Below are 288,358 nucleotides of genomic sequence, written 5' to 3'. Positions count from 1 at the left end.
TAACAATGAAATAAAAAGCACCCTCTTCGCCATGGAACCGGACAAGGCCCCGGGTCCCGACGGTTTCACTGCCAAGTTCCTGCAGTCCTGCTGGCAGATTGTGGAGAAAGATCTAAGTAGAATGATTCGAAAATCTCAGGAATGCCAGAAAATTGGGGGAAGCACAAACTCAGCCTTTCTGGCCCTCATTCCCAAGGATAAAGGAGCCAACAACTTTAGTCGGTTCCATCCTATCTCCCTTTGTAACATAGGCTATAAGCTGATAACGAAAGTTATAGCCAACAGATTAAAAACCATTCTCCCAGACATCATTCCTGTGAATCAGGCAGGTTTTATACATGGAAGACAGATTGTGCATAACTTTATCCTGGTCCAAGAGGCGATTCACTCCAGTATGGCTCGCAAAGAGAAAGGCATGGTTGTCAAGTTAGATCTTGAAAACGCATTCCACAGAGTGAGGCATAGCTTTCTGACGGAGGTCCTGCGCAAATTTGGGTTTGGATCCAAATTTATCAACTAGATTAATGCTTGCATCAGTGAGCCATGGATAGCTCCTCTGGTGAATGGAAGGGCCACAGTTCTTCAAAGCTTCTCGTGGATTGAGGAAAGGGTGCCCCCTATCCCCTTTTCTCTTTGTCCTTCAAGCTTCTGTCCTTAGCTTCCTTCTGAATAAAAAGCAACAAAATCAAGAATTAATGGGCCTGAACATTGCGAGAGGAGTTAACAACATAAATGATGCACTATTCGCGGATGATTCCCTCTTGCTGGGTGTTGCCTCTGTGTCCTCAGCTAAAAGATTCAAAGATGTGGTTGATGAGTTTTGTGAAGACTCAGGAAGCAGCCTCAATAAAGGCAAATGCCACATCTACTGCTGGAATACTCCCGCTTCCGCACTGCAAGCCATCTCCAGTTGCTTAGGTTTCGCGACCTCCTCATCATGGTCTTCTTTCAAGTATCTGGGACTCCCTATTTTCCAAAAAAGAGCTGTCAACAGAGATTGGTTACCCCTGCTGGAAAATTTTGAATCTAAGATTCATTCCTGGGGATTTAACTGGCTTAATCTGGCAGGCAAGTCAGTGCTTATAAAAGCAGTCCTAAACAACCTCCCCATCTATCAGTTTGCAATGATGTTGGCTCCAGTTGGAATTATGAAGAAAATGGAGGATCATAGAAGAAAATTCTTTTGGAAAGGTGGGAAAGCAAATGAAAATAAAATCCCTTTAGTAAGCTGGTCTAAAATCTCACTGCCCATACTAGAAGGTGGACTGAATTTTAAGAATATTTGCACACAGAACATCGCGTTGGGAGCAAAGCTGATCTGGAGGATTATTGCCCCAAATCCAGGGTGGGCTCAGATTGCCTTGTGGAAAAAATACTTTCGTGGGTAGAGGAAAAGGTGCCTGGATCATCCCATAGCAAACTCTGGCTCGTTAATCCAAAAGATCTGTGCAAAATCTTCCTCTTTAATTAGCCAACATGCACATTGGATCCCCGGTAATGGCAAACAAATCAGAATCTGGGAGGACCGTATAATGGGTTGTGATCCTCTGGCTGATGATCATTCCCTGACATTGTTGAAAGATTGGATGTACAGAGCAGGTTATATCACTCTGTGGGATATTTCCAACTGGGAGAATGGGAACTGGCACAGCTGGATCAACATTGAGGTGCCTCAGGTTCTGTCAAATGAATATGCAACCCTCATAGAACTCTTAAATGGCAAGGCTCCTTTGAACAGCAGGAAGCTTGATTCCCATGGCTGGGGCCCGATCCCTGGGCGATACTCTGTTTCTCAGGGCTACAGGCAGATCCTTGCACATCCCCACGTTCCCCCAAACCCGAAACCATGGAAAGGAGTTTGGTCTCAGTACTCGATTCCTAAAATCGACTATTTCTGCTGGCTCCTATGCCATCAGAGAATCCTGACTGATGATAGATTAAAGAAAAGAGGCTATCTTGGCCCCTCTCGATGCGCACTGTGCGGAGATAACACAAAAATTGCTGCTCATCTGATGCTCAATTGCAAATTCATATCAGATCTCTGGAAAGAGGCCTTAGGCCCTTGGAGTTTAGATTTCGTCCTCCCCAACAGCATCCCCAAACTGTTCTTGAACTGGATGCGTTCGTATCCAGGAGGTTCTCCTCAGAATGCGCATGTCAAAGCAGCCTGGTGCATCCTTCCTAAATTAATATGCTGGCACACCTGGCTTGAAAGGAACCAGAGGATTTTCAGAGATAAGAAAAGAGACAGCAGGCTTGTTTGGGTCAAAATCAAAAGTCAGTTAAAGGAGTGTGTCGGCGATCAGCTGGATGGGGTAGGCCTGAGAGACCATGATGCAGCCTGGAGTGATACTCTAGACCTCCGCTTCATTGAAATTGCCAGGTCTCCCGTGCCTCTTAAAGAATGGCAAATTAGACTTAATGCTTCAGACTTCTTGGCTCTTTTCACAAAGCAGGTTCACAGCATTCTCTTCTTTGATGGGGCAGCTAAGGGTAATCTGGGCACTTCCAGAGCTGGTGGAGTTGTTAAGAGAGCTGATGGTAGAACTGTCCTTAGATATTCCTGGGGAGTGGGCTACAATACAAGCATCCAAGTTGAAGCCCTGGCCCTTCTCCAAGGTCTGAAGCAACTTAAAACTCTCAGTATAAATGATGCAATATTGATGGGAGACTCTCAGTCTATCATACAAACCATTGTAGACAGCTCCTCCCCTTCAGATTTAAGACTGTCCAGATTGATAATCAGAATAAGAACTCTGTCAAATTCCTTTCAGAGCTTGAAATTTTACCATGTCAAGAGAGAAAATAACAAAGACACTGACGTTGAAGCAAATAAAGTTGTGCTCCTCCCCCCGGAGTCATTCTCAGAGATGGAGAAGAAGGCTGGGATTCCATTCCTTAATAGGCAGGTGATCTATGTTTTATTGTCTTATACTGGAGCAGTTTATCTGTTTGTTTAAAATGGGAAAGATAGAGGCGGTTGCCTGAAAAATAGTTTGTAGAAACCTCTGGCGTAGTAAAGAAAAAGTCACTCCAATCCTGGCCAAGGAGATCTCTGGAATATGGTCAGCAGTTTGTAATTAGTATTGCGGCATTTTGGCCAAAAATTAATATAGCACTCTAACCGTTTCTGTAAAAAAAAACAATGCAGTGAGTGCAGAATAGTGTATATGATGAATGGTTTGGTGGTAAATTATAAGCGACTTCAAAGCCGGAATAAATAACATTTATCTTGCTTATCATTTTTTAATGTGTTATGTATTTATGATAAAACTAAAAGCTAACAATCTTATTTGTTTATGTAAACCACCCTAGATCCATCTTAACTCTTGATCTACCAAGCATCAAGAGGGATCAAATCTTTTGGGGTGTAAACCTCTTTTAGAGTGCAAAAAAGTTTGATATCTCTCAGGGTTTGGTAGATATACGCTGGTTAATATTATTAATGTAAGAATATTGTTGAAGTGAATATTATAATTATTGACTAATATTAGGTAAAGGGAAAAGTCCTAATAAAAAAGTTAATTAATAATAATATTATAGTGTTATTATAACGTTATTTTAGAATAATTTGTTATTAGTATTATATTGAGATATCGAAATCGTTATTTATATAATGTTAAAAACAATATTGTCATGTTATTACTAATAGGTTATTATTAATATGATAATGAAAAAAAATGTTATTAACAATATTATGTTATTTAATATTATTTAAAATGAAAGGAAGGAACAGTGACTAATATTATTAAGCTAGGAATATTGTTGAAGTGGCTTTATTAATAATATTATAATTATTAATTAATATTGGGTAAAAGGAAGAGTCTTAATTAATAATTAATATTATAGTGTTATTATAACATTATTTTAGAATAATATGTTATTATTATTATTATGATATATGGAAATTGTTATTAATATAATATTATTAAAAACAATATTATTATTATCATTTTTTGTTTGTTAGGTAATGTAAGTTTTCAGATGACCGACACATCTAACTTGTGGCTTGAGTAGCTATAACCTAGGGGCACCTAAATGATCAAAATCACTTGGGAATGCACCCAACCTGAGCCACAACAGCCCTTATCATGGCTAATTTTTTTCCCACAAGGTTTCGAACCAATGACCTTTTCACCACAGAGTGCCTTAACGGAACACCCTATCATTATCTATTCTACGCTCGGTGGGCTATATTTTTTTCACTTATGTGCGGCTCACGTACGCCAGAGTTTGGTGGTCGTTATGTCCACAGAAACTATCTAGGAAAATCCACCCGAAGGGATCACTTCCTGCCAGCTCATTAGCATAACATAACCCTGAGAGTGTCAAGGAGAATTGACATTGTGACCTCCCATTAGCAAGGTGCTTTAACAATGGGAACTCAACCAATTAAGCTAAACCTCGGGGCTTGCAGGTGGGTTATATTATTATTATTATTATTTAAGTGGGTCACAGACCTAGGAGATCGATGACCATTACATCCACATAATATTTGTATCAGGGAAGTCTACTTCAAGGGATCACTTCCTGCCGACTAGACCACGGAGCTTGACCCTAAGAGTGTTGAAAGAATTGAACTTGTGATGTCTCAATAGCAAAGGTTCTTTAACGACAGATACTCGACCAATTGAGCTAACCCTTAAGGCTTTTGTTATGATTATTATTATTAATCCATAAACTATTATTAATAATGGGTATACATATAATTATTAAGGATGAAAAATTATAATTAATAGGGTGTTGTAGCCGCTACAACACCACCCAAATTTTTGGGCATATTCAAAATTTTGGGTACCCCGCCACTCACCCCGAGCTTCTAGGGTTTTTTGATAGGACCCCAACCAGTTGCTCTCCCAACAACCTTACCTATCCACCCCCTTTGGTGTGCCCACTCGTGTTTCATGCATAGAATTCACGCATCATGTTTCATCTCAGATGTAGGCCTTATAATCGCATTAGGGTTTCTATGGTTAATGGCTTCATTGATGCGTTAAGAGTCTCTTTTGATTTTAAAACTCATCTTCGCATGATACGCATCGCGATCAATGGATGTCCTATAGTTGAAAAAGCATGTGTTCAAGGTGGCTTCCTGTAAGAGTGACAATATTAGGGTTTATGAGAAACCCTATATTGTCAAAAGAGTGACCCCCTCCCTATTGTCACCATATCCGCATGCCTCTAGGGGTGTGCTCCCATCGGTATCACATGGCATCATCGCGGGAGTCATAGTAGAATGTTTTCCTCGGGTCCTTGGCCAATCCTTCACCTCAGTTTGTGCGTTAGGGTCTGTGGTAATTATATATTTCCCTTGCATCCTTATAACTCTGGAATATGTGATTGAAGGTCCAGCCCTGTTTTGAATCATTCCTCACCCTCAAATGCGTATTAACAAGATATTTCTAGGTGTTTATCCTATGAGCAAGAGATTACCTTGGGCCTCATATAATACCATGATCACTTATAATTAGTAAGCTCGTTAAGGTTATTGAATGTTGATATGATTTCCAAATGAAAGCATAATTCACTCAACCATACAATGTATGACACCTTAAATTGGGATACTTGGGATGCATGTTCTGTTAATGAGTTATTTCCATTATTTTCATTAAGTTCCATGCTTCCACGTGCAAATGTATACATGTATATGTTGTTTGGGTAAAGTGATTGGTTTGTTTCACCTTCTCTGCAAGGATCAAGGGGAGGTGGCTTGGGCACATATCCAACGAGGCAACTGTTTGCCAAAAAACTAATGTTAAATGCGGACGTGAAGGGTTTCTAACATAAGTTGCGGGTTGGAAAGATAGTTCCATATAAGATCTAGGAATCGGTCATAACACACCAAAGGAACAACATCAAAAGGTGGACATATGTACGTGAGGCACAATAGCAGACAAATAGGCTTGTCTCACGATCAGGAAACATATTGATAATGAACATCCTAGGGTTTCCCAATAACCCTCAATACTCTCCTCATGTCTTCTTTCTGGGACCGTGTGAATGTTGCTCATCATAATTCCAACAATCATGCTGAGATGAATTAGGAATGTAACAGTCATTGAGTGAGCTCAAGAATCATGAAGGGAAGTTCAAGAGTCATGAGGGGAGGTCAAGGGTCATGGGAATTAAGTGGGGCATTAAATGGAATGGGCATGGGTGCACACCCACCAATGAAATATCTACACTAAACAATACCTTTCTTTTTGAGTCAATGTGTTCTTCATTTGTTTCAAGAATTGGCAGCTTCGTCAAAGTGCGTTAACTGCAGGCTGGTGCCCCTCTGGGCTTTACGAGTGATTCCAGAAGAAAGGAAGTGCTTTTTGTGGCTTGTGCCTAAGGCGAGTACCCAAGGCTAGGCAGTGTCTCAAAAAGATAGATAGATGAATAGAGGCATGAAAGTATGACCCAAAGGCAAGATAAGGCAGTAAAGAATATTGGAAACAAAACTAGTTGAGCTTCATGTCATTATTTCCAAAGCACGGTATCATTTTATGACTCTGAAGACAAGCTAAAAGTCTAAAGGCCTTTCAACAATCAATATCAACCTTGGATCATTGTAAAATGAGTTGGAAATCACAAATCAATGTTATATTAAAGTAGAGGCTTTGATATATATGTATATCCAACGAGATGTCAAAGCAGAACACTATGATGCTCACATTTTCAGGCCTCGCATACATTAGCATTGCGTTAGAGTGGCACTTTTCAAAGAACATAAATATTATGTGTATACATGAATTGGTAGCCTCAAAGGCACCCACGACAATCATGAATAAAGTGATTTTGGATCATCGAAGGCACACCTAGCGATATCGCATGGAGAATATGCTACGCCAGTATAGTATTGGGGTCATGTTACAAGGAGACATTTCGCCGAGTGCATTGCCCATATTATGTTGAGGTGTCTATACTGAAAAGTGCCAGTGGTTAAACTATGCAGTGAGAAAACCATATAAAGAAGGCATGTGCTAGAATCATGCCCACACCAACCCATAAGGAACAAAGAGCCATGGACGCATAAACATTGGCAAGGCATTTAGAAATCGAGGACAAGCAAGTGCGATGCATTTGACAAGGGGATGGACAACGCAGACTGTTTTAGGCTGCCATCGGAGGCGCGGGTCGAAGAGAATATTTCGAGCCCAACTTGGGTGTTTAGATGCTAGGTGGAAGTAATACCATGAGCATGGCGAAAGGGTCATATATTCCTTACGTGAAGTGGTTGTATCTTTTTCCAAAATGAACTATGAGAGAGTACCCTAAAATAATCAATGTTAATATGAAAAGGCGTTGAGGGCTACTTAGTAGCATTTAGCTCAAGCCCACATAAAATGATCAGCAAATCCATAGATCCCTTGCGCAGACAGTAACATTGTTCGATCCTGTGAATATGTGCGTTCACATAACGAAAGCGATATCGAAAACCCAGGTATCGTGGTCCTATGGAGACAAAAGAAGGGTCGTTAGGTTTCACATCAAATGATGCAATGACTTATATTTTCAACGAGCCATGTCTACTCGTTGTATTCGCATTTGGATAGCACGGTCATGCTAGAAGGAACGCATTAATGTTTATGAGGCAGCAACGAGGTCACAATCCGAAAAGGGTTGTGCTAACAGTGTCGAAGCTTTGTTGATCACTTCACACTAAATTCACGGTTTCGAACAGCTCCAAATCAACACAGACCATGTGTTGAGAGCAGACCTCTCCAACTTCACACACTCACCTTGTTAAATGGTACCAACCCATGAAAATACAACAATGTAAGAGGCGTATAAACTCTGCAGTCTCAAGATCAAACATATAGTATTTGCTACTTACACAACACGTATCTCACGCTGAAAGTCGTAGGTACCCCACTCCATTCCTCGTCCATGCACTTTCGTAAGCTTCGTTGAGGAGATTCAACTTTCCAATGAAGTAAACTACAGGGTATGCAAGAAGACGTTGAGCTGGACTTTCAGGCCTGTGTTAGAAATTAGGAATGCGATGATTCACACCCAAAACACAGACATTTTCAAGCCCAGTGATATCACAGGAGATGAGGTTCAGAAATGAAGCTTTGAACGTGACCTGCGACTATGCTGCTGAGTCGCAAGATCGCAATTTCGGAACCTGAAACAAGTGCTTTAAGTGTAACCTTGCTTTAGATGCGACCGTGTGACTAATGGTCGCTAAATCACACATAAAGACCTCAAGCGGGCATCCAAGAGATGCGACCTACGACCTTGCGACTTCTAAGAGGGTCGTACTTTCTGCCAAGTCACTGAGTCGCATTTCAACCCCCCAAGCAACCTCACTAGCAATGCGACTAGCCATTCGCTGTTTGTAGATGCGACCTTCTTGTTGTATGACCAAGTAGCCTCCATAAGTCGCATTTCTAAGCTGCAACCACCTCCCACCTGTAGCTTCCTCATCAAATATGTGACCTGTGGATGAGCTCTCTGCTAAAAGATACAGTGTCAAGCAATGTGCCAGGATACATTCTGGAAAACATATCAAATAATCATGCAAAGAATGATGAAAGCCATTATAAAGCGCCACGGAAGACCCAACTGTTTTTAAGGACAACATATCAAGGGCCATGAATTCTTGCCTATTATTATTTTTTATATTTTGACTTTTCTTATTTAAGTAAATTCATATTGGTAATTAATTGATGGTTTTATGTGCTTGCAGGGTTAAGGTCGTGAGCAGTGTGTTGATATAATGAAGATATCATCCAATTTCTAAGCATTTTCCAGTCGACATGGCATAACCTAAAGCTACATTCAAAGCTCATTATGAGGATGGTAGCTCAAAGCAACAACCTAAATGACAAGAGGGTACCTACGGTAGCAATTGAGGACAAGTCTCAAAGTTAGAAATAAGGAAGCAAGATATTGGTCCATACAAAAGAATTACATTTTATCATGAAGCTTGTGTGGCTAAGGTTCTCCTCCAGCAAACTAGATGGTCCCTTATAAGCTTCAAGAATCCCTCAATAAACTCCAAGGCTCATCACCAAAGGATTAATGAATGGGAGTGAAGCATAGTGGCAGGAAAACAAGTCAGTTTCAGGACCAAGCATCTGCATCGTTGTGAGATATGGGTCACAAGCATTTTATGGTTTCCAATAACCTCTACATCCCTCCCCTCTCTCTGTCATCATAATGTAAATTTCACCCACCATTATGTCAGCCAGTATGTTGGGACTGATGTGAGCATGTAACAAGCATTCTTGGCTTGAGAAAGAAGTGGGGAAGCTCAAGAGTCTGGAGGGTAGCCAAAAGGGCATGGGGGAACATCAAGAGTCACAGTAGGTGAATAGTCACCTGACCTCTATAAATGTATCCTCATACCTCATATCAGAGGACTTTAGCACTTGAGTTGAGGCCAACATAGATAGTTGATTGATGCTTGAGAGCTAGGGTCCACTCCGCTCTTAATAGCTAGGAGGGTGGGTTTGCAGTAGGGCAAGGGTTTTGACATTGGGCAATGGTATGAACAACCCATGTTCCACTATTGGGTATTGACCAATTGCATGATACGTATTTGAAGTTGCAGCATATTAATAAGATGTTTTATTTTATCTTCGACACTGATTCCCATGCTCACTCATGGTGGTTGTATTAGTTTTCTGGTACCTCACCATATTTGTGTGTGTGCTTTCATAGACGCAAGATGTTATGTTCTGATACATAATGGTTGCATGTATGTTTCGCTTTCGAACCTATGTTTACTTGTTCCTTGCCATGTCGGTGACCTATTGTGAACCACTTCGCAATTGACCTCCGGCGTGTTCCTATTTGTTATGTCTGATGGGATTTTAGCTCACTAATCACCCTCATCGTTTATCTCTTCTTATCGTTTTTGTGACTTGCTTAAACCTCTTTCTGTAATTTGTCAATCTTGGGCTGGTTTTATTTTGCTACCCGAGCACTTCATTCTCGCCCCACTCTGGCACCTTCTCATTTAATAACCAAGAGCATAAAACATTCATGGTGGCATCCGGGCCCACATACCATATAGTTCTATCCCAAACGGTGTGAGGTCTAATTGGGACTTTACACTGGGGAGACCCCTTAGTCGTTGGCGGTAGATTTTGGCCCGTCAACAGAGGGTTACTAATTAAATAATATAGGTATATCAAAAATAGTAGTAATATAATACTATCATTAATTTATATTCTTATTGTATAATGATAATTAGTAAGTTAATATTGTTATTAATTATGAGTTAGTAATATAATGTATTGGTATTATTATTATAGAATTAAGAAAATTGTAATAAATGGAATTGTGTTAATAATGTTGTGTTATGTAATATTTTTAATAGTGATTGGTAGGATTAAAATCTAATATTTTTGAGTTACAAGAGAGTATGTGGATTAGTGATTAGTGATCCCTAGGATGTAGGAAGGGTGACTTTGGCAATGGGGTTGGACAAGGGTTCGGAGGTTTGGGGTCATAAAGCTTATTTTTATGACATATAAAAGGAGAATTAAAACCGTGTCATATATGCATAGAAGAGAATATATTGAATTCATTGGTAAATTCCAATCTTAGAGAAAAGATCTTAATGCTCTAATTTGAACTATGAGTGCTATAAAAACCCTAATGGCCAAGTTCTAGGGTAGTAACGCAATGCCTACAAGTTTATATCTGGGGTGGGTTTGTATTCACATGTTTAAGATGGAGGAGGGTGAGATAGACTACAAAGACGATCCTACCAACTTCAAGTGGGTATTTCAGCTCAATTTAGAATTTATTACCCTATATGTTAGGCGACTTCAATTATTTTCAACTTTTAGGGGTCTTCCCTGAGGATGCATGCGTGTTTTCTGTTACTCAGACAGGCAATAATCTTCAGGCATGCACTAATGATAAAGGTGGTATTGAACTTTCCCTTGAGGCTCCTCACACTATGCATGGTATTTTTTCTCCCCCCTCAATGATCTAAGTTGGACACATTATGTCCAACCCCGCTCATTAGAGCCAAGGTGTAGCAGATTATGGGCAGTTAAAGGCTTTAATTGTTCAACAGACTCTCAATCATGTAAAATATTGGGTGCACAAGGCCTCAAAGAGGTGAGGCGAGAATGGTGGTTGGGAAGGATGTTGTGATGGAGGGCTGAAATAACTCCAACTAAATAATCCTAACCAAACTTTCAAAACCTTTGATTTTTATCTTTTAGGCAATTTTTCAAACACTTTGCATGTAAACCTTTTTTCAAACCCTTTGCATCCAATCAAATAAGAAGCCTTTATCTTGTAGACATTTTGACAAATATTTTGCATGTAATCAAATAGGAAATATTTCTAACACAACAATCACATAGCAAATGTACTACAAGCAAGATTACCACAATAAATACCTCAGCAAACATATCCTGATTTTTTTTATTAATCTTGTCTTTTATTACAAATCGAAGTGGCCTTTTTAGGAACAAGAATCAATTATGGGAATCACATGAACGTACTTAAATTTGGCATGATTTTATAGGAGAAGGAGAATTATAATAGTGTTGGAATATGCCCTCCTAACTGTTGGAAGAGACAATACTAGATAGAATGGTTATAATAGATTAATCCTCCTTTTTATGACATGAACCAACAAAAGTTGCCTTGCTTTGATGAGAGAAACAATCCTAGGAATGAAAAGCGAGATCTAAACCGAAGCATCCCCTTTAAATGTTGATAATGCAGCCTATAAATGGCAATGTGGCCTCCACACTCCACAAACTTGAGTTGTACCCACGGCTTGGCCAAAAAAAGTGAATAAACCCTCGAATGGATGAGTATAATTGTTATGCCCCCTTTAAATAATTCCACAATATAGCAGTGAGATGGAACTTGAATAATAAGTACTTGTTAAAGATCTAAGTGATCTTTCCTCCTAATCAGCGACGGTGGATTTGTTGCACCATTGAAACCAACCCAAATTGAATATCGTGTACGTCCATTGTGAGAAACCAAAATGATCTCTCCAACTTATTGGCTATGGTTGAATCTTTCACAACCAAAACCAGAATTACCTTAGGGTTTCATCCAAGTGTTTGAAGCCAAAAACTTTCCAAAGAACAATAAGATAATCAAGCATGCCCAAAGAGTGACTTCAATCTCTCTTTTATCATTAGAATAACATGGATCTATACCATGGCTTATTAGAACACCATTGGTCTCTCCTTTATAACCTTGTTTTTTCCCTTGACCCTTTCTTTTACCTTTTCTTGCTCAATTAAATAATATAAAGTGATTTTATAAATTTTTCCTTGCAAATTCTCCCATAGTCACTTAATAACATATTTTTTATTTAATTATTCAATGTCACTTTTACATGTTACTTTTCACCAAAATGACATTTAAACAATTACTTAAACCCCTTTTTACCGATTAGAGCCTACGAGAATCAAATATGTTATTGAGTTATTCTTGAGAAGTGATCATTTGAAAAGGGGCATTGCAAGGGCATTCCAAATGTGTTGGTAAAACCAACTTAGATCATGTTGAAAATACAACAAGAAAAATCCTAATTTAATTTTGTCCTTGAATTAAATTAGGAATTAAATTGTAATTCCACATCTCATGACAACTTGTAATAGTTAACTAAGTTAATTTGACTTAGTTGGCCCAGTTAATTTGAGTTAGGAGTCTAACTTGAGTCATGTAAAGTGTCTCCTACTTTTTAGGATCCATAGTTGAGTTTATTTTGAGTTGTAATTATTTAATTTAGTTTAATTGAGTTAAATTAAGTTAAATTAGTTCCAACTTATGGAGGAATTAGTGGGAGATTCAGTAGTGGGGTGTAACTAGCAGTGATTAACCAGTAAACTGAATATTCACTCATAATTAACTCATGCATGTCAGATCCAAGAAAGACCCTGTTTAGATTGGAGTTCAGAGACAGTGTACTATCAGTTGTATAATCATCTGAATTGTATAGGTGGGGCATGCAATCATAGGAATTCTTATGAGGATTGCAGAATTCATATTTGTGGAATTTCCCAATTAAATATGGGTTAATTCACAAGGAAACTGCGCAAGGAAATAGGAGCTTGGCAAGCAGCAGAATTGGCTAAGTATTGGCTTGAGCTTGTCCGGGAAGAAGTGAGATAAATAGAGATAATGCAAAGGTCGTTTGGCTTGAGAAAAACATTGTAATCTTCTCATATTTTCTGATTAATTCAATATACAGATAGAAGGGGTCTTTAGTTGTTGCTTTCCCCATAAAATTATTGTGTTATGTGTGATTGAATTCTTTCACTTTTATGCTTCATGATCTCATCGATCAATTATTGTTTCCCTTGATGAGTAAAGTAGATTCAAGTTAATTGTTTTAGCATATTAAAATCTGTAGTTTGAATCTACAGGGAATTTCTACATGGTATCAAAGCTTAAATCACTATAGAAGAGGAGAATACGAGTTTGTCTTTTGCAAGAGAAATCAAATTTGCAATATCATACTTCAGAGCCAGCAGGATGTCATTCTACGGATTGAGACTCAAATATTCCCTTGAGGGTAGTTCAAACTATATTGCTTGGAAGGACAGGATGGAGGAATTATTAGAAGACAACGAGCTTACGGAATTCATAGACTAAGATATTCCTAAGTGATCAGATATTGATCCAGGACTTCAATGATAGCTCAAATTTCAAAGTGTTTGAAAGAGTGTCAAACTTGAATGACCGGATAGATCTCGTCTTCCTGATTTCGGCGCCATGAACGGTTCGAAAAACCGACACCGTATGGAGGAGTTATCGCATTTTGAAAAAGTTCAGTAAACTGCAATTTTCAAGAATAATTTGATTTTTGGAAATATTTAAAAAAGAATATTCCAAGGAATATTCTCTAGAATATTCTTTGGAATATTCTTTTTGGGTGGACCAATCAGGAGCAGACACATGGCAAGCCCAAAGGCTGCCATGTGGCTCTGGATTAGTGTGGCAAAATTATGTTGGGTCAAGCGAGATCGAACCTGTGACCTCCCACGAGCAAGCCAGGCGCCTTAACCAACTCGGCTACACATTAGTTCTTAACTCTAACAGGTCTCCAGTTGTATTTATTTGTTAACGGTTTATGGTATGGGGGTAGACCGCCAACAGTTACCCACCAGCAATCCCGCAGCCTGGTCACATGCCACCATCTCCGCCTGTAGTCACGCTAACAAACTTGCAACCGCCAACCTTATCCACCGCCCGGTCCACGTGGTCACATGCACAGTTTTAGCCGACGGTTATGGTCAACCGGCAGTTTCTCTTGGCGAACTACCAAATTTGGCACAGATTGCCAAATTTAGCTCCAGATAACTGCAGTTTGCTAGATTTGGTGGAGTAATTCTAGGAGAGACTGATTAAATGAACTCAAGAGGAAATTTTCGACCAAAGAGGGTGAAACAAGAGTCTACCTAGGCTAATTTGGGCCTTATGAAGCCATTGGAATAGTCCAAAGAAGCTGAAGAAGCCATCTTCAAGGAGATTTTCATCCAGGGAGATTTGGAGCTTAGGGCCACCAGGGGTTGGAGGCTGTTGCAAGAGCTACCAGTATCCATTCTCAACAAACAAACTGTCATTCATAACTGTAATGAACCTTTTGAATCCAATTAAGATGTTTTTAGAATCATTTGGATACTTCTAAAGGCCGAGATGCTAAAGGGAAGTTTCAGGCAGCCTAGAGCCATCTATGGAGGAAGGCCTAGATTGGGGATGCAGTGCTCGTTTTTAGCAAATTAACAGTCATTTGTTGATGTCAAATATGTTATGGAGACAATAGCAGAGGTTTCAGATAAATTTGAGGCATTCTGAAGGAGTTTGTGCCATTAAGAAGCTCAGGGAAGCTCAATGCACCTGCTGAAGGAATCAAGTCCAAGGGAGCCTAGATCTGCTTGCACGATGAGGACAGCCATGACAAGGATGTAGATGGTTTTATAAGCCCATTGGTGCAGTTCAGTAACCTCTGGAGTTGAGTGTGGAACTTGTAAAAGAATTCAAGCCATAATCCCAAAGAGCCAAGTCAAGTTGACAAGAGCTCACGGAGACGTAGCCCAGGATATCGGGGTGAACTCCTTGTTAAATTTTGTTGTTATGTGTGATTTTTATTTGTTGCATTATATGTCTGATATATGTGTTTAATATCAGAAGAAAAAAATCAATTTAAAGCACTTAAAGAGATGAAAACAAACAAACACATACACCTGTTTCAAGTACATAATTCCACAATTGTCAACATAAGCTAGATCATGTTTCTTTAAGCTTTGGAGTGGTAGGTTCTTGTAAGTATGACAAGTTGTTCAAACCCTCATTTTAGATCATATGGTATCATAGCAGGATGCTTGATTGACAGAGCAATCTATTTGCTTGTTTGACTTGAAAGGTGTTTAAACAGTACAAAGGATTTCACTGTTTGATTATTTGTAAACTAACTATTGTTTGAGTTTGCAAAGGTGAAGTGAAAGCTACTGATAGCTAAGTCCAGGAGAGGACAAGAAGGAAGAAGGGCTGAAGGCATTCTCCTTACCCCAAGGACCTCAAGGAAATCCTTGAAGCACAAGAGGTTTTGATGCAAAATGGTTGTTTGAATAAGAGTTTGACTATGTAGTCATTTGGTTCAGTCATTTGATTCAGGAATTTGTTAATAGATTCTAAATTTTGTTGAAGTTCTTTTGTTCATTTTTATAATGACAACTTCCACAAGTGAGTCCTCAAAATATTCTTCCTTCACAAGATTCTTTGATGAAGGCTTGAAGCAAGAATTTTTCATCATGATGAATATGGTGAGAGAAATGTATGAGGATGAAAGGAAGAGCACTAAACTTCGAGAGCAGTTGAATTCCATGAAGGAAGAGAAGCAGTTGCTTTCTGACCAATTGCAGGAAATGGAAAGCCAACTTCATATTGCAAATATGAATCTGGAAAGGATGCATGAGTTGGAGACACAGCTCCTTGTTGCCAAAGAAGCCTTAGCCAAGTATCAGCTTGAAGAAGAGGTAAACAATTCTAATTTATCTTCAAATTCTTCTAAGAATTTTTATGTTGGTTCTTTTGAGAAACATACGAGAGGCATAGGGTCCAAGTTGATGTCCAAAATGGGATATGAAGGAAAAGGATTGGGAAAACATGCACAGGGTATTGTTGAGCCAATAATGGTTGAGGAAAGGCCTAAGTATTTGGGTCTTGGCTATGGGAAATCTTATGGAGAAAGTTCCAGAGCAACCATGAAGACAATTGAAATAGTTCCTAGAAGAAGTTTCATTTCAGGTTCTCTACCTCAAGGTTGTAAAGATTGTATTCTTGGGGAATGCAATAGTTTGAAACATACTTTGTAGGAAGAAGGTGTTCATAAGCATGCACTTGAACAAGACAGTTCTGAAAGCTCTAAAACCATTGAAGGGATTGATGGTGTTCCAAAGGGAGCTTCTTCTTCATTCAAATCACCTCCTCGTGAAGGTAATAAAGGTGAAAGGGAAAGGTATAAATCTGATTTTAATCATATTTCCTTTGATCATGTAAAGCATGGTGGATTTCCACATACGCATTGGAAAGCAATTGCATGTTCTTTTTGTGGTTTGTTTAACCATAGTGTTTCGAGATGTTGGAAAAAAATGGCCACATACAGGAAACTTTTGAAGGAAATAAGGCAAGAAGCCAAAGGTCCATTGAACAATGCAAATCATGTTTTCAAGAAGATGCACATGTGTTGTAGTTATTGCCATAAGCAAGGACATACTGCTGAAACGTGTTGGACTCTGAATCCAACAATGCTTCCACAAAAGTTGAAGAAAGTGGAGAAAGAGAATGGCAAGAATGGAAAGGAATTTTCCATCATTGATATGTGTCAGGATGATCCACATGTTGATGTTAATGTGCAGTTAAAGGAAGCGCCTTTGATGTGGATTGGTAAGAAATGGTTAGAGTTCTTATCCAATTAAAGTTGCATGTCTTTTGATTAAATGCATTTCTTTGCTAAGGGAATGCAAGTTGCAGGATGGAAAAGTTGAGTATGAGACTCGCTTTATTGCAGCGAAAGTTATATTCATTTCAGCTTTGAAAGTACATGTACATGTGATCGAGGATCTTGTACTTATGATTGTACTTAAGAGAAAGTTGAAGGATGAAATGCATGCATGAGAATGATATGCATGAGCACAGGGATGATGATTTCCTAGTATTTTGAACATGTATGTGTGATTAACTTGAAGGGTTGATTACTTTGTTTTAAACATGCATGTAATGTAATATTGACTGGAAAAAATTGATTTGATCTCCAAGATTGTAAAATGGAGATAATGATGAAGTGTTTAATCTTTGTAAAAGCATCGTTTAAATTCTTTTTGTACATGCTTGACTTGAAGGGTCAAATGTTTGAAAGGCATGATTTTTTTCGAATTTTGATATAGTTGATCATTTGTAAATGAGATGTAAAGACGTGATGATGATTCACATGATGTGAAAGTTGTTTCTTTTGTTGAAACAAAAATTTATTTCATCAAGTTTTTTTTCTTCTTTCGACATCGTCTACAGAAGAAGATTTGCAGCAGCAAAAGTCGCCATGGTTACATTTGTGACTTTTTCATGGAAGTGGCTTGGAAGTGATGTTCAGCAACCTTCTATAAATTCTGAATGAGTTCAAGGAAGAAAGTTCTTAACAGGAAGACAAGCGCATCTAGGAAGGGAAGTGTTGACTACCTTCGTATTTTTGTTTAAAGGCGCTAGCCATGCAAGGAAAATGTATGGAGGTTGAAAGAAGAGGGTGTTGTACTCTCATCTACTGTTCAGATCATTATATCAGTCTTTTGGGGTCCAAAAGATTCCCAATGGGGAGGAGTGATCAGATATTGATCTAGGACTTCAATGATAGCTCAAATTTCAAAGTGTTCGAAAGAGTGTCGAACTTGAACAACCAGATAGATCTCATCTTCTTGATTCTGGCGCTGTGAACGGTTTGAAAAACCAACACCGTATGGAGGAGTTATCGTATTTTGAAAAAGTTCAGTGAACTGCAATTTTCAAGAATAATTTGATTTTTGGAAATATTAAAAAAAGAATATTTCGAGGAATATTCCTTTAAAATATTCTACAAAATATTATTTGGAATATTCCTTTTGGGTGGACCAATCAAGATCTAACACATGGCAAGCCCAGAGGCAGCCACGTGGCCCTAGATTGGTGTGGCAAAATTATGTTGGGTCAGGCGGGATCGAACCCGTGACCTCCCGCGGGCAAGCCAGGCGCCTTAACCAACTCGGCTACGCATTAGTTCTTAACTCTAATAGGTCACCAGTTGTATTTATTTGTTAACAGTTTACGGCATGGGTGTAGACCGCCAGCAGTTACCCACCAGCGGTCCCGGAGCCTTGTCACATGCCGCCATCTCCGCCTGTAGTTACGCTAACAAACCCGCAACCACCAACCTTATCTGCCACCCAGTCCACGTGGTCACATGCGTAGTTTCAGCCGACGGTTACAGTCAGCCAACGGTTTCACTTGGCAGACTTCCAAATTTGGTGCAGTTTGCCAAATTTAGCTCCAGATAACTGCAGTTAGCTCCAGATAACTGCAGTTAGCTGCAATTTGCCAGATTTGGTGGAGTAATTCTAGGAGAGACTGATTAAATGAACTCAAGAGGCAATTTTCGACCTAAGAGAGTGAAACAAGAGTCTACCTAGGCTAATTTGGGCCTTCTGAAGCCATTGGAACAGTCCAGAGAAGCTGAAGAAGCCATCTTCAAGGAGATTTTCATCCAGGGAGATTTTGGAGCTCAGGGCCACCAGGGGTTGGAGGCTGTTGCAGGAGCTACCAGTATCCATTCTCAACAAAAAAACAGTCGTTCCTGACTGTAATGAACCTTCTGAATCCAATGAAGGTGTTTTTAGAAGCATTTGGAGACTTCTAAAGGCTGAGATGCTGAAGGGAAGTTTCAGGCAGCCCAGAGCCAACCGTGGAGGAAGGCCTAGATCGGGGATGCAGTGCTCGTTTTGAGAAAATGAACAGTCATTTGTTGATGTCAGATATGTGCTGGAGACAGTAGTAGAGGTTTCAGAGACATTTGAAGCATTCTGAAGGAGTTTGTGCCATTAAGAAGCTCAGGGAAGCTCAGTGCACCTGTTGAAGGAATCAAGTCCAAGGGAGCCTAGATCTGCTTGCACAATGAGGACAACCATGACAGGGATGTAGATGGTTTTCTAAGCCCATTGGTTCAGTTCAGTAACCTCTGGAGTTGAGTGTGGAACTTGTAAAATAATTCAAGCCATAATCCCAAAGAGCCAAGTCAAATTGACAAGAGCTCACGGAGACGTAGCCCACGAGATCGGGGTGAACTCCTTATTAAATTTGTTGTTATGTGTGATGTTTATTTGTTGCATTATATGTCTGATATATGTGTTTAATATCAGAAGAAACAAATCAAGTTAAAGCACTTAAACAGATGAAAACAAACAAACACATACACCTGTTTCAAGTACATAATTCTACAGTTGTCAACATAAGCTAGATCATGTTTATTTAAGCTTTGGAGTGGGAGGTTCCTGTAAGCATGACAAGTTGTTCAAACCCTCATTTCAGATCGCTAAGCCAATCGATGCTCAAGATCTGGCAGAGTGGAGAAAATGTGTGGCAAAGGCGAAAATGATTGTCCTAGAAGGAGTTCGAGATCATATTGTCTCGAACCTCCATGGTAAGGAAACTCCATTTGCAATGTAGAAGGCCTTGACAGACCTATTTCAAAATAGCATTGACCACAGGAAGATAGCACTAAAGGACAAGATCAAAAAAATCAAGAACGAGAAGGGTGACACAATACTGAAGTACTTGACTGTTGGGTTGTGCTATATTCTTTCCACGACTAGCCCACGTAGTTAACCAGGGGGTTAGAAGGGGGGCGGAGCCCCCCCTTCGTTGCATCAATTGCATAGTGGGGGGAGTCACAGGGGCTTTGAGGGGTGCAAGTAACCCCACTCTATGGGGTCTGGGGCAGCACCCCAGAAAATTTTGGTTTTGAACCCTATGTTAGGTTGGGCGGACCTACCTATGGTTTTATGCATGATTTTGGCACATGGTTTTGGACACGATGGTTTTCGGTCCATGGTTTTGGACGCGATGGTTTTCGATCCATGGTATTGGATGCTTCGACATGTATAAATATGTATTGTAACATTGAAAGGAACATAATGAAAAATCAAGCTGGTAGTCTCAGTTTTGGGATCCAAGGGAAAATATCTATGGATATGTGTTTTATGTGTTGTGCTCTTGCATTGTTTATTTTTTGTGTCTTAGAATTCGTATGTAGGTAATTTATGTACGGGGTTAAAACCTACATTTGGTATCAAATTTGTTTTGGCTTCAAGGGGACGCCTTTGTTGCTAAGGGGTTTTGCTCGGGCCTGTGGTAGACCTTGTTCACTGGGAGATCTATGAGATCGATTCTGGTGGTGAAAGAAGATGGCGAGCAGTGGAAAGATAGAGATCGAGAAATTTAATGGTCAGAGTTTTGAGTTGTGGAAACTCAATATGGAGGATCTGTTGGTGGATAAAGATCAGTGGATCATTGTAGATTCGGGTACTAAACCAATGGGAGTGTTCGATGAAGAATGGAAGAAGTTGGATTGGAAGGCAAAGAGCACAATACGATTGTGTGTCTCAGATTCAGTATTGTTGAATGTATCAGGGGAAGCTACGGCGAAGGCTTTGTGGTACAAGTTAGGGACTTTGTACCAATCTAAGTCTCTGGTGAATAAATTGTTCCTGCGGAAAAAGCTGTATAACCTGAGGATGAAAGATGGAGACTCGGTGACAGAGCATCTGAATGAATTTAGTATTGTGGTAAGTCAGTTAGCATCTGTTGAAATTAAAATTTCAGATGAAGATAAGTGCATCAGTTTGTTTTGTTCTCTACCATATTCGTGGGATAGTCTGGTTAGTGCAATAGGTAGTAATGCAACTACCTTGCAGTTTGATGAAATAGTCTCATCCTTGCTGACAGAGGAGATGAGATGGAAAAATATGGAGAGCCGGAATGGTGATGCCTTGTCTGTACGAGGACGGTCCCAGAACAGAAACAAAAATAAGTCATTGAGTGGGAGATCTAAATCTAGAGGGAGATCTAAATCTCCAGGAAAACCTGTAAAGATGGTCTGCTGGAAATGCGGAAAGGAAGGGAACTACAAAAGGGATTGTAAATCTAAAGCTCCTGACAAAGGAAAGGGATCTGATGATGCTCCTTCTGCAGAGGTGAAAACCACCTCAAATGAAGGTGGGGATGTGTACTTGGCTTCTTCAAGTACACATATAGATCATGAGGCATAGTTGATTGACTCAGGTGCATCCTTTCACTTCACTCCCCATAGAGAGTGGTTCTGCGAGTATGAGAAATACGATGGTGGTGATGTCTTCTTAGGGGATGATAGGAAGGCTAGAATTGTTGGTCGCGGAAAAGTAAAGTTGAAGTTGCAAGGTGGAAGGGTTAAAACACTTCTGGGTGTTCTACATATTCCTGCATTGGCCAGAAATCTGATTTCTGTAAGCAAGTTGGATGGTGCAGGTGTAAAAACAGTGTTCGAGAAGGATACCTACAAGATGGTTCGGGGAGCACTGGTATTGATGCGGGGAGTTCATATTGGAACTCTGTACAAGCTACAAGGTAGCACTGTTGTTGATGGGTGCAACAGTTCCGTGGTTCCTGAAAGTGGAGTAGAAAATCTAGTGGTCTCTGGAGAGAAGACCATGTTGTGGCATCAAAGGCTTGGACATATTGGAGAGAAGGGCCTTCGAATACTTCATGGTAAAGGTATGGTAGAAGGTATGAGTAATAGCTCTCTGGATTTTGATTTCTGTGAAAATTGTGTATATGGGAAGCAGAATCGGGTGAGTTTCCCCTTTGGTGGTAAGAGGGTGAAACATATATTAGAGCTTGTGCATAGTGATGTGTTTGGACCTATGAAGGTTCCATCACTGGGTAAGTCTGTGTACTATGTATCATTTGTAGATGACTCCTCAAGGAATACATGTATATATTTCCTTAAGAAGAAATCTGAAGCCTTTGATAGGTTTAAAGAATTCAAGGCTTTGGTGGAAAACCAGACAACAAAGAAGATAAAGGTGCTGAGGACAAATAACGATGGAGAGTTTTGTAGTAAGGAATTTGAAGAATTATGTAAGAAGTGTGCTATAGCATGGTAGAAGACTACTCCATATACACCCCAGCAAAATGGAGTTACGGAAAGAATGAACAAGACGTTGATGGAAAGGGCAAGAAGCATGCTCAGTGGTGCCGGGGTAGGACAGGAATTCTGGGCAGAGGCGGTGGAGACAGCATGTTACCTGGTCAACATATCACCTTCATCAGCGTTGGAGGATAAAACTCTACAAGAGGTATGGACTGGTAAGAAACCATCTCTTTCACATCTGAGGGTATTTGGATGTGATGCATATGTACATGTTCCAAAGGAGAAACAAACTAAGTTGGATAGTAAATCTGAAAAGTGCATCTTTATTGGGTATAAGGATGGTTTAAAGGGCTATAAGCTTTGGAACCCAGTAACAAGGAAGGTTGTGTACAGCCGAGATGTGGTGTTCAAAGAGGTGAAAGATGTTATTAAACATGAAGTCCAACCAAAGGAACCTGAGAAGATAGAGTTTGAGCTAAAGGAGGAAGAATCATACCCTACAGTAGAGGAGGAATCAGAAGATGAAGAGCCACAAACTCCGGGTGTGAGAAGATTAATTCGAGAAAGAAGGCAGCCAGAAAGGTATAGTCCATCTGCTTTCTGTTCAAATTTTTCTTTATCTATTACTGATGATGATCCCAGAACTGTGAAGGAAGCAGTAGATTCAGAGGATGGAAAACTCTGGAAAGAGGCCATGGTTGATGAAATGGCATCTTTGCACAAAAATAAGGCTTGGGATTTGGTGGAGTTGTCGGCTGGAAGGAAACCCATTGGCAGCAAATGGGTGTTCAAGAAGAAGACAAATGCAGAAGGAAAGGTGGAGAAATACAAAGCTCGGTTGGTAGAAAAAGGTTATTCCCAGGTGTCGGGAACTGATTTTGGTGATATTTTTTCTCCTATTGCCAAGGTAACTTCTATTAGATTACTTTTATTTGTTGCTGCTGCTTTTGATTTTCAGGTAGAACAGATGGATGTGAAGACAACATTTCTTCACAGGGATATAGAAGAGGAAATCTACATGAAGCAACCTGAAGGCTTTGCGGTGAAGTGTAACAAAGAACTGGTATGCAAGTTAAAGAAGTCTTTGTATGGGTTAAAACAGTCACCAAGGATGTGGTATCAGAAATTTGATACATTTATAAGGGGAATTGTCTTCACCAGAAGCAAAGTAGATCACTGTCTGTATTTTAAATTAATTGGTGACCATGTTATTTATTTGGTCTTGTATGTGGATGATATGTTGCTGGTTGGAAATGACAAAGAAATTATCCAGGATTTGAAGACCCAATTGTCCTCCAAATTCAACATGAAAGATCTTGGTGCTGCAAACTATATTTTGGGAATGGAAATTCAAAGAGATCGAGCAAAGAGGAAGCTTTGGTTAAACCAAAGGAAGTATGTCGAGACAATATTGCAGACATTTAATATGCAGGATAGTAAACCGGTGAAGGTTCCTATTCCTGTAGGTGTAAAGTTATCTGCTGAACAGTGTCCCAAGACACAAGAAGAGGAAGAGGACATGTCCCATGTTCCATATGCAAGTGAAATCGGTAGCCTGATGTATGCAATGGTCTGTACTAGACCAGACATTGTACATGCAGTGGGAGTATTGAGCAGGTTTATGTTAAAACCAGGAAAGGAGCATTAGACAGCAGTGGAGCAGTGAAGCAGTGAAGGGGAAAATATATGTGTATATGTGTTTTATGTGTTATGCTCTCGCATTGTTTATTTTCTATGTCTTAGAATTTGTATGCAGGTAATTTCTGTACGGGGTTAAAACCTACATTGACCAAGTTCACCCAATGTGGGGATGAGCTTGGAAGTATCGGTGTTATAATTGTTGAAGAATATCTAGTGAGCCTAACACTTCTAGGCTTTCCCAAGAGCTGGAACAGCTACCAGGACTCAGTTAATGGGAGGGAGAAGCTACCAGAGTGGGAGCGATTATGGTCTGATTTGGTACAAGAAGGGCTTCGATGGAACACCAGAGATGGATCCTTATCCAAGCTTGATGATGAGGAGATCTATGCCTTAGCTAGAAAGGTGAAGAAAGGGAAGGGGAATTCATCCCATTCCAAATCATATTCCAGTCAGGGCGACAAGAAGAATTACATGTCGAAGATTAAATGTTTTCACTGTCACGAACTGGGACACTATGTCACAAATTATCTGCACAATAAGGCCGGTAAGAATCCCTCGGGAGGAGCGGAAAGTGAAGCTCTTGCTTCACAATTCAAGCTGGATTTCACCCTCATCGCTTGCATGGTGACATCGGTGATGGGTAGTGTGTGGTACCTGGATAGTGGATCCTCATTTCATATGATCAGCAACAAAGAGTTCTTAAGTGAATTGGAGGAGAAGGACCTCCAGATGCACATCGAGATGGGAGATAATGGGAGTTATAGTGCGACCAACATCGATACTGTTACCTTTCAGAGAGAGTCTGGTTCTCCTCTCACATTAAAAGATGCCATGTATGTTCCAGGTTTGAAGAAGAATTTGGTTTCAGTTTCCATGTTGGAGGACCATGGCTACGATGTGATATTTAACAAGGTAAAGGCTTTCCTTTGTCACATAGCCCTAGGACAAGTGAACCGAATTGGGGTTCGAGTGAAGAACCTCTACAAATTGGATGTTAAATATTGTGTTTCTTTGAGCACAAAAGCAGAGAAGGTGCAAATTCGACACATCGATGAGTTGTGGCATAGAAGATTGGGTCACTTGCACCACGGAGCTTTGAAGATCATGCAGCAAATTTCTACAGGACTTCCCAAGGGTGCACTAGAGTAGAGAGACACATGAAAATGGTGTACATTAGGGAAGTACACTAAAGCTTATTTTCATTATAGAGACAGTTGAGCGCAAGCGATTCTTGATAGAGTTCACTCAGATGTGTGTGGACCGTTCTCGACAACATCCGCAGCCAAGCACAGGCATTATGTAATATTTGTTGATGATTTTTCTAGTAAGTGATTGATTTTATTAATTTAGAAGAAAGATGAGACATTCGCTAAATTTTTTGAATTTAAAGCACTTGTCGAGAAAGAAACTAACAGGAAAGTTAAAGCTCTCAAAAGCGATAACGGTGGAGAATATGTGTCGAATGAATTCAAGAAATTTTGTCGACGGGAGTTAATAGCACCTCATAACCCATAGAAGAATGGGGTGGCTAAAAAGTAAGAACATAAGTATTTTGGGAGTTTCACATGCGATGTTACATGATCAGGGCCTATCGTTGCACTTGTGGGTTGAAGCATGAAACACAATTGTTTATTTGCATAACAAAAGCCCTCATCGAATTATCGGGATGAGCACACCAGAAGAAGCTTTTTCAGGTAAGAAACTAGATGTGGCACACTTCAGGATCTTTGGTTCATCAGTCTATTGTCATTTTACCAAGTATGCAATGAAAAATCTATAGCCAACAGCTGAGTTGGGAATTTTTTTGGGTACACTAATACACCTCACAACTATCGGGTGTACCTACCATTGAAGAGGATGACGATGGTTCATAGAGATATGAAGTTCAATGAAGAGAAGGCCATGAGATGTTCCCTTGAGAGGGAGCTTTAATTACATGTAGATGAGGAGAAATTAGCTCCAAAGGAGGAACCTCAGGATGATGTGGAGCAAAGAGTGGAAGCACTGACTCATACAGAGACTTCCAAAGATGGAAGGAAGCACACTAGAGAGGCTGACAGATTGATGCATGATGCTAAAGAGAATGTGGGAGCACCCACATCATAACGTAGGCAAAGGAGGTCACCAAATCGGTACACTGGCTACATGGCCTAATGAGATAAAGTGTAGATGTTGAGCCATCCTCATTCGAGGAAGCAGTGTAGCAACCGGCATGGGTTGATTCCATTGTTGAGGAGTATGACTCCATTATCCGAAATAGTGTTTGAGACGTGGTCCCAAGACTAGCAGACAAGTTAGTGGTGAGTTCCAAATGGCTTTATAAGGTAAAGCAAGTAGCAAATGGGAGTGTGAAGAAACAGAAGCCCATATTTGTGGCTAGAGGATTCTCTCAAGTGGAAGGAATTGATTAGTATCAGACCTATGCTCTAGTAGCAAGGTACCCTTTAATTATATCTATTTTGGTGCTATCATCGTAGATGGGATGGAATATACATCAAATGGATGTGAAGACAACATTCCTCAATGGTATGGTTGAGGAAGAGGTGTATATTGAGTAGCCATAAGGATTTGAGACCTTCAACAAAGAGTCACATGTGTGCAGACTCAAGCGAGCATTGTATGGACTAAAACAAGCATTATGTGCTTGGTACACCAGGATTGACAACTATTTCACCGGGTTGGGCTTCACCAAAAGTGAAGCAGATGTGATCCTTTAGCATATTGTGGTTGAAGGTAAATTGTTGATTATATTACTATATGTTGATGATTTTATTTTAACATGTGATGAGAAGCTGATAAAATATTTCAAAGAGGATCTTGCAAGAGAATTCAAGATGAAGGACTTGGGGCTCATGCATTGATTTCTTGGTATGGAAGTATGGAAAGGATATGGGGAACTGTTTGTCTCAGGGCATGTATGGCAGTGAGATACTAAATAAGTTCCACATGGAGAGCAGCAAACCCATGGAGACTCCTCTAGCAGGTAATTGGAGGAAGGAAGATGCTACTTCATGTGAAGTAGTAGAGGCTACTATTTATAGACAACTTGTGGGTTCACTTATGTATTTGGTGAACACACGACCATACATGTGTTTTTCAGTTAACTAGCTTAGTCAAGCCATGATTAATCCAACCAAAATCTATTGTAAGGCAGTTAGGCATGTGTTGAGATACCTCAGAGACACCACTTAGTTTGGTATTTGGTACAGATAGACAAAGGGAGTGAAGCTTCAAGGCTTCAAAGATGCGGATTGGCAGGGATTCCACCCGAAAGAAAAATCACATCAGGGGGAATCTTCAGTATTGCGTCAACAACAGTTTCTTGGTACAACGGGAAGCATATATCAGTTGCACTCAGTTTGGCAGAAGAAGAGTACATGGATGCTAGTCAAGCAGCTTGTGAGGTTATCTAAATGAGGAAGATCCTTGTTGGGTTATTTGGTTAGCAAATGGATCTTATAAGATTTACTGTGACAATCAAAGTTGTATCAAACTCTTCGAGAATCCAATTTTTCATGATCGACCCAAGCATATCAACGTCCAGTATCACCATCTACGAGATTGTGTGGAGAGGAGAATCATGTTGCTGGAGTACATTCCTACAAAGGAGCAGGATGTAGATATTTTGACAAAGGCATTATCAAGATGAAAATTCGAGTTTCACAGAGGTAGGATCAGGGTAGCAGATAATCCCTTTCTTGTTGAGAGGGAGTGTTGAAAACGCAACAAGAAAAATCCTAATTTAATTTTGTCCTTGAATTAAATTAGGAATTAAATTGTAATTCCACATCTCATGATAACTTGTAATAGTTAACTAAGTTAATTTGACTTAGTTGGATCAATTAATTTTATTTGGGAGTCTAACTTTGTAGAGTGTATCCTACTTTTTAGGAGCCCTAGTTGAGTTTATTTTGAGTTGTAATTATTTAATTCAGTTTAACTGAGTTAAATTCAGTTAAACTAGTTCAAACTGATGGAGGAATTAGTGGGAGATCTAGTAGTGGGGTGTAAGCTGTAGTAGTGGGGTGTAACCAACAGTGATCAACTAGTAAACTAAAGATTCACTCATAATTAACTCATGCATGTCAAATCAGAGAAAGACCCAGTTGAGATTGGAGTTCAGGGACAGTGTACTATCAGTTGTATAATCATCTGAATTTTACAGATGGTGCATGAAATCAAAGGAAGGCCTATGAGGATTATGCAATTCATATTTGTGGAATTTCCCAATTAAATATGGGCTAATTCCCAAGGGAACTATGCAAGGAAATAGGAGCTTGGCAAGTAGCATAATTGGCTAGGTATTGGCTTGAGCTTGTCTAGGAAGCAGTGAGATAGATAGAGATAGTGCAGAAGTTGCTCAGGCTTGAGCAAAGCATTGTAATATTCTCATATTATCTTATTAATGCAATATACAGATAACAGGGATTTTTAGGTCTGGCTTTCCCTGGAAAATTATTGTGTTATGTGTGATTGAATTCTTTCTCTTTTATGCTTCGTGATTTCATCTATCAATTATTGTTTCCGTTGATGAGGAGAGTAGATTCAAGTTAATTGTTTTAGCATATTACAATCTGCAATTTGAATCTACAAGGAATTTCTACATATCCATCTAACACTAGATCTATCATGCGCCAAGAGGGATCAAATCTCTCGAGGTGCAAACCTTCTTTTTGGTGTGTAGAGCTTGAGGAAAGATTTACACCTCGAGGGATTTGATCCCTGTCGGCGAATGATAGATCCGGTGTTGGATGGATTTAAGTTGGTTCTAGTTGAGGGCAACAATGTCACATTTTTAGATTCTCATTATTATGTATATATTTGAGATAAAATTTTCACGTTATGTTTTCTTTTCTTAGCATGACCATATCATTATATTCTTTATTCTGGTATGTGTTGCTTTCCTTGAATTGTTTGTATGTCTGTGTTTGGATACTTTGAGTGGTTTGTGTGTTTATGAGTTTGGATTTGGATGGTAATGTTGTGAATGTTATAGTTATTGTGTTATATTTTTATATGTGTATGTAATTGTTTATTATTAATTAGTTGGTGATGAAGAAGGGAGACAATCTTGTCAATGCTTTGCATGAGGATTGATATTGCACATCTATTTCATTTAATTTTAGGTATCACAACTTTTGACAATTAATTAATTCTAAATAATGTTCCTCCAAATATTACAAAATATATCTTGAAGAGTAGTTTTAATAATTTGTTGTGTCAAGATTACTCTTGAAATAATTTGTTTCTTTGTTTATGTTTTAAATAATTTATTTCCTTCAAGAATATTTTGATTTTTTTTTATCTATAGTCTATTTTGCAAAGTGAAGAAATAATGTATTTAAAAAAAAAAAAAAATTAATGAGTGGCGAGATTTATAGAATCTTTACATTATTTGTTTCTCCAAACAATTATCACATATCCTTCAAGTATATTTTGATTGGTTTTGATGTTTATAAATATACATTTTCCTCTTATAAATATTTTGAATACATTGTTGTATGCAATTACTCTATTAGTAATTTTCAATATATGTAATTGTCTATTAGTAATTAGTTGGTGATGAAGAAGGGAGATGATCTTGTCAAGGATTAATTTTGACTTTGAACGAGGATATATTATGCACATATTTTTCATTTTAATTCTAGGTATCACAACTTTTGACATCTAATTATTTCTTAATAGTGTCCCTTGATGTATTACTGAATATATATTGAAAATGTTTTTTTAATAATATACAATCCCAAGATTAATAACATCTAATGCATCTCATGCAAAAAATCAAATAGGATTAGAAAACAACATCTACACTAAAATCAATGTATCTAATGCAAGAATCAAATGAGATTAGAAATCAAGATCTACATTGAAATCAATGCATCTAGTGCAAGCAATAAAATAGGATTAGAAATCCACATCTACGTTGAAACCAATGCATCTAGAGCAAGCAATCAAATAGGATTAGAAATCAACACCTAAACTGAAATCAATCCATCTAGTGCAAGAAATAAAATATAATTATAAATCAATATCTACTCTGAAATCAATTCATCTAGTGCAAGCAATCAAATAGGATTACAAATCATCATCTGCACTGAAATCAATGCATATAGTACAAGAAGTATTGTTCCCTCTCTCCCCCTCCATCTATATCGATATCTCCCTCCATCTCACCTTCTTTGTCTCTCTATCTCAACCCCCCAAACACCCACACTCTCTCTCTATCAATATCTATCTATATCTCCCTGCGTCTCTATATACCTCTCTTCTTCCCTCTCTTCACCTCCCATTTATATCTCTATCTCCCTCTGCCTCTCTGTTGTATCTCTATACCACCCCCAAAACATACACACTCTTTCTCCATATCTATATATCTCTCCCTCTCTCTTCCCCTTCACTCTCTCTCTCCCCTATCTATCTCTCTTCCCTCTTGCTCTCCCCTCTCCCTCTCTCTCTATCTCCCTTATCACTCCCTCTCTCTCTCCACCTTTCTCTCTCTATGTATTTACTCTTACCTTCCTCTCTCTTTCCCTCCAACTCTGTCTCTCTCCCCTCCCTCTCTCCATCTCTTTCTCACGCTCTCTCTCTTCCTTCCTCTCTCTCCCTTTCTCTCCACCTCCCTCTATCTCTCTCCCCTCCTCTCTCTCTCTTCACCGTCCAACTCTATCATTATCTCCCTCCCTCTCTCCTTCTCTTCCCCCTTCCTTCCATCTCTCCTTCATTGTCTCTCTATTTCACCCCAAAACATACACACTCTCTCTCCATCTCTCCCTTGTCACTCCCCCTCTCTCTCTCCACTCTTCTCTCTCTATGTATTTCTTCATTTTATCTCCATCTCTCCCTTGTCACTTCAACTATCTCTCCACTTCTATCATTTTATGTCTTTGTTCTTCCCTCCATATATATATCTAAAGTTAATATATATCATGATATATTAATATATATTATAATATAACAAATTGAATATCATATTAAATTTAATATTGTATTAATCCAAAGTTATTAAATTTAATAATATTAATATTAGATTTAATAATGTTTTTTATGGCATGATAACAAAAATTATAATAAAACTACATCAAATTAATATTTTCAAATATTAGAACTTTGATGTGGAAATATTTATGTCTTTAAAGACTTTAATATATCCATAGGATATGGTTTTTCCCTTTAAATATTCATTTTACAAATATTTAATCAAAATAAATATTAAAAGATTTTGGAGCAGGATTTTCGATTCTTTGTGTTGAATTAACCTTTTTCCTTTGATTTAAGAGATGTTATTAGCTTTAGTAAATATGAGTAAAGATGTTTAATATTTTACCTAATTTAGAATTTTAATGTGGTAAAAATATTTGTTAAAGATAAATTTATGATCCATTCAAATTCACGTATATGATAAAGGAACTATTAAACGTATGAGATAATTTATTATCCATTCAAATTATATATAATATTACATAATTATATTATCCATTCCCCCAATTTGGGATCTCCAGGAACTAGGGCCATCTCGATGATGGATGTCTCTGGAGGATGAGATTTATCTGAATTTGAGCTATTTGAGATGTGGACATGCTTTTTTCCCACTGATCCATCCTCCTTGTGTGTTATTGTTGTCTAAGGTTCTAAATCCTGAGTTGCTACTGAATCTGTCCTGCACTGAGTAAGGGTATTATTGACATTTGTATCCTGAATGCCCCCTTATTCTTTGGTTGGATTCTCCATAGTTTCTTCTTCTTATTATTATTCAAATAGATAAGGGCCTAAAAATTCCATCCTTTTGGCTTATGTGCCTTTTTCTTTTTTGGGTTCTTTTTTTCTTGTGGGCAAGTGTTCTGCAAATGCCCTGTTTGGAAACAATTTCAACATAAAAATTCCATGTTTTTGTAATCTAAAACTTGGGACCAATAAAGATTTGTGTGTTTCAATATAATGTGATATGACATACCTTTTCTAAGGTCTATTTCCACGCACATTCTTGCAAAGGTAAAAATACCTTTCTTTGTTCTTTCAAATTCCATCTTTTTTAACTTACCTAGAGTGTTTCCAATATCCTCTAGGACCATATTTGTTGCATCAAAATATGGAAACCATGGAGTAATAAAAATCCAAGCACTACCCCAAATAAATAAAAACAAACTATGATGAAACCTTTGTAAAATAAATAAATGTCACAATTGGGTGTCCAAGAGGAGAAGACCCACTGGTGTAATGCTTCTGATTTAGGCCAAAAGCCATTAAATCTATCGATAACTGCCTTGGATTGAAGGGATATTAAGAGAGAATTTACCTAATAATGATTAACTTCAATGGTTGGTGGATGATCCATTTGTTCTAAAATGTAAGGACTCATATTATTTTGAATCTAATATGTTGGGGTAGAAGGTTTCCCTTTCGCTACATCTTTGAAAGACGTAGATGTTCCACTTGGTATCTTGGGTGTTAGAGCTCCTGCACACAGCCTCGGGTTCAAGATTAATGTTGAGTTAATTTGTTTGTAATATTCTTTGATCTAGGAAGAGTCTTGAAGCATATTCCCTTCATATTTCAAACTTTAGATATTTGCAGGAAAGCCCCATTTTAACTCTAACTAGTAATGGATGTTTAAAAAGATTGAAGCCATATTTTTTCTTTGGGTAAGAAGGTGGTTATCAAGAGGTGGTTGGTTGGTTCTGATCATATCTATTCTTGAGAGCATCCCTATATATTAGACTTCAATTTATAAGGTTCCAAAATGCATTTTGACCAAGATCGGGAGGAGTTGCTTTCATTTTCTATGGTTTGGGAGCAAGGATAAATTTGGAATTCCATTGATTAAGTGATAAAATCTCACTCAACCCAAAGACCTGGGGGCTTGGGGCATAAATACCTAAACTTTTTTTTCCAAATCTATTGTTAGAAAGAGTATTTGGCATCTTGTACAACACTCCTCTCTTTGGGTAAGTTTTAAGAGCTCAAAATATTTGGGAGGTTTAACAATGGATGCGTGTTTTAAAACTATGAGAAAATGGATGAGAAATTACTCCATTGTTTGGAAATTGTTTGAGGAGGGTTTCTCATTTGTTAGTTGATGGGATATTTGGATGATTGATAATGGGAAAAGGTATGGGTTACTGAGGACCCTTAGGCTAGTGTCGACTATGAGTTTTGTCTATTTGATAATTTGGTGGAAGCCTTACATGATCATGATATATTTATCCTTTGAGAAACCATATTATATATTCAAAACAATTTTGGAAGTTCTAGTTAGATCTCAATATAGTAGTTGGGATTGGTAAGGTAACTAGTAGAGGAATGGAATAAATATGTTGGCTTGCTACTATTCACCCATGTCAGATTGGTTAAGGAAGACAAGGACATTTTGTCTTGGTAAAACAACCTTCATAATGTGCCTAAACAACAAATTTGTGATACAAATTGTTATGAAACCGGCTCACAAAAAGATAGAAAAGATAGATCAACGCCTTAGAAATAAGCCTCTTCGAGGGGGCAACCTCCTTTACATTACACAAATGAACAATTATTGGATGATTCAAATGACAAAACCTCCTTTCTATAAATAGGAGTCTAAGGGGTCACAATATAACCAAGCCGACCTAACAATAACAATATAAACGCACAAAAATAACAATAGAGGGATTCTATGGGGCACAATAATAACAATATGGGGATAATAGGGGCACAACAATAACAATAAGGGATACAACGACAATAGTAATGGGGGAATCACTAGTATTATAGGGACCTAACATGCCCCTCTCCTTCAAAAAAGTGTTGTCCTCAATGCTTGAGTAGTTCTGGATGCTTCTGTATAAAATTCTCATCCTCCCATGTGGAATCTTCAATGGGTAAGTTCTTCCACTTGATGAGATACTCTGAAATTGATCGATTTCGTAACTGTCGAGTTCTTGTTTCTTTGATTTCTTCGGGTTCCAATATGATTTTTCCTTCCTCGTCAAGTTCTATCAATATTGTTTGAACTGGAATCTTATCACCTATAACCTTCTTTAAGCATGAAACATGGAAAACTGGGTGCACTCGGGAAGATGCAGGAAGCTCCAATTTGTACGCCATAGTACCTATCTTTTGCAACACCTTGTACAGACCATAATACTTTGGTGATAATTTATTATCCTTCTTAGCTTGCTTGAGGGACATTTGTTTATATGGTTGTAGTCGTAGGAATACCCAATCACCTACATCAAAACTTCTTTCGCTGCGATGTTGATCTGCCTGCTGTTTCATTCTATTTTGCGCTAAGGTGAGGTTATCCTTTAAGATTTGGAGAACTTGTTGTTGATGCTCGATGTGATCTTCCACTGCTTGAACCTTAGAATTTTCTCTTAAATATGATGTGATGGATGGTGGATGATATCCATAAAGTGCCATAAATGTGGTCATTTTTGTTGCAGTATGGAAGGAAGTGTTATACCACCATTCAGCCATAGGCAACCATTTGACCCATTGTGTATGTTTATTAGATACAGAGCAACGAAGATATCATTCCAAACATTTGTTTACTATCTCAGTTTGCCCATCATATTGAGGATGATAAGATCAGCTATGAGCTAATTGAGTACCAAGACAAGAAAATAATTTTGTCCAAAAATTTCCAGTGAAAATGGGATCTCTGTCACTTACAATAGTCTTTGGGTTTCCATGTAGCTTTTGAATTGTTTCCATAAATGCAGTAGAAACTGTACTCGCTTTAAATGGATGAGATAATGCACAAAAGTGTGCATACTTAGTAAATCTGTCAACTACCACCATGATAACACTCTTTCCTTCATACTTGGGTAAACCTGTGATAAAATCCATTGAAACCTCCTCCCAACGCTGGCTTGGAATGGATAAAGGTTGTAGTAGTCCTGGGATCTTAATTGTTTCAACTTTATTTTGTTGGCAAACCAAACATTCAGCCACAAACTTTTGAATATCCAATTTAAGGCCATCCCAAAAAAAATCCTTCTTAACCTTGTGGTAGGTTTTTAGAAATCCTAAGTGCCCTCCTAAGGGAGAGGTGTGCAATTCCCTAAGAATATTTTGTTTGAGTTGGGAATTCTTACATAGGTATAACCGATCCTTGTACCATAACGAATCATTTTCCAGCTAAATGTATTAGATGTACTGGGATCTTGTTGTATCTTTTGAATGAGTGCCCACACTTCCTCATCATTCTTCCATTCATCCCTTGCTTCGTTTATCCAATCTGGTTGGATAATAGAAATGGCGCACAGAAATGCTTCCACATACTCATCCTTTCTTAAGAGTGCATCTACCACAACATTTTTCTTCCCTTTTTTGTAGACGATTTCAAAGTCATAACCCAACATCTTTGTGACCCATTTTTGTTGCTCTTATGAAGATAATATTTGTTCTAAAAAGTATTTAAGACTATCATGGTCTGTTTTTACCTTGAAGTGTCTTCCCATTAGGTAGGGTCGCCATTTCTTAAGTGCATGTAGTATTTCCAGCATTTCCTTCTCATAAATAGCTTTGTGTAAATACTTTCCTTTCATTGGACGACTTTCGAAAGCAATGGGTCTTTCTTCTTGCATTAAAACAACGCCAATTCCATTTCCTGAGGCATCACATTCCACAATAAAGGTTTTTGTGAAGTCCAGTGCAGCTAAGACTAGTGCTTGGCACATTGCCTCTTCTGGAGTCCATGAAAATGCATCTTTCTTCAATAATGTTGTTAGAGGTGTTGCTATTCTCCCATAATTCTTAACAAACTTGTGATAATACCCTGTCAACCCGAGAAATCCTCGTAGATGTTTTATGGATGTGGGGATTTTCCATTCCTTAATGGTTTTAATTTTGCTAGGGTCTACCTTAACACCTTCATGAGTTACAACATGACCCAGATATTCCACCTCTTGTACTCCAAAGAAACATTTGGATATTTTTGCATATAATTGTTTCTCCTCCAATAGTTTGAGCACCATGTCAACATGTTGGACATGATCCTTCCAAGACTTGCTGTAGATTAGTATATCATCAAAAAGTACTAACACAAATTTTCTAAGGGTGGGTTTGAAAATCAAATTCATCAAACCTTGAAATGTAGAAGGTGCATTAGTAAGGCCAAAAGGCATGACCATAAATTCATAATGACCCTCATGAGTTCTAAATGTTGTTTTTGGAATGTCTTCAGTCTTCATTCTGATTTGATGATATCCTGAACGAAGATCCAACTTGGTGAAGTAAATTGATCCATGTAATTCATCCAATAGTTCATCAATGACAGGAATGGGAAATTTATCTTTAATAATGAGCTTGTTGAGCTCCCTATAATCTGGACACGTGCGCCATGATCCATCCTTCTTGTGAACTAATACTACTGGAGCAGAGAAAGAACTTTGACTAGGTTGAATTATACCAGCCTCTAGCATTTCTGCAACCATACGTTCAATTTCACTCTTTTGGACATAGGGATATCTATAAGGTCTGATGTTTGGAGGAACACTTCCTAGAATAAAATTAATAGCATGATCATGATCATGAATAGGTGGGAGGCCTTTGGGAGTCTCAAATACCTTGGAATGATTGTCCAAGACTTTTTGGAGATCTGGAGAAATGGATGATTTCGATGTGGGAACCTCTAGTGAACATAATTGTGCAATTATGCCTCGTTGTTCTTTCTTTAGAAGTTTTGTCATTCCGTTAGAGCTAATTATCTTTCCTGGTTTCCCTGCGATACACCTTAATTCAACTTCCTTTCCTTCTGAAGAGAATTTCATGAAAATTTCTTGAAAATTAAAAGTTATTGCACCCAAGGATTGTAGCCATTAGACTCCTAGTACAACATCAGCACCACCCATTGGAATGGAAAGCATTGGGCTATTCAATACATATTCTCCCATGGATAGCTTGATATTATGGCGCTTTCCTGAGCAATTTATGGTTCCTCCATTTGCAACCATCACTTGACACTCTGGTGCTGGATATACAAAGAAATTCAATTCCTTGGCTATCTTACAATGAATAAAATTATGGGTACATCCCGAATCAATCAACACTATTACCTTTTTCTTCTTGATATGCCCTTCTATCTTGATAGTTTGAGGAGTGGTAATTCCAGCCAATGCATTACAAGATATGGTCGGATTCATTTCTTCTTTTTCAAAGGTTTGTTCTTGGTGTATATCCTCTTCTTTTGACGTTTCTTGTTCCTTTTCTTCCTCCTCTTCATAATCTATGTAAAATAATTTCTTCTCGGCACACTTATGACCTTTAGTGTATTTGCTATCACAACTGTAACAAATCCCTTTTTCTCTTTTTTCTTCCAATTGTTGTGGTGTCAACCTTGTAGGTTGTGGATGGCTAGGGGCAGTAACACTTCCATCTTTATGATTGTGAGTGGTAGGCTTCCTTGTTTCCATAATTTTGCTTTCCATTTTTCTTGCCAACCTGAATGCCTTCTCCAATGAATCTGGTTCCCAAAGGCGAACCTCATGTTGGATGTTATCTTTTAAAGTCCCTATGAACACATCAATCCTATGCTCCTCTGGAATATCTTTTACCCTTATATTCAATTTTTGGAAGTCCTCAATGTGATCCATCATTGAACCCTTTTGTTTGAGATTTATCAATTGGCTAAAAAAAGTGTTGTTTTTTGTATCCTCATAATGTGCTATCATTTCATCTGTAAAAATAGCCCAAGTGACAATTTGTTTACGACAGCAAAGCCATCAATACCATACAAACTGATTTGGTTCCAAATATAAAGTTGAAATGTGTACCTTTTGTGTGTTTTGCACATTATGGAGGTCGAAAAATTGCTCCATCTATAGTATCCATGTTTTGGGATCCTTGCCATCAAACTTCCTCATATCGATCTTTGGAACATGGTGGTTCTTCGATCCAACGTTAGAATCTATGAAATCCTAATTAACATTTATTTTGTTCTCATCATGAGTTTCCTTTATTACCCCTTCGCCATTAGTAAGCATTTCTTGTAGAAACTTTGTCAAATTTGTCTTCAAATCTATCTTCAAATCTTCCATGCCTGTCTTCAAATCTATCTTCAAATCTGTCTTCAAATTGTCCATCTTAGCTTCCACGCCTTCCATCTTAGCTTCCACGCCATTCATCTTAGCTTCTACGCCTTTCTTTAAACCATCCATCTTAGCTTCTATGCCTTTCTTTAAACCATCCATATTAGCTTCCATGCCTTTCTTTAAACCATCCATCTTAGCATCTATGTCTTTCTTTAAACCATCCATCTTAGATTATGTTACCTTTTGTGCGAGTGATCTTAGCTTCTATGTCTTTCTTTAAACCATCCATCTTAGATTTTTTTACCTTTTGTGCGAGTGACATTTGTTGCACTTGGTCTTGTAATTTTGATATATCATGTTGCATTTCTTCCTCTTCTTCATGAGTCATGCTAGAGATTTCAGGTTGCTTACTAGGTGTTTCCATTTTCTTTCTTCGGGGCATCAATTACCAATAATAATGCTTCACTATGCCCTTTGAATTCCTTCAAACTAATTTTTCAAACCAAGCTTATGCAAAAAAATTTAAAATAAAAACTACACACCTTTTTTTTTCACTTTGTAGGAGCTTGATATTGAATCTGATGTATTTCTGTAATTTTAGATCTCCAAGGTCTGAAATTTCTTCCTGTAGTAACCCTCTGAGTAATATTTCTAACTCCGCAAGTCTGATCAAGATTGGATTCTCCAATGAAGAGTTATGCCAAATCTCCCACGATGACCTGAGTATAGACTTGTTCAGTAGAGTGAACTTGTACAACGTGCTACGGGTCACTATTTCAACCTTAGGATCTGAAAATGGTACCCAAAAAACTACAGTCCGTCCTCTTTCTGTAACTTCTTACGAAAATTCAATCTAATGCTAAAAGAGAAGTTCATGATGATTTTCCCAAGGTGACATGTTTGGAATGTAATTCAGGGATCTCCAAAAAACCTAACTTCCTTAGATTATATATCTGAAAATGTAGCGAGACAGGATCTGAAATTCGGAGTTGCGGTTCAGACTGATTTCTTCTCAAATGGGGTTTTTTTAGCTTTTGAAACTTTGTAGTGAAAGAGTTATAGTGAAAATTCTACGATGACCTATTTTAGATGAAATTTTGGAGCTTGCAAAAGCCCTAACTTCCTCAAATCATATCTCCAAAAATATAGCGAGACAAGATATGAAATTCAAACCCGAGGTTTAGCGAGATTTCTTATCAAATGGGATTTTTTTTTTTAGCTTTTGAAATGTCACAGTAAAAAAAAAAAAAATTATAGTGAAAATTCCACAATGACCCGTTTGGAGCAACGAAACCCTAGAATCCAAAGCTCTGATACCAAATGTTATGAAACCAGCTCACAAAAAGATAGAAAAGATAGATCAACGCCTTAGAAATAAGCCTCTTTGAGGGGGAAACCTCCTTTACATTACACAAATGAATAATTCTTGGATGATTCAAATGACAAAACCTCCTTTCTATATATAGGAGTCTAAGGGGTCACAATATAACCAAGCCGACCTAACAATAATAATATAAAGGCACAAAAATAAAAATAAATGGATTCTATGGGGCACAATAATAACAATATGGGGACAATAGGGGCACAACAATAACAATAAGGGATACAACGACAATAGTAATGGGGGAATCACTAGTATTATAGGGACCTAACACAAATCTATGATGGAAGAAGATCATTCTCAAGAGTCCCTTTGGTGGGGGGCTTGAATTAGGAAGTGGCATGGTCGATTAAAGTCAAATATTGTCTTATGGCTTTCTTTATTAGAGTTCAAGTTTTTTCTAAGTCTCGCTCTTGATAACAAGTTACTTATGTAGGATAATTGGATAAAGTGTGGATTGCAGGGTCCAAGTAGGTGTCATATGTGCCACAACGAGTTTGAATCCATTCTTCATATAATTGTTAAGTTCAATCTCTTAGGAAGTTTGGAGTCTAGTTAGAAAACATTTGACATTGAAATCCTAATGGAATAAGAACATCTTGCTTGTGTGTGTCCAAGATTGGTTGATGGATGCTTTTGTTCACTGATATGCTTCTTTACATTGCCATTTTATCTCATGATCTGGTGGGCTTGTAATGTATGCGAGTTTCAAAATAGTTCATTCCTACTGAAGTGATTGTAGGTTTAATGAAAAATATTTTAGAACAGTTCAAAGGTGTCACGAAGCCTAAGAAATCCCGAGTCCCCATAATACTTGTTGTTGATTGTTAAAGAGTTGTATGACATCCCTAAGGACAACGATATGTATATCCTCTCTCTCTCTCTATATATATATATATATGTGTGTGTGTGGGTGTGAGAGTGTATAGTATAGATAAGATTTTTATAGTATATATATTAAGGATTTTTTTATAGTACAGGTAAGATTGTAATCATTGTAAGCCCAAAATGCAAAATTGGAAATGATTTTTGCCAAAAAAATGGGTTTTCCTAATTATATATTATATAATATCTTGGTAGGTGTACTATCTAACAAAATTGTTAAGTAGCTAACAACGCAAAAATACATAGAAAAACAAGACAAGAGAAATGCTAGATTTTAGGCCCTTTCTGGTTTTCCCTAGTCAATGCTTCTTTTGCTTCTGAAACACATGATTCTTGTCATATGAAACTGTAGCAGAAGAGTGTTTCCTCTCTCTAGTTAGGTATTATTAATTCACTATGGTTTCTTGAAATTCTAGGAAGACTCTATAAATGAGGAGGAGTCTATAATAGAAGGAGCATTAACCACCCTTCCAATAATGCCACGATTAGACATATTTCTCCCCACAAATTGCTTTAGGGAATCAAGTTAAATTGAGACCTTTGGATTTATGTTGTGCTAGACACTCATGATCATTTCAACTTCTTTTTGTTAATCACTCAATTTAACTACATTCTTTCATGTATTAATAACATATTCCCAAGCTTTGTTTTTCTATTGGAGCTTCTACTAAAACTCTAAACACTACTTTTTCCATTTGATTTTAGAGTTGATTGTTGGGTAATTTAATTCATGGTTAAATTACTTCATTAAATTATCGAACAAGGTTTGTGAGCTTGTGAAGTATATGTGTACTATATGTTCTGGGATATATATTTTCAATTAAAGAAGCCTAATCTAATTGTGAAATGGAAATTAAACCTATATCTCACAATATTTTAGTAAGGATAAGCACACGTTCTCCTTTAGATCTATATCAAATTCAAGATTTGGAAATAAAATGAATTCAAAGCAAACTACGCTAATATGAAAGATTCAAAATATATTCTATGAAGCAAGGAAATAAAAACTATTCTACTGAACAAGAAATAAAGTCTAGTCTATCGAGCTTGAAAAGTAAATTTATTCTATGAACTTTCAAAAGAATATCTAAACTATTTAACTTAAAAGTAAATTTATTCTATGGAAATTTGAAGCAATTCTATTCTAAAACAAATTTATAAATCTTAAAACAAATTAATTGAAGGGACTCGAAAGGAAATCTACTTATCAAAAGGAATCAAAGCTGTTCTAAAACTTGGAATTGAAGTTATTCTAAAAAGCAGCGATCGAAAAAAAATTACGTGTTGACAAGATTTTAAGTGCAAAAGCCTTCAAAGATTACCAATGTGTGTATTTAGAACCAAAACAATTCATGATCTATAAAGCATAAACTCGATACTAATCAAACTAAACAATTAAATTTTAGACTAAGTAGAGAAAGGAAATCTTTTTGGTATTTTTATTTATTGTCAAGCGCTTGAGCTGGAAGAACCAAAGGTAGATAAGTAAAATTCTAATTCAAAAGACAAAGCATTCAACTGAACTAAATAACTAAAGGAAATGGATTCTAATCTAATTGAACAACGAAAGAACTCAAATCAAAGCAATGAAAGACAACTATACTATCCCCCACACATCATCAGGGGTCCCTCCTGGTGAGTGCAAGATGCTTAAAAATGCAAATCATGAGACTTTGATTTGCCAACACGATCACAAATTTTCCATGAACATAAGCTTGTATTACTTGAAATGTGAAAATAGGGTCTACAACAAGAAATGATGATGATCACAATACATAACTTAATTCGATGTCTCACACTTTCAAAACGAAGCGTTTTTATAATATCTTATGGATTAACAACTTAACAAACTAATACCAATAAATGAGTATTGAGTTTGACATCTAGATTTTTAAATCAAAATAGGAATTTTACTCTCATGATTCGCTACTGAAGGAATGAATCATGAGAGAGTATTTTATTGACACATCATTAGATGAAATCATAGTCTTTCAGATCTCAATCGCTTGATATTTTCCACTCTCACTTGATGGGAGAGTTGGTTCCTTCACACTTTGCACAAAACTAGTATTCTAAAGTTGCGTTGACTTCTAGTTTCACCAATGAGATTCACTCATCCCGTGAGCTTCCAATTGTGACCAGTAGGTGGATGTCCATGTAGGTGACATTTGGAAATTGTTCATGTGTCTTGGTTGTCCTCTAACACGCGCTAACCTAGAGAACTTAGGATTTGGCTGCAAAAATTCAAGTTAGCTACAGAAATTGCAAAATTCAGTAGCTATAGCATAATTTAAACAAATTTCAAAAAGAAAACATAGACTTTAAGCTATTGATGGATGATTACCTTTTAATTTGAAATTTTCATGACCTGGATGACCTTTAAGATGAAATGAAGTGAAAAATGTGTAATAAAATGGATGAAAAAGGAAAAATGGATTGTCCAAAGAAGTATAATTCGGAAGTTCAACATTCCCCCATGTTGAAGGTGTTGCATGTCCTCATGCACAAAATTTTAAATCTTGTATGGATGTCCTCAAAATAGTACGACTGATGCCTGAATCAACACATCTAGATTGGTCTTTGTTCTTTTGGTCTTTACATTCAACGACCACCATGGTTTCCTCATTAAGATTTTCCCTTGTAATGCCCTGACTTTTTGTTTAAGAAACTTATTGTTTGCTTTAAGTTTTTTGTTCTTCTTGTTCCAGTAACATATCCTAAGTAGCATAGTGTCATTCTAAGCTTTTATTACTACACTCTCATCCTTTATGTGCTTATTCAACACTTCTAGCTTATAAACCTCTTGTTTTAAAGATTTAATGATTTCTTGATCTCTAGGAGGAGTATGAATTTTTTGTTCAGGTGGATCAAATATAGGAACATTATTGTGTAAAGAATCATCATGAAATTTTGGATCCAGAGGAAAATTTACCCTTTGTTACTTCTTTCTCTCCAGAGTATCAAAATAATTATAAGCTTATTGTTGGAAAAAAGTTATTTCTAGGATCTTCCTTGAATAATTTTAATCATTTAAAGGTTTTTTCAGCTCCTTTTTTTCTACCTTTTCGATCTCATCAAGGTGTGTGGTCTCTAGTGGCCCTTGACTTGCTTGCTTGGTCATCCTGTTGGTGATTCTTTTACTCCTTCTTGGCTATTGTCTTGGTTTTGTCATGCTTTGAATGCCTTTCCTCTTATTGCTCTGCTTTCTTTACTCGTCTTTGCTCTCTTTTGATATCTTTGTTTGTTCTTTCTTTTAACATTTTATGATTTATTTGTATTCGTCTTTACTTGTTTCGTGAATTATCTAAGTGGAATATCGTCTTCTACATCTTCATTATTTGTAACCTTTGTATTTATTGTAAATTTTGTGGCAAACTCTTCGTTATTCCTTATTTTAGGCTCAAGGTTAGGATTTATAGAAACTTCGTTTTGTTTTCTTAACTTCTTCCTCTTCAACGAAAAGAAATCCCATCGTGGTGGATAAGAAGTTTCACCTTCGAACTCTCCCTTTAGACAAGGTTTCAGTGGAGAAATAAGCTATAGAATGGGTGAAATTTGGCAATGGTAGGGTTATAATGACATGGCAGTGGTGGTATTAAAATAAAATTATCCCTCTTAAATAAATGATCTCCCACGATTTTTGTAGATCTGATTTTTTTAGAGATACAAATTAATGGGGTATAGGATATGGGATATGATTGTAATCATGAAATAAATGTAGGTCATCAATCTAGAGGTTTATTAATAATATGCCAATAAATCCATCAACTCAAAGAAATCTATGATTTACTTTAATGAAATTGATTCATTATTTCTATATTTGCCACATAATGCATACCTTAATGTTGTATCTTTATTTTTTCCTTCTTGTAGGTCCATGAGGTATCTTAGAAAAAATTGGTTGCGAAATGTGGAATCAACTGTCAAATGTTGACAATTCTGCAATTTTGTCCTTAATGTTGGTTTTTGCTGCTTCAAGTCTTCTTGATGTTGATTGTTGATAGTGGTTGATGAAGTTTATGATTGTTGGAAGTTTTGTTTAAAAGATAAGCAAAGTCTTCGAAGATATTTATTTGAACTTGAAAATTTTATTTTGCAAAGAAAGAGAGGGATAAAATAAAATGGGAAGAAAGAAGGAAAATGAGGAAATCTAATTTGCCAAAGATCCATTGGTTTTCAACTAAGTTTCCTGCATATGAATGTTATCAATGTTGGTTTCATAACTATGTTTTTTATTATTTTCTTTTATTTTTCTTTTTTGAATCTTTTTTTTTTTCTTTTTTTTTTTCAAAGAAAAAGAAAGTACACTTCTTTTGGTCAAGTGGTGGAGGAGGAGAATCTCCTTTTCCTACCAATCTCAGATCAGAATTTTCTTGCAAATTTTTAACAAAATCTTCTCTTGCCAAAGGCTTATGATATAACTTTAATCTATGCCTGTTGATAAGGAAGGTGATCTTTACTTCATCAATAGTCATAATTCTAACTTCTCCATTATCAAAAAAAGTTTTTTATTTCATAGGGAACAAGCCAATGTGTTTGAAATTATCCTTGAAAATATTTAAACTTGGAGTCAAAGAGAAGAGCCCAATCAACTGGCTTAAAAAAATTATTTTGTGAATTTATCATGCCATCTCATCCTTTGTTGTTGGATTATTCTTGTTCTTTATATGGCATCTTGTCGGATCTCATCTAGTTCATTCAGTTGTGCCATCCTCTACCCTTGGGATTTAAATAGGTCAAGTCCCAACTTTGTTTTTGTCTTGAAGGTTTCTGCTTGGAATTCAATTGGGATCAAAACTTGCTTCCCATAAACAAGCTCATAAGGAGTATGTCCTGTAGCATTTCTCCATGTGGTATGGTATGCCCAAAGTTCTTTTGTAAGTCTATCTACCTAGTCCATTCTATGCAAGTGTACAATCTTGGTCAGTATAGCTTCAAGTACTTTGTTGGTGGATTCCACTTTCCCATTGGCTTTTGGATGGTATGGAGTAGATTTACAATGTCTAATATTGTACTGCTCCATAATCTTTTGCATCAGTCTTGATGTAAATTGAGCACCCTGATCTATTACAATTTCTCTTGGAACACCAAATCAAGTGAAAATATCCTCAAAAATAAATGTAACTACAACATTTTTAGTAGCAAAAGTAAGTGGCTTAGCTTCTACCCATTTTGTAACATAATCTATGCAAACAAGAATGTACCTTTTTCTATTTGGATGGAGGATTGATTGGTCCAAAAAAGACCAGAGCCCATTTCTCAAAAGGATCTATTAGTACCTATGGTTGTAGAGACATCTCATATTATTGAATAGGTATCCCCATTCTTTCGCATCTATCACATATTTTGACATATTCCTTGGCATCCTTAAAGAGAGAAGGCCAATAATATCCCAAAAGAAACACTTTGTATCCAATTCTTCTATTAGCAAAGTGTCCTCCACATGGTTCATTATGAAATGCTTTTATATCTCAGGTACCTCGTCTTCTTGAACACATCTTCGGATGATCAAATCAAGTCCAGTTCAATACAATTCCCCTTTTATCTAGGAATAGGGTGCACTGGGTTTAATGACTTTTTGCTTTTCTTTGGTTGACAATTGAGGAGGAAATTTCCATTTAGCTAAATAGTTTGCAATATCTACAAATTAAGGAGTTCTAGTGGATACTACGAAAATATATTCGTCAGGAAAATTATATATTACAGGAGTATCATTATTATCATTTTGCATCCTAGAAAGGAAATCAGCAATTGTGTTTTCCTTTCTTGGCCTATCTAAAATGGTAATATTGAATTCTTGCAATAATAAAAGCCATATAGTGATCATGCCATTAGTAATTGGTTTGTTCATTAAATACCTAATAGCAGAATGATTTGTATGAATGAAAGTTTCATAACCAGTGATATAATGTCTAAACTTATTAATGGCATGAACAATAGCTAAAAACTCTCTTTTTTGTAACTATGTAATTTAACTCTGCAAGAGTCAAATTTTTACTTGTATAATAAATAGCATAAGGATTCAAGTCTTTTTGTCCCAATACAACTCCCAAAGTTGTATCTGAAGCATCAGTTGAAATATGAAATGGGAGAGACCAATTTGGTCCTCTTAAAATTGGTGCTTTAGAAATTTTATATTTCAATGATTTAAAAGCTTTTTGGCAGTTAGAATTCCAAAAAAAATCACAATCTTTTGTAAGAAATTTAAAAAGTGGTGAAGTTATTTTTGTGAAGTTTTCTATAAACCTTCTATAGTAACCTGTGAAATCGAGAAAACTTCTAACATCTCTTTGACATGTTGGTACTGAAATTTTGGAAATGACTTCAACTTTTGATGTATCCACCTTGATTCCAGCACCTGAAATATGATGGCCCAAAACAATTCCTTCATTAAACATCATAAAACATTTTTCATGACTTAATGAAATATTTTCTTCTTTGCATCTAATGAGAATTTTTTTCTAATTTTTCCATAGCTTCCTCAAAAGTATTTCCATAGACAGTAAATTCATCCATATAAACCTCTACACAATCATGGATCATGTAAAAAAATACTTAATACCGCTCTTTGGAATGGAGCAGGTGCATTACATAAATCAAAAGGAAGTAACTTGTAAGCATACGTACCCCATGCACATGTAAAAGTTGTTTTTTCTTTGTCTTCACGTGCCAATTGTATTTGATTATATCCATTAAAGCCATTAAGAAATGAAAAATATTTCTTCCCTCCTAAAGTATCTAACACTTAATCAATAAAGGATAATGGAAAATTAACTTTTAGAGTAGCTTTGTTTAATTCTCGATAATATATGCATACTCTCCACTTTCCATTCTTCTTAGGCACAATCACCAAGGGTGAAACCCATTGGCTATCTAATATTGGATAAATGAAATTCACATTAAGCGATTTTTGTAATTCCTCTTTAACAATTTCTCTCATATTTGGATTCATCCTTCTCTGAGGTTGTCTAACTAGTTTGGAATTTTCTTGAATGTAAATATGATGCATATATGTATTTGGATCAATACCCTTCGTATCAGTATATTACCATGCAAATGAAAACGAATGTTTTTGTAGCATCTTTGCCAATTGTTTATTTTGAAATTCTTCCAAGTTATTATTAATTTTTAATGTTTTACCTAGATAAATTTCTATTAAAGAATTTCCAAACTTTTCCATAGAGTTTAATTATATTTTGGATTGTCTAGATGAAAAATATTAAATTCCACAATCTTCCTAAAAAATTTGATATAACATGTGTACATAGTGATTTTATTAACAATATGAAGAAAAATCATGATCGTTCATTAAATTTACTAATTAATCCCCTTCATCATTTTGTGAAATAGTCAATATTGGTTGAATGTTTTCAAAGTCTTCATCATCATCATCTTCAATCCAAACTTCATTTTCTACTTCAGTTATTGTTTTTGCAAGTGGATATAATGTGAATTTCTTAGTAGAATTTCCATTACAAATGAACATATATCCAGATGTAAAACTTATGAATGCATCAGTTGTTGCTAAACATGGTCTACCAAGGATCAATGGGTGTTCTCCTAGATTTTTTTAGGAGTTAATATCATAAGGTCAATAGGGTACTCCCATGAATCTAGGGATATTGATACATCTTCTAATATGCCATCAGGTTTAATAATAGACCTATCTCCTAATTGCAATAAAGTTGGGGTATATTGAAGATTAGGTAACCCTAATTGATTCATATTATTCTTACTCATGATATTAATAACTGCACCTGATTCAATCAAAGTGTTTAGAATTTTAATACTGATGATGTGGATTCTCACAATGGGGGTACCTGGATCTAAATATTTTTCAATGATTGGTTTCCCCATCATAATATCTGCAATTTTTCCTATCAATTGAATCTTTTTAATGTATTTTATTTTTCTTCCTAGTTTCTTGATACATAAATCCTTTATTACTTTTGCAAAAGTGGGCATTTCCTTTATAGAATGAAGCAAAGGAATTTTGATTCAAATATTCTTCAATTCATCTAGCATGTTATAATCAAGTAAAAGTATTTGGCTTTCTATTCCTTTGTCAATTTGAAATCTCTCTAAAAAGGGAGGCTTTTGTAAGGAAACAAAAGTTTGTTAAGCTCTAGTAATTGTTGGAGCTCGTTTTATTTGGTTTCCATCTAATTGCGTAGGAATATCTTCCTTTGGAGGGGTCTTTTCTTGATCAGGAGATGTCTCCTTTTCAGGAATTTTATCTCATTGTATTCTTAGATGACAACTGGTGGTGTTTTATTTTGCAATACTCAACCAAATCTAAGTTGAACAACATTTATAACTAGAGGATCTATCTTACAAGCTTGGAAGTTTTAACCTTCAACATTATAAATGGGTTGTTGAGGTGCTTTATTATTTAGATTGGGGAGTGATTATGTGGGTAGTTGGTTAGATTTATGAGGAAATGGAGTGGATGGTAATGGAAGGGGTTGACTTGAAGTCAATTGAGGTTGGAATTATGGTTGACTAGGTTGTGGTGGTTGGGGAGGAGAATAATATTGAGGTTGGTATTGAGGATATGGTTGTTGGAAAGTTTGAGGATACTAGGGATTCCTACCATAAGAACCTTGCCAACCTTGTGACCAGGATGGGTTTTGTGGTTGAGGTGGCCAAGTTTTCCATGGTAAAGGTGTATTCCAATTACTTTGTGGTTGTGCATAAGATTGATATTGTACATTGGGATCTTGTGCCATACCTGTTTGTCGAGGTTGCCAAGGTCTTTTGGGAGAAACATAACAAAGTGGTTCAGTTTGACTTGTCCCAACTTCTTCTTGGAAAACAACTTTAAGTCTAGGTATTGAAGGGCACTCCTTTGTAGCATGATTTTTTGCACATATAACACATATTTCAACACTATCAAGAGGACATTCTCATAATGCATGCTTTTTCCTACATCTAGGACAAAAAATAGACAATGCAACATTTTTAGCCTTTTTCTTGTTTTGTATCCTTAGCATATCTAGTTGTTCACTAAGATTTCCAAGAATATCAATTTTAAAGTTATCAAGCAAATTACCTAATTCTGCTCTACTTACTGTACCAGATGCAGATTTGCTTACCCTTGACATGATTGGATCTCTTGGATTCTTGCCATATTTTGATTTTCCTCTTGAGATGTGTTTGCATAACTCACAAATTTCTTGAAATGACAATTGAGAAACATCTCCTTTACCCATTAGGTTGAGAAGATCAATCCATTCATCCCTTATTGCTTTTAACAATAGATTTTTTAATGTGCCTTCTTCTAAATTATGCAATTTATATCTTTTGACATTGTAAACAAATCTCTCCACCAAATCTTTGAGGCTTTCATCCTCTTTTTGGGCCATCTTAAAAACTTCATCCTTAAGGTCACGGTGTATGCAATAATCTTTGTATTTTTCTAAGAATATTATTTTCATATCATCCCATGTCCTGATAGAATGTGTTCCTAGACCCATGAACCATTTAAGACCCCCATATTTTAAAATAACAGGAAATAATATCACTATTTGATTGTTAAGTAAATAACCATATGATCTGCATAATACCTCAAACTCAAAAAGGAATGTTTCTGGATCCTCAGTTCTTAGCCCATGGAAGTTAGGGAGGATAGATGGGGAATTTTTTTCATGGTAGCAGTGGTATCTATATCTAAAATAGGGAATCCAAAAGGATCATCTTTAAGAAAATCTCCATCATCTCCTCTTCCACCTCGACCTCCTCTACCACCTCCTCCTATTCTACCTCTTCCTCGACCAATTCTTGGTCTTTCCTCTTCATTATGTACTTCTTCTTCTTCACCTGCCATTGTAGGTTCTTCAGAGATAATATAAGGTTCAATGATAGGGTTATGTGAGAACCTAACCTAATTCTTCTAACTAAACCAAATTTATCATTTACTAAACACAATAAAAAGGAAAATAACCTATTTATATCTCAACATTTATTTTGATAATATACAAGTAAATTTTATTTACAACATATTAAACAAGTAAGAAATTTTATTTCTGTAATTTACATAAGTAATCAACAAATGGAAGAATACATGTATCAGTAGCTTGGTTAGGATGCTCTTGACTTTGTTGAGATGCTAATGTTGGGCTACCCAACTGAATTTACCTCCCAGCCAACTAGGAATGATTTCCTAAACTAGGGAACCTCCATAGGTTCCCTCACCCTCCAAACCCAAGTCCAACCAGTTGTAGTGTGTCCAATTTAAAACCAACACTGTCCAATATATCCAAGTTTGATCTCTCTCATTTTTATCTCCATTCTCTCCATTCTTCTCTCATCACATTCCTCCTCCCAAAATAAAATCCTTTGATGCCAAAATAAAGAACAAGGATCCCCCCCCCCACGCCATCCACTTCTCCTCTCATCCTCCTTCCCTTTATGTCTCTTTCTCTCATCCACCTCAACAACTTAACATTAATTCCATGACTACCCCCTCATCCTTTTAATTTAATAACCTTGACTTTCCTTACCATATCTTATCCAAAAGTAGATTTGAGATGACACTTTGGGAATAGAAATATGGATATTTAATTAAAAATAAATAAATAAAAATAAAAAATAAAAAATAAATAAAAATAAAAAATAAAAAAATTGGAGAAGACCATATCTTATCCAAAATTAGATTTGACAAAACATCTCAGGAATAGAAATATAGATATTTGATTTAGAAATAAATTGGAGAAGACCATATCTTATCCAAAAGTAGATTTGAGAAGACACCTTGGGAATAGAAATATGGATATTTAATTTAGAAATAAATTGGATAAGACCATATATTATCCAAAAGTAAATTTGAGAAGACACCTTGGAAATAGAATAATAACAAATAATAAAAGTCATATTAGTATAATAAAATTACAGATTCACAAGTTATTACTTAATAATTATAAGTCAATATTTGTAGATTAATTAAACAAAAATCAGAATTAGCCTGATAGGATCAATTAGGGCATTACATATACCCCTCCTTCAGAAAACTTCGTCCCGAAGTTAGAGTGAAAAGGACACAAAGAGTTTGAAAGAATTTTGACAATAAGGCATAACAAAATAGAGAGAGATATAGTAGTTAAATTAAGTAAGTCAAGCAATTATACCATTTCCCTTCAAGAGTCTTCCAACTAACCTATAGCCTCCTTTCCTTCCTACCCTGCTTTCGCTCCCATCCTATCCATCCTCTACTGCAATATACTATGGAATTAGTTATACCGATCTAGCCATGGATAAAACCAATATGGGAGAAGTGTCGACTATATCGACCTAACTTCCCCAACAGGAAACTGGAAATCGTCATCACACATCGAGGGGAGTGTGACCATCATTGCACTCCCATGATTTCAGGCTTGGAGGTTACACAGTGGTAAATGCCTCCACCCCTCCTCAAATATAGGGTCAACACCCTAATATGGACCACACTACGGCGTTGGTTGGATACTTGTCATCGAATAATTCAGTTAGGCAGTCATGTCACCTGCAATCTGCACTTTACCCATGTCATAATATTTCATTTCAAGAAGATACAAAATGTAATAGAACAATGTCAATCATACCATTCCTCATTGGATGTCTCGACAGCTCCCCCCCCAATCAATAGCATCAATTTTGGTTATCACATAGTCCTTTCCAATCTGTAGGTTAGTTCTCATCCATGCATATACATAACAACAAAATATATATATAGACAAGTAATCATAATTATCATGTTATTAAGTTTGGTATCCACATACCCAATTTTTTTTCATTTAATAGCAACATGTTGGAAGTAAATTTTACATCATGTCAATCATAACTTTGATTTCATTCATTAGATAAATCATATCCAAATGAGCCATAAATCAAAAACATCACATAACATATAAGTCATATATCAAATAATTTAATCAACAAAACATAATTCATCAAGTTTTTTATATAAGCAAGTTCATCTATCCAATTGAAATGCATCAATATTACCTAGCGTGCATAAATAAACACATAAATACAAATAGAGCCTCAACACAGGTAGCTATCTAGGTAAAAAATGGGCATCACAAATGGTCAAAATAAATTAAAGGTATGTAAATGGAGGCTCAAATTCTTAACTTGTTACTCATTAAGAATGTTAAGTGTACTAGGAGGATTAAACATAACATGAACCCCAATTTTTTTTATATGGCATAAAATGTGAAATTATATAGTGTGCTTGGGTGTATAAAATGTAAAGGCATCTAATGTACCGAATTTAATCAATATAGCAAGGGAGCTTATGGGTTCTCTAATCTCTACTAGCAAAGGGGGTTTGTCTTCTGGACTAGAGTCATTATTTGGTTTTAAGGAACAAAATTGCTTGTATGATTATATTATAGTTAGACAAATGTAGGTATTTGGCCAATAAAATTTTTTTGAGTGTTATAGGCATGACTCTTAAACAAGGGTTTAGAGAATTTGCAACAAATGTTTGATAGTATGTGATTAGGTTTTAGAGTGCACTAATAGCCAAGGAATTTGATTTGTGGAATTCTAGGCTTCCTTGGCATTCATATCATATTTATAACCCCTTTTAGTGGAACCAAGTTGTTTATTTTTTTTTTCAATAGGGATCTCTCTTCTTCTAGAAATAATAATGGATTTTTCAAATGAGTTAAGTTCAAATATTCTAGTCTCTATCTAGATTTCTATTTGCATATTTGAAACCTAAATGTCACACACTAGGATTGTTTGCCTTAGACTTGAGGACTTGAATTTTCTTACTATATTCTTCAATGATCAACTCCTTTTGAAAGTAGTGCATAAAATGAATATTATAGAGCTTATCCTAAGTATTGTCTATTCTCTAAGTTAATACATATGCAAAATGTCTAAAATCCCCTCTAAGGTATGGTGTACAAATTAATGTAGATTCAAAATTGCTCATGAAATTTACTAAATCACAAGATTTGAAGCTACTCTACTCATCTGCAGAAGTTAATTCACCTTCTAAAACAATAATCATTGACATGCAAAAGGAACCATCACACATACACAGAGATTTATCTAGGGGAAAGCAATCGCTAAAAACCCCTTACTATATGTATTGCATTAATCAAAGAATCTGGATGAATACAATATGCTTGCTCAAGCTTGAGCACAACCTGCACCTGTATCTTCTATCCTCTGCATGACTAACTAAACCTAGCCAATACTTAGCCAATTTTCAAGCCCTTCAAGCTCCTAATTCCTTGCGTCGTTCCCTTGGAATTAGGCCCCTATTTAAAAGGAATTTTCCTCATCTAGATTGTGCAATTCCTTTAGGTCAATTCTCTGACTGCATGCACCACCTGTACAACTTGGAATAGTTTACAATTGATATTACACTACCCTTGAACTCCAATCTCAACTGGATAACTCGAATTCTCTGCATGCATGAGTTAATTTAGGTTGATTGATTAGTTATCTGGATGATCACTCAGTGTGGATGAAGTTCCACTTCCACAACTTGACCTTCCACTAGTTCCTCTGTTAGTTAGAACTAATTTAACTTACCTTAACTAAATTTAACTAAATTAAACTGTTACAACTGAAATTAACTCAACCTAGGCTCCTAAAATTTAGGAATCACTACACACAACTAAACTTCATGCCCTTACTCGAATTAATTGAGATAGACTCCTATCTTTTAGGAATTAACTCAAGTAAATTGAACTTCAACTTATTCACTTGAATTAAGTGTTCTTAACTGAGTGACAAGAGCCATCTCACCTCAGTTAACTCCTCCAAGTTGTTTGTTAATGTGGAATTTCGAATTTCCTCAATTTAATTAAGGCAAAATCAAAATTGAGACTTTCTTGTTGCATTTTCAACACTCCCTCTCAGCAAGAAAGGGATTATCAACTACCCCAATCTTACACATGTGGAATGTGTTGCACGAAACACTTCTCTCTGTTGCTACTACTACTGCAACATATGCAACTGAGAAGCATCCAAAAACAAAAATTATCATTGAATCAATCTGCAACTGTCTATTAGGAAAATTGTGTTGTTGTTGACTTTGTTATTGAGCCTTCTGCTTTGCCTCTGTAATCCTAAGTATCTGACTGAAATTGATCCTCCTGCTACTAAATATCGTGGGCCCCTATAGCAAGTTAATGATCGATGAGACAAACACACCTCCATGGACCCTGCCCAAATTTCTACAACTCATGGACTAAGGATCTACATTGCTCCACCTCACTCTGGGAGGTATAGCAGCATGTTCTCCCTCTTCCCACTTGGCTTGAACTCTCCCCTTGTTGGAGGTATTTGCTTGAGTGGATGTCTCCACTATGCCTCCTCTTTGCTTCTCCATTTATGGTTGCTCCACAACTTCCTGAGGCTTCTTCTAAGGTTGCATGTTGAGATGTCTAACATGCTCCCTCTCAACCACCACATCTCTAGTATCCGCCTTGCTCCTAAAGGCTTTGCATGTGTCTTCTACATACAGGTTCTTTACTCAAACCCCAATCTACTTCACCTGTCCTATAGCTATGTGTCTCAGGAATGCCTTTCTTTTGCTAAAGATCACATCATAACCACGGTCTTCCAAAACTGCAACAGAGACAAGATTCTTCTTTAGACCCAAAACAAACATCACATCCTTGAGTCTGAGAGGGGAGCCTAACTCCCTCTGAAAGGTGATTGTACAAATCCTGGTCACGTTTTACCTTCCTTCGTCTTCAAACTCAATGTTCATTTGGAGATATTTCTCCTCCAAGTCACTGAAAAAATCTCTATTCCCCGTCATGTGGAATGAGACACCACTGTCCAAGTAACACATGCGCCCCATCGCTATGCTTGCCATGCATGTGATAAAAGTGAAGTCAATCTCGAACAGTGAATCCAAGGCTTCACCTGTTGTTGCTACTGCAGGCTCCTTCTTGCTTTCCTTGTTGTGTGGACACTTCCTGGCATATTGCCTGAATTCGTGACAGTGAAAGCACTTGATTTTGGAAAAGTATTTCTTCTTTCCCTCTTGGTTAGAATTAGCCTCACCTTAGGATTTCTTCCCCTTGGTATTCTTTCCTTTGTTGACTAATGAAAATTCCTCTTCCTTTTGTTTGCATGAGGTCCCATCTTTGGTATTCTGCCTTATTTCCTCTGGCACCAAACCGAACCAAAGGCGTTCCCAATTTGGTAGCTTCTCCCTCCCATTCACTGAATCCTGCTAGTTATGCCAGCTTTTGGGAAGGCCTAAAACTGTTAGGCTTACCAGATCATATTCTGCTATAGAAACACAAACTTGACCAAGTTCATCATGAGATTGTGTGAACATGCCAAGGTACTGTGGCATTGTGTCGTTCTTCTGCATTTTGATATTTTGAAGCATGTCCTTAAGTGCCAACTTCCTGTAGTCATTATTGTTCTGGAACAAATCTATCAATTCTTTCCACATTGCATACGGCATATCTTTCCCATGGAGATTGGAGACAATATGGTCTCGTACTCCCTCCAATATGATCCTCCTCACCTTGGCAACACACCTCTTCCAATCTGCTAGATTTTAAGCATCGGCTGATGTTGGTTTCAGAATATCATTATCAATGAATTCCTTCAACCCATTATCCTCCAGTATTGCCTCCATCTAGTCCTTCCATGCAACATAATTTGAGCTTCCCTCAAGGGCATACTCGAGCCTTCATCCATTGAAATCCATCTTTGCCTATAACCTGATCTGCAACCTCGAACCTCCTACAATGACAACTTTGAAATCTCTACTCTACAGTGATTGCAACTCTAATACCACGTAGAAATTAATGTGTAGATTCAAAACCACCCATGAAATTTACTAAATCACAAGACTTTAAGCTACTCTACTCATATGCGGAAGTTAATTCACCATCTAAAACAAGAATCATTGACATGCAAAAGGAAACATCACACATACACAAATATTTATCTAGGGGAAAGAAATTGATCAAAACCCCTTACTATATGTATTGCATTAATCAAAGAATCTGGATGAATACAATATGCTTTCTCAAGCTTGAGCACAACCTACACTTGTATCTTCTATCCTCTACATGACTGAATGAACCCTCCAATACTTAGCCAATTTTCTAGCCCTTCAAGCTCTGAATTCCTTGTGATGTTCCATTGGGAATTATGCCCCTATTTAATAGGAATTTTCCTCATCTGGATTGCACAATTTCTTTAGCTCAATTCTCTGACTGCATGCACCACCTATATAACTTGGAATAGTTTACAACTGATAGTACACTGCCCTTGAACTCCAATCTCAACTGGGTAACTCAAATTCTCTGGTTGCATGAGTTAATTCAGGCTCATTGATTAGTTATCTGGATGATCACTCAGTGTGGCTGAAGTTCCATTTCCACAACTTGACCTTCCACTAGTTCCTCCATCAGTTAGAACTAGTTTAACTTACCATAACTCAATTTAACTTAATTAAATTGCTACAACTGAAATTAACTCAACCCAAGCTCCTAAAATTTAGGAATCACTTAACACAATTGAACTTCATGCCCTTAACTCTAATTAATTGAGCTAGACTCCTATTTTTTAGGAATTAACACAAGAAAACTGAACTTCAACTCATTAACTTGAATTTAGTGCTATTAACTGAGGGACAAGAGCCATGTCACCTCTGTTAACTCCTCCAAGTTGTTCGTTGATGTGTAATTTTGAATTTCCTCAATTTTATTGAGGAAAAAACAAAATTGAGACTTTCATGTTGCATTTTCAACACTCCCTCTGAGCAATGAAGGGATTATCAACTACCCCAATCCTGCACCTTTGGAACGTGTTGCATGCAACACTTCTCTTTATTGTTACTACTACTGCAACATCTACTAAGCAGCATCAAAAAAGAAAAATAATCATTGAATCGATTTGCAACTATCTACTGGGAAGTTGTGTTGTTTCTGACTCTACTGTTGAGCCTCCTTCTCTGCTATCAACACTCCTCTGCACTCCTCAATATTTGGCTGACATTGATCCTCCTGCTACTAAATATTATGGGCCCCTGTAGCAAGGGTAATGATCCATGAGACAAACACACCTCCATGGACCCTTCCCAAATTTTTGCAACTGTTGGACTAAGGATCTACATCGCTCCACCTCACTCCTGGAGGTATAGCCACATGTGCTCCCTATGACCACATGGATCTAACTCTCCCCGTGTTGGAGGTCTCTACTTGAGTGGATGTCACCACTCTTCCTCCTCTTTGCTTCTCCATTTGTGGTTGCTCCACAATTTCCCGAGGCTTCTTCTGAGGTTGCATGTTGAGAGGTCCAACATGCCCCCTATCAAGCACCACATCTCTAGTCTCTGCATTGCTCCTGAAGGCTTTGAATGCATGTTCTACCTGAAGTGCATACAAGTTCTTGACTCGAACCCTAATCTGCTTCACCTGTTCTGTAGTTGTGTCCCAGGAATGTTTTTCCTTTACTGAAAATCACATCGTAACCATGGCCTTCCAAAACTACAACAGAGACAATATTCTTCTTTGGAATGAGAACAAACATCACATCCTTGAGTCTGAAAGGGGAGCTTGACACCATTTGAAAGGTGATTGTACCAATCTTGGTCGCATTGTACCTTATGTCGCCTCCAAACTCAATGTTCATTTAGAGATCTTTCTCCTCCAAGTCACTAAAAATTTCTTTATTCCCCGTCATGTGGAAAGAGGCACCATTGTCCAAGTACCACATGCTCCCCATCACTGTGCTTGCCATGCATGTGATAAGATTGAATTCAAGCTTGAACTGCAAAGACAAGGCTTCACCTACTACTACTATTGCAGGCTCCTTCTTGTTTGCCTTCTTGTGTGGACACTTTGTGGCATAGTGCTCGAATTCATGACAGTGAAAGCACTTGATTTTGGACAAGTCTTTCTCCTTGCCCTCTTGTCTGGAATTAGCCTCACCTTAGGACTTCTCCACCTTGGCCTTCTTTCCTTTGCTGACTAATGCAAATTCATTTTCCTCTTCTTTTCATGAGGTCCCTTCTCTGGTATTCCGCCCTATTTCCTCCTGCACCAAATCGGACCAAAGGCATTCCCAATTTGGTGGCTTCTCCCTCCCATTCATCGAATCCTGGTAGTCGTGCCAGCGCTTGGGAAGGCCTAGAAGTGTTAGGATTACGAGATCATTCTCTGCTACAGAAACACCAACTTGACCAAGTTCATCATGACATTATGTGAACCTGCTGAGGTACTGTGGTATTTTGTCGTTCTTTTGCATCTTGATATTTCAAATCTTGTCCTTGAGTGCCAGCTTCCTATGGTCACTATTGTTCTGGAACAAATCTATCAATGCTTTCCACATTGCATACGAAGTCTCTTTCCCATGGATATTGGAGAAAATATGGTCTCTTACTCCCTCCAATATTATCCTCCTCGCCTTGGCAACAAACTTCTTCCAATCTATTAGATTCTGAGCATCGGCTATTGTTGGTTTCGAAATATCATTATCGATGAATTCCTTAAACCCATTATTCTTTAGTACTGCCTACATCTAGTCCTTCCATGCAACATAATTTGAGCTTCCCTCACAGATATACTCGAGCCTTAGTCCATTAAAAGCCATCTTCTCAGTCCAAAAGAAAACCTGCAACCTCATCTGCAACCTTGAACCTATTGCAATGACAACTTCAAAATCTCTGCTCTACACTGATTGCAACTCTGATACCATGTAGAAATTAATGTGTATATTCAAAAAAACTCATGAAATTTACTAAATCACAACAATTGAAGCTACTCTACTCATTTGGAGGAGTTAATTCACCATCTAAAACAAGAATCATTGACATGCAAAAGGAAACATCACACATACACAGAGATTTATCTAGGGGAAAGCAACTACTCAAAACCCCTTACTATTTTTATTGCATTAATCAAAGAATCTGGATTAATACAATATGCTTGCTCAAGCTTGAGCACAACCTGCACATATATCTTCTATCATTTGCATGACTAATTGAACCTAGCCAATATTTAGCCAATTTTCAAGCCCTCCAAGCTCCTAATTCCTTGCGTTGTTCCCTTGTGAATTAGGCCCCTATTTAATAGGACTTTTCCTCATCTGGATTATGCAATTCCTTTAGGTAAATTCTCTGACTGCATGCACCACTTGTACAACTTTTAATAGTTTACAGTTGATAGTACACTGCCCTTGTAACTCGAATTCTCTACATGCATGAATTAATTTAGGCTCATTGATTAGTTATCTGGATGATCACTCAGTGTGGTTGAAGTTCCACTTCCACAACTTGACCTTCCACTAGTTCCTCCATCAATTAGAACTAGTTTAAAAAACCATAACTCAATTTAACTAAATCAAAATGCTACAACTGAAATTAACTCAACCTAGGCTCCTAAAATTTAGGAATCACTGCACACAATTAAACTTCATGCCCTTAACTTGAATTAACTAAGCTAGACTCCTATTTTTTAGGAATCAACACAAGTAAAGAGAACTCGAATTGAGTGTTCTTAACCGATTGATAAGAGCCATGTCACCTTAGTTAACTCCTCTAAGTTGTCTACTGATGTGGAATTTCAAATTTCCTCAATTTGATTAAGGCAAAATCAAAAGTGAGACTTTCTTGTTGCATTTTCAACATATGGCAGTCCACCTCTCACCCCAATCATGGACTACCCCATCCAAATATTGTAGTTTCACATTCAACTTGTCCTCCTAATCATACATATGTTGCACCTTGAATGATAACTTGACATTACTTTTACAACAAATCCATTTTGTGAGTTCTTCATCAAAAGTTGAAGTTGGGTTTGTCATAGTTTTTTTTTTCATCAATGATCTTGGTGGGGTATTATATTTCATTCAAAGAATTTTTCTCCTCCTCTCCCCACATAGAGACTTTATGATTGTGCAATGAAGACTCTAGACCATGTTCCATGGCCATTTTCCTAGGACTTGTAGCCATATCATCTCTTTGATTTTTTCTATGAATCCTTTAAGTTTTTTCTTTTTTTAACTTGATTATATAAAGGTTTTCCAGAGATAAAATTAATGGTCAGCTAAAGAATAATTTGTACTTGGAGGGAGTATTAATGAGTATATTTTCAAATAATTTGAATGATAGAAATAAGTAAGTATATGAAGGTCAAAGTGCACTCTTTTGCAAATGCGAGGATACAATTGTTGGGTTGTGTTATATTCTTTCCACGTAGTTAATAGGGGGTTTTAAGGGCACCCGTTACCCCACTTTATGGGGTTCGAGGCAGCGCCCCGGAAAATTTTGGTTTTGGACCATATGTTAGGTTGGGCGGACCCACCTATGGTTTTGTGCATGATTTTCGCACATGTTTTTTGGACGCGATGGTTTTCGGTCCATGGTATTGGACGCGATGGTTTTCGGTCCATGGTATTGGATGCTTCGGCATGTATAAATATGTATTGTAACATTGAAAGGAACATAATGAAAAATCAAGTTGGTAGTCCCGGTTTTGGGATCCAGGGAAAAATCTCTGTGCATATGTGTTTTATGGGTTATGCTCTCGCATTGTTTATTTTCTTTGTTTAAGAATTCGTATGCAGGTAATTTCTGTACAGGGTTAAAACCTACAACAATTTTGATTTAGGACCAATCACATTCTATTTTAAGACTGGGACCAATTGCATTGTATTAAAGAGAAAAAAAAATGATTAACTTTGATGTTTTTATTGAACATGTTCGAGATATCACATTTAAGATATGATGCAAATTATTGGAAGCCAAATGTCACCCATGCTAGAGATTATAAACAAAAAATTGTTATCTCAATGTTTAAAAATACTTTTCATTGAAATTGGCATAAATAAATTAGAAGAAAACACCATTTTATGGTATAACGAATGTGTTATTAGATAAAGAACCTTGAAACATTATTAGATTTAAGTAAAAGAATAATTACTAAGTAATAAGGGGTATATTTGGAGAAAATCAAGTAAAAGTTTTTGCAATTGGAAGAAGAGATTCATGGATTCACAAATTTTAAGTAAGGAAGTTTGATCACATAAAGAGTTAGAGTTCGAGTTCCAATAAATATCATTTTAATTGTTTATGGCTATTGAAATATGGGTGCACAAAATTTATTCATGCAATAAAGGAGGTAGGATGAAATGGTATTATTCTTGAAAACTCATTGAAATTGTTATATGTCTAACAACATTTTTAACAAGTATTTGACTATGTGCCTATTACCTATTTTGTGTCCATGCTCGTGATTTTGTAATAATGTTATATAATACATTTGTAAAAATGTTATTTTTGTATGATAAAAGATATAATCTCTTGATTAGTTACTTAAGGCTTGTGTTAGAGCTATGTGTCATTATTGTATCTCTTATCATTTTACCAATATAATCAACTAATTTGAAGTGTGTGTTTATTGGAGTTTTCTTCATCCATTTCTCATATTTTTAGCAATGATCCACCATTAGGTGTGTGCCCACACTCTTTTCCTTGATTTTGTGTCTTACATTACACTTTTGTTTGGTTTATTTCTATTTTTGCAACAAAGTATTACATGTTGAGTATTGGGACATTACAAGTTGGTATTTTGGCTTCAATTATTTTTTTCGCTCTTCATGTTCATTTACTTATTTTAAATATCATATTTTTCATTTTCAATTTACCTTACATTATAGACATTTATCTAGATAAGTATGAATAACCCATTTTTACATTATATATATATATATATATATATATATATATATCCTTCAGTAGATTTTGTAGTACCCTTGGCATAAATATATTTACTTGAACATGTAATAACTAAACAAATTTTAATCATGAAGCCATAAAATCAAAATTGGGAAAATAAAGAAGGTTAGTGTTAATGCCTTGAGTATAGATAGATCTTGTTTCAAGTTTTTTTTTTTTGGTTTTTTTCAAAGGGTCTTAACCTTATAAGAGATTACAATAATATTGGACATATAGTTGTGTTCTCTTTCATTACAACATCAATAATTCTTCTATCTAAAGTTTCTCCCACAACTTGCATAAATTTTCATGGCCACTTACCTCAGTAAAACTGCATACTTCCATATTTACTTGTCTCTAAATTTATACCAAGTATTGCATAAATTATGGATGGTGTTGTTCCTTAAGAAACCAATTTCTTGGCTGTAGGGAAATTGTGCTTAATACATTAATAAATATCACTTACTGTCACTTATTGTTTGTTGTGTTCTCAAATGAAGGACCTGGAAACTTGGTTTTAAACTCTTAATACATGTATGATTAGAACATCTCAGAATGCCATTTGTTGCTAAATATAAATGATGGATGAAGATAGTTTGAAGGGGAAGCTAAAGATAATATTCTGATCTTTCACAAAAACTATTATCTATAATTTAGAAAGAAAGTGAGGACTTCAAGTATAGGAGCGCTCTTTTAAGGAACTTTAACCATATCTACATAAGTAAATAAAGACATGTTGCCTCATTACTATACTTGAAAAGAAGAAAACATAACATGACACATGACAGAGAAGCTTACAAAATTATATGCAACAACTCATGGAAACTTCTGATTCTTTCATTAATCAATGATGATATTAGGAATACAGTCCCTAGTCACTGAGTTCTCCAAAGTTCGAACCACCAACTCTTTCTCTGTAAATTTTCCTCCCTTTATACATTTGTGAAACAGTTGTTGATCTCTGCAACTGTCAAACTACTAAATTGTTCTCTAACTATCTGAATTAAAAACCTATTACAAAATTTTACAGAGGTTTAAAGACACCTCAAAGAACATAAAATAACATAAAACAACTGATTTTAAAAGAAGACAAGAATTGTTGACTTGCTCTGTTAATCCGTTGCTAAGTTTCTCTGTATATGCCTTAATCTGCGTTAATTATAATAAACTGTGTTTAACTTGTGCAAAACCTGGGCTTACGCATGTGTCAAATTTGACCAACTACCTTTTTCTTCAATTGTGGCGATATCACTAATCTTCCCTTTATATAATGAAAATAATGCAAACCTTTAGTTTACCATGAAACTCAAAAGGTATTAAATCTATTTCATAAATCCATCGAATCTGAACTCCCATCGCATATCGCAATCGGCATTTTCCATATATATCAACGTAATTTTGGACTCACGCATAAATCCTTCAAAATTGCGCTTTTTCCATTATATACTTTTATAACGAAAATATACCATAAAATGTGCTTTTTCATCACAATCGGCACAGGAACCATATATATATAAATGTTATGCAATGACCACGGACCCGACGGAACTATAAATCATAATACATATGATATCGGGTCCAGCCTGCAATCGCAAATCGGCAGAAACAACCATTATATGGCTTTGCGGACCCGACGGAATTATAGATCGGAGCGTAATCCATATTGGGTCCGGCCTGCTGTTACCGCAGACACGCCGAAATTATAAACGCAACACATAATTTTTCGGGTCCGGCCTACCCATATCGCTATCGGCATAGTTATATGTGTATGTATTAAGAATTATGCAATAACACGGACCCGTCGGCTTATAAAATATAACATATATGTGTTTTAGGTCCGCCATCGCGAGTCGCAATCAGCGGATCCCAACGTTCATGGCTCTGTGTAAGGGCAGACCCGACGAGACTTTAAACCACAATATATTTACCTTTCGGGTCTGACCCTTCAATACTTTAACACTTGTTTCTTTATAAATCCAATATATTACATATATGTATATATCGGTTATGGCTCCATTTTACGTTGCGATTTAACTTTATTACATGGGCCAATTCCTTTATACTTATTCCTTTTGCGATTTTGATATATTATAAATACCTCATTATCTTTAGTCTTTGCGGAGTGGAAAATATAAAGGATTTTAATGAGGTTGAACCCCCCTTAATGATTTTAGGCCACACATTATGATAAAATTTATAAATAAGGCTTAAATCACAATATAAGCTACAACATCTGGCTCCACCTAGGGATAGTGCTTTTGCCCCAGAAGCACTAAGAACCGCAGATCAGTGCTTTATCCTTTGGGCATGGAGTCACATATTGCTTTGCCAAGCTTAACTGTGTGAAAATCTGTACAGTGATCCCACACCAATATCTGCAGTGATTAGATGCTTGCGCTCTGATAACAAAATATTGAGAATCATAGATCAGTAGCCTTAGTTGGGCATGGAGTCCCAAAACTGTAAAAATCCTGAAATCTGACAACTGAAACCTGACAATCTTGAAGTCTGACACCTCTGCAAACCAGTTTCCAACTAGGAAAGTCACCCTTATTCATCAACTAGTGATTAAACTGAAGAACTGCAACTGGAAACCAAATGCTCAACACATGAGCTTATTTATGTACAAGTTCCTACATATGAACATGATTGACCTCAATCAGGTGAAGTCAATCTTCCAATGATACCAGATTAGCATTTGAGTGCTTAATCCAGAACCATTCTGCCAGTGAATCTTGAAAATGCCATTCATCCTGAACAAAAAATAAATTATGCATAAAAGCAGCTCACAACAAAAATTAGAAGTATATCCACCAAAAGATATGTGTAGGCTGCTGATAAATTCCTCCATGTAATCTGCCATAGGATCTTCAAAAGTATAAGAAAAAACATGTTCTTGATCAGCTCCAACAAAGAAATTCTCTATATATGAAGGTCCCTGCCCAATTGAACCTTCTGTTGGGGTAATATGTTCAGTAGAACAATCAGCAAAATCTTTAAGAAAATAATCTATGTCACTTCCATGTTTCCACTCTTCATCTCTAAGCTTTGATTGAAAATAACTTGTAATTGTAACCTCGGGAAGAAAAAGGAATTTTTTCACATTACTATATGACATACAATCAAGTTCAAATAGATTGTTTACCTCTGATCCATGAGCATCATTGTGTTCTTCAATGCACTGATATACAATCTCTTTATCAACTTCCTTTTTACATGAGATAGCCTCTTTTGCTATGATAAATGGCTCAATATATTGTTGTCCAACATATTCCACTTGCTGGTTTCTTCCTGTAGGTGCAACATCTAACTGATGAACTTGAAGGGCTTTGTCCTGTTCCTCATTTAAATCATTTTCATTATAAATAGGAGGATCATCAAACTCATCAAAATAAGATCCCTGGGGATTTATTTGCAACTTAATTGTTTCTTCCTTTTCTTGACTGTTGAGCAGAGATTCTTGATGCATGTTTGAACTTTCCTCCATCTGAATACTCTCTTGATTTTCTTGAAACGGAGTCAACTGATTCTCTGCTTGGGAGATTATTGAAGAAAATTGTTCTATAACCCTCTCCACATCATTTTGAGAAAGTGATAATTCCTCGCTTTTAGAGACCTGCTCATAACTCTGAATGCTCGATATACTATCAACAAAATCATTAGTTTCATCGACAAGATTATCTTGAACCTTTAAAGTTTCTTTAGCATCATAATATTCACAACAACCTTCAAAAAGAAACTTGTGTGGATAATAAGTTTTACAAGAAGAATTAAACATTGAATGGAAATCTTTCAAAGATGAAATGCTTGAAAGAGGCAGAGACCTGAACCAAGTCCTAGCTTCTTGATCCAAAGAAAACATAAACAGTTTCATCTTAACATCTTCATGAATGATGCCCTGCTGCTCCATGCATTCATGAAACTCTTGGAGGTGTTGAGCTGGATCTTCATATTCCTTTCTACTGAATCTTGGAAGAAACTCATTCCACACAGAAAATGCAGGCATATCATGGGGATAGCCAGTGATCCCAGTAAAATCAAATGGATCAAATTTATGGACTAAGAATGCAGGGAGAGCCATCAAAATCCTGAAAAGAAAGCTTCAAAATACAGTGGAGTCGCCAATCAATATTGTAAGTGAAAATCACAGGTGTGAATGTACGACCAACTGCTGAAACTTGTCACTCTCAAGAATCAGCTTCAAACTTAATAAATTCAAGAAAAAGTGTTCTTATTCTATTGCTTTGCATACTGTGGTCTTTGTTACAATGGAGTCGCCTTTTATTGCTTTTATTCGAAACAGCCAAGTATTTCCTCCTTACTGAACAATGAGAGGAAAATATTGAAACCCAAGAAAAAATCTTCTTGTCTTGTCTCCCCGACAACGGCGCCAATTAATGTTTCCTTAAGAAACCAATTTCCTGGTTGTAGGGAAATTGTGCTTAAGACATTAATAAATATCACTTACTGTCACTTATTGTTTGTTGCGTTCTCAAATGAAGGACCTAGAAACTTGGTTTTAAACTCTTAATACATGTATGACCAGAACATCTCAGAATGCCATTTGTTGCTAAATATAAATGATGGATGAAGATAGTTTGAAGGGGAAGCTAAAGATAATATGTTGATCTTTCATAGAAACTACTATCTGTAACTTAGAGGAATTATGATAATGAGAACTGAATCATAGACAATATGCTGATCTTTCACAGAAACTATTATCTATAATTTAGAAAGAAAGTGAGGACTTCAAGTATAGGAGCGCTCTTTTAAGGAACTTTAACCTTATCTACATAAGTAAATAAAGACCTGCTGCTTCATTACTATACTTGAAAACAAGAAAACATAGCATGGCACATGACAGAGAAGCTTACAAAATTATATGCAACAACTCATGGAAACTTCTGATTCTTTCATTAATCAATGATGATATCAGGAATACAATCCCTAGTCTCCGAGTTCTCCAAAGTTCGAACCACCAACCCTTTCTCTGTAAATTTTCCTCCCTTTATACATTTGTGAAACAGTTGCTGATCTCTGCAACTGTCAAACTACTAAATTGTTCCCTAACTATCTGAATTAAAAACCTATTATAGAATTTTACAGAGGTTTAAAGACACCTCAAAGAACATAAAATAACAGAAAACAACTGATTTTAAAAGAAGACAATAATTGTTGACTTGCTCTGTTAATCCGCTACTAAGTTTCTCTGTATATGCCTTAATCTGCTTTAATTATAATAAACTGTGTTTAACTTGTGCAAAACCTGGGCTTACGCATGTGTCAGATTCAACCAACTACCTTTTTCTTCAATTCTGGCCATATCACTGATCTTCCCTTTATATAATGAAAATAATGCAAACCTTTAGTTTACCGTGAAACTCAAAAGGTATTAAATCTGTTTCATAAATCCATCAGATCCGAACTCCCATCGCATATCGCAATCGGCATTTTCCATATATATCAACATAATGTTGGATTCACGCATAAATCCTTCAAAACTGCGCTTTTTCCATTGTATACTTTTATAACGAAAATATACCATAAAATGTACTTTTTCATCGCAATCAGCACAGGAACCATATATATATAAACATTATACAATGACCACGGACCCCGACAGAACTATAAATCATAATACATATGATATTGGGTTCGGCCTGCAATCACAAATTGGCAGAAATAACCATTATATGGCTTTGCGGACCCGACAAAATTATAGATCGGAGCGTAATCCATATCGAGTCCGGCATGCCATTATCGCAGACACACCGAAATTATAAATGCAACACATAATTTTTCAGGTCTGGGCTACCCATATCGCTATCGGCATAGTTATATGTGTATGTATTAAGAATTATGCGATAAAGCGGACTCGCCGGCTTATAAAATATAACATATATGTGTTTCAGGTCCGCCATCGCGAGTCGCAATTGACGGATCCCAACGTTCATCACTTTGTGTAAGGGCGGACCCAACGGGACTTTAAACCACAATATATTTACCTTTCGGGTCCAGCCCTTCAATACTTTAACGCTTGTTTCTTTATAAATACGATATATTATATATATATGTATATATCGGTTATGGCTCCATTTTATGTTCCGATTTAACTTTATTACATGGGCCAATTCCTTTATACTTATTCCTTTTTCGATTTTGATATATTATAAATACCTCATTATCTTTAGTCTTTACGAAGTGGAAAATATAAAGGATTTTAATGAGGTTGAACCCCCTTAATGATTTTAGGCCACACATTATGATAAAATTTATAAATAAGGCTTAAATCACAATATAAGCTACAACAAATGTCATAATGACTTTGGATAAACATATTTATTTAAGTGTAAAAAATGTTCTAAGGAGTTGTTACATTGATTCATATGGTGTTTCAACTATTTAATTCTTATGACTGGGATATTTTAATATTATGAGCATCTCCCGGATGCGGGTGATTAAGTATCGTAAGCACGACACGCGCCATCACGTGGCCGGGTGTCACGACCTCAATGAATGGAGGTACCATGCGTTAAGGGATTTTAATGAAGTTAAGAGCGATGAAGTGAAGGCATTAATTCCTGTCTTCTCGGCTCGAGGGAGACAGTTGGGCAGCAGGGTGATGGAGGAGTTTAAGCTGAGGAGGATGGTTTGTCCGCGGGAGTATGGTGAGTCTGGTAGGGAGACCCTCCTCTGCGCAAGCAGCAATGTGAATGCAGAGCCGAGGGGTGAGACTGTTGTCTGTGAGCGCGTTGTTTGTGAGACTGTTCTCCGTCGCTGGAGTGTGAACTGGTGCTATATGCTGAATTTCCTGTTGCTGATTCTTGTTGTTCGAGAGGTGAATTTGCTCCGTCATTGGGCTCGAGGGGCGGATACAGGTAATTGGAACTGGTTCTGGAAGTGGGTTCTTGGCGCCGGTTCTTGGAGCTGGTACCCGAATCTGGTTCTTGGAGCTAGTTCCTGGAGCTCGGGGGCGTTGCGGCAGTGGACTCTTGAGGTCGGAGTCAGAGCGTGGGGGTGGAATTCGCTCTTGTCACTGGGAGCTGCTCTGGCCCTGGTGAAAGCTCAAAGCATTGAAATTGGAAGGGAATTAAGGATGCCGAGGGATAGGCCAAGAATGGGTAGTCGGAGGGGAGGAATTCAGGGCCGAGCGCCGCCAAGAGAAGACCATTACTCCCCTTCTTCTTCAATAGAAGTCACCTCGCAGCCCCGTTGGTTTCAGGATAGCAATGATGAAGTTGGAGGGCAGAAGGAAAGCAGCCCTATTGACGATGATAGCCAGAGAGAGCTTCCCATGCTCAGGTATCGCCTCCCCTGTCCGCATGTCAACTCCTCTTTGATTGTAACAATTGCTGTGGAACTTGGTATCGAGCCTCAGTTGGATAGGCGGCACTCCAGTGGAGACGAATCCCCTGTCGCTTGCCTTCCGGTAGGTGCAGACATTGGTTGGGCCCAGCCCGAGCGCATTCCAGGGCCGGGTTGGTCGGTTCCTTGTCACGCGGGTGGGCTGAGACTGGAACGCCCTGGCCCCAATTTGGACCCTGATGCTGGCCCCTCGGTGCGTGAGGCTACTCCTCTGCCTGGTCCGAGTGAGGGTAAGCAGAGATTGGAGCGCCCTGGCTCCAATTTGGATCCTGAAGCTGGCCCCTCCGTGCGTGCGGCTACTCCTCTGTCTGGTCCGAGTCAGCCTGCCCGAAACGACAGTCCTCATAAGATCATTCAGCTCTCGGATTCGGAGAACACGCTCCACTTCGGATGCAGAATTGCAGAGGAGCCACAGTCCACTGATGAAGAATGAAATTGTCATGGTAACTTCAGTTTTGTATGGGATTTTCAGATGCAATTCAGTCATATTGTCAATGTGTCGGCTTTATAGTTCAAATGTCGCATGTAAATGTCCAAGTGTCAAGTGTCTTTGTCCAATTGTCTGTATCTTTGTCTTTGTCTTTGTCTGGGTCAGCAAAAGGCCCTGGTGTGTTTATGTGCATCAAATGTTCCGTCCAGACATGGTCAGTCTTTCAATGTTATGTAACAGTGTCAGCAGTGGTACAGCAACTCACCCAATTTTGAATACATTCATTTTGGGTGCTGTAAAATGGGCAAGGCCAGGGCGCATAAGAAAATCCACTTAAGCCTTGCCCTATGTAAACTTTTTTGTATATTTGCTTTGTAAGATAATAGAAGTAGTCAAATTCAGAAAAAAAAAAAAAAAAAAAAAAATATATTATGAGCATCAATTTTTTTAATTTTTTTTTAGCCAATAATACTTATTTTAATTATATTATGAAAATTTTAATATTAATAAGCTATCAAGTTCTATACGTAATTATATGTAATTATATATAAATCTAGTGCCATGAAATTGCATGTAGACACTTCCCTCGATAATAACACTCAAGGTGATTTCAGGCAACAAGGACTTATGACACTTGAGGGTCACCTTGAACATGTTCATAAAAAAGTGTATTGGGTATGTAAATTGTACTATTAAGTACCATAAAATATCTCACATGGAGCATGAATAACATTTGGAATTTAGTCATTGTTAATGCATCTCTATGGCTCATATAATCTCTCACCATCCTCACTCAAATAAGTACAACGAAGACATAAAATTAGTAAAGGTGATTTCTTGTTGGCAAACATGTTACATTAAGTATAATATTAAGTTTATCCATATTTTAACTAAACTCGATGGAGAAACTGTGAAGTTAAATAAAATTGTCTAAATAGATTTTGAAATCTCTTGACACTTAAAAATACTTGTTAACATTGTTTTCAAAATTGCTTTACCTTTCATTTATCTCGGCAGAAAATATTAACACAATATATTCAAAATATAAGTCAGCCCAAAGTGAATCCCAATTTAAAAATTAAGAAAATATAACTTGTTAGAATGGTTGAAATGCCTTTGTTGAAATTCTTTCTACGTAGGGAACGAAGTTCTCTTTGTCGTATAATAAAGGAATTATAAAAATAAATAAATAAAAATTGCAAATAAATAAATAATGTTACACATGAAAAGAATCATAATAAATTAATTTTTAATTATTATTATTTATTTATTTTTACATATTTGAACAACATTTAATTTTATTAGAGACTACTTGGGTATCACTGTATGTTTTAGTGTTGACAATTCCATGGAAATCAAAATCAATAACTAAGAAACCATGCCCATTTAAGCCAATGCAATAATGGACAAACCAAATCCATATCCAAAAACATGAAATGGAAGAAACCTAAACCCATTGTTGGGCATTGAATTGGCACATGTTGTTGTTGGCAATTTGACACCAACACCTACAAATAACTAGAGCAAACCCATGTCGCAAAACAAAACAAAACAAAACAAAAATGATGAAACCAAAATCCATTCATAGGGATATCACATGTGAGGACTCAGAGTCCAGGATTAATTTTTTATTTTTATTTTTCAAGACAATGGCAGCGGATTCCAACAACTTCCATAGCTCTATCAGTTATCCTTGCACATGCTGCAATGCCAAGGCCTTTCGGTGCCTTCGCACATCCAATTACTATTGTTGTCACACCTCTCTTTGTCAACTCTCACAAAACCAAATATTCAAATCCTCAAGTTGTTTGCATTGTTCTCCTACAACATAAGACTTTGATCACTTATATAGCAACCTTGTAACTCTAAGGCCTTAATTTGTCTTGCATCATATTTAGTTGTTATTATCTGGGATAATATTATCAGCGTTAAGTGGATTTCAACTAATAAATAGTCATAAATATTTGAGCTTGTTGAAGTATGTCTATTGAATTAAGTTTTAATTAAAATCTTGGAAGTTATTTGGGAGGATGTTTATTGAATTGGGAGGCAAAGGATTATTGTAGGATATACACCCGATTGGGATTCATGCATATCATCAACTAGGTCCTACCTATCTTCTTGCTAAGTTTCTTGCTTTAAAGCTTAAGCCCTTAGTTGGTCATACATCGTCCTTCGTCAAGGACTTGGCTTCCTTTATTGAGGAGCTCAAGGACATCAAGTTAGACTCTGGTGACATCCTAGTCAGTTTTGACGTTATTTCCCTCTACACTTTCATCCCTATAAACGAGGCCATGGATGTGATCTACCGTCTAACTGATCCTGATACTGCTCGGTTAGTAGAGATCTGCCTCACCTCTACCTTTTTCAGTTTTGAAGGTGAGTTCTTTGAGCAAACTTGTGGGGTTGCCATGGGCTCACCCCTCTCCCCTATTGTTGCTAATCTTTTTATGGAGGATTTTGAATCTAAGGCTCTAAACTCTGCTCGTCTCCTTCCTAAGCTCTGGAAAAGGTTTGTAGATGACACCAATGTCATTTGGCCTCACGGCCAGGAGGAGTTAGATCTCTTCTTCGATCATCTTAATAGTCAATCCTCAGCTATTAAGTTCACTAAGGAACAAGAAGTTGATGGTTGCCTCCCTTTCCTTGATATTCTTATCTCGAAGAATGAGGATGGTTCCCTCTCCCACCGAGTGTTTCGCAAGAAAACTCATACGGAGCAGTATCTTCATGCTAGTTCCCACCATTTCCCAGCCCAGAAGTTGGGGGTTCTCAACACCCTTGCAACTCGTGCCCTAAGGATCTCTGATAAAAAGAGCTTAGAGGAGGAGAAATCCCATCTCCTTAGGGTCTTTGTCGAGAATGGTTACAGCAGACACTTGGGACAAAAGGCTTTCCTCAGAGCAGCTAAGAATTTGTTAACCAGAAGGGGGCCTAAAGAGCGGATTCCTGGTGTCCTCCTTCCATTTGTTCAGGGGACCACGGATAAGATTGCAAGGGTTCTTAAAAGGCATAATATCCTCGCAACGTTTAGACCTCTGAACACCATTCATAAATCCCTTAGATCGGTGAAGGATCCCATCGACCCCAAGGACATGAAAGGAGTTTATATTATTCCTTGTTCTTGTGGTATCCCCTATATTGGTGAGACTAGTCACTACATTAATCAAAGGATTAGTGAGCACGCAGCAGACCTTAAGCATATGAGAACTAAATCTTCCGCATTAGCAGAACATGTGGAGAAAACCAATCATCATGTCTGCATCGAGGAGGCTAGTGTGATCGCTAGGGTGTCCCAATTCCATCACCGGAAATTTAGGGAAGCCCTGGAGATTGAAAAAAGGCCGTACAATCTTAATAGAGAGGATGGCTGGAAGATTAGTAGTTGTTGGGTCCCTGCCCTCTCCTCCTAGTCATCTCCTTTCCCTCCCTGAATTTTTGTTATTATTTTTTCTATTTATTATTATTAGTATTATTATTTCTTTTACTTTAACTTTAACTTTATGTATATTTATTTAAATTTTACCAATATTAATTAATTAATTTAAAACCATTAGTTTTTTCTTTTTATGTCTATTTAATTAAAATTTACTAATATTAATTAATTAATTTAAAACCATTAGTTTTTTTTTTTTAAACTCTTTGTCTATTATTTTATTTTTAAGTAATCTTTTTTAAATCAATATACTATTTTTAATATTATAATAATTCTTATAATAAAGAGAAGTTAACCATTACTCCATTTTTGGTTTTATTTTTGAAGTGAACACTTTGTCTATTAAGTTTATTTTTATTTTTATTTTTCATAATATTTATTTAATGTTAATCTATTTTATAATTTCTTTTTAACTCCTTGGCGAATATATATATATATATATATATATATATATATATATATAAATATATAATTAACTTTTTATTTTAATATATATAATTAATATTTTTGTAATTGAGTCATTTTACATAATTTTTAATTTATTTCATTCACATTCATTAATATATTTACAATGATTTATATATTAATTCTAACATTGTCCCTTACATTTTAATTCTAATATAATATCAATAACCAAAAAAAAAAATCGTATTTAATTAATTAATATAATAAAATGAATTAAAATTTTATTTTTATTCTTTGACCCTGTATCAAAGTCAAGCTAGCCGTTTTCCAGTCAATTCTAGCTGTTGGTTGTTAGCCGTTAAGGCTGGATTCTCTGCCCTATCTATTTATTGTGCTTAATGAGATCTGCTCATTCAACTTGTCCTGACGATGAACCACACTGGCTGGTTCGAAACGCGTCAACAAAAATTTTTCTATGTGATTTTCGCCGAAGATCCCTCTACAAAAATCAAAAGTTGTTATCTAAGTATATGGTTGAGGAGCAATTTTCTAGTTGTTAGTTATGCTCTATAAGGAGGGTGAACGTAAACAGTATAACGCAATTCAAGTTCTCCTTCAGGGTTCTCTTGTTTCCCACTATTCCTTGGCACTTTTGATCACAAACTTTATGCAACAAAATTCCTTTATTGGTTTTTTCAACATTCACCAATAATGAAAAAAACATAAGAAAAACCCTTGGCTCTTCATGTTTCGAGTGTGCAATCTCATTATTGAAACATTATATATTAAAAAATCTCCAATATTAAAACATTATATATATAAAATAAATAAATAAACAATAAAAGGAATTAGATTGGAGGCATGTGCCTTTCACTCAAGTCAGCCTGGTGTGGAGTCCATGTGCCTCTTTTCTCAAGTCTCGCCTCAGGTGAAGTACATGTGCCTCTTGTCTCTGCAAGTCACTGCCACAATCTTCGGATTCAATAAGCTTTCAAGCATCGAAAAATTGGTTTAATTGAAGTCAGAAAGGGGAAAGGCTAAAAATATTTGGAGCATTGTAGCTTTGGTTCGAGTTTCCGGTACATTTAGATGCAAAGGGAGCCAATGCCCTCTAAGGCGAGCGGATTTTGGAGGAATACATATTTTAACATTTTAGTACAATTATGTAAAGGTTTTCGAGGAATAAATATTTCTGATCCATACATATTTTAACATTGCAGTGCAATTATGTAAAACCTCAGTGGAATTTCTGAGACTCGGCTAGAGCTTAAGGGAGAATTTGAATGCCTCACAATTTTCATGTATGTGTAGAAAGCATGTGGAATCTTTATAGTTAGGTTTTTTTTAAATATGGAATATTTATTTAAATATTAAAATATATAGAAAAATGTGTGTTGTTTAGTCAAAAAAGCAATTTTGATTTATATAAAATTTGGACAATATTTATTCAAATTGATGAATTACTTGTGGAAAATTTTGGAAAAATAGTCAAATGACTAAGTTTAGCTGCTCAAAAAAATTTTTCAATAATTATGTTGTGACATAGACTTGGATTAGGTTTCCATTTGTGTTCAACAAATATATAGAGTTCCAATAGATCGGATGTAAGCGTTTTTGTCCCACAGGATCCATAGGCTAGTTAGATTTGTAGATTGTTTCAATAAGACAATTTATTATGTTCTCTTGACATGCCCTCTTTCACCTTTTTTTTTAATCAATTAAAACCCTGGTTCAGTCTTAAAGGATGGCTTTGGTGACAAGATGAGATGGCCTCAAGTTGTCTTTTATGAGCAACCCTTTTCTGTTTTTGGGCACTTTTGGCCTCAAATTTAATTAACATCTTATTTATGTGTGTCGAAATATTATTTTTTTAATGGCTTTGATATTTAAATAGGAATACAACCTGGTTGGCAAAACACAACCAGCATTAGGCTTGCATTTCACTATTATATCTGGATCAAAATTGTTAACAATCTTTGAGCAAACTAGGTTAAGGATGATTAGCAAGAGCTTGTTCCCAACCGAAACCAATTTATGGAAGATGGATTTTTCCCAAGTAGTAAATGTTAAAAAGTGTAATTGGTGATATACTCACAGATGCAGGCACTTGATGCAACAAAGATTTTTGCTATAAATATTTGAAGGTTTTATATTTTTTCGGTTGTCAGTCAGACATGTTTAGAAAATTTCCAGTTGTTTACAAACGATGCTCCACCTCTTGTTGTTACAGGGCATCTGATGGTTTCTTATTTTCCCTCTACTAAATAAATCATGTTGTATTATGTCCGTCAAGCAAAATAACTTGATAGTAAAGGGAATACATATGGTATAGTTTATTAAGTTTGCCTAGCTATTTATTCTTATACTTTCAAAGGAGTTAACTAAGATTGTTTGAGCAACTCATGTTATCATTTTCCCTTTTCCAAGTGATCTTGAGTAGCTTTATCAACTGATCTTAGCTACAACGGCTCACCTTGACAAAGAGGGCTTCTTACACCTTGACATAGAGGGATTCTTACAAAAATAAGTATATTTGGAGATCAAAGTCACAGTGAAACCAAATTTCTCAGATTTAGAACGATGTAATGGAATGCAAGTTGGTAAACTTTTAATCAAATCCTAGTATAAATGTCATTTTTCCTTCAAGATAGATTTGGGCATAACAATCAAGAATCCCAATGGAATGACTCTTCACGGGATCTGTGCTCCAATCTATGTTAAATATAGAGTTATTTGTTTGGTTTCCCTTCAATTGTGTAAACCCCTGCCATATCCACAGAGATACGGGCATAGCAATCATGGAGTTAAGTGTTAGGCCCAACTCAAAAACATTTTTTTAAATAAAAGTCACTGAATTTAGCTCTAACTCAAAATCAATTTTTTGGAAATAAAAGTAACTGAATTTAACTCTAATTGTTTCATGTGACATCAAATTCTCAAAAATCAAAGTAACTGGCTTAATTCACTATCACTTTAAGCCAAGTCATAGTTCAAAGCAATGTCCTAGTGGAATGTAACATGCTATAATTAAATTGTTTGTACTCATGTTTTTACTTTGACATAATTTACAGTAAAAACACACGTGTTATAGAAATTTTCCCATGTGTTATAACAATTTTCCCCTAAATACGATAGCTCAAAATAAGAGTTCCATGACAACAAAGGGGTTTTTTAAAAATTCCAATTTCTTGTATCTGAAATTGACCTTTTCAATAAAAATATCTGGATTTGCTAACAAAGTGGGAGGTTGTTATACTAGGGAAGAGACCAGCATAGAGCATTCCATGAACCACTGTATTTTTGAATCATTCCCTCTGAGCACTAGCAATGTTGAAATGAATGGGGTTGCAGTCATGGTTAAGTTGTGAATAAGTCAATACTTCTTCGTGTCATGAGGTCGAGAGAAATGTTCAAGTAATTTCTATTATGAGAGGTGGGGAAATGGAGGTCAAAAACAGAGAGGTGTACTCCAAAATGCTACACATTCTTTTTAAATCAACAAAACATGCTTTCATGAAATTCAAACACAGTCTTTTTAAATTAACAAAACGATGGTTGAATTCCTTCACAATAAACAACAACATTTTCTCGGTATGCTCGCTTCATTGCAAAGCCCTCCAATTCTCAATTCTACATTTTGGAGGCACATGCTCCAAAATGTTTTAATTTTTTTTTTTTTTCTACATTTTGGAGGCACATGCTCCAAAATTATTATTATTATTATTTTCGCGTGCAAAAAAATTATAGGTGGATTTTTGGAGGCACATGCTCCAAAATGTATGTTTGTTTTTTGTTTTTTGTTTTTTTTTTTTTTTTCAATTCTACATTTTGGAGGCACATGCTCCAAAAGCGGTTTTTTTTGTTTTGCGTGCAAAAAAATTATAGGTGGATTAAAGGCAATTTTGGTGGGTTTTAGGGTCCAATTTTTTAATCTGGGCTCTAATACTATATGTGAGAACCTAACTTAGGTCTCTTAACTAAACCAATTTATTATTTAATTTAAACACAATAAGAAGAAAAATAACATATTTATAGCTCAACATTTATTTGATGATAATATACAAGTAAAAATTATTTACAACATATTAAACAAGTAAGAAATTTCATTTCAGCAATTTACATAAGTAATCAACAAATGGAAGAATATATGTATTAGTAATTTAGTTGGGATGCTCTTGAACCTGTTGAGATGCTCTTGCTAGGCTACCCGACTGAATTTACCTCCCAGTCAGCTAGTTATGATTTCCTAGCCCTGGAAACCTCCACAAGTTCTCTAGCCCTCCGAGCCCCAGTCCAACCAATTGTAGTGTGTCTAAGTTAAAACCAACATTTTCCAATAGATCCAAGATTGAGCTCTCCTATTTTTCTCTCCATTCTCTCCCTTCTTCTCTCATCACATTCCTCCCCCCAAAATAAAATCCTCCAATGCCAAAATAAAGAACAAGGATCCCCTCTCGCCCCTCATTCTCCTCTCATCCTCCTTCCCTTTATGTCTCTTTCTCTCATCCACCTCAACCACTTACTATTAATGTTACAACTACCCTCTCATCCACCTCAACCACTTATTATTAATGTTACAACTACCCTCTCATCCTCTTAATTTAATAACCTTGACTTTCCTTATCATATCTTATCCAAAAGTAGATTTGAGAAGACACCTTGGGAATAGAAATATGGATATTTAATTTAGAAATAAATTGGAGAAGACCGTATCTTATTCAAAAGTAGATTTGAGAAGACATCTTGGGAATAGAAATATAGATATTTGATTTAGAAATAAATTGGAGAAGAACGTGTCTTATCCAAAAGCAGATTTGAGAAGACACCTTGGGAATAGAAATATAGATATTTGATTTAGAAATAAATTGGTTTTAGACACTGATCCAAAAATAGATTTGAGAAGACACCTTAGGAATAGAAATATGGATATTTCATTTAGAAATAAATTGGAGAAGATCATATCTTATCCAAAAGTAGATTTGAGAAGACACCTTGGGAATAGAATAATAACAAATAATAAAAGTCAGATTAGTAAAATATATCAATATTACTTAATACTTATAAGTCAATATTTGCAGGTAAATTAAACACTAATCAAAATTAGCCTAATAGGATCAAGTAGGGCATTACAGGTTGTCTACTCTTCTTCCTCTGGTTCCTCTACCAATGGTAATTTCAAAATATTTTCCTCTTCTACTTCTTCCTTCTCACTAGGTACGTCTAACTCTTATCTTATGAGTTGTTCACCTATTGAGGAAAGACCATGACTCCTTAAGTTAGGGATGTAGGTTCTTCTACTAAAACCTATGTAGATGAAGTTGGCGAGTCCCTCGACTAATTTATGACCTATGCCCTTCAAGGAGTCTTTTTCTACTTGCAAATAATGGAATGTGTGTATCAGAATGTGGTGTGGCACTACGTGGTCTTGCGGGGGTGGTTGGTGATGTTAGTATTGAACTATGTCCTCTAATTACAAATCTACCCCTAGAATCTCATTCTTTATATATGCATCCTAAACGATTTTAATATTAATTGATTATGCATGTAAAGAATGAATGCAACGATTATGAACTGAAATTGCGACAACTCTAATTCAGAGAAAACCCCACAATCGTGATGTGCATGTTCTTACCTCTCATGTCACCGCTCCCTCTAAAAATATATCCTAAATGAAAGGTAGACACCTGTGTACACTTTATTGGCAATGACACCAAAATGTTGGGTAATTTAATTGTTGGTTAAATTACTTCATTAAATTATCGACCAGGGTTTGTGAGTTTGTGAAGTACACATGTACTATGTGTACTAGGATATCTATTTTCAATTAAATAAGACTAATATAATTGTAAATGGAAATTAAACCTATCGATGACAAGATTTTAGTAAGGATATGCACACGTTCTTTCTTAGAGCTAGATCAAATTCAAGATTTGGAAATCAAATGAATTCAAAGCAAACTATGCTAATATGAAAGCTTCAAAATCTATTCTATAAAGCAAGGAAATGGAAACTATTCTATTGAACAATAAATAAAGTCTATTCTATCAAGCTTGAAAAGGAAATTTATTCTATGAACTTTCGAAAGAAAATCTAAACTATTTAACTTGGAAAGAAATTTATTCTATGGAAATTTGAAGCAATTCTATTCTAAAACTTAGAATTGAAATCTACTTATCAAATTGAAATCAGAGCTATTCTAAAACTTGGAATTGAATTTATTCTAAAAATAAGTGATAAAAAAAAATAATGACTTGTTGACAAGATTTTAAGTGCAAAAGTCTTCAAAGATTATTAGTGTGCGTATTCAGAACCAGAATAGTCATGATCTATCAAGCATAAACTCGAGACTAATCAAAGAAAACAATTAAATGTGAGAATAAGTAGAGAAAGGAAATATTTTTGGTATTCTGATTTATTGTCAAGCACTCGACGTGGAAGAACCAAAGGCAGATAAGTAAAATTCTAATTCAAAAGATAAAGGATTCAATTGAACTAAATAACTAAAGGGAATGGATTCTAATCTAATTGCAGAACGAAAGAAACTAAATCAAAGCAACAAAAGACAACTATACTATATCTCACACATCCTTGGGGTTCCTCCTAGTGAGTGCGGGGTGCTTAAAAACTCAGATCACAAGACTTTGATTCACCAACACAATCACAAATTTGCCATGAACATAAGTTTGTATTACTTGAAATGCAAAAATAGAGTCTACGACAGGAAATGATGATGATCACAATATTTAACATAATTCGATGTCTCACGCTTTCATAACGAAGAGTTTTATAATATCTTCTGGATTAACAACTTAAGAAACTAATGTTAAGAAATGAGTATTGAGTTCAACATCTAGATTTTTAATTCAAAATAAGAATTTTTCTCTCATGATTCGCTCCTGAAGGAGCGCATCATGAAAGAGATTTTTATTCACACATCATCAGTTGAAATCACAGTCTTCAAGATCTCGCTTGCTTGATATTTTCCACTCTCGCTTGATGGGAGAGTCAGTTATGTGACACTGTGTAAAACCAATTTTCCAAAGCCACGCTGACTTCTAGTTTGACCAATCAAATCCATTCATACTGTGAGCTTCCAATTGTAACCAATATGTGGATGTCCATGTAGGTGAAATTTGGAAACTATTCATGTGTCTTGGTTGTCCTGTAACACGCGCTACCCTAGAGAACTTAGGATTTGGATGCAGAAATTCAAGTTAGTTGCATAAATTGCAAAATTTGATAGTTATAGCATAGTTTAAACCAACTTCATAAAGAAAACAAAGACTTTGAGCTATTAATGGATGAATACCCATTTATTTGACATTTGCATGACTTGGATGACCTTTAAGACGAAATGAAGTGAAAAACATGTAACAAAATGGATGAAAAAGGAAATATGGATTGTCAAAAGAGGTATAATTTGAAGGTTCAACATTTATGATGCTACACTAAGCTTTAACTATCTCTCAAACACATCACTTTAAAACTTTTTTTAACTCACTTAACTCATGAAGGACACAATAATTAGCTTTATAATGATAATGAGCCATTTGAACCCTCAACATAGTCATCATATAGCCAAGCCACTTGAGACAACAATGGTTTAGATAAAGAAAGAGAGAACTCCCTCTGTTTCTTAACCGAATGGTCTGTCATTGCAATTGAAGTATACAAAACCAAAACAAGGAAGAACCATAACCCTAAAAGCCACGAGAACAAATGCTTGTCCCTTGATATTAACCTTATAACACCCCAATCCCACCCTTGAGTTATTAATGTTATAATCGTGTATAATTATTGGGTTGGTGAGTTGGAGTTACATTATGGGCATGTGTGCCAATGTAATTGTTATACATATTATAACAATAAAATAGACTGAATATGGAGCCCACCCCACAGAAAGAGTATGGGGGGCTACAACTCCATGGAAACAGGAAACATGTGTTGTGTTCGATGTTAGGGTAAAAGGGCAACTGGCAGCCCATGTGGCTTCAAATAGGTGCCACATGGCAGAGAAAGGACTTGCATGCCACATGGCAGAGAGGGGGCATGAATTTATAAAAAATGGTATGGTTCCCCATAAATGGGGATTCATTCAATTAATCATGATTATGAAGGCAGAGGCTTGGAGTTGAATTGTGATTGGTCCTTGATCCTTGGAAGATGAAGAAACAAGAATATGCATGCAGGATAAATTAAAGAGAAAATAAGGAAAATGAAAGAGAAGAGGAAAGGGAAAGGAAGAGGCACCAAACATTAATGATAGAAAAACAATTGTGAAACATTTAACATCTTTTGATTAGTTTCAGGTTGGGACAACTTAGTTTTTCTAAGGAAGAAATTGTACTCCAAGAGAGAAAACAAGCAAGTGAGCAAGCAAGCAAAGGAAAAGCAAAGGAAAGCAAGGGAGTGCAAGGATGATCCAAAAATGGATCCTGGATAAACCTCTAAGTCTAAAAGACTTCATGCAAGAGGTAAAAGGTGCCAAATGGCACAAATCCTTTGTAAATCAGAGGAAAATGAAAATCTGCTCTCGAAAATAGTCTCATTGCAGATATCTCTTCATTATGAATCCAACGCAACTTGAATGGGCAGAAACAGACTTCAGATGAAGAAGTTATCGCGGGAAGAAGTTTCCCTTTATCCTTTGAAAAGGGGCAAATTCCATTAAAAATGGCTTAAAAGGCTCATAGAGGAAATCGCATTGGAGAAGCCAAGCAGAAGTGTTATCGGACCTTGGCCTTTAAAGGGAAGTGCGATTGCACATGGGCCGTTAGATCGACGGTGGAGATGGCTTCATCGCATCACAATAGAATAGCGGCATTGGGTCGAACATTAGGCCTCAAGCGATTGCGATATGCGATTGTCGCAATATCGCATCGCAATGTTCCATTGAACATTGAAAGGACCCTGGGTTGTTTACATGTGTGATAGCGATACGCTAATGCGGTTGGCGATCGGGTGATCGAAGGAGCAGAGCACCAGGCCTTAGACCCATGCGATATGCGATGGTGTGATCGTCGAAATCAGTGGATATCAATCAGAGCATTACAGAGGAACGACCATATGTTTATATATATACATATATATCTATATATATATATATATATATATATATATATAGATGCCTAATGCGATGGTCGGACCCTACAAGGCGCTAGGTAGTAATCGATATATTTTAAAGTCCGTCCAAAGGCAGTTTTACATGCATTTTCGCCATTTCAATGTATTTCAAAATACAAAGGGAAAACCATGGAGCAGGCCAATTACAATATGCGATAGCGATTCCCAAGCGGACCTGATGGCGCTATAAAGTGGAGTTGTGAGAATTTCAAGTCCGGATGAACAGTGTTCTGTGGATTTTTCTGTGTAATGGCAGTGTTCTCTATGTAAACACAAAGCGACTGTTTCAAAGGATTGCAAGCGTCGATAGACCCCTTCCGTTACCAAATAGGTGGAATTCATCCCTGAGGGCATTTAGCAATGATTGCTAACACCCAGAGACGGGATTTGAACGGACTGTGGCATGAAGACAAAGAGCCCGAAAGGGAAAACCAACAAACAGCGCCGATTTGGCTTTTAAGCCATGAATGTCAAAGATTGTGGGCTGCTGAATGGTTGACAGGGGCTGAGTTGTTGTTGCCTTTCGACGGTTTTTGGAGCCGGCTGCAGAGGTTGCAGAGAACTCCAAAACCAAAGGACCAAAGGAAAGGCAGTGCTGGGAAGAGGCTGACGAAAATGTAGCAGCCAGAGTACTAGATAGAAAGCGAAGAGAGAGAGCTCATGCTGTCACATCCCTAGCTGCAAAGAGCCGAGTAGAAGCAGAAGCCACCATAGATTGGGGCGATTGCAAAGGATGTGTCCTCGGGATGAGGAAGGGACAGCAAGCGAAGGGACAAGAGCCCGAGAGCTTGAAGGCCGGAGAGCCAGAGAGCGATAGCTGCAAAGAGCCGATAGCTGCTGGAGTTATTGATGGTGGCCGAGTTGTTGTTTGTTGTTGAAGCCAAGCACAAGCAGACACTGCTAAGATAGCAGCGCAAAAGAAAAATAGCAGCTAAGGGAGCCTTTAGGGTCACTTGAAGTTCAAGTGAAAATCCAGAGAGCGTGAAGGTTGCAGAAGGCAGAAAGAAGCCAGAGCGAAGAGCCAAAGAGCCAAAGAGCCAGAGTCAAAGCCAAGAGCCAGAACCAAGGGCCAAAGAACTAGAGCCAAGAGCCAAAGCTTCAAGAGCCAGGGGATTAATTGGTGTCTGAACCCACTGTTTTTGTGTATAACAGCAGGAGTTGAGTCAAAGACTTGTAAAAAAAAGACTTACACCATAATCCCAGAGAGCCTAGTTGAATTAACTAGAGCTCACGGAGATGTAGCCCAAGAGTTGTGGGTAAAGTCCTAATTAATTTGTTGTCTGATGTGTTTGTTTTTACTACTGCATTATTCACTGTTATATGCATTAATATATTAGTTTAAGCACATTCACATATCAGCACAAATAGCAGATTTTAAAGTAAATAATCAGTTGAAAACAACTACAAGCATACACCTATATTTTGAATCATTTCTTATTTCCGCATTGGTTAATCAATAAGACTTGGGAAAATTCAAGCTTTGGAAGTGGGAGAGGTTCTTGTAAGTTAGACAAGAAGCCTAAGAGCGCAATTTTCAGATCAGGTGGTATCAGAGCTTAAGATTGATTAACCACACCTTTAAGAAGGCTATATCAAAATGCTTGATTGACAGAGCAAAGACTGCTTGTCTGAAATGTGTTTGAACAACAAGAGGCTGACTGTATTCTTGTTTTGTAGACTGACTATTTTCTGAGTTTGCAGAGGTAAAGGGGAAGCTATTGATAGCTCAGTCCAGGAGGAACAAGAAGGAGAAGGGTTGAAGGAATTATTCTATCCCAAAGGACCTCAAGGAAATCTTTGGAGTACAAGAGGTGTGTTGCAAAAGGTTGTTGAATAAGCTCTTTATTTATCTTGTTGAAGTTTTTTGTTCATTGACCTAATGACAACTTCTACAAGTGGGTCCTCAAATTCTGCTCTCTTCACAAGATTATTTGATGAAGACATGAAGAAAGAATTGTCCACCATGATGGATATGGTGAGAGAAATGTATGAGGATGGAAGGAAGAGCAGCATGCTTAGAAAGCAGTTGAATTCCATGAAGGAAGAGAAGCAGTTGCTTGCTGACAAATTGCAGGAAATGGAGAGGCAACTTCATATTGCAAATATGAACCTGAAGAGGATGCATGAGTTGGAAACACAGCTCTTTGTTGCCCAAGAAGCCTTAGCCAAGTATCAACTTGAAGAAGAGGTAAGCCATTCCAGTTTGTCTTCAAATTCTTCTGAGAATTCTTGTATTGGTTTTTTTGAGAAACATACTAAAGGCATAGGTTCCAAGCTAATGTCCAAGATGGGCTATGAAGGAAAGGGCTTGGGAAAGCATGCACAAGGTATTGTTGAACCAATAATGGTTGAGTAAAGGCCTAAATATTTGGGTCTTGGCTATGGACAGTCTTATGGAGAGAATTCCAAAGCTGCCATGAAAGCCATTGAAACAGTCCCAAGAAGGAGTTTCATTTCATGTCCTCTACCTCAGAAGTGTGAAGGTTGTATCCAAGAGGAATACAATAACTTGAAACATCAATTGCAGGATGCAGGTGTTCAGAAGCACACACTTGAACCAGAGAGTTGGGGAGACTCTAACAGCCTTGAAGAGTTTGATGGTGTTCCAAAGGGAGCCACTTTTCATTTGCTTCACCTCCTCATGAAGGCAATAAAGGTGAAAGAGGCAGGTATAAGTCTGGTTCTAAACATTTTCCTTTTGATTTTGCAAAGCATGATAAATTTCCACATAAGTATGGGGAAAGAGTTGCATGTTCCTTTTGTGGTTTAGATAACCATGATGTTTCTAGATGTTGGAAGAGAATGGCCACATATAGAAAGCAGAAGAAAGAAAAGAAGCAAGCAGCCAAAGGTCCATTGGACAAGGCAAATCATGCTATCAATAGGATGCACATGCAATGCACTTACTTCCATAAGCAAGGATATCTTGTCACAAAATGTTGGACAATGAATCCAACAATGCTTCCACCAAAGCTGAAGAAAGTGGAAAGAGAAGATGGCAGAAATGGAAGTGAAGATTCCATGAATGATGTGTCTCAAAATGATTCACATGTTGATGCTGATGTGCAGGCAAGGGTAGTAGCTTTGAAGGAGATTGGTAAGGAACAGTTAGAGTTCTTATCTGATTAAGATTGCATGTCTATTGATGCATCTACATTATATTTCATTACAACTTCAAAAGTACAGTGTGCCTAAGTGAAAGTTGAAGGATGAAATGCATGCATGAGCATGAGATGCATGAGCACAGGGATGTTGATGATTTCCTTGTTTTTGAACATGTATGTGTAATTAACTTGCAGGGTTGATTGCTTTGACATGCATGTGATGTCATGTTGGCTTGAAAGAAGTTAACTTGGTCTCCAAATGGAGATAATGATGAAATGTTTCATCTTTTGAAAAAGAGTCCTAATGGTCTTTTTCTACATGCTTGACTTGCAGAGTCATTTGGTTTAAAGGCATGTTTTGTGGGCTTGTTATCTAGTCTATCATTTGCATGCAGATGTAAGACATGGAGGTGTTCACAAGATGTGAAATCTATTTCTTTTGTTGAAGCAGGAGTTAGGCCATCCAATTGTTGTTTGTATGCCTGTTATTGTTAACAGTTGTTGTTGGCAGCTTTGTCAAACAGGTACAAATGAAAGTTTTGTGGAGCAGATGTACTTCACATTTGTTGAGCCACCTTGGATCAATGATCAAGGCAAAGAAGCTCAAAATACCTTCTATGACCATTTTAGTAGAAGTTCTGCAGGAAGGCAAGGAGGAAGACAGTTCTTCCCAAGAAGACCAGCCCATCCAGAGAAGGGAAGTGGTCAGAAACTTTGGTTCAGAGGCATTATGCAAAGGCAAGTGTAGGGAGGCTGAAAGAAGAGGGTGAGTCACTCTCATTTACTGTTCAAATCAGTATATCAGTCTTTTGGAGACCAAAAGTTCTTTTAGTGGGAAGGCGTGATCCAAAAATGGATCTTGGATAAACCTCTAAGTCTAAAAGACTTCATGCAAGAGGTAAAAGGTGCCAAATGGCACAAATCCTTTGTAAATCAGAGGAAAATGAAAATGCAGGATGCTCTCGGAAATAGTCTCATTGCAGAGATCTCTTCATTCTGAATCCAACGCAACTTGAATGGGCTGAAACGGACTTTAGATGAAGAAGTTATCGCGGGAAGAAGTTTCCCTTTATCCTTTGAAAAAGGGGCAAGTTCCGTTAAAAATGGCCTAAAAGGCTCATAGAGGAAATCGCATCAAAGAAGCCAAGCGGAAGTGTTATCGGACCTTGGCCTTTAAAGGGAAGTGTGATTGCACATGGGCCGTTAGATCGACGATGGAGATGGCTTCATCGCATCGCAATAGAACAACGACGCTGGGCTGTACCTTAGGCCTCAAGTGATTGTGATATGCGATCGCCGCAATATCGCATCGCAATGTTCCATTAAACGTTGAAAGGACCCCGGGCCGTTTACATGTGCGATAGCGATACGCCGATGTGATCAGCGATCGGGTGATCGAAGGAGCAAAGCACCAGGCCTTAGACCCATGCGATATGCAATGGTGCGATCGTTGAAATCGGTAGATCGCAATCAAAGCATTATAGAGGAATGACTATCTATATCTATATATATATATATATATATATATATATATATATATATGCCCGATGCGATGGCCGGACCCGACAGGGCTCTAGGCGGTAATCGATATATTTTGAAGTCTATCTAAAGGCAGTTTTACATGAATTTTCGTCGTTTCAATGTATTTTAAAATACAAAGGGAAAACCATGGAGCAAGCCAATTGCGATATGTGATAGCGATTCCCAGGCAAACCCGATGGTGCTATAAAGCAGGGTTATGAGAATTTCAAGTTCGGATGAACAGTGTTCTGCGGATTTTTCCGTGTAATGGCAGTGTTCTCTGTGTAAACACAGAGCGACTGTTTCAAAGGATTGCAAGCGCTGATAGACCCCTTCCGTTACCAAATAGGTGGCATTCATCCCTGAGGGCATTTAGAAATGATTGCTAATGCCCAAAGACGGGATTTGAATGGACTGTGGCAGGAAGACAGAGAGCCCAAAAGGGAAAACCAACAAACAGCACCGATTTGGATTTTAAGCCATGAATGTCAAATATTGTGGGCTGCTGAATGGTTGACGGGTGCTGAGTTGTTGTTGCCTGTCGACAGTTTTGGGAGCCAGTTTCAGAGGTTGCAGAGAACTCCAAAGCCAGAGGGCCAAAAGGAAGGCAGTGCTGGGAAGAGGCTGACAAAAATGTAGCGGCCAGAGTGCTGGACCGAAAGCGGAGAGCGAGAGCTCACGCTGTCACATCCCTAGCTGCAGAGAGCCGAGTAGAAGCGGAAGCCACCAGAGGTTGGGGTGATTGCAAAGGATGTGTCCTCAGGATGAGGAAGGGACAACAAGTGAAGGGACAAGAGCCTGAGAGCTTGAAGGCCGGAGAGCCAGAGAGCGATAGCTGCAAAGAGTCGATAGTTACTGGAGTTATTAATGGTGGCTGAGTTGTTTTTTGTTGCTAAAGCCGAGCACAAGCAGGCAGCGCTAGGACAATAGCGCAAAAGAAAAAGAGCAACTGAGGGAGCCTTTGGGGTCACTTGAAGTTCAAGTGAAAAGCCAGAGAGTGTGAAGGTTGCAGAAGGCAGAAAGAAGCCAGAGCGAAGAGACAAAGAGCCAAAGAGCTAGAGTCAGAGCCAAGAGCCCGAACCAGAGCCAAAGAGCCAGAGTCAGAGCCAAGAGCCAGAACCAAGAGCCAAAGAGCCAGAGCCAAGAGCCAGAGCTTCAAGAGCCAGGGGATTAAATGGTGTCTGAACCCACTATTTTTGTGTAGAACAATGAGAGTTGAGTCAAAGACTTGTAAAAAAAGACTTACACCATAATCCCAGAGAGCTTGGTTGAATTAACTAGAGCTCACGGAGATGTAGCCCAAGAGTTGTGGGTGAACTCCTAATTAATTTGTTGTCTTATGTGTTTGTTATTACTGTTGCATTATTCATTGTTATATGCATTAATATATCAGTTTAAGCACATTCACATATCAGCACAAACAACATATTTTAAAGCAAATAATGAGTTGAAAACAACTACAAGCATACACCTATATTTTCAAACATTTCTTATTTCTGCATTGGTTAATCAATAAGACTTGGGAAAATTCAAGCTTTGGAAGTGTGAGAGGTTCTTGTAAGTTAGAAAAGAAGCCTAAGAGCCCCATTTTCAGATCAAAGGAGAATATTGGAAGAGCAGCTACAACATGCAAATTTGCAGGTAACAGGTTGCATGTGTGATTTCCTTGCTAGGATTTGAATGCATGGTGCATGCATTTGGTTGACATGATTATTTTTTGTCATTGGGATGTGATTTGTTTGGATTGACAATGATGTACAACCTTACCTTTGTCATTTCCTAGATAGCCATGGTGTGATGGGATTCATTCTTAGTTGAGCTGGAAGATTTTGGATCCAGGTGAGGTGGTCTCAGGAAAATCCCAAGGGTTGGGGGTGGAGATGGTTTTCTCCGGGAAGCTATTGACAGGTGGGTGGAGACAGGAAAATTCCTCTAGGTATGGTGAATAAATTCTGAGGCATCCAAGATTGTGTTTGTTAGGTGATTTTTGGACTAGTTTAGGTGATTTCACCATGGTTGAGGGTCGTGGTGGTTTAGTCTTTGGATGCCCTGGTTGGTTTTGTTCTAGTTTATCCCATGAGGTTCCACATTCATGCTTGGAATATGGCATATAGGTGATTAGTTGAAAGAAAGATCTGGTTCAACCCAATCCATGGTCGGGTAATACATATAAGTCCCTAAATTGGTTAGAATTTGCATATGTTATTTTGTGTTATTTCATATTGAGATCAAGGAGAACATGTCTTGGTTATTGTGTTGATTTTATGACTCGTTTCTCTTGGATTCATTCTGGTGAAACGTTGGGCACAATAATGGCATATTTTGGTTGTATAATGTACTCTTGTTATGGATCTTACTTATGGATTAGTAAGTTATTGAATGGTTATGTGAATGCATGGGATAACTAGTGTTTAATGCAACTAGCTTGAGAAGGCATTGAGCCTTCGTGATGATTCTTTTAGTCATTAATTATACTTTTAATTCATAAAATTAGAATATTGTGCATCGACTCAATTTGTTTGTTTTAGCTTGATATTTATTTCAAGTGGGAATACGCATGCAGTTCCACTGTTATGGTATTTTTTGGGTTTAATCATGCAGCTCCATTGTTATGGTATTTTTTGGGTTTAAGCATGCAGTTCCACTATTATGGTTTTTTTTGGGTTTTTCTTTTAAACTTGAAGTGGTCCCAGATGACCAAAAGGGAATTATGGATATACATAAACAATTGCATGTTTGGTGGTATTTCATTACGACACTTGTGGTTTTCAGTAAAGATGGCCTTGTGACTTTTGCTCGAGGGTTCGAAGCAATATAAATATAATACACAACAATTATTTGATATAATCTTAGAATGATATCTCTTCTCTTAGTTGTTAATGGTATCTATTTGCAAAGAGTGGGTTAAATGATGCATGAAGAATTCTTGGAAGGAATTGTCTTCTAATTCTAGTGGTTATGCTCGTGGTGACCGAATGAGGGCCAAAGGGAGAATTTGAAGAATAACTACCAGTTGCAGTGTGTTTTATTTGCGTTTAAGAACCTTAATAAAAGGTCATCATTTCAATGAAGCTATGACACTAATATTGTGATTATTGATGGAGTCATTTAGTTGATGTTCCTCAACACCCTCTGGTGGCATAGATTGCATGAATTTCATATTGGGTCTCTGTTGTAGCAGCTACAACCACCCTCCAAAATTTTTCCTTCGCTTCGTTTTGGAGCCTCCCTCCTCGAAATCATCGCAACTATCCTGCACTGATTAGGTACTTGTGTTTATTTGATTTCATCTATCGTTTAACAGCTTGTGTTCAACTCACTTGTCCCATCGGTCAACCACAAGCACACCCAACACTTGGTTCACATCCCGTCGATCAGATGTCACGCAAAACTACGCAAACTTGGAGGGAAGCTTGTCTTCCCCTCAGGAATTGTGCAGAGTAGCCCAGCAGCTACCCTGCACTCAAAAATTGCGTAGAGCAGTCGAGTAACTACCATGCACTTAGAAATTGCGCAGAGCAGCCCAGTAGCTACCCTGCACTTAGAAATTACGCAGAGCAAGCCAACCAACACTTCTCTCCAGAAATGCGTAGTTTCAGCCAACTGTACTACAATCCATAAATGTGCAGAACTAGCCCAGTTGCACTGCTCTCCCAAAATGCGCAGGGCAACCCAGGCTAGCTGCACTGTTCCCCGAAATTGCACAGAACTTGCCAACTAAACTACTCTATGAAAATGCGCAGAGTAGCCCAGCATCACTGCTCTGGAAAATTGCACAGAGATGGCCAGCCAGCCAGGGCCTCTCAGTCCAAAAACAACACAAAAGTTTTCCCTCGGTTGTTGTCCATCGCATGTGTCGGTAGGTTGCTTTATTCCCTCCAGGATTGCGCAATCCTTCTTTGCATGTCAGGTATCTTTTCTCGAAAAAGCAAAAAAGAAAAAAGCAAAAAACATCCCTAGATTTTGGGGATCTATTTTTAGCAGTAGGAGTTACATGTAAATCCATTTTTAGAAACTCCTCGCCAAGTCTCACTTCTTCCTAGATTTGTGGCATGCACATCATAAACCCTAATTTTGCCAAATCTATTTAAACAACACCTCAGAGCTCATTATTCACATTCGATCTTGGAGCTCTAGCATTCTTGAGGCATCTAGGAACCTTTGGCATAGTCAGCACAGCTTTTCCGGATAAGTTTTGCTTTTCATGCCTTTTGTCGCTTTTTCTGTCGCTTTTTAGTTTTCGGCTTGTATGAGTGTTGTTTCCTTGGTTTTATTGAATGAACATTGGCGTTTCAATGTATTTTAGCTTGTAGAAGTGATGTTTCAAGTTTTTCATTACCTTTCCTTAGTGTCACATGCATAACACTGTTTCTGCACTCACAATCGTCGTTTCAACGACTCGCTTCATGAGCTTCTTGGTTTTGTCGTTTAACTTATTTATGCACTTTCTTGAATCGCATGCATGTTTATTTCACTTAGATCTATACCATATTCACACACACATTAATTCCTTCATGTTTTCAAGTTGCCATTGGGCAGATCCAGGTTAGCTTAGTCTGGATCTTGTCTCTCCCAGCATGCTCTACACATTCCTGGCAATCAAGGCTCTGCCTTGCCTCCAGGAATTGTGTAAAGGTTGCCCAAATTGTCTCCTAGCTATGCTCAATGCAAATCAGGGAGGTAGTGCCCATTCCTGCCCACTGGAACTGCATAATGCGCAGTTCCAGCCAGCAACCCAGCCTGACTTTTATATTCATTGTGTAGTTTTAGTCAGTAGACTGCCTCTCTAGAATACGCATTGTGCAGATCAAGCCAGCAATCAGTCTTGCTGGCAGCTGGGACTGCACAATGTGTTGTTCCAGCTAACAGTCTCCCAACTTCACAAAGTTAGTACTGTGCAATCTTGCCCAGTAGTCACCAGTTTGTTACTCGAATGTTTCTCAAAGTCGTTTGATGTTTTTAGTTGACATTGTCTCGCCATGAGTGTCTTCTCTGTCTCCGGTACCACAGGTTTTTGAACAACTTCTCAATAATACATGTATCATGGCCTCCACGAGAGCTGGATTAAAAGACACAGTTGAAAGCAGTACCGGGGACGTGGTTGAATAGGGGTCTATGAGCTTGCCTGTGTACACAGAAACACACTTATTCATCGAGAAAGACATCAATATCACATGGCAAGACATCAACACCATTTTCTCAGGCAGTTTTGAGGAGAATATGAGGGATCGACATGTCTATGTGAACATCCATAAGTCAATATTATACAAGGTTACATGCAGGTTTCTAGTGTTCCCTTGCACATATGTGATCCACCGAATTGTCTCACACACTGATCCTGAGACAATGACACTGAGCAGTGTTAGTGGATCAAGGCTTACTTCGTTTAGAACGAAGGATTATCATGAGATATATCATTTGCCATTCCCAGTGAGTAGGATGGATGCACCGTTCTACACTCCCAACGACAACACAAACATAAGAGACATCTTGAAGCGTTGGGTAAAGGAGCCAACAAATTTCAGGACGGTACCCAACCAGATATATAGGATGACGACACTCAGGAAGGCATATCAGTTCTTGGTCATCTTCACATGCCTCTTGTATGGATAAGGGAGTACAAAAACTTTCCCGCAGAGTTCGGTTGCTATATTGGATCAACTGGAAAGTGAAGGAAAATCGTTCAACTGGTTTGACATGTTGGTTCTCCAGTTGAAAGTGCATTTATCCAATGCTCAAAGTATACCTAAGGATCACCAAGCTAAGTTCTTCATGTTTGCATACTTGCTCGATGCAATCTGTTCCCGTCAACAGTTTCCTCATGTGGACACCTTCTGAGAGTGCTGTGAAAGTATATTGCAAGTTGCTCTCAGATTGCAGCTACCGAGGTCATGTCTAGAATATCTGACCATTTCATCGCCCCTTTGTACACGATGATCTTTGAACAAGATTTGCCCTGCATGTCTCAGGAAGCAATAGAGGCGTTGTTCAACATTGTAGATTGGTACGCCTCACCCTAGGGAACCTTCATCAAGATGTACAGCGCAGAGAAAGCTCTTCATGTGTTGTGGATGTTTGCCACAGACAAGTTGGTCATGCAGGAGGTTGCATACCAGATATCGACATGGTTGTCAGTTGGATTGCACAGGAAGAAGAATGCACCATGACCGATGATTCTTGTGTGAATTGGGTTGTACGCTATCAGGAGTTTAAAAGAAGCAGATGCCAAGGTGGTATATTTGAAGAAGTTTAAGTTCAACACCAGGAGTTTCAACCCGTACGAACCACATGGTTTGTACAGGGACCACTATGCGAAAGTGTACTATCCTTGGATCCATGGGGCATGTCATTGGCCAGAGGAAGACCCATGGAGATATTGTTACAACTCCTCTAGGCTCAATGAAATGGTCAACATTTCACTGGAGTGGCTAGCAGCACTCAAGGCAGCAGCACCATAGGGAGCAGTAACAATAACAACAACAAGCAGTAAACATGTGCAAGACAAAGGCAAGAGGAAGATTTCTAAAAGCATAGAAATGGAGCAAATCTACAAGTTTAAGGAAGACTCACTTGTGGAAAAGGTAGCTTTGGAGATAGATGTGAAGAGGTGGCAACACGACAAGAGGATAGCACAAAGAAAGAAAGAGAAGCAAAGAATGGAAGATGCAGAGAGGATGTTGCACGAAGTCCAACAAAAGCTCAAAGAAGAACAAGAGCTACTAGAAGAGAAAAGGAAGCACATCATGAGCATGGACAGGAACAAGAACAGGAGGAAGTGCAAGGCGCACAAACAGTGCAAACTGCACCAATATAGGTTGAAGACTCTGAACCAGCAGCAGATGAGGAATAGGGTGAGAAGCCGCAAGAACAGGAACTTGCTCCGCAAGAGGAACAGATAGTAAAACATATGGACATGGAGATGGAGCAGCTGGAAGAGGATCAGGATATCGACCTCATGCAAAAAGCAACTGAGGCCACTCCACAGGCTTCACCAACTCCAACAGCAGAGCAAGTCCCGAGTGAACAAGGAGATACCATTCTCCTTGAGAACCATCTGGGTACAAAGATGTACAACATATCCTTTGATGAGTCACAGTACAAAGTTTTACAAGCGCTTAGAGCGCGCACCCCGAATGAGCATGCATCACCTGCACACTTGGAAGAATGGGTGATTGTGTCAGATGTATGGAGAAATCCAACCACCTTGACCGATGCTATAAAGGCTTATGCCAAAGCCACGAGCTCGAGTGTTAAGTTCTTGAATGCAAAAAATGAGCGCGCAGCTGAGTTACAAACAACCAGGCAGAGAGAGGAATAATCAACAGGATTGGCCAGAGTAGTGATGAAGATGGCCATACTCACTAACGTATCGACTCTTAAGATAGTCACGCGGAGATTGTATGACAGGTTTGTCACCATGCATAAGGCATTTGTCCACCTACATGGTCATTAGCAACACTACACCAATATAGCATGAACACTCGGAGACATACATCCCATAGTTAATCATGTACAGACATGGACAATGAGGTACAAGGGAGACTCACTTCACTTGCACAAGATGATGAAGTCGCAGGTGGAGTTGGACAAAGCATGCATCCAGAGTCAGATCCGGAACTATGAGGAACTACCGCCACTCATCATCAGTGTGGAAGCTTTGTATGCACGGTTGTACAAGAGTTTAGATGTCGTGGTGAGAAAGTATGGCACCCTGTCAATTGGTACGCTCACCGAGGCCAAAGAGAAGAACCAAGTTAGATTGGATCTTGATGCGTACTTTGATCAGTTGATGCTCATGGCCACTAGCACAAATTTGCAAGTCAGCGTAGATAACATGCAAATGTACATCATCGGTCCAACCTTGCTCAGGACTAAGCTGCGCATGTTACAAGATGAGTTGGACCGAGGTTCCAAATCAATATACCTAGAAGCAATGGAGGCAAGAGTTCATTTCCAGAAGGACATCATCAAAGAGTACACGGACACCATTGCGCACTATCAAGCATGGCATCAGTTTGTCACCAAGGATCATGGAGAGGAGGTTGATGAGTTGGTCTTTCCACAACCGTTTGAGTCTTAGTGTTGTCTTGTCTAGCTGACTCAAGCCAATTTTGTCCCACATGGGTATATGTGGAAAATGTATCATTTTTGTAAACATGATGTAAAGTGAAATTCCAAGTGTCATTAGTGGAATACAAACAGTCATATGTAATGTAAAGAGTCATGAGGGTAGTCCAAGAGTCACAAAGGGGAATGTCAAGGGTCACCCCACCCTTTGTTATAAATAGAACCTCATAACTCATAGAATAGGCTTTTGGGAGACAAGATTTTTCTAGGCATTGCTTAGAGAGGGCTTGTAGAGTATTGTGATGAGACTTGGCTTCTCCACAGTGCAGAGCGAGCACATCTCGTTGGAGGAGAAGACAGCGTTGACTGTAACATTCCACTAATTGGGCTAGTGGTTGTCATGGTTGTATGTGTGGATGGAACTTTCACTTTATATAATATAACAAAGCCAACACATTTCATGCATATGTTGTTATTGTAGTTCAATTATTCTAGTTACTTCAGCAATGTATGTAGTTTTACTTACGCATTGATTTATGGACTATTATGTATGTTATTGTTTGAATCTTATTGAAGTTTATTGTTGGTTTAACTCATCATTCTGGATTATCGATTATTTTGTTTTCCAGTTTGTGATGTCATTCAGCTTGTGTGTTCCTTTCAGGCTATGTACTATTACAGGCTTCTAAGGGATACACTTATTTTCCCCCTCCATGTGTTAGAACATCCCCATGCATCTCTACTAGACTTACTACAAGGTCACACACTTGCTTCCAACAAGGATATCTTGCTTACCTCTGTGTGTTATCGCAATCAAGGCATAACTTTACTACTCACTGCTGGGACTCCTACTCCAAACGGTCTAAGATCTAGTTGGGACTTCTTACCGAGGAGATCCCCTGACATGTTGGCGAGTCCAGCACCGTCAACATTTCTAGCACTAGAAGGAGGGCCAGATGACAAGCTAAGTCCTCAAAGTCTATTTTGAATCTTCACACATATATCATGTCTTATGTTACACTTCGTCCTCCGAGATGTATGTCTTATGGAGATGACTTTGAAATCCTGGAGGAGTTCTGGAATCTCTTGTCACAAAACACATATGAAGGTGGAGGCAGATTAGCTTGGGAGAAGCATAGTCTTTCCTTTTCCAATATATGTGAAAGCCTCGAATCCCGTGAGGATTATGTGATCTGCATGTTGTTCGCATTCACGCTTCATGGGCACCCATTGCAATGGCTTGTCACACTGCCCGAAAAATCTATTCACTCATTTGGTCACTTTGTTTTAGAGTTATCTCATGCTTTCCATAATTTTGACTGTCAAGCACTTAATAAAAAAATTCTCGAATTACGGAAAGCCCCTAATGAATCTGTGGCGCAATTCTGGTATCTCTTTCGTAATCTCGCATTTCAATTCCTAGAGGATGAAATTGATTGGAAGTTTCTCAACGAAAGATTTCACTATCTTATTCACATATTTGAGAATCGACGTATCTTGGAATCGTTAAAACCAACCCCAGCATACGTCGATGTTAAAGCTGCTAAATCCAAGGGGGACACAGTTTTTGTCACAAGTGATTGTTCGTCCTTATCTCATCAAACAGCTTTGACCCCGTAGTATGAGGCAGGAGAAGGTGCACATCTATCTATTGAACTGTCAAATCCTCCCACCTTCTCTTCATCTCTGTAGATTTGGCTAGCAATATTGTTGGTTGTCACATGGACTTATGTCCTCAACCTCTGTCCCTGCGTTCTGTTGATCCTTCGAATTGTATTGTGTTGTGTTCTCCCGTTTTGGACTCCACACTTATTGTTCACGAGGATCGATTTTTCGACGGATTGGGTGTTGAGCAGCCAACCTATGTTATCATTTACGATGAGTATGTGTGGGAATCTGAAGAAAAACCTGTGGTGAAGGATGACCTCCTTTTTTTCGCACCTCATCTGCTTTTCCCTGACATATTTGGTGACTTTTCCGTTGCTGATTTTTTGCGTGAGAATACATTCCCGAATGCATATACTTCTGATCATTCATAGAATACACCAGATGTCAGTCTGTCATTGCGTAACAGAGAGGACATATCTTTGTTTGCAAATCCACTCAATATTTCATCTGTCTTTTCTGAAAATGCAGAGGGTGAATATTCTTGTTTCTCATCAACCCCTTTGTACATATCATCAAATCATGAGGATGTCGATGAACATATCGAATTTTCGGATCGTGGTTGTTGTGGTCTCTTTTCTCCTTCATTAGATCACGATGTTGATTCATTTGTTGTCAATCTTTCTCAGCCACCGGTCTTCGATGATCTACCTGTTAATGAAGTGGAAACCCCACAAACTGTCAAGGCACTTGAGCCCGATATTATGGTTATGTCAGGTCCTTGTTGTCTTGGGGTCGATTCCACTCCAGATCAGAAATTTGTTGAAACACCCAAGGCTCCTCATCACTCATATGTTTGCATTGTAGATAAATATAGTTCACAAAATTCACATCCTCCACCTGGATCACACAATCCCATCTCTCATGCATTGGAGGAATCATGCACAACAAGAACTCTTGCTAAGCGTAAGTTTTCTTTCTTTCTCATGTTTGCTCGTTTGTCATGATCAAAAGAGTGTACATGTTTGTCATTTGCATGTAGTGTGAAGCATGACCATGATACGTCCGCATAATGCTTGCCTTGTGATTTTATTCTTTTCTTTTACGTGGATATTTTTAAACTCGGATCATGTTGGTCTTCACTGTTATATCTTTCACACTTTCTGGTTTACACATTTATATTTCTTGTAAACCATGCCTCGACCAACATTGGTCAACCAATGCACCGATGGCTACATTGGAAATATCACTTTATGTGAAAAGGCCCATGCACTTTTTAACTTAGGAGTAGGAGTAGTGTTTTCTTTCATGTTTTTCTTTGTTTGCATGCTTGCTTTGTTTGCGTTACTTGTTTGCTTGCTTTGTTTTCTTACTTTGCTTTCATTTTCTTATGTCCTTTAATTTCTATTTGTTTGCTTGTTTTTCAGCCATAGGCTTAGTTTTGCGTGAATTTGTGTGTGGCTCTCGAGACAAGCAAGGTAAAGTACAAGAGGAATTGTATTGCTATCAACACTTGGTTGTTTGTTGTCCCCTCTCTTTATGAAATAACTTGTTGTATTCAGTCGATGATACCTTGATGGAAAATACGTTTTGTTCAGAGTGAGTCTTACTGAAAACACAATGCTTGCATTTTATTAGTACCACCTACTCTAATCGGTTCTTTTGGGTTAACCCTTGTCAGCTTAGTCAAGTAGAGTAAGGTGAGGGGGAAAACCTTAACAAGTATTGTCAGACGTATATATAAAATACTTCTCTGAAGGTACAACCTCTTCTGGTCTCAATAAGTCTGGATCCCTCTTCCGCCTTTGAAATAAATAAGTGCATGTGCACAGATATTTAAAAAATGAAAAATTGAAAAAGGAAAAAATAAATAAGTCGAAAGAAGAGAAAGGCTTCCTACGTAGATAGGTGATGCAAGTAGCTCCACCATGGTACTAATCAGGGTAGTTGGTAGCGGAGTGATGCTTTTGTCCCTGCGTGACTCTGTCGGGGTATTTTTTAGGCATGCTGGCAGCGGAGTGATGCTTTTGTCCCTGCGTGACTCTGTCGGGGTATTGTTTAGGCATGCTGGAAGCAAAGCAACACCAGAGATGAAACAAAGACTCAAACATTTTTATTACTTGTGTACCAATATACCCTTCATCCCCAATTGAAACAATTGACTTGACTTGGATTGGAATGTTTGTTGACCGACCAAGCGAATGGCAAGGGACTATATCTTTAACTCAAGCTTAGTGTTAAAGCTATGACGATCGAAGAATCGAACAATTATTCTAGAGCAGTTAGACTCTCTTTTCACGAAAAAGGTCCATACATAGAGATGGAGTTATACCAGTGTGTCACTAATGTTGTAGCGGCTATAACCACCCTCCAAAATTTTGCCTTCGTTTCATTTTGGAGCCTCCCTCATAGAAATCATCATAACTACCTTACATTGATTAGGTACTTGTGTTTATTTGATTTCATCTATTGATTAACAACTTATGTTCAACTCACTTGTCCCATCTGTCTACCATAAGAACACCCAACACTTAGTTCACATCCAGTCGATCAACTGTCAGGCAAAACTGAGCAAACCTGGAGGGCAACTTGTCTTCCCCTCAGGAATTGCGCAGAGCAGCCTAGTAGCTACCCCGCACTCAGAAATTGCACAGAGCAGGCCAGCCAGCCTTTCTCTAGAAATTGTGTAGAGCAGGCTAGCCGACACCGCTCTCCAGAAATGCGCATTTTCATCCAGTTGTACTGCCATCCAGAAATGCAAAAAACTAACCCAGCTGCACTGCTCTCCAGAAATGTGCAGAGCAGCCCAGGCCAATTGTATTGTTCCCCGGAATTGCGTAGAATTGGCCAACTGCACTGCTCTCCGGAAATGCGCAACGTAGCCCAACATCACTGTTCTGTAAAATTGCGTAGAGCTAGTCAACCATCTAGGGCCTCTCAGTCCAGAAACAACACAAAAGTTTTCCCTCAGCTATTCTCCGTCACATGTGCCGGTAGGTTGCCTAATTCACTTCAGAATTGCGCAATCCTTCTTTGCATGCCGGGCATCATTTCCTGAAAAAGCAAAAAAAAAACAAAATCTAAAAACATCCCTAGATTTTAGGGATCTATTTTTACTAGTAGGAGTTACATGCAAAGCCGTTTTTAGAAACTCCCCACCAAGTGTCGCTTTTTCCTATATTTGTGGCATGCACATCATAAACCCTAATTTCTCCAAATATATTTAAACAATGCCTCAAAGCTCATTATTCGCATTCGATCTTGGAGCTCTAGAATTCCTGAGGCATCTATGAACCTTCGGCACAGTCGGCGCAACTTTTCCGGGTAAGTTTTGGTTTTGATGCCTTTTGCCGCTTTTTCTATTGCTTTTTAGTTTTTGGATTGTATGAGTGTTGTTTCCTTGGGTTTATTAAACGACCATTGGCATTTCAATGTATTTTAGCTTGTAGAAGTGATGTTTCAAGTTTTTCATTACCTTTCCTTAATGTAGCATGCATAACATTGTTTCTGCACTCATAGTCGTCGTTTCGACGACTCGCTTCATGAGCTTCTTGGTTTTGTCATTTGATTGATTTATGCACATGCTTGAATCACATGCTTGTTTGTTTCACTTAGATCTACACCATATTCATAAACACATTAACTCCTTCGTCTTTTCAGGTTGCCATTGGGCAGATTCAGGTTGGCTTGGTCTAAATCTCGTCTCTCCTAGCATGCTTTGCACATTCCTGGAAGTCAAGGCTCTGCCTTGCCTCCAGGAATTGCACAGAGGTTGCCCACATTGTCTCCCAGCTATGCTCTATGCAATCCTAGGAGGCAATGCCCAGTCCTGCCTGTTGGAACTGCGCAATGCGTAGTTCCAGCCAACAACCCGGCCTGAATTTTCTGCGCATTGTGCAGTTTCAGTTAGCAGGGTACCTCTCTAGACTGTGCATTGCACAGATCCAACCAGCAGTCAGCCTCACTAGAAGCTGGGACTATGCAATAAACAGTTCCAGCTTCCAAAAGTTGGTGTTGCACAATCTTGCCCAGCAGTCACCAGTTTGTTGCCCGAATATTTCTCGAAGTTGTTTGATGTTTTTAGCTGACATTGTCTCTCCATGAGTGTCTTCTCTATCTCCAGGTACCACAGGTTTTTGAGTAGCTTCTTAGTAGTACATGTATCATGGCCTCCAAGAGAGTTGGATCAAAAGACATAGTTGAAAGCAGTACCAGGGACGTGGTTGAACAAGGGTCTATGAGCTTGTCCGTGTACATAGACTCACATGGAAAGACATCAACACCATTCTCTGAGGTAGCTTTGAGGAGAATTTGAAGGATCGACGGGTCTATGTGAACATCCATAAGTCAGGATTATACAAGGTTGCATGCAGGTTTCTCGTGTTCCCTTGCGCAAATGTGATCCACTGGATTGTCTCACACACTAATCTTGAGACGATGATATTGAGTAGTGCCAGTGGAGAAAGGTTTGCTTCCTTTAGGATAGAGGATTATCAAGAGATATATCATTTTTTGTTCCCAATGAACAGGATGGATGCACCATTCTACACTCCTAATGGCAGCACAAACACAAGAGACATCTTGAAGCGTTGGGTAAAGGAGCCAGCAAAGTTCAGGACAACACCCAACTAGATATACAAGACGAAGACACTCAGGAAGGCATATCAGTTCTTGGTCATCTTCACATGTCACTTATATGGACAAGGGAGTAAAAAAACCTTCTCTTAGAGTTGGGTTGCTATGTTGGATCAGCTGGCAAGTGAAGGAAAATTGTTCAACTAGTATGACATGTTGGCTCTCCAGTTGAAAGTGCATCTATCCAATGCTCGAAGTCCACCCAAGGATCAACAAGCAAAGTTCTTCATGTCTGCATACTTGCTCGATGCAATCTGTGCCCATCAACAGTTTCCTGGCATGGGTTGGGCATGGACACCTTCAGAGAGTGTTGTGAACGTATTTCAAGTTGCTCTCAGATTGCAACTATTGAGGAGTCATGGCTAGAATATATGACCATTTCATCACCCCTTTGTACACGATGATCTTTGAACAAGATCTGCCCTGCATGTCCCAGGCAAAAATGGAGGCGTTTTTGAACATTGCAGATTGGTATGCCTCACCCGAGGGAACCTTCATCAGGATGTGCAACGCGGAGAAAGCTTCGCTATGTGTTGTCGAGGACTTACCATAGACAAGTTGGTCATGCAGGAGGCTGCATACCACATCTCCACAGGGTTGTTAGTTGGATCTCACAGGAAGAAGAAGGCACCATGGCCCATGCTTCCTTTGTGAATTGGGTTGTACACGATCGGGAGTTTGAAAAAAGTGGATGTCGAGGTGGTAGATTTCGTGAAGTTTAAGTTCGGCACAAGGAGTTTCAACCCGTACAACCCACATGGTTTATGTAGGGACCACTGTGCGAGAGTGTAATATCCTTAGATCCACGGGGCGTGTCATTGGCTAGAGGAAGACCCATGGAGATATTGTTACAACTCCTCTAGGCTCAATGACCCGTCAACATTGCAATGGAGTGGCTAGCAACACTACCACAAGGAGCAGCAAACATGTGCAAGACAAAGGCAAGAGGACGATTTCCAAAAGCATAAAGATGAAGCAAAGCTACAAGTTTAAGGAAGACACATTTGTGGAAAAGGTAGATTTGGAGATAGATGCGAAGAGGCGATAGCGCGACAAGAGGATAGCGTAAAGAAAGAGAGAGAAGCAAAGACTGGAAGATGCAGAGAGGATGTTGCAGGAAGTCCAATAGAAGAGAAAAGAAGAACAAGAGTTACGCAGAAGAGAAAAGGAAGCGCAACATGAGCATGAATAGGAACAGGAGGAAGTGCAAGGCGCACCGACAACGCAAATTGCACCGATATAGGTTGAAGACTCTAAACTAGTAGCAGATGAGGAATAAGGTGAGAAGCCACAAGAATAGGAACTTGCTCCGCAGGAGGAACAGATAGTAGAATAGATGGACATGGAGATGGAGCAGTTGGAACAGGATCAGGATATCGACCTCATGCCAAAAGCAATTGAGGTCACTCCATAGGCTTCACCAGCTCCAACAACAAAGCAAGTCCCGAGTGAACAAGGAGATACCATTCTCCTTGAGGATCATCCGAGAACATATATGTACAACATAGCCTTTGATGAGTCACAACATAGAGTTGTACAAGAACGTAGAGCGCGCACCCTGGATGAGCATGCATCACCTGCACACTTGGAAGAACTAGTGACTGTGTGAGACGTACGATGAAATCCAACCGCCTTGGTTGATGCTACAAAGTCTTATGTTGAAGCCATGAGCTCGAGTGTTAAGTTCTTAATAGCAGAAAATGAGTGCATGGCTAAGGAGTTGCAAGAAGCTAGGCAGAGAGAGGAACAATCAATAGGATCCGCTAGAGCAGAGATGAAGATGGCCATACTCGCTGAAGTATCAGGTCTTAAGACAGTCACGAGGAGATTGTATGATAGGTTTGTCACTGTGCACAAGGCATTTTTCCACCTACATGGTCATCAACAACGCTGTACCAAGATAGCGTGAACACTTGCAGACATACATGTCGTAGTTGATCATGTACATACATGGACAATGAGGTATAAGGGAGCCCTGCTTCACTTGCATAAGATGATGAAGCCATAGGTGGAATTGGACAAAGCACGCATCCGGAGTCAGATCTGTAACTATGAGGAACTCCTGCTGCTAATCACCAATGTGGATTCTTTATATGCACGGTTGTAAAGGAGTTTGGATGTCGTGGTGAGAAAGTATGCCACCCCGTCAATTGGTACGCTCACCGAGGCCAAAGAGAAGAACCAAGTCAGATTGGAGCTCAATGCGTACTTTGATTAGTTGATGCTCACACCCACCAGCGTAGATAACATGCGAATGTACATCGTCAGTCCAGCCTTGCTCAGGTCTAAGCTCACATGTTACACGATGAGTTGGACCGAGGTTCCAAATCAGTATTCCCAGAAGCAATGGAGGCAAGTGTTCATTTCCAAAAGGACATCATCAAAGAGTACGTAGACACCATTGTGCACTATCAAGCATGGCATTAGTTCGTCACCAAGGATCATGGAGAGGAGGTTGATAAGCTAGTCTTTCTGCAACCATTCAAGTCTTAGTGTTGTCTTGTCTAGCTGACTCAAGCCAATTTTGTCCCACATGGGTATATGTGGAAAATATATCATTTTTGTAAACATGATGTAAAATGAAATTTCAAGTGTCATTAGTGGAATACAAACAGTGATATGTAATGTAAAGAGTCATGAGGATAATTTACGAGTCACAAAGGGGAATGTCAAGGGTCACCCCACCCTTTGTTATAAATAGAACCTCATAACTCATAGAACGATCTTTTGGGAGCCAATCTTTTGCTAGGCATTGCTTAGAGAGGGCTTGGAGAGTATTGTTACGAGTGTTGGCTTCTCCACAGTGCATAGGGAGCACATCTCTTTGGAGGAGCAGGCAGTGTTGACTGTGACGTTCCACTATTGGGGTTAGTGTCTGTCATTGTTCTATGTATGGATGGAACTTTCACTTTATATAATATAACAGAGCCAACACGTTTCATGCATATGTTGTTATTGTAGTTCGACTATTATGGTTACTTTAGCAATGTATGTAATTTTACTTACGCATTGATGTATGGACTATTCCGTATGTGATTGTATGAATCTTATTGAAGCATGTTGTTGGTTTAACTCATCACTTTGGATTGTTGACTATTCTGATTTCCAGTTTGTGATGTCATTAATCTCATGTGTTCCTTTTAGGTTGTGTACTATTACAGGCTTCTAAGGGATACACTTCTTTCCCCCCTCTGTGTGTTAGAACCTCCCCATGCATCTCTCTTGACTTGCTGCAAGGTCACACACTTTCTTCCGACAAGGATATCTTGCTTACCTCTGCACGTTATTGTAGTCAAGGCATAACTTTACTACCCATTGTTGGGACTCCTACTCCAAACGATCTGAGGTCTAGTTGGGACTTCTTACCACGAAGATCCCCTGACATGTTGGCGGGTCCAACACCGTCAACAGTGTCACATCTTATAGGTTTTAGTTGTAGTGCATGCACCAAGTACACATTCACCCTTACGAATTGTTTAATTAGTGTTCTAGCTTTGGAAGTTCTATCTAATTATTCAATTAATGTTCTAGCTTTGAAAGTTTTGTATGGTTTCCTTTGTTACTAGTTATAGGTATTTGATAGAGAATGCAAAATAACTTAATTTGGCGCATTTAAAGGAGGCTCCCATGGTCATGGATGAGGTAGGGCTTGCTAATCATAGCGTGGTGAGGATAAAAGTTTCAAAGATCTGGATGCTAAGTTGGAACCTTACCATGTTGAAGCAATGCAGATAAATTAAAATACCATGTTTTTGTTGGCATTTTGGCACAGGTGTGGCCCTATGGTACAGGTGTTGTCCTTGATGGCAACTCACTTTGGTGTCAGACCTCAATTCAGGCGCTCATAATGAAGGAAATCTTGTATACGCAGGTTCACCTTGCCGAAGACGCGTATACACGCGGGTTATACGTTCAGAAGTCGCGTATGCATATACATGCACTTTATGCACAGAAAAGCACGTACATGGTGGGAAACTTATTTTTGGTCCATGGTTGTTAGTCCTTGGAATTTGAACCTATGGTTTTGGACCATGGTATCTCGTCAAAAGTGTTGACCCCAGGTTTTGGGCCCTTGGTATTGGTTTATTATGGTTTTGGACCGTGGTATTGTGGAAGGCCTAATACTATAAAAGAGGAAGGAGATCATGTGACAAGGTATCATTTGAAATATTATTGAATATCTGATAATGTACGAGATCTGAAATATTGGTGATTAGCATTGTGGATCTAAATGAAGGAGGAACCTTAGCGAAAAGAAGGATAAGTTTTATTGATGGGTCATAATCTCTTGGCTTGAATGATAATACCTTTACATGATTTTGATCTGTTATATCTGGCGCATGCGTGATCTATAAATCTGATAATCTGGGTTAATCAGTGCCTGAATACTTGAAAGAGTGAATTATTTTTTGTAGATCTGTACGCAGGTTCAGTTCAACTATGGTGCATATATACGCAGGTTCAGTGAAGGAATACAGCGTATACGCAGGTTGTTCCATACGCAGAAGCGTATGCACGCAGGTTTCAGGCCATTAAAGTAGCGTATACATTTTGAGTTGTGTTTTTGCTGCTTTTGTTTATTGCTGCAATGTTTTGGGTTCAGTTTTGGTGTGTGGTATTGTTACTATGATCTGGGTACAGTCGTCAGAGAAGTGTTTATGTTGATTCAGTTTTGATTGGTGAAAAGGTGATTGGTTGCTGGTTGATTGATGTTATTTGTGGATCCAGTCTGAAAATTTATGAAACGTGGTCCCTGAAAGAAAGAGAAGGTTGTAGCCTTCTGTAGGCCAACACCTACGTACTAGTATCTTGGCTAGTGCAAGAGCTAAGGGGGTTGTAGCTCCCTTCCAGGAGAAGCTGGAAAACGAGAGAGGGTTGTAGCTCTCTGCAGGTTGCAGCCTGCGTACTGGTAAATGACTGCACCAGTACATTTGTAAAAAGAAGTTTCTAATTAAAGAAAAGATAGAGACGAATTGCAGCAGGTGGTTTTCACCCACATTGGTTTTCCACCTTATATCTTGTGTTCTTGTGTGCGATTGTCTTTTTGCTCTGTTTTATTGTTTCTAGTTACTGGTTATTTGCTTCTGAATCACAGATTAACAATCAACGTCAGAAAGATAAAGTAAATTAAAAGTGCATTATATACGCGGGTTTTCTTCTGCATAGTTGCGTATATACGCGGGTTTAATTAACTGAAGTAGCATATAGCATTTGATTTTGAAAAAGGAATATTTGACTTAATAATACTGATTCACCCCCCCTCTCAGTATTATTTCCAACAATTAGTATCAGAGCAGGTCCTTCAGAAGAAGCTTGATCGCTTGAAGGAAGATCATTCATCATGAGCAACTACGAGAGGGAAGCAATAATCGGGCCACCGATTTTTTATGGGACAAACTTCGTTTATTGGAAGGTAAGAGTTACTATCTTCAATCTCTTGGTACAAAAGTCTCGGATATCATAGATACAGGGTATACTTTTCCATCAGCAACTCCTACAGATCCGGCTGAAAAAGAAGAAATATGAAATAAATGCAAAGGCGGTCAATACTCTATTAGGATGCCTATCTCAATCAGAATTTGTCAAGGTAATGCAGTTTAAATCCGCAAAAGAGATATGGGACAAGATTGTTCTGAGCTATGAAGGAGATGATCAGGTAAAACGAGCAAAACTTCAAACCCTCGGGATTCAGTATGAAAATCTCAGGATGTATAATGATGAAAGTGTGGCTAACTATTTTCTTCGTGTAGATGAGATTGTTAATTGTATGAAAATTTTGGGTGAAGAAATAAAAGAGGCCGTTGTGGTTGAAAAAGTTCTAAGATCTTTGTCCCCTAGGTTTGAATCTAAAGTTTCTGCAATAGAAGAAAAAGAGAATCTACAAAGCCTTAAAATGTCACAGCTGCACAGAATTCTAACTGCTTATGAAATGAGGAAAGGAGGTCCATCAGACAGGAGAGAAGTTGCCTTCAAGGCTTCAGGCAAAGGCGAGTACTATGAGTCAGGACACGTGTCAGAAGAAGAAGAAGAATCAAATTTTGTCAGAAATCTTCAACGACGTATTGGGCGGTTCCGAGGTAAGTTACCTTTCAAATGCTTTGCTTGTGGAAGAGTCGGTCACTATGCTGCCAAATGTCCTCACAAGGATAAGATTGACAAAGGGAAGGCACCTGTTAGATGGAACAAGAAACAGAATGCAAATAAGAAAAGCTATTACACTCATGAAGATAGTGATGGACTTTCAAATAGTGATGAAGATGAACAAGGTAATAAGTATAAACTTTTAATGGCTTTTGAAGATGATGACTACATGGATGCTATAGATGTAGAAGGTTTTTATAAAGAGATATCTAATCTCAAAATTTGCTTAGAAGAGAAAAATGCGATTATTGATTCTTTGCAATGTCAACTGGCTGAAAGGGAAAAACATCTTGAAATTTTGGAATGTGAAATTGTTGGTCTTAGAAAGGAGATTGAGAAAACAAAAGCTATTAATCTTAAATTTGTTAAAGGATCTGAAACTCTGGATGAGATAATTAATGTGCAGCGTTCTCCACTAATTAAGACAGGTCTAGGATATAATGAAGAAACATCTCAAGCATCCACCTCCAAAATTTATCTAAATGCAGCAAGGAGGAGCGAGCAAAGGCCTAATAGAAATCATCAAGTATATCAGGGACAGTTTACCTCAAGAATGAACAAAGACTATCAAGAAAATCGGGGGCAAGCTACCTTAAGGACAAATAGAAGCTACAATCAGCCTCACGTAAAATCTTCCCAATTTGCCTCAAGAATGGATGTCAGTAGAAACTACAATCGGTTGGATGATAGATTTAATAATCGCAGGAGTTTCTTCAATGGCCAATGCTTCTCTTGCCATAACTTTGGTCACAAAGCAGCCCAATGTGTTGCCTATAAGACAATCATGACTAGAGAAGCTCAAAAACAAAGGAATATGACTGGGATCATGAAAAGGACTTATAACAACTTTTCAGCCCTTGAAAATGAAGTTGAATGTTCTATTTGTAATAACTTTGGTCATGAAGATTCTGAATGCAGGAGCAGGTTTTGGAAGACAACTCAGAAGGAACAAGCCCCAAGTGCCAGAACATGGAGAATGAAGGAACCACAACCAGAAATATGTGGGATAGCCTTTTATGCAGAAGGACAACAACAATGCTATTTAAGCAAGGATGATGAACACTGGTTATGGCACCGGAGGTTGGGGCATCTAAGCTTTTCAAAAATAAGGAAAGCATGCAAATACCAGGCAGTTCGTGGTCTTCCAGATATCAAAATTCCAGACAACACCATATGCAAATCATGTCAGTTTGGTAAGCAAACCAGAACTAACTTTCCTGAGAAGGAAGGATCAGCTAGCAGGCCTCTTGAGCTAGTCCATACAGATGTATGTGGTCCATTTAGGACAAGGTCACCTTGAGGAGAAGAATACCTTATATTATTTATTGACGACTTCTCCAGGTTTGTTTGGTTAGGACTTATGAAGCACAAAGACGAAGCATTCGAAAAATTCAAATCCTTCAAAGCCTTGGCTGAAAATGAATCAGATTACAAAATTAAGTGCCTCAGGTCCAACAGAGGTGGGGAATTTACCTCAAATGCATTTTTTGATTTCTGTGAAGAACATGGAATAAGAAGGGAATTCTTTATAGCTAGGACTCCTCAGCAAAATGGAGTGGCGGAAAGGATGAACAGAACAGTCCAACAAATGGCTCGTGCTATGCTTGATGAGTCTGGAACTCCAGCAACCTTTTGGGGTGAAGCTGCATATGCTGCGGTTGTTATTCTCAACAAAACAAATGTCCGAGTGAACAGCACTCAAACTCCTCATGAGCTCTAGTATGGTGAGACTCCTTCGGTAAAGCATTTCAAAAATTTTAGGAGCAAATGCTATATTAAGAATACTGATGAGCAGCTTGGCAAACTTGAACCTAGAGCAGATGAATGCATTCTCCTTGGTTATTCTCCCTACAGCAAAGCATATAAGTGTTACAATAAAAGACTTGGAAGAATTGTTGACAACATTGATGTAGTGGTTGATGAAAAAGGATACATCCCTAGGCAAGTGAATCATGGAAATATCGATGAGGATGAAGACTACTCTCCAAATCAGACAGATGATGAAGAAGAACCCCAAGAGGCACCAGAGGAACATATAAGGATAGAAGAGAAGACTCCATCCAGGTACGTTCAGAAGAATCATCCAGAATCTCAAATTTTGGGGCAGAAAGAAGCAGGTATACAAACAAGAAGAATAATAGCAGAAGCTTCAAGCTATTTGGCATTGCTCTCTTCCACTGAAACGCAAAATGTAAAAGAAGCATGCAAAGATGAGTGTTGGGTTAAGGCAATGGATGAAGAGCTTGAGCAGATCGAAAAGAATAACACTTTGGAGTTGGTTCCTAGACCAAAAGACAAAAATGTCATAGGAACAAAACGGATCTTCAAAAATAAGTTGAATGAAAATGGGGAAGTGATTAGAAACAAGGCCAGACTTGTTTGTTAAGGGTATGCTCAACAGGAAGGAATAGACTTTGAAAAAACTTTTGCTCCCGTTGCTAGACTTGAGGCCATCAGAATGTTCCTTGCTCTCTCTAGCTTCCAGAAGTTCAAAGTATTTCAAATGGACGTAAAATCAGCCTTTCTGAATGGAGACTTAGAAGAAGAAGTGTACATAGAGCAACCAGATGGCTTTATCCTTGGGAATGATCCAAATCTTGTATGCAGACTTAAAAAGGATCTCTATGGGCTTAAACAAGCTCCAAGGGCTTGGTACTACCGCTTGGACAAATACCTTCATCAACAAGGTTTTTCAAAGGATCAGCAGATAGCAATCTTTATATAAAAATTGAAAACGACAAATTGCTAATACTTGTTGTGTATGTAGATGATATTATCTTTGGCAGCAACGAAGAAGCTATGAGTCAAAGCTTTGCCTTGGTGATGCAGAAATAATTCGAAATGTCTTTGCTTGGAGAACTGACATACTTTCTTGGATTGCAAATCCAACAAAATGAGGGCGGTATCTTCTTGTCTCAAACCAAGTACCTCAAGAAGATTCTGAAGAAATATGGCATGGAAGATTCGAAACCAGTATGTACCCCTATGGTTACACGATGCAGTCTCAGTGCAAATGATGAATCAGTAGCAGTACATCAACCAACCTATAGATCTATGATTGGAAGTCTACTTTATTTGACAGGTACCCGACCAAACATCATGCATGCAGTGGGAATAGTTGGAAGACTTCAGGCAAATCCAAAGGAAACTCATCTTCAGGCAGTCAAGAGAATCTTCAAGTACCTTCGAGGAACTCAAAACTATGGCTTATGGTATCCTAGAGATACAGATCTCACACTTCATGCTTACACAGATGCAGATTGGGCCGGAAGCGTGGATGACAGGAAGAGCATAAGTGGTGGTGCATTCTTTATGGGTTCCAGATTAGTATCTTGGTTCAGCAAGAAACAGAGTTCGATTTATTTATCTACAGCTGAAGCGGAATATGTGGCTGCTGCATCTTGTTGCACTCAACTTCTTTGGATGATGCAAACCTTGCAGGATTTTCAAATCACTTGTACTCCACCTGTCTCTATCTTATGTTATAATACGAGTGCAATAAGCATTTCAAAGGATCCTGTCATGCATTCAAAGACCAAGCACATACCTATCAAATATCACTTTCTTCGGGAACAAGTGCTTGAGCAAAAAGTCAAGTTGGAGTATGTTCCTTCTAAGGAACAAGTTGTTGATATACTCACCAAACCACTGCCCAGGGAAACTTTTGAATATCTCAGACAGAAGCTGGGAGTAGTTGATGCTTCATCCTGCTGTTGAAGCTTGTCTGTTTCAGAGAAAAGATGGTGTACGCGAGTTGGATGAGGGGCATCCGCGTACATACGCCGATTTATGCAGGTGCAGTCGCGTATATGGAGTTTTGAAGAAAATCAGCAAGGACAGACTCTGGTTGGAGAGAGTATGATATGAGTCTGTTAGAGACCATCAGGGACAGGTTTAGGGGGAGCAGATAATCTCCTAATAATGCATTGTTGGCATTACCTTAGAAGTTCTTGGTTCTAGTACTCAAGCTGTTTTTGGTTCAGGTGGATCAGCTGTAGAAAGGAGAACAGAAGGAGAACATGGTTGCTGATATATACAGTGATTGTCAGATGTTGCTGATAGTAGTTATTGGTGATTTGCATAGTCATGATAATTCGTCTCTATGTCATGTATATATTTTTTATCAAGGTCATGTAACGGCCTATTTTGGTTTCCCCACTATGCCTGGGATGATTGATGCAATGTGATTGGTTGTCATATGTAAATTTCTGATGTATCCCCACTTGGTTGGGTGGATGATCCCCACTTGGTTGGGTGATGGTTGTATGTATCGAGTCTTTTGGTGATAGGAAGGTCTTTTATGATGTATAAGTCATGGTTCCTCTTGAAGAACACCTTTTTGCAGATCTTGCCTACAGTCAGGGGGAGCATGTTTAGCACAGCAGAGCAGAGATATCAGCATGTACTCAGGGGGAGCACAGCCCTTTGCCCTTGATGACAAAGGGGGAGAATGACTTTGAGGATCTTGGGGTTGCCATCAAGTCCAAAGGGGGAGATTGTTGGCATTTTGGCACAGGTGTGGCCCTATGGTACAGGTGTTGTCCTTGATGGCAACTCACTTTGGTGTCAGACCTCAGTTCAGGCGCTCAGAATGAAGGAAATCTTGTATACGCAGGTTCACCTTGCCGAAGACGCGTATACACGTGGGTTATACGTTCAGAAGTTGCGTATGCGTATACACGCACTTTTATGCACAGAAAAGCACGTACATGGTGGGAAACTTATTTTTGGTCCATGGTTGTTAGTCCTTGGAATTTGAACCTATGGTTTTGGACCATGGTATCTCGTCAGAAGTGTTGAACCCAGGTTTTGGGCCCTTGGTATTGGTTTATTATGGTTTTGGACCGTGGTATTGTGGAAGGCCTAATACTATAAAAGAGGAAGGAGATCATGTGACAAGGTATCATCTGAATGATTATTGAATATCTGATAATGTACGAGATCTGAAATATTGGTGATTAGCATTGTGGATCTGAATGAAGGAGGAACCTTAGCGAAAAGAAGGATAAGTTCTATTGATGGGTCATAATCTCTTGGCTTGAATGATAATATCTTTGCATGATTTTGATTTGTTATATCTGGCGAATGTGTGATCTATAAATCTGATAATCTGGGTTAATCAGTGCCTGAATACTTGAAAGAGTAAATTATTTTTTGTAGATCTGTACGTGGGTTCAGTTCAGCTAAGGCACGTATATACGCAGGTTCAGTGAAGGAAAACAGCGTATACGCAGGTTGTTCCATACGCAGAAGCATATGCACGCAAGTTTCAGGCCATTAAAGTAGCGTATACATTTTGAGTTGTGTTTTTGCTGCTTCTGTTTATTGCTGCAGTCTTCTGGGTTCAGTTTTGGTGTGTGGTACTGTTACTGTGATCTGGGTACAGTCGTTAGAGAAGTGTTTATGTTGATTCACTTTTGATTGGTGAAAAGGTGATTGGTTGATGGTTGATTGATGTTATTTGTGGATCCAGTCTGAAAATTTATGAAACGTGGTCCCTGAAAGAAAGAGAAGGTTGTAGCCTTCTGTAGGCCAGCACCTACGTGCTAGTATCTTGGCTAGTGCAAGAGCTAAGGGGGTTGTAGCTCCCTTCCAGGAGAAGCTGGAAAACGAGAGAGGGTTGTAGCTCTCTACAGGTTGAAACCTGCGTACTGGTAAAGGATTGCACCAATACATTTGTAAAAAGAAGTTTCTAATTAAAGAAAAGATAGAGACGAATTGCAGCAGATGGTTTTCACCCACATTGGGTTTCCACCTTATATCTTGTGTTCTTGTGTGTGATTGTCTTTCTGCTCTGTTTTATTGTTTCTGGTTACTGGTTATTTGCTTCTGAATCACAGATTAACAATCAACATCAGAAAGCTAAAGTAAATTAAAAGTTTGCATTATATACGCGGGTTTTCTTCTGTATAGTTGTGTATATACGCGGGTTTAATTAACTGAAGTAGCGTATAGCATTTGATTTTGAAAAATGAATATTTGACTTAATAATACTGATTCACCCCCCCTCTCAGTATTATTTCCAACAGTTTTGTATTAATTATCTTGGTATGCAGAGGACTTGATGATGTGGATAGACATTGCTCAGGGTTTCAAAGCATATTTGGAGTCTAGAATGAATTGGTGTGAGCACCTATGCAATGACCTATTTAATGTCGATTATACTTGAATTGCATTCTTGAAGAGATTCTTGCAATGACAACAGGTTTTGTGTGGCAACTCAGACAATCATTTAATTTGATACACATTATTTTCATTATGGAAAAAGTTTCACACTCTTATTTTCTTGACAACCTCTGATCTGATGCGACAATTCAACAAACTACTTTTATATAGCTTAAAATACACTTTTTCAACTGAACCATGAATTTTTTTTAACAAATTAGCTTGTTATTGTCGAAAGGTGCATTGAGTCATCCTATCAAACTACCTCAAAGATATAGTTTGATGGAGATAGCCATGAGAAGAGATCTCTACATATAGTATTCCATGAACTTGAATCATGCGATTGTGCATTCTGCATATGCTTAAAGACATATTGGTTGGCTAAGAGAACAAATCAAATGAGTTCATTATATGTCCATTTTTGTGGCCAAAAGTCTCTGGTTTATAAGGGGCTATCTTACTTGTGTAAATGGGTTGTTTGAAGTGATTGTGATCTTCATTGGACTATAAAGTTCCAGGTGGTATTACAATACTAAAGGCTTGGAATAGTGCTCTAAGTAGTAGTTCATAAATTCAACATCAAGGACAAGATAATTATTAACATTGGACGTTAATAATTATTGTCATATTTCTATGGGTGATTATTGCTATGACGTGTTCTTTGTAGACGATGCAATTGACTTGTTCGATAGACAAGTCATGTGAACCTTTGGATCACATTGTACCATGGAATTCTTCATTTTGGAAATTGATATATACATTTGCTTGCAGGATTAGGCATTTTGTTCACTTTTAAGAACCTTTGTTTACCTTATTTTCTTGAAGGTTCTATTGTGGGGAGAGAAATAACAATGGTTGACATGAGTTGAGATATCAAGTTAAACTCGAAGGCTGAGATATCATTGTTGATCCTTGGATACCTCTCGTAGGTTCCCATTGATATCAACTACCTCATATAAGTGGTTTGACAGTATTATAACAGAGTATTGAAATCAACGCATTTAAGGCACCCATAAACTTATGAGGTCTTGTTAGCTTGTGAATTTCATGAATCCCATAATGTCAATGAATGTATATGATCTTTTGTTAAATTATGACTTTAATGGGTTCTATGACTTCCAAAAATACATGGAGCCGAGGAACTAAGGCGTTAAGAAGGTGAACTCGAGGTACAATAATAAGGGCCATGAAGGTCGGTGGATTGATGTCAGGAGGTTGAACGAACCATGGTACCATAGTGGCATCCCATGTTAGCAATCTCCCAATATGGAGCAATGGACATTCATGCATGTTAAGAGACAAAGTGTTTTCCATAAGGAAGAACCACGCTGAGAGGCAGAACCCAGATCCATTGGATCGTGGGAGGCCCATTACAGGACAAGCAAGTTGGGATCTGATGGCGATAATGGTCATTGGATCAAATAAATCTGGACAACCAAATCCCATCGAAGTACAAAGTCATGTTAAAAATTATGCTAGTTCGAAGTCTGATGGGCTCGTGATCATCCAATTTACTAAGCCCAGCTGTTGATCTGTCAGGGTGTAACTTGTAACAACCCCTCGTTGATTTTCATTGTAAATAAAATAATACTAAGGCCATGGGACACATATTACAAGCTGAATGTTGGGAAATACATAGTGATGGGGTATCATGGGTGATTAATTAATGGCTATGGAAATTGGCAAAGGCAACTTGGCATTAATTGGCATTTTATTTATGAAATAAAGGGAAATAGGAGAAAATGGACATGAAAGGTCGTAGATTTGCATGTGAGGAAAATTGAAGGAAAATGAAGAAAATAGAGGCCTCAATGATAAAAGGGCTTCTGATGATAAGTTTACAACTTTTATTGGTTAACCTTTTGTTAGTCTTAGATTGAATCTCTCTTCTATTCTCTCACTCTCTCATACTCTTGCACACTTAGGGCATTCTTGGAGCATGTTGGGAGCACTTTACCACACATTAGATTCGGGGAAAGAAGGCAAGGAAAAGTAGGAAAGCACAAGCAGACAATTGGACCAAAAACTACAATGGGATTGATTTGTAGGTACATGTTGCATGTATGATCTTCTTATTGATTTATGGATGCATGGTATATGCATGTGGTTATTTGGTTATGATCTATCATTAGCATGGAGGATTACCTGGATTGACAATGGTTTTATCCTTGCCTTGCCATTTTTTGGATAACCTTGGTGTTGTGGTTTTTTTCCATTTGACTTATTTTCTTATTGGTGCTCATAAATCCTCTTGGTTGTGGGTTGGAACAAACACTCTGGAAGCCCTAGAACAACTTAGGTTGAGTTACTAGTCCTGGAGCCTAGGTTGGTAAAAACACTCTAAAGTCCTTGGTGGGTTGAGTTACTAGTCCTTGGATCTGGGTTGGACAAACGCTCTAGAGCCTTCGAAGGTTGTGGGTTGAGTTACTAGTTCCTGGAGCCATGGACAACTTGGGTAGATACCGTTATGGTTGGTGTTGGTGATGTCTGATCGTGAGGTTGAATCACTGGTTAAGGGTTGAGGTGGTTTGGCCTCTAGAAGCCCTGGTTTGGTTTTGATTTTTTATTCCACGAGATCCCACATTCATGCTTGGAATATGGCACAGGGGTGATTGGCTAAAAGAGAGATTTGGTTCAGCCCAATCTATGGTCGGGTGGTACGAGGAAGTCCCTGACTTGGTTGGAATTTGCATATGATAATAAGAGCTCTTTTCTTATTGTATTTTATGAGTACTTGTACCTGATATCATGTGGCTTTGATGGTTGTTCTATCATGGTTATTATTATGGTTATATGTTGGTTATAAGCATGGTTCCATAACATGTTCTAGCTATGGCTCTTATGTTTTGATTAGTTAATGAATGGTTAATGAATGAATGAGCTAACAAATGTTATTGCAACTATTATGAGAGGGAATTAGACCTTCTTGTTGATTCTCATATAAGTTTCAGACCCCTATGTTCAGCTGTTCATTCATGACCTATACATTACTTCTTCACCATATGTTTGACAAAATGACTATCATGGTTAGGCCTGGTTAAGTCAAGTCCTTGATCAAGTTTTATATGAATGAATTTGTCTTGATGTTATTTATCATTTTGGAAAGTCTCACTGAGTTCTGGGCAGTGGTTTGGAGGCTAGCCTGAAATGGTGGCTCAGAATTTGGGACCGCACCCTTTGAACTGGAAGTTTTGGGCCATAACCGCACCCTTGTAGGATTATGCATGTGGTTGGAGGCATATAATTGTATGGAGGCCTTGTCATGCATGTGGTTGTGGGCCTAGGTCACTAAAAAGGAAATCTAACTTAGGGTTTGGGCACTGAGAGTGGTTTTTTGCCTCTAAGTGTCTTGTAAGCCCCGTAGGATGTTAGTTTGGGGTTGGTAAGTTCCAGTTGTCGGCCCCACTTCCTTAATTGGATCTAGGAGGTCAAGTCATGTCATAGTAGCTCTTTGTCTCATGTTTACCCTCGTAAGCCAGTGAAACTGGGTAAATATGGGAGGGGTGGTTACAAATTGGTATCAAAGCTCCCAGGTTCAACACTTGGACTGGATGGGATGGATGTGTTTGTCATGCTTGCATATTTGTTGTTTATGTGTTCATTATGCATGCAATGTAATAGTTATTGTTGCAGTAGTGTCGTCATGTAGAAGTTTATGATGTTGACGTTGAGATGATTGACATGTTGGTTTCATTATATATACATATGTTGTGTTAATCCAAATTGATCGTGCAGATGAGATAACCTCCCCTGAACTTCATTGAGGTATCTTGATCATGTTTATATTTGGTTTATCTGACATGGTATGTTTGCAGGAAGTAGAATATCAAGATGACAAGAAAAATGGCGAACTACAATTCATGTGATTCTCCCTACAGATCAGATGAACAACATGGTGATGAGTACTCCCCTGAGATAGCATATACATTGAGAAGTTTAAGGCAAAAATCAAGAGTTGTAAGGCAGCTAATGACAGGATCATTCAGTCACAGGAAAGACCTGCTAGGGCACAAGAAAGCAAGCATAATTTAATGCAGTCATCCGCTAGTGTCTATCAGATTTGTATAGATAGGGACCGCTTAGGATCAGTCATGGACAAGAGGAAAGGACCAATGGGGCATATGGCAGGAAGCCTTAATCATGATACAGGTTTGACAAGGATGACACTGTCAGAGATGGTAGGCTCTTGGATACACCTGAAATGAGGGGTAATGATCATGAGTTCTATTCTAGTTATGGTTGAAAGGGACAACATCATCATCACCATCACCATTTGAATAAGAGGAGTGAGAAGCAGTACCTACCATAGGATTTCAAGAAATCAAAGCCTCCTACATTTGATGGAGAATTGAAGAAGTCACAAGATGCATAAGCTTGGTATCTTGGGATTAATAAGTTTTTCAGATTGCATGATTACTCAAAGAATATGAAAGCCGTGATAGCTACTTTCTGTCTTAAAGTGAAGCAAAGATTTGGTGGGAAGATGCGAAGAATGTTAGAGGCATTTGATAGGAGGGGCTGACTTGGAGTGAGTTCGAGAGACTTTTCAGGAAGAAGTATATATCCGAAAGATACTATGATGACCAGGAAAAGGAGTTCTATGAGTTGAAAATGGGATCTATGAACGATGAGGAGTATACTAGCAAATTCTTAGAGTTGTTGAGATATGTGCCTTATCTTAAGGAGGAGAAAGCAAAGTTTCGGAGATTGATTAGTGGGTTGTCGGTGTCATTCAAAGATAGAATTGAGTTTGATGAGCCTAGATCGCTAAAGGAAGGCATTAGAAAGTTGAAGCATTGTTATGAGCATTCAAAGCACAAGACTTAGTCTAAGCAGGATTGGAAAGGTAATGAGACAAATAAAGGAAAGTGGGCTAAGAAGAGAGGAAAACCTCAGGATATAGATGACAAGGAGAATGTAGTACCATACAAGAAATTCAATTTAGTTGATAGAGGACGTGGATCTCAGTCTGAGGAGTAGAACAAGGGTGATGGTAAGAAGCTTTTGTAGTGTTGTACTTGTGGCGAGGATCATCGCAGGAGAGATTGTCCACAACATCAAGGTGGCAGACCGCAAATTTACAATGCTCAGGAGGCACAGACAATTAGGGATGTTAGACAAAGTATTCCTCGAATTTATGTAGCATTGGATAATAGGCAGGTTGATCACCACACATCTATTATTGAGATGGAAGGTAAGCTTTGTGATCGAATTGTTTCTATTTGGGTTGGTCCTGGATCTAACTATAGTTATATTAGTCTTGATCTGGTGGGTAAGTGTGGCTTGACCAAAAAAGTGCATGCAAAGTCTTGGTTGGTGCAATTGGCTACATGTACCAAGAAAAGGGTTCATCATTGGGTGAGATCTTGTGAATTTGAGCTGAACGATATGTCTACATCAACATATCTACATGTATTTCCATTGGGATCATACAATATAATTTTGGGTATGGATTGGTTGTGCATTCACACGATTAAGATTGATTGCTATGATAAGGCTAACGAGTGATTGGATGATGATGGATAGAAGAGAATCTTGCAAGGTAAGAAGAACCCTACATCAGTGAGGATGGTTACAACTATGCAAGCCAACTGTAGTAGCAGGAAAGGATGTGTATTGTTTTTAGTTCATATTTCTAGTGACAATGGGAAGGATGTTGAGGGTGCGAAAGTCTTGAATTAGTATTTGGTTTTGTAGCAGTTTTAGGATGTATTCCCAGCAGAGATTTCAGAGTTACCGCCTCATAGGGAAGTGGACTTTTCTATTGAGTTGTCGTCGGGAGCAACACTAGCATCTAAGGCATTGTACAAGATGAGCACTCCATAGTTATTGGAACCGAAGCTGCAATTGAAGAAAATGCTTCACAAGGGATACATTAGGCCAAGCGTATTGCCTTGGGGTGCACCAATATTATTTGTGAATAAGAAGATGGTACTCTTAGGTTGTGCATTGATTACAGGTAGCTAAACAAGGTGACGATCAAGAACACATACTCATTGTCGAGGATTGATGACTTGTTTGATCAGTTGAAGGGAGCAGTAGTGTTCTCAAAGTTTGATTTGAGATCAGGATATCATCGGGTATGCATCAAAGAAGAGGACATCTACAAGATTGCTTTTCAGATAAGGTATGGACATTATGAGTTTGTTGTATCTTCTTTTGGTTTGACTAATGCTCCAACTAATTTCATGTGTTTGATGAATGTTGTGTTGTGTCATTATCTGGACAAGTTTTTGATACTATTCATTGGTGAGATATTGAAATATTCTAAGAATGAGGAAGAGCATGCATAACACTTGGTGGAAGTGTTGAGATTGCTAAGAGAGCACCAATTATATTCCAAGCTTAGTAAATGCAATTTCTTTCATACAGAAGTTCACTACTTGGGGCATGTGGTTTCTAAGGAAGGCATACCAGTGGATATGGAAAAGATCAGAGCTATCATGGAGTGGAAAACTCCCAGAAATGTGGATGAGGTCAGATCATTCACGGGGTTAGCAGGTTACTACAGGAGATTCATCATAAACTTCTCACAGATTTCCTATCCTATTACATCATTGCACTGAAAAGGAAAGAAATTTGAATGGATAGAGGAATGTGCTACTAGTTTTAAGCAGTTGAAGCAATTTCCTACAAATTCTCAAGTTCTAAAGATCACAGATCTAGATAAATATTTGTGGTATGTACATATGCTTGCAAAAGAGGACTTGGTGGGGTTTTGATGTAGGAAGGACAGGTCGTATGCTATGAGTCAAGGAATTTGAATGAGCACAAGAAGAACTATGTGACACATGATATTGAGTTGGCAATGATCGTCCATGCCTTGAATATGTCGAGGCATTATCTTATTGGCAGGAGGTTCAAATTGATGAGTGATCACAGTGGGTTGAGATACTTGTTTGACCAACCTAATCTGAATTCCAGGCAAGCTAGATGGTTGGCCACACTCAATGAGTTTGACTTCGAGATCAGGTACATTAAGGGAAAATATAACAAGGTTGCAAATGCTCTTAGTAAGAGAGTATCGGTAAATCACATTGCAACTATGAGTTCATATGGGACAAAGTCGTAGGAACGGATCTTGCAAGCAGGACAAGAGGATGATATGTACCAACAACTTAAGCACAGGTTAAAACAATAGGGTACAGGTGATCAGGATGTGGATTATCATCTCACGACAGATGGTTTGGTGAGATTTAGGGACAAGATCTATGTGCCAAACAACAGTGAACTCAAGAAGCTTATCTTGTGGGAATTTCATGCTAAGTCGTATTCAGGTCACCTGGGATATCAAAAGATATTGAGAGTGGTTAAGAATTTTACCATTGGCCAAATTTGAAGAAAGACGTTGCTGAGTTCATTGCTAAGTGTTTGGATTGTCAACAATTAAAAGTAGAGTGCAAGCACCTAGGTGGTCTATTACAGCCGGTTCTGATTCCATAATGGAAATGCAAGGTCATTTCCATGGAATGCATTACAGGTTTGTTGAGGACATCTAGATAGCATGATTCCATCATGGTTGTGGTTGACAAAGGTATCTCATTTCATTATAGTGAAGTCGACTAATTCAGCTAGTGAGGTAGCACAAGTCTTCATCAGGGAGATAGTGAGATTGTATGGTATTCCTAGGAAGATTGTGTCAGACAAAGATGTCAAGTTCACTTCCAGGTTTTGGAAGGAGTTGTTTGTAGGTTTGGGGACAAATTTCGCCTTTAGTACAACTTATCATCCACGTATAGATGGACAGACAAGAGGGTCAACAAGATGCTTTAGAACATGTTGATGATGTATATCATGCATCAACATAGGAAGTGGGAAGAATATCTACCAATGGTAGAGTTTGTGTCCAACAATGGATATCATGAGTCATTGAAGATGAGTCTGTTTGAAGCACTTTATGGGAAAAGTTGTAATACTCCCATTAGTTGGAGTGATACAATGAAAAGGGTGTTGATTGGACCAAACATATTGGCAGAGATGGAACAAGAAGTGCAAGTTATCAAGAAGAATATAAAGGCAACACATGATAGGGAGAAGAGTTATGCAAATGAGCACATGGTATTTAAGGAGCTTCAGGTTGGGGAACATGTGTACTTGTGTATCAAGCCCAAGAAGACCTCCTTGAGGATTGGATCATGCCCAAGTTGGCACCTCGATATTGCGGGCCTTTTGAGATTATTAAGAGCATTGGACCAGTGGCCTACCGACTTGCACTGCCTCCGACAATGAAAGTCCATGATGTTTTCCATGTGTCATTACTTAAGAAGTATCTGAAAGATGTTGATCATGTGATTGACTAGTCTGTATTGCAGGTGGACCCAGAAGGATAATTCCAGCCAAAACCTCGATGCATTTCGCAATGAAAGATGCTCATGCTCAGGAATTGAGTAATCGAGCAACTTAAAGTGCAGTGGGAGCGCTTTGGGCCCTATGAAGCTACATAGGAGATGGTTGATCATATGCGAGCTATGTATGCTTCTCTATTCATCCGTTGAGTGGATATGCCTTGATATATGTTTTGATGTTGTGTTTTGGTTATGTTTGTATATGTATATGTATGTAAATACTGCATAGAGCTGTGTTATAAATCTCCAATAAGCAGTATGGTGTTCATGTTATGATGGTCATGGTCTCAACAATATGATATGATGTAAATATTATATGAAGTTGTGTTATAAAGCTCCATGGGAAGCAATTTTGTTGGTTTATAGGTGTCATTGAACACCGAGGATAGTGTTACCCCATGGGGAGGGATTTTTAACAACCCCTGATTGATTTTGTATGTAAATAAAATAATACCAAGGTCATGAGACACATATTCCAAGCCGAATGTTGGGCAAAACATAGTGATGGGGTACCACTGGTGATTAATTAATGTTTATGAAAATTGGCAAAGGCAAAGTGGCATTAATTAGAATTTTATTTATGAAATAAAGGAAAATAAGATAAAAGGGACATGAAAGGTCATAAATTTGCATGTGAGGAAAATTTTAGGAAAAATGAAGGAAAATGAAGCAAATAGAGGCCTCAATGATAAAAAGGATTTTGAGGATCAGTTCACAACTTTTGTTGGTTAACCTTTTGTCAGTTTTAGCTTGGAGCTCTCTTCTATTCTCTCACTCTCTCACACTCTTGCACACTTAGAGCATTCTTGGAACATGCTTGGAGCACTTTAGCATACATTGGATTTGGAGAAAGAAGGTAAGGAAAAGCAGGAAAGAATAAGGGGACAACGAGAACAATAGTTACAACAGGATTGCTTTGCAGGTACAGGTTGCATGTATGATCTCCTTGTTGATTTGTGGATGCATGGCATATGCATGTGGTTATTTGGTTATGATTTGTCATTGGCATGGAGGATTGCCTAGAATGACAATGGTTTTATCCTTGCCTTTCCATTTCCTAGATAGTCATAATGTTGTAGTTTTTTCCATTTGATTTTATTTTTTATTTTTTATGATTGGTGCTAATAATTCCTTTTGGTTGTGGGTTGGAACAAACGCTAGAAGCCCTGGAACAACTTGGGTTGAGTTACTAGTCCTGGAGCCTATGTTGGGAAAAACGCTCTGGAGTCATTGGTGGGTTGAGTTACTAATCCCTAGAGCCAGGTTGGACAAACGATCTGGAGCCCTGGAAGGTTGTTGGTTGAGTTACTAGTTCCTGGAGCCTTGGACAACTTGGGTATAGAGCGATCTGGTTAGTGTTGGTGATGTCTGACAGTGAGGTGGAAACACTGGTTGAGGTGGTTTGGCCTCTGGAAGCCCTAGTTTGGTTTTTCTTGGTTTATTCCATGAGATCTCACATTCATTCTTGGAATATGGCACGAGGGTGATTGGCTGAAAGAGAGATTTGGTTCAACCCAATCTATGGTCGGGTGATAGGTGGAAGTCCCTGACTTGGTTGGCTTTTGCATGTGATAATAAGATCTCTTTTCCTATTGTATTTTAGTAGTACTTGTACTTGATATCATGTGGCTTTGAAGGTTGTTCTACCATGGTTATTATTATGGTTGCATGTTGGTTATAATCATGGTTCCATAATAGGTTTTATCTATGGCTTTTGATATATTTTGATTAGTTGATAAATGGTTAGTGAATGCATGAGATAACGAATGTTATTGCAACTATTATGAGAGGGAATTAGACTTTCTTGATTATTATTGGATAAGTTTCAGACCCCCATGTTTAGATATGCATTCATGACCTGTAGTTTACTTGTTCAACATATGTTTGACAAAATAACTGTCAAGGTTAGGCCTAGTTAGGTCAAGTCCTTGATCAAGTTTTTTATGAATGGCTTTGTCCTGATGTTATTTATCATTATGGGAAGTCTCACTAAGTTCTAGGTAGTGGTCTGAAGGCTAGCCTAAAATGGTGGCTTAGAATCCGGGATCGCATCCTCTAAACTGGAAGTTTTGGGCCATAACCGCACCCTTACAGGCTTATGCATGCGGTTGGAGGCCTATAACCACATGGAGGCCTTGTCATGCATGTAGTTGTGGGTCCATGTCACTAAAAAGGCAATCTAGCTCAAAGTTTGGGCACTGGGAGTGGTTGTTCTGCCTCTGAGTGTCTTGCAAACCTTGTAGGATGTCAATTTGTGGTTGGTAGGTTCCCATTGTCAGTCCCACTTCCTTAATTGGATCTAGGAGGCCGAGTCATGTCATAGTAGCTCTCTGTCTCATGTTTACCCTGACAGGCCAATGAAACTGGGTAAATATGGGAGGGGTGGTTACATAACTAAATTATTTTATTATTCGAATGATTGTTGGAAGTGCATGGAAGGCCCTGCTGATACTCCCCGTCGACAGATCTTACCATTGATTGAGGGTCATTGATCAACCAAGGGGTAAATATATTATATTTTATAGGTATTTATTTTTATGTGTGGTGCATGGATGTGAGGAGGACCCCACGTTTATTATAATGTGCTTACACTGTCTGTGTTGGGAGGGTATGCTGGACCTCGAGGTTGTGTCACACATGGGCCAGGGGGTGTTAGGAGACATGGGAAATATTCCATGCAAGCGCTAAGGTGGCCAACCCTGGGAATGTATATATATATAGTTGACAATATTATTGTTGGTTGACCATGAGCCATCAGGGGTAAGGTTTAATTTTATAAATTTTTGTATTGTTAATATACGTCGATATGAGTGGAGGGTCATTTATTCGCCGAGCATAGATATACTTGTATTAACATAATATATTACCTTTAGCGGAAGGTGTATACATATTGTTATATTCAATGCTTATACATAGTTGTTTGCAAAATCGTGAGTGCATGGTGGATCCCAAGGTGTAGTTGTAAGTGTGCCAAGTGGAAGTTGAGAAGGGAAGGTCTACGTGATAGACATGCAACCGGCCAGAGCATGTTTTTCATTCCAGTAGTCATTAGTTCTTACACAATAAGGATGAAGCGGGTGTAGTGTTAAAGAATAAATTAATTTGGGAGTTTAATTGAGTTTTACAACTCTATAATAGTTAAAGAACAAAGAGCGAGAGAGACTAAACTTCTCAAGGGCATATATTTGCACTCAAGAGCCATAATTTGGCATATGAGTAGTCAAAAGAAAGGGAATTACAAGCAAAATGCATCTCATTAGATAAAAATGGGATCAAAGGTAACTTGTAAGAATTTGCCATAAATTAAGGAGAAACCTACATGAGTTGGAAAGAAGAATTTATGCTCAATTAAAACTTTTAAAGGGCATAACTTTATGCTTAACTATAAGAATTTTGTAGGTGAGTAGATAATAGAAAGGTTTTGATGAGCTACACCCATTGGTAAACCCATAATTTGAATATGGGAAAGAATTTTGAGGAAAATTTTACGGAAATTTACAAGATTACAAAGGCCCAATGAGACTGTGATTGAAGGACGACAAGGGAAACTTAGGACAAGTTTCCTGAATGGTAATTTTGTCGGCACAGGGAGGCTGAGTTAAATTCCTTGGCCTCTGAAAGCATGATTCAGTGTATTTAAGAGGAGTTGTACTGATAGCTGTAAACTACAGTAGAAACTCTAGTGTAATTGTTGGAGGGCTGTAATTAATTGACTGGAGGTAGAGTTCTCTAAGATAACTAAATGTTTGGATTGAAACATGTTTGATATCGTGAAGGATGTCATAATATACACAATATTAATTGCTTATTATTGATAATAACAATGTGAAGCAGTTATGTTAGGACACAGGATAATTATTAGGGAAAGCAACACTTGGCTGCAAGATAGGTTTCATAACATTTTGAAGAGGTTGATTATTATTTGAAATACATATAAAGCAACATTAATGGTAGCCAGAGATGCAGAAACAATAAGAAAGGATACTTGTTGCATACAAGAACTATATACAGGAACAACAATTAGTGAGATTACAACGACATTGTATAAAGGGATAATATACCGTGTTGGCATACATGGATGATGCTTCATAGTGAGGCACATAAATGCAAGAATTGAACGAATGTTGTATAGTTGTTGCACTGCATGAAAATTGTATTCCATATTTTGTTTACTGCATGTTGCATATGTTTGGTTGTTATTTCTTTTGAAGGAAAGAATGTGTATACATGTATATGTCCTATGTCTCTCTCTCTGTTTATATATATATATATATATATATCTGTGTGTGGTGATTGCATGTTTGATAGCAATATGTTGTGGTATCATTAGAGTTTATGATATTAGGACTAATTATGATTGTTGTGTTGTCGATGATGCAATTGTTCACGACAACAACCTTATGGAGAGTAAGCCTTATAGGTCTACACTCTTCTTTGATATGATGGCCTTAAAAAGATGGATCACCCGAGGGATTGTTAACCAGCGAAGGGGATGCTTGAGCCTAGAAGGGAAAGTATAATAAGAAGGAGATGATTGAATTGAATCTCTTATGTGTTGGAATGTTCCTGTCCAATAATCAGTCACCTTGGAGGTGGTGGCATGAGACTCAAGCGGTTTTTGGGTGTAGTAAAGGGGTGCACCACTTCGGCACAACTGATGGGTATTGGGTATGTACCCGGTAATGGGAAAGTAGATGCCCCATTAAGAAAACATTCCATCTACTCATATAGATAAGTATTGATTTAATTTGCATGTTTTATTCTTTTATGCTATGAATACCAGTTATGAATGGAAATTCTTAAGAACAGAATACTTGTTTTATATACATGATCATAATATGCTCGTTTTTCTATTGAATGTTGTAGGTGTATGCTGAATAGCTACAACCATTGAGAATCATCTGATAGTAGTGGAAGACATTATGGAACATGAACAAAAGACCAGTGAAGACTAGGGACCTCATAACAGGCGTTTATTGCTCAAGGCAAGGAACACTAAGGAAGATGTTAATCTAAGGGGGAGGGGAATGTAACACCCCAGTCCCACCCCTAACTTATTAATTTAATAATCATGTATAATTGTTGGGCTGGTAAGACCGAGTTACATTGCGAGCCTGTGTTTATGTATTTATGTTATATATATTTTGGGCCCATCGTGCTAGGCATGTATGTGTCGTTTTGGCTAAGTGGATGAAAGGTCGAGATTGTAAATACAATGTAATTATTGTACATATTATAATAATAAAACAAATTGGTTACCGAACCCACTCCACATAAAGAGTACAGGGGGTTGCAACTCCATGACGACAGTCAAAAGGTGTTGTGTTCAGTGTTGGCAAAAAAGGGTACCTGGGGGCCCATGTGGCTTTAGATAGGTGCCACATGGTGGAGAAATACTCTGCATGCCACATGATAGAGAGGGGCCATGAATTTCTAAAAAAATGGGTATGTTTTCCCACATAGGAGGATTCATTTAGTTAGTCATGATTATGCAGGTAAGGGCTTGGAGATGAACTATGACTAATCCTTGGTTATGCACCAGTCAGTGAGCTCGTGCAGAGAGTTTTGGAACTAACTGGGGATTTTTAGTCAGTAAGTCTTGTGCTTGGACTCTAGAACTGACTAGAATTTTTGTGAACTAGGTTTTTAGCAACTAGTTGGTGAATCCTATGCTTGGGTTCTATAACTGGCTGGGAGTTGTTATGTTTTTGGTGACTGGTTGGTGATCCCTGTGCTTGGGTTTTGGAATTGATCGAGATCCAAGTTAGTTATGGCTTAGAAGAGTGTCTAGAAGCCTTGGAAGCAACACAAGTTCCTTGAAGCCATGCGTTGAGAAGTTCTTGGCTGACTATAAGGCACCCTGGAAGGTGGGCATTGTAGAGGGATTGACAGGGTTTGGATAAGGGTGTACCACTTGGGTGCAAGTTTGGGGAAGCAGAGTGCAGTGGTTAAAGCGTGACTATTGGGTTGGTTCCTTGGCCATGGATATGTGATATTTTGGGTTCTCATTACTGGATGTGGAGTTGCAGCCCTAACTTGGGGGTGACCCGTGGTTGAGATTAATGAACCACGAGGTCTAGGGCTGGGTGGAACATGGAGAGACCACAACAAGTTGCTTATTGCATTTCATATTAGTGTTCATGCTCATTGTTATGTTTATCTACACCTTTCATAAATTATTGAATTTATGTCAAAACCCTAGTTTTGGGGTTTTGAGCAGCTGTATGTGCTTATTCGTCTGTGTATTTTTACATGCATTATGTGTTCCATTGATAAACCCTAATTTGAGTATGCCATTCATGTGTGTATATATGTTGCTCTATGCATAATTTACTTGATATATGTATAATTTCTAATTAATGTGTGAATAAAATGGTGTTGTGTCATTCTATTTGTTTTATGTGCCTTTTCGTACAAACCTCTTTTATAGGCTCTTAATGTGATAAATATAGCTGCAGTGCAAGATCTTGAATTACTACATGTAAACCCAAATTATGGTGTAATAGATAATGGCTTAAGTACTGTCCAATTTATTCGTTAATTTCTAACGTTTTTAATGGAATCTAAAGGTAGGGTTTATACCTAGGTTACAAAGTTACATTAGGGTTTGCATGAGATTACGCAGGTACTAGCAATGAGAAAGAGTCTGATAAATTAGAACCATAAATAAAGAGCTTCCAACGGGAGAGGAGGGACAAGCAGGTGACTATAATAATCTAAGGAGAGGATGCGTAAGCATGACTCGACCAACGAGAGAGGAATTGGAAGCTTTACCCTTTAAGGGAAAGGACACATTTGCCAATAAGTATGACACATTCTCCAATCTAAAAAAGAATCTAGCCCTTGTTTCTCTCTTTCCACAATGTGCCTTCGACTCCCCTTTACTGGTTCTGCCCTTGCTCCCTCTGCTTTCGTGGTTGCTGTTGTTGGATCTACCCACGCCACCTTTTAGTAGTGAATTTACCCCATGAATAGGGTGCATTAATTGGCGAAATTTGGGTTATGGTTATGTAGCGTTGCCCAACTGGTGGCAGGGGACATTACAAACCCACACTACTAAATCAATTGGAATGCCATGCACCTAATAACAATTCACATGAATAAATGGAGGAGAATGGTATTGCGACGTTGTTGGTTCATAAATAACGATAATTTCAACCCAATATTAGTTGCTATGTAGTTGAATATGAAATAGTCCATCAAATCCATGGTTGCATTATGAGTGGAGTTGGAAGTTGTTGCCCCAGTTATTTTACAACATCCCAGACCCAATGTTAAATCTAGGTTAGCTTGCTTATTCTTGATGTATTTTAATGCCTTAAAATGTGTTAGAATTCTAACACATCAAAACCATAACCACCTTGAAAAAATCATTCAACAAAATAAATTAGATTTAATTTCTTAAAAATATATTTATTTATAATTGCTCTACAATGACCATAAGATCTCCCACAACTATCACCTCATAAATCCTTTAAAATTTAAGGAATAAAAAACCTAAAATTTAAGGAATAAAAAACCTATAGATAAAATTAAAATCTAACTATCATATCCATGCTAATCTTAATCTCCAAACATATTTTTCTTTTTGATTTCCCTCAAAATCTATGATCATCCACCTTCACTCTTGGCAGGGTTTTATTAATATTCTTTAACACTGTATCGATTTATTTTAATAAAAGATGATTACATTACTTTATGCATAATTGAGATACGATGAAGGTGATTCATTAACTTTTTTTTTTTTAATAGTAAATATATTCAATTATATGAAAGTTATATTTATTTAAATTTAATTAATATTTTAAATTTTCTTTTTCAATCTAAATGAAACTATTTTTTATAAATAAAAATAATTTTAAATCTAAATGAAACTATTTTCCTTTTATAAATAAAAATAATTTTAAATTTAAATTATAAATATGTATGTCAATTATATTTTAATTGAATTTATTTATTATATATTTTTCAAAAAAAAATTGGGCATTGGGTAGCTACACAAGGAAGAAAGTCGGCTTCTTTTTGACATTGAAGGTAGGAGAGAGGTTGTTGGTTGTATCGAGAGGCACTTTCTAGCCCATTATGGAAGAGATGTTGTAATGTCTTATTATCTTATGTCATCTAAACATTTGACTAAGCCAAATTACATAAAAATAAAACGAGTAGTCTTTAAGTGCAACTTTTTGGAAAGTTTTCCGGTTTATTTTCCGATCTAATTTGTTTAGAATCCAATAGGGATTCATAGAAATCACAAGTTTGACAGGGTGAACTCTTCATAATCGAAGTGCTAGAGGATTTTTTGAGGGTGTTGAATCCATTTATGTAGTCAAAAAACTAGTTGAAACAACACATATCAAGATTTGGCCACAATTTTTTTCGTTGAATTCTGGCAAAAAATCCACCGAAAACTCTAAAAAGTGGTTCTTAAAGACTAGTCCAAAATAAAAAATAAGATTTATTTTAAATAAAAATAAATATTATATATATTTATAGAATTGGTCAAATTACGTAAAAACAAAAATAAAATAAAACAAATAAAATTAACATATATATAACCAACAAACATAGATTCATCTTAACTCTGGATCGCTTTGAGAGGGATCAAATCTCTCGAGATGCAAATCTTTCCTTAAGTTTTGCACTCAAAAAAGAGGCTTGCACCTTAAGGGATTTGATGTGCAATTTTTCATTAAATTTTGCGCTAAAAAAAGTGGGTTGCATCTGAGGGATTTGATCCCTGTTAGCATTTGATAGACCCAGAGTTGAGTTAAGATGACCGGGGAGGATAACAACTACTTTATTCAACCACCCAAGCTAATCTCTCTCTCTATATATACATTATAATAAAAAATAGTGTAGTCTAAGTATTTGATGCTATGCTTTTTACTGTATAATCTACATAAATTGAGTGCCTTTAAGGCTTTTCAGGGCGCTGAATCTATCTATACATTCAAAATTGAGTTTTAAATAGTTGGAATTCAAGATTTGGCCAAAAATTGTATCACCAAAATTTGGTAAGAAAAAAAAAAGTGTCTTTGATTTTTTTGTCAAATTTGTCCAAAATATTGGAAGAATTTCCTAGAATCATAAATTTGAAGTGTATAATATACAAAATAATATTCAATCGACCCGAAATTTTCAACAATCCAAAATTGTAATACCTTCAAAATAACACTAGAGAGGCTCTTCGAGAAGGAGAAAATCACAATTCACAACCTTCATAGTCATGAATTAACACATTTAATTCAATGTGCACTTGCAAAGTGCAAAAGAGAAAAAATTAAGAAGTCCCAAACAAATTGCTTTATGGTTAATGCTTGGTTTGACGAGGAATGCAAAAAGGCAAGGAGAATATGGAAAGAGTCAAACAAGGATAACATAAAGCTCAAAGCTTACAAGTAGTTATTAAGCAAGAAAAAGACCAATTTCATGGTTTCAAGGAGGGAAGAACTAATCTTCCTTGGGAAAAATAATCCCAAATTATTTTGGAAGGAGCTCCAACTGAAAAAGATACAAACTGGAAATAGTATTACAACTTCTAAATGGTTTGACTATGCAAGACAACTCTATGAGCAGGATCCCAAGGTTGACCCTCCCCCCTTGGTCAACATTGATACTGAACTCTTCACGGTGCAAGAGGTAGAGATGGGTATCAAGAAGTTGGGTGTTGGAAAAGCAAAAGACTTAGCCGAACTCCAAGCAGAATATCTAAAGTGGGGCTAAAAGATTCTTGCACCTCACATTACAAAAATTTTCAACGATATCATACAACAGGGGTTCCCCACAGATTGAACAACTAGTATGGCAATACCTCTTTTCAAGAGCGATGACGCCAATAATCCCTCCAATTATAGGATCATCATGATAAACCCTTTGGTTGCAAAGCTGTTAGAAAGCATGCTAGAAAAAAATTAGCAAGTGGGCAAAAGAAAGAGATAAGAAGGGAAAGCAAGTTTTAGACCTAAACATTCCACAATTGATCATTATATAGCTTTAAGGCACATTATTGAAAAAGTTTGGGAGAAAAAGGAAGAAGCCTTTTGTTACTTTGTTGATTTCAAAAAAGCGTTTGACTTAGTTCTTAAGGATAAGATTTGGCTTAGAATGGAAGAACTTGGGGTTCCTAAACATTTGAGAGCAGTTGTGCATAAGATGTATGAAGAGGTGAAAGTAAAAATTAGAACTTCAACAGGCATTTCTGAAAGTTTTAGAAGCGATATCGAGGTCAAGCAAGGTTGCCCACTGTCTCCTACCCTTTTTGGTTTATATATCGACAAGCTTGAGGAGTGGTTAAATTTGCAAGGGGGTGATGGTATCTATTTAGGCAAGTTTGTTATAAGGCTTATTTTGTATGCAGATGACCTTATTCTGATTGCTAAATCGACTCTTGGTTTGCAAGAGCACTTACTATCCCTTGAGCATTTTTGTAGAAGTGCGGGGATGCAAGTCAATATTAGTAAAACGAAAGTAGTGGTTTTCTCTAAGAAAAGAAAACATAACTAACATAAGTTCTACTTTGGAGACAACATTCTAGAAGAAGTTGGAGATTACAAATGCCTCAGAATTAACTTCAACAAAAATCTAAGCTGGAATGGTTGTAGAAAGAAAAGAACTTTGGGGGGTTGGAAAGCATTTTATGCTTTTCAAAATAGGTGTAGAGAGGCAGGGTTGTGGGACTGGAAAACCACTCAAACTCTTTTTAGGCTTCTAGTGATTCCGATGATTTTCTATGGTTGTGAACTATGGGCCAGCAATACATCTGACATGAAGTGGAAACAAATTGAGAAAATTCAGAAGCATTTGATTACAAACAAATTCAAGATTAAAAGTGCAGTTCCTTATGCTATCTTGTTAAGTGAAACAAGGACTGATCATATTGAAGCAATTGCTATGGTGCAAGTCATAAGGTATTTAAAAAAAATTGAGCATATGGAAGATGGTAGATGGCCTAAGGTTGTCTTTAATGACAGATTGCGCAAGAGAAAAAAAAAACTTGGATGCAACAAAATAATAAATGGTTTAATAAATGGGGTATTTGCTTTAACACATGTCCCATAAACAACAAAGAGATAAAAGCTTTTGTTATGGAAAAGTTCCACAAGCGTACTTGGGATAAGGAGCTAGGAAGAAAGAAAAAGTACTATATTGAAGTGTTTAATCCTACTCATAGTCATCAACCAAAAGCATACATAGAAGCCAATATCTCTTGGAGAGCCAAAATTCTTATTGTTCATTTAAGGACTAATTCTCATAAACTCCGTTGTGAAACAGGGCGCTGGAAAATGCCAAAAGAAGTGTGAGAGGAAAGAGTATGTATTTTTTGTTCTTTCGGAAAAGTGGAAACAAAAAAACATTTCATTTTAGAACGTGAGGTCTTCAAAGACAACAAGGAAAGTTATGCAGATATGCTGGCAACTAGCTCTTGGGATAATCTATTTAGCAAGGGGGTTTGTCAAGAAGTTGGGAGCATTTATTTTGAAGCTTCACAGAAAAAGGGTTGAATACATCAAGTAGATGAAGAAGCAATCTGTCCCATAGGCTATCTTTAGCCTCGTAGACTTACACAGTTAAATTCTAGAAAATAAACAACCATTATAATTTTAAAAATTATGATACTAACTTACCACTTAAAAAATTCAAATAATTAAATTCCACCCTAAAGAATAAGAAATTAAATATTACTAAAATAGAATATAAAAACTTAAAACTTAACTTATACCATCTTGAATTACACATCATATTAAAAAATAGACAATAAATGTACGAGGAAAACTCAAATCATGCATCGTCCAATGTAAGTTGGAGTCCAGTCTAGAATTAACATTAGAACAACCAATGAAACCTTGGAGTCCAGTTTAGAATTAACCCTGGAACAAACAATGAAAAACTCCTAGCTATAGTAAAAACATAGTGCCGGGCTTGAATGGAATTAGTTCCATTGTCACTCGATTGAGACAACTCCATACCACGTGGTAAGATGCTCACCTTCACCTTTCATTAGCTTATCCTATTTTATCTCAATCAAGATAAAGCAAAGGTTGAAGCTCGTCATAAAGATGACCCTCACATGACAAAAACATCCGAAACCCATTCTGTCCACCTAATTACTGCAATTTGCGCGGGGTGACCCAGATTCGATAGCACCTTGTTTTTATTCTTTTATTCACCAATACATCAATTTTTCCTTTTCGGTAGTTTGGTTATTGGTGGGTATTGATCCTTACCCGACATACAGGCCTTGCCGATGACTGCATATTACAGCTCTGCTCCTCTATGAATTCTATCAGGAAATCAACAGGACTCGATACCCACACAAACAGATTATATGATATCAATGTTCTCAGCTCCAACTCTGGTCCACCAAACTCAATTGAAGTTGAGTTCTAAAGAGAGGGCAGCTTTGCCTATATGGAGGCCCAAGAGGACTGTATTCTGCAGGCAGAAATCAGGTTTAAAGACGTTCTCAAGAACCAATGCTGGTATGGATATACAGAGATTCAGATGGAAACGAACATGGTACTATTCATCGGTAAGGGACAGGCGTCATGGACGCAGAGGGGCTTCAATGGTCTCAAGCAGTATGTGGGAAGCAGACTGGTCCAAACCAAATGTTCTCAATGAGGTGGGCACAGTGCTATTCCTATCCAGCACTTGTACTATCTGTTTTTTTTTAATGTATAATTTACTTGTGAGTATGATGATCCTACTTATTTACGTCAAACTTGGTTATTTTAGTACTCCTGAATTTGTAGTTATGCAAAATTAAACTTTGTTATTTTAGTACTCTGGAATTTGAAGTTATGCAAAATTTATTGGATAGCTTGGTGTACTTGTTCACGGAAGTTTGTTGTTTTTCAATGGCCCTGGTCTACTTGATCCCCAAAAATTTCTTTATTTTTGTTTTTACTTTATTAATTAGGTAAACTTTCTGGAAGTGCTTCGAGAAAGAGGCTCCTCGATGCTGCACTGCATAGAGTGGATTTCCTTCACCTTAAGTTTCGGGTTTGATTGGTAGATATTTTAACAAAATCGCCAGGACTTGCACTTGGCTTCATCAGTTGGAAATTCATGCCATTCTCGTGGGGCGGGGTGTGGGGCAGATTACAGCGACGCTTGAATCCCGGTGGACAGCTTAACATTGGCTGGCCTCAACAGTGAAACCAATGCCTATTGACTTTTGATAGAAATGAATAGAGAGCTGCTCGGATCATTTCATGGAACTGATCCTTAGCCTTGTGATGTTCAAGCTACCCCAAGGTAAATAGAGGGACATGTTTTCCCCCCGACCTTCAGCTTCAATTGTTACAATTGGCAGAAACAAAATGGTATATGCCCAGTTTTTAATTCAGTGGCCCCTATTTTCTCTTTCAGAGGGGATGGTTCCTTCAGGCGAAAAGTAAGGTCATGACTGAAAGGTCTTATAGGCTTGCGATAACCCTTTGCAGAGCCCAAGTAAGATTCTTCAGGGTCTGTCCTTATGAGAGCTAGCTAGGAGGTAAAGTTATCACTTCAATATTTTTTGAATGAAATACTATTCTTCTCAAATGATAGAACTACAGGCTGCCTGTCATCATCTGGAAGTAGCTTTTGCTGGAAATACCCTAGTTGTCTATATAACTTTTAAGGGAAAGTGCCAATTTCACCTCATACAATGCCTCTCACTTCAGGTTGGTGCTTTGCTAACCTCACGGGGTGTTCGTAAGTGATTCAAAGCATCAATGATGAACTTTTGGGGATATGTTTGTGAAAATTGATTTGAAATGTAGAGAGTGGAATTTATTCTTCTAATTGATTAATTATGCAGTTTATTTTGTTACGGCAAATAATGAATAAATCACATTGTAATTTCTTCATCATAAAAATATTGCGGAAAATAAAAGCTGGAACTGATAAAATAGAGCGCACACACAATAAGAATGATGCTGTTAGTTTTGGACAAAAGTCTCCAAAAAACCCAATGTGGGAAAACCAGTGCAACGGATGAGGGTTTATTATTATTATGCAACAATGAAAATTTTGAGTACGATCTGGATGCCAAATTGACAACCCTCAACAAAATAATCTGGCCAAAAAATTAGTGAGACAATTTTTGTCTTACCCGACACTGATCTCAGCTCCGAAATTGACTCAAATTGGCTACTCGAACACCCCTGCATCAGCGTTTGCGCAGGCCAATTCGTACTGCCTATGGAACTGCTCTGTTGCTGTCGTTTTTCCCAACTTAGCTTCTGAGAATGACTTGCTTGGCCTTCTGGAGTTTTTCTCGGCCTCGAGCAACTGAATCGATCCTCTCTCCAGCTAAATCAAACCCTCCTTTGACGCTGCCTGCGCAGGTTCTGTGCAGCCTCACTGAGGAAAAACTTGGCCTCTTGTTGCTGCATCTCCAAAACTAGGAACTCCTCCGGAACCTTACTGCCTCTACTTCTCGATCTCTGGCTTGAATTCTCTTCCCGGTTGAATCTCTACTCTCTGGGAAGTTCGATCTGCTTAGAACATTCACCCACTCTATGTGTCTAGTGTGTCTATCTCCAACCCCATCAACCTGCTGTTATAATCTCTTGTTGGTGAATCAACGACCATGATTAGGTCTCCATTAATGGCTAAGATCATCTCAAAGTCAATCTGTGTGAGTTTCTAGAGCATTCTCACCTTTCCTTAATTAATTGCTATTAATTAACTTGTTTTCCCTAAGTTTGACTTAGGAAAAATTTAAATAATGGTTAATTAATTTAATTAAGGTGTTTTGAAGATCTCTTGTTCTTAGCCTCTTTGACACATGTTGAGACTAGAACACCTGTCTGATGCTACAAAAACTAACACTTCCTCTTAGCGAGGAAGGTGTTCTCTCTCATAACTTCTTCCCTCATGCTGTTGGTGTTTGAAAACTGTGACAACATGTCGCTGCCCACCAAGCCACTATGCATACTCTGATTCATCTGCCACTTTGTAACTGAACCATCTTGCATCTGTGCTACTGCTGACACTGCATTGCTGCCAACTTTGCCTGCGCTGCATTGTTCACATGTTGCTGCTGTTGCTGCAATTGAGAACATGATCTATTGTCCTTCTGAAGTGATGAGCTTCCATAGTGTTGCTCCCTCTGAAGCTAGACTCCTTTTGAGTCTTGATCTCCCACTAGCAAATTTCACTTTTCTTCCAGTAAGGCCTCTCTATTGCAACTCACATTCTTGTCTGCATGCCGAACTAGAATGCGTAGTTCGCTGAGGGAAAAAACAATCTTGTCTCTGGAGACCCTTTTTGGTAGTAACTTTGCCTCTTGCTGCTCACTGAAACTACTCGCTCTTCCTCTAGATTGCCTCTCGACACTTTTCCACAATTTGTAGCCTCTGCAACTCGAACTAGCTGACTGTCTCTGGTTGGAACTATGCCTTACTCTCCGCAATTGACCAATTCACACTGCCTCTCTCGACTTCATTTGTTGAAATTATCTCGGCCTCCTTTCCTTCTCCGGAAAACAGGAAACCTCTCTTGCTGGAATTGCTCGTGCTACCTACAATTGGGCAATTCGCATTGCCTATGTCATTGCAACTAGTTTTGCAACTGTCTCTCGAGTACTGACTGCAACTAGCTTTGGTATTGTCATCTGATTGCAGCCTACTACTAAGATACCATGGGTCCCTGTAGCAAAGGTGATGATCCTACTGTAACGACTGGCACTGATCTAATTGATCTCCTTGCTGCTTTTGCACTGAATCTTGCCCATCCGACACACTGGAGTTTCATACTCCTCCTGGATATGGTGCCTCACTATCTCTTTTTGAACCTTGTCCCTTACTAAGACCTGTCTTCGCTTTGCAACTCACACTAGACAACTCGCACTTCCTCTGGCAACTGGAAGTTGATCCGTCGCCCATATATGCATTTTGGCTAACTCGCACGACCTATTCAGGCAATCTCGTACGACCATCTCTAGAAAGTTGCAAAATCTGCGAAACTCAAATAAATTAGAGAAAATAAATCAGGAAGCTCCTCCCTTTTCCTACTCAGCTGCATGCACTGCAATTCGCACTCCCTCCTGGAATGCACAGTTCTCTTTGCTGCTGCCTTTGCTGCTGGAAATCACGGATTTCCTCCTACCAATTGGATTTGGAAACCCTCTGAGAAATTCCTTTGTGTGTGCTTTTCTCTCCCTTGCCCGACACTGATTTTGCTACTACAAAACTGCTGCAAAATTATTGCGCCCAGGTCTCCTCAACAAAATATCTGATCTTCTCATTGGAACTGCTTCCTGACAATACCATTGTCTGCTGGAACTGTTACTGCGCTGTTCGAACTTTTCTTGCACTTGCAACTAGAAATCGAACCCTTCTGCCAGCAATTCGCACTACCTGACTAGACCTTTGCGCAGATTTGGAAGAAATTCGCTCAGACTCCCTTTGAATTGTGAAATTTCTCCCTCTTTGCTACTAAGCTCTTGATCTAATCAATAACACTGCTCTGATACCATGTGAAAATTCCCTTGAAATGCAACAATTAGAATTTATTCTTCTAACTGATTAATTATGCAACTTGTTTTGGTACGACAAAATAAAGAATAAATCACACTGCAATTTCCTCACCATAAAAATACTGTGGATAATAAAAACTAGAATTGAGAAAATAGAGCACACACCTATGTTGCAGGAAATGCTAGGCCAAAGGGCATTTCTTGGAAAAATGGTACACAAATGCTAAAACGTGTTTGGTATGGCCTTGAAATGCATTTCAGGCCGTACTGACATGTTTCACGAGGCTGAAACGTGGCCCAGTGCAACCTGAAACACGTTTCAAGGTCATACAGCCACGTTTCAGCGTTAAAGGGACTTTTTTTTGTTTTTGTTTTGTTTGTTTGTTTGTTTGTTTGTTTGTTTGGTTTTTGTTGTTGTTGTTGTTGTTTTTTTTTTTTAATATTTTTTTTGGCGATTAAAATATCTTTTGGATGTTTCTAGATGGCTCTCGCAAGTTATAAAAATATTCTCACCTCATTCCCTCATCACACGAATTGAGCAAGTCATTTCACTTGGAGAGGGGCAATTTTAACAAGGAGGCAAGAAGAAGAGAGCAGTGGTTTCAGTTAGGGCATTTTCAATTGTGAGCAAAGGATATTTCAACCACAAGAGAAAGAGATTTCACAAGCAGATTTGGAGTGGAGAGTTTCCAGCTACGACATTCTTGGTTTTTGGCTCAGCTACAACCATCTTTCTCTTGTCTTGGTATTTTCAGCTACATTTTTTTTTTGTAAGTGGAGGTAGTACCATTCTTTTCTATTTATGATAAACAAGGAGACCAGATACAACGTTTTGGTGGCCTCACCCTGCCCCGAAGGGAAACCAGGTCTGTTGGCCACCTGAGTTTGCTATAAGCGTTCCAAAAACAAAATTTGACAAGTCTTTCCATACTGGCTATATGCACTATACAACTGAAGCTACCTATTAAGCTACTGATTTGCATAAAACTGTAAGAAGGAGAATATAAAAAAACCACAGCAGAGTCTCAAGAAGATCATTCCTTTCTGGTTCCAGTATTCGGGTCCATTTCCATGGGGATATCCATTTGTTCCTCCTGGCTTGGGTGCGTGCCAACCATCCTGGACAGTAGTTGAGACATCTCCTCCAATTTGTTGTTTTGTTTGATCATGATTACCTGGAAGTTTTTCATTTCCTTCTGTAAATTTGGCGTCCCGTTGGCTATTTCCGCCATTTCCTTCGCTACCTGTTCTAGTGCCTTTGCCAGGAGGCGTTTTAGGACCCAATAAATATGCAGAGACTGCTTGTACAGTGTCATCCTTCCCCTCGTATTTCCTGGGTCGCTAACCATTTCTGCCCATTCTTCTGTCTCTGGTTCCGACTGTTCTTCCAGCACACTGGATTCCATATTTTGGATGATACGACGGATATCCTCATCTGTTCCTTCCTGGTAAGCTCGTGCCGCCTCCTGAACCACTGTCAGGGTGGACCTTCTCCCTCTGCGCTGATTGCCTGGGGTTTCTGTTGGCCTGCCTCCCGAGTTCCCTTGTCTTGGACGGCCTCTGCCTCCACATCCTCTTCCACGACCCGGTCGCGCCATCCTTTCTCCTACCCTCTCCTGTAAACAATCATCAATCACAGGTGTCAGTTTTTTGAGGTTCTTCTCGTCGTCTTCGCTTACCAATTTCCCTTTGGTTGTTCCTCTGCTTCTACTGCAATCCCCTTCGTTTGTTTGAAACTGGCACTGATAATCATTCCCCGGGTACAAAAGATGTATTAGGCCCTCTGTCATGTGGATCAGATGGTGGGCTAAGGGCAAAATCTTCGAGTCCCCACTGCCAGACCACCCCTCTGTTCTTACCATGGAGTTCTCACCTTGGTTCTCCACATTAATCCTCAAACTGTGCTCCCGGCTGCAAATTTCCTCAGGATTCCCAACCAGAGACAAGCCCCGAAGACCCTCACAGTGCCTTATGGAGGGATGGCTTAGCTCACTCAGGCCCTTTTCATCAACAGGGTCTTCGCAATAATAAAACTTATCCATTCTACCTATAGTGATAGATATTAAGAAGACAGAGGTCACAGGTTGCACATACCCGAGAACGCAGACCTCCCTGATGGCTCCTCCTAGCTGCTCCTCGTTCAGCTCCTCCTTCGACCCGTCTGCACTACCCTTTCCTTTACCCTCCGCCACCTTCATATAATGCCTCTTCGCCACCCTTCTCGCTCTGCCACCACCGCCGCCACTATTGCTAATCATTCTCATTCCACCTTCCCCACTCCGGTTTCTTGAAACGTGTGCTGGCCGATTACTCATTGTTTTGGTTGGGAGGGCGGCCTCATTCCTGTGGTCACTTCCGACTGTCCTTCCCTTATAATGATCGCTCCTGCCATCCTCAACTACCCTGTTCCTCATCCTGATCGGGAGTTCAGCGACAAAAATTAATTTGGGTAAGAAGCCTTCATTTTCTTAGTTTTTTCCCACTATTTCTTCTATTTTTTGAGGGTTCATGCTTTCAAAAATGTGAAAAACATTTTTCTTTACATATTTGTTTTTTTAATTTTTTTTGCATCAATGATTTCCGACCAAAGTGCAAGTTCAACCCCCAAGTCCAACCCAAGGGCTGACTATTATCCTCCATAGAGGCATGTTTAGAAACTTAAAAAATGTGCATGTGGTGGCTCATGGGGATGACAATGTAATTTTTGCAATAATTTGGTCAAGGGCTCCTACCCAAGAGTGAAGGCACATCTTTTTCATGGTGAAGGATAGGGGATTGTAGGTTTCACAAAAACTACAAACGCATTGGTGAGGAGGGCATATCAAAGAGAGCAAGATGAGGCAGATGGACTTAAAAGAAGGCATGAAGAGCTTACTCAAGCTACTCCTCAAGCTCCACAAAATGTTGAGCCAAGGATTGTGGTTATAACAAGGAAGGGGAGAGCCACTCAACAATAAGAAAAACCACCGTCTAAAAATACCAGAGGGGCATCCGCTTCAGTTCAAGATAGCAGAATTGCTAAACTGGTGAATGTGCAAGCGAGATTAGAAGTTGATTCCAGAGTGGCTGGTGCATCTATGCATGTGCTATCCCATTCAATCTCGTTCGCTCTCCTTACTAGCAAGATATGATAAGGGCAGTTAACAAATCTCCCACAGGGTACAAGGGGCCCAACTATGAGAAAGTTAGAACTCAGCTTCTCAAAAATGAGAAGGAGCTTGTGGAGGATATCTTATCACCAATTCATTCTTCCTGGAGTAGCTCTAAGGTTAGCATAGTCTCAGATGGATGGACAGATACAAGGCGCAAACCATTGATAAATATCATTGCCACTATTGCCACTTCACTAAAAGGAGTAATGTTTTTAAAGGCAGAACACTTCTCAGGAGAGGTAAAAGATGCGCAATTCATTAATGATGTTATTATAAAATCTATTGAACAAATAGGACCTAACAGGATGGTGCAAGTTATCACGGATAATGCATCAGTTTGCAAAGATACAAGTTTAATTATTGAGGGGAGGTATGATCACATCTTTTGGACACCCTGCATTGTCCATAATCTGAATCTAATCTTAGAGGAGATCAACAATAAAGTTCCATGGATAAAGGAAATCATAGGGGAAGCAAGGGAGGTTGTTAAATTCATCACCTACCACCATCAATCTCAAGCAATATTTCGAGAGTACTCCGAATTGGAGTTGTTAAAAGTTCCTAAGACAAGATATGCCTCAAACTTCCTAATGTTGCGTCGCTTGGTTGAGGTTAAACCACCACTAGTTTCTATGTTGGTGAGTCAACTCTAGGCTAAGTGGAGATAGGCAGAATCAGAGCAGGGATATATAGTGCGTAGATTGTGCCTTGATGAAGAGTGATGGAGCATGATAGATTTCTTGCTAAAGTTCACAACCCCTGCATTTGAGCTTCTTCGGAATGTTGACATTGACTTGTGAAAATTTGGAAGACCCAAATTTCTACTGCAGCAATTGATTAAGTTTCTCCTATTTGTTGAATAACTGAACAAATTATTTACTGTGTTCTACGGTAAATATCGAAACCAATACATTGTAGCATTCACTTCTTAAATAATATGCGGAAACAAGAACTGAACAAGAAGAAATACACAACACACAAGCGACACCGTTGTTTCTGGACAAATGTCCCTGGAAAAACCCAATGTGGGAAAATCGGTGCAACAACTGAGGGTTTGTACTATTAAGCAGTAGTTTTCTGAATACAATCTTTGGATGCCTTACTGGCTATCCGATATAGAGATCTAACTGGGCAAAATGGTAGTGAGATGATCTCGCCCTGTCACTGGAAGATCCAACACTGATCTGCACTAGAGATGAGCCTCTGCACTGCCTATGCGTAGTACTGCGTCACACCCATGCCGTCATCGTGTCACTGCTATTGGGACCGCGCTGCACCTCCTCTTGATCCTCTATTGGCTGGAAACTTTGGCCCCTGGTCTCTTGGTCTCACACCCTGGCTTCGACATTAGATCCTGACTGTTCCTCAGGAGAATTTTGGTTTCCTTCTGAAGCTCTGTGTTGCCACAACGTAGCTTTGCATGGCCCTGCGTCAACCTCTCTAGACGTCTTTCTGCCCTCTCTGCCTTGTACTCTCCGGATCAGGAAAATTTCCTTCGGAAATTATCCCTACCCCTCACTGCAAGAATATCCTCGATGATCTCTCTGGCTTCTCTACGCTGCTCTCTTGAGAAATCGATCTCTTGATCCCAATTCGACGTGTCTTCCAAATGCCCATCGAAGTCCTTCTTGTAATCCTACAGTTGAGTAATCAACGACCCATATTAGATTCTAATCAATGGCTCAGATCATTTGGACTTGATCCTCGTCTTCTTCTAGAATTTTCACCCCTAGTTTAATTAATACCCTTTAATTATTTTAATTTCCTAAGTTTAGACTTAGGCACCCATTAAAAATAATTAATTATTTTAATAAAACTGTCTCCGGGTGGAATTTCCCAAAACGATTTCTGGGTATTGTGGAATGCATGTGTCCTAGCCTCTCTACAAAATTTGAGACCTAGAGCACAGGAAATCAACACTCCCTCTTAGCGAGGAATGGAATGTGCTCTAGTAATGCAACCTACTGAAGCATCACCCTGATTTTGTAACATCTCCCTCTGTGTTGTTGATGTCTGACATCACTGCCCGCCAACTACTGCACAAATGCTGTATCTGTACTGTTGTTGGCCTGCGACTTCCAACACTACATATGTACTGCAACCCTCACAAATGCTGCATCTGTGCTGTTGCTAGCTCTGTCACTGCCAACACTGCATCTGCACTACACCCTTCTCCAACTACTATTGTTGTTGCAATAGCAACGGAAAAGCATCCAAAAAATACTGAACAAGTGTTCAGTATGATGCATCTGTTACCGGAGTTCTGACTGTTGCTAGCCTCTGCGCTGACCCTCTGAAACCTCTGCGTTGCTGCTGACTCTGCTCTGTGCCAACTGCACAACTGCCAACTCTACTCTGCATTGCTCAGTCTCTGGCATTCCTAGCCACTGCAACTATCACTGACACTCTTATGCACCAATTGACACTAGTCCATCCTGCTACTTCTGATATAGGTATTGATCTAAGAGGTGGACTCCTCAAGGACCCTGCCCATCTGCAGTTCTTTCGAACTACAGTATTAGATCACCCCACCTCTCCCTTAGAGGTATCTGGGCAATCATGGCAAACTCCTCCTCCTCGATCTTTGTAGCTGCAGCCTGCAGATAATGTTTCTCATGCTTGTCCTTCTTCTTGAGAGGACATTGCGTAGCGTAGTGACCAAGTTCACCACACCTGAAACATCTGATATTTGAGACGTCCTTCTTCTGCCTTTGCTGCTCCTGCTACCCCTTAGATGCAAGAGTTGCATTCTCCTCCTCCTTGGGCTTCGTCCCACTGCTGCTGCTGCTGTCAAGTTTGCACTTGACCAAGTCTCGCCTCATCTCTTCTTGCTGAAGAGCGGCCGACATCCCTTCCCAATCCGACAATTTCTCTCTGCCTAAGATACTCTGGACAAACACTTGCCATTCTTCTGAGACTGAGTTTAGGGCCAACCTCACCATCTTGGTAGGCTGAGGCGCTGATCCCACAACTGCCAACTGATCTCGAATTTCTTGAAGCTTTGCAAGGAGCGGATCAATGTGTTCCCCCTTCTGCATCGTCGTGGATCTCATCTTCTGCTCCAAGTACATCTTCCGCTACTCAGAAGATCCCTGATGTAACGTGGCCAAGGCATCCCACATCTCCTTGGCAGTCCCTTTGCCAACAATGTGACATACAACATGATCCCTCACTCCATCGAGGATCAACCGCTTGGCCTTCACCATTTCAACCTTGTACTTCTTGAGCGGATTTGGATTTGCAGGTTCAACTACCACACTATCGACATAGGTTTTGAGATTGTGCTCATCTAGAAGGCATGATATCCTTGCCTTCCAGATCACATAGTTAGATGCACCATCCAACCGATCTTGATCTCTCAACCCATTAGCTGCCATCTCTGCCAAATAAAAAAGTCTAACTGCCTCCTCTCTCCTCTGCGCAACTGCTAGGTTGGCCTACGCACTCCCTGTTGGAGTTAGTAGATCTGGTCCCAACTACTACTGCTCTACAATGAGAAATTGAATTCCATGACTAGGAAGTCCGAAGAAGAAAATTCCCTTAAAACAATGCCTTCTTCCTTCTGACATTTTTCTAGCCCAGCAACTGCTGCAGAAAATTGTCTCACCTAAAGACTGCATTGCACTGAAGCTTCTGCTGCGTTGCTCCCTCTGCCGCTGACAAATCTCGATTTGGAAACCTTACCTCTCTGTCAACTCACTCAAAGAGAGATTTTCCTCAAGAATTTTGCCCTCCTGGCCTGGACTGCGCAATCCCTCTGGGGATTTGATCTGTTGCCTACGTAGCACTTCGATCTCCTCCCTTCTCTTCAATGCTGGCTCTTCTAGTCTGCTCTCTTGCTTCACCTGCATTACGATACCATGTGAAAATTTGGAAAACCCAAATTTCTACTGTAGCAATTGATTAAGTTTCTCCTATTTGTTGAATAACTAAACAAACTATTTACTGTGTTCTACGGTAAATATCGAAACCAATACACTGCAACCTTCACTACTTAAATAAATGCGGAAACAAGAACTGAGCAAGAAGAAATGCACAACACACAAGTGACACCGTTATTTTTGAACAAATGTCCTTGGAGAAACCCAATGCGGGAAAACCGATGCAACAACTGAGGGTTTGTATTATTAAGCAGTAGTTTTCTGAATACAATCTTTGGATGCCTTACTGGCTATTCGATACAGAGATCTAAGCAAAAAGGTAGTGAGATGATCTCACCTTGTCACTGGAAGATCTGACACTGATTTGTGTTGGAGATCAGCCTTTGCACAGTACTGCGTCGCAACCATGCAATCACTGTGTCATTTCTGTTGGGACTGCGCTGCACCTCCTCTTGATCCTTTGCTGGTTGGAAACTTTGGCCTTCTGGCCTCCCGGTCTCACACCCTCACTCCGACACTAGATCTTGACTGTTCCTCCGGGGAATTTCGGACTCCTTCTGACTCTGCGTCAGCCTCCCTGGATGTCTTTCCGCCCTCTCTGCTTTGTACTCTCCGGATCAGGAAAACTTCCTCCGAAAACTATCCCTGCTCCTCACTGCAAGAATCTCCTCGATGATTTGCCTGGCTGCTCCATGCTGCTCTCTTCAGAAATTGATCTCTTGATCCCAATTCGATGTGTCTTCCAAATGCCCATCAAAGTCCTTATAATCCTCCAGTTGAGTAATCAACGACTCATATTAGATTCTAATCAATGGCTCAGATCATTTGGACTTGATCCTTCTCTTCTTCTAGAAGTTTCATCCCCATTTTAATTAATACTCTTTAATTATTTTAATTTCCTAAATTTAGACTTAGGCACCATTAAAAATAATTAATTATCTTAATAAAACTGTCTCCGGGTGGAATTTCCCAAAACAATTTCTGGGTATTGTGGAATGCATGTGTCCTAGCCTCCTTGCAAAATTTGAGGCCTAGAGCACATCTGATGCTACCAAAAATCAACATGACCAACCTTTCTTAGGAGAGTTATATGATGGCATGGATACCATGGTTGAGAAAACTATGGAAATCATTTCATGAGTCTCCACAACTTTTATTTGTTGATGATCATTTTGCTGATTTAGTAAAGAAAATCATTGTTGATAGGTGGAACAATTTCAAAACTCCATTGTACACTTTAGCACATGCCTCGAACTCCAAATTTTATGATGAGGAACTTATTGCTCAAAGCAATGGGAAGAGGAAGGCACCCCATAAGGATAGAGAGGTGGCTAATGGGGTGAAAAAATCCCTTATGAGAATTTTTCCAGCACATCTACACAGAGAGGTGAAGGAAGAATTTGCTAGTTTTGCTGCAGGATTAGATGATTATTCAGATATATCAACTTTGGAGGAGAGAAGCACCATGAATTTAGTTAGGTGGTGGATTTGGCATGGAGCAAATGGTGTACATTTGCAAAACGTTGCCATTCATGTTCTTTCACAAGTGGTAAGCTCTTCATTAGCAGAAACGAATTGGATCACCTATGGTTTTATTCATTCAGTGAAGTGCAATAGGTTGGGCTCACAAAAGACAGAGGATCTTGTTTATGTGCACTCCAACCTTTGCCTTGCATCTCGTAGGGGTCTTGAATATAGCAGTGGTCCTTCTAAAGAATGGGATGTGGATCCAAAAAGTCATGATTTGGAGCTCTCTCTTGCTGCCCTGAATATTGAGGACCAAGAGTCTAGAAGTGGAATTGGCCAATCATCTTCTTTAGCTCCACCATCCATTGTTGAGCATGCTTATGCTTCTATATTTGATGAGTATTATGATGATGAGGATTAGTCTTTAGTCTTTATAGTACTTGCAGCCTTATAGCCTTTATTATATTTGCAACCTCATATATATAATGAAGGCTGATTTTGAAATTTGGATATATAATAAAGGCTAATTTTGGATATTCTATTTTCATTATGTGACCATCCATGAGTAATGTGATGTAAATTTAGAGACTTATAGTTTACTGTTATGCATTGACATTGGACAATTTAATCATATTGTAATATTAAAATTATAATGTATCATGTATGCTTTATGATTGCACATAACATTTCTTAAATGTCCTAATATATATGTATTGCGTTTCTCCGTTTCCAAAATTTGGGGGGGGGAGGGAAGGGTTCACATTTCGTACCATACCCGTTTCCCCATATTGTACAATTTAGGCACACAATAAAAATGGCATTGTTATTTTTGGACAAAAAGTCCCCGGAAAAACCCAATGTGGGAAAATCGGTGCAGTAGATGAGGGTTTTATTATTATTATTATGCAGTAGTGAAAATTCTGAGTATAATCTAGATGCCAAATTGGCAACCCTCAACAAAATAATCTAGCCAAAAAATTACTAATACAATTTTTGTCTCACCTGACACTGATCTCAGCTCTGAAAGTAGGTCAAACTGGCTGCTCGAACACCCTTATGTCAACGTCTGCGCATGCCAATTCATATTGCCTGTGGAACTGCTCTATTGCTGTCGTTCTGCCCAACTCGGCCTCTAAGAATGACTCACTTGGTCTTCTGGAATTTTTCCTGGCCTCAAGCAACTGAATCGATCCTCTCTCCAGCAAAATCGAACCATCTTCTGAAGTTGTCTGCTTAGGTGCTCCACAGCCTCACTGAGGAAAAACTCTGGCTCTTGCTGTTGCCTCTCCGAAACTGGAAACTCCTCTTGAATCTCATTGCCTCTGCTTCTTTGCCTCTGCTACTCGATCTCTGGCTCAAATTCTCTTCCCAGCTGAATCTCTACTCTTTGGGAAATTCAATCTGCCTAGATCATTCACCCACTTGATGTGTCTGGTGTGTCTATCTCTAACCCCATCGACTTGCTCTTCTAATCTCTTGTTGGTAAACCAATGGCTATGATTAGATCTCCATCAACAGCTAATATCATTTCAAACTCAATCCATGTGAGTTTCTAGAGCATTCTCACCTTTCCTTAAATAATTGCTATTAATTAACCAGTTTTCCTAAGTTAGACTTAGGAAAAATTTAAATGATGGTTAATTAATTTAATTAATGCATTTTGAAGATCTCATGTTCTTACCCTCTTTGACACAAATCGAGACTAGAACACCTGTTCAATCATCAATGTTACAAAAACTAACAATGTTTCCATGTTGACATATCCCCAAAAAGTTTTCTCTCAAAGCAACATGAGAAATGTCAATAAAGGAAACTTTTCTTAACATGAAAGTTTTCTAGGAGTATAAGTCAACATGGAAAAAGCTTTCTTTAGAAAGCAAGGCAAGCCAAAGACTCCATCTCAAGTAGGGTAAAATGGTTCAGGATAGATGCTAATTGTCCATTGTCAACCAACTACTTATCCTCCACAAATCATTTCAAGTGAGGGTGCACTCCTTCTTGGGATCTAGAATGATGGCACATGTCTATAATCAAGGTGCACCCAACTAGATTATGATATAGGATATGAATTATGGGAAAGTACCCACTGGAATTCGGCTAGGGCAGATACGGGATTTTTCGATGTCAACTACCAAATTATGCGGCATCACAAAATATCAATGCACTCAAATTATCTTTCATTAAACCAGAATGAGAATTTCTGGAGAATTGGGAACTTTGAAAGATTGGCTGCCACTATTACGTTAGATACATAAATTCCACAAATGAGCCAGTTACAACATGTCTCTGGAGACTTGAATCCACATAGGCGTGTTGGGTTGTGTTATATTCTTTCCACGTAGTTAATAGGGGGTTTGAAGGGCACCCGTAACCCCACTTTATGGTTTTGGACCATATGTTAGGTTGGGCGGACCCACCTATGGTTTTGTGCATGATTTTTGCACATGTTTTTTGGACGCGATAGTTTTCGGTCCATGGTATTGGACGCGATGGATTCGGTCCATGGTATTGGATGCTTCGGCATGTATAAATATGTATTGTAACATTGAAAGGAACATAATGAAAAATCAAGCTGGTAGTCCCGGTTTTGGGATCCAGGGAAAAATCTCTGTGCATATGTGTTTTATGGGTTATGCTCTCGCATTGTTTATTTTCTTTGTTTAAGAATTCGTATGCAGGTAATTTCTGTACAGGGTTAAAACCTACATTTGGTATCGGAGCTGTTTTGGCTTCAAGGGGACGCCTTTGTTGCTGAGGGGTTTCGCTCGGGCCTGTGGTAGACCCTGTTCAGTGGGAGATCTGCGAGATCGATTCTGGTGGTGAAAGAAGATGGCGAGCAGTGGAAAGATAGAGATTGAGAAGTTCAATGGTCAGAATTTTGAGTTGTGGAAACTCAAGATGGAGGATCTGTTGGTGGATAAAGATCAGTGGATCGCGGTAGATCCGAGTACTAAACCATCGGGAGTGACCGATGAAGAATGGAAGAAGTTGGATAAGAAGGCAAAGAGCACAATACGATTGTGTGTCTCGGATTCAGTATTGCTGAATGTATCAGGGGAAGCTACGGCAAAGGCTTTGTGGGTCAAGTTAGGGACTTTGTACCAATCTAAGTCTCTGGTGAATAAACTGTTCCTGCGGAAAAAGCTGTATAACCTGAGGATGAAAGATAGAGACTCGGTGACAGAGCATCTGAATGCGTTTAATACTGTGGTAAGTCAGTTATTATCTGTTGATATTAAAATTTCAGATGAAGATAAGTGCATCAGTCTGTTGTGTTCTCTACCAGATTCGTGGGATAGTCTGGTTATTGCAATAGGTAGCAATGCAACTGCTTTGCAGTTTGATGAAATAGTCTCAGCCTTGCTGACGGAGGAGATGAGACGGAAAAATATGGACAACCAGAATGGTGATGCCTTGTCTGTACGAGGACGGTCCCAGAACATAAACAAAAATAAGTCATCGAGGGGGAGATCTAAATCTAGAGGGAGATCTAAATCTCCAGGAAAACCTACAAAGGTGGTGTGCTGGAAATGCGGAAAGGAAGGGCACTTCAGAAGGGATTGTAAATCTAAAGCTCCTGATAAAGGAAAGGGATCGATGATGCTCCTTCTGCAGAGGCGAAAACCACCTCAGATGAAGGTGGGGATGTGTACTTGGCTTATTCAAGTACACATGTAGATCATGAGGCATGGTTGATTGACTTAGGTGCATCCTTTCACTTCACTCACCATAGAGAGTGGTTCTGCGAGTGTGAGAAATACGATGGTGGTGATGTCTTCTTAGGAGATGATAGGAAGGCTAGAATCATTGGTCGGGGAAAAGTAAAGTTGAAGTTGCAATGTGGAAGGGTTAGAACACTTCCGGGTGTTCTACATATTCCTGCATTGGCCAGAAATCTGATTTCTGTAAGCAAGTTGGATGATGCAGGTATAAAGACGGTGTTCGAGAAAGATACATGCAAGATGGTTCGAGGAGCACTGATATTAATGCGGGGAGTTCGGATTGGAACTCTGTACAAGCTGCAAGGTAGCACTATTGTTGATGGGTGCAATAGTTCTATGGTTTCTGAAAATGGAGTAGAGAATCTAGTGGTCTCTGGAGAGAAGACCATGTTGTGGCATCAAAGGCTTGGACATATTGGAGAGAAGGGCCTTCGAATACTTCATGGTAAAGGTATGGTAGAAGGTATGAATGATAGCTCTCTAGATTTTGATTTCTGTGAAAATTGTGTGTATGGGAAGAAAAATCGGGTGAGTTTCCCCTCTGGTGGTAAGAGGACGAAACAGATATTAGAGCTTGTGCACAGTGATGTGTTTGGACCTGTGAAGGTTCCATCACTGGGTAAGTCTGTGTACTATGTATCATTTATAGATGACTTCTCAAGGAATACATGGATATATTTTCTTAAGAAGAAATCTGAAGTCTTTGACAGGTTTAAAGAATTTAAGGCTCTGGTGGAAAATCAGACAGAGAAGAAGATAAAGGTGTTGAGGACAAATAATGGTGGAGAATTTTGCAGCAAGGAATTTGAAGAATTCTGTAAGAAGTGTGGTATAACACGACATATGACTACTCCATATACACCTCAGCAAAATGGAGTCGCAGAAAGAATGAACAAGACGTTGATGGAAAGGGCAAGAAGCATGCTCAGTGGTGCCGGGTTAGGACAGGAATTCTGGGCAGAGGCGGTGGATACTGCATGTTACCTGATCAACAGATCACCTTCATCAGCGTTGGAGGATAAGACTCCACAAGAAGTATGGACTGGTAAGAAACCCTCTCTTTCACATCTGAGGGTATTTGGATGTGATGCATATGTACATGTTCCAAAGGAGAAATGAACCAAGTTGGATAGTAAATATGAAAAGTGCATCTTTATTGGGTATAAGGATGGTTTAAAGGGTTATAAGCTTTGGAACCCAGTCACACGGAAGGTTGTGTACAGTCGAGATGTGGTGTTTAGAGAGGTAAAAGATGTTATTCAACATGAAGTCCAACCAAAGGAACCTGAGAAGATAGAGTTTGAGCCAAAGGAGGAAGAATCAGACTCTACAGCAGAGGAGGAATCAGAAGATGAAGAGCTACAAACTTCGGCTGTGAGAAGAGCAGTTCGAGAAAGAAGGCAACCAGAAAGGTATAGTCCATCTGCTTTTGCTTTGTCTGTTACTGATGATGATCCCAGAACTGTGAAGGAAGCAGTGGATTCAGAGGATGGAAAAGTCTGGAAAGAGGCCATGGTTGATGAAATGGCATCTTTGCACAAAAATGAGGCTTGGGATCTGGTGGAGTTGCCGGTTGGAAGGAAACCCATTGGCAGCAAATGGGTGTTCAAGAAGAAGACAAATGCGGAAGGAAAGGTGGAGAAATACAAAGCTCGGTTGGTAGCAAAAGGTTATTCCCAGGTGCCGGGAATTGATTTTGGTGATATTTTTTCTCCTGTTGCCAAGGTAACTTCTATTAGATTACTTTTATCTGTTGTTACTGCTTTTGATTTTGAGGTAGAACATATGGATGTGAAGACAACATTTCTTCACGGGGATTTGGAAGAGGAAATCTACATGAAGCAACCTGAAGGCTTTGCGTAAGAAAGAACTGGTATGCAAGTTAAAGAAGTCTCTGTATGGGTTAAAACAGTCACCAAGGATGTGGTATCAGAAATTTGATACATTTATACGGGGACTTGGCTTCACCAGAAGCAAAGCAAATCATTGTGTGTATTTTAAATTAATTGGTGACCGTATTATTTATCTGGTCTTGTATGTGGATGATATGTTGCTGGTTGGAAATGACAAAGAAATTATCCAGGATTTGAAGACCCAATTGTCCTCCAAATTCGACATGAAAGATCTTGGTGCTGCAAACTATATTTTGGGCATGGAAATTAAAAGAGATCGGTCAAAGAGGAAGCTCTGGTTAAACCAGAGGAAGTATGTCGAGACAATACTCCAGAGGTTTAATATGCAGGATAGTAAACCGGTGAAGGTTCCTATTCCTGTAGGTGTGAGGTTATCTGCTGAACAGTGTCCCAAGACACAAGAAGAGGAAGAGGACATGTCCCGTGTTCCATATGCAAGTGCAGTGGGTAGCCTGATGTATGCAATGGTCTGTCCTAGACCAGACATTGCACATGCAGTGGGAGTATTGAGCAGGTTTATGTCAAAACCTAGGAAGGAGCATTGGACAGCAGTGAAGCGGGTTTTCAAGTATTTGCGTGGCACTAGTGATTATGGTTTGTGCTTCCAAGGAAGACCAGGATTGGACAGAGTGTTGGATATTCATGGCTTTGTTGATGCAGACTGGGCTGGAGATCTGGATCAGAGAAGATCTACAAGTGGGTATGTGTTTAACCTATTTGGAGTGCAGTCAGTTGGATGAGTAAGAAACAATCTGTAGTGGCACTATCAACTACAGAGGCAGAATACATGGCAGCCACTCATGCAAGCAAGGAAGCAGTTTGGTTGCAGAGATTGTGTTCAAGTATGGCGTTAGTACAGGGAGCTATAAGAATAGACTGTGATAGCCAAAGTGCAATTTTCTTGGCAAAGAACCCTGCTTATCATTCAAAGACAAAGCACATTGATGTTCAGTATCACTTTGTGAGGGATATGATAGAAGACAGAAAGGTGTTGCTGGTAAAGGTGGACACTTTGAAGAATACTGCAGATGCATTGACAAAATCTGTGAGCTCTGAGAAGTTCTCTTGGTGTAGAGAAGCAATGGGAATCTCAGGGCTGAAAAAATGATTAAGCTCTCCTGTGGCCCCCTGTGGAAAGAAAACAACAAGTGGGAGATTGTTGGGTTGTGTTATATTCTTTCCACGTAGTTAATAAGGGGTTTGAAGGGCACCCGTAACCCCACTTTATGGGGTCCGGGGCAGCGCCCCGGAAAATTTTGGTTTTGGACCATATGTTAGGTTGGGCGGACCCACCTATGGTTTTGTGCATGATTTTCGCACATGTTTTTTGGACGCGATGATTTTCGGTCCATGGTATTGGATGCTTCGGCATGTATAAATATGTATTGTAACATTGAAAGGAACATAATGAAAAATCAAGCTGGTAGTCCCGGTTTTGGGATCCAGGGAAAAATCTCTGTGCATATGTGTTTTATGGGTTATGCTCTCGCATTGTTTATTTTCTTTGTTTAAGAATTCGTATGCAGGTAATTTCTGTACAGGGTTAAAACCTACAAGGCAGGGAAATTAATTGTTCACCAAACCACTTGAGCTGAAATCCTTTGACCAATGTGCTCAAAATATCTTCAAAATTGAAACCCATCTTTATTGCTAAAAGGGGGATCCAAGGCACTTGGTGATTTTTAGAAAAAGCAAAATGCATAAGAGCTCATGTTCTCTGATTGCCAGCAAAATTGGTACACACGCTGTCCTCCACAAAGGTTGTCCAAAAGAAATGACCAGTGTTAAAAAGGTGGAAAAGCAGAAGAATATATTCTCCGATCACCACCAAAACTAATGTCCATTCCCTTCTCGATAAAGGGAATCCAAAAATTTGATAAATTGTTGGAAATATGGAATCTCTAAAAATAGAAATTTATTTATTTTCAGAAAATTACAAGTACCCTTTTGGAGCTCTTATCCTCCCATGCATGCATCAAATATTGCATGTCAAATGCAAGCACGGGGAACCTGCAGAGCTCAAACACTATCAACTTTATACTGGTACGAATGTGAAGTGATCTATAAAAAGAGTTGCTCTGAAGACCTCATGCGAAGAACATGTCTAATATTTAACTTGAGGTTAAAAATCTGCAACAGTGAGCTAAGTTTGGCTAATGTATCCATGAGCTGTCAATGTTGAACTTTTAGTGACAAGTTTGTTCAGTATTGTATCCAAGAACTGTCTATGCTCAATGATCAATTTTTAATGACAAGTTCATCTCGAAATGTATCCATGAACCGTTGATGATGAATGGATGCACATTTTGAGGAAGTTCATTTATAGCATCCACAAAATGTCGATGCTGAATCAATCAAAATGAATTTTTTGGTGAAGTTCATTCTGAGTTATAACTATTAGCACTGCCCAAGGTAAATAGTGGCTTGGGGGTTTGCCCTAACACCCAATTTTCTACCAAAATTAAAAGCCCACAACCCCGACTCCCAAATATATCAATGAGCCATGATGCTGATTGAATGAAACTTTTGTGGAGGTTGATTCTAGACTACCAATGAAATTTTGATGTTTATTCAATCAAGATCAACTTTTTGATGAAGTTCATCCGTGAGTGATAGATATTAGCACTCCCCGAGGCAAGTAGAGGCTTGGGGGTTTGTCACAATACCCATTTTCCTACCAAGATTACAAGTGCCCCTCCAAATGTTTCAATAGGCATGGGCAAAATTGACTTAGATGGGTTGGCATTGTGCATGGAGCTCATAAGTTCATTATTGTTGCAGTTGTTTTATTAGAAAGCGATTCAAAATATTGGGTATGTTACAAAAGCAACACTTATACAATCTGCTACAAAATCACGTTTCAGTTCCTCTGTCTCTGGAATTCTCCTTAGAGGAATGGAGCATGTACATATTGTGTAATTGGGCACATCCAACCATAGTTGCTGAATAGGTTATGCATTCAGCATTTGAAGGAGGAAAATTACAAGTGCCCTCCCAAATTCTACAATTGGCACAGGCGAAAATGGTACACACTCAACTGACTGTAGATGGGTTATATTCCTTGGCAGTGTGAATGAAACTCATGGATCCAGTATTCTTTTATTAGAAAATAGTTGAAAATAGTGGATACGTTGCAAAAGCAACACAAAACAGTCTTCTGCAAAAGCAGCAATTTGGTTCCTGTCTTGGGAATTCTCTTCAGATGAATGGAGCATGGTACATGTTGTGTGTAATTGCCAATTGGGCATATCCACACAGTTGGAGAATGGGCTATGTATTCGACAATGGGAGGAAAGGTTTCTCAAACATCTGAAATGAATTAAAATGTCAAAGGAGAATTTATGAATACTGCAACAAGCTCCAAATTTTCTGGCTAATATATCATATAAAACATGCAAAACTCCCACATAATGTGGGAAAGGACAAATTTAAGAAATTTTATGGATTAGATGGCAAAGGCAAAATTTCAGTGAAATACATTCTAGACAGAGAATGTATACAAGAACTATTTCTAATGTACCTCACTTTTGCATGATAAGGTGCTTGCAAGTTTGGCATGTTTTCAAAATAGTTAAAGGTATGGGAAATATCACATATGTAAGGCATGTAGAAAAAAATGAGAAAGTATGAGCCGGAACTTTTATTTCGAAAAGATGCAAGAAATATGCTAACATATGCATAAAAAATACAATGACTTTATGAGGCAACACAAATACTTGTCATAAATCAGATTTGAATACAAATAAGGTTAATAATAATATCAAATTTAGAGTTAAACATATAAATGTCACAAGATTTTATCAGCTTGATAGTTCATTAGAAGCCTTCAATCTTAGAGAAATAATTTCACGGGGATTTAAAAACCCTTACTGCAAGTGTTTTGTACACACTTTTTGGGGAATAAATATGGTTGGTATTAGAAAGTTTTTGTCTTTAGCACCAAGAGAAATGATTTTGTAGTAATTAAACGAACCACAATCTAAGCTTTTGCCACAGCTTTTGGCAATAAATATCATCAGGCATGCTAGTCTCACTGAGTAAACCTAGGGTGCATTGGGGCATGTTCCATTGCAAGTGTGCCAATTTTGAAGTCTCGATGTGGGAGCGTGAAGAGAGAGAGCATGCTGCTTTTATATATATATATATATGTAGAAGTTAGCAAAGTCAGTCTTAGATTGGACTTGGCAAGGCATTCTACTCAAAGTCGACTCAAAATTTGGCCTTCAACTTGGAGTTGACTTGATAAATTTAAAAAATACATAAGATACGAAATTTTAAGAAAAATAAAAATTCATGTACATCAATGTAAATACAAACATTTGGACACCGAATATGCAAGTTTGCTGATGTATATTGAATGCAAGGGTACGAGTAGGTAAAATCATATCAAGATTCCTAAACTAACTTTTGATCTAAGTCATTGTGTTTGCCAAATTTATTTTTGGAAGTTTGAAATTCAGTGGATTTCATGGCCATCCAAATAAATTTGTTGGAGTTCGGCATTAAATTCAAAATTATATTAAATTTAAGTTCGATATTCACCAATTACATCTGTTTAAATTCAAATTAAGCTCATTTAGAATTTCATATTTCCTCAAAGTTAATGCTGCTCTTTATCACATCATTTTGCACTGTTGATTTTTTTGGGGTTTCATGGTCATCAAACACGAATGTGAATCAGCTAACTTAGGTTTTGAGATAAATACATCAAAACAAAGTTTTGAAAAAGTAATTGATATATAAGGACATGATACATAAACATTGATGTTCTAAATGGCCTTTAAAGTCCAAAAATCATCAATCGATAATCTAATTGATTCCCCTCTAAAATCAACCTCAATTCAGTTTCATATTAGCACCAAATTGTCTACAACACCACATTGCTGGGCAAGGTATTCTTCAACTTCAAAGTGTCTAGACTTTGAACAATCCAAATGAGAAATTGATTGAGGTAAGAAAGGTGAAGGGGTCTATTTGCAAGGTAGAATTAGGATTGAGGTTCATAGAAGAACATGATCTGATACCATGTTAAATTAAGAGAATCTTGAACAACTGTCTAATCTCCTATGAGCGTGAACATTAGTATAAAGCAACGCAAGAGATACAATACAAGAGACAAAAAAACCGTGGTTTATAGTGCTACTATTATAATGTGTAAGGGGTATGTTCACTGTTAATGATGACTTTATTAATCACCAAACTGTGTTACATTATAGCTGTAGAAATTTATGCACTTTAATAGTTTAATGCAAAACAAAAATTTCACCTCTTTGACTAGAGTTTTTCCAGATCTTTCACCCAACATTGATCTGTTGGGCTTCAAGCGTGTACACATCCCTCTTTATTGTGTCATATGAGGCTTGGATTCACTCTATCTTGGATTTCTCTCATATGGGACTAGGCATCTGAGGATATACATATTACTAGCTTTGGATGGACATTCTTGTTTTCAGACATCAACCCCTTGATACTTCTTGTTTGCTTAGTACTGAATACCAATTATACTTGTCTCACACTTGATTTACATATTTCTTTACTGGGCATCATATCTAGAGGATACACATTGTATACTCTGTTGCCTTTGGCCTGCCTTTAGCTTTGTGTTTTGTGTTTATCCTGAATGTACTTTTGTAGATTATAGGAATGACAGTCTCCTCTTTTATACTAGTATAACCAGATTCCCATTTTAACTCTTTTACTTAGACCACTTTGGATTCACTGTAGAGATTGGTTCCTCTTTTCTGACATGCTTCTTTCGCATAGGCACAATTGAAGAATGAAGTTTACAAGTTTTGGTTTTGTTGATAATGTGGGTGATGTTTGATGTGTAATCTTTCCCTTATTTCAAAGTTCTAAATGATTCTTTGATAAAATTTTTCATCCAGATGAACAGTCAGTTGATCCAGTTTGCATTGGAGAAATGTGTGATATTAACCTGTACACAAAATATTGAGTATACATGAATTGAAATATCTTATTTCTGAAATAAAATATTTTGTCGTGTCATCTATAAGATTCTCAGGGACTGGGCGAATCTCAAATGTTTCGGATCGGACCACTGCCAGGAGATATTGCAGAAGTTGAAGCATTTTGTCGTATATTCAGAGTGGCTGAGCAACTTCACACTTCAATAATGAATATTCTTTGCAGCTCAGAAACAGGAGAATGCACAGTCACTTATTTATCAGAGTTGGATAATTTTATACTAGAGGAGAAAATTGTGGCAGGGTTGGCTTGCATGTCGACTTTGATTCAAAGAGGAAGACAAGAGGTGCTATCTGGAAGACCCTCAAGTATGAGTTCTTCTCATAGTACAGATTGGAATGCGATAGATGATAAACTTCCACAACTTGCCAGTTTCAGAGCAGAGATGAAAAAATGCTGTTCGATGTTGCAGATTGCCCTTGAATCCTATTTTGAGCTGAATGATGAACATAGTACTCACATTTGGAGGAGATTGCAGAGATTAAGGAATATTTGCTATGATGCTGGCTTTCCCCGAAGTGAAGGATCTCCCTGCCACACAGTATTACCAAATTGGTCTGCTGTTAGCTTATATCCTGGAAGAAATGGCAGAACATCCAATAATAATGAAGTGGCATTCTGGAGAGGCGGCCAGGTTACAGAGGAAGGATTAAAATGGTTATTAGAAAATGGTTACAAAACCATTGTTGATCTAAGAGCTGAGGGGATTGAAGATCAACAGTCTCTTGCTGCCATTGAGGAGGCCATTGTTTCTGGAAAGATTCAGTTGGTGCATTTACCCGTGGAAGTTGGAACGGCACCATCAAGAGAGCAAGTTGAGGAATTCTCAACCCTGGTATCGAATCATAAAAACATACCTCTCTATCTTCATAGCCAGGAAGGGGTTTGGAGAACATCTGCCATGATATCAAGATGGAGAGAACTTGTTTTACGGAGCAGTTCATTCCTGGGCTCAAGTAATATGCCTAAAGTTGATGGAATATTGCCACCACATTTTCTAAAACAGGGAAACAAGGGCTCTGACAGTAAAGATCTCACGAGATCCTCCAAGTCACAAATGCCAACAATAAAAGATAGTCTGAAATCTTTAAACTCAGGAAATGGTACTTTTTCCAAAGTTCAAGATAAAAGTCATGGACTACATGAAAATGTTCAATCCAAGTCTCCTCTATGTTTTGATTTTTCTAAAGGAAAACATGGCATGCAAAACATGGATCATGGTCAGGATTTCAATAAAGATCAAAATCCCAATCAAGAAAGGGGTGAGGTCAAAGTGGGTCTCTGTCAAATTAGTCCATTTGAAGCTCAGAGACTACAATGTAATGTCTTCTCTAGAAGAGAGATGATTGAGACTTTCAAGAATAGAAAAGTTGCACCAAAAACTTTTGTTGAGTCCGGAAGAAAAAGATCAAAGGCATCTTCTGTATCAATCAATTCTGATACTATGGGGAGTGCACAAAATAATGAAATTACTGGTGCTGCTGGGAGTTGGGGTTTATCTCAACAGACAATTCCAACTGCAGCTTCCTCTCATGAAAAACATGATTCTACATCTCCAGGTGTAAGATCTATGGAAGAGCAAGTCCACAATCACAATAGTTCTATAGCTTCTGATGTAGGAAGAAACAGTACCCATGGACATGTGAAAGAATTCAAAAATTATAGCATAGACACATCAGAGAATGATAGCAATAGGAAGATAAGTTTAACTGATGGTAGAAGTTCTTCTTCCAGAGCAGAAACGCAGAATGGAAATCTTGTCAAACTGCCTTCATCTTCATCCAGTGATAATTCTGATTTAGATTCTGTTAATGGGAACATGTGTGCTTCTGCAACTGGTGTAGTGCGAGTACAATCGAGAAAAAAAGCAGAGATGTTTCTGGTCCGTACAGACGGATTTTCCTGTACCAGGGAAAAAGTAACGGAATCATCATTGGCATTTACTCATCCTAGCACTCAACAGCAAATGCTTATGTGGAAGACAACTCCCAAAACTGTCTTACTTTTAAAAAAATTAGGGAAAGAACTCATGGAGGAAGCAAAGCAGGTAATTGTTTTAGGATGAATCCTAAGTTGCGTCTGATAACTGCTCTGGGAAATGAAATTTTATTAATGTGCTTCAATATTAATATTTATACTTGTGCCAATGTTTTCCTGAAAAGTCTTTCAAATTACTCTGTTATTGATTGCATTGCATTCTCCTCTATCATAAATTCTTTAGAATATCTTTGTTGTTTTCTTGTTTTGTTGCTGTGTTTGAGGAAAGCATTGAAAACAGAGAAGGATGCATTTACATATTTGATTCACATCTCTCATGTGAAAAGGAAGCTGCCTGGAGAGTCAGTGTACACAATTTAATTTCTCAAAAAAATGCATATGCTTCTCTCTTTTGCATGAGTTACTCAACTAACATGGCTTCTTTATCATTTTATTCAGTAACAGTTCTCATAATCTCCATTCCCTCAGATATGCAGTGATTCCGTTGTAATCTGCTTCCACTGTCATCTTGTAGAGGAGGCTTCCAGGAAGAAGCTCAGGTCGACCTAGAGCTTCTTCTTGTAAGCCTCTACCACTGTCATCAGTTATGCACTGATTCCATTGTAATCTGCTTCCATGGTAAAAGCCTTTTGGCATGCTCTTTTTTTGAAGTTTTTCCTTGATCCCATACCATTTTGCCTGATCTTGATTCCCAGACCATGTTCTTCCACACTACCTCCCTTTACGATATTCCTGCACGTCCTCCTACTCACATTTCCTCCCCCCTCCCTGCTTGCCACCTTATCTCTGAGTGGAACATTAGGAGAGCAGTCAGAGCTATGTGTACCAACAAAGTAGCTGACGAGGAAGGGATTTAGGCTGAACTCCTTGAACATGATATCCAGTCCCTTGATTCCGATACTGTTGACTTATTTAATCATGTGTTATGTTCAGGCTTCCCCACTTCCTGGGCCAGACACATTATTCATCCAATCCACAAACAGGGAGCAGTTCTGACCTAAACAACTATCAGACTATCACGGTGGGTCATACTTTCTCTAAGCTTTATGCCATAGTCTTACACCAATGGATTTTTGAGGAGTTGGAGACTCCTAATCATAAGGCTAGAGGACATGCAGGTTTTTGCCCCAGGTACGAGACGACTGATCACATCTTCACACTTTGAGTCATTATTGAGGAGGCTCATCATCGCTTTTTGGAGGTTTACATTTGTTTTGTAGACTTTTGAAAAGTGTCTGACATAATCTTGAGGGAGGTCTTATTCTAGAGACTTCATGACATTGGCATATCTGAGACCCTACTGGCAGCCATCATGAGATTGTATTAGTTTTGTGATGCCGAAAGTTGGCACACTGTCTTTCTGACTTCATCCAGAGTACCATTGGGGTAAAAACTAAAACAAGGGTGCCCCCTCTCACTAGCCTTCTTTGGGATCTATCTTGATGAGCTAGAGTCCTTCCTTCATGGACATACCCGGGAGGGTGATGATTGTCTTCTGCACCATGTGTTGATGTCCTTGCTCCTATTCATTGATGATTTGGTCTTGTTGGCCTCTACTTCAAAGGGCTTAGAGAGACAGATCAACGCATAGGCCAATTTTTGTGACCTTCGACAATTGATAACCAACTTGGGTAAAACCAACGTTTTGATCTTCAATGCATCAAAAACCTCTCGTAAAAACTTACATTTCTACTATCGAGGGATAGAGATTGAGATGACCATAACGTTCATTTACTCGGGAGTACAACTCATAGAGCCTTGTTTTGGTCCGAGGCAGGGCCCCCAAACTCGACTAAGTAAAGGGTATGGTTCCTTGGCCCTCATCAAAAGATAGTGCTTCCAAGGGAAGTTTCAAGACATCTCAACCAAATTGTATCTCATGGACGAAATGATTAGTCCCAGAGTTCTCTATGGCCCTGAGATATGAGGAATGAGCTTGTTGTAGAGAGATTGGACCAAATTGGGGAGAATACAAATCTTGCTTCGCAGGTGCATCATCCGATGTAAGCGGACGGTTCCACAACCCATCATTCAGGTAGAGCTTGGCATCCACCCTTTTTGCCTCGAGGTCATATTTTGCTTGGTTTCTTTCCTTCACAGATTCCGATCTCTCAAGGAATTTGTGATTGAGCGAGAAAGGTATCCCTACCTTTTACTTTGCTTTTTGGAGGCTCTCGCTTCAAATCCTCCCTTAGGTCGAGTGTGAGGTTGGTTCTTGTTACCCACCAAAATATGGGTAACCCCATAGGAGAACACTTTTCTCCTTCTTTGGACAGCTAGCCAACCAGCCAACAACCCCACATTGCTCAGTACATGATATTATGCCATGATCCTCTACCATTTGCATCAGTCAGACACCTCTCACCATTTGGCATTCCTCTTGAAGGAAGGTGGGTCATCATTTGGTAGGTACTTTAACCATCTTGCAATCATGTGCTTTTACTTAATGTTTTGGGCATTCTAACATGGATTAAGGGGTGATCTAGATGATTGATTGATTTTGACTATAAACCTGTTCTCTCACTTCACCAGGGAGGTTAGTTTTTGACCCTATTCCAGTGGGACCTTCTCTGAGGCCTTAGGGTTATAGGAGGGGCACTACTTTCGAGACTTAGATTGAAGTAGTGTGTCCATGATATTCCATACATACCACTTTCCATCATTTTCGAGATTTCATCTCCATTGTTCAAGCTTGTTGTCATTGGTTCATTGGGCTTGGCACCTTCTTATCCTTATCCTTGAGTCTAGGTCAAAAAAATTGTCCTGGAGGTTGATGCAGAGCCACAATGAAATAAAAAGAAAAATTAAAATGCAAAAGATGGCCAAGACATTAATTAGTGCATGGGCAAAAGCCTAACATGAGCTTTGTCCCCCTCATTAGCCATCACCTAGTTCCTAGAGCACTTGATGCTCCATCACATTATAAGGAACTCTTACATGTCCCTACCCTGATGAGCAATAATTTGTCTCATCATTAAAGGGTAAATAAATGCTAAATCATGAAAAGTAAACTTGGCGCCCCTGTGCTGTGCTCCCTATCAAAGCATTATAAAAAAGAAGTAAAAGGTGCACAAGAAGGGTGGAAAAAGTAGGATGAGGAAAGGGGTAACTCATGCTTCCACGATATCTCCCTCCTTACATCCATACACTTAGGATGATGGACTTCCATCAGCGGGTCCATGACCATGGTCCCTTGCCTCCAAGTCCTTCTCTTCCATTGCCACTGTTATCGCTAGCACCTATGGATTGAAGGGTTGACCTAGGACATGTAGCCTTCCCTTAGGAATTAAAACACTTAATAGGGTTGATTATCTAGCCATCCCTAACACAAGTAGGTAACATATGTTTTATTTTTATTTTTTTATTATTTTGTTTTTTAAATACTAGATGAATTGGTATCACGACAGTGCACGTACTCATGCGACACGAGGTCAATTCCTGTTGGCTGCCTCTATAACCTCCAAGTGCAGCCACCACCCCCTAAGCATGATGCACGAGTAAGAAGATGTTTGAACTTATGACCTGCAAAATGACACAAATGACTTAGCAATATGTTTGCTGGCCAACACGCTGCACCCCTAGGGGCTAAGTAGGGAACACTTTTACAGGACTTGGTCCAGTTAAATATTTGAAGGTGATCTCAGTTTGAAGTGTTATTATGTCCTTGACAATTAAATATGGTCCACTATGATGCATCTATGGTCATTGTCCTTAACTATTGGTGACTTGCACTTGATCTTGAGATGGTTTTTCTTGGTGGTTCTTCACGCAATAGCATCGGCCTTTGAAGGCACCTCACATCACTCCACTACACAATATGCCCATGCCATTTTGCACCCTCCAAAGGGCAGTGATAACCTTGTTGATACAGTGTTGGTCCTCTGAAGCAAAGCTTTGGGCACTTTGATTGTTTCAGATGATGATTGACACCCTGGCGCAACCCCAGATGTTGAACACTGAGATCCTCTTGCTTGGTGTTGGGTTTACTTAATGTTGTACCCAATGGACCCATGATGCCCCTAGGTTGGCCTTGGCACAATTTGATGAGCATTTCTTCTTCTAGAGCCCAGATGATGATGGTCATCCTTAGGATGACAAGGGAGGACTTGTACACACCTTTGGATCCCCAACACTTGAGAGAGATAGTGCTACATCACCCATCTATCCCTTGAGAGGGTGACGTAGGGCACCCAAAGCATGGTTTTTGGACATGGAGGCACTTTGAGGCTCTTCTTGAGGTCTACCCTGAAGACATGGAGTTGATTATGATGATGGGACATCTCATTAACCCATCGCACACCTTTTGTAGCATTTATGACTCAAAAAGGGCATGACATCATGCTCCTAGAGGACATCGACCCACACTTGTTGTCATTTATGGCATTTTTTTATTGTTATAAGGTGTTGGCTTGTAACCCCTTGTCTTGTCAAATGCTCAAAGTCAAACTTGTTTTAGGGCTTGTAGGCTTAATATTTTTGTAAAAGTGAAGGGATAGACATCATATAAATAGAGGATTCCTTCACTCACTCAAATCATCATCATAGATGTGAATTCGACCTCCTTTTCTAGAGTGCAAATTCGCTTGTCTTTTTCACTACTTGGTAAAGATGTGATTTTATGGAGCATTTTGCTATTGGAGATTGATTATTGCGTCAAAGACGCCTTTTTGGGATTGAAAGAAGGTTTCTCTTGGATGAATTTATAATTTTATTGCTGATGTTTTCATATTTTACATGTCAATGGATTTATGCTAGGGTTTCTAGATGTTCCATGATTAGAGGCATATTGTTTATTTGGAATCCTAGTGAAAATTTGCATGTTAAATATATTCTTCACTGAAAACCATAGAAGAACTCCTAGTGTGTATCTTGTATTTAATTTCTCCCCTCACAAAAAAGATAGTTAGGGTTTTGCAAGAGGAAAATATATTTCCCCCTTACTCTAATCAATTCTCATTGCCTAAAAACTCTGCTGACCCAAGTAGGATAAGACACTGGCTAGGTTGTGTTGATAAAAAATCATTAAAATTAAAATAATTTTCTTCACTTTTATATCACCTAGGCTTTTTAAGGCAAGCGCTAGGGATTTTCTAGTGCTGAATTACTTGTAGGGTTGTTTTGGATGGATGATTCTGGATAAAACTCTAGATTTTGCCTCTATAAACCATTTGAATGCAAAATCTAACATTTATTGTGGCAAATCCCGCCTAAATATTGATGACATCATCCTTCCTAAACTATTTTGGTGCCTTGGAAACCTTTAATCCCTAGCAAAGCTTCAACTTGAAGCTTATTTGAGGGTTTACCTTGGCGATTTGTTGATATTTCATTAAGTAAACCCTTAACTTAATTTCTATATGTCTAGGTACTTCTTTATGATTGCATATAAACCCTAGCTTGTAGAAGCAAGGTTACTGGGGAGTGGAAGCGAAAGCGGGAAGCGGGCAACGACATTTTCAAAAGCTCCTGCCTTGGGAGCAAATTAGGAACGAATTTATATATAATATATTTTTATACATTTTGATGCATATATGTCAACAAAAGCATGTAGAATGATGAATTAGATATAAAAAGCATAAAAACATGGATTGAACCATATACCATCAATCATCTAGAAGTTATAATCTTCATGAACCACATCCACAAGTTAGTAACATACAACATATCGAGTCTCATGATTCATCAATCTTAAAGTTTCAAGCTTTAAAAATTCAATATATAACATTTATCATCATTGATCAATAAAGTTGTAACTTGTACTTGTAACCAATACCATTACCAACTAACCAAACGATAACAAAGGATACCTAACATGAAATGAAATTTCTGTATTCAAGCTTCTGTGATCCATAATGAATTAAGCAAAGTCTTTTGGTAGAAATCGCATAAGAGAATTTTTTGGCTGACACTTCTCGAACCAATAAGTGTGGTTCATCATCAGGACTAGATGAAAAGGCAGACCATGACAAAGGCTCAAATAGAGAGCAATGTGAAATGAAATGTTTCAACTTTCAATTTTCCCGAAGCATCATATAATATATTCATAATTCATTACTAATGAGTTATAATTGCCAACTTCAATCTTCAAACTTAAATTGTCATATATTGTTTACAAAAAATATCATAATAAATATGAAAGAGTCAACAATTATAAAAACTACTAGAAACTAGAAAAGACAAGTAAATCCATTATCTACTGCTTCTTGTGGCCCTTGACATGAGAAATGTCTAATTTTTGAGAAGGCTGTGGTGGTCTACGAGAAGTCTCCTCCCGCATAGTTGGATGATCAGAACCAAAAGGCACATGACCTCCATGTGAGGATGTAGATGCTAATGGAGGTGGCAGTAGCAAAGGAAAAGATTGTGGAACTCAAACACCCCTACTGGATGATGGGGGTGGCATGGCTTTTGTTGCTTCATCATCATCTTTCAAAAGTTTTGTTTCCAATTCTTTTAGACGTAGAGCACCATCCTCCAAATCATCTTCCTCTGGGTTATTGTCCCAAGTTGTATATGATGTATCATCACGAGCCCGTTCACAATAATGACTCAACAACCTCAAGTTGTAGTGCACAAACCAAGCCTTTTACCCGGGTTTCATTTAGTCCGTTTCTTCTCACATTATGGATGAAGTTATAGGTGCTCCAACACCTCTTTGCAGAAGAAGTTTTTACAACCTATGAAAGCTCATTTTTTTTGCCAATTTTGGCAAAAGTCCCTAGTCGCTATACGCGTCCCACCATGTGATAGCATCAAATATGTCCCTATCTTCCACTGCATGCAAAGAACCAAACAATCAAGCGCTAGTGAAGTATCTGCCTAATTCAAGACTCAATCTAGCACATTCCTCCCTGTTAGGGACCAACTTGTCTAATGCTGTCATATACCCATTTTGTACCTCTGGATCTGTATGGGGTTTGTTCCTAACCCCACCCCCGGGTGTAGGTTTGCCCAACCAAGATGGAGAGTAATATTTTGGTGTAAGGATATACACCAAGGCATGTAGTGGAACATTAAGTTTATCCCACCGCACATACACAAAATTGTGAATAATATCATACAAGTTGGGATCTTTTTCATAAACAATATCTTTTATTTGCCCCAACATGTTATCCATCTGCTCATACACCTCCCTAATCACTGGTGCATTTGTATTTGCAAAACAAATCATGTAATAAATGAGCTTGGTGTATTGCAAAACTTCCTTCACACGTGCCCAAAACAAACCATCAAGAGCGGTGTCTTCCACCTCATCAAAACCTTGCCTGTCAACTATGGTCGGAGCCTTGTCCTTTAATATCTACCAGTGTTGACTTGATACCATGCTATCCAATGATGTTGTTACCTTCAAAAGGCACCTGATGGTGAGGTAATAGCTAGCAAATCTAGTCTTCGCAATCTTTAACAACTCCAAACTTGAGTGACTGCGGAAAAGCCCATGGGTATTGCTATGATTGGTAATAAATTTTATCATTCTCTTGCCTCTCTTGTACAAATCACCAATCCATTTGTATTGAGGGTGTTTGTTCTTAATAATATCATGCATCAAAAGGTTCATTGTGTGAACCAAACACCCAGACCAAAATATGTTGGGGTATCTATCCTCAATAATTGCTCCTGCTACCTTACAATTAGAAGCATTATCAGTGATGACTTGGATTACATTGTATGGCCCAATACTTTCAATTGTTTGAAGTAATGGTTGTGCAATGTTGATGGCGGTCTTGAACTTTTTTGAGTAATCATATGCTGAAAGGAAGACTACACCACTAGTAGACACAACAAGAACACTTATCAATGACTTTCCTTTTACATTTGTCCAACCATTAGATACAATGGATACCCCATGGTCATTCCAAGAATTTGTCATTTTACCCAAAGCATGTGTTATTTTTGCTTTTTCATGATCAAGTCCCATGGTTCTAGCCTTGTCATACCCAGGGCTCTTGTATCCTTTGGGGGCATCATTAATGGCGGAAACCATTTCATGCCAATAAGGTGAGCGAAGAACATTGAATGGTATCCCAGATGCATAAAGAAACTGGTAAATTTTTGAATCCACATCATTCTTACAACCTTCGTCAAGGAAAGCTGATATGGTTCTACGCCTTAAAGGGATGTTTGTTCCTATGCTTCTGACTCCTATCCATTGCCATGGGAGGATGTTGATGGAGCTCTTAGTATATGTGATTGTGGGCTAGTGGTGTCATGTTCAAAGTCACCCCTTGATCTTTTAGATTTGTATTGGGCTTCCTCCTCTTCCCTTATGTATTTGGCTCTTTGATGTTGTGACACACTTCCACAAGTTTTGATTCCTATTTGTTTATTTCCATTCCATGGAATTTTCCCACAAAGATGTTTTCTGGCACAGGTGTATGAACCTGTGTAAGTCATTTTGCAATGGAGGCATGTAAATTTAGTGGTTCCACCCCCTTTCCCTCCTACAGGCCTAGAAACATATTTCCACAATGGGGTTTGGTCTGGTTTGGTTTTTGTGCCCTCATCATCTCCACTCTCATTATCCTCCTCCTCCTCACCAAGGTACTCCTCCTCTCCTGGGTTTTCAAATCCACCACTACTCACTTCTTCATCCTCTACATCACTACTCCTCCTTCTACTCCCCACCACCATCATAACAAAAAAAGGAGCCAACATCAAGAGAATGCTATAAGCCATATCGCCATGATGTTTAAAGTTTTGAACTTTGGTGGAGTCATAGTTTTTTGCCTGCAATAAAATGGAGGAATGAGAATGGGAAGAGAGGAAAGAATATTTTCATTTAACAATGAACATATAAAAAACACAAATGCTAGATTAGAGTCTAGATCCTACCTCTTTGGTCTTCAATCTCAAGCTCCCAAGCAACCCTCTCAATCTTCCTCCTCAACTTAAGCTTCGATTCCAAAAGCCCTCTCTTGCTTTCTCATATGCAAATGGTGAATTGCGGGAGGGGAGGAGGGCATTTTATTTCTTTTGCCCCTCCCCTCCCTCTAAAAACCCTCGCGCAATTGCGCCTTTTTCGCCCATAGGGAACGAACTTTTTTAGGCGGGAGCGATCACTCCTCAACCCCTCCCACCTAAAAAAAATGCTCCTAAAAAAATTCGCTCCAAGAGTGAATGGGAGCGGTTGGGGAGCATTCGCTCGTCGATCGCTTTCTTGTTCGCTCCTGAAAAACCAGGGGGCGATTTTTTTTTTAAGGGAGTGCACTCCCGATGTCGCTCTTGATCCGCTCCCGAGCGGAGCGCCCTTCGGGAGCGGGTTCACGAGGGGGGGTGCTCCCCCAAAACTCTATGTAGAAATATTTAGCTAGTCTAGGGTTATGATACATTGTTCCTATATAAAGAAGAGTTGAGCCTTTTCCAATTTAAGGTATCTTACACTAGTCTACTCATATCACTTTAGGCCTTATCAATAAATCATCCTTATAGGTGAAAACAAGGAAGCCTCCCTTTTGGTGAAATTCTACTAACAATAGGAAGAGAATTGTTGAAGTGACAGTGGCTATCTCTCCTTTGTTTCTATAGGGCCTTGTCCTTACTTTGTGAGTCCCTTCACAAGGCTTGCTAGATTTTGTGGCAACATTTCTCATGGGCATCTCAACTTCTTTAGACGATTACTATCTTGTTAGAGTGCCATCCCCTATTCAAATTCTCCCTTGATGCACCATGCCATCTCCTGCCGACTAGACGGGTAAACAAGGCTCTTAGAGAGGATATCTAAGATTGTACATTTAGGCAACTTGGATTTCACCCTTGACAAGCCTTGGCTCAAAGATGTCTTTCTACCTAGAGCACTTGTTGGCGCTGTGCTATGGCCTCATCATCTGCGCCCCTTATACACATAAACATTGGATGCATTCGCTCATGACCCGTTTGGGACAACTCCAAGTTAGCAACACTCGACTTGGGATAGAGACAACACCATATACCATCATCTGGTAGGATCTGCTAGGTGTGCCATCTTCAGGAGTCAGGGATAGAGATGCACCTCATTTTTTGGTGTCCCTTATACTATGAGATTAGAGAACGCTATATATTGCCTCTATAGGGACCCAGGGGGCTCCCTCTCTACTTTTGTCTTGTATGAGGACCAAAGATGCTTAACCCTCTTCGTTAGGGAGATCTTCGGCCACAAATCTTAGCTCTTACATGCCATGCCCCACCCTGAATTGATCAGACCAATTACCTCATACTTCCTTGTTGATTTGTTAGATCAGAGCAACAAATAATAGGCAGAGTTCTAGAGTTTACCAGACAATAGGATGGTGAAACCCTGGGTTTCTCCTCAACCTCCCTCTCTAAAAGTCCACCTGATCTCATCAAGACAAGTTTGGAGGTGTTGGTCAGTACATCAGGCCAAAATTCTCAGAGCATTAGAGAGTTCAGCTCTAGATGGACCCAAAGTAGAGCACCACCCACTTGTTAGACTACGTTATAGGTTTAGAGGAGCAACCAAAGAACCATTCAAAGTTTCCTTCTCTTGACCTCAGGTGCTAGGAGTCTCCCTCACTCATACATTCCTCCTTAGATTGTACAGTTGGGATCCTCGATGGTTCCATTGGACTCTGACATTAAACTAGTGCTCAGTTTGCCCCCCACACACTTGGCCATTAGACTCGGGAGACCTTGACATCATTGACCTCATTGTCCTATCTCTCTCTCTCTCTCACTCTCTTTCTTGATAAGTTCTTGGGTCTGGTTGTCCACCTTTCCAGTCTTGGACAAACTCACTCGATGTTTTGTATCACTTGGTCTTATACATATGTTCTGATGATATACTTATGGAGGTGTTGTCGCGCGGATTGACACGACAACGCTCGGATCGGGGGCTGTCACTCTGATCCCCGATCCCTCCGTTTAAGCCTATCTCCTACTGGCTAAGGGGGGTAGTCCCTGGGAAAAGATTGAGGCCAACTGCCAAGCAGTTGGGCTGGGAGACGAGATGCACTATAATGATTTTATTAAATTGATAGATCAGTGCCTTAAGAGATTTGGTGCTTAAATGATTACTACTGGACGATATAAAAATATGAACCACAGGCAGCAATCACTTACATCAAATAAAGAGAACAATGCTTTAAATATCCAGTAAAACACAATGTTCATCAAGTGACGATATCCAACAACTTAAAAGAAATAAATCGCTTCAAACAGCAGAGAAACCAGATATCTGCTTTGTATTTCAAACCACAGCATGAAAGATATATGATGATAAACCACTGAAGGCGGTAAGAGCAATTCTCCACAAAAGAAATTTTTATGCCTTTTCAAATTTTTTTTTTTTTTTTTAAATGAAAACCTAAGTAAAAATAAAAGAAATTAAATCTAAAATTTTAAAATCTCTAAAGCCTAAGTCTAAAGAAAATTTAAAATCTAAATTTAGAAGCTAGTCAAAATAAAAGTATTTTTTCTCTTTTTATGTTTTTTATATTAAACAAAACCTAAAAAAAATATATTAAAAAAGGGAAATCTAAGATAAAAACTCTAAAACTAAGCTATTTTTTTATTTTCTTTTTATATTTTTTGTAAATCTAAAAGAAAAAGAAAACTATGAAAAATTCTTATGTAATAAAAAGAACCTAAATCTAAAATTTAATAAAAAAAAAAAAAAAAAACTACAATGAAATAAATTCTAATTCAAAAAATCATTACACACTCTCATCTAAAATCAAACCCCACGACATCAAAAAAAATTAGACGCAAAGCATTTAGCAATGGTCGAAAAACTGAAATGCGTAACCACAAACCCAAAGACACAGCCGCTAAATCGATAAACCCTATCCACGCATAACAAACAGCCCACGAGAAAGGAAGACGACTGCAATGAGAATAAACTCGGCTTCGGAAAAACGAAAGACTATGCCTGGTGACGGGTTTCAGATATGCAACGATGGCTGGAACGAATGCAGACGCTGGGACGGTAGATGCATATCCTAAGACTGGCTCAAATGACCAAAACAAAGCACGCTGCAGGATGATGTATCACCAACGAATGAAGGAAAAAAAAAAAAACACGTGACCAGCCTCAACGCCAAGGAAAAGATCAGACGCGTGAAGAAATTTTGCAAGAGGGGACGGGTGACGGATTTGAGAAACTTGCTGGTCGATTATCGATGAGAGAAACCGATTTTGTCTGCTGCGAACACCCTGACGGCTGCGTATTTAGCATGAAATCAACAGGTGATGCAACCAATCGAGAAGGAACGTTGTGTGGAAAGCCAATCAGGCTGTCTTCAGAATTTCTGTGTGCAGGTGATGTCCAGGAGAAAGGCTCGAAACCAAAAAAAATTAAACACGCCAGACAAACACAATCCACGCTGAGGGAAACATGAAATCGAAAGGATTTGGACCAGATACTAAGATTTCAGAGTGAATATGGCTCAGAATATATCGAGATTTGCGTTCTAGAAATCTGTTCTATACATTTACCAAACCCTTCATAAGTCAAGCTCGAATTTGTAAATCGACTTTCTGAGAGATGTGCCAGCGTTCACAACGGACTTACCTGATGCCTGCATGAGATAACGTGTTGCTCATTTCACATTAATCGACCATGTTGAACATATGAAGTACCTGGCTCCTTTTACTCGGTGACAAAACAAAATTTCACGCTTATGCCAGCTTCCAAAGAAAGCGCTTTTATTCTCAGGACAGCAACACTATAATCCTGAAAGACAGGCAACAAAATCTCGCAGATATATGCAGAATTTCAGAGTAAAACCCTCGAAAAACTAGCTAGAATAACAAAAATTAAAGCTCTGGACAGCCAAATTTAACAATAATTGCAGTAGTACTTTTGAAATATCAGAAAATTTGAACTTTACTGTGAATCAGAAGGAAAATTTGTCAATGTAAAACATGAAATAAACTTTAACAGATTAACCCAGGGCACAATCAGCTGGGCTCTGCACAGAACAGCCTGTGGGAGTCGGCTGGTTCAGCCCAGAACTTCCCCAACGCCCACAAATACCCTGCACCTAAAGGTTTCCTGCACACTTCAAGCAAACATCAGCAAAGAGGGCAAGAAATGCTGCTAGAATTCAAGGAAATATGGAGATACCTGCCATTATTCCAAAAAAAAATCTACAACATTCAAACCCTAGCACATGAGCAAGCTACCTGTACCCACAATGCTCTGAAAACCAGCTATTATCAACTGCTGAAAACTGAAATATGCAGAAAAAATGAAAACCTTACAGCAATTCCGGAGAGTAACACCAGCCAGTTTGAAACCCCAAAGTCTTTTTATTAATCAGAAATCAGTTTACAAGAGAGCTTTCTGTACAGACTCACAGATCAGATAAACCTCAAAATGACCCCCTAAGACCCTACATAAAGGAAATGATCCCAACGGCTAGTTTTGGGTGATCCACAAAAATATTATTATTTTATTGCTTAGGGTTTTTGCTTTATGCTTTTTATTTTTTATTTTTAAAATTTTTAAATTTTTTAAATTTTAAATTTTTATTTATTTATTTATTTATTTATTTTTTATTATTTTTTTTTTTTTATATATGAATTTATTATTAAAAAAAAAAAATTTAAATTTATTTTAAGACGGATCATCAAACCCAGCCGTTGGAATCATCACCTAGCACCTAGGACCTAGGACTCATGAGGGGATTTACAACATTTTCAACCCTCAAGACACATTTCATCATGATTTTTTACAATTTTTACAATTTACATCTCAAAGGGATGAATCCACTTTAACATAGACCCTCATAGACCACCCAGATCTGCGACACAACTATAATCTAGCAGAGTAACACGCTAGGATTCTCCTAAAGTCCTAATGACGAAATGCATCCCGGCTTTGGGGTTGGGTTTGAAGGAAAACTCTGCCGATCCATGGATCGGTGAGACTAAAAACCTCCCGGGATGCAGATCGTCATTAGAAAGTTAGGTCCACCTAGGCAACTTTACATACATGACTCTGATCTGCTTAGATTATTTACATTTCAAACATGCAGACTGGGTTTACAACAAAAATGATCAAGCTGTCGATGACTGTAGGCTGGCACGGACATGTCGCTCAGGAGCTATCCTTCTCTGCCAACAGGAAGGAGGTGTACTGCATGGGTAGTTGACCAGTAGTGGTCAACAGGAGGTTTCTTTCTTCGTATTATTTTTGACTTTTTTTAGGAGATGCGCTTGCACTTCCACATTGTATTCATACTCATTGTACTCTTTTGTCCCATTGACCTATGTTTGTGGTCACTTGTTGGACATTAATTAAATTATCTTACATGTGGAGGCATTTCTCATGGATCAAGGCTACTTTACTATTGGATGGCGATTGTTGCACGTGTGGAGGATATTGGAGTCTCTGATGACTTGGCCCTTGGTTTGTGATGTCTACTCTATACTAGTCAACTTCCTGTCTTGAGATCCACTTCATTTTCCTCGATCTATGTGTGTTTGTTGCACTTTGGAGCCACATGTGTCACTTGCAAGGTTTTATTGCTGATATTTTATACATTGGAGCTTGTGCTTGGATCACTCGTGGCCTATTTCTGTTGAGCGCTCCACCTTTTTGAGGCATCTTTTCCCTTCTCTCCATGATGATGATGACAATGATGCGCACTTAAGGAGGGTTCTTGTACACATATCCATGCCACTTTGATGAGGACATCTAGTTGAAGAGGTTTTTATGCACATATCTCTATGCTATTTGTTGAGGGTGCCCACCTATAGGGTATTTTCTTAGTCTTCTACCTTGGGATGATGGATATGTGTCACATGGAATTTCTGTTGCACATTTCTCATCTCATTTCATCGGGCACAACTTGGTCTAGGAAGTCACATGTGGTTATGATTGGTTATTTAACATGTATCTTGAGCATGTATACATAGATTGATTTGTCCACATATGGAGGTTGGGACACATTCATTGCTACTTTATGGAGGATGTCCTATTTGCTTATTCACAAGTGAGACATACATCTAGTGGAGCGCAGATATGGATATATGTTCACTTGCTATTTTTGGAGCCTTGACATGGTCTAACTTTCAACAAAAGGAGGCATGTCCCACTACTTATCTTTATTTTGTTTAACATGTATCTTGAACATGTACTCATGGATTGATTTGTCCACATATGCTAGTTGTTTTGTACACATTCATTGCTACTTTATGGAGGATGTCTTACCCTCTTGTTCACACATGAGACACACATCTAGGAGGGTGCACATGTCGATAGATGCTCACTTGCTATTTTTGGAGCCTTGACATGGTCTAACTCTCAACAATAGGAAGCATACCCCACTACTTAGCTCTATTTTGGGGATATGGTTGTAAATAACTCCATATCTTATTATTGTTTGACCTGCCTATTGGAGTTAGTTACTTGAGAGCTTCATTGTATTTGTTTTCCTTGAGTATTTTATTGTAACTCCTTGGAGGAATTTGTGGGTCTCAACAAACTTATTGCTACTTTAGTAAGCAAGTTATTCAGAGGTTTATTTTATTGATATTTCTTGGAGAGATTAATGGATCTAGGAAAGCAATTCATTGTTTATTATAAGGGGTGATGGAGCTTACACCGATATAAGGGTTTTCTTTCTCCATTTGTAAAGTGTAAGTGAAAGAGATCCCAAGCTTCAGAATAAAATGCTCGAACCATTGTTTAAGCTTTTTTGGTGATAGTTATTTTTCTTTATTTATGTGTGGCATATTCTTCTAGGAGTACCAGTGGAAGCTACTTTTTGTAGATTTGTGGATGCTAGAGTCAATTCAAGGGTCATAGAGGAGTAGAATTGCTACATTGGAGAAGATTAGGTATTCCTTAGTCCTTCTTGTGTTTCTTGCCTTAAAAGAGGAAAACATTTTATTTGATCTCATTAAATCATTGCGTTTGTAAATAATCTTTGGTAGGGGCCACCTATAGTGGATCTTAGGTAGATCTTCTCCCCCATCAAACTTGCGGCTGTATTAAACAATTAAGGATGCTAAAGGGCATGTTTCTTTGTTGCTTATAGCCCTTAATTTATATAAAAGAACCTAATTTGACTCCATAGCCAAAGAAGATAAGGCATTGATCTTCCCTTTCATCCAACACCCAAACTTATAAACTCTTTCCATTTTATTTATGTTTTCTAACCTCTCTCTTGCTCCCACTCTATACTATTCACATTGAGCTTAGTGAAACCATAGGGAAGCTCCCTTGATTAGTACCTTTCTAGTCTAAAGTGAGAAAGGCAAGGCTATTGAGGTGACCGTGGGTAGTTTTTTTAAGTTTCCCTTCGAGTATCATAACATTTGCTTAGGGATGTTGGCATTATTGCTAATGTGTTGTCCTTGATGGCAACCTACTTGATAAAGATGTCAACATTACGATAACAGGATGATTATGTAGGCTAGAATAGATGCTATAGAAGTGATGAACAGAGAAATGACAGATCAGAGATAGATGGATGTTGAATATAAAGTTTGGGAAAGTATATGCGGATCCTATGCAGAAAGGTCGTGTACATACATGGGTATTGTGAAGAAAAGTCGCGTACAAAATCCGCACCATGGTAACTTGAATACTAGGGGTCTTTACCATGGTATTGGCGCATAGTAATGAGTGCGACAACGGTTATTTGATCCTGTTAAAGAATATCATCGACATTACGAAGGGATTGGCCTAAGGTATTGGCTGAGGCTAAAGCTATATAAGGAGGTGGAGATCAAAGTGTTATGTGTGCAAGTATTTGTTGGTCACTATAATTGTTTATTAATTAAAACAATCAAGTGTTACATAAATTGTCAACCCAGGGAAGTCTGTTTATTCCAAAGGCAATCACACACTGTATATGCTCAATCTCAAAAGCAATCCAAAGTTGTAGTAAAAGTTACACTAATCACACCTTGCTTTGAACAGACTGAAGTTTTACTTTGAATTACAGTAAAAGCAATCTTTCTATTGCAGAATTCAAGATTCAAAGGAAAATAATTATCAGAAGAATCCTGGATTATATTAAGAAACAACAACCTAGAAAAAGGGAACCTTTCAACAATCTGCAAAAGAGAAGACTAACTATGCTGTAACAGAGAACAGGACCTTATTCCCCAAAGTAGGATTCTCCAGCAGCTGTTTCTGACTATCACACTTTCATAAACTCATTCTGCAAACAGAATTACCAATTGAAATGATCAACAATTACCTAGGAATGAATTGTATGAAAATGATGCAATAATTAGTTGAAATAGAGTTTAAGCAATAGATAGCAGAGTTCTAATCAATGCGTAAATAATGCATAACAGAGTTTCAGCAAACAGAGTTTTAACAAGGCATGAATAAAAACAATAATTAACACACTACGGAAACTAATGGGTGAATCTTGTGAGGAAGGTGGGCCCTCTCCTTCTCACAAGATTCCCTAGAAATGAACGGGAACTAAGAAGAAGTGCTCAAAATGATCTTTTATTCATCTGTCCAATGTAACATGTTACAATATCAAAAGTAAACATGCTCCTCCTCTGTAATTCCCTTCTAGCTAAGCCTTCCGTATTTTGTCGTAATCCCCTAATGCTGATTTCCCTCTTATTTAAAGAGGAGAATCCTCTTAATACAATTAAGCATATGATTACATGTGTACATACAAATCCTATTCTTAGTTTGATCTAATCTTCTATGCTGGAATAGGATATTCTGATCTTCCGTAGCAAAATGTTGTTACAGTGGTTGTAATGGTGCTGGCTTTGAGGTACAACTATTGCGGCCAGTGTAACAACTCCTTTAATTATCTTTTCTTGTTACTGCTGTATATGAAATATTGTTTCAGCATCGCAAATCACAGACTGTTTCAACATCGCAAATCACGGACTATTTCAGCAACGAGATTTGCGTACTGTTTAACTGTTTCAACAACGTGGTCTTCAAGCAGCAACGATATATTAACTACAGTCTTCAAACTGTTTTAGCAACTATATATTTCTGATTAATGGCTAAGTATGAAAGTAATGTAAAATTACATGTAAAACAAATTAAACATATAGCAAAGAGAAGAAACGTTATATACCTTTGGAAAAATAGATTAAGGTGATAATGTAGGCTTAAATATGAGCGGGAAAAGGATGTAATGATAGCAAAAAGTATGAGCAAAAAGGTACATTATAGGGTCCTAACATCCCCCCCAACTAAAAAGGTTGCATGTCCTCAGGCAACTTCAATCTGATTCAGAATCTGGATACTGACTCTTGGCGTGCAAATTACTTAAGCAGTAGCTGTAGAAAGTACTGTCTGTTGGGGCTCTGAATCCTTGAACATATTGTAGCCTTTGCTAGGTTGCTGCTTCAACCTTCTTGGGCAACCTATGATGAGCCTGATACTTCTCTGCTGGCATCCACAGAATGGGAAAATGGAACTGATAACCTATCCAATTTTCAGCGCATTGCTGGACACATTTGATGTAACTGGGTACCCGGAAGATTGCTGTCTCAAGATTGGTAGGACTAAAGGGATTGTGCTCCTGCCTTTCCTCAGAAGATTGTTGCCAAAACATGTTATTTGCTTTTAGGGCAACAGTCTCTTTGGATTTAATAAATTGTTGACAATCCTGAAGTACTGTTGCCTGTAGTTGCTGCATATGTTGAATCATCCCTGGTTTCTTCAAAAATTGATAATATTCTGCAACAAAGGTGGCAGCGTTCTGTGGTTCTGGCCGTATCCAGAGGAGACGGTTATCTTCATTATGCCTGGCAGCTAGAAAAGCATTTTGCCACGTAATCTGGTTGGCAAGAAAGGAGGCGAGTGCTCGAATCTGGATATCACCAACAAGAGGATTAAGATTAAGCTATTTGTCCTCAGGAATGGCTTCATTATGAAGATATAACTCACATAGTAGATGCTAATCACTAGTAGAGGCTTCTGCAAAAGTTAAAAAAAAATCTGTTGGTTTGAACACTGCATAGGGTCTTCCATCTTTGATTGCTTTCATCTGAAAGAATGCAAGTCGTTCTATAAGGAAAAGAGAGTAATTTAGGGATGGTTTCCTAGCAGCCAACAATTTTTGTACCAAATCAAACATCAGGAGCAATTTGCTTTTTAACTCCTCATTCTGCTTCTTATGGGCACGAGATTCTTGGAGTGTTTGCTCCAAAACTTCCCAGTTTGAATATATGTGGTTCAACCAAAGTAGTTTGTGCTCCTGCAAGATTTTGTGCTGTGTAATAGTAGACTCCTCCTTCCATTTGTTCATTATTACCTGCTCATTCCATGGTTGAGTTTGTGTTCCAGCATTGCAAGTGGTAGGCTGAGGTAGAGTCTGAGTGGCTTGTTCCACAAAAGTAGGGGTACTGATCTTGCTAGGAGGGGCAGGTTCATCAATAGGCAGAATTTGAGTAGATTGATCCAAAAGAACAGTTGCATCATGAGGCAAAGTTTGAACCGCTTCACTAATAAAAACAGGAGCTTCAAATTTAACTTGTTGTAGGCCAGGGTTCTTGTAGATTAACTTTGCTTTTTGGAATTTTTGAAGGTCCTACTGGTTCTTGTGTAACAGTAGGGCATTCCTCTTCTTTAATTGCAAAAGACGTAGGTGCAGGGGAAGCTCCAGGCATCGGGATTTGAACCACTTTGTAGCCTGCTTGATCATAAATATCCCCACATTGGCTGCACATATACTCTCGATACTGATCATATATTGTGTTTTTCTCTGCCATGGCCGCTGCACGAGCTAAGGTATACAAATTAAGTTCCCTGTCATAGGCTTCCTTTGCCATTACCAGCTCTTGCTTGTAAGCTTATAATTCTGATCTTAGAAACTCATTCTCTTGTAAGAGAGAAGCCATTGTTGGTTCTGGTTGTTGATCTGTCATAGGTGTATCAAGAGGGGAGCAATGCTTCACAAGATGAAGCTTGGATCTGCTTGTAGTAAGATTGTCCTTTCTTGGTCGGCCTTTTCTGGATCGAGAATCTGCAAAAAGAATCAATTGTAACATGCCATCCCTTGGCAGGGATTATTAGTAAAAGAAATTTAATCTAATACTAAAAATAAAATTCAGAAAAATTAAATGCAATGAGGGGCAGGAGGCTCCTCTAAAAAGAGATAATGTGAATCTGCCACACATGTGGCCTTAAAATCTTCTTTGGAAATGGGGCGCTGGTACAGACGGAGCCGATGACCATTCACTAATAATGGTGTTTTAAAGTCATCAATTGTTAGGAGCCTTACTGTCCATTGGGGAAAACAGTATCCACTTCGTAAGGTCCTAGCCATCTTGTACGTAGTTTCCCTTGAAATTATTTAAACCGAGAATCATACAATAAAGCCCAATTACCTTTTTGGAATTGCTTATGCTTGATGATTTTATCATGCCATTTTGTTCTTTGTTGTTGAATCATAGTTGTCTGGTGAATGGCATCTAATATTTTTTCATCCAATTCATTGAGCTGCTACAACCTAGCTGTCTGTGCATCGGTCAAATCAAGGTTAACAACGAAAGCAGTCTTTAAGGTTTTGATTTCAAATTCCACAAGAAAGACAACACTTTTGCCATAAACTAATTCATAGGGGGAGAATCCTGTAGTGTTTCTCCAGGTAGTTTTGTAAGCCCTTAATGCTTTAGGAAGTCTTTGAGACCAATCTTTCCGGTTTTACTTCATTGTTTTTGTTAGAATGGCTTCTATTACTTTGTTTGTGCTTTCCACTTGTCCATTGGCTTCGGGGTGGTTTGGTGTAGTCATTCTATGATGAATATGATATTTTTGAAGGGTGGCTTTAAAACCATGAGAGGTGAAAGGAGGTCCTCCATCTGTGACTAATTCTCTAGGCACTCCAAATCTGAGAAAGATATCTTCAAATAAGAAATCTAGAACAACTTCTTCAGTAGCTCTATGGAGTGCTTTAGCCTCCACCCATTTGGTCATATAATCTGTGCAGACCAATATATAAACTTTTTGATTGGATGGAGGGTTAATGGGTCCTACAAAATCTAAGGCCCATCTTTCAAATGGTTCAAGTACTACCTGGGGGTTTAATGGCATTTCATCTTTATGATTAGGTTGACCCATTCTTTGACAGCTATCACAGGCCTGGACATATTTCTTTGCATCTTTAAAAAGTGAGGGCCAATAATAACCCATCCTGAGAATTTTATGTGTTGTTCTTTTATCAGCAAAATGCCCTCCACAAGGGCCATCATGACAAGCTTTTAGTACATCATAAACCTCATCTTCTCTAATGCATCTTCGGATTTCTTGATCAAGTCCTGTGTAGAAAAGACACCCACTTATCCAGCTATACCGAGCACTTTGTTGAATGATTTTTCTTTTCTCTTGGTGGGATAGGTGTGGTGGTAACTTCCCTGCAACCAAATAATTAGCACTGTCTGCATACCATGGTGAGTGAGAAGTATTGCAAATAAATATTCATTAGGAAAGGAATCATCTATTGGAGTATTATCATCAGGTGTTAACCGAGAAAGAAAATCAGCAACTACATTTTCTTTTCCTGGTCGATCTACAATTGTAATATCAAATTCTTGTAATAATAGTAACCATCTGGTGACTTGAGCATTTGTGACAGATTTGTTCATTAAATATTTAATAGCTGAGTGATTAGTATGGAAAAAAGTAGAATAACCAGTGATGTAATGTCGAAATTTATTAATAGCATAGATAACTGCAAAAAATTCCTTTTCGGTAACTTTGTAGTTAAGTTTAGCAGGACTCATATTCTTGCTAATGAAATAGATAGCATAGGGGAGATGATTTTCTTCTTGTCCCAAGACAGCTCCAATTGCAGTATCCGAAGCATCAGAGGATATATGAAAGGGAAGTGCCCAATCAGGTCCCCTTAGAATAGGGGCTACAGATAACTGATGTTTGAGTGTGTCAAATGCTTCCTGGCAAAGATTAGTCCACTTGAATTCAACATTTTTCATAAGTAATACAAACAAAGGAGAAGCTATTTTGGAATTTTTTTTGATAAATCTTCTGTAGTATCCAGCATGTCCTAAGAAGCTTCTCACTTCTGTTTGGGTTTTGGGAATAGGAAGGTTCTCAATGACTTGTATCTTGGATGGATCTACCTGAATTCCTTGAGATGAAATAAAATGTCCAAGTACCACTCTTTCGCTCATCATCATATGACATTTCTCGGTGCTTAAGGAGACGTGGGCTTGTATACATTGGTTAAGTACTTTCTCAAGATTTTGTAGTGCCTCCTCAAAAGAGACACCATAGGGGGTAAAATCATCCATAAAAATTTCCATAGAGTCATTAATCATATAAGAAAAGATTCCTATAACTGCTCTTTGAAAGGTTGCTGGTGCATTACATAGCCCAAATGGGAGGAATCTATAAGCAAAGGTTCCCCAGGGGCTAGTAAAAGTGGTCTTATCTTGGTCTTGGGGTGCAATTTTGATTTGGTTATACCCACTGAAACCATCTAAGAAAGTGAAGAATTTCTTCCCTGACAAACTATCTAACACCTGATCAATGAATGGTAACGGAAAGTGATCTTTTTGAGTGGCTTTATTTAAGGCTCTATAATCTACGCACACTCTCCATTTCCCGTTTTTCTTAGGAACTATTACCAACGGGGAAACCCATTCACTGTTAGATATAGGATATATAAACCCTGCATTAAGCAATTTTTGGAGTTCCTCTTTAACAATTTCCCTTAAATTAGGGTTCATTCGTCGTTGAGGTTGATAGATCAGTCGACAATCTTCCTTGATATAGATACAATGAGTACATAATTCAGGAGAGATTCCCTTCATATCTGTATAGTCCCACGCAAATGCTTCCTTATTTTCACGAAGTAACTTGATTAATTGCTGTGTTTCAGCAACTGTCAAGTTGGGGTTTATATTCAGTGTTTTGCCAGGTTCAATTTGCACTGGTATACTTTTAGAAGAGATGGTAGCTAATGTTTGAGGTAGGTCTTCAGAATTAAGCTTTTCCTGGGTATCTGACTCAAAAAGTGCAACTAGTTGATTACGTGTTTCTAGAGTCACAGAGGAGGGTTCGCAAATAAAATTATTAATTACTTCATCCTCAGTGACATTTTTAAGGCTTAAAGCTTGTCCGATTGTCAAAATAGGTTGAGTAGTTTGATCATCATAGTCCACCCATAAGGAATTGTCATTATTAATCAAGGGTGTAGCGTGAGGGTAGAGAGTAAGCTGTTTGGTTTCATATCCATTGGAAATTGTCATTGAACTAGATCCGTAGCTAATAAAGGCATCTGCTGTGGCTAGCCAAGGCCTACCCAAAATTAGAGGATGACCCCCCAACTTTGTTTTAGGTTGCAATACCACAAAGTCAGCTGGATAATTCCAGGACTCAACTGAGATGATTAGGTCTTCAATAACTCCTTCCGGTTTGATTGTAGAACGGTCAACTAATTCTAGAATGGTTGGGGTATCTCTGATTCCATTCTTCAGTTGTAACAGTTGTGAAGTTTCAAGAGTCATAATATTGATAGCAGCGCCTAAATCTACCAGAACTCGAGGAATTACTGTTTTTCCAATTTGCACTGTGACAGTAGGATGGCCGGGATCACCATATTTAACTGGAGGAGCTTTACCCGACATTAGTGCAGACAGATCACCCATGACATGAACTATGAGGGGATATTTAGTTTTCCTACCGAGTTTCTTAACACAAATGTCTCGCATGGTTCTGGCATAGATTGGCACATCTCTTAGTGCTTGTAATAGTGGAATTTTGACGTAGAGATTTTGTAATTCCCCTAGAAGATTGAAAGTAGGTGGCTTAGGAGTTTTAGTCAAAGCTAAACGCTCAGGGAATGGTGGTTCAGCTGTTTCAACAACAGTATTAGAGAGTGGTTGTACCTCTTCAGGTGAATCGTGTTTTTTTATTTCTTCTTTATCAGAATCAGAAGAGGTAACATCATCAATGATAGGTTCTACTATTTTCCCAGATCGTAAATGAATATCATTGCATTGTGCAGGGAAAACAGAAAGTATAGGCTGGTTTTGAATATCAATAAACTGCACAACCTTATTATTGGGGTTAGGGTTAGGTTGTACAGGTAGTTGGGGCCACATCATTTGATTATTTGGTGGAGCACCTGATGGTAAAGGGAGTGGTTGCTGAAATTGTGATTGAAATTGAGGAAATTGATTTGGAAACGGGGGTTGTTGACCTCTCCAATTTGGATTCCACTGGTTAAAGTGAGGTTGTTGTTGTGGAGGCCAAGGAGTCCACATTGTTGGGTCTACAAAGGGAGGGTTTGTTTGTTGCATGGGTGGGTAATTCATTTGATTGAAGGGTGGGTATTGCATTTGGTTAAAGGGAGGGTAATTTGCTTGACTAAAAGAAGGATAATTATTCCAACGATTAGAAGATGTAAATGGCATATTAGGATTCATACCTTGTCCTCGCGGTTGCCATTGCCTTCTCTGTGTCAACAGATAGACAGCTTCAACTTCTTCATCGGTTGGTTGTAATGTTGCTTTGATTCCTGGTAAAGAAGGGCATTGTTGAGTTTCATGATCCTTATCACAAAGGGTGCAAATTGGCATTTTGTCCAATGGGCATTCCCTTAGTGGGTGCTTTTCTCTGCATTTGGGACAAAAGATGGACAGAGCCGCTTCTGCTTCGGCTTGTTTCTTTTTAATCTGCAAGGTGTCAATTTGTGAAGCAAAAGAACTTAACATTTCAGTTTTAAAATCCTCAAGTAAATTACCTATTTCGGCTCTTGTTGCTCCTCCACTGGCTGATTTTTGAACTCTTGAAAATGTGGTATCCCTGCTGTTTGATCTATTCCTTGCAGCTCCTCTTGAACATCTTTTACAGAGGTTAATAATTTCATCATATGATTCTTTAGATATGTCCCCTTTACCAAGCATATTTAGCATATCTAGACAGTCATCCCTTACTCCTTTTAATAATATTGTTTTAAGAATATCTTTACTTACATCGGGGTGACTGGATCTTTGTAGATTATACTGTAGTCTTTCCACAAAGTCCTCCAGATTTTCATCCTCTTTCTGTATCATCTTGAATAGTTCCTCTCTTTTTTCTCTTGTTCGGCAATAGTCTTGATATTTGTGCAGAAATTTCTGTTTCATCTGATCCCATGTTGTGATTACATGACCTCCAAGACTCATGAACCATCTTAATGCATTTCCCTTTAATGTTGTTGGAAATAGTTTTAATTTTTGAGCATTGGTAATGTAATCATAACTTCTGCATAATATATCAAACTCGAAAAGGAATTCATCAGGATCTTCAGAAGATAAACCATGAAAGTTAGGTAAAGCTGAAAGTGGAATATTCTTCATAGGAGCTACTCCTCTAGGAAGATCACCAATAGGAAATCCTAAGGTAGAAAAAGAGTTTTCATCATTTACCTCTCCTTTAGGACCTACCTGTTCTTCATGGTGCAGTTCTTCATTATACCCATCCATGGTTTCTTCTGTTTGTTCCCCTACTGCACTTGCTCGATCCTGAATGTTTCTTGCTGGTGTTTCAGGGCTCCAAATCTCTTCCTCCATTTCAAAGTTTGCTTGAAAGGAAGGTTGAGGCTTTGGTTTTCGAGAGCTTGGTCGCTGAGGAACAGAAAATTCAGATTTTGATATAATCTCGTCGATAAAAGTCTTTCTTCCTCCTCCCCTTCCTCTGCCCCTGCCACCTGTAGGGTTAGTTTTCTTGGGGGCTCCGCATCCTCTCATGCAATCTGTACATCTGAAAGAAAAACATAAATGCTTTTGAAATCTATAATTGCCTTCCCCGGCAACGGCGCCAAAATGTTGGTCACTATAATTGTTTATTAATTAAAACAATCAAGTGTTACATAAATTGTCAACCTAGGGAAGTCTTTTTATTCCAAAGACAATCACACACTGTATATGCTCAATCTCAAAAGCAATCCAAAGTTGTAGTAAAAGTTACACTAATCACACCTTGCTTTGAACAGATTGAAGTTCTACTTTGAATTACAGTAAAAACAATCTTTCTATTGCAGAATTACAGTCACGTATGTATGCAGTTTCTGAGTTAGACATACACGTATACATCTCAGTGATTGGTAAAAAATGGCACAGATTCAGGGGGAACCTCCTATATGCATTCATCATTATGGTCTTTTGTTGTTGACATTGGTTTGTTGCAGTCTTTGGTTCAGGGGGAGCAACTATTATAACTCTAAATCTCCTTGTTGGCGTTATGGTTCCTGTTGACCACTTCGTGTCAACGATCCTATAACAGTACACCCCTTTTTTCGGAAAAGGGATTTCATCATTCAGATCATCTAGGATTCATCATCAGTCTCCAGTTTATTAAAGTTGTAAACCCATTTTGCATGTTTATAATGTAAATGATCTTAGTAAGACTATTATGTATCTAACAACCTAGGTAAGCCTATTATTTTGGTGATGATTTCTATCCTAGGAGGCTTGTTCGTCTCACTGATTCATCTGTGTTTCTAAACACAAATGATCGATAGAGTTTTTCACTTTAGCCTCATATCAAAGCTAGGGTGGATTTTGTCGTTAAGATCTTAGGCAAGTCCTAGTGTTTTAGTCGAGTCTTCGATAAAGTAATTTGAGAATAATTTTAGCTAATTGGCTAAATTATTTTATTACAAATCACTTGGTCTACTCAATCATATTTGAAGTTGCAAAATTGGGTAAATAATTGAGGGTCTATAACGAATGGGTGTTCCCCCTTCATGGGTTAATTATAATTATTTTATGTAAATAATATTTTAGCCATGATGCAAAATTATTAGAGGGTTGGAAAAAAATAAAAAGTTCCCTCATGTGTCAATTAATTAAATTTTTTGGAAAAACAATTTAAAAATTATAAGCCAGAAATTTAGTTAATTAGAGTCAAAGTTAAGTTTTAGGAAAAATAAATACTCCAAGTTAAAAAATTCGTGGGTTCTAGAAGAATTATGTTTTGGAGGTTCTCCACTAAGGGAATATTGAAAATTTTAAGAAATTTTGGACCCTTGTGCCTTGGTGGTTAAGTCAAAGTCAATTTTTTGAGGAAACTAACTCAAAATAATTAATTTTGAGTTAATTAAAATCAATTAAATGAAAAATTTGAATTTTCTTCAAAAAAATAAATAATTTCGATAGTGATGATTAAAAGCTAATTAAATCTTTACCAACAGTCAAGATTACTTTGACGGGAATCAAGCCAACTAGTCATTTGACGAATTTATCTATAAATTAGAGGTCATTTGTCACATCAAAGAATCCGATCATCGAGGTGTACTTGCTATTGAATATCTTTTGTAATCTTTTCTAAAATAATAATAATGCAAAGCCTTTGGGGTTTACATTGATGGTGGTGTTTCTCTCCTGCATCTTATGGTAATATTGTTTTTAATGTTCTGCTGAATATTATTTTTATAAATGGCTGGTTAATAACCTTTGAGGAATAAGTTATTGCACAGGTATCTTGCATAGTTTATTGCAAGGTTACTTGGGAGCGGGACTGAAAACAGGGAGTGGGAGCGGAAGTGGAAGTGGGAGTAGGAGCAACATTTTCAGAAGCTCCCCGTTTGGGAGTGTTTTCGGGAGTGTTTTATATATATATATATATATATATTTTGATGCATATATGTCAACAAAAACATGTAGAATGATTAATTAGATATAAAAAACATAAAAAACATAGATTGAACCATATAACAACAATCATCTAGAAACTATAATCTTCATCAACCACGTCCACAAGTTAGTAACATACAACATATTGAGTCTCATGATTCATCAATCTTAAAGTTTCAAGCTTTCGAAATTCAATATATAACATTTATCATAATTGATCACCAAAGTTGTACTTGTAAACTAAGTGTAACCATTACAACAAAGAATATCTAACATGAAATGAAATGAAATGAAACAACTTTCAACATTCATGAAGCATCATATTCATAATTCATTACCAATGAGTTATAATTGCCAACTTCAAACTTCAAACTTAAATTGTCATATATTGTTTACAAAAATTATCATAATAAATAGGAAAGAGTCAACAATTATTAAAACTACTAGAATCTAGAAAAGACAAGTAAATCTATTATCTACAACTTCCTCTTGCCACAAGAAATTTCTAATTTCTGAGCAGGTCGTGGTGGTCTTCTAGGAATCTCCTCCCACACAGTCCCACGACCAAAACCAAAAGGCACATGCCCTCCACATGAGGATGTACATGGAGGCGGTGGCAGCAAAGGAACAAGACTTGGAACTCGAGCACTGGCACTGCTACTGGATGGTGGGGGTGGCATGGTTGTTGTTGCTTCATCTTCATCTCTCATAAGTTCTGCTTCCAATTCTTCAAGATGTATAGTGCCATCCTCCAAATTATCGTCCTTTGGGTGGTTGTCCCAAATTTTATATGTTGGACCCTCATAAGCCTGATCACAATATTGACTCAACAACCTCAAGTTGTAGTGCACACAAACCAAGCTTTCTGCCCGGTTTTCTTGAGTCTGTTTCTTCTCACATTATGTATGCAGCTATAGGTGCTCCATCACCTCTTTGCATAAGAAGTATTCACAACTTGTGAGAGAACTTTTTTTGCCAATTTTGGCAAAAGTTCCATGCCGCCATATGCTTCCTACCATGTGAGAGCATCAAATCGGTCTCTATCTTCCATTGCATGCAAGAACCAAACAAATAAGTGCAACTGAAGTATCTGCCTAATTCAAGACGCAGATTAGCACACTCCTCCCTGTCAGGTATCAATTTGTCTAATGCTTGCATATATCTTATAGATACCTCTTGATCTGTATGGGGTTTGACCCTAACCCCACCCCCAGGTGCAGGTTGGCTCAACCAAGATGGAGAGTAGTATTTTGGCGTAAGGATATATGCCAAGGCATGTAATGGAACATTAAGTTTATTCCACCGTGTACACAAACAATTGTGAATCAATGTATACAAGTTGGGATCATCTTTCTGAACAATATATTTTATTTGCCCCAACATGGTATCAATCTGTTCATACACCTCCCCAATCATTGGTTTGTCTTTATCTGCAAAACGAATCATGTGATAAATGGGCTTGGTGAATTCCAATACTTGCCTCAGACGTGCCCAAAACTGACTATCATTTGTGATCTCCTCCACCTGTTCAAAACCTTGCTTGTCAGCTGCATTTGTAGCTCTTTCCTTTAATACTTGCTAGTGTGGACTTGATACTATACTAGCCAATGACTCTCTTACCTTCAAAAGGCCCCTGAAGGTGAGGTAATAGCTAGAAAATCTAGTCTTCGCAATCTTCAACAACTCCAATCTTGAGTGACTGCAGAAAATCCCACGGGTATTGCTATGATTTGTAATAAATTTTATCATTTGTTTGCCTCTCTTATACAAATCACCAGTCCATTTGTATTGTTGGTTTTTGTTCTTAATAATATGATGTATTAAAAGGTTCATTGTGTGAACCAAACACCCAGACCAAAATATGTTGGGGTATTTATCCTCAATAATTGCTCCTGCTGCCTTACAATTAGCAGCATTATTAGTGATGACTTGGATGACATTGTATGGCCTAATATGTTCAATTGTTTCAAGTAATGGTTCTGAAATGTTGAGGTTGGTCTTGAACTTCTTTGAGTAATCATATGCTGAAAGAAAGATGGCACCACTTATAGACACAACAAGAACACTTATCAATGGCTTGCCATTTACATTTGTCCATCCATTAGATACAATGGACACCCCATGCTCAGTCCAAGAATTTGTCATTCTACTCAAAGAATGTGATATATTTGTTTTTTCATGATCAAGTCCAACGGTTCTAGCCTTGTCATACCTAGGGGTCTTGTATCCTTTAGGGGCATCATTTATGGCAAAAACCATTTCATGCCAATTAGGTGAGCAAAGAACATTGAATGTTATCCCACATGCATAGAAAAACCGGTAAAATTTTGAATCCACATCATTCCTACACCTTTCGTCAAGGAAATCTGATATGGTTTTACGCCTTAAAGAGATGCTTGGTGACCCTGTGCCTCCATATCCACTGCCATGGGAGGATGGTGAAGGAGTTCTTTGTGCATGTTGATGTGATTGTGAGCTTGGTTCAAAGAAACCCTTTGATTTTTTAGATTTGTATTGGTCTTCCTCCTCTTCCCTTGTGTATTTGGCTCTACCTATTGCTGACACACTTGCACAAGTTTTGATTCGTATTGCTTTATCTTCATCCCATGGCCTTTTACCACAGAGGTGCCTTTTGAAACTGGTGTATGAACCTGTGTAAGTTTTGTTGCAATGGGGGCAGTCAAATTTGGTGGTTCCACCCCCTTTCCCTGCTTCAGGCCTAGAGACATATTTCCATAATGTGGTTTGGTCTTGCTTAGTTTTTTGGGCTGAACCATGTTCACTCTCTTCTTCCTCACCAAGGTACTCCTCTCTGGGGTTTTCATCAAATCAACTATAACCCACTTCTTCATCCTCTTCTTCATGATCAATTGTCCCTTTTCTACTCTCCAACACCATAATAACCAAAAAAGGAACGAAGAAGAAGAAAGTGCCAGGCCATATAACCAAGATGATTGAAATTTGAAGTTTTGAATCTGCAAAAAAAAAAGGAGGAATGGGAATGGGAAATAGAGAATTTATTTATTTAGCAATGGACATAAAAAAATGCTAGATTAAAGTGTAGATCCTACCTCTTTGGCCTTCAATCCCAAGCTCTAATCTTCCCTTGCAAGCTCTTCAAGCGCCTCCAAGCTCCTCTCTCCTCTCTCCAAGCTTCAAACTCTCTCTTGCTCCTCTTGCTCTCAATGAATGAAGTGAATAATGGGAGGGGAGAGGGTCTATTTATTTCCCCTCCCCTTCCCTTTCCCTCCCTTTCCTCTCTCCTCTCCGCCGCCGACAACGCCCTCCCTCTCGGTAGCATGGCCTTTTTATTTTTTTATTTTATTCATTCTCCACCGGCCGGGAGTGTTTTTTCAGAGGGGAAGCGCTTGAGAGTGATCGCTTCCTGACCGCTCCCCCTTTGAAAAAACGCTCTCGGAGTGTACGAAGGCGGTCAAGGCTCCCTAAAATGTTCTGACGAAACCAAGGAGCGTTTTTTTGCTGGGAACGCACACCTGAAATCGCTCCCTCTTTAGGAGTGCGCTCTCGACTAGCTCCCGAGTCGCTCCAGCCAAAGCGCGAATAGCGAGCGATGGCCTAAGGGGGGGTGCTCCCTCACAACCTTGGTTTATTGGGTTTAAAATAACATGTTAATTTAATAGAGTTAGCAGGTATCTTTGATTTTAGAAATATTACATTGTTATTTTACGTCTCTATTAATCTAACAGTTTAATCTGAAGTGTGCATAAATCATTTGAATTTAAAAAAATTGGGCGTTTGGGGAAGTCCTTGGCTGGACCAGCTGACTCCCAAGGCATAAGATCTGAAGAGCCTTCCTGATCTAAATTCTTAGACTTATTTTACGATTTTCCTTTTGCAAGGTCTTTGGGGCTAGTACCTCATTTTTAAATTATAATTTGTGCTAAATAGATAGATCTAGCTAGAGAGAGCTTAAATCTACAGATCTGGGAATGAAGTTGGACTCATACTCTTCAGATCTGATAAATCTGTAGTTTATTTGTATAGATCTAAAGTTTTGTAGTTTTATTTTAAATTTTTGACAACTGGGTTTTGGGTTTTAGTTTAATTTTTGTATATATGTGGGATCTGGGTTTTCATTTTCATTTTGTGCAGGCATAGATCTGAAGTTTTTCGAGGAGAATTTTGGGTTTTGAGGTAGATCTAGACCCTGGAGGGCAAGATCTAGCCTCAAATTTTTGTTTGCAAGGATAAAACGATAAGATATTTCAGTGAAAGTTTTGATCCAGGGTTTTCATAAAGATTTCCGTTTTTTTTCTTCTAAAGGCCTAGAGGCCCAGCGTGCCTTTGGCTGCCTAACGCAACCTCTCTTTAGCCTTGTTGTGGCCTCACTTACTAGCCTTCGGCCTCCTCATAACCTCTTGTTGCGGCCTATCCTCCCTCTCGGCAGCCACGTCCCATCTGCTCCCTGCTCCTTAGCGTTCTGCTCAACCTTGCCTTACCCTCCCCTCCTCAGCGTGGCCCTTTCTTTTGGCCTGTGGCCCCTCCTTTCCCTCAGTCAAATTTTCCTTTCTCATCTTCCTCTCGCTGTCCCTCCATTCCCTTAACCCTCACTCCTCCGTCGCTCTGCTTCCCTACCGTCCTATCTGTTGAAAAATGTGTAACTAGGTTCAGTCTTCATAAGTATGAAATGTATTCTTGTAAATTATAAAATGAAAAGAAATTATCATTATTATTGGAGTATGGGTTTCATACTCAAGTTCTTTTATTTTATAGGTCAAGCACCCATTGAGTGCTTTTAGGGTTTGTCCTAGGTATAAGAGTCATTGTCATATATTGAAGACCCTATGGGCACATTGTAAATTGTAAAGAAAAATCTATTTTGTTTTTAAAGTGTCAAAATACATCCAAGATCAAGTTGGCCTAAGGCGCTGTTAAGTTGGCCTACATGAAGAGCCATGTCCACCCTTGGAAGAGCCTATATATAGAGAGGAACTCGTCCTCCATTGGATGACTCACTCATCTCTTGATATGCAAAGAAGTAGAAGAGAAGAAGTCGAAGAAGGAAGTGTGAAGAAGTCGAAGTGTTTTGGGCCTTATCTATCTCTCTTATGAAGATCGAAGTTAGGGTTTCTGCGCTGGGATCTTTTGTAGTTCGACCTTGGAAGAAGAAGTGAAGGAAAGGCAAGCGAAGGTCTCTTAGGGTATCTTATTAGCCCTAAGACTCAAGACATGTGAAGTCAAGAGGAAGGCTATTAGAGGGAGATCGAAGTCTCCAAGAGAAACAACAACAGTCGCTGGGGGCAAAATTTTGGATCTACTAGGGAGGTCGAAGATATTGCAACAGGAGGCCATGATAAACTTGATCTTGGAGGGTATTTGTTTGAGTCTCTAGGTCATGGTATTCATCAATTGAAGAATCTATGAGAAGAGAAGAGATTTAAGGGTTTCCCCCCAAGAGGAGGGGTTTTCGCCTTGGCTTGCAGCCTATATACTATGTTACTGTTCTTATTGTTTTGGTAGCTGTTTGATGTATTGCATATTGGAATAATAACGAACAAAATAATAAGTAAAAGGAAAACACAAACAATTATCAAGTTAAGAGAAATAACATATTCATTGCCATATTGAATACTCAACATGGAGTTAGAGCTTTGGTTCTCTAAGGGCATCCTGAAGATCTCCTCTACAGTGAAGAAGGTCATCAAGAAAATTGCAAGCCATCTCAAGAAAGGCATCAAAGAAGTGTGGAGTTTCTTATTCTCTTCAAAGAAGACATCATACAAAGAAAGGGATGAAGGTCTCTTCTCGGCTCTCTCTAATATATTTCAAGACGAAGACATCTGGGTATTTGATAATGGTGCATCAAGGCACATGACTGGTCACTCCAACCGATTAAAGACCTTATCAAAAGGAAAATCCGCTTACTATGTTAAACTTGGAGACAACAAGAGCTATCCTGTGAAAGGCATTGGATCAACTTCCATAAAACTCGAAGATGGAAGCAACATCCACCTCAACAACATTCTATTCGTTCCAGGTTTGCACAAAAAATTACTTTATATTTCAAGTTTAGAAGACAAAGGAGATAGAGCAACCTTCATTGATGGAAAAGAGATTGTTTGGGGAAAAGACTCAAGCATAGATCAAGCTAAAGTTGTTGGTATCCAAGAAGGAAGGCTTTACAAATTAATATCTCCTGTAGACCAAGCCCTAGTTCACACTGAGATTAGCCCATGTGAACTTTGGCATCGAATATTTGGTCATCTACATTTCAAAATACTTCCAACTTTAAGTTCCATAGTAGATGGAATCCCGATTCTAAAGGAGGATCATGAAGGTGTCTGCAAGGGATGTGCATTGGGCAAGAATACCAAAAGACCATTTGGAAGCAGTGCTTCGTGGTTGAAATAAATCTTGGATCTCATTCACTTTCATGTGTGCAGCCCTATGACTCCAAAATCACTTGGAGGCCATCTATATTATGTCACATTTATAGATGATCATTCAAGAAGACCTAGGTTTACTTAACGAAAACCAAGGATGAAGTATTTACAAAATTTCAAGAATTCAAGGCTGAAGTGGAGAACCTTACAGAAAGAAGAATCAAGATACGAAGATCTGATAATGGAGGAGAATATACATCCAAAGAGATTATAGCATTCTGTAAGGAATCTAGGATTAAGAGGGAGCTGATAGTCCCATATAATCCCCAACAAAATGGAGTTGCATAAAGAAAGAATAGATCCATTGAAGAAAGTGTAAGAGCAATGTTACACGATTAAGAGATACTTAAGTTTCTATGGGGAGAAGCAGCAAAGACAATGGTCTACATTCAGAATCGATGTCCTCACAGATCTCTAGATAACAAAACTTCGGAAGAAGCATTCACTGGAAAGAAGCCATCTGTAGATCATCTCCAGATCTTTGGGTGTCTTGTGTATATTCATATACCAAAGGACAAAAGAAAGAACCTGGATCCTTCCGGTATGAAGGGTATATTTGTTGGGTATAGTAACTCATCAAAAGCTTGTAGAATCTATATGAAAGATGGACATCACATTGAAGTCAGTCGTGATGTCATATTTGATGAGAGTATAACATTCAAAAAGTCAAAAGAACTTTCCATAGATTTTGATGATGAAGAACTTTCGATATTTGTGGAGGAAGTTGACAAGGAAGGAGAAGAATCACACCATGAAGAAGAAGGGCCTAGTGAACCTGTCTAACCCGTGGTCCTCCGAGAAACAAGGAAAATACCTAATTGGTTGAAATCCACACTACTTGATGCAGAAGGTCATGGGGCAGCACAAGGATCATTTAGAGAAAGTAAGAGACCCAAGAGGTATTCTGGGTATGCTGCATACATGACAAAATTAATATAAGCAGAACCATCCACCTTTGAAGAGGCTGTAAAACATCGAGAATGGAAGGATGCCATGAATGAAGAATATCAATCTATAATGATGAATGGAGTTTGGGAGATTGTACGTAGGCCTGAAGACAAATCCGTGGTTACTTCCAAGTGGATCTATAAAATCAAACATGCAGCTGATGGAAGCATAGATAAGTATAAAGCAAGATTTGTGGCTAGAGGCTTCTCTCAACTTGAAGGCATTGACTATGAAGAGACATTTGCTCCAACAACAAGATATACAACGATTCAATCATTAGTCTCTCTGGCAACATCGATGGGATGGAACATCCACTAAATGGATGTCAAGACTGCGTTTCTAAATGGCACAATAGATGAAGAAGTCTATATAGAACAACCCTTGGGATTTGAAGTCAAGGATAGAAAGGCATATGTTTGCAGATTGAAGAAAGCATTATATGGCCTCAAGGAAGCACCAAGGGCATGGTATGCTAGAATGGATGCATACCTGCAAAGAATAGGCTTCACAAAAAGTTATGCTGACTCAAACCTTTATATTAAGGTTGTAAATGGTGAACTTGTAATTATTCTTTTGTATGTAGATGATCTTCTCTTGACAGGTGTAGAAGGTCGAATTGAAGAATGTAAGAAGCAACTGGCAGCAGAATTTGACATGAAGGATCTTGGGCTGATGCATTACTATTTGGGACTAGAAGTCTGGCAAGGACCTAATGAAGTCTATTTGGGTCAAGGAAAGTATGTGATCGAGATACTAAATAGGTTTGACATGATGGATTGTAAACCTATGACTACTTCGATGATCACAAACTTGAAGAGACTAAGGAGTTTCGAATTTGGCCCTGTGGATCCTTCCAAGTATAGGCAACTTGTTGGCTCATTGATGTACTTAGTGAATACTCTACCAGACATGTTTTGCAGTAAACGTTCTCAGTCAATTCCAAGTGGAGCCGAAGCATGATCATTGGATAACAACAAAGCATATTCTGAGATATCTGCAAGGAACCATCAACTAATGTCTGAAATATGATAGAAGGAATGATGTCCAATTGATTGGATATACAGATCCCGATTAGGGAGGCAGTGAGTAGGATGGAAGAAACACTACGGGAGGATGTTTCAGTCTAGGATCCTCCATGGTCTCATGGATGAGTAGAAAGCAAGATACCGTTTCTTTGAGTAGTGCTGAGGCTGAATATGTTGCAACATGTGAAGTAAGCAAAGAAGCAGTATGGTTAAGGAAGCTGCTATCCAACCTCTTTGAAGGACCGATGAACCCTATATTAATACTTTGTGACAACACCAGTTGCATTCGTTTGTCTGAGGATCCAGTGTTTCATGGAAAGACAACACATAAGCAATAGGTATCATTATATTCGAGAGCTAGTACAAAATGGTGTGCTGCGGCTGCGGTATATCTCCACTGATGAACATGTAGTTGACATATTGACGAAATCACTTCCAAACAAGAAGCTTGTATACTTGAGACAAGCTTGATTTGGTTGATTTGTCCTCCCTAATTGAGAGGGAGACATAGACACAACATTCTTGTCTTCACTTGGGAAGAAAGAATGGAGGATTGGGTAACCATTTGGAATTCGATACTCTTTGAGAATGTGGTAGGGCATTCAAGACGAGTAGTCGTGGACCGATATTCTTTGAGGATTAGCTACCCAAGATAAGAATAGTCCAATGGAGAAGGTCATACTTTGTGAACACCCGGGTGGAGTGTGTACCTTGAGAGACAATGATGATGGTGTCTATAAATCATTGGTCTCGCTAGCATTGTGCTCTAATCTTGTGGAGAGATAGAGTTGTTAGTCAAGGTCTTGCTATGTGACAATGCTGGTCAATATTACGCTAGATAGATGGGTTACCAATCCAACTCTTCTTATGAGTTCTCTTAAAATTGAGAATGACCATGTACCTCTTATGAATACCTCTCTAGTTAAGAGGGAGTGTTGAAAAATGTGTAACTAGGTTCAGTCTTCATAAGTATGAAATGTATTCTTGTAAATTATAAAATGAAAAGAAATTATTCTTGTTATTGGAGCATGGGTTTCATGCTCAAGTTCTTTTATTTTATAGGTCAAGCACCCATTGAGTGCTTCTAGGGTTTGTCCTAGGTATAAGAGTCATTGTCATATATTGAAGACCCTATGGGCACATTGTAAATTGTAAAGAAAAATCATTTTGCCTTTTGTGTCAAAATACCTCCAAGATCAAGTTGGCCTAAGGAGCTGTCAAGTCGGCCTACATGAAGAGCCACATCTACCCTTGGAAGAGCCTATATATAGAGAGGAACTCATCCTCCATTGGATCACTCACTCATCTCTTGATATGCGAAGAAGTAGAAGAGAAGAAGTCGAAGAAGGAAGTGCGAAGAAGAGGAAGTCGAAGTGTTTTGGGCTTTATCTATCTCTCTAGTGAAGATCGAAGTTGGGGTTTCTGCGCTGGAATCTTTTGTTCGATCTTGGAAGAAGAAGAGAAAGGGAGGCAAACGAAGGTCTCTTAGGGTATCTTATTAGCCCAAAGACTCAAGACAAGGCAAACGAAGTCAAGGGGAAGGCTGTTAGAGGGAGATCGAAGTCTCCAAAAGAAGCAACAACAGTTGCTGGGGGCAGAATGTCGGATATATTGGGGAGGTCGAAGATATTGCAGCAGGAGGCCGTGGTAAAATTGATCTTGGAGGGTATTTGTCTAAGTCTCTAGGTCATGGTATTCATCAATTGAAGAATCTATAAGAAGAGAAGAGATTTAAGGGTTTTCCCCTTAAGAGGAGGGGTTTTGGCCTTGGTTTGCAGCCTAGATACTGTGTCATTGTTCTTATTGTTTTGGTAGTTGTTTGATGTATTGCATATTGGAATAATAACGAACAAAGCTAATAAGTAAAAGGACAACACAAACAGTTATCAAGTTAAGAGAATTAACATATTCATTGCCCTATTGAATTCTCAACACTATCCCCTTATCTCCCTCCATTAATGTTGCCTCCTTTCTTCCACGCTGCTGTAGCAACCTCCCTCTAATCCGCACCTTTGTTCAGTCCTCAAGTCCCTAAATGCAGCATCAATTTCTTTCATGTGACGTGGCTTTTTGGCCCTGGAACTCGAATTGTTATCCATCCTAATCACTGTGACACGAATTTGAAAATATTTTTTGAGTTTGAGAAAGAATTTGGGTTTCAGATCTGAACTGTGGGTGAGAAGGCATTCCTTGAGTGGGTGCATTAACAAAATTTGCAGTGAATTTTCAGTCAAGGTGTGAGTTTTCAGATTCCTCATCACTGATTTGGTTGGGCAAATTGCTTTCAAGGCCTAGGGCCTTCAGGTTCTATCTCTAAACCTCTCTATCTCATCATACAAAGCATTAAATCCCTAAACAAGGACATTAATAGCTGGGATAAACTACAAGTCTGATTCTGTCTTAAAATGCTTTAAGGTCTGATCATAATACTTGGTTGCATCATTAGTTGAGAAGATAATTTGTTTCATTGATTGGACATTAAACTTAGCATCTTAAATTCACTGGTTAATATCCTGAATACATTTCTGAAGTAAAAGTGCTGAAAGTGAATTTAATCTATTGCCGTTCCATTTGTTTCGTCCCTATGTTCATCACTGGTAAGGCTGAAACAATACTAGGGACTGATATTTTAATGTTTGCTATCTTATAATTTTCGTAACTTGAAGTTGCATGTACAGAAGCTTGCGTTTTAAGGCACATCTATTTCATATGCTTGGTTAAGGAAGATAAGTCTAAGAAGTTTTTGATATCTAATATTCTATGATTGGCTTTCTTGTTTCATTGGAAAATCTAAGGATAATTGTGTAAAGATTTACTCTCTTTGAGCTAAATAGCATTAAAGATAATTTATTCCATTTGTGTAGCATTGAGGATAATTGATCAATTGGAGATCTAATCACGTGTTGAGCATCTTTAGATTATTTGTTTTAAAAGTGACTGTTCTGGGCAATCTTTACATTGAAGAATTTATAAGTGCTCTATTGTAACTTGTAGCAAATTGTATATCTTGTGGAAGCTTCATTTTAGTCATATATTTTATCTTGTTAGAACGAGCATTTATCTTTGTAATTGAGATTGAATCTTTGTCCAAGCACTCAACGTATAACTCATAATAAATCGCAAATCTAAGTGCTCTTAAGTTTCAAATCTCGCTTCACTAATCATGTTATAATTCCTCCTTGCATTCCGCACTTTAAGTTAATCTTGCATTTAATAATCGACCTCTAAGCATAAGCTTGGTTGAAAGAAAGATAGGAACACCTTTGTGTCTTCTCTTGAGAAGTCTAGTCTTTTTATTGTCTAAAACGGTGACCTTGCAGTCGTCAGAGCCACAACTTCTGCAGTGTATGAGGCACCATGTACGTTAGATTTCAAGGAGAGGGCTTGTTAATCACACCCTCATGTGCTTCACCTTGACTTTTGTCTGCCATTCACTATAAAGTTTAGGCTCAATATAGACAAATATCAAAGGACATACTTAGAATAGGCATTTAAATAAAACCAACCAACATTCTTGCATTTCACGCAAGTCATAGGAATTGCATTTTCATATAGGGTAGTTAATCATCAAAGTAGCAGTTGTCTGTAATATTCCTAATTAGCCATGGCTAATTGGAATATTCGATTTTGCTCAATTTTGCTTTCTATAGTTATTTATAAATGAAAAGGTGAGGAAAGGGGGGACATAACTCACTTTTTGAATAAAGTCACTCCTTAGTAGCACAACATTGTAACTTAAAAGGGGAGCCAAGGGGGCCAAGCCGCCAAAGGACCACGTAGAGAAGGGGGCCCATGTAGACACTTGGAGGGACTGCGAAGATGGAGTAGGAGCACGTGGCAAGAGAGAGGCTACATTGGAGGAGGTGGGCCTTAGGGTTTTGAGAGAGGCCAATGCTATAAAGGAGAGAGGAGCCTCCTCATTTGGGCATCAGATTATGTTGCATTTGAGCTAGTCACTTCGACTTAGAGCACGCTGGCTGTTTAGCCTGTTTGTAGCATTGTTTAGTGCATCGAGTGTCTCCGTTCGGAGATCTCACCCTTAGCCCCGGGGGACTTCGAGTGCCTGCTCGGGCAAGGTAGTTTCATCAGTATTTTTCAGGAGGAGCGATCTCTGGAGTTGAGGAGGAGCTGAGCATTTTGATGACTGCGCAGTCTTGAGAGGGGAGGACGCAGTCCCTTTTGGTAGGAGCTTCGGATTGGGTTTTTGTGGAGGATTTGAGCTTGGAGATTGAGCAAGGGATCAACCCTTGCATATTGGAGGATTTTGGCAGAGTCTCGGGTAGAGTTTTGGAGGATTTTCTTCAGGGGCAGCGCAGAGCCTTGAGGGACAACGTAGATCCTCAAGGGGGTGATTTTCGGGGGTCAGCTATTTTAGAAAAGCTTTCTGGGCTTTTCTGGGTTTATTGAGCAGAGGTTCATTCCAGAGTTTCAGCATTTTTTGAGGAGGGGAACAGCCTCAAATCCTAACTTGATTCCAGTAGTAGCAGCAGCACAATAGTTCTCCGGCAGCTTGGACACAGTTCAGAGAGAGGCCATTTCCTTACCATTCTGTGTATTTCTTTACTTGCCTTGTGCAAGTCGAGGTGCTATCTTTCTGATCACCTCTTGTACTCTTTCCATTACTCAGTATAATAAAATGGCTTAGCATTTCTCTCTGCATTTCTCGGGTATCTGCTTATATTCCATGTATACATTATTGTATGTTGCACTACTGTTATTTTTATCTCTTTGAGCTCCCCGCTACCATACCACTTGTGTGTTTTTCTCCTATACTCTTAGGCAGAGTCTGGAAAGGGCCAAGTAGCCTCCAGATCTTGTCCTCTTTCCAGAGGTGACATATCTGGTAAACGCCCTCCCAGTCCATCTCCGTTGGAGTTTTCTTGTGTTTGAGGGATACCCCTGATAAGGGATATTACAATGGTATCAGAGCATAGATTTGGCTCAGCCTGTGGAGTTAGCAGTCTATGACACCGAGGGAGAAACCCTAATCTGTTACAGAGGTAGGAAATACAAAAATATTGAGCGTAGGTTGGAGAACACCTACGGAGAGGGAGACTGTGTTCGGGTGGTGGACACAGAACAGGAGGAGCCTGTGGTGAATGCAGAACAGGAGGAGCTTGTGGTGGACGTAGAGCAGAAGGATCCGATGGCAGATGAGGACGGGAAGAGATTTGCGGACATGCTCCTCAAATCAGTACAGGATCTGTCGAGGCAGATCGAGGTGATGGGGCAGAGATTCACGGTGGTGGAGGCTAGACAGCGTGAGAACCCAAGGGTTTTCCAGGTTGGTGAGGGATCAAGTACATCCCACCATTTGCCAGAGCAGGGTGCCACTCAGCGTGATACTACTCCGTAGATGGCCTCACATGCCCCTACACGCTCTACCATGCCCACTTTCCTAGGAGCAGACACGGGGGTCGGAGCCCAGCATGAGGCGGAGCCCAGTCATATGGGCGATTATTTTGCAGAGTACCAGGCCTATGGGCAGGAGTTCAGGGATGCTCTCTCATTCAGAGACTTTGTTCAGCTTCAGCGGGATAGTAGACCCTGCAATCATCACAGAGGATACCGACATTATCATGATGGAGACACCCACCGCACAGCTAGTAGATTCCACTTGCCTACATTTGGTGGCTCATCAAACAGTTCGACAAAGTCTTGGGTGGAGAAGCTGGACATCTATTTCCAGCTTAACCAGATGTCGGAGACAGAGGCCATCAAGGTGGCGACATTACATTTGGATGGTGAGGCCCAGGAATGGTGGTTCCATGGGATGGTTACACTCGGACACTCCACAGTGACGACATATGCCGAGTTCACCCGGAGATTGATAGAGAGGTTTGACCGGGGGGATTCGGAACAACACTTTGTTGAGCTGACGAGGCTTAAATAGACCGGGAACCCAGAGACCTACGTTGCAGACTTCTTGAGGGTTTCAATGATGGTGCCAGATCTATCCGCGGCACGGAGGATTTACATGTTTGTGGAGGGGTTAGCAGAGCCACTTCGGGGTCTAGTCAGATCCACTAGACCAGCCACACTCCAGGATGCTATTAGCAGGACCCGAGACTTACAGGATACCTTACCCAGGACCCGGACATCTTACCCCTAGAGGCAGGCTTTCTAGCCTAAGGGGAAGGATGTGAGGATTCCGCCTCCAAAGGGGAATCCAGGATGAGCCCATATTGATGATGATGCCAGGAGGGAGTTGAAGAAGAAGCAGTTGTGCTTTACCTATCAGGAGCCGTGGGCACCGGGACATAGATGTGCTACTGGCAAAGCACAATTTATTGAGGTCTTCTTCAAGAGCAGCGGGGAAGAGGATGAGGAGGATGATGTGGAGGCAGGAAATAGTCATGCTGCGCAAGATCTTTTGCCACCTCCACCAACAGCAGCAGGTGGTGCAGCGTTTGCATCTACAGGAGGGGCCGTTGCAGCATTGCGAGGAGTTCCCAACTATTTGACGCTGCGCGTACGGGGGACAATATGTGGCCAACGAGTATCAGTTTTGGTTGACAGTGGGGCAACCCACAACTTCATCAATGCACAGATGGTTGAGCGGAGAGGTATACAGACAAAGAGCTTCGATGGCTTTTCAGTTTTGGTCCCAGGAGATCAGACCATGGTGTGTGCTCGTTATGTCCCAGAGTTATCAGTGACGATGGGCACCTACACACTGACTGACCACTTTTTCGTGGTCAATATTTCGGACACCAACATGATACTGGGTGTTCAATGGCTTATTACTCTAGGGAAGGTCACGACAGATTGGAAGGCCCTAGAGATGGAGTGGGATGATGAGGAGATAGGGAGGCATGAGAAGATACGGAGACAACACACATATCCGCCTCAGACTATTTCGGCTCATCGAATGGAGACAGTCTTCCGGAAGGGAGACGTAGAGTGCGCAGTGGAGCTGCGTGCATCAGAGGCATGGACTACAGGGCAGACGGTGCATCTAGAGATACGATCCATCCTTGACCAGTATGCCACAGTGTTTGGGGAGATCCCGCCGGGACAGTCCCGAACCGGGGGTTTAAGCACACCATTGAGCTTGAGCAGGGCATACAGGTAGTGATTACTACCCCCTATAGGCATCCCAAGGCCTATCGGGACGAGATTGAGCGGGCCATTCAAGAGTTGTTGGCTCTTGGGCACATTCGGCGGAGCACGAGTCCTTTTGCTTCTTCTGTGGTGTTGGTGAAGAAGAACGACGACACATTGAGGATGTGCATTGACTACAGGGCCCTAAACAAGAAGACCCTTAAGAACATGTACCCCATACCTAGGATCGATGAGTTGAGAGGAGCACGGTTCTTCTCAAAGGTTGATTTGAGATCTGGATACCATCAGATTCGCATGAGGGAGCAGGACATTCCCAAGACCGCCTTCAGGTGTCACTATGGGCACTTTGAGTTTTTGGTGATGCCCTTCGGGCTAACTAATGCCCCAGCTACATTCCAGTCTTTCATAAATCACATCTTCCGCAGACATTTAAGGAGGTTTGTGTTGGTGTTCTTTGATGATATTCTCATTGACAACAGGACTTGGGAGGAGCATCTCCAACACATTGAGATAGTGTTGCGCATCTTGGAGGAGCAGCAGTTCTATGCCAAGCTCTCGAAGTGTGAGTTTGCGTTGACGGAGATGTTGTACTTGGGACACATCATAGTGGTGGACGGAGTGAGAGTCCACGAGGAGAAGATCAGAGCCATCAGAGATTGGCCGGAGACGAGGAACGTGACAGAACTTCGGGGATTCATTGGCATTTGTACTTACTACCGGAAGTTCGTCAAGGGTTTCTCACAGCTTGCTACACCCCTGACAGATCTGACGAGGAAGGGGGCATTCAGTTGGTCGGATATAGCGCAACGAGCCTTTGATAGGCTCAAGGAGGTTATGAGCAACTGCCCAGTGCTTGTATTGCTGGATTTTTCACAGCCATTTGTTTTGGAGTGTGATGCGTCGGGAGAGGGGATCGGCGCAGTATTGATGCAGGGAGGTCACCCTATAGCCTTTGAGAGTCGGAAGCTCCTTCTGCACGAGAGGTTGTATTCTATATACGACAAGGAGATGTTGGCCATTATGCATGCATTGGCCAAATTCCGACAGTATTTAGTGGGTAACAGGTTCAGGGTGAGGACTGATCACAACAGCCTCAAGTTCTTTTTGGAGCAGAAACAGCTATAGGAGAGGCAACAAAAGTGGATCAGTGAGATCCAAGCGTATGACTTTGACATTGAGTATGTCAAGGGTAAGAACAACGTGGTAGCAGATGCCCTTTCATGTAGACTAGCCACGTTGTCTCCTATGAGCTTGGGCGCAGACTGGAGGGCTCGACTCTTAGTAGAGTACTCCAAGGACAGATTTGCATGTGAGGTTCTGGATGGACAGGTGGCGGATGACAGGTACAGGGTAGTCGATGAGATCATCTACTATAGGGACCAGATCTTCTTGACTAAGGGATCTTAGCTCAAGAAGAAGATACTTCAGGCATCACATGATTCACCATTGGCCGACCATCAGGGGTTTACCAAAACCTACAGGGCCATTAGAGAGAGGTTCTCATGGAAGGGCCTCAAGGAGGACGTACTCCAGCATATTCGGGAGTGCGATATTTGCTAGAGGAACAAGGGGGAGATGAGCCATCCCGCAGGATTATTGCAGCCTCTTCCCATTCCGGAGGGGAAATGGGAGTGTATTTCGATGGACTTCATCACAGGGTTGTCCATGGTGCAGGGCAAGGATTGTATTTGTGTCGTCGTTGATCCACTGACAAAGTACGCACACTTTTTCGCCATATCCACACACTACACAACAGCGTAGGTGGCCGAGCTGTTCTTCAGAGAGGTCTTCAGGCTACATGGTCTTCCTAAGACCATTATTAGTGACAGGGACAACCGTTTCATGGGCCGATTTTGGCAGGAGATTTTCCGGTTGGTGGGGACGGAGTTGACACCGAGTACCAATTATCACCCACAGACGGATGGGCAGACAGAGATAGTTAACAAGTGGCTGGAGGGCTACTTGCGTAACTATGTCAGTGGGCAGCAACGAGCATCGCTGAAGTGGCTGCATCTGGGGGAGTACTGCTACAACACTACACATCACATGTCCATTGGTATGTCACCATTCTATGCTTTGTATGGATATCATCTTTTATCTTTTGCTGACGTGATGTTTGGTGCTAGCAAGGCTCCGAGAGCCAAGATTTGGATCCAAGAGAGTCAGGATATCCTCCGAGCTCTCAAAGATAATATGGCTACAATGTAGAATCAACAGAAGCTGTATGCTGACAGGGGACAGGTGGAGAGATAGTTTGAGGCAGGGGACTTGGTCTACCTACGATTACAGCCATACCGACAGTCGTCACTGAAGAAGAAGGGAGCTGAGAAGCTCAAGCCCAGCTTTTATGGGCCATACAAGGTGATACACAGGATTGGACAGGTTGCGTATGAATTGGCGCTGCCCCAAGGCAGCAAGATTCATAACGTTTTTCATGTATCATTCCTGAAGAAGGCATTGGGGCAGCAGGTGACAGTGACAGATGAGCTACCACCCACGGATGATGAGGGGAATTTGGTGTTGCAGCCAGAGGCTATTATTGATACCAGGGAGAGGCCAGGACGGTCCAGGAATTCTCGGTGAGGTGGAAGAATTAACTGGATGAGGATGCCACTTGGGAGAGTGAGAAAATTTTGCAGCATCCATCACTTTAGTTACTTGAGGACAAGCAACATTTTGTCGGGGGAGACTGTAATATTCCTAATTAGCCATGGCTAATTGGAATATTCGATTTTGCTCAATTTTGCCTTCTATAGTTATTTATAAATGAAAAGGTGAGGAAAGGGGGGACATAACTCACTTTTTGAATAAAGTCACTCCCTAGCAACACAACGTTGTAACTTAAAAGGGGAGCCAAGGGGGTCAAAGGACTACGTAGACACTTGGAGGGACTGCGCAGATGGAGTAGGAGCACGTGGCAAGAGAGAGACTACGTTGGAGGAGGTGGGCCTTAGGGTTTTGAGAGAGGCCAACACTATAAAGGAGAGAGGAGCCTCCTCATTTGGGCATCAGATTATGTTGCATTTGAGCTAGTCACTTCGACTTAGAGCATGCTGGCTGTTTGGCTTGTTTGCAGCACTGTTTAGTGCATCGAGTGTCTCCGTTTGGAGATCTCACCCTTAGCCCCGGGGACTTCGAGTGCCTGCTTGGGCAAGGTAGTTTCATCAGTATTTTTCAGGAGGAGCGTTCTCTGGAGTTGAGGAGGAGCTGAGCATTTTGATGACTGTGCAGTCGTGAGAGGGGAGGACGCAGTCCCTTTTGGTAGGAGCTCCGGATTGGGTTTATGTGGAGGATTTGAGCTTGGAGATTGAGCAAGGGATCAGCCCTTGCATGTTCGAGGATTTTGGCAGAGTCTCGGGTAGAGTTTTGGAGGATTTTCTTCAGGGGCAGCGCAGAGCCTTGAGGGATAGCATAGATCCTCAAAGGGGTGATTTTCGGGGGTCAGCGATTTTAGAAAAGCTTTTTGGGCTTTTCTGGGTTTATTGAGCAGAGGTTGATTCCAGAGTTTCAACATTTTCTGAGGAGGGGAACAGCCCCAAATCCTCACTTGATTCCAACAGTAGCAACAACACAACAGTTCTCCGGCAGCTTGGACGCAGTTCAGAGAGAGGCCATTTCCTTACCATTATGAGTGTATTTCTTCACTTGCCTTGTGCAAGTCGAGGTGCTATCTTTCTGATCACCTCTTGTACTCTTTCCATTACTCAGTATAATAAAATGGCTTAGCATTTCTCTCTGCATTTCTCGAGTATCTGCTTATATTCCATGTATACATTATTGTATGTTGCACTACTGTTATTTTTATCTCTTTGAGCTCCCCGGCTACCATACCACTTGTGTGTTTTTCTCCTATACTCTTAGGCAGAGTCTGGAAAGGGCCAGGTAGCCTCCAGAACTTGTCCTCTTTTCAGAGGTGACGTATCTGGTAAACGCCCTCCCAATCCATCTCTGGTTGGAGTTTGCTTGTGTTTGAGGGATACCCTTGATAAGGGATACTACATTGTCCATCTTGTACTTCATCCTAAATTTACTTAGCAAGATAGTTGACTCCACAAGGAACTAGTATCAATCATCTAAATCTAATCAGATCCTTTAAAATCTTGCTAGATCTAAGCAAGTACTTGGCCGCTCAATTGTGTCTCTCGGATTGGTTGGTTCCCAATTAGCTCTTTCCATTTTCGTAGGGTCTACCTCCCTTAGTCTGCTATAGGGAGACAACTTAAACGGAGAGATTGGGGATCAAGGTGACAGCCCCTGATCTGAGCCGTTGTCGCGGTGCCTAGATATTCTATGCGGCAAAAGTTCCATAAGCATGTTTTGTTGCATATTTTTGCTCATGTCTGGATACTTTTACTGTTACTGCTGGAAATTTTCATGTTGTTGTTATATTGCTGCTATAAAATAGTCATGTTGTAGGTTCTTATCTGATGTATGGAGGTTGCTAATACCTATCATTGTTGAGTTCCTGGTTATTGGTTATATATGTCATATCTGTCCCTTGATGCAAAGGTCATGTACAAAGCCATGATGTAATCACTGTAATATTCAAACATATATAGGATATTGGGATTAAACATGCTTTTTATGTAAACCCATTATTTTGGGCAATTGATGTAATGATGAGTCAAAAATGTAAACCCAAATGATTGGGTATTTGATGTAATAATGAGTCATTGGTGTTAGGAAAGGTTTTTGGTTGAGTCATTTGGATATCTTTAACACATGCTCAGGGGGGAGCATGGTCAAAATACAGTTTCTATAAAAGTGGTATTCATTCATCATTGGTAAACCGTTGGCCTTAATGTCAAAGGGGGAGAGAAGCTTGGTGTTTGGGAGAAGAATGCTTGGAGGAGCTTGGTAAGAAGCCTTAGTACTTGCAGGTGTGTTTGTAGGTGCTTACAAATGGTCAGATGGTAACCAAACACCAAAGTGGTTGCCATCAAGTCCAAAGGGGGAGATTGTTGGCATTATGGCTAACTTGTCGTCCTTGATGGCAACCTATTTAATAAATATGTCAACATTACGATAACATAATGATTATGCAGGCTGGAGCATATGCTATAGAAGTGATGAACAAAGAAATGACAGATCAGAAACAGATGGATGTTGAATATAAAGTTTGGGAAGGTATACATGGATCCTATGTAGAAAGGTTGCATACATACGCGTGTGTTGTGAAGAAAAGTTGCGTACAAAATCCGCACCATGGTAACTTGAATATTGACCCACATTAATGAGTGCGACAAGGGTTATTTGATCCTATCAAAGAATACCATTGACATTACTAAGGGATTGGCCTAAGGTATTGGTTGAGGCTAAAGCTATATAAGAAGATGGAGATCAAAGTGTTATGTGTGCAAGTATTGTGTTGTTTATGAATGATTTGATCTGAAACAAGTGTGCACTAGGGAGCAAGGAGAAGACTCAGATCTGAAATATGTTGACATGTATGCTTAATTGATTTACTTGCTACAAATGTCTAATATTGATGAAACTGTGATGCTATGATCTAAACAATTTATTCAGAATTCTGTAGTATTGACATTCAAGGTTGCAGAAAGTGAAATTGTGTTTGCAGCGAAAGTTTTCAGATCTATACACAGGTATGTTTGGGCATAGTCGCGTACATACGCGGATCCACCTTTGAAGGGTCGTGTATATATTCTGCGAAATAATTTTTCAGTATGTGCAGATTTGTACGTGGGTGTTGTGCATGGTAAGCGCGTACATATGCTAATGTTCCTTATAGAGATCACGTACATAAACCAGGGTTTGATCTGTTGATAGATGTTTATAGATCTAATGATTGATGTTTACAGTTGATGTTATTTGGTTTACTTGCTGTTGTCTGTCGATGATGTCTTTATCATGATTGAGGTGACTTGGTTGAATTGTTCAAGTTTAATGGCACAAAAGTATGACTGAGTGTATGATCTATAATTGGTTCAGAAATCTGTGATTGATTCTATGATCTATAGCTGGTGAAATGGTTTATGAATGGTTCAATGATTAATGATTTAAGTGTTAAGTATTCTAAGATCTGTACGCAGATGTTATACAGAGAAATCGCGTATATACGCAAGTTTTATTCAACACAGTCACGTACATAATTTGATATTTATTGTTTCTGGTTGGGTTCTGCATTCAGTGATTTGATTCTTCAGAATTTCAGTTGATTTACAGTGTGACAGTATCTCAGATTCAATGCTTCAGTTTGTTTGGGTTTATGGTTGATATGGGTCTAGTTTGAAAATTTGATGAAAGGTGGCCTACAGGTTGGTTTGATGATTGTTTGATAGGTGGATCCAATTTGAAACATTCTGAAAAGTGGTCCACAAGGAGCTGAGGGTAGCAATCTTCAGAAAGGGGGTAGGAGTTCCCTTTCAGGAGGAGCTGGTAAATGAGATTAGGGGGTTGGAGCTCCCTTTCAGTGGGTGCTGGAGAATGAGAGAAGGTTGTAGCCTTCTGTAGGTGGGTGTCTACATACTGGTTAGAGTCTGTGCTAGTACAAGATTGTAAGAAGTTTTCCTTTATAATAAAGAAGAAGACAAAGACGGCAACAACGGTGGTTTTCTCCCACATTGTGTTTCCACCCAAAATCTTGGTATTCATGTGTGTTGATATGTTTCTTGTGTGTTGATTATCTATTTGCCTTTTACTGTTGCTTAATGAATGAATAATGAAGTAATGATGCACTGGTTAAAAATGAATAGTTAACGAAATTAATGATAAACTAGTTATTTGGATGTATGTGGGTTGCATTAATCGCAGTCGGGTACATAGGCGTGTTTCCTTAATGCCAATAGCGTACATAAATCAGAATAAGAAATTGAAAAATCGAAGTTTGTAAAATATTGATTCACCGTCCCGCCCGCCCTCTCAACATTTTTCCTAACAAGGGAATGTTGCACCAAGTGAGAAGCTAAGAGTTAACAACTCCCAACATAAAATGTAAGTCAGAAAAATGACCAGAAATATTCAAATATTGGGCTTATATTGGCATTTTTTCATAGCCTTGGCGTTTTTCCAAAAAATCAGTGGCATATTTTTTGAAGGTGATTTTTCGTTGTGTTTGACATTGTGATTATTTGGTGATAACTTTAAAAGAGATTATCCAAAAACCTTACTTCTATAGTTGCAAAGAATCTTTGAGTGATACTGCTGGCCAAAAATCTTTGGATCAGTTACTAAGGTGAGTCCTTGAAGGAGAGGGTTTAAACCCTATGGAAAACCTTCAAAAACCATAAAAGAGATGATCCAAAGCTCTATTTCCATATCCCTTAGGTGATGCCACTAGCCAAAAATCTTTGGATCATCCAAGGAATTGAGGTTCACAGAATCACACCTACTATGATACCTTGTTGAGGTACACCAGAGATGGTCAAAGAAGCAAACAGAATCAATGCAAACCCAAGTTCTGCATTAAAGAGACAATAAACCAGCATTAGAGCAGCTCAATTCTTGAAGAGAAATCAGCTAAGAGTGGCACAAATGTACAGAGATAAATAACCCATGTACAAGTGTGCTAGAAAGAGAAAGAAACCCATGGATAAAAGTGACCATAACTCTGGATGGTGCTCTTAAGCAAATCATTTTGATAAAAGATGAATAAGAATCAGTTGGTAAACAATTATAAATGAAAGTTGCCTATTCATACACGACTAAGAGTAGGGTGGTTGAGAGGGGTTATGAGCCTATGTGTACTAGATTGGCCTTAGCCATGGTCAAATGTAAAGATTACATCATTTTCAACAGTAAGAAGGTCTGAGAATTGGTTTCCTCTCCCACTTTCCTTCTCATCTCCTCTAAGCAGAGTGCTTTTTGGAAACTCCTATTTAGTCCTGTCTCTTATGGTAGAGCTAATTTGTAGCTGACCCACTTTGGCAGTTATTCCTAAATTCAACATGATGCAGTTGATGCCTCTTGTGGCACTTCCATAAAACTAGCCAACTAAATTTTCTGCCATACTTAACCCCTATCCAATTTCTAATTATTTCGTTTGTTCTATAAGTTAATCAAATGGATAATTAACTTAGATGCCTGTTTAACTCAATTTTCCTTGGCCAATTTTACTACAACTTAATTTCTCTCGTTTAGTATGTCAGAATAGCACACTATTACTCAAATGTCAAGCAGCATTATTTTTTTGGTCCATCGCGTTCAAAATTAGAGTTATCGTATTCTTTTTCTGGTGTCATCCTCCCTTATGCCTCACAAACATTGCCTTTTTTCCATTGGGCCTTTTCGCCCTTTGTTACAACTTACATCTGCATTGTTTTCTTCTTCTGCCTTCCATCCAATATTCTGTCTTGTTCAACCTTTGTTGCATCTTTGGTTGCCTTTCTCTTACTTGAGTTCTCACACTCGTGCACTTCCCTTAAAACTTATTGTTCCTTTTCCAAATTTTTTCTTTAGTTGTTTTATGTGATGTCAGGTAATTGTTTTGCAAATTTTGAGTCTTATTTTCAGACGTCTGCCAGTTCAGCTGTTTCAGCTACCTCTTTTTGTACGTGTAGGTAGCTTCTTTCCTGTATTATCAAGAAAAAATGAATGTTTTAGTGGAGCCTGAGGTTCATGACATGTTTGCAAGCCTCTCTGGATTTGGCTTCATTCAAACCTTTCATATTCAGGATGTCAGGTATGGTTCTTTATTTAACATACTTCGGCTTTCATTATATAGTCTCCCAATTATTGAAGATTAATTGATCAGTTGTTATTTGGAGACCAAGAACCGTGAACTGAGAAATGGGATGGTACACCTTTAATTCTTTTTGGAAACATGTCTCTTAATGCAGTGATCTTCATGAAAGAGTGGATTTTGTTGCATGCTTGGGTGGGGATGGTGTGATACTTCATGCTTCAAACTTATTTCGTGGAGCAGTTCCCCCTGTGGTTTCCTTCAATCTTGGCTCTCTGGGATTTCTCACTGCACATCATGTAATGTTCAAACCTCAGTAAAGTTAATTCAACTCAAAAATCTGTTGTTTGTTCTGGAGGTTTTCCATCAGCACATTATGCTTGCTATGCTAATTTCTCTCATCTATCATAAACAACAGTTTGCAGATTTCCAAAGAGATTTGAGGTCTATTATTCATGGCAATATTACAACAGATGGAGTTTACATAACACTCAGAATGCGACTACGTAGTGAGATATTCCGCAATGGGATTGCTGTGCCAGGAAAAGTGTTTGATGTCCTTAATGAAGTTGTGGTTGATCGTGGTTCCAATCCTTACCTTTGTAAGATTGAATGTTATGAGCACAATCACCTTATAACTAAAGTAAGATTTTGAGTTCTCCCCTCTACTTATGATTGTGAAGCAGTTTTCATTTAATTAACAGAGATGAGTGAACAATGATTTATTTTATTCCCTTTTGTGTAATGAGATAATATGTGAGATATAGTGACTCCATTTTCCCTTTAATACCAGGTTCAAGCTGATGGAGTCATAGTGGCCACCCCTACTGGAAGTACAGCCTATTCTACAGCAGCTGGGGGCTCCATGGTTGGAATCTTAAACACATTCTACTTTTATTTTTATTACTTGTATTTGTGACAGGACTGACCCCACAAAGTTTTATAGGAGCTCTAAAGGGACATTATCTAAGTTATAAAAAAGAAGACATTCTTATCCCTTTAAAACTAGTGTTTTCATATGTAGATAAGCTACATGTCTGGTTCTGTATCCAAAATTTATAAATGCCTGTTTGCAATTCACTCACAAATTATGCTAGTGACTTCTGTATTCCAATTATTTTGTCCATCCAGTCTTTGAATTCTCTTATGGACCCTGGAGATTTTCTCAGACAGTTCTTTCCCCTTTCCACCTTGTTATAGGGCTCTTGTGTGAAAGAAATCTCTGCCTCAAACTATTTTTTTGATTTTTTTTTAATATCTAATTCTTGTGAGTGTTGAAAATCTAGCTAAAGACTGTGATCCACTCCCTATGTTAGCCAGCATCTTATTCTTGATTTGTTTATTTGTCTTCTGGCACTCAAGGATCTGTGCAGTTAAAAGTATAGGAAAGAACCCCATAATCAGCAGGGACTGTTTATTAAAGAATTTGAGAAGTGCCATTGTACTCTTTTCTTTCCTCTTGGCTATCCCTCTTGCATATTCCGTCTGTTGCATTAATCCAATCTAGTCATGTTATCAAGATTTGTTTGTAAAAGAATGCAATAAAATCCCTCTTTTGTTTCTGGTACTTAGTAGTATGAAAACAAAGTCTGTTTTCAGTGAGATCCAGCTTGGTACATGTTATTGCCAAATTTAGCCTTTTAGTGCAAAGCCTCACTAAGAACTCTATATTTAAAGCAGCAATGTGATCAGTTACCACTTTCTCCTTAGCAACTGTTCCCCTGCTATTCTGTGGTCAAATATTATACCTGCAAGGGAGGCTTCCTCAACAGATCTTAGCGATTAGATAACCCAAGTGTTCCCATGCTAAAAACCCCCAAGGGTTCTACTAATAAAATCACCCAAGTGTGATGTTCAATACTTGGCGTTTTGGGTGAGATAAGATGTAATTTCATGACAACGAGTTCAAAGGACCCTATGGCTAAATCTAGAGGGCTTAACAAATCCTGGAGAAGCTCAAATAGGTTCCCAAACACATGGTATCTTTAAATTACAAATTGCCGTTATATACTAGGTTTTCTAGCAGCACAATTACAGCATGCAAAATTTATAACAGTGATAAAAAAATAGTCTAAATTTGATGATAGACAAGTGAGAAACAAAGACTATTTAATTGATAAACTAGGAAATAGAATTGTAACAATTTAACGACTGAAAACACATAAAACAGCAAGAAAATTCATGCATGAAAATAATATTTATACTTTCCCAGTTTAGTACATGCAAAGCCTAACCCTAGGAACAAAAGATCCAAGGTAAATAATGCTATAAAGTGCAGATTTTGCCGTAACCTAACTCTATTTTATTCTAGAAAACATAAAAATTTAAAATTTAGGGTTTTAATTTTAAGATCATTGACATGATAGTGGATTAACTCTTTTCTCAATCAAAGGGCTAATGGAGTCGAAGGCAAAGTCTATGGAAGATGATCAATGGAAGAGATTTATGAGAGAGAGAAAAGGCTTCAATGAGGTTTCTCTACTTCACAAACCCCAAAGACTTCAAATCGAATTGGAGATAAAAAGCAAGGAATCTATACTAAGGTTCTTTGATGGAAACTTGATGATCTTGCAAAGGAAATGTCAGAGCCATAAAAGATTCAACACACTTGATGAAGATTTCATTGAAACCCTAATTCTACAACAAATACAGGATGGTCGAAGACCCTTATAATAAATTTGCACAAAATCACCATAGAATCACCATTTATCTTCCAAGAGAAAAATCCGTCCAGCCACAATATCTTCCCCAAGACAATTTGCTCATTCAATGCTCCATAGTGACCAAGATAAAAGAGACAACTAGTGATCACTCTCTCATTATGTGAGTGTGATAATGATCCAAGGCTAGATCAATTTCCCTCTATTTATATCAGGGAAACCAAGTTGATTTAGTCCAAAAATTGACTAAATGCCCTAAAAATCATATCTCTGATTACAAGTAAGGTAGGTCACAAGTCGACCTCCATAGGTAGCTAACTTAGTAATAAACTAGCACAACCACATTAGTGCATGTGGTTGATATATGCCGGTAGGCTTATATTAAACATATCAACAAACATATTAAATTAAATTATTAAAATAATATATTATATATAACATTTACTTAAAATAAATTAAGTTATAACATTTATTAAATTAAATCATTATATAACATTTACTTAATTATGACGATATTATATAACATTTATTAAATTATTATTTAACATTTACATTTGCAAATTATTCATATGGTATGTTCGTTGCAAATTATTCAAATGGTATACTATGTATGAATTATTTGCAACAAATCGCATGAGCATGTTTTTTAGGAACATGTTCAAATGATGATCACGAAGACAAGAAATGAATAAATAGAAGTCAAGATTTCATGAACCACATCTTGATTGCCGTAATGCATCTAGTAACGTGGTGACCTTGGGTAGGGGAAAGGCGTATCTATTCAAATTCATTATTTAAATATTTAGTAAACGCTATGTAATGTGCAAGAGACGACCCTCCAACTATCCTCTGTGAAACCACAATGGTTGATCAAGCTATACGACGATGAATATTCTACTAGCATTCAATCTTGTATGTTTATTCATAAAAAAATTTAAAATTCTGGAAACCAACATCCATAGGTTGAAATAGGTATGCCTATCGACATAAACATAAAAATATTCCTCTTTCAACCCACACATGTCAGCTAAAGGCTTCCAAAGGTGACATCATCTCCAAAAAGTGTCTTTCTCGTCAAATGACAAAAAGTTCCATGGGGACTCAAGAAGGTGCTCCTCACTTCAAAAGCCACATCTCCTCATCAAGCAAAGGCTCCCTCAATAATACATCATCATTAACTAAGCCTACATCATCAATTCAAGCCACACGAAGGGGATGCCATAAGGCTAGGGAATGACATCATCATCTAGAGTAGTATACCATCCCTGCCAGAGGGGTCTCAAGTCATCATTATTATCAAACGATCCCAAAAACAGGGCAACAACCATCAATAAGGTGCAATGCGAGCCTGGGGATGTCTTGTCATCTCTGGTGTCCAACTACTCTCCAGGTAATGCTCTGGCTGAAATGTGCAATGTTTTAGGTCTTGGAGGAAGAGGAGAGTGTCATCAATTGCTAGATGCATCCAAAGGTGGCCAAAGTTCTAGCTCTAGTGCTAAGTGTAGTCATCAATACAATCCCTCAAGGGATGGTAGCTATACCTAGGAGTAAGCATCTGAAACATACTCATAAAATCAAGTGAGAGAAACATCATAGGTGCAAGAACCATAAGAGTATCAAAGTATATTATATTTAATACAAAAGGCATCAAACTACTTCACACAAGCATCATCTTTAAATGTTTTCCTAGCTTATGATTTGTAAACAAGTTACCATGCTTAAATATGGAGGGTTATCAAAAGGGCCTATTAGGTGCCTCCAACCTTAAGGGGACGAACAATTCCTAGGCCGACCCATCAATCAAAGGGTGCAAGTGGTCAATAGTATGGTAGGGCTTTATTGCTTACTTGATGGAGGATGCAACAGAGTTTGTACCAGCTATGAGATTCCATCATCTTTGAGCGTTATGATGAGAACAAGGAGCAATCGTCGGACCTCAGTTACCCCTTTCCTCGACCTATTTACCACCCCTCTTGTGCACCTTTTTCTTCATTAATTTTTCTTTTAGATGCATAGCATAGGTTGCAAGCTTTCATTGATTCATCATCAGGGTTGGGATATTTAAAGTTCCTTTCATTTATGATAGCTCATGCATTAGCTAGGGATTGGGTGAGGGCTAATGAGGGGGGTAGAGTTAGGCTAGGATTTTTTCCACGCACTTTCATATATCCCTTCCAATCTTTTGCATTTTAACGTTATGGATCGTGCTATTTCTTTTCTTTCTGCTACATCAACCTCTTAGGGCAAAGTTTTTGGGCCCCTACTCAAGGATGAGGAAAATAAGGGAACCAATATTGGGGATATATCATAGTCAACCCAAAAATGGGATATAGATATAAGGGAGAGATGAAATGTGTTATGTGTGGATTACCATGGACACACAACATCAATCAGAGCCTTCTATTTGTGCCCCTCCTAGATAGTGAAAGAAAGGCCTTAGGGAGGGTCACATTAGACTAGGGGCAGGAGATAGCCACTACATTGAAGCATGGGAACAAGAGTGCAACCAAAAGTAGTCTGTCATCCAACTCAACTTGTGATCCATACTAGAATGCCCTTAAACATTAAATGAAAGCACTTGAATACAGAAATGTAATCTATCTTACAATAGATGACTCGCCTTCATTTAAGCCTTGATGGGTAGCCCAGTTGGTTCAAGCCCCCTTGCCAAGTCTTTGGCCCTCTGTGATCATGTCATGAGGTGCGGGTTCAATTCTCCCCGTCTCTTGTGTCGGCTGGGCATGCGACCCCTTCAGGTAGGCTCGCCTAGGGCTCATTATGAAAAAACAAATGACCCACATTCATCAAATGAGTAGGCTAGATGAAATAAAACATTGATTGGAGGATGGATGAAAGACCTTTGAGGCTAGCTATCTGTGGATCATCATAGGGCTGCTAGCTGACAAGCTGAATAAATAGGAGAAGTTTTTTCTCCTAGGGGTTACCCACCCAATACACGTGATCATACAAATTTCCTAAATGAAGATCTAGACTGGTGCTTAAGCTAACCTCTGTTGAAAAATAACTAGGTTCGGTCTTCATAATGACGTGTAATTGTGATTTTATGTAATTGATGAAAAGAAGAAAAATTAAAATTATTATTGTAGTGCTTGTCTCATGGGTTTCATGAGCAAGGGATTTTATTTTAGTGATGGCTCCCATTGTGAGCCTTTAGGATTTGTTATCTAGTCGTAAAAGTCAATTTGAGTCTATGTCATGTATGAGGGACCCTTCTTGGGCATATTACACTTGTGTATGAGTCAATAGAAATGTCAAGTGTTTAATTTCCACGATCTTGGGTCTAGGATAGAATCTTAAAATCTTTGACGCTACCAAACCAAGAATCTCAACGATGCTACTTTACACAACGAAATATAATCAACAATAAATCACACATGCACATAATATTGACAACTTTTTACAATTTTTCAACCCAGCTTCGTTATATTAAACAACATATAATACAATAGTCTAGGGCTCCCATAACAGGGATAATGGCCTTCATACATCCACTAGTGCAAAATACAAATTGGGGCTTGGTGTCAGTCCATCGACAACCAATCTGCCCTCAACAAGATACTCTGACAATCTGGCTGATGAAGTCAATTCTCTCAGCTCTCCTCGGTCGTACCTTGTACCTGCCCAGTCCTTCGGCTCTTGATCTGTAGCTCCTGCCTCTATCAATGCTCCAAGTCCATCTGGCCATTGAATCTCAGCTATCCAATCTGCTCTCTAGTTGTGCCTTAGTCCATCAAGGCCACAACACATCGAGACTCCTGTTGAGTTGTTCACAGTTCCACTTGTGAACAACTCTCAACTGGTCACTGCTGCTCCTCAGCTACCCAGGGACTTCATCCCACTATGGTCTTCCTGTGATGCAACGATGAAGATCAACATAGGGCACGGAGGGTTGCCACCTATCACTGCAAGATGTCCATCTCCCACAATGAACACAGGGTAGGAGGACTACCCATCATTTGCTGTAGAAGTCTTTCTCTAAACACAAGTCTCAGGCTCCACAACTGCTCCTCTGGTTCGTTAACCCTTGAGCTCAACAACTGCCTCTCTCGCAACTACCTTTGTCCATCAAAGTGTTGCTCATTGGGCTCCAACTTGGACACTATCATGCTGTCCTCCAATAGAGCATAAGTGCCCAATCCACGTTCACACTTGGTCCACTCTCACGCTGCCCTCCAATAGTCCATGAGTGACCAAGTCCACGCTGTAGCATCTACACCTAGTTAGGGCATCCTCACACCTAGGAGACCCTTACACATGGTTTCCCACAAACTTCTCATCAACTGACCTTTGTTCTGAAATAGAGGAGCTATTGCACAGATCTAGGCACCAACAACATGTCCTCACCTAGGACATCGATCCACTGTGAGATCTGCACCTAGTTGGAGTTCCTTCATGCCCAAGGCAACTCCAACAATGGCTCCCATGGGCTGCGAACTAACCGATCCAATATTGATCACAAATTGTGACCCAACATAAGGCAAAACTGGAGAAATAACATACCTTTCATCTGTTGTTCATGGACTGAAGTCTGGTCACTGTTTAGGACATCCTTGCAACCCACAACAACCCATAACAACCTACCATTTGTCATCAAAACCTCCACCAAAGACTGTGAACTCCTCAAATCTACAAGCCTTTGCCACTCGCTGTCTTGATAGGAACCTACAACACTCGTATTAGGCTTGTTTAGCTCTCCAAACAACCACCACAGGTCTGTGACCTAGTCTCCATAGGTTTGTGATCTCCTCGACCTGTTCTAGCATGAGAACCCACATCAACTAGCCCATAACAACTTCCCTTGAGTGCGGTTCTACCTCCTTGAGAGGCCGAGGCAGTTTGCTGCTGTCCTAACCTCCAAACAAGCCTCGGTCTTCCTTTAAGTACAACGGCTGCCCTAGATCTCCCCCTACAGGTCTGCAGCAGCCTAGATTTGGGACTATCCACCCTCAACTGAACCTTCAAATAGGCCCAATCCCTTCTCCTTTCACCTGCATTTGCACCTTACCTTACTCGGTCTTGTTGTGGCATGAGACAACCCTCCACGCAATCAAAGAGGCACACAAACCAACCCTAATTCCTCACATTGTTTTGTCCTCTTCTCCTGTGGAAAAACAGAGATATCTTCCTCTTCACCGAGTTGTTATCCCTCCTCCTTAACGCTGCCTTAATGTTGCACTTTTGGATAAGACAATGCTTCCATATTCGCCCTCTATTTTTACTAAAGAGAGGGGCTCCAAAGCGTCATGTTCTAGGGGCTTGAACAATTGTCATTAGGCCTTCCTAACCTTAGGCCGACCTAGAACATCATGTGCAAAACACAACATTGAATTAAAAAATTCATATCTCCATTTCTACAACTCGGAATCAGATGATTCTCATTGCGTTAGAATTGTGTCACCGAGAGCTATCATCCTCATCCATCACATGTCAAAATGTGCTCATGGTTTTTGCCCAAATCCCGATGGGTGCAAAACCCCAAGCTTGGGTTTCAAGCCCACAAGCCTACTTGTGGTGCTTTTTCCTCCAATCCCAAACCCTAGGGCTTGGAGTACCTCCCAAGCTACACAAAAATCAACATCAAGTAGCCCTCTGAGACCGAGCACAAGCATTAACCTCAAGTCGACTTCTAAATGGAATTAACTGTCTCCTCCAACAGTCACGCTAGCTCACCTACATGGCAGGTTAGCTAATTGCCTTGGGCAAGAACTATATATAGGGCAATGCATCTTCATTTTAGGACAAAATTTTCGGTGATGAAGTTTGAAGCAGAAAAGTGCGAACTACAACAAGGAATTCAAAAGGATTAGCGAAGCAAGGAGGAGGATCAACGAAGGTCTAAACTCCAAGTCTTGGGTCTGTTTTAGGGTGTTATCACTGTCTCATATGCGAAGAGAAGGGTAACCATTTGTTGCAATAAGGTTGAGTTTCAAAACCAATCAGATTGAAGTCATAAGGAAGGTCGAGTTACCAAAGAAGTATCCTCCACCTCAAGCGCAGTAAATCAAGGACTGTCGTCTACAGTTGCAAGGGTTCTGATTTAGGGCCGAAATGTTGCAGCCCTGAAATAGAGGAAATTAAGCTGAAATCTGAAAGGAAATCGAACCGGAAGGAAGGAAGGAGCAGGTAGTTGACCATCGTTGGTTCAAGAAGATAGGAAGCTTGGTGTCTTGGTCTTGGAGAGGTCTAATAGGTCAAGGGTCTTGGTCTTGGTATTCGTCAATTGGAATCTCTTTAAAAAGAAGAATTTGTTCGGGTTTTCCTCTCAAAGAGAGAGTTTTTGGCCCTAGCTAATAGCCTATATTTTGTGTCTCTTGTTTCTTTATGGTGTATGCATTGGTAGCTGTTTAATGAAGAAGAACACTAATAACCTAAGTAAAAGAAGATCCTAATCTAAAAAAGTAAAAAGTACTCACAAGCAGTTACTAATAAAAGAGAAATCACGTAATTACCATGCCCTAGATTTCTCAACATGTTGATGCAGTAATATAAACCATGGGAAGATTAAAAAGTGGTAGCTAAAACTAGAAAGAGTATAACATTAAATGAGCAAATCATTGTAGATCCTTTCAAGAATTGAAAGTTTACAGCCCAACTGCAACACAAGTGTATTCTGTGGAGTTTGAACATTATTCGCTACAACAATTGTGTACTATCAAAGATGAAGACAAGTCTATGACAAGGAGAAGATCCCTAGGACAATTGATGTTTTATTCATTAAAGTGGCATGAAACAAACAAATGATTGTGGGACCACATTAGACTTGAGGATATTGGGAGCTAGATGTTGTTGTAATGGACAACAATGAGCTAACTAAGCTACAACACATACTAGGAACATTACAACCATTTGATTTGTAAACTGTCGCGGAAAGGTATCTTGCGCCATTGGAAAGGTCTCTATTTAGAATAGGAAAAAAAAGTGCTCTTGGAATATGTGCCTCAAATTGCTCCCAAAAAAGTTGTTTGATGCCTCAAACTGGTCTTAAAAGTTTAAGATCCCAATTTGTGAAACTAAGTCCCATTGGTAAAAATGGTCCCATGAATCGATTCCTCCACTTTTTCCACTTTGAAAGCATCGAGATGGATGACAAACAAAATAATGATCCAATGTGGATCACACCTCCCCATTTTGGGAGGCTTTTGGTCCCCAAAAGCTTCTATTGAATGAGGTGAGGAAAGTTTTCATCTACCTTCTCTCAAGTGTACCATATAGCCTTGCCTAAAAGCTTGTCCTTTCAACCCAATCTTCCAAACTTCATGCTGCCCCTAGGGCCTGTCTTGTAGTTCTGGATCTCTTCTACAAACTTATATCTTCTATCAACTCTGCCCGAGCATCTGTTGCCAAATCCTCTACGGAAGGCAGGACTTATTCCTCTTCTTGATCTATCATGGAATGCTTGTAAAGTTTTAGATTCTCTACATTCACAACTGAGTAAATGCACATGTATGGGGCTAGACTGAGTCTATAGGTGTTATCTCCCACCTTTTCTAGTATCTCAAGGGGACCATACTGTAGAACCTTGATTTTCTTACCAGGACCCTGTAGCCTCTCCTTTTGAACTATAACCATGCTCTGTCTCCCACCTTGAACGACTTATTTGTTCTGTGCTGGTCATGCTTGGTCTTTTATTTTTCTTATGACTTCTGCTGTATCTCCTGTACCTCTATATGGATTTTCCCAATCTTTCCACAAATTTTTCTTCCCTTAAGGGATCCTTTGCAAGATCTTCCCCCACTCCTCCTAGTTGCCCATATGCAATATCCAAAGGTGAAGGTGGCAAATATCCAAAACAAGTTTCAAATAGGGACTGACCAGTAGAAATGTGGACTACTCTGTTATAAGGGTGTCATAAATACACTAGATTTTCATCATAGTCTTTCAGATGTTTATGATTTTAACTCCTCAAAAGCTACGCGAAAGTCCCATTGACTACTTCTATTTGCCCCATTTGTCTGAGGATGGAATGATGTAGCCCTCTTTAACTTCGTGTCCATCTTCTCCTACAATGTAGTCCAAAATGCACTGAGAAATCTTGTGTCCTTGTTTGAAATGATGCTCCTCGATATTCCAAAGTGCACCCAGACCTGTCCAAAGAGCAAGTTTGCTGTTTTTTGCTCGTCGATGGCTTTTTTCAGGGCACAAAACACACATCTTGCTGAACTTGTCAACTACCACGTACAGGTAGTCATGTCCCTTCCTGGTTATTGGTAAACCTCCCACAAAGTCCATGTAAATGCTTTCCCAAGGATGAGTGGGTACAGGTAAGGGATGATATAGACCCTGTTTCATGTTACTAGGCTTGCTGTAACAACGAAACATGCACCCTATTATGAAATAATGTACTTGTTCTTGCATCTTGGGCCAATACACATACCTCTACAAGTTGGCCATTATCTTCCCTACACCAGAGTGCCCTGCAACCTTGGAGGTGTGAGCCTCTCTAATTAGCTGCAATCGCTTACCTTTAGGAACACATAACTTGTCTAGCTAGTAGAGTAACTCGCCCTGGAGATGGTAGTCAACTTTGGTGTAAACATTGTGCACATGACTCTGGCTTTGCAATTGTTGGAACACCTCCTTGAAGTCATCATCCTTTGAATATGCCTCTCTGTATGCATCACATTGTTTTACAACCCGGCGGATTCAACTCGGAAACGGCCGAGTCATACCGAGCCATTAAAAATTTTTATGACCCGGCCAGCAACCCGGCTCGGGAGACCGAGTCATAGTTGACTCGGTCAACCCGGCCGGGTCCGTATTGACTCGGCCGAGTCAATGAAACGACGGCTGGGCACGTAAATCATGAAATTTATTCACTTTTTTTTGGATTTTTGGTAAAGTTAAAATCAGTTTATGGATTCCAAAGGGTTTAGGTAAATTGTTAAGTGCTTTTGGGGTCCATTTCCCCCTCCCAAACCCTATTTAAGACAGCCAAATGCTCTCATTCACTCACAGCAGTCTTATGCATTTGAGTGAGAGTTTTCTTTGAGGATTAGTGAGCAGTTCTTGAGCTTGTTTTGGAGCAGCAGTGAGGAGTCTTGGAGGAGCATTGTAGCTGGAGTGAGGAGCTTCTTGGGCAGCCATTTGGAGCAGCATTGAGGAGCTGATTTTTGGAGCAAGCTTGAGGAGGAAGTTTGTGCCTGGAGGTATTTTTTTCCACCTCTATAAATCTGTTTTTGCTTAGTAAATTTTAGGTGCATATCAAGAAAGCTTAGAGAGTGTTTTTAGTCAAATAAATGAACATTGAATCAATTTTTTTTTTTTTTTTCATTTTCAGATTGTTTTCCTAGTCAAAAAATGGCACCTAGAGCAAAAGATCCTGCTTGGGCATATGTTGAAATGGTTGATAGTCAGATGTGTTGCAAGTTTTGGCATAGGAAAATTAAGGTAGGTCCTGGGAGGATTAATAGGCTGAAACAACACTTGGCAGGGATTAAAGGCCAAATTACCCCATGTCCCTCTGATGAAATTGAGGAGATTAGAAAGAATTTGTTGGCCAGCTTTGAGAAATTTAAAGAAGATAAGGCTAGGCAACAAGAGATACAGGCTGAGATTGGGAGGAAGAGGGAGATACAAAGAATGATGGCTACCAACCCCCATTATGATTTTGAGGGTTCTTCCTCTATCCCTCAAACTGAGGCATCCAACCCTTTCCGTTATGTTCCTCCCTCTTTTGGTTCTGTTCAAGATAAGGGAAAGGGTAGAATGAAGGGTGATGTGACTATCAAAAGTTATTTCACTCCCTCCTCTCCATCAGATGCACATGGTCCTGAAGTTAGTAAAGGTCAAATTCAGCCCACTTTAGATGACCATTGGAAGAAAGAATTGAGGGAGACTGCTTGTGACTACATAGCTAGATGGTGGTATGATGCTGATATCCCCTTTAATGCTGCTTGTTCACCATATTATGAGCCTATGTTTGATGCCATACATGCTGCTGGAAAAGGCTTCAAAGGCCCTACTATGCAAGAGCTAAGGGGGTTTCGTTTGCAGAAAGAAATTCAATCCATTAATGAGTATTTGCAAGAGTTCAGGGACTCATGGGCAAGAACAGGGTGTACCATCATGTCAGATGGATGGACTGATCAAAGAAACCGTACCATCATAAACTTTCTTGTCTTCTTCCCACAGGGAACCATGTTTTTAAAATCAGTTGATGCATCTGATAAGGTAAAAGATGGCCACTTGTTGTTTCAGCTATTGGATGAGGTTATTGAGGATGTGGGGGTGGCTAATGTTGTTCAAATCATCACAGACAATGCCTCTAACTATGTTCTTGCTGGTAAACTGTTAGAGGAAAAACACAAGACCATCTTTTGGACCCCATGCGCTGCACATTTCATAGACCTCATGCTTGAGGATATTGGAAAACTAGATTGGGTCAAAAACACTGTAGATAATGCCAAAAGCATAACAAAATTTATCTACAATCATACACTGGTTTTGAGTCTCATGAGGAAACACACTGGAGGCAAGGATATTATTAGGCCTGCCATCACTAGATTTGCTACACATTTTTTGACATTGCAATCTATGCTTTCCCAACATAGAAACTTGCAAAAGATGTTTTCCAGTGATGAATGGAATCAAACCAATTGGTCTAACAAACCAGAAGGCAGAGAATTGAAAAGGAAAGTCCATGATGAAACTTTTTGGAGGAAGGCAGCAGAGATTGTGAAGCTTGCTGAGCCACTAGTTAAGGTGTTGCGGTTGGTGGATGGGGAAAGGTTGGCTATGGGCTTCATTTATGAGGCTATGGATCAAGCAAAGGAGCAAATAAAGACAGCATACAAGGATAGAGTGGCAAAGTATGGGCCCATTTGGGCAATCATTGATGAAAGATGGAACAATCAACTCCATCGCCCTATACATGAAGCTGGGTATTTTTTGAACCCACGGTATCATTATAGAGCTAAGGAGTCAGGAGCTTTGAGGGGGGAGGTCAGAGATGGACTGGTTGATTGCATTGAATGCATGATCCCATCGGAGTCTGATCAGCTGCAGATACATCAACAGGTCACATCCTTCAGTAATGCAACAGGTACCTTTGGGAAGAACCTAGCAAAGATTGCAAGAGAAGCAGATGAGCCAGGTAAACAAAAATTTCAATTTTCAATTTCTTAATGGTTTTACAGTTTTACTTTTTTTATTAAAGACTAAAGTTTGTTAAATCATTTATAATTTGAAAGTTAGATATAATTTGTAATTGTAATTTTGTTGAGCTTCAGCCTTCATCTAACTCATAATTCATTACACTCCTATGTTTTTTGCAGCACAATGGTGGGAGGCCTTTGGTGGCCAGTGCCCTCAATTGCAAAAGTTTGCAATTCGTATTTTGAGTAAAACTTGTAGTGCATCTGGGTGTGAGCGCAATTGGTCTGTCTTTGAGAGGATTCACACAAAGAAGAGAAATCGTTTGGAGCAAAAACGGTTGAATGATCTAGTTTTTGTCCAATACAACCTTCGGCTCAGACGGAACCAATTGCTGAACAAAAGACCTGATTCAGATCCCATTGTGTTGGAAGACATTGATCCAACATCAGATTGGGTAGTGGAGAGTCGTGCACCAGAGTTTGATCCTGATGAGGATCTTGATGAACTTGAACTGGAACATCCACTTCAGCCTGTTCAGTTGAATGCAGATCCCGATCCACCAGCCTCAGTTTCACAGCCAGCAAGGACTCCGAGGAGTAGGACTCCAGTTGTAGGTGCTTCCTCTGCTCAGCCACGACAGAAGCGCAGCCGCATATCTACTCTATATCAGCTTGCATCTGCTGCACAGCCTGCTAGTGGTACTGGCACCACTTCTACAGTTGCAGTTGGAGACGATGATGATGAGGAGGAGGCATGGGGCCCCTTGTCTAACTCTGATGATGATGATGAGTCTGATCCAGAGATTGGTCGAGATGATCTTGGCTCCTCTGGCAGTGGCTACTAACCAGTAGTACTAGTATTGGAGTCTGGTCAGCATCACAGTTTACTTTTGTTGTAGAGGCCATTTCTAGCCTCCTTGGTTATTTGTATTTTGTTTTGAGTCTTTGATCATGTATGACAGTTGACTATGTATTGCCATTAGGTACCATTTTGATATAATGGATTGGTTCATGAGCCTACTTTGATCATATGTTGTCTTCCATCTATATTATAATGCTATGTGTTTGGAAACATGAATGAAAATCTTTAAAATTATGTTTTTTTATAAAAAAAATAAATATTTAATGTATTTTTTACAACGACCGAGTCATTGAAATCGAGCCGGCCGAGTCATTACCGAGTCGGAGTCGGAGTCAGAGTCGATCCTCGGCCGAGTCGGAGTCGGAGTCGGAGTCGGAGTCGTAAAACATTGATGCATCATGGGTGAAGGGCTCCATGTGCATCATAGTTCCCAAAGCTGTGATCTTTGATGTGGGTGGCTTTGAAAGCATGTTGGCCAACTTGTTTGTGTTTCGCTTTGTATACTTGATCACTAAATGAAATTGCTGTAGAAATCCCATCCATTTGTAATGCCTGCCTTGCTGTAGCTTGCTCTGGGCATATAGGTACTGTAGTGGCTAGTGATCTATGTGGATTATTGTCTCCTTTTCCATCAAATAGCGTTTCCACTTCTTCACAACTTGCACAAGGGCATAAAGCTCCTTGTCATAGGTAGGGTAGTTAAGAACTACCCCATGAAATACCTTAGAATTGTAGCATACTGGTGTTCCTCCCTACATCAAGATTGCTCCCATGGCACACCCACTCGCATCTGTCTCCACTTTGAAGGACTGTTGCAAGTTTGGTAATGCCATAGTTGCTTTACTGATCTTTTTTAACTCAAAGGCCCTCTGTTGACCCTTTCTTCATTGGAAACTCGTGCCACTTGTTGTTATGGCATGGAGTCGTGCTACTATTGTTGAAAATGAGACTATGAATTTCCTTAGGTATTGTGTTGCCCCAATGAAATTGTTAGCCTTAGAAACATTCCATGATGGCTTCAATCATAGCATGAACTATTTTCAACTCTCCTCCACCTATCATATACCCTAAATACACCAAAGACCACTGTGCAAAGTCACACTTCTTCAGATTTACTAGCAATTGGTGCTTCTTTAATGTCTCCAACACCTACATCAAATGTGAGATGTGCGCTTCCCAGACAACATTGTATACTAGTATATCATCCAAATAGACAATAACAAATGAATCTATAAAAGGGTGCAATATATCATTCATTAACCTCATAAACATAACTGGTGCATTGAATAGGCCAAATGGCATGATCAACCACTCATACAAACCTTGTCTGGTTTTGAAGCCGGTCTTCCATGTATCTTCTTCTCTGACTTGAACCTGGTGATATCCAGACTTAAAGTCCAACTTGTTGAAATATTTTGCTTGTTACAATTGGTCAGAAGATTATCTATTCTAGGCAAGGGCTACTTGTTTTTGAGCATAATTATTTTCAATGCCTTGTAATTTATATACATTCGCCAAGTCCCATCCTTCTTTGGCATAGTGATGATGGGAGACCCACATGGTGATGTACTCGGTCAAATGACACCTTGTTGCAATCACTGTTGCAACTGTTTCTTCTCCTTACTTGCTTCTATAACAAGCTACCTATACAACCTAATGTTTGGCAGTGGGGAGTTCGACAGTAGTTGGATGTTGTGCTCCACTTTCCTCTTGGGTGTGACCCTTTAGGCTCCTGGAATACATCCCTGTATGCCTGTAGCAACTCTTCTAGCTACTGTTTTTGTTTCTCAGTACACCCCTCTGGGGATGCTTTTGCCCTCATTGATTCTTCTATAGATTGATCTTCTCTTAAAAATAATAAAACATACTTCTTGCTAGAGTTGATAAGTTTCTTGGCTTGGTTGGAACTTACCAACAAAATTTTGGAATCGCCTTTGTGCGCGTTGACGGTGAATAATTTTCCATTCTTGATGAGGTGGTACTGGTTGGCTCTCCGCATGAAGATTGCATCCCGCATGTACATATAGCAACTTCAAACACCACCCCACATACATCAAGTGGAGCTAAATCTAGTTTTTCTTTATCAACAAAATCAACGCTGCTAGCAAATTTGATTTTGCACTATTTTATTACCTTTATTTTCGCATTCTTATTTACCCATCCCAATGGATATGGGCTTTGATGATCACGAACTTCCAATCCCAATTTGATGACTAGCTCTATTGTAATGAGATTTGCCTGTGATCCTGAGTTGAATAGAGCATCAATCTTGGTCTTTTTAACTTGTATCTTTATATGGAAGAGTCTGGTATTTTTGTTGTCTCCATATTGTTGAAGGCTACTCAGATTCACCTCCTTTTGCACTAATGTATAGATGATCTTCTTGTCCACATTTGAGCTGCTTTCAACTTGGTTGCTCAAATCAATGGCCATGATATTCTTCTTATTATCTTTCTTTTTGTTCTTCAGGTTAAGCTTTGGATGTAACTACCAACACTTCTTTGTATCACTATGAATGTTATAATGATTGTAGTGTTTGCTGGGGTCTCTGCATTTGTGTTTTGTGGTTGCAGTCTTTTTATCTTTCCCCTTTCCACTTCTTCTTGCCCTCCTTAGGAGCGTCCTGGTACTCCTTGTGCTTTGACCCACTTGATTGCCCCTTCTTCTAGTCTATGTTCTCCAGGTACTGGGCTTGAACAACATTACTTACTTTTGCAAATAGTTGTGTAGACCCCCCAGATACTTGAGGAGTACATCTGAGTTCTTTGTAGAGATACCCAACATTATGGTCATCTTTTTTAACTCTGTGGTGTACTTCGTACATTCTGCCTCTGCTTCTGCCTGAAGTAATGCCATTGGATCCATTGGTCCTCTACATACTTGATAGGGTAAAATTGTAACGTTATGAGGGTTTTAAATTTCTCCCATCCTTCCAACCTCAAGGTTTCCGCGTGGCTTTCCCACCAGGTCAGGGTGTGGCCATCTAATTTTAGTCCTGCAAATGAAATCTTTTGTTCCTCCTCTATATGATGAACATTGAAATAATCTTCTAATTTCCGCGACAGGTGATTTAACTTCAGAGTGTTAATTTTACCTTGATACAACTTGATATCATCCTTTGCTTCCATTTTGAACAGGCACTGTTAATGGTTCATGACACTTGAACTTGGTTGATCTTTTTTGGGTTCTTTCGTCGGCTCCTCTGTTTCTTCTAGATCTCCCCTCCAATCGGACCTTTGCATTAGAACCTCCATCTTCTTTGAATAGCCCGAGCTTATTGGTCTGGGCCGTGATGTGGAGATTCATGTTATGATTTATATTTGCAACTTGTGCTTCTAGCTACGAAAGCCTCCTCTACCAGATCAGGATGATTATTCATTGATTTGTTAGCCATGACTGGGGTTTTGTGACTTTCGGCTTAACCGATCTAGATCCCCTACAACTTCCCACAATATACCCAAAGAAACCTGCTCTGCTACCAATATGACCTATAAACTGCCATGGATATTCCATTGGATAGTTCGTCATGATATATCTGATTAAAGCTATGTTGCACAAGTTTCCAGTACATGGGTACTTTGGGTACGTGGGAACGAGTATCCAGTACGGCTAGAAGCTTTGCTGAAGTTTACAGGAAGCGTCAAGCTGGGAGCGACAATAATATAATATATTAAAAATTAAAATTTAAAAAATTTAAAATATATATATATATATATATATATATATATATATATAAAGTGTAAAGATTAAATGTACATACCAAATTGAATTTTTAAATGATTCAAGAGACAACCATAAAAAGTTAAAACCAAAACTAAAAGCCACCCAAATCATATTGATGTTCATACTAGAAAAAGGCAAAAGCCTAAAGTAGTACATAATTCAAAATGCCCAAGAGCCAAAATATAACAACAAAAATATAAAGCTTAAGATGATCATAGAGTATGATCTTCAACATCAAGGAGATCCATATAAGCTTGAGCCTCACTAGGGACTGGATCAACATCATCATCATCATCATCATCAAATGCAATAATGTCATCTAAAGGTATGCCAACCAATCCTGCATTTGGTAAAGGATTGTCATCATCATCGTCAATTTGGGCAACATCTTCAACATTCACATCCCATCGTGCAACAGGTCCTTCTAAATATTCAGGTAGCTTCCTTGAACAAAGTCGAAGACTACTATGCACATAAACAAGTTTCTCTGCTCTCTTAGAGGTAAGTCTATTCCTCTTAATAGAGTGTATGAAGTTATAAGTGGACCAATTCCTTTCAACAATTGAGGAACTAGCAACCTGAGATAGCAAACGTGAAGCAAACTTTCAGAGCTCTGGGACCTGGTCTCCATACATTCTCTACCATCCAAGTGGTTTCTTCTGAGCATAATGCTTGATGTCCCTCTTTGCATATTGGGTGAATGCAGGAGGACTTAATGTACCAAAATCAATAAATTGCTCCCGTATCACACTTGCTTCATCAACAATATACATATTAGTTATAGCATCAAGAAACCCTTGTTTTACCTCTTCATCATCAATAGGAAGAATTCTATTTGGTCTTTCCATATACCACTTTGGATTAAGGGCATATGTAGCCATGTGAAGGGAGGTATTGAGTAAATCCATCTTTTCTTAATCAGCTTGTAAATTTCATGGAAAAACTCCAAATAAGGGTTTCTTTGGCGAATGATGTGCTTTACCTTGCCCACCATGGTATCAATACATTCGTATATTTCTCCGAGAGCAGGATAATCTGAATCAGCATACTTGATCAACTCCACAATTGGAGCTATGAAAGAGACAACATATCTACAATCAACCCACAAGTCCTCATTAAGAAGCATTTCTTTTATCTTCTTCGCTTGAGGTGACTTAGACTCAGTCCATGCATTCCACTCTGAAGAAACAACAGTGGCTTGTAAAGATGCATAGACCTCAACCATGTGCTCAAGCAAAATAAAGTATGTGGCATATCTTGTTTCTGCAAGTTTTAAAAAATGCTTCTTTGAATACATCCTTTAAATTGCCAAGGAAGCATGGTGGTTGCAGATGAACATTTGTGCCTCCTTCGCATATGAAATGATTTTTGCAATGTCTTTTAAGAGATTGTTAAGGGCATGTACACAACAAGGAGTCCAAAAGATATGTCTATATCGACTTTGGATCATCAATCTTGCTGCTCTACAAACAGGTGCTGCATTTGTGATGACATGTACCACATTTGAAGGACCAACCTCATCAATTGCATCCTTCAACATTTCAAACATGAAAGTAGCATCTTTAGTTTTTCCACTACAATCAATTGCTTTTAAAAAATAAGGCCCTGTTGGTGATGTGACAATAACATTCAACAAAGGTCTTTGTTGAATATTTGTCCAACCATCCATGACAATTGAACAACCTGATTGAACCCAAGATTGTTTGAGGTCCTCCATAAGTCCATGCATTCTTGTCACCCCTCTATCTAACAATGAAGTCCTCATTTTGTTGTAACCTGGGGGTGCATATCTTGTCCCTGCAACTATGATTTTTCTCACCATTTCTTTATAGTATGGTGAACAAGTGGTATTAAATGAAATTCCATTTGCCATAAAAAAAATCTGCTATGGCATCATCTGCTTCATCCCTATGCAAGACATTGTACATTTTTTGAATGGATTCACTTACATTAGTCCTCCTAGTACTAGAACCCCCTTGAGTAGGCTCAATTTGGATGTGACTTTGTTCATTCATACATTGGGATGAATCTTCATGTCTACCTCTCTTATTAGGAGATACTGTGCTACTATCACATTCATTGTTTCCATTAGCTTTCATGTGAAGCTTAGTCATCTCCATTTTTTGTTCAACGCTGCAAGTGCAACCCTTCACTCCTAACCCAGGTATGCCCAAAAGATGATGCCATACTCTTGTATAGCTACCCTTAAATACATGATCACACAAAGTACATTGCCATTCCTCACAACCGCCACTATTTTTTGCCTTGTTTTGTGTTATCTTTTTCATGAACTTCACTAAGGGCTTCTTGGAAATGTTGCTTGATTGAGTGTGGGTAGCTATCGTTGTCTCTGCATTTTGTTCTTCAGCTTGTGGGGCTTGTGGAGGTAGTGGGGGTCTCATCTTGCTTTTCCCACGTTGACTACCCAACCCTCTATCCATGGTATCAATACTGAAAATTTACATCAAAAACAAAAAGGATTAGAAGTACAACTTACTAGGAATTTAAATTTGTTAAAAACTTAAAAGATATTAAAAATAAAAAATTTAAAAGATATTAATTAAATTTGTAAAATGTAGAATAAACAAAATTCATATTTTGAATTTTCTAATGTAATAAAATTTGAAAGAATTTTTTTTTAAAAACATTTTAAAATGATTTAATTTAAAAACATAATAAATAAAAATAAATAACTAACAATCTATTATCTAACATTAATTAAAATAAATAACAAAATATTTCTAGAATTTATAATTTAATTAAGTTCAAGGTTATTGTAACTACTAACATTGTTAATGCCATCATGATTGTAGGTTCAAGTTTCAACCCAAAATTTAAAAAACAAAGTAAATTACTAAATTCAGAATTGTATTGTATATACTATATTTTATAGGAGTTGTCTATAATGCGACTTTTTGGAGATTCCGGTGACGGAATCCGGCGGAAGAAATTGAGATTAAATCATGATTTGTTGCAGTTAAAATGGTTTTTTAACTGCATATTTGGATTCAGCACCCTGAAAAACCCCTGGGACGCTTTGATTGTGCAGAAACTAGCTATCAAACTTGCGATTCCAATAAATTGCTGCCGGATTTTCACCGGAAAAACCCGCCGGAAAGACTTTCAAAAAGTCGCGTTATAGACAACTGCTATTTTATACCTTTAAAATAATAAAATATTACTGTTAAAATAATAAAATATTAAAAACTGAAAGAGGTTGCGGTGTTATGAGTTCTGCTACCAAACAATTGCCAAAAGAGCACCAAATTAAAAATTTACTTAGACAAAAATATTTAAATAAGTAAACTGTAATAGTCTTTGACTTTCTTCATTCAGACACCTGCATTCAAGGTTTGTTTAATAAATATCACTGTATTGAAGTTATAACTTCACCGTATTATTAATAAAAACTGCAAATTCTTTAATGCAACAATAAAATAGAACATATTTGATAAATCAAAATTGCAAATCAATGATCATCTAATAAAAGACAAAAACAAAAATTCCTTCCTTTTAAAAGTTTGAAGAGTAAATATATAAAAAAATTATCCAACTCAACTTTTATTAACAGTATTTGCCAAGTTATATCTGAATGAAAGCATCGCACTGTTAGCTGCCTGTCATATATTTAAATATTTTGTAAAGGCTCACTTTGAATTTAAAAATAACATTAAATTTCTAACTCTTTCCAATCGTTGAGAGGAGAACTGGACGCTATTAGGTGGATTACTTAGGTGCTCTGAAACAATATAAATGTGTCAATAAGCAGAATATGATTGGCTCCTAGAAACTTCAAAATTCAGATACCAACAAACAAATCCAGATTCAGAGAACAGTATGCCAAATTAAAGTTTTAAACATATATAAGATTGTATGAGTTGCACTAAAAGCCCACCTTTGATCACAGAACTGCTACTTTAAAGATTAAAATTTTGATTTGTGAATGGAAATACCGAGACTAGACAAGACCATAGGCAACAAATTTATGATTCCCAAGAAACCAAACCTTTTGTTCGCCTTGTACTTTGATGGTCTCAACTCTTGCATTAATCATGTCAAGTGTGAGAGGCTATAAAAGATCTGAAGTTGAAAGTCAAGGGAAGTTTAGGCAGTTACGCAATCTGAATATTTTCTATTCTTTATTATTAGGTGATTTCAGCTTCACTAGTGAGTGCCCAGCTGAGAATTCATAATGATTATATTCAGCTAGAGTTCCTAACCTCGTTAGATCAGAGTATCTACAAAAAAAATATTAGAGGAAAACACAGAACTGAGAATTGAGAACTAAGAACTCAGAATAGACAATACACTGTACAAGTAACAACACTCATCACATGATTAAAATTGAAATAGCCCGCCGACGCTAAGTCTTTAAAAAGCTTTTCAGAAATTAATTCAACCTGCTATTAATCACAATGATAAATCATAAGACTAAATAGTAAAAACAATACATATTGCAACAACAGTGATGGAATACTGAGTACTTTGTGCATAAATGACAGGTACCTAGACAATGGCAGCACTTGTGCCTTTGAAGCACTTGCAGCTGCTAGACCCTCACTGTCTCCCTCACCACGTCGCTGTGTCCCTCACCCACTCTGAGTCTGAGAAATGATAAATCAGAATGATGGCTTGAGTTACTCTAGATGATTGATTATATAGAAAAAATACCAGTGATTTGCTGCCAAACGTTCGTTCCATTTTTCCCCGGGTTTTTCCTTGGGTTTTGTGGAATGTGTGGTACGCATGGTTTGGGAGCTCCCATCCATCGAGGAGTGGCTAGTCGCTTCTCGATGGATGGGAGCTCCTAGAGGCTCCCAAGCCACGCTCCTCATAGAGACCAGTACCCGGAACGCCTATTTCTGAACTAGCAAGTACCCAAAACGCTCCAAAGTACTAAACAAAGCTCCCGCCAATTTTGGAATGTTTCGTACCATCTCCCAAGCTCTCAGTGTGAAAATTCTATCACTGCAGCAACTGATTTATTTTTCCTACTTATTCCACAATAAGTTATTTATGAAATTACTTCAATAAACATTAAAATAAATACTGCTGCAGATATCACACCATAATATAGAAACAAACATATGCACAAGCATTAACACATTGACACAGATATTTTGGACAACAGTCCCCGGAAAAACCCAATGTGGGAAAACCGGTGCAGCAAGGGAGGATTTTATTATTCAGCAATTCTTCAGTACAACAGGGTGCCAAACTGGCTTACCCACAGAGAGAAATAATTCTCCAGCACTTCTCCCAATCCCAGCGTCAGCCTGACTGACCTCTGCGTGGCTCTCAAACCCTCTGCGTTAGCCCTTGCTTGACTGCATTAGCCCTGGGCCTCTCTGCGTCACCCATGCAGGCCCAACTAGTGACTGCGCAGTCTTCTGCTGCCTCTCTTGCATTAGCGCTGATCTCCAGTGGTTGATCTCGCCTCTTTGCGCCGTACTTGCTGCCTCTTGACTGCTCACTAGACCACTGGTTCAATTTCTCAGCTAATCCCGCTCCATAAAGTGAACTGACTGGTCTCCCTCAGTGTGTTCTCCAAGTGACCCTCAAGCTTCCTCTTATACTTTTCTCGTTGACAAATTAACGGCCGAGATTAAGTCCCTAATCAACGGCTAAGATAAGATTTAGCTTGATCCATGACTTTTGGACCATTCTAACACAGTTTTATATTAATTCACATTAATATTTTATTTTCCCTAAGTTTAGACTTAGGGACTTCATTGAAACTATTAATTATTTTAATATCTCCAAACTGTTTAGAATCTGTCCAAACCGCTTCTAGGTATTGGAGATCTCATGTGCTTTAGCCTCTCCACCAATTTTCATGGCTAGAGCACATATGATGCTACCCCAAATCAACACCCAGGAGCGCCGGAGCTTTGGGTATGTGCTCTCCAATGGCCGGGAGCGGTCCCTATGCAACTTAGGATTAAAGTATACTTAAAAATATGAAATCTACACTATGAGGGTTTATTTCTATTTAGATTCTTGGATTTGTATGTTTATTGCATATGCATGCAAATTTATAATTATGCAAAAAATAGTGAATGACAAAATAAAATTTTACAAATCACAATTGACACAAGATATATCTTGGGAAACCCTTTTGGGGGAAAACCCAAGTGGAAGGTGAGGTTGCTTTGCTCTCTTTATCTGAATAGAAAAATAGCCGCGAATACAAAGAAGTAAGGCCTGTGGGCCGTGGCCCATGGGCTACTATAATGCACAAATCCTCTATGTGTGCTCTCTCTTTGTATCCCTCTTGGCTACTTTGCTTATCTATGGAACGAGATGCACTTGAAAAGAATGGAATCCCTTTTCCTCCTAGTGGCCCGGTTATAACACAATGTTATGTAAAAAATTAGTTAGATTAGGTTATTATTTAATTTTCAGTTAAATTAGATGAAAGGGCACGATCATAAGATCATGCCCTTTCCCCAAAGGGTGTCCATGGCAGTATATAAGCCAAGCATCCGCAATTGTAAGAATCATCATCTCTAGTTTCATCTTTTAATAAATTATTTATACATATATTGCTGCTGTCCAAGAAATTCCTGCTTCATCTGGTATCAGAGCCAGTAGATCACTGCCTTCGCTTCCGTTTGGTGCTACGCTGCCTCAGTCATTGTTTACAGCGTCCAACATCCACGTACCAGCGGCTGTCACAAGTTCCTGCTGTCTCACTGCCGCCATTTGCTATCCCCGAGTCCGCAAATCCGCATTCCGCCTACAACAAAACCACACTCGCACTTACGCTAGCTACCACATCCGCAATCCTTTATCGCTGCCGCCAATTCCGTCAGACATAACCCTCGCAAATTAAAAATTTAAGCATACTTGGTGGTGCAGTGTCTATAGCCATTGTCGCCTGACAGTATAGCAGTGGCCTCTGTCTTCTTGTCTCGGTACTCAAATTGTGTTCTAATTCTTGTGGTTGCAAATCAGAAGTAGACACTGCTACATTCAACAACCATTCACTGTACCGCAGTGATAGCTGTCATTTAATTGCAACAGTCGTTCCCAAATATATATAAAACCCTCTACTGCTGCCATTTATCTCTGTCCTTCCTGCATTCACTGCTCGATTTTGCAGTTGTCACCATCAATTCCATTTCCTCCTTGCTTGTTCGCTGCCACACTCTGTTGATTCAACCACCAACACAGTTCACTGCAAATTCTGTGTTATCCATTGATTCTACAGCCACATAGTTCACTGCAAAATCTGTGTCACTCATTTAATTTGCAACTTCATTCGAGCCCAATCGGATCTATAGACCATACGAATAGTTGTGCCGTTCCATTTCAATATATATATTTATAACATATATATAACATATATAGTTCTAACATATATATATATTTATAACATATATTTATATTAAATATTTATATATTATATAACATATATTATATATAATTTATTTATATATACGTATATTATATAGTTATATTATTAATTCATATATATGTTATATATATATATATATATATATTTCATAACTTTATTTAATTATATTATATATTATATATAATTTAATTAATTAAATTTATTTTAATTAATTAAAAAGTTATATATATACATATATTAATTTAATTAATTAAATTTATTTTAATTAATTAAAATTTATATGTATAAAAATTATTTTAGCTAATAAAAAAAATAGGGGGAGGAAAAATATTTTAGCTGGCAAATAAATACACGCCTCCGCAAACCCGCTCAATGTCGACAATGACAATGGCGGATTTCCAAAAAAGGTTGTTGGATGCAGAGCATAAGATAAATAACAACCACGACGAGGTCAGTAAAAGATTAAATGACATCGAGAGCAAGCTTGGGGAGCAAGTAGACAAAATAAAAAATCTTCAAGATACGACGAATCGAATAGAAATAAAGATGGAAAATTACCATGTCCAGACAGAAGCAGGGATCAGAGAGGTCTTAACAATGCTGAAAAGTCTGTGTAAAAGATCGAATTGTACACCCGAACAACTACTAAAAGAAGGTGAAGAGAATCAAGAACACATCTCGTCAGATTCAACTAAGTCCACAGACTCTCATGACAAAGTTGAATCCCCAAAAAAATCAGCGACACCCCACCAAGAAGCGAGTAACACAGCCTTTACAAACAAGCAACTCTGGGATAACTTTACCAATCAACACCCTTTTTTCGCTCAACCAGTAGCAACATACCAGCGACGGGCAAAAGTCGAGATGCCTAAATTCGATGGAAACGAAAAAAACAATGTTGCATGGATAAATAAAGCAGAAGAATACTTTGAGATATATGACATCAATGACGATGACGAAAAGCTCAGGCATGCATCCATGAAAATGGAAGGAAAAGCATATAACTGGTATATGTGGTGGAAAAAGACAACACACGTCATTAGCTGGAGAAAATTTAAAGATGCATTCTTCAAAAGATTCCAAGGTGTAAAGGAAGAAGAATTCTTTTCAAAACTCATCAAATTACGACAAAAAGGAAGTGTGGATGAATACACTCAAGAATGGGAGACCTTAGTAACACGAGTACCTGGGTTATCAGAATCTTGTCTAATTCAGTCATACATCTCGGGACTCAAAACCCATTTACAAGCAGAACTTGAGATGCATGACATTACATCTATAGAAGTAGCAAGACGAAAAGCAAAAACAACCGAAAAGAAATGTGAACCAATATTTTGGTCAACAGCGGAAAAAGCTTATGCAAGACGAAGGATACCCCAGTATGTGGACTCAAATAATACAAGATATGTTCCACCATATCGTCGTGAAGATGGAAAATCTAATGTGGAAATGCAAAAGATAAAAGAGGGTAAATGTAAACGTTGTGGTGAGAAATGGGACCCCAAACATAGATGTGCTAAAGGAAAAGAACCAAAGAACCTATATAATTGTGAAGCAACCAATGATTCAAACAGTGAAGATTATGACATAGAAGACATAGAAGACGCCCCAGAATTCTCACCAGAACTAGATGATGGAAGTATTCCACAAGTGTCATTATCAGCTATGACAGGTATATCACAACCTCAGACTTTAAAGTTAAAAGGACACATAAAGAAGAACAACGTAGTGGTTCTCGTCGACTCTGGAAGCACACACAATTTTTTAGATGCAACCGTGGCAAAGAGACTCAATATCTTTTCATTTCCCTTACCAAACATGAAAGTGATGGTAGCTAATGGTAAGAAGATTGAAAAGGTAGGGAAATGCCATAAGGTCAATTTGCAGATTCAAGACTTTAATCTAGAGTCTCCATTCTTCACGGTACCGTTAGGAGGAGTAGATGTAGTCTTAGGTATCCAATGGTTACGAACTTTAGGTACTTATGCCGCCAACCATCAAGTACAATTTATAAAATTTAAATGGGGAGGTCAGAAGTACAAGCTACACGGATTCCAAGCACCAGAAAATCAAGTTGTATCATCATCTCAGATGATGAAACTAAGTCGAAAAGGAGCACCCGCTTATGTAGTACAATGTCACCAGTTAGAGATGTTATCTGCAAATATGACCAGAGAAGAGTCACCAGAGATACAAGATTTGATTCGGAAGCATGAAAAAGTATTTCAAGACCTACCTATGAAGATGCCGCCTAATAGGGAAATTGAGCATACAATAGAAGTCAAGGCAGGGTCAGACCCTGTCAACATCAAGCCATACCAATATCCACATCACCAAAAAACTGAACTTGAGATATTAATCCAAGACCTTTCAAAATGTGCGGCCTTGATCATCTTGGAATATCTGATCAAGTGGAAGGACTTACCCGAAGAAGACGCCTTCTGGGAGAATGAATCATTCTTCAACAACATCCGTCGTTACTTATGCTTTGAGGACAAAGCATTCTTTCGAGAGGAAGGCAATGTTATGTAAAAAATTAGTTAGATTAGGTTATTATTTAATTTTCAGTTAAATTAGATGAAAGGGCACGATCATAAGATCATGCCCTTTCCCCAAAGGGTGTCCATGGCAGTATATAAGCCAGGCATCCGCAATTGTAAGAATCATCATCTGTAATTTCATCTTTTAATAAATTATTTATACATATATTGCTGCTGTCCAAGAAATTCCTGCTTCACACAACTTGATAGTCTACTAGTGGTTAGGTTTGACTCCAACTCTTAACTAGAGTTACAATATGTGGACTATTTTAGAGTCTTTCTCACCATGATCATGTGGCTAGCCACTTTTCCATGAGTAAGGGGGGCTGATGTGGCATCCTCTCAAATTATGGTGGTCAAAAGAAGAAGGTCAACTTCCGAGTTGCATAACTTTTGCATACAAACTTCGATTGAGGCTGTTTTTGCACCGCTGGAAAGGTCTGTGTATGTAAAATAGGAAAAAAAATGGCGTGGCGTTAAAGCGACAAAATTTTACCCTCAAAAAATGCTGTTTGGTGTCTCAAACTGCTCCTGGAAGGTTTCAGACCCCAACTTGCCAAACTGGGTCCCGCTGGTACAAATGGTCCTATGAGCTGATTCCTCCACTTTGTCTACTTTGAACTCATTGAAATAGATGATAAACAACATAATGAACCAATCCGGATCACCATTCCACTATGATAAGCGGTTCATTGCAGAGAATCTAGATTATATTTCTGCCGTTCTTGCCAAGGCTATCAAATGAGTGTCAGTTGCCTAATTTTCATTCCACAATTGATTGGAAACTGATTAGGACCATGTGAGTGTAAGGGATAGATATGATTGTCTGGGGGAGATAAATAGTGGGAAAGAAAGTCAAATTTATGCACTACAATTTCCTGCATTTCATATAACTTTCATTTTACTAATCATGTTATGAGTTTATAGCTTCCCCTTTCTGTCTTATTCTTTGTATACAAAATTTTCCTCTGTAATTTTGCTTCTCTTCTGTCATGAACTTTGATTCATTCTCCTTTGCTTTTCATGATTGCTTATGTGGTTCTGACCATGTCATTGCTTGTTTGATACAGGTGCATCCTAATGTTCCATGCATGCTTTTTACCCCAATATGTCCACACTCACTGTCATTTCGACCTGTGATACTCCCAGATTCAGCTCAGCTTGAATTAAAGGTGTGTTTTTTCGCAATAGGATCTCCAGGAAGTTGATCAACATCTCAAAATTAATTGTGATTCTGGTTTAACTCAATAAATAATCCTTTTCTTTCCAGTTCTGTTGCTGATGTTGAGCTAGGGTCTCATGCTTCTTTAGGGTTTTTCATTTAGCTTATGCTTTTCTCGTTTTGTTATGTCCTTTGTATCTCTTTTATTTTGATAAGCTTTTAGCATCTAGGAGTGTTATAGACACTCCCACAATTTAGTGGCCACTGATTGTACTCTCTACTCCCATTGACCTATATCTTGGCCATATATGGACACTAATAAAATTATTTTATCTTGTTTTATCTAACAAGCATATATACATACATAGCTTCGATATCTGCAGAATATTTTTTCTACCTCAATAAATTGTATCAATTATCAGCTTGCATATGGCTCTGGAAAGAACAAAATCCTTATATGAATAAAATCCTAATATTTCTGGAACTTGGATTCAGGGCTGTTACTAGCAGTATGAAACTGACTTTGAAATGAAAGAATTCATCGTTGTTTCAAATTATGTTTTATTTTGGAACAGGCTAAAAGACATCCTAAGGGGTCCAAATTTTTAAGGGCATATTTCACTCAAAAAATGACTTAAAAGATCTTTTTATGCTAGAAAAAGGGACTCTCCAAGAAATGTCCTTAGATATCTTAATATTTGATTCCAATATTCCTGTGAGATAGAAACAGCGATGTATTGTTTTAGCAGTAATGCATTGTTAGAACAGGCACCTATAAAATTCATGTTAGAGATGAATTTGAGATGCTATCCATTGGAGTCGAAAAGACTTTTTTGACAACACTGGAGTTTCCCTATCATATATGGCATGGCCTGTTCATTATGGTCCCTATTATATTTTGCTAGGAACTTGATTATATCAATAGCAAAGTGGCTTACAGAACCATCTTCACCAGCAATGATGAGAGGAGACTAAGTCACTAAATTGTCTGTTTAATTCTGTTAACAGACAATTCGCTGATTAAAATTAATTTTATACTAGTATGTAATGTCCAGAATGAAGTTTCCTCTAACTATATTCTATATCTGAATAAACATGTAATAAAAAATGTGTATATGACCCCATCTTAACTCCTACAGATTACAGTTCCCCTTCTGTAAGATCCAAGGTTCTCCATTCCTTCCCTGGACGTTGGAGTTTCTAGATAGCATTCTTAGCCAAACATGGCTTTATTGTTTTCTATGGTAGACTTTGCTTTTGGGGTTCTGGAACCAAATGACTACTTTCCATAGCATTGCATTTCCTATGAATGGAATATCTGTTCTATGCATGGCAAACTAATCCAAGAACCCATCATTGTATTTGGTCACAGTCTGATTGTCCTTTCAAGTGGAGTTATCTATCAAAATACTATGGAGTTATCTCAAAATACTACCCTATTTCGAGGTCAAATTAGGAGGTGGGATCGCTGATGTTGAATGGAATTTTTACCAAGTCATTTGTTTTTTCTTTCAGAAAATAGATGGCCCAGGCATTCTTTATTTTGCTGTTGTTACTTGCTATATTTTCAAGATCCTTTTAACTATTTTGGTCATTAATGGATATTAACATAATTTCAATTTTATTTCACTCCTGAATTCAATTGTCATTGAATTTTCTGTCTAAATTCAACCAGTCTTGGATCTACACACACGACATAGTGTTTGAATTAAAATCCACTTGGTCCTTTAATTCTGGCTGTATTTTTGAATAGTTGCGTGCATTCGAATTTGTCTCAAGGTTAGCCAAATTATCCTGACATGGGCTGAAGTATTTTCCAAGGGCTTTACACGAGGTAGTAACTCTGATCCAATTTCTAATAATGCATTTCCGAATTCTGACATGGAGCTTGATATGTTGAACACAGAAGTAGATTATGCATGGACTCTTGATAAGTTTTATCAGTGTTTGTACTGGTTCAATCTATCTCAAGGTAGAATTAAAATAAGCCTGTTTAGGCTGGCTTTTATTGCCCCCATGACTGCCCCTTGTCTGCATATCTTGTGTTAACAGATTACTACGATGGCAATTAATCTCCTTACTTCTGATGCTGAACTTGATATTTTCATCACAGAAGTATATTATGCATAAGCTGTTGATAATCTGTATAGTCATGTACCATGCACTGGTTGGATATTTTTTGGGTCGAGTCCCATTACATGTAGTTATATGCAATTGGGTCAAGCAATCTTGGGAGCTATATGGCTAGAGGGTGGTGGGTATCTGAAACATTACTGAAGATTTGTGTTGCTTCCTGTTACTGCCCATCAACACTTAACAGTAATCCCGGAAAGAGGACAACTGATGTGTTGGATGACCCCAGTAGTCTTCTCCTGCTGGGATAAAACATTTTTGGTTTACGTTCCACCAAGGTTTGGGGATTAGGGTAAGTGGGAAGAAAGGACATGTTTCATGGATGGTGTGAGCCAATTTCAAGGGGTGGCACCAGCAAAGGCAGAAGGGCATCGAATCAGGGAGCCCCTCGAAAAGAGGAAAAAAGAGAAGAAGAACCTGAAATCCAAATTGAAATACACTGATACATTCATAATTTCATACATCATCGTGAAAGTCCTTTGCAGCCATAAATCTCAAGGGGCCTTTCCATGCTGAAATAGTAATTGATTTAGTGAATGACCAAAACCAATTCACATGATCATTAATCAATTTTTGCACTAATTTTAGTATCCCAAATATTAGGCATCCGTTTCACAAAAAAATTAGAGAGAATCAAGGTCTACGGGTATAGCTTGAGTGGGCCTAATGGTTAAGATATTCAAACAAGTTATTTAATGGTTAAGATCTTTTGTTTCCTCCTAAGAGGACATAGGTTTAAATTCAGAGGGGTAGGGTATGTACACCTCTGTTACATTTTAGTAGTCAAATTGTTGGGTGGAGGCTGTGTCCTTTGTCCCACAAACAAGGGGGTTTCATATACCAATTTGGTGTCTGGCTTTGGCCTTGACCCTTCAAATTAGATTATTAATATTAGTAACACGCCATATAAATTAAATGGCTGATAAATGCTGATAGCCGTCAAAACACTTATGTGCCATTTGTAACGCTGAGAATTTGATGGGTGGAGGTTCAGTCCCTTGTTCCACAAACAAGGGGGTTTCATATACCAATTTGTGTCTGGCTTTGGCCCTGACCTTGAAATTAGATTATTATTATTATTGTTATTTTTTATTTTCACATACCGCTCCCCATCAAAACACTTATGTGCCATTTGTAATGCCGAGAATTTGATGGAGACATTCCTCTACATCGAGAGGCATCTTTGTAGAGGCATCTTCAGTGTGGGAGACATTCCCCTACAGGTCCAAGCACATAGGATCCCGCCCCTGCTACTTCTTCTAAGTTTTGACGTATGCCCAGGTCACCTGTTATTTCATGTTTATGTTTAACAAACTTTATTTTACTTTCTCATATGTTTCACAATTGTGGTCTGTTATCTACACCCACTGATTGTTTGTAAATCTTCTGGAACTCTGCCAAATTTCTGTCTTGGCGTAGTGATAAACAGGTAGTAGGGTTATTTTGATTAATTTTGATAGACATGAATATGCTACATTACATTTACTGTTGTTGGTTTGGTTTTCCCTGTGGCAGGCCACAACAGTAATATTGTTATCTAGTATGTTTTTAATTATGATCTAATGAAAAAAACTACTTAACAAAATTAAATAATTAATATGTGATATATTAATATGAAATTAGTCTAATATATAATGTATATAAAAATCTAAATTATGATAGGTTTTGCTATTTTTCCTTTTTGAGTAAGAGGTTAAATTACAACCAGGAATTATATAGGTTTTTTTAAAATTTTGGTATTACTTGGAATACCTAGAAACTCTGTATAAATGGAAAACTATATTGATATAAATTAATGAATTTGTTATATATTGATATGAAATTAGTCAATATATAATGTATTCATACATCTTAGTCACAATAGATTTTGCCCCTTTTCTCCCTCATAAGAGGTTAAACTGCAACGAGGGGTAAGGATTAAGGCTAGAAACTCTGGGTAAATGGAAATGATATTGATATTTAATTAACTAATATGCAATATATTAATATGAAATTAGTTTATATATATATAAGAGGTTTTTTGTTGAAATTTTGATGTTCTATGTTGTTACAATCACTTAAATCCAAGACTTCTTTATGCTGCAAAATAAGTTAAGTAATTGCAGATAGAACATAAACCATATAAACCGTATGCACAATGAAAGACAACCAAGAACTCAATGAGCCACAGAGAAGTTAGGTCAATGACCAGGGAAAAACCCAACCAGATTATTCTTCTATTATAAATCGATTGTTCAACAGAGATACGAAGTACAATGAGAGAATGAAGAAGTTCACCCAAATCCAAAGAATATCTTTGATAGCAGAGTAGTTGATGCAAACACTGAATCACTTTGGCTCTCCAAGATCCGCTCTTACTCTCCAAGTCTCTCTCTCTCACAATCTCTTTCAAGTCTCTCCAACTCTCTCTCAAGTTCAAATTCGCAATGCGCAAGTAAGTGAGGTGAGATGATATGAGACACATATACATAGGAGCGGCAATGAATTATTGACATAAAGAAGGAGCAATACACATGCCTTGAGGAGTTATATATGCCAAAATAGGAGTGTAACTTATGCCATAAAGGGGAGGAGTGTAACTTGTGCAATTAGGAGAGAAGTGTAACTTATGCACTAAAGAGGTGTAAGAGGAATCTTTTTATGATGAATCATTAAAGTGTGTAAGAGAGTGTAAGAAGTGTGTAAGAGTATTAAAGAGAGAGAGGAATGAATCCATTAAGAGAGAGAGAGAGAGTAAAATATGCATTAATTGAGGGGAGTTACATTTGACATGATCGAGTCTCATGATTGAGAGATTTGAATTTCTTTTTAATAATAATAATAATAATAATGATGATGATTAAGTTGAAATTGAACTATTAGGATTGATTGATGATCAAAAGGGATTTTCCATCAACAATGCTTGATTACTAATTGATGCAAGGTGATTTATTTTGGAAAGTCATACTTGAGACTTTATTTTTTTAGAAATTCTATTTTATAAATTCATCCCTGAGCTGCCATTTTTCAACACTCCCTCTCAGCTAGGGAGGAATTTCTTTCTGCAAAAAAAAGATCTTTGCTTTCTCTGCTCATCTCTATTCATCTTTGCTTTATATCATCTGGAACAATGATGTCTCACTCTAATGAAGAAGAATCATCATAGGGGAGATTCATCCATCACCCTATATTCACTTGGGGCCAATGCCGCTTGCCAACATATGAAAAGGATCTCGCACATCCATGGCTCGTCTTTGCTTGGGGGGATCCACTTGTCAACACATGACAAGGATCTTGCACATCCAAGGCTCATCACTGCTTGGGGGGGATCCACTTGTCAACACATGACAAGGATCTCACACATCAAAGGCTCATCACTGCTTGGGGGGATCCACTTGTCAACATATGACGAGGATCTCACACATCCAAGTCTCATCACTGCTTGGGGGGGTCCACTTGTCAACACATGACAATGATCTTGCACATCCAAGGCTCATCACTGCTTGGGGGGATCAACTTGTCAACACATGACAAGGATCTCGCACATCCAAGGCTCATCACTGCTTGGGGGAATCCACTTGTCAACTCATGACAAGGATCTCACACATCCAAGTCTCATTAAGTGTCAAGTGGTGGAACACTTGCATCCGATACAAGTCTTACTACACCTATTGGCCAGATAGGTGGCTCTTCCCATGTCCCAGATTGTGGGTCAGATGCATACTGAGGCCTACTCTTGTGGCACATGATACACAAGAGGTCCCTCATCCTCATGAGTTTTTTGGTGTCATTTCCTAATCCTGTAAGATCTAATAGGGAGGAAAGGCAGCTCAATGTTCTCGATCAACTGTGATCGCTTCCTGGAAGGGTCATGTCCATAACTCCAAGTTTTCTAAAAACCAAGAACTTTCATATTGGTAAAGGCTTGGTAAGAATGTTAGCTATCGGATCATCAATCACGATATGATGGAGCCTTAGTGCTCTTCTCTGCACCATACGCCAGATATAGTGATATTTGATCTCAATGTGCTTGGACTTGTCATGGAACGTAAGACGAATCCCTCTCTTATTGTCACGATATATAACTGTTGTGTCTGGAACTTGCTCAAATAGCTCTCCAAAGAGCTTCCTCATCCATACTGCCTCACACCTAGCCATGCTAGTAGCAATGTACTTAGCTTCAGCTATACTCAGTGCAATAGACTTCTGCTCAGTACTCGGTGCTTTCTGCTAAGCCAAGAGATCTTGGCAGATCCCAAGCTAAAGCAACACCTAGAAGTGCTCTTTCTATCAGTAGAGTTACCAACGCAATCAACATCAGTATATCCATGAAGTCTTACATTTTTAGTAGTATATCTCAATCCAAGATTGATGGTCCCATGCAGGTGCGAGGTATATCAACACATGCTTTGTAGCAATCTGGTTTGTATGTGATCACTTAATTGTACATTGGCTTAGAGTATTGACCGCAAAACATATGTCCAGTTGCTGTCCACTAAAAACATCGGTGCCCCAATCAGTTGATGATACTTAGAAGGATTTGCAAAATCAAGACCTATAGCTTCACCATGTAGCTTCTTGAAATTCATTTCCATTGGAGAATTTATGGACTTGCATTATGTCATACCAAATGATTCCAGTAGCTTGAAAACATGTTTTCCTTGAGAAAGGAAAATTTCACGAGGTCTTTGCCATACTTCAAGACCCAAAAAATAGTCCATCAAATGAATATCTTTCATTTCAAATTAAGAAGCTAACTCTCTCTTACCAAAATCAAAAGGCATACCTTTGACTGTCTTGAAGTAAATATTTGGATCAACATTAATTCTAGTAAAACCAAGCTTCATCAAGAAGCTACCAATGCAGGCATACCAAGCTATTGGAACTTGCTTCAAACCATAGAGGGCTTTCTTCAGTCTGAACACGTGAGTTTTTTGGTCATGTACTTTAAAGCCTTGTGGTTGCTCCACAAATACTTCTTCCTTGAGGAAGCCATGTGGAAAATCAATCTTCTCATTCATTTGGTGAAGGGACCATCCTTGGCTAGCAACTAGATCCACAATAGATCAGATGGTTGTATAATGGACAACAGGAGCAAAGATTTCATCATAGTCTATTCCCTCTTTCTGAGAGAACCCTCTAGCCACAAATTTAGCTTTATATTTTTCAATACTGCCATCAACACCATGTTTAATTTTCTACAACCATTTAGAAGATGCAACATATATACCTTGGGGTCTTGGAACCACTTCCAAATTCCGATACATCCTTATGGATGATGAAATCATATTCTTTAGCCATTGCATCTTTCCACACTTGAGCTTGTTACCCACAATCTTGTGGGTGATATTCCTAGGAGAATTTTTTTCTCCAAGATGGTCCTTAGGCGACAACCAACAACCCCTTGCAACCACCAACTAGCTCATTGTGCCATTTCTCCACCACCTGAGCCAACCATGTGGTCCCTCACCCATTTGCCATGATTGTATGTTTGAAGGTGGGCCTCCCGAACCTAAAGTTATGCCTTGTCATTTGGTAATTGAGTATTGTAGTTTGCTTATCATAGACACTTCTTGGCTTGGATTAATGGTGAGATTTGGCGGAAAGAATGAGCTAGGTCTGTGCTCTTGTCCCCTAGACCCATTTTGAATATTAACCTTGGATTCTAGTCCCATGGGATCTCTTTTACTGACCATTTGGCTTTAGGGATGGTATTTCACAGGAAACCCTGATTTTGGTTGCGTGGTCCCGCTCCCTCATTCGCATATATTACCCCCTTTCCACTCATTATTACCCCATTCATCATTTCTCCCACCCGGGTCCACATTCCTCCACTGGGTCCACATAGGGCTAGTTCTTCCCTTCCCCTTGCCCAGACCTTGGGTCAGGCTTGGAATGATGGCTCAGAGGTTGATGCAGTTAAAAAGAAAAGTAAAAGCATAATTTGCCACATTCAACAGGAAAATATACCAAATAATGCAAAAGATGGTCGGGACAAACACATTTAGCACGTGGGCGAAAGCCAATACATGAGCTCTACCCCATCATCATGGCCATCACCCTAGTTCCTATAGGTTCTATGAACCTCCTTTTGTTGAACTTTGGTAGCATCAGATGTACTCTAAATCTCAAATTTTGTAGGGAGGCTTAGACACATGCATTCTCCAATACCCAGAATTTTTTTGGGAAATTTCCACTCGGAGACGGTTTTATTAAAATAATTAATTATTTTTAATGGGTCCCTAAGTCTAAACTTAGGAAATTAAAATAATTAATGGGTATTAATCTAAACTGTGGGTGTAATTTCTAGAAGAAGGCGAAGATCAAGTCAATATGATCCTAGCCATTGATTAGAATCTAATCTGGGTTGTTGATTGATCAGCGAGAGGATTATAAGAGGAGGCTTGATGGGCAGTTGGAGAACACACAAAGGGAAGACCAGAAGTTCGATTTTCTGAATCAGGGCAGCTGCCGCAGAGATTTTCGAAGTGATCTTTTGCAGTGAGGGGCAGGGACAGTTCCGGTTGGAGATTTCTCCTGATTCGAGAATACTCAACAGAGAAGGCATAGAGAGATCTAGGAGAGGCAACGTAGAGGTTAAGCTAGTCAGCGTAGGCTGACGCAGAGGCAGCATAGAGCCTTGAGGAGGTCTGTATTTTCGCTGGAGGAATCGATTTTTGGAGTCGAAAGTCGGGTTGTGAGATTGGGAGGTGGAAATTGAACTTCCTGGGAGGCAAATCGATCAATAGAGGGAGTGACGCTGTCCCTAGAGGTTGTGACGCTGGGCTGACGCAGAGGCAGCGCATAAACAGCAAGGGGCAAGCCATTCTGTGGCTGGATCAGTCGGGATCGCCTATGATAGTGTGAGGTACTTCTCACTATTCTTCTGTCAGTGATATTCTTTGTACTGGATAGCCAACAAAGCATCTAGAGATTGTATTCACAAAAAATATTGCTTAATAATAAAACCCTCAACTGCTGCATCGGTTTCCCACACTAGGTTTTTCCAGGGACATTTATCCAAAATTAACTATGTAGATGTGTTGTGTATTCCTTTCATGCTCAGTTTCTCGTTTCCGCATTTTATTTAATTGGTGAAGGCTGCAGTGTATTCGTTTCGGTGTTTACTGTAGCAAATAGTAAACAATTTTGTTCAGTAATTAACAAATAGGAGAAACGTAATCAGTTGTTGTAGTAGTGATTCAGGATTCCGAATTTTCACTTGGTTTTTTGTTTTCGGCGTTCGCATATAATTTAATTAAGTGAAGGCTGTAGTTGTATTTACTTTGATATTTATAGTAGAACACAATAAATAACTTGCATGGATTAACAATTAGGAGAAGTAACATCAGTTTGCCGCAATAGGGATTTTGGGTTTAGGAATTTTCACACCTTCATCATATAGGAACCCATGATTGTCCCAACCCCTGGTGGGCAATGAACCGTCGTACCTTAAAAGGGGGTTTATACTGCTATATCTCACACATCATGCTCTTACCCTTTGAGCCTCGAGCAGTTAATTAAATAACAATCATAAAAAGGCGAAAGACATATAAAGAAGGGTGGAAAAATCAAGGCCAGGGCACTTCATGTACCACGATTGCTCCCTCCTATATATTATATACCTAAGTGTGGGCTTTCCTTTTACCAGCTACCCTTGTACACCAACATGTGGTCCAGGGCTGCCCCTTCTAATCCCCTACTCCACTCACCTATTTATTACATACCACCACCTTTTGTAGGATGTACCTTGAACATATTATCCCCTTTAGAAGTAGAAACAACCTAATAGGATACTTGGTTAACCCCATTTGGAGTTTGGAGACATTAGCACATGCCAAAGCCAATTATGGAAGGGCAGGCCATATTGAAGTCCCCACTTGTGGTCTATGGTTTGTAAGTTTTTTTACTCGATTTCGTTGATGACTTGTTGTACTGGAAGGCTAGGGGCCACATTGGATCTTATGTAGGATTGTAGGTGGTCTCCATCTTAGGTTTGGTCTCCCTATACGGGGTCCTAGCCCTCTATAGGGCTACATTAGTACATGTAGGGTGTATGTTGAGAGCCATGGGCCTCCACAACAGTAGACAACACTCCATGGATTCCCAGGGATGTTCAGAGATTGCTCCAGATTCACTTATTGGACAAAGAAGATGCACCTGGTTCACCTTTGCCCAACCAACCCCTCAGATGTACCATGCACTTGACAGCTGACCCAGGACTTGTAGGATGATGTGGCATCACTTACACCATCATTAGAGCCCTTACAGATGATTTACATTCATCCTTGACTCATTTGGAGACCCATGAGGTTGCTATTGTGCCCCCACATCCATTGGGAGCGCCAAAGGTTTATTGTTTGGAGAACAAGGGGCCAACCCCTTGTCCATCACTTTTGAGGGGCCTGTGTTTCATTATGGCACCTATGGACCTCATCGGGTTTCTTGGAGGGCCATACGACATGTATTATTTATCATTTGACCTATTAAGAGGCTTATTATTTCATTTATGAGCTAGTTTGGTGGGCTTTTCACCAAAAGTTAGGTTATTAGCAAATTATTTTATTTTTGGGGCTTATGTAGGCCTAATGGACTAATTCAAACTCCTAATTAGTGTATAAATACAAGTGAGATGAATTCATTTTCTCATTATAACTTGGATTGGATCATATCTTCTTGTGACATTTTCGTTATCTTTTGAGGATGAGACTTTTTGGATGAATGGATGAATTTCAATGTTTGGTTATTCTTCTTTGTCTTGGAGCTTTTATGATTGGCATATCTTGGTGATTGGATATATTCTTCTTACATATAAGTACTGTGTTAAAGATATTTTGATTTTTGATTTTGGTGCATTGATGATATTGGGATTTTTGCTATTCTAGGGTTAATTTGCTGCTTTTCTTGGAACGAAATTGTGGAAATTAAATCTCTAAATAGTGTTGTATCATGATTGGGCCATGTTTGAATGAATGAATGTTCCTAGAGACATCCTTGTCTTGACAAGTCACCAAATATTGTTGAACGAAGTATAAATGACCTTGAAACTATTTCCATTAAGCCTGATTGCCCAATGAAGTTGTCTTTTAGGCCTCCTTGACAAGTGGAAATCAATCCAAACTCTAAATCTTCCATGACTCCATCTCTCCCAAAGGAAAAAGCATTGGTCCTCCTCTGGTGATCACTTTAAAGCTTATTTCTTTCACCTTCCCCTCTTTTTCTAAGCCTAGCCTACTAGGTCACATAGTGCATCAATTATCTCACGATTTGGCCATCCAAATACTTAGATTTTTGGTCCACAACTGTGCTGGTGTGTCCTCAAGAAGCCCTCCAAATTTCATGACAGTCCGACGGTGGGATCATGAGATATCTCAAGCCCTAGTTTGAAGACTAATTCTTGCCCTTGGTTTCCCTTAGGCTAGAAACCTCGCTAGGATCCTTGCATTGCCTTTCATTGAAGATTCATTCCTTGATCCCTTTCCCCTCCCTAATTAGGTCAAGCCTATCATTGGTTGCTAAATTCCTATGTTCCCAGGAAACGTGGGTTCGGGGACGGGGACGGAGACGGAGACGGGTATGCCACTTTTTGAAAGAGGGTTGCATGGGTTCGTCAGGGGTATATATATATATATATATATATATATATATATATATATATATATGATAAACTATAATATATATGAATTTGTATATTTTCCAACTTTAAACAAGAAAAATAAAATATTTATGATTTAAACTTCAAAGGTTTCTTCTAACTTCTAACTTCTCATGCTATCTAATTATGGCCTTGAGGCTTGTACCTTTGATCCAATTATCTTCCACCTCTGCTACAAATTTGAGCACTGCCTTGTGCCAAAGATTTTTAATCTGAAGGTAAATGCATCTATAAAATGTAGAATGCTCTAATACTGTGGCTGAGAATAAACTTTAAAGGTTTGCTACAGAAAATAAATATAAATGACAACAAAATTCATAAAGAACATAGCTATTAATGACAGAGGGAGGGTGCCTTTCTGAAGAATATAGCAATAGCTAAAGGGCACAGTTTTGAGGACGTTATTGCAGCATGAGACTGCCTTACTTGATGGCTGCTGTGTACTGTTCTACTATTGTTAGTAGCATGAGGGACAAATTAGAGGCAGTTACACTGTCTCTCATCCTTGTCACCTTGATAATGTTATGTAGATGTTCATACTTGAAATAAGAGTGAACTTGCATCACTTTTTACTTGCCCAGTAAGTTCTAGCAGTAACTTATATATTGTAATTTGTCATAACGATAAACAATAAACGTGACATGGAAGACTTCCATACAACATTGACTACTTATTTTATTGTTTCATAGGAGATCTTTATATTTGGAGTTGTTCTCAATGAATAAATTTTTTTATGCTGCCCATGTAAAAGAATTGGTAATTATTGTTGGCTGGCACTGCTCATTTAGAGATATACTCATAGTTAAGTAAAATTCAATTCCTTCATGCTTGTTTACAGCAGGTACAAAAAAATGGCAAAATGCTATATTTGACATCTTAAAAAGGAGAGTTCAAGGGGTTATACCAGTGAGTTCCAAGATTATTTGAGGTGCTCTAAAGCTTCATTGTGTATATGGAGCTAACGAAAACAATAGTTTGTCCCTTAGCATATAGAGTGGAAGAGCAGTTTTATTATTTAAGTTTCACATGTGGAGTCACTTTTTTACAGTCAAAGAAATACCTGCAGTCCTGCTGCAGTGCTGCACCCAAACACCGCTGGTCACAAACTCGCCGTCGTTTGGGTCTCCTATTGTGCTTCCGTCTGGACTCTGTACCTGTCTCCTGTGCAAAAAGGGATGCCGTCTGGACATGTCACCTGTGCTCACTGCTGCAAAAATGGGCGTCATCTGCTCTGCAAATCGAGCTGCAATTCAAGCGGCGAGAAAAATGCAAAGTGAGAATGAACAAAATGTCAAGCCACCAATAAAATGTCAAAATGACATTCGAGTAGGGTTTTGTGGTTTTTCATTAAATAAAAAAAATAAATTTTGATTGCCCCCCGTGCCTTAGGCGAACCCGCCAAGCACCCTTTTTCGGGGTTCGCCGCACCCGATGCATGAAAAGAAACCATTTCAAGTTTGCAAAATACCGGGTTCTTAGAAGAAGAACTGGGTTATGTTGGGTTCGTCTTAGAGGTATCCTTTGATTTCTTGAATGCGATGCTTTCATCAAATATGACGTCATGTCTGACTTCTATGTGATGTCCTTCCTTTATGTAGATCCTATAGGCTTTTGATGAGTGCTGTACCTAACAAATGTTCCCTTCGTGCCTGATGGATCCAAATTCTTTCTTTTTTCCTTAGGTATATGGATATATACAGGAGACCCAAAGATCCGGAGATGATCTACAGGTTTCCTTGCAGTGGGGACTTCTATTCTGAATGTAAACAACTGTCTTCATGGCTTCTCCCCACAGAAACTTAGGTAGATCCTGATTGTGTAACATTGCTTTTACACTTTCTTCAATGGATCTATTCTTCCGTTCTGCAACTCCATTTTGCTAGAGATTATATGGGACTGTCAACTCCCTCTTAATCCCAGACTCTTTATATAATGCTATAATATCTTTGGATGTATATTCTCCTCCATTATCAGATCTTAGTATCTTGATTCTTCTTTCTATAAGGTTATCCACTTCAGCTTTGAATTCTTGAAATTTTGTAAATACTTCATCCTTGGTTTTCATTAATTAAACCCAGGTCTTTCTTGAATTATCATCTATAAATGTGACATAATATAGATGACTTCCAAGTGATTTAGGAGTCATAGGGCCACATACATCGTAGTGAATGAGATCCAAGATTTCTTTTGACCGTGAAGCACTGCTTCCAAATGGTCTCTTGGTATTCTTACCCAATGCACATCCCTTACATACTTCTTCATGATCTTCCTTCATATCAGGCAGTGTTGCGGGGGAGTGCCCCCCCCCTTCGAACCCGCTCCCGAAGCGCGCTCCGGGCGGGAGCGCGCTCCCGTAAAAAAATTTATGCTCCCTGGTCTGTTAGGGAGCGACTCAGGGAGCGATCGCTCCCGCGCTCCCGGAGCGTTTTTTAATGCCCGGGAGCGATCGGGGAGCGATCCCTCCCGGGCATTAAAAAACGCTCCGGGAGCGATTTCAGCCGGGCCGGGAGCGGTTCGGCGGAAAAAAAATCCGCCGGACCCGAAATTTCCAAAAAATTTAGAATTTTTTATTTTATTTTATAAGCCCAATGGGCCAAAAAAATTTCATTTCAACTTCATTGAGCAAGAGATTGAGAGCTGGAGCAAGAGCAAAGGAGCAAGGAGCAAGAGCTGAGGAGCAAGGAGCCAGAGCTGAGGAGCGAGGAGCAAGTGCCAAGGAGCGAGGAGCAAGCCTGCAGAGGTAAGTAACTTAATCATTTAGTTAGTTTAGCTGGTTAGGTAGTTAATTTGGTTAGTTTAATTTACCTGTTTGAGTTTAAAGATCATGTATTTAAATTAAATTAATAAATTAAATGAATTAATCCCAATAAACTAAATTAATTTGCAGATTCAAGACTCAAACCCTACAAACATCAAACACCATGGACCTGGGGATATTTATTGGCATTTTCCTCTTCCTGGTCCCTTTTATGGTTATTATGGTGGTGGAGAGTAGGAAATGGAGGGGGCCTGAAACTGAAGAGGTGGATGAAGAAGCCGGAGGAAGTCAAATGGGTGAAAACCCCAGTGAGGAGGAGGTGGAGGAGGGTGAACATGACCCTCAAAAAACTAAACAAGACCAAACTCCATTGTGGAAATATGTTCACAGGGCTGAAACAGGGAGAGGGGGTGGAACCACTAAATTTCATTGCCCCCATTGCAACACTGATTACACAGGCTCATACACCCGTGCTAGAAGACACCTCTGCGGGAAAAGGCCATGGGATGGAGAGAAACAAATAGGAATCAAAACTTGTGCAGCGGTGTCAACAGCAGATAGAGCCAAATACATAAAGGAAGAGGAGGACGCCCAATACAGAACAAAAAGATCAAGGGGTGTCTTTGAACCAATCTCACCATCACAAAGAACTCCTTCAGCATCCTCCCAAGGCAGTGGATATGGACATGGAGGCACAGGGTCATCATCTTTAAGGCGTAGAACCATATCAGATTTCCTTGATGAGGGGTGTAGGAATGATGTGGATTCAAAAGTTTACAGGTTCCTCTATGCATGTGGGGATACCATTCAATGTTCTACGCTCACCTTATTGGCACGAAATGGTTTCTGCCATAAATGATGCCCCTAAAGGATACAAGAGCCCTGGGTATGACAAGGCAAGAACTGTTGGCCTTGATCATGAAAAAGCAAAAATATCACATTCTTTGAATAAAATGACAAGTTCTTGGACTGACAATGGGGTGTCCATTGTATCTGATGGATGGACAAATGTAAAAGGCAAGCCATTGATAAGTGTTCTTGCCGTGTCCCGAAGTGGTCCCATCTTTCTAGCTGCACATGATTACTCAGACAAGTTCAAGACCGCTATCAACATTGCAGAAGCATTGCTTGAAACAATTGAGTGTATTGGCCCATACAATGTCATCCAAGTCATCACTGATAATGCTCCTAATTGTAAGGCAGCGGGAGCAATTATTGAGGATAAATACCCGAACATATTTTGGTCTAGATGTTTGGTTCACACATTGAACCTTCTGTTGCATGATATTGTCAAAAACAAAAATGAACAATACCAATGGATTGGTGATTTGTACAAGAAAGGAAAAAAATGATAAAATTTATTACAAATCATAGCAATACCCATGGCCTTTTCCGCAGTCACTCGAGATTGGAGTTGCTGAAGATTGCGAGGACTAGATTTGGTAGCTATTACCTCACCTTCAGGTGCCTTTTGAAGGTAAGGGAGGCATGGTATCAAGTCCACATTGGCAGGTGTTAAAGGAAAGGGCTACAAATGTAGCTGACATGGCAGGTTTTGAAACGGTGGAGGAGGCCGCTCTTGATGGGCAGTTTTGGACAACTGTGAGACAGGTATTGGATTTCACCAAGCCAATTTATAACATGATTCGGTTTGCAGATACAGACAAACCAGTGATTGGCGAGGTGTATGAGCAAATGGATACCATGTTGGGGGAAATAAAAGACATTGTTCATAATAAAGATCCCAACTTGTACAAACTGATTCATGATTGTGTGTGTGAACGGTGGAATAGGCTTAACCTTCCACTACATTGCTTGGCGTATATCCTTACGCCAAAATACTACTCAGAATCTTGGTTGGGCAAACCTGCAGCAGGGGGTGGTGTTAGGACCAAACCCCATTTAGATCAAGAGGTAACTAGAGGATATCTGGAAGCATTAGAAAAGTTGGTGCCTGACAGGGAGGAATGTGCAGCTGTGCGCCTTGAAATAGGCAGATACTTCAGTGGCAGTGGTTTGTATGGTAACTTCCATGCAATGGACGACAAAGATAAATTTGATTCTCTCACATGGTGGGAAACATATGGCGGCCACGGACTTTTGCCAAAATTGGCAAAAAAAGTTCTTTCACAGGTTGTAAATTCTTCTTCTGCAGAGAGGTGTTGGAGCACCTACAGTTACATACATAATGTGAAAAGAAACAGACTCAACGAAAACCGAGCAGAAAGCTTGGTTTATGTGCACTACAACTTGAGGTTGTTGAGCCATTACTGTGATCGGGCTAATGAAGATCCCACATATAAAATTTGGGACAATCACCCTGAGGACGACAATTTGGAGGATGGCATTGTACATATTGAAGAACTAGAAGAGGAGCTTGTACGGGATGAAAATGAAGCAGCTGCAGCAGCCATGCCACCTCCACCTCCACCATCCAGTAGCAGTTCTCGGGGCCCGAGTCTTGTTCCATTGCTGTCGCCACCTCCATCGACACCCTCGCGTGGAGGCTTTAGTTCTGGTCGTCGGTCTGTGCGGGAGACTCCTAGAAGACCACCACGACCTGCTTATACTCCTGGAGACTCTCGTGGCAAGGGCCACTTGTAGATTTACACTTACAGTTTACTTGTCTTTTTTAGTTTCTATTAGACTTTAGTTTTCATAACTGTTGAGTTTTGAGTCCTTGACTCTTGACTCTTGACTCTTGACTCTTTCATATCATTATGGCATTATGATATTTTTTGTAAACATTATATCACTGTGACAATGAAAATTTGAAGTTTGAAGTTGGGCCTTGGCAATTATAACTCATTGGTAATGATTGTGAATTATGAATATGATGCTTTGTGAAAGACTAAAGTTGTTTCATTTCATCTCATTATTCATGTTTCATTTTATAAATTTTTAACATTTCATATCATGTTAACAGTTAGAAGTTAGGACTTAGAAATATCTTCGATATTACTTCTTGTAATGGTTAAACTTGGCTTACAAGTACAACTTGTTACTTTGGTGATCAATGATGATAAATGTTATTGAATTTTCAATTCTGAAAGCTTGAAGTTGAAACTTTAATATTGAATTTGATGAATCATGATTTATAAGACTCATGGACATGGTTGATGACGATTATAATTTCTAGATGATTGATGTGATATGGTTCAATGATCAATTTATGTTTTTTTTATGTTTTTTATGTCTATTTCATCATTCTACATGTTTTTGTTGACATATATGTATCAAAAATTAAAAAATATAAAAAATATATATATTTTAAAAAAATCGCTCCGGGATTCGCTCCCAAACCGGGAGCTTCTGAAAATGGTCGCTCCCGCTCCCGCTTCCGCTCCCGCTCCCCGCTCCCGCTCCCGCTCCCAAGTAACATTGAGACAGTTAAAGCGGTTGGTGGTCGATTATGACCCCTCCACGCCTGAAACAACAGGATATTTTGTAATGAAACTCTATATATACCCTGAAGATAGATGTAATAGGGGTTGATGGTTGTTGTTTTGATGTAAGGTTCAACTTCTGGACACTGTAACTACTGTGATATTTGCAGCGTCCGGTCTTCATTTTCAGCGAATACAAGCTTCTTTTGCTATTAATTGCTCACTTTCTATTTCTACTCTGTTCTAGGCTGTGCCTGTTATGCATTTTTCATGTGCTCTTGATGTTTAGCATTAGAGGGGCTGTCATCCCACCTCTGTGTTGAAGTCTAGTATGTATCATTGAATGTGTTATGCAGGTTTCTCTTTACTTAGTGCCAGAGAGTTGTCATCCTGTCTGTGCATTAAGAAATAGATTTGCAGACCTCTTTACTGGTTGCAGCCGACCATCACATGGTCTTGTGCATCTCCATGTTCACTTAATCCTCAAACTGTGAGTAATTGGTGGTTTAAAGCCTTGTAGTCTGGGGGTGTTCACCCATGTTTGGGGTTAAACATAGTAGAAGTGATTATCTGGCTTGAATATGCATCATTCCTTCCATTCATCCGTTTCCAACATTTTGTTGAGTTTGTAATGTTCCCAAGCATCTCTGAGATACAACCTAGGAGAGTTTCTTGGGGTGATAACAGCGACAACACTATTGACTACCATCTGCAGAATGGGTTACTCTACGGGTTGGATAAGCTATGTGTTCCTAAAGGTGAGCGTTTGCAGCTGATTAGAGAGACTGACACCTCCAAGATTGCAGGGCACTTTGGTGTAGGGAAGACTGCAGATAACTTGCAGAGGTATGTATATTGGCCCAAGATGCAAGAGCAAGTAGCTAGGTTCATAAGAAGATGCATGCTTTGTTGTACCAACAAGCCTAGCAACAGGAAACAAGGTCCATATCATCCCTTACCTGTACCTACTCGTCCTTGGGAAAGCATTTCCATGGACTTTGTGGGATGTTTACCGACAACCAGGAAGGGACATGACTACCTTTTCGTGGTAGTTGACAGGTTCAGCAAGATGTGTGTTCTGATGCCCTGTAAAAAGACCATTAGTGGACAAGAAGCAACAAACTTGTTCTTTGGATAGGTCTGGGTACAGTTTGGGATACCAAGGAGCATCATTTCAGACAAGGATACAAGATTTCTCAATGCATTCTGGACTACATTGTGGGAGAAGATGGACATGAAGTTGAAGAGATATACAACATTCCATCCACAGACAGATGGGCAGACAGAAGTAGTCAACATGACTTTGGTGCAACTTTTGAGGGGTTACAACCAGAAGCATCCGAAGATCGGGGGTCAAAATATGATATATTTACAACATTATTATAACAAAGCAGTCCACACTTCTACAGGAAAGTCCCCATTTGAAACTTGTTTTAGATATTTGCCACCTTGACCTTTGGATATTGCATATGGGAAACAAGGAGGAGTGAAGGAAGACCTTACATGAGATGCTTTGAGGGCTGAAAAATTTATAGAGAAGATTAGGGAGATCCATCTACAGGTACAAGAAACACTGCAGAAGTCATAGGTGAAGTATAAGGCCAGGGATGATCAACACAAAACAGAGAAATTATTCGAGGTGGGAGACAGAGTATGGCTATAGTTGAACAAGGAGAGGCTGCAGGAGCCTGGTAAGAAAATCATGGCTCTAAGGTATGGTCCCCTTGAGATATCGAAAAATGTGGGTGATAATGCCTATCGACTCAGTTTACCCCCATATATGCACATTTTGTTATGAAACTAGCTCAAGAAAAAGATAGAAAAGATAGATCAACGCCTTAAAATTCAGCCTCTTCGAGGGGGCAACCTCCTTTACATTACATAAATGAACAATTCTTGGATGATACAAATGAAAAGACCTCCTTTCTATATATAAGAGTCTAAGGGGTCATAACATAATCAAAGCTGATATAACAATAATAATGTAAGGGCACAATAATAACAATAGTGGGTTTCTATGGGGCACAATAGTAACAATATGGGCACTACATGGGTACATCAATATAATAAGTGGGTTGTACTAATAACACTAAGGGGTTATAGTAGTAGTATAGGGGCCTAACATGCCCCTCTCCTTCAAAAAAGCATTGTCCTCAACGCTTGAGTAGTTCTTGATGCTTCTGTATAAAATTCTTGTCCTCCCATGTGGAATCTTCAGCGGGTAAGTTCTTCCACTTGATGAGATACTCTGAAATTGATCGATTTCGTCGCTGTCGGGTTCTTGTTTCTGTAACTGCTCCAGGTTCCAATATGATTTTTCCTTCCTCTTCAACTTCTGGCAATATTGTTTGAATTGGGATCTTTTGCAACTTTTGAATAAGTGGCCATACTTCTTCGTCCTTCTTCTATTCATCCCTTGCTTTCTTTATCCAATCTGGTTGGGTAATAGAAATAGCACAAAATAATGCTTCCATGTCCTCATTCTTGAAGAGTCTTCCCATTCGGTAAGGTCGCCATTTTTTAAGTGCATGTAGTATTGCCAACATTTCCTTCTCATAAATAGCTTGCTTGAGACGTAGCAATAAAAATACCCAATCACCTACATCAAAACATTTTTCACTACGATGTTGATCTACCTGTTGTTTCGTTTGATTTTGCACTGAAGTGGCGTTATCTTTTAAAATTTGGAGAACTTGTTGATGCTCGATGTGACCTTTCACTGCTTGAACTTTTTTTTTTCTTGATATGTCCTTCTATCTTTAGAGTTTGAGGAGTGGTAATTTCTTCCAATCCTTTACAAGATATGGTCGGATTCATTTCTTGATGCTCGGTGTGATTTTTCACTTCTTGAACATTTTTCTTCTTGATATGTCCTTTTATCTTGATAGTTTGAGGAGTGGTAATTTCGACCAATGAATTACAATATATGGTTGGATTCATTTCTTCTTTCTCGATGTGATCTTTCACTTCTTGCACCTTTTTCTTCTTGATATGTCCTTCTATCTTGAGAGTTTGAGGAGTGGTAATTCTTGCCAATGCTTTACAAGATATGGTTTGATTAATTTCTTTTTTCTCTGGGGTGGGGTCTTGGCGTATATCTTCTTCTTTTGATGTTTTTTGATCCTTGTCTTCCTCCTCTTCATATTCTATGTAAAATAATTTCTTCTCAGCACACTTATGACCTTTAGTGCATTTGCTATCACAATTGTAACAAAGCCCTTTTTTTCCTTTTTCTTCCAATTGTTGTGGTGTAACCCTTGTAGGTTGTGGAAGGCTAAGAGAAACAACACTTCCATCTTTATAGTTATGAGGGGTATGCTTCCTAGTTTCCATAATTTTTCTTTCCACTATGTCACAAAGCCCTTTTACTCTTTCCAATTGTTGTGGTGTTGCTCTAAAGAAGGTGTTGCTCTTTGTATCCTCATAATGTGCTATCATTTCCTCCATGAAGATTGACCACGTAACAAGTTGTTTACGAGAACAAAGCCCTTCATACCATAAAAATTGATCCGGTTCTAAATATGAAGATGCAATACATACCTTTTGTAATAGTGGTACACCATGTAGATCAAAATATTGCTCCATCTGAAGTATCCAATTTACCGGATCCTTACCATCAAACTTCCTCATCTTGCTTTTTCTTGATTTTAGGAGCTCGATCTTGAAACGACTGTAACTCTGTACTTTCGGATCTTTAAGTTCTGAAATTGCGACCTATAGTAGCCCTCTGTGTCCTCTTTCCAATGCCTCCAGTCTGATCCAAATTGGATTCTCCAAGAAAGAGTTATGCACAATCTCCCAAGATGACCTGATTATAGACCTTTCCAGAAGAGCGAACTTGTATGAAGTGCCACGTGTCACTGTTTCGACCTTTTGCTCTGAAAATTATCTAAAAGAAACTACAGTCCGTCCTCTTTATGTACCTTTTATGAAATTTCAATCCGATGCTCAGAGAGAAAGTTATGATGATTTTCCCTAGGTCAACTGTTTGGAATGTAATTCAGGAGTCTGCAAAAAGACCAAATTCCTCAGATCGTATCTTCGCAAATATAGCACGAAAAGCTCTGAAATTCAGACCCAAGCTTCAACGCGATTTCTTCTCAAATGGGTTTTTTTTTTTAGCTTCTGAAACGTCGCAAAAAAAAAGTTATAGTGAAAATGCCACGATGACTTATTTGGAGCAGCGAAACCCTAGAATCCAAAGCTCTGATACCAAATGTTATGAAACCAGCTCAAGAAAAAGATAGAAAAGATGGATCAACGCCTTAAAATTCAGCCTCTTCGAGGGGGCAACCTCCTTTACATTACATAAATGAACAATTCTTGGATGATACAAATGAAAAGACCTCTTTTCTATATATAGGAGTCTAAGGGGTCATAACATAATCAAAGCCGATATAACAATAATAATGTAAGGGCACAATAATAACAATAGTGGGCTTCTATGGGGCACAATAGTAACAATATGGGCACTACATGGGTACATCAATATAAGTAGTGGGTTGTACTAATAACACTAAGGGGTTATAGTAGTAGTATAGGGGCCTAACACATTTACTCAGTTGTAAATGTGCAGAATTTGAAACTCTATGAGCCTTCCATGCTAGATCAGGAAGAGGAACAAGTCCTACCTTCTGTGGAGGATTTGGCACCAGACGCCCAGGTAGAGTTGACAGAAGATACCGTTTTGCAGAAGAGGTCCAAAACTACAAGACAAGGGCAACAAGACTTTTGGCAAATTGGGTTGAAGGGACAACTTCCTGGAAAAGCTAAATGGTACACTAGAGAGAAGGTGGAGGAAAAATTTCCTCACCTCATTTAGTAAAAGCTTTTGGGGACCAAAATCCTCCTAAAATGGGGAGGTGTGATCCGAGTTGGATCATTATAATGTTTGTCATCCATCTCGATGCATTTGGAGTGAAAAAGTGGAGGAATTAGCTCACAGGACCGTTTTTACCAACGGGACCCATTTGGCAAAACAAAGTTTGAAACCTTCCGGGAACATTTTGAGGCATCAAATGATGTTTTTTGGGGGTAAAACTTTGCTGCTAAAACACAACACTTTGTCATGCTATTCTACACATAGAAAGCTTTCCAACAACGCAAGAGTCGCATCAATTGGAGTCCGTATGCAAAAGTTATGCCACTCAGAAGTTGACTTTCTTGTTTTCGCACCTGTAGTTCCAGAGGATGTCGCGTCAATCCCCATTATTAATAGAAAAGGGGCTAGCCACGTGTTTGTGATGTAAAATACTTTAGAAGAGTCTATTTTGTAACTCTAGTTAAGAGTTGATTTAGTCAAACTTAACCACTAGTAGGCTATCGGGTTGTGTTATAACCGGGCCACTAGGAGGAAGAGGCATTCCTTTCTTTCGAGAGCATTTTGTTCCATAGTTGAGTAAAGATAGCCAGGAGAGATAAGAGGTAGAGCACACAGAGAGGATTTGTGCATTGTAGCAGCGCACGGGCCACAGACATTACTTCTTTGTATCTACAGTAGGGTTGCGGGGGAGCGCCCCCCGGTCTGGCTCCCGCTCCTAATTCGCGCTCCGAGCGGGAGCGGCTCCTGAGCGCGCTCCCTAAAAAAACCGCTCCCTGCCTGTTCGGGAGTGTTTAGCCTTTTTTGCAATTTTTTCTTTTGCAATAATGTTCCAAATGCAATTTTTTTCAAAGAAACAAATAAGTTTTGAGTGGGGCAGCTTAATGATCAAGCCTATGGCCCTAGTATTGATATGCGATTCATGGTAATGTTAAATTCTTAAAGTAAAAGTGACATTCTCCTTAATCTTCATTTTCATCCTTTTACTTAAATTTTTAATATTACCATGAAATAACTCAGGATGTTTGATAGTGTTTCTGACCTTATTGGATTTCATATGGAGAAAGTAGAATTTTAGATTTCATTCAAAATCCAGTAGAGTTATCAGTTTTTCAGGATTTCAGGATTGGGGGATTGCAATGTTTCCATTGAATTTTGTCATGTATTAGGGTATGGAACTCGTATTTAATCAAGAGCACCAATCCCTATATGTACCTTGATGTTAGTGACATTGGTTGTTGAACTCCTCTATCATGATCCTCCTAAAAATGTACGCATCACTCAAACTTAATGTAATGCTTAGAGGGTGATATTAATGACAAAGATCCTTATACAGATACAGAGGTAATGACAAAGATACCTTTGGATATTAATGCTTAGAGGGTCATATTAATGACAAAGATCTTGATTTTCCAACAAGACTAAAAAATTAGACATTTCTCATGGTGGCAAGAGGCCCAAGCATAAGCAATAGATAATAGATTTACTTGTATTTTCTAGTTTCTAGTAGTTTTTGTAACTATTGACTCTTTCATATTTATTATGATATTTTTTTAAACAATATATGACAATTTATGTTTGAAGTTGGCAATTATCACTCATTAGTAATGAATTATGAATATGATGCTTCATGAAAGTTGAAAGTTGTTTCATTTCATTTCATTTCATGTTATATATTATTTGTTGTAATGGTTACACTTAGCTTACAAGTACAACTTTGGTGATCAATGATGATAAATGTTATATATTGAATTTTGAAAGCTTGAAACTTTAATATTGATGAATCATAATTCATGAAACTGAATATGTTATATGTTACTAACTTGTGGGCGTGGTTGATGAAGATTATAACTTTAGATGATTGTTGTTATATGGTTCAATCTATGTTTTTTATATCTAATTCATCATTCTACATGTTTTTGTATATATAAAACGCTCCAGGATTTGCTCCCAAACCGTGAGCTTTTGAAAATGTAGCTCCCGCACCCGTTTTCGCTCCCGCTCCCAAGTAACACTGATTTGCAGCCATATTTCCAGACAGAGAAAGAGAACGAAGCGGCCTCACGTTTCAGTTGGGTTTTCTACCAAAAGGGTTTCCTAGAGAGCATATCTTGTGTATTATGTGTGTGTGGGCTTATTTTGTCGTTCTCTACTTTTCTGCGTGATTTACTTTTACATGCATGCACTAATTACAATTAATTTTACAAATCTAGAAATTAAATGAAACTGTAATAGTGTAGAACCTTAGAATTTTTAATATAATATTATCGGATTTGTTGTGATGAATTGTCCAATGGAATATCCACAGCAGTTTACGGATCACATATCCTCTAAAATCAAGTGAGATCACCATCATAGGTAAAATAACCATAAGAGTATCATAGTAGGCTATATCTAATGCAAAAGGCACCAAAGTGCATCTCACAAGTATTCCCTTCAAATGTCTTCCTAGCTTGGGGTTTTTAAACAAGTTATTGTGCTTAGATATTGGAGAGTTATCCAAAAGCTTTATTAGGTGCTTCCAACCCTTAGGGGAGGAATAATTCCTAGGTTGACCCATCAATCAACAGTTACAAGTGGTTAGTGATATGGTAGGGGTCTACTTCATGGAGGATACCAACTTTTTACTGGCTATGAAATTCTTTCATTCTTGAGTGTTATAATGTGAAGAGCGAGCAATTGTAGGAATTGATTTACCCCTTTCTTTGGCCTATTTTTACCACCCCTCTTGTGGGCCTTTTTCTTCATTGTTTTATATTTCTTGCACAAGTTATAACCTTTCTTTATGTATCACTAACCCCTTAAAGATGAAGCAATATGTTGTTTATTAGGGTTGGGTTATTCAAAGTTCCCTTCATTTTGATAGCTTATGCATTAACCAGAAATTGTGAGGGCTAATAAGCTGGGTAGAGCTCATACTAGGCTTTTGTCCATGTACTTTATATATATCCCAACCAATTTTTTGCATTTATCATTATAGCTCATGCTCTTTTTTTTCTTTTTACCATATCAACTTCTTCGGAGAAATTTTTCGGGTACCTACTCATGAATGAGGAAAATAGGGAATCGATATTGGCAACAAATAACAGTTAATCGGAATATTTGACATGAATACATGGGATAGATGGAAAATGTTATATGCAACATCAATTAGTGCCTCCTATTTATGCCCCTCCTAGATAGTGGAAAGAAAGGCCTCAAGTAAGGTCACATTGGACTAGGGGCAGGGGATAACCATCAAGGTGAAGCATGGGAACAAGAATACAACCAAAAGTGGTCTATTATCCAATTCAACCTGTGATCCATACTAGAATGCCCTTAAACATTAAATGAAAGCACTTGATTACAAAAATGGTTAATGTACCTTACAATAGATGGTTCACCTTCATTTGATGAGTAGGCTAGATGTCATAAAGCATTGACTAGAGCATGGATGGAGGGCCTTTGAGGCTAGTTATCTATAGATCATCATTGGGCTGCTGGCTGGCAAGTTGATTAGGATAGGGGAAAAGAATTCTCCTAGGGGTTACCCACTTTGGTGGGTAACAACTCCCATTTAGGGTAAGAGAGATATCCCTACTTGGTGCTTTGCTCTTCAAAGAGACTCTCCTTCCTCAATCATGTGAGTTGACAACCTTGTGGGATTTTCGAGGTATGTTCATTTCTTGAGGAGGTGGGTATCTCTATTGGCTAACTCCCTTCTTACTCTATTTCTCTTGATGCTCCTCCCTTCCTCCTCCACCCTATGGAGGAAATTAATGAAATGATTAGCAGGACATTAGTAGGAGGTTCACACAAATTTTATGTATGGGGCCTTGTAGGGCCTTGAGTCCTGACTCCCAAGTTGGCCATTAGTAGGAGGTTAACACAAATTTTATGCATGGGGCCTTGAGCCCCCTCACTCCCTTGGTTTACCATTTCAAGGGCTCTACAATAACTAGATAGACCTTTAGCCCTCACTCGTTATTAACTTGTTATTAATTGCTTAGTCACTACTGCTATTAACCCTTCTATTTATTCTCAGGACGGGATCAGACTTTACTATACTGACTTTTCATGCATCCGCTAGGAATGCTTCATGGGGAGGAAAGGAGGCATCTAGTCATGCACCCTCTCCTCTCACCCTTGCCTTATTCTTGAGTCCAACCTATCCACCTTCAGACCTATATGCCCTAGCTTGGATTCATGAAGCGCCGCTTAGAAGGCACTGCTTAGACCTTGGGCCGGATGGATCAACCTTACGGTTACCTAGGATGTGGAGGAAGTCATGTCCTAACCCATTGGATGAATGAAGCAAGCGCTTAAGAGGGAGGTCAGGACTCCCACGTTGGCCTTTTATGCTGAGCACTTCCTCTATATCAGTGTTGAGCTTATTTTTCAATTGAGATATCTTTAACTCCCTCTACTACATTGGGCTTTGCTTTCCACTTGTCTCAATATGTGTGTTCTTATCCAAGAGAGCCATCCATCTTCTCAATGACTCATTACCAGTTTCTACTCTTTTACAACAGCTATAAATGTCAGAAATAACCCTCTCCATCCATCCCAAGGGAGCAGGCTGATGCCATCTAGGATTACCCCATGAGAGGATCTATCAATGGCGCAATGCTTATACTGGGAATCTTGGGGTCTCTCACTTCTTTCTTCAGATATCTAGATCAAAGATGCTAGGTTTTCTTTATATGGGAAGTGATTTTACATAGGGGATAGATGTTACACGGACCTCCTAGGTTTTATTCTACTAGGCAGATTACCTCATTCTTTTTTGTTGTCACAACTATCATTAATAGGAAGAGGTGTGCTGAGGCCTTAGACATATTTGGCACCAGATGAATTAGACCGCATGTCTCCTCTTGGTCACTAGGCAATGCCAAAGGGTCTTAGACACATTTGGCACCAAATTTGTGAGACCACATATCTCCTCTTGGCCTCTAGGCACACCACGAGGCCTTTGCATAGTGGATGCTCTCATCGTACTCAGGTAGGTTGAGTTATTACTGGTACTTAGTCCTCTATCACTAGATTTGTCCCAGCAGCCTCAAGTATTAGGAGAGTTTAAATTTGAGTATGCCAATCTTCTTCCCAAGATCTCCCACCCATGCTCTCTCTGCCATGGATATTCCCTTGAGGACATCCTTTGGTAGTGCATAGGTCTTGTATTTGTAGTATATGTGGACTTTCTTCCTTCGTTCTAGTGATATCTTCAACCTTCGTGAGTTCCAAGGCGGCTTATCCCTCCTCGGCTACCTCTATTTCTACTTCCATTAAACTGTCACATCGTATTGATGGATAATCATTTGCTTTTGCTTTAATTGTTGCTATTATGTTAGCATTTTTCCTTACTCTCTTAGCTTCTAGCTTGTAAGTGTCGACTTTGGATTCCCATTACTTATTACTATCGATGTACTTGAGTCCTATTGACTTTTTTAATCATTCACTGAAATTAATAAATTTATCTGATCTCATCTACTTTTTCCTTCCCTCTCAAAGTCTACTGCCATGGTCTGGATCTAATTTGGTGAGTTCTGTGGCAGTGATGGTCACTTTTTTAGCAACACTTCGTTGTAACAGCTTGTCATTTCCAAAACAAAACAAATATATTCAAATAACAATTATGCTATAGCTGAGAGGGGTCAGTTAGATTTTTTCCTTCGTGCACTTCTGAGGTGAGCAACTGATATTTAACTTCATATCGAGGTCAATCAATGCTCCTATTGAGACATTTATACAAGTCTGTTAGCTCATATTTACTACGAACGTCCTGATACTCAGAAATGGTTATATTTTAGCCTTCACTTATACGAAACATTTGTGCTGCAAGCAAATCACAATAACTTTCTTATTTCAATAAAAGCGTTGATACAGCAATGCATATTTGACTTCATTTCTGAGCAGTGAGTACAGTTTGACAATACTAAGGTTATGCAAATTTCTTCTACTATCATATGAACATTGTCGGCTAATAGCCTACCTGTATAATATGACGTTTCAACAAGTTTTAGAATAACATATGTATATCACATTGCTATAAAGTCATTCATAGAGCTATTGAGGGAATTACATATTCTTTCTCTTTTTTTTTTTCCTTTTTTTTGGGTTACTAGGCTGAGTGTAGGCTGCGGACAGCCCATTTATTGGAAGGAAGAAGAATAATCAACCCACAGTAAAATGCAACCCCAATAAGATGCTATCACTAAGATTATGTGGAATTACATATTTGCACTTTCTACTGCACCACCAATTGAACCTGAATGTTTTTTATGCTATTATGTCTGCTTTATTGTTTTATTTAAGTTTGATGTTGCAGCTTTCACATAGACTGAAGTATGAAGAAATATGCCAGAAGCTTGGCACCACAGCACTGTAAACAGTCTTATATTCCTCTTTCAATGAGTGTGCACTATACTGATCTTAAAGATGTGACTCACACTTGTTTCAGATTCCCGATGATGCTCGAAGTAATTCATGGGTATCATTTGATGGTAAGAGACGGCAACAACTCTCAAAAGGTGATTCTGTCCGTGTTTACATGAGCGAGCATCCTCTTCCAACTATAAATAAATGCGATCAAACTGGTGACTGGTTTCGGAGTCTGGTACGCTGTTTGAACTGGAACGAAAGGATGGAGCAGAAAGGTTTTACAGTGTGATATGGCAAATTTGCTTGTTATTTTGACTTTTCAGCTTTATCGATTACACGATCAGGTGGAAATGTTCATGGTAGTAAGCTATTTCATGGTAGTAAGCTATTTATGTTCATGGTAGTAAGCTATATTATGAGCCAATTTGGTGAAGTTTTACTTCAATTGTATATATTGTACATTGCCAGTGTATTATAATAAATATTTATCATCAGATCGAGGAATATTGATTACCCCATTGAGCAGGAGTGTAATAAATAAACATGCGTTTAAATGTATATTGTTATGTAATTGAAAGAATGAGGAATGAAGCAATGCTATTTCATTATTCGCAGTCATCTGATGTCAGAGTTGATTTGAATTTGCCTCCAAAATTGGTGGCAGTTTACAAAAGGTTGCAAATTGGAGCATTTTATATAAAACAGCTCCTCTTTTGTTCATTGATTCTGAGCATTATAGTATTAGTATATATTCATCTATACAGAAAAGGTGATTGGTTGTCTTTCGTGGTTCATGGTTTCCCTGACTGATACTTGTAGTGCCACCGCACAATGTTGTTTTTCATAATGCTATGGTTGCAAACTTTCCTTTGATACTTGTAATGCCACTGTGTATGCCCTTTGTCATATTTATTGTATTGGTGAAAAGGTTATTGCCATCTTATTTATGGCAGCTGATATTTTTCTTGGATCCCTCTCATTGAGAGGTGTAGGATTGACCTAAAGATCATCTGATTCCGATAAGTATTCATGGAGATATGAATTTATTTGTGTTATGGGACAATTCGTCAAGGTCGGCCAGCAACCAAATAACCTCCATGTATGCTCAACGTTTTAGTATAAAAGGAAGTGACTTGAGAGTCATTTGTACACACACTTCACTCTTGATTTCTCTCCACTTGTTTTGGGTTTTAGTGGAAGAGAAATCTAAGAGGAGGAAACGCTAGACACAGAAAGAAAGGAGCCTTAGCTTGAAGCCTAAATGCAGTCTTATGATGCCCTAGCTAATCACGGTCATGCCCTAATCTATACACTGTTTGAGATAGCCCTTAGACGCTGGAAAAGAGGCAATAAAGAGGCTCCCTAACCTGGCTGTCTAAAGGATGTCAAACCACAGTCTTAGCAAGGGAGATCTAAGGCCTATACACGCTACCCTAGCCGCAGGTCTACATTCCCTAGCCGTAGCAAGTAGAGGAAATCCTGTGTGGGAGAAAGAGGTTTGTTTTAGGGCCGAGTTTGCTCTAAGGGAGGCCGAGGTAACTCCCTAGAGGGCCGAGATAAGGGAAGACTGTTTTAGCCAGCGTGGAGGTGTTCTCGAGTGCTAAACTTTTGATGAAGGGCAGTGTAGGCTGTTGTGGGTAAGCCGCAAGCCCTATGAGCAGTTTGGAGGGCAACATAACGTGTATTGAGTGGGTTGTAGGAGGCAGCGGGGGTCTGTGGTAGGCCATAGGGCTAGCCACTCCAAAACAGGCTAGCGTGGAGGTGTTAGGGGCTGCAAAAGCCCAGAACAACAACTCACGTAAGGAGGAACCTTCCTTGCCTTGGCTGCAACAAAAGGGAGATTGTTTATGTAGGTATTTAAGGGTTGTTGCAGCGTGCACATGCCCTAACTAGGGTTAGCAGTACAACAGACTTGGAGCAGCAGTTGTGATGTGTGTTGGATCCGTTCTTTGGGTCAGTGTGGATTAGATTGTTGGACAATGTGTGGGAGCCAAATTGGTGGGTTGACATAGCAGCGATGGTACATAGCAGCAATGGTACTTGGTGCAGTGAGTACATGGTGCAGCAATGGTACTTGGTGCAACAATGGTACAATAATGGGAGTTGCAAGTACAATGCAGCATAGTGCAATGAAGAGCTCAATGGTACAGTGATGGGTATAGTCATGATTAGTGAAGCATGATGCGATGCAGCATAGTGAGGATGGGTGCAACATGGTGCAGCATGATGATGAGGAGCAACACAGTGATAGGTGCAGCATGGTGATAGTCACCTTGGAGAATCAGCTGAAGCAACATGTCTTCAACTGAGTTCAGCTACCTCATGTGTCATCTTCTTAGAGATGATCTATGCTCTTATTTAGATAAGTCAAGGTGTTGACTTCTATTGTAAATGTACTATATCTCTCTCTCTCTGTTAAACTATTGAAGACCATATAGGAAGAATTGATCAAGGGTTTCCCCACATTGGGGTTTGTCCCTGGCTAGTGCCACATCTTCTGTCCTCTTGTCTTGGCTTGTCTTCTGCGATTTATGTTTATGTTCTATCTACAATTTACTATTATGCTGATGCGATTGCTAATTTGGAAAAGATATTGAGCTAATTGTGAGAATTGAAATAAATTGCTCAAAGCATAGAACATACCTAAAATTAACATGGTATCAGAGCTGAGGTGAAGACAAAGCCCAAGCAAGAGTGAAAGAGCAATCACTGAAGACAGCTGGGAATGGACAAAAGGCTCAACGGATTCCTCATCCCTCTTCAAATTCACCAAGGGTGAAGTCGAAGCAGAGAATATTATCAGAATGGCGCAACAGAAGCTTCTGATGGCCTACCTAAAGATCACTTCAATGGGAAGTACGAATCTAAGGGTGGAAGGAAAGGCAGATGCTTGGTTTGTAATAAGTTTTGCCATTATGAGGAGTTTCTGAATGGTAGGGACACATCACTTGATGATGATAAAAATCATTCCAGGGACATCTTCAATGATCGGAGGAATGACAAGTAATGTAGGTCATCAAAGAAATAACCGAATCTTCAAAAAAAGCAAGGAACCCCATGTATGAAGGATCAAATGTTGTTTCTTATAAGATAAAGAAGCATTATCTTATAGTGGCCCTCTCCTCTAGACTCTTTGAGAATCTAGCTTATTGATTATAGTGCTTCAAGGCACTCCATCGGATAGAAGGGTGCACTCTCTAATTTGGTAGAGATGGAAACAATTGTGGGATTATACTTGGAGTCAATGCCACCTATCTCGGGAAGGGTGTAGGGAATGTTACCTCTCAATTGAATGAGGATAACTCAATTCATTTAAAAAGAAGCTCTTTATGTACGTGATCGCAAGAAGAACCTGGTATCCATTTCGGCAAATGGAAGTCAAAGGTTTCAGGGTGGCATTCATTGATGTAAAGGTACATGTTTGAAAATAGAATGTTCAAAGATGCTTTTATCCTTGAGTTCAAGATTGGCAATTTGTATCAAGTTGCGGGATGGTCCATTGGGGACCATGTCAGTTGACTCATCTCATCTATAGCATCGAAGTTTTGCTTATTATGAGGCCCTACCCGATGTGAGTCAGATGGTGACAGGGATGCCTGAATTCAAAAGAGCATGAAGGTACATGTCCGAGATGTATTGAAGGAAAATCTTACAAGGTGACCATTCTCCTCATGTAGTAGGTCCACAGGTTTGGAACAACCTGAGGGGTTTGAGATTCATGATCAGGAATCTCATGTATGCAAGTGGAAGAAAGCTCTTTATGGTTTGAAGCAAAACACCCCGGGCTTAATATGAGAGGATTGATAGTTGTCTGATGAAGCTAAAATTCACTAGGAGTGAAGTCGATCGAAACCATTGCTTGAAGGTTTTGGATGATAGACCTCTCATACTGGAACTTTATGATGACGACCTCTTTTTGAAAGGTGCAGACCCTCTCATTTGCAAAAGTAAGAGGGAGTTGGATTTTGGATTTGGAATGGTGAACTGCAAGCCGGTGACTACCACAATGGAGCTTAACTTTAAGAAGTTATGTGGTAGTAATGTTGAACCAAATTTGAGAAATGCCTCTGAGTTTCATAAACTCATTCGCAATGATGTTCTTGGTGAACTTCTGTTCGGATATATGTTTTGCAATTAGCATGTTGGGCTCATATTTGGTTGAGCCTCACTGGATTGGTGCCAAGAATGTTCTGAAATATCTTCAGGACACAAACTCTCATGGAGATACACTTTCGGAAATGTGAAGTTGCATGCTTATTCGAATGCTGACTGGGGAGGCAATGTGGAAGATCGCAAGAACACTTTTGAGTGCTGGTTCTCTTTGTGTTCTGTTATGATATCCCAGAAACAGAAGATGGTTGCTTTGAGCACCACTAAGACCGAATACATAGCTACGAGTATGACCTCGTGTGAAGCTGCCTGGTTGAGGAAGCTCTTCAGTGAGTTGTTTGTACACATGATGGATACCACCATGATCTTCTGTGTCAACCAGAGGGGGATTCGATTATTGAGGAATCCCGTATTCTATGATTGCTCCAACATATATACATTAGGTACCACTTTATTTGAGATATGGTACATCGATGAGCAAGAAGGCTCCATCGCATTGGGATTGATGTGCAGGTCGCAGACATTCTGTCAAAGCCTTGGGGAAAGGTCAAATTTGTGGCTTTCCAGATCGACTTGGAGTCGTTGAGAGACCCTCTTATGAGGGTCTTTTATGAAGCATGCATCGAGCTCTGGGAGCTCCGAGGGGCTTGGGGTACTTCTTGGAGCAACAAGCGACCGTAGGGAGACTCACCCTCCCCTAATGGTGTGTTGTGTACATGGTGAATGGTTCAACCTTCCCCTGTGATAACCCGTGGCGACTTATGGACAGGATGAGTGGTTCTCCTGTTGAGGCATCCTACCCATATAGTCTGGGACTCATGGAAAGTACCTCTCATTTGGCCAATGAGTAGGGAAATGGGATTAGGGACCATAGTAGTACTAATGGACGCATCATGTATCTACCGTACACCCTATGCTAGGATGACCAACATTAATTTGGTTTCAGTAAGAGTGATATAGCTCACTCTCTCTTGGGATTGATCTGGGATAAGTAAAAGTGATATAGCTCACTCTCTCTTGGGACTGATCTGGGATCAGTAAGAGTGATATAGCTCACTCTCTCTTGGAACTGATCTGAGATCAGTATGAGTGGTTTGAGACACTCTTGTGATATTGATCTGGGATCAGTAAGAGTGATATAGCTCACTCTTGGAACTGATCTGGGATCAGTATGAGTGGTTTCAGACACTCTCTTGTGATATTGATCTGGGATCAATGAAATTGACTTCGGGTCAGTAGTGAATGGTATGAGACATTCTCAATCAATTCTTCTTCTTCATGATTCAGCAGAGCAGAGCAGTGCAGGGCACTGATGGCAGAGATAGTACAGTCTGGTAGATGGATTAGCGGATGGAGTTCTCCCTAGTTAAGAGGTAGTGTTAAAATTGGAAACTAGGGCAAAACTCCATGTGGATCATCTTATTTATGGCAGCTAATATTTTTCTTGGATCCCTCTCATCGAGAGGTGTAGGATTGATCTAAAGATCATCCGATTTCGATAAGTATTCATGGAGATATGAATTTATTTGTGTTATGGGAAAATTCGTCAAGGTCGGCCAACAACCAAATAACCCCCATGTATGCTCAACGTTTTAGTATAAAAGGAGCTGACTTGAGAGTCATTTGTACACACCCTTCACTCTTGATTTCCCTCCACTTGTTTTGGGTTTTAGTGGAAGAGAAGTCTAAGAGGAGGAAGTCTTAGACGCAGAAAGAAAGGAGCCTTAGCTTCAAGCCTAAATGCAGTCTTATGATGCTCTAGCTAATCACAGTCATGCCCTAATCTATACGATGTTTGAGATAGCCCTTAGACACTGGAAAAGAGGCAATAAAGAGGATCCCTAACTTGGCTATCTAAAGGATGTCAAACCACAGTCTGAGCAAGGGAGATCTAGGGCCTATACATGCTACCCTAGCGGCAGGTCTATCATTTCCTAGCCGCAATAAGTAGAGGCAATCCTATGTGGGATAAATAGTTTTGTTTTAGGGCCAAGTTTGTTGTAAGGGAGGCCGAGGTAACTCCCTAGAGGGCAGAGATAAGGGAAGACTGTTTTTGTGAGTGTGGAGGTGTTCTTGAGTGCTAAACTTTTGGTGAAGGGCAGTGTAGGCTGCTGTGGGTAAGCCACAAGCCCTATGAGCAGTTTGGAGGGCAACGTAAGGTGTATTGAGTGGGCTGTAGGAGGCAACGGAGGTCTGTGGTAGGCTGCAAGCCTAGCCACTCCCAAACAGGCCAACGTGGAGGTGTTAGGGGCTACAAAAGCCCAGAAGCACAACTCACGTAAGGAGGAACCTTCCTTGCCTTGGCCGCAGCAAAAGGGGGACTGTTTGTGTAGGTATTTAAGGGTTGTTGCAGCATGCACATGCCCTAACCAGGGTCATCAGTACAACAAACCTGGAGCAACAATTGTGATGTGTGTTGGATCCGTTCTTTGGGTCAGTTTGGATCAGATTGTTGGGCAGTTTGTGGGAGCCAAATTGGTGGGTTGACATAGCAGCAATGGTACTTGGTGCGGTAATGGTACTTGGTGCAACAAGTACATGGTGCAATATTGGTACAACAATGGGAGTTGCAAGTACAATGCAACATAGTGCAATGAAGAGCTTAATAGTACAGTGATGGGTACAATCATGATTAGTGAAGCATGATGCGATGCAACATAGTGATGATGGGTGTAACATGATGCAACACAGTGAGGTACAACATGATGATGAGGAGCAACACAATGATAGGTGCAGCATGGTGATGGTGTCAACTTGGAGAATTAGTTGAAGCAGCATGTCTTCAACTGAGTTCAATTACCTCATGTATCATCTTCTTAGAGATGATTTATGCTCTTATTTAGATAATTCAAAGTGTTGACTTCTGTTGTAAATGTACTATCTCTCTCTCTCTGTTGAACTATTGAAGAACATATAAGAAGAATTGATCAAGGGTTTCCCCACATTGGGGTTTGTCCTTGGCTAGCGCCACATCTTGTGTTCTCTTTTCTTGGCTTGTCTTCTGCAATTTATGTTTATGTTCTATTTGCAATTTACTATTATGCTGATGTGATTACTAATCTGGAAAAGATATTGAGCTAACTATGAAAATTGAAATAAATTGCTCTAAGCATAGAACATACCTAAAATTAACAGAAGGGTTGTTAGATTGTAGGTCTTTCGGAGAATTTTCCATAGTGTTCATCTTTTAGAGAAGTCGATGTTTCGAATACTTAATTGGATACATCTATGGATTTGAAACGTCACCTTCTTTGAAAAGATGAACACTGGGAAATTCTCTGAAAGAAAAGGTTACTCTTAAGTGACTTACTAGCTCCGACAAATGTTGAAGGTCACTGTATCTCTTTAGTGTGAGGCCTCCCTAATTAATACTAGTGGTGTTATTCTAAATATTGTTTTCCTTTCACTATGATCACATGAAGGGCATTCTTTAACCAAATTCCCAACTTCTGTTTCATCAAATGTCTCAATTTTCTCTCTAATGGCTCTGAGCAACTTTGCTGTTTTGAATGATAAAAAGTGTACTTACTTTGGGTCTGTGATAAAATATTTTCATTTTTGTTGCAAAGATAGGTATAACACCCAATGTGACTTGCACAAGGCAGTGTCACTTAGATTTATTAGACAAATGTCGAAAACTGACACTTCATACTGACATTTCCAATTCTAAACAAAGGGTTAATTCATGTCATCCATTGTTAATTTTGTAACACCCCTCCCTTTTGTACTAAATTATTGTAAACCTAAGCTAAGTTAAAGCTAGGTGTGATATCCTCCCTTGTGTGTTAAATGTTTGTAAACCTAAGCTGAGGAAAGCTAGGTTTGATACCCTCCTTTGTGGGTTAAACTATTCTAAACCTAAGTTGAGGAAAGCTAGGTGATATGTAATATGAAAAGCAAATGTGTTATTAAATAATTAATAAAATAAATCACTTGGAGGGTGGAGCACCAAGAGAGAGGAGATGCTTGCCAAATCCCATGTGGAATGGGATAGAGATGAATCTTTCATGATAAATCTTCTAGATGCGATTTTAGATAAGCTTGGATGGATTGGATATCCATCGGATGGATGGGAGATAAAGATCCATCAGACATAAAAGCTTGCAGGAGATAAAGGCAAGCTTTTATGTGGCAAACGTCGTGGGAGATAAAAACGAGCTTTTCTAGAAAAGACCTAGGCAAATGGAAAAATTCATAAAGCGAGACGCCGCGAATGGTAACTAAATCATGAAAGAGGGTATTAGATGCCCAGTGCATCGATCAATTGAGGACAATTGATCCTTGACAAGATCTTCGGCTCGAGGGAATCAGAGGTGATTCATGGTTGGGTTGTGGTGCTCCTAGGTTATCTTAATTATGGAGATAATGGTTTTTCATTATGCATGTTGCATTCCAGTGTGAAGCTAGCAATAGAAGTGTATAAAGTGGGTGACAATACTTGTACCCATGAGTTATCTGATTCATGATAGGAATTGCTTGTGCCAAATATACGTAAGTAGATTACCTGTGTTAGTGGTTTTTATGATAATGTATTATACTTGTGACTCTTTTTATATCCAAGAGCTGAGTTCATACTGGAAGCATAATACGTGGTTGTAAATACTAATGGTGTGTAAGAGTAGATCATATATGAATATGTGAGATAGATATGAAATATAGATCTTACATTTAAATAAGAAATATAGTCTGCCTATAATGTTATGTGATAAATTAAATACTTATGTATGCGGAACAATTGTGGAATTAATGCTTAATGCTTCTCAATGTATGTCCAATGGTTCAAATTATCTGTGTTTGCATGTCTAAGACCGCCTCCTTTTAGGCTAGTCCAGCTAGTTATGCATGTGAATGAAGGGTTGGTCAGTAACAAACTGACTATGTGTAGAGAACTATGATCATGATATACAACCATACCAATTACAGTACACTTGAATTAATGTCCATTAATTCTTGTGGGGATTAACCCAAGGGTTTCATAGGATGCATACCATGATTAGATTTAACGGTTGATCATATACAATATACATGTTAATGAATCTAAGGTTCCATATAATAGAACCAGTAAAACAATTAAGGAGAAATTTGTACTATGGCCTAATAGTAATATGGCTGAGGTAATTTTAGAAGACAAAATCTACAAGGAGGGGTAAAGCTTTAATTGTGAATGAACCCAAAATTTTAAATTTGTGGGTCTTGGAGTATGAATTCCTAGGTAGGCTCAGGAGGTTCGTTACAAATGGTATCAGAGCATAGGTTTAAACACTATGGCCTATGGACTAATCCACCTCCGTACTGGAAGCCATGTCTCGTACACGTTAAATTGGTTTTCACAATTAAGGGAAATTTTGATCTTGGATTAACAACAACAATATTTCCTAAATTACTTGTTATTTCCCAGATAACTAATTGCAAAAAGGGCTGGTTATAAAAAAAATAACCTGAAACCTATAAAGGGTTGAAATCATAAATTAGACCTCGTTAAAAGTTAACCCAAAATCTTAAAAGATTTACTGTAAGGTGAAAAGAATAACTTATATATATATATATATATATATATATATATATAAGAGGGCGATTTCGATATATAGATTTATTGTAACAATAAATTCCTAACAAATCCTAGACTTTTCGGGAAGGTAGGGTTTTAATGAAATCGGTGAGTTCAAGAACCAAGTACTCAAAATTCGCAAACCGAAACCTATAACGTTGGGAATGGAGGGATTGCATGGTTAGGGTTTGATCCCGAACTAGCTGATATGGTATACTTGTTCAGCTCTTAGAACAAGAGGAATATCGAACAATATGACAAATGTTACAAGTAGTTATGATTTCTCTCCATATTGGCGCTCAACGGATTTTTTCAATGAAAATATATTCAAATCGCATATCAGACGGTCATTAGAACTATGTGGAGAGGAATCATGGGAAGATCTACTATCGGGACTACAAAACGAGGCATGGGGATGAGGCTTCTATGCACATTATGCAGACAACCAAAAGTTAACTCTTATTGCGTTCTGGAGAGAAACTTGGAAAATTAGGTAATTTAATCATGTATATAATTACAGGAATCTATAATTCACCATATGATTTCTTATTCCCTGTGGCTTGGTGCTGGAGGCATGGTTGTGATGTTTGTTCCTCATGTGTTGCCATATTTTCAAATGCGTTAGGATTTTTCTAGGATGTGGTTACGTTTAACCACAATTATGGCATTAGATTCTAAAAGCAAAAATATCACTTTCCGGATGGCATCACCGTAAAGTTGCCTCTCCATTTTCCGTTGAAAGCTATCATACACATGCATTTGATGGTAATCCGCTAGCCCCTGCGCAAAAATTAGAAGGCGAGACTTCTGGATGGGGTTCATTCCATTACCCATATGAATTCGGATATGTTCGACCTTATCCGTAGTTTTGGAAACATCCGTGAGTGATAGATGGTGACAACTTCATTACCAATCAAAGTGATTGGATGACTGAAAGTTCCTCTTGCATTTGTGTTTTTTGAGCTGGAAAGTTGAGGAATTTCAGGCTCTATCCATTCAAAGGTAGGCACAATTCATAACAAGGGGATTGGATTTCTGAACATTGCCTTTTGTGAAAAGCCTCGAATCGGAATCCTTATAAATATAGAGGAGAAGGAACGCTGTGAAAGCATAGGAGAGTAACAACACCCTGTAAATCAAAATTACATAAATAATAAAAGGCATCATTTTTCCTTACCCTCTCCAATTGTGTTGGTCGTTACACTACAGGCAGGTGAAGATAATAATTATCTCAATCACGTCGAGAGGGTCATGTGTGACGCGCTGTTAAAAGCAGTCACATAGCGCCATGATGTTTCTATAATAAAGATGTGGATTATCTGAATGAAAGGAGGATCTAGATGAGTGAGATAAGACTTATCGTTAATCATCCTCTAACCGCCATTAGCATATAAGCCCTGTTGATGGGGAGGCGGTGGCTTTTTGGAGAAGAGAATGGAAAGCCGCAAGATTTCTAGTCATGGCAACCAATTGAATTAAGAAAACTCTGTTGTAAAAACAACGTTGTTACTATAAATTGCACCCCCTTAAAAGCTCATTTTTCTTAGTTTTTAGAAGCGCTCGGTACTATGGGTTGCTTTAAAGGCATCACCGCACTGGAAAAGCACTAGATGGTTGTTTCCAAAATTTCAAAGATTGTTCCCTTCCACGAAACCGCTCTCGTTGACAACCCATTATCTAAGTATCATTATCTGTGTATGCATGCAGTGGAGTAGACGCGCCAGTGCTTTCCCTCCATAATTCTACACTCCTGAGTTTCATATATAGAGATATGTTTGCTGTTGAAAGAGTCGATCGTGGAGTGAAATAGGTTCTAGAATGTTAGAACGAATGAATGGCTAGTTTATATGGATTCCAATGAGGATCTAAGCAACTATTGAAATCTGTTAATCAAGGTTGTCATTGATGTCAATATGGCATTGACCGAGATGTCAATATTCTTGAGATGCCTGGCCCCAGATGATGATGTCAAGACTCTTGTTTGACAAGGATACCATCAATGAAGATGTCAAGCCACAAAGATGTCAAACCATTAATGAAGAAGTCCTAAGGAGCCCTTGAACTAACTATAATGTTGCATGTGCCTTGATGATCTAGACCTTAACCCTTGATGACATATGGAGTCATACACTTGATGATGTCATACTCTTTAAAAAATGACCACACTTTGACATAATTGGAAGACTACTTTGGCGTCTTTGACAAATTAATGAAGGTTGCACTATGATGTATCACTGCACTATCATTGAATACATAATGCTATACCTTCATCATGATGCTGGATACTATCATGATGATATTATTGGCGCAAAACAACGGAGAAGTCATGCTGTCCCAAAACTGTTCCAAATATTCTATGCACATAAATTTAAGGACAGTCACTAAGAAAATTAATTTTCACTACCTTAGAGGCAGTCACTCAATGTGATTCCTAGACCATCTTTTAGAGCATAATTTTGCCTTACCAATGAGCTATTACAAAGCCGGAAACTCCAAGTGGTTTGAAAGTTATGAATTTTTGAAGTTAATTTATTAAATGTGGACATGGAGCCGACCTGAGCAGCTGACACAAGTCGGCCTCCAAACAGGGATGTGTCTTTTCGTTTTGCTGTGCGAAAAACACTATATATAAGGATTTCAGACCTCATTTTAACCATAAAATTTTGGTGAAAAACACAGAATTCGGTGGTCATTTCAGAGATAAAAACACAGGACAACAAGGAGTTTGTGGAGGACAAGGAATATTTCAGTTTGGGTCTTTTTTGATTGGCTACCTATGGAGTAATATATTGCAGCTCGGTTACACCTCAAAAATTGCGGATAGGGGCAGGAGGCTTAAAAACTCAACTGTGGACAGTTTCCTGAAATAATTCTTGTGATAGCCACCTATTGGAGAAGTTCAAAGGCAGCAACCTGTGGTGACTAACATCTTGGACCAATAAACACAAATCGCTGAAGTTTCTGTGGATTACTCTTACCCCTCCATACCTCAGATCATTATTTTGACAGTCCTATAGGAGGCTTAGACTTACTAAAATTTGGATTGGTCACCTACAACAGCTCGGACTTTGAGACAGAATTGGCCAAAATTATAAACTTGTACTTGCTGCAGTCTTTGACTTTGTGACAACCTTTTGAAGGCTTTAGCTCGGACTTGTTGGGTGCCCAGAATTCACCACAGAACAATTTGAAGGCTGAATTTAGGGGCTCGGACAGTCAGCATTTTGGAGCTCAATTTGGATAACAGATTGTTGTTCAATCAAGGCTCGGACTAGGGCTACAAGAGGACCTCACCATAGACTTTCGGACCTAGACACCAGTGAGCTTGTAGAGCAGAGCAGTGTTTTGGTTGAACAATTGGAAGTTTGGTTTTTGCATTTGTGACCTAGGAATATTGTGGAAGACCTCCTTGAAGACTTGTCCAAAGCACTATTGGAGCAGTGAACTGTACAATGTCTTAACAAGGATGCTCCTTGGAAGCCTTTGTTACAGACCTTGGTTGAAACAATATTGGAGATTGGATTTGTTGTGTTTGGACAAGGACTTCTTGATCTATTGAAACTCCTGTTGAGGATAATCTAAAGCAAGATTAAGCAACTTTGTTGAAGATTATAGAAAGCAGAATTTTGAAGCACTTGAAGGATCCTTGAAGACTTAGTGAAGCAACTTGTTGAAGGACATTGTGTGCAGACCTATTGGAGACAGTGTTGAAGACCCATGATGAAGTCTTCATGAGGTGACCTTGAAGAAGTTTTTTTTGGTAACATGAAGAGCAATGGTGACACCTTCATGTGAAGAACAAGGTTGTCCTTGATGACGTGACGTGGAGACTAAGTGAAGGCATTGTTGAAGATTGATAGGGCTCGATGAAGAAGACATTGGGAGCCATGAAGTACAACTAAACACATCTTGATGAAGTAAAGCAAGGGTTGGAGCCCCGAAAAGACAAGGTTGGTGCCTTGGAGGATAGGGTTGGAGCCCTACAGGATTGGTGTCCTCAAGAAACCAGGTTAGAGCTTGTACCAGAGAAGGGTTGGTGCCCTAGGGTTTGGAGGCTCCAAATGCAAGGTTGGTGCCTTGAGAAGATAGGGTTAGTGCTCTAGAGGTCGAAGCCTCACAAAAGTCCAAGTTGATGCTTTGCAACATGTTGGAGCTTGGGAGATTGAAGATTGGTGTCTTCATCTAGGGTTGGAGCCCTATATACATTGTACATGATTTATTGTAAATAGGAAAATAATAAAAGAATTTATTTTTATTGTTCATTTTGTGTTCTAAATATAAGTGATTTAACTAGTAAAAATAACAATTGAAAAGAAATACTGATTCACCCCCCTCTCAGTGTTTCCAACAATTGGTATCAGAGCCAGTACCTTCACTCAAAGCCTAACAGCTTTAAGGTTGATCATTAGAACACAAAAGGCGAAGTCAAGGAAGAAAGTCTCCAATCCTCCTAAAGATGTGTCTCCCTCAACCACTGAAATTGAAGTCAATCAATTTGTGAAGCCTCCATTGTTCAATGGAAACTTTGATATATGGGAGGCAAGAATGAGGAATTTCTTAAAGACTCAAGGCATTGAAGTCTAGAAATTGGTGATTGCTGATAGCATCATGGATAGAGAATCCACGGAACATAATACAAGGGAAATGAAAGAAATCTTGAATGGGCTACCTGATTCTATGAAGGCCAACTTTGAAAAATGTTCATCAACAAAAGGCATATTGGATAAACTTCATGATCTTCACTCAAAAGGAGCATTGACAATGATCTCTAGTCAAGAAAATGATGGAAAACAAGAAGGAAATCCAAAGCCCATCAAGGAAGCTGAAGATAAGAATGATAACATCAAGGCTAAAGAAGACCTAGAAGATGAAGAGAATGAAAAAGATTTTGAAGAAGATCTCCTCACTAAACTTATGGCTACCAAGGAAGAGATTAACAATTTGAAAAAGGAAAATGAGGAATTTAAGAAGAAAGCGCAAGTTGGTGACCAGACAAGACAAGGAAGGAAGTTGACCTTGTCAAGCTTCAAGTACAAGAAAGAGATGAGGAGCTCGCCAAGATTAAGGAAGAATTTCATCAAAACAAGAGAAAGCATCATGAAGAAGTCATATACATGAAAAATCAATTGGATAAGGCAAAGAAACGGGAAGATACCTTGTCAAGCCAACTTGAACAAAGGCATAAGATCTTGAATAAACTTGAAGAAGAGATTGGTAAGTATAAGGTAGAGGTATTCTCTCCTAAATCTCAATTAGAAGAAGCAAGAAATCTAGCACAAGGAGCTGAGAAGGTGATGGAAGCTTTGACATTCATAGAAGGACAAGTTGATGTAGCAGAAAAGGAGAGAAACACCATGATATGCCAACTAGAAGAAAAGGACGATGACATCACTGAGTTAAAATCAGAAATCACTTCTCTTAAGGCCCAATCATGTGAAGCAACTAAGATGAAGGAAGAAATGGAGATCATACTATCAAAGAAGGATGAAGAATGCAAGAACATGAAAGAAGAAATTGTCTTTCTTAAAAAGGAAGTTGACTTGCTGAATAAGAACTTGAAGAGTTCTCAAACCCTAGATGACATCATAAATCATCAAAGATTTCCCCTTGATAAATCGGGTCTTGGTTATGCAGGCGAATCCTCAAGCAAGAATGATGCAAACCCTAATGCTTCAAACAACAAGGATGTGAGGAAGCCAGGAAGAAATGTTGATGCTCCTAGTTCCAGCAAAGGCAAGCGTCAAGTTGACATTGGAAGAAATCCTACTCCAAGAAGAAACACAAATGATGTCAAGGATGCAAGAAGCAATGGTTATCATCAAAGAATCCCAAGGCAAAAAGACTTCAGAAGTACATCAAGGAAACCTTCTTCTCCCAGGTACCAAAGTATATTTCTTGGGTATTGCTATTCTTGTACAAACTTTGGGCACATGGCAAAAGATTGTAGGGCATATCACAAAGATAAATATAATGGTCCCCGTCAATATTCGAGAAGCAATTTTGCAAGAAGTCATGAATTCTTATTCAAGAACAACATAGAGTGCTTCAATTGTCATAACATTGGACATATGGCACGTGATTGAAACTTGACTTGGGCACCTACTCAAGCTAGAACTATGCTAGAGAAGAAAGTTACACAAGTATGGAGAATGAAGCAAATACAATCCGAAAATCTATTGAACACTCTAGCCAACAACACATGTTGTTGACTTGATGAAGTCATCCTTGATATTCCAAGTACTTGATGAGGAGACTCTGTCGAAAGGAAGACCATGCATATAGTTAGGGGGAGCTTATGATGATTAAGCATTCTTGTAGAAGCCATCTGTGAATGAGCCTTGTGAAATCCTTGATGAGCTATATTGACAATCAATCTTTGATAGATCATTTCTCAGGATCACTCCATTGAAGAACATGATCTCTTGTCTATCCAATGGACTGTTGTTGACGATGTCTTCCACTTGATCACTAAGCAAGTAATCTTTCCTGGCTAGAGGAGGTTGTGCAGACAGGGGGAGTTGGTTCATCACATAAAGGAATGTTAGCACATCTATCATGAGCCACATTGCTAGAAAGAAGAAGCATCGTGACAGGGGGAGTAACATACCTATGAAGAACTACTATTGATGAAGAAAAGAAACAACTTGATAGGGGGAGTACTTGGGCACCTTGTTTGCCATTAATGTCAAAGGGGGAGAGAATGTTGGAAGGGCAAGAATATTGCTATCAATGACAAAGGGGGAGATTGTTAATCAAGGTTGCCATTGACGTCAATATGGCATTAACTGAGATGTCAATATTCTTGAGATGCTTGGTCCCAGATGATGATGTCAAGAATCTTGTTTGACAAGGATATCATCAATGAAGATGTCAAGCCACGAAGATGTCAAACCATTAATGAAGAAGTCCTAAAGAGCCCTTGAACTAACTATAATGTTGCATGTGCCTTGATGATCTAGACCTTAACCCTTGATCACATATGGAGTCATACACTTGATGATGTCATACTTGTTAGAGAATGACCACACTTTGACATAATTGGAAGACTACTTTGGTGTCTTTGAAAAATTAATGAAGGTTGCACTATGACGTATTACTGCACTATCATTGAATACATGATGCTATACCTTCATCATGATGCTGGATACTATCATGATGATATTTTTGATGCAAAACAATGGAGAAACCATGTCGTCCTAAAACTGTTCCAAATATTCTATGCACAGAAATTTAACGACAGTCAAAGAAAATTAATTTTCACTACCTTAGAGGCAACCTCTCAATGTGATTCCTAGACCATCTTTTAGAGCATAATTTTGCCTTTCCAATGAGCTATTGCACAGCTCCAAACTCCAAGCGATTTGAAAGTTATGAATTTTTGAAGTTAATTTATTAAATGTGGACATGGAGCTGACCTGAGCAGCCGACACAAGTCAGCCACCAAACAGGGACATGTATTTTCGTTTTGTTGTGCGAAAAACACTATATATAAGGATTTAAGACCTGATTTTAACCATAAATTTAAGAGAAAAACACAGAATTCAATGGTCATTTCAGAGATAAAAACACAGGACATCAAGGAGGTTGTGGAGGACAAGGAATATTTCAGTTTGGGTCTTTTTTGATTGGCTACCTGTGGAGTAATATATTGCAGCTCGGTTACACCTTAGAAATTGCAGATAGGGGTAGTAGGCTTAAAAACTCAACTGTGGATAGTTTCCTGAAATAATTCATGTGACAACCACCTATTGGAGAAGTTCAAAGGCAGCAACCTGTGGTGACTAACATCTTGGACCAGTAAACACGAATTGCTAAAGTTTCTATGGATTACTCTTACCTCTCCATACCTCAGATCACTGTTTTGACAGTCCTGTAGGAGGTTCGGACTTATTAAAATTTGGATTGGTCACCTAC

The 288,358-nt window shown here is 38.8% G+C and overlaps 1 protein-coding gene across 3 annotated transcripts; it reads left to right on the top strand.

Annotated features, from left to right (window-relative positions):
• Positions 1-134,134: 134,134 nt before the first annotated feature.
• On the top strand, positions 134,135-271,391 carry NADK2 (NAD kinase 2). Of its 3 annotated transcripts, none has more exons than XM_089392312.1 (8): positions 134,135-134,709; positions 158,713-160,722; positions 212,154-212,275; positions 212,433-212,574; positions 212,694-212,918; positions 213,069-213,143; positions 241,605-241,706; positions 270,866-271,391. In XM_089392312.1, the coding sequence occupies exons 1-8, from the start codon at positions 134,413-134,415 to the stop codon at positions 271,073-271,075; spliced, it is 3,183 nt and encodes a 1,060-aa protein (XP_089248438.1). In that variant the 5' UTR covers positions 134,135-134,412; the 3' UTR covers positions 271,076-271,391. The 3 variants fall into 3 exon arrangements, with proteins under 3 accessions (XP_089248438.1, XP_089248439.1, XP_089248440.1); XM_089392313.1 differs by having other exon boundaries at positions 266,368-270,956; XM_089392314.1 differs by having other exon boundaries at positions 134,572-134,709; positions 158,705-160,722.
• The last annotated feature ends 16,967 nt before the right edge of the window (positions 271,392-288,358 follow it).

This window comes from Pinus tabuliformis, chromosome 1_1 (genome assembly GCF_031772625.1).
Source record: "Pinus tabuliformis cultivar Carrire ecotype Pingquan chromosome 1_1, CPIR1, whole genome shotgun sequence".
In the NCBI taxonomy this organism is placed as follows: domain Eukaryota; kingdom Viridiplantae; phylum Streptophyta; class Pinopsida; order Pinales; family Pinaceae; genus Pinus; species Pinus tabuliformis.
Note: the sequence above shows the minus strand (reverse complement) of the source record. Positions and strands in the feature narration are given on the sequence as shown.

Excerpts from the sequence above, each read along its gene's own strand:
- NADK2 (XM_089392312.1), top strand. The coding sequence starts at position 134,413 with ATGATATCAATGTTCTCAGCTCCAACTCTGGTCCACCAAACTCAATTG. Across the intron at positions 134,710-158,712 it reads AACCAAATGTTCTCAATGAG|GGACTGGGCGAATCTCAAAT; the intron begins GTGGGCACAGTG and ends TAAGATTCTCAG. Across the intron at positions 241,707-270,865 it reads CAGCTCAGCTTGAATTAAAG|ATTCCCGATGATGCTCGAAG; the intron begins GTGTGTTTTTTC and ends CACTTGTTTCAG.